Here is a 288,358-nt window from a genome sequence, read left to right as displayed (position 1 = left end):
GGAACCAAGAAGGGGGATTCAATACCTTCCTCTGGTAGAATTCGCCTACAATGCATCTTATCATCAGAGCATAGGAATGTCACCATTCAAAGCACTCTATGGGAAAGAATGCTTGTCTCCTCTAAATTTCTCTGATCCGAGCATAAGAGTTGAGGCATCCAGGAAAATGCTCGAAGAGATGGAAGAACAAACCAAGGCAATCCAAAAGGATATTAAAGCTGCCCAAGATCGACAAAAGCATTATGCTGACACCAAGAGGTCTGAAAGGATCTTCAAGGAGGGAGACAAAGTTCTTCTACGAGTGAGACCCAAACAAAGTTCTCTATCACTTGGAAAATATAAGACGCTCAGCCCTAGGTATTGTGGTCCCTATACAGTTATCAAGTGTCTAGGTAAAAGTGCCTATAAACTCTAACTCCCAGCCCATATCAAAGTCCACAATGTATTTCATGTAAGTTTGTTAAAACCTTATGTACCCAGTCTCAATCATATTCTTGATGATGAACAAGTTGTAATCCCTACTCAAGGAGTCCTTGAATTACAGCCCAGTAGCATCATAGATTCTAGGGAAAGGCAACTTCGAAATAGAACTCTTGTAGAACATCTAGTACAATGGAAAGATTACCCCTGAAGAGGATGCAACTTGGGAAGATGAAGCTATACTCTTAAAGGATTATCCCCAATTCATGACGAGATGAGGATATCTCGATTTCTTTAAGGGGGGAAGGATGTAGCATACCCATCTTCACTAATAAAGAAATGTAACATACCCATCTTCACTAATAAAGAAATGTCCATGTAATAGATAAATTTATGAGTTTTTATGGTATAAAAATCAATGATTTTATTAAATGAGTCATTTTTACTTAGAATCTTCAAATTCTGAGCCCAAATTTGGAATGCGCGCGAATTTACTCTAATATAGGATTTTACAGCATCCAAAACGGACACCGGATCAAGCTTAGACACAAATTTCAGTCATTTTTAGTTAAAAAGCGACGACCTTTAAACCTTAATAAATGCACGACCGAGCATCCGATTGACAAATGGTCTGAACCCCAACGACCAGGAGAACCTCGAATAATAAAAAAATTTACCCCCGGGGGGTCCGGCACGCAAATCGAGGCCGACGCTCCAAATTTGGGGACCCCATCCCAAAAATTTAGACCGTACACACTTACCAGGGTGCCCGTACAATGGTCGCACAAGAACCAAAGGACGATCGTCCACTGTGTGGTCCACACGTACCGCTACGTGGACACCCATGCTACCCCCAGACCAGATAAGGTACATGCATCTCCCAGACCAAATAAGGTACATGCGTACCACTCCTTTCCCTGTTAACCCGACACCGTACCTTTTTCACAGAGCCATATAGGCCACTGATCTACAGCCTTTGCTGGTACATCGTCCTTTCGTCCTTGCTTTGCGCAGCGCCCACCATACCCGCACCCCACAGTTATATAAACCCCCGGGGTGCTCCATGGGTAACAGGCATTTCTGCGTAGCCTATGCTCTACTGTGTCGCCGTCCGTCCCTGTGCAGTGTACCTGCTGTAGTACAGCCGCCCCTTGCAGAGCCACCCCTCTCACACCCCCTCATTTGCCACTTTTCAGATAAGCCAATTCTTCCTCCATCCCCCTCTTGCTAGGAGGCAATGTCCTTAACTCTTCTCCCTCCCTCCCCCCCCCATTGTGAAGAGACTTACAGTAGCCCTCAGCCCTTCTCCCCTTTTGCAAAACGTTTTTGTGTTAAGGACATCTCACAATCCCCCCCATTTGCGTGGACTTTAGTAAGAGGTTTTAGCCTTAAGAGAGGGTTCGTGCGCTGTGGTCTTCATACGGTGAGCAAACGATCTCAGAATTGAGATCCGACTGAAGCGTTTCGACCGCGAGTGACAGTGAGCCCTACAAGACGACATCCAAGATGGCCCCTTCTCGAAAACATCAGAATATTACCTCGAGAGGAGCGCGCAACAACGAGATTAGGGAAGATGCTCCCGATGTGGCTCCAACCCTCCCTTTACAAGCTCCTCAAGGAAATGGTGGCCAGGTTAGCTTGGTTATCTTTTAAAGAAGAGTTTTTAAAAAAAAAATTAGTGTTAGTAAATGTGTATCTTTTTCTTTTAAAATAATGACATAAAATTGTATGAAGTTACGAATTGTATGATGCTGTATTCAATAAATTGCATTGAAATTGTTATCTTTAAAGAGTGCAAGTTTTTCCTGGCTTCGACGCTAACTCCGTTCCGTGCTTGTGTAGCCGGGCGGCATCGTTAGCAAAGCCCGAGAGGAATGGCCCAAGGTATCCCTCATACCATTGGAAGAATAAGGTTTGCCGATTGAGGCGAGAGATTATGATGCTGCCTAGTTTTGAGGGCCCAGGCTAGTGCGGTGAATAAGCCCACCCTAGTGTGTAGACATCCCTCTGAGGGGCGGAAGGATCGAGCGATGGAGCCTGAGAGGGTGACAGGCCGGCTTGAGTCCTCGCCGTCAGCGGTCGACAATGAGGTATATGGTCCCGTGGGGTTTTGCCCTGCATGTAGAGGTTGGAAGGCCGAATTCTAGATCATCGACAGTATAAAGAATAAGAGAGCCAGTTTGGCTTGTATGAAATTGATTCATGTATAAACTTTTTTATAAATCTTGTCTTTGGCATTATTGTACTGTGGAAAAAGGTTGTTTTAACAAACCTTGTGAAAAGGGCCTTAATTAAGGAACATGTTTATTTATGTCAAACAGTGTGGTAGGATTAATTAGAAAACAAATTGACGCGTGAGTAGGGTGGAAAGTGGGAGGATGGAATACCCCGACGGCACCATCCTACGGATGGGTGGACCCGATTAGTCGGGTAGCTTTCCAACAGATTAAGTGAAAGCCCTACACTAGATAAACAGGTTCTTGGGCAACTCTATTCTAGAAGACTAGGCCAGCGGCTATGCCTTGCATGGATGAGGAAAAAAGCGTTGCCTCTAGAAATCAAGTCTAGTAGTTGCCCAATTTATGATCAATGACCCTATGGGTGATTTGATTTTTAGAAGATCACGCTCCCCCTGCGGGATAGGACTAGGTCTTACCTATGAATCGTATCCTTGAATCTCTACATGGTCAAGGTGTCAATAAATAGGAAATTTTCTCCAAGTTAAGACTTAGTGGACTATCTTAAGTGTTTCCCCTATTTTAGAAGGGGGGAACCTTACACTCCATGACATAGTGACTTAGGATTTATGAGGGGGCTTGTTGGCTCTTGGGTTTCATAAGTTAGAGTTTCCAGGATTTCTCCCTCATTCCCATCCTCAAAGAGTTCCGTCAGGGTTATTTGACAAACTAGTGCAACTTTGGGTAATGGGGGTTGAGGTGGAAGAGCTAGGGGTGGCAAGGGTATTTCTGATACCCTAAGGATTCCTCTTTGGGACACTTCTTGGCCAAGTTGAGGTGCGTTATGATGCACTAGAGCTAGCAAAGCCAATAGTTGCCTGGGGTTAGCAAGTAGTGCCTGGGGCAAAGCTCGAGCTAGAGCAGCCTTGTGATGATAACAGTTGGAGATGTCGTAATTGCCCCACTTTACACAATATGTATAATAAAGGCTTTGATGGAGTCTCAGATGAGGACACTCTGTGCCAATATGGTTTTCTCGACAGGTTGAGCACCATACGAGTTCCCTTCTAGGATAAAGATGTGGATGCCCCCCTCGATCCCGGCCTTGGTTGATCCTCCATTGCTAGGTCATCTGTTGCATTAGGGCAATGGCCAATTTCTCTACACTTTGTCCACACGTAGACTCTTTACCCTTTTCATTAGGCTTTGTGCTAGTAGTCTTGAAGGAGGCTTCTGATGCACCTTCATGGAGTTGTTGGGAACATGTTCCCTTGAGGTTGTCCTCAAACTTCAAAGCACTCCTATAGCATTATTCAAAGGAGGTATGGTCTAAGGCAAATAAGGAGTTATGCAGGGGAATATCGTCAAGTCCCTCTAGAATTCTCCCAATTAATCTCTCATCAAAGAACTTATCTCTGCTGGCACTACAAAATGTGAGTGTGGAGATATCTGACTCTATTAATGTAATCCCTGATGGTTTCACCCTCATTTTGTTTGACGTTATTTAGCTGTTCGACAAGGCTCCATTGGGTACCTTGACAAGAATACCCCACTTTGAAAGCTTCTTTTAAAGCTTCAAAGGAAGCTTTATCTTCCGTCTTCAAAGATCTAAACATTGGCTAGCTTTGTTATCCAAGGTAAGGCCAAAAGCACTTATCTTAGTCTGATTATCTATGTGGCCAAATGCTTTGCAAATCTGATTAAACATCTCCAGGTGAGTAATGGAGTCACCTGTACCATCAAACTTTGTGATCAACTTAGATATGTTCACTGGTTTGGTTCGTTCCTATCTGGGTTGAGCAGGTGCAAGGGGGAGTGATGCCCACGGCTACCCCCCCTATTTCCATTGCTAATCTGAACATTTCAAGTGTCAACCCTATCATGGCAGGAGCTGGTGGTGCTGTTTGGGGAATGGTTTGTGGAGGAGTGGGTTTGGGTGGATAATGGACTATCGGAGGCCTTTGCCCTCTGGGAGGACTCGGTTGTAGCCCACGTGGTTCTGTTTGGTATACTAGGTGCACCCCTTGAGGTGGATACAACTGATAGATAGGCGGGCCTAGTCGTTGTGATGGGCCTGGGTAGACCCACCCTCTTTGGTATAATGTCTCAGGTCTTTGGAAAGATGGACTTGGTTCTGGGTCTGGTAAGGTTTCTGGAGCCCTGAATGAATCAGCCACCCCTAAGATGGGTATGGCTCTCCAGACTCGTAACTAGGTTTGGGTCTGATGGCTCTCGCTCTGGCCGATTTTCGCTCTAGGATCTAAAGGCAGAACAGGCCCACTTTCTTGGGGTTGATCCATATCTCTCACCTTGGGTTGCGGATCTTTGGACTGTGTGTTTCCCAGGATAAAATTGCGAAGCCTCGATGCAAGGCTTGGCTGAGAATGTGTTGGAGAGATAGGAGCTGGTTCCTGGACAAATGGTCTATCCATACACTGTGGTCAAGCTCTCTTGCCTCGGGGTATGGGATCCCTCGTCCACTACTAGGGAGGTCTTCACTCTTACTGGTACTATCAAAGACAAGCACCATTTGACTCCACGCAGTATTTACCGATGGGTCCGATCTTACTTGCGAAGGGGCATCTAGAGAGCTTACTTCGTCGAAGACAGGGTTATTTCACACCAGCCTACCCGAGCGTAGGTGCACGGAAATATGGAAGTGTTGTGTAGAACCCTGTGAGAAAAATGATTTTTTTGGGAAATGGAAGAAGATATGCCTTTACCCCGTTTTTGGTTTGCCTCTCAGAGGTCCTTTTGTTAGAACACCTCATACCACTGAGATAGGCGCGGCAATAACCAACAGAATCATTCCCATAGATGAGTTACCTTATACGTGCGCAGCTTGTGAGTGCTGCTTTTGTGATCATATGATGGACGGGCTTATGGAAGTGTAAAGAGTTCTTCTATCTTTACTGTATATGTTCCAAGAATGAATAAAGTTTAAATCTTGTTCTTGTCTTGACCCTACTCTCTTTGAGATTTTTTTAATTGGTGATTAATCTTAATTAAAAAGATTTCTCTCAGTCTCATACTTGTGCATCTTACGAAATTACCCCCAGTTTGCGAGATGAGGGCATCTCGCGTTTTTCAAGTGGGAGAGAATGTAAGATTCCTCCCCAGCCTCTCAAAATGTCCAGCATCTTCCCCTGTAATCAATCCCTCTTCAGAAATATAAAAGACTTGTTTCTAACTGTTTTAACCTAGAGAGAGAAAATATTCTAGAGAGAGAATATTCAAATTTTTAATATTTTTGGATAGAAAATTATCTCATCTTATTAAAATAAGTTTCCTTGGAACAGAAATTCAAAAAGAACTTTCCAATGTGCAATTGGATTTAATTGGAAATGGGTATAAAGGACCTTAGCCTAAGGGTCTAGATTTTCAGAAATTTTTGGATTATGGTCCAATTAAGGTTCCTATGGGCCAATAGCATCAATCCATGTGTAGGGAGGAGATAAATCCAATTTGTAAAAGAAGATACCCAAAAATGAGTAAATGCTCACATAAGATGAAGAGTTGAAAATGTACAAGGTTTATTAGTAAAAAACTATGAGCAATATTAAAAATATGAGATATTTTGGGTATCCAAAAATGAGTAAATGCTCACATAAGATGAAGAGTTGAAAATGTACAAGGTTTATTAGTAAAAAACTATGAGCAATATTAAAATGATTCCATTATGACACATATGTAAGGAAGGGGAGTTCTTTAAAGGAGGTGCATATTTCACATAAGATGAAGAGTTGAAAATGTACAAGGTTTATTAGTTAAAAAAAACTATGAGCAATATTAAAATGATTCCATTATGACACATATGTAAGGAAGGGGAGTTATTTAAAGGAGGTGCATATTTCACATAAGATGAAGAGTTGAAAATGTACAAGGTTTATTAGTAAAAAAACTATGAGCAATATTAAAATGATTCCATTATGACACATATGTAAGGAAGGGGAGTTCTTTAAAGGAGGTGCATATTTCACATGCTTGAATGAGTTTTAAACTCATAAAAATTGAGATATTTCATCTCTCCTCTCTCCTAATTCAAGTCTAGTTCCAAAAAGTTAGCTTAACTGACCTAAAAATGGTCAAAAATTGACCAAACTGATTTGGAAAATTCTAGAATCAGTTTGTTTGGTTAGGAGCTCAATTTTTCCTATAAATAGAAGCCTCCCCCTTGTTGAAAAATATATAGTGTTTATGCATCGTTACTCTACTCCACCTAAGCCAAGAACTGTGAATTCATTTAATAATTCACTAGTTTTTGGAGCTTCCCTCTTTCTTCAATCCCAATTAGTGGCTCCATCAACATACTTAACCAATTGATTGGTTGGGGGCCTCTACCGTGAACAAAGAATCAAGTAATTTGTAAGGTAAATTGTGAATATTGATCTTTTCTATAATTTCTCAATGTTTCTCTCTTCTCAACCCCTCTCAAGCTTGAGAAGCTTAATTGGTATGGTTTTTTAAATGCTATTGAAGTTAATTGGTGAATAGTAGTGAAGAGTTACATAATTTAATAAATGCTATTGAAGTTAACTTTCATTTATGTTTAAATTCTAATGGTTTTTATGTAATTTCTCTCTCTCACTCAAGAAATGGTCATACTCATGACCCATTCTCAATCCAAATCAAGCTTTTCATAAAGCTTTTCCTTAACCCAAGATTAAGCTATGCTTGAGGCCAAATTAATGGCTTTTTTCTATGCTTTTAGTTTATGTATATTGATGATTCAATCCATTATGGATTAATGATCCAATTAGAGATCATTTTAATTATTTTCTTAATGATAAGCTTTATCCCTTAGAAAAATTGAGATTTATCAGTCATAGCAGCGGAGCTATGGCAAAATTTTTATAAAAATTATGCATAAAATAATTTGATTCAAAGCATAAAAAGAGGACTTCCTACCATATTCTAGGAATTATCATCCTAGATTAATTGAAAGATATTCATTGTAATCATAGAGAAATTGATTTTTATATTATGCATCATTGATTTTCATGCATAGAGGTATGCATAAAAGATTATTATTTTAACATAAAAGTGTTACTTTTATCAAATTTTAATTTTCATGCATAGAAGTATGCATAAAGGATAATTTTTATATCAAAAGTGTTACTTTTATCATTTTTAATTTTCATGCATAGAAGTATGCATAAAGGAAAATTTTTTATATCAAAAGTGTTACTTTTATCATTTTTAATTTTCATGCATAGAAGTATGCATAAAGGAAAATTTTTTTATATCAAAAGTGTTACTTTTATCATTTTTAATTTTCATGCATAGAAGTATGCATAAAGGAAAATTTTTTATATCAAAAGTGTTACTTTTATCATTTTTAATTTTCATGCATAGAAGTATGCATAAAGGAAAATTTTTTATATCAAAAGTGTTACTTTTATCATTTTTAATTTTCATGCATAGAAGTATGCATAAAGGAAAATTTTTTATATCAAAAGTGTTACTTTTATCATTTTTAATTTTCATGCATAGAAGTATGCATAAAGGAAAATTTTTTATATCAAAAGTGTTACTTTTATCATTTTTAATTTTCATGCATAGAAGTATGCATAAAGGAAAATTTTTTATATCAAAAGTGTTACTTTTATCATTTTTAATTTTCATGTATAGAAGTATGCATAAAAGAAAAAATTTTATATCAAAAGTGTTACTTTTATCATATTGGATTTCATGCATATAGGTATGCATAAAAGATATTCTTTTTATACTAAAAGTGTGATTTTCCTCATAAATGAATTTTATGCATAACTTAGATGCATAAGAGAAATTCTTTTATTCTAAAAGTGTAATTTCCTACCAAATTGAATTTATGCATAAGAAGATGCATAAAAGATTGATTTTAAATTCGAAAGTGTTAGTCTCCTTAAATGGAATTTATGTATAAATAAATGTGTAGAGAAATCTTATATCAAATATAAGAATTCTCTTTTTTTTTTTTAAAGATATGAAATGTGATAAGATGTGATACGAGGTGTATGAGATGTGATAAGAATTGATAAGATGCGTATGAAAAGTGATAGGATGTGATAAGAGGTGTATGAGATGTAAAAAGATGTGATAAGATGTGTATGAGATGTGATAAGATTTGATAAGATGCGTATGGAAAGTGATAGGATGTGATAAGAGGTGTATGAGATGTAAAAAAAGATGTGATAAGATATGTATGAGATGTGATAGAATGTGTTAAGATGAGTTAGGATGTGTTAAGATGTATATGGGATGTGTTAAGACGAGAATGGATGTAATATGGTTGTATGAATGTGATGTGGATGTATACATGTAGATGTATATGTATGAATGTGAATGTTGATGTGGATGTGGATGTATGGATGTAGATACGGATGTGTATGTATGTATGTGGATGTGTATGTATGAATGAGGATGTGAAAATGGATGTATGTATGTAGTTGTGGATGTATGGATGTATGTATGTAGATGTGGATGTATGTATGTAGATGTGGATGTATGGATATGAATGTGAATGAAGAGGTGGATGTGGATGTATGGATGTAGATACGGATGTGGATGTATGTATGTGAATGTGGATGTATGAATGAGGATGTGAAAATGGATGTATGCATGTGAATGTGGATGTATGAATATGAATGTGGATGTGTGGATGTGGAAATGGAGGTATGGATGTATGAATGTAGATGTGGATGTATGCATGTAGATGCGTATGTATGAATGTGAAATTGGATGTATGATGTGGACGTACGAACATGGATATGTATGTAGAATAATGAATATGAAGATGTATGTGAGATAATGTAGTCTATATGAGTGAATGGATGAGAACGAATGGAATGTGGAATAAGTAATGTGGTCCGAGAGTGGATAATATGGAAAGACAAGAGTTCATTATAGAAACTGTATTTTGTGACTGTTTATAAATGACTGTTTTATATCAAGAATGCTGGAGAAGCATTTTGACCGTCTTGAGGATTAAGGTCATGAAGACTGAACTGATAAAGTTGCAACTGCTGACGGAGAGTCAATGGAGAACGTCTCGCGTAGCAAGGTCGATCGAGGTCTTGACCAGCCTCGGTTCGATTTAAATGGTGAGCTTCCGGTACGGTGGATGAGGGACCAAGGAAGCGGCCTATGAGTGAAGCGCTAGGTCACCTGCGAAGGATCCTAGAGGGTGTTGACCATACGGTCCTCGGGCTCTGGGTCGCTGAAGATATCCACGCGTGCGTCGTGGAAGATATTGGAACAAAGAGTAAGAGTTGTTTTCTGAAACCGGGCATGGATCTGGTTGATTGACCTTGCTGGTCCTCAACAGATGAGTCCATGGCTCTTTTATATGGATCTGTGGGTTGATCTTGCTAATCTTCCACGCAGATTCCATTCTATTATATGAATATATTGCCGGTAACTATGAGCTAGGAACTATGGAAAAGGCCCCTGAGATAACAGGTGGTGAGCGTTCTGGTTGCCAATGATGCCATAAGTACACCGATGAAAGAATGACTGGAAATAAGGATTCAACCAGAGACTTTGAGGATTGTCATCAGTGACATAATGGTTTTATTAAAGGATTGTTTTAAAGCTAGTTGATGCTAAGAAAAAGGCAATTTCATATTGGGTGTGTAAGTGGTATGACTAGTTTTATGTTTGTATGAACTTCCGGCTAGGGGGCCTTGGAACTCTTTTCCTTGGTACCCGGGACAAAACCTAACCAAATTATTAATTGGATCCCATCACTACAGTGGTTGGGCGGTTGGCTAACCCATGGGACTGGATGGGGTTAGGCTGGACTGATGGATCCGTAAATCGAGATTTTAATTTCTATTATTACGATAGATGAAGTAAATCCCGGATAGAAATTGTTCTATGGATAGGAATCAACGGCTGTGCCTCTTGATGGGAAAAAAAGCGTTGATCCCAATGATCCAAGTGCAAGTTTCTTCCTTGAATTGACCAAGTACCGTTAAAGGTGCAGTCAGATCAGTTGATCCGTAATGATCTTGACTACGTTAGAGTAAAGAGTTATCCTGGTGGAATCGGGTGAGAAATCATCATGGATAAAACCAAATCTTGCTGCCAAGCCATAAAGGAGATTAAGAAAGAAAGGAGATCGATGTAAGTAAGATTACTGCGAGCGACAAGTAAGAGTTACGACTTATATAAAAGAAGAAACTAGCGTAACCTAGAAGTCGACGGTGTATCTTACCACTGAAGTTTTATCGTTTTTTTTCCATGATTTAGGCTTGGCACATAATTCTTTTAGAATGGCTTACATGAAATACATTATGAACTTTGAGATGAGGAGGTAGAAGAAGCTCGTAGGCTAAGTCACCTACTTTCTTTGAAATCAGATTTGACATGGCAGGAGTCGGGCAGTCTTTTAATTGATGACCAAAACCTTGGCATCCAAAACACCGGTACTTACTTCTGAACTCATCGTTCTGAATCCTTAAAACAGGTGGGCTCTTGAGAAGTATTCTGGGAAAAGGGTCTTCCTTTTTTTTAAACAGAATCTTTCTTTTATTTTAGAGAGGGAATAATTATAAGATCAGAAAGGGAGGTTCTTACTCCTGTATACCTCAAAGGCTGGGGGAGGAATCTTACATTCTACCCCACTTAAAAAAATGCGAGATGTCCTCATCTCGCAAAGTAGAGGACAACTCTTTTTTTTTTCTTAAGATCCGATTTATTCTGGGGTTCCTTATATTCTGGTCAACCCAACAGAATACTGGGATAAATATCCCCCCTTATATAGAACTCATCATTTAAAATAACAATTCATTCAGATCATATCATTCATATCTTTAACACGATAATGGTCCATTAGACCGAAAAATTTCTTTCCGACCAACCACGAGAATTTCAGTCAAGCAAGTTCTCAATTTGTCATCCCTTAACTTGATCTACCATGTCAATTGTTAACAGTAGCAATTTGACAGCACAATCCACTAATCTCATAGTGATTTGCTGAAATCATTATCATCATTCTAGTTATGAATATCATCACAGGGACTCGTCCCATTCATCCTCATTGTGGTTTCGCTCAGGTTATTACATTTCAACCAATTTTCAGGGATCATCATTTTTCAATTCAGAATCCAATTCAATTCATCAGTTCTCAAACAGAATTAAAAATCATATCAACCACATTCGAAATCATCATCTGGATAGCATTAATGCTTATAATTTCAAGTCTTAGATTTACTCGTATATACTGCCGGTAAAGAGCTGCAGTTATACCCTCGGTATATACAGGTAGTCATGATACTTGGAACTATAAGGTAAATACCATCATGTCTAGGCCTCAAGAAAGTCACGGTTCCATACAATTGCGGTACTTCCATTTGAAGACCCAATTACTAATTTACAAATTTTCAGTTTGAATATCAAATTGTATGAATTATATCACACAATTACAACCTTTTTGTGCTTCTTGATAAATTTTTGACCTATTTGGCTTCTCAGTTGATCTTTATCAGCCAATTTGCTCTGATACCAACTGTGAGATCCCTGTCCCCACCACGCAACAGATTCGGATGCTAGCAGCGGAAGTAGCACATCTTGCGCAGGCCAGGGTCCCACACTCGGGGCCTTGCCCACAGCGCCCACAGATATCCGGACAAGAGACTAATCCGTCGGTTTTTCCAAAACCGAACCCGAAAAAACTTCCCTTATCCGGAAAGCACGGGCGATTCCACCAGGATAACTTTTTACTCTAACGTAGTCAAGACCATTACTAATCAAGCTGATCCGACCGCACCTATAAAGATACTCGGCCAGATCAAGAAAGAAACTTGCACTTGGATCATTGGGATCAATGCTTTTTTCCCCATCAAGAGGCACAGCCGTTGATTCGTATCCATAGTGTTGAGATATTCAAGCTCGATGTCAGTGTGAGCCAGCTATGCTATGTGCTGGCAGATTAGGTAGGAACATGTGTGAGACATAAATGACCGCGTGTCCAGCTGGTCATAGTGTGTGGACATTAGCTAGGGTTAGTAGAGTGTGGACACAACTCATTGTGTGTTGTGTGTGTCTCCTCCTTGATATCCCAAGCTCATCTACATCTTCATCGGCAGTACATCATGAGCTTGAGAGGGGCTGTTGAGATATTCAAGCTCGATGTCAGTGTGAGCCAGCTATGCTATGTGCTGGCAGATTAGGTAGGAACATGTGTGAGACATAAATGACCGCGTGTCCAGCTGGTCATAGTGTGTGGACATTAGCTAGGGTTAGTAGAGTGTGGACACAACTCATTGTGTGTTGTGTGTGTCTCCTCCCCCTCTACCGTTCTTTCAACATGGTATCAGAGCCTTGTGCTGTTTATTAGGGTTTATGAGTGAGTGAGTGAAGAGGGAAGAAGAAGAAGCTGTGAAAAGAAGCTGTGAAGCTGCCATTGGAGCTGTGAAGCTTGGAGCACACCAAATACTATCAGATCTGAGAGCTTGGCCTACCGGGTAAGGTCCTCTAAACATCCTTGAGCGGATTGCAGGTGAAACAGGCAAAGGCAAAGCAAAATAGAGCAAATCAAAGCAAAGAAAAATTCTGGTTTTTGAAGCTTTCCATTAAAGCTTGGGAACATTGATGTATGGTGAAAATATGTGTGATTCTGGCAAAGCAAACATGTATCTGACAATGAGGGATGTATTGGCAACTCTTATGCAAGCCCTACTGTGATTTTGGAGCAATTTACATGCATTTAATTGAGAGAAATTACTGGTTTTTTGAGCTCTCACAAAACAGAGAGAAGACAGTCAAAAATTGATGCATTTGGAGCCTATTTTTGATGAAAATCAAAGCATTGGTGGGTTGCACACATACCCAAGTGTGTTGGGCACCTAAATACAACATCAATTGTCACTTCAATCACTCCCAAACACCCTGAATGCAGGCGGCGCAGCCAGACAGGGGAAAACAGAGCTGAAAACTGTCCGTTCTGACACGAGGAGATCGATTTCTCAGTGGTTGCTTGATATCTTCCACAAATTCCTTAGCAATTGGATGCTTTACACTTTGGAGAAGAGGGCTATGTGATTTGTTTGGTCAATGATGCTTAATTGAGCTGGGAATGAGCTGATTAAAACAGGCTGTCCACTGGTTGCAGAGAAACAGAGCATTTTAATCGAGCAATTAATCTTTGGTGTTTTACAATTGGACAAATTCCTCTTACATGGAGTTGGACACTATTGCTAAGCCAATGAATGCCTGGTTGCTCAATTTGGTGGAATATTGAAGAAATTAGAGCCAAATCTTTACTGGTTTTTCCTGGTTTTTTTGGTTTTTCCAAAAACAGAAAAAGGGGTTTTCAAAAATTGATAATTACACATGTCAGATGGAGTTGATACTCAACATTGAGGTTCATTAGGTGTCAATGCAAGTTGCCTATACTTGATTGCACCATTACATTGCGATTTGGAGCCTTGGAAGGCATGTCAATTCAGGGTATCCTGCACTGAGTGAGTCAGTTCATCTCGGATGATTACAGGTTGATTTTCTACATCAAAATTGGAGTTTGTTGGCTACCTTGGAGTATCTGGAACATTCATTGGAGTGTGGTTGAGCTAAGGAAGGCTCATTTACAGATTTGAAGTGTGCGGAAGGTGTACGCATTGAGCAACATGTCGGACAATCCAGTTCAGATTGTTGGTGAAAAGCTGGATAGGAAGAACTTCCAGGCATGGAAGTACAGGATAAAGAGTTTCTTGAAAGGAAAAGGATTTTGGAATCTCATTACAGGTGCTGAGCCAGAGCCTGAGCTACCTCAGCAACCTACACAGCAGCAGCTTATTGCTCATAAGCAATGGTCAGAGAGAGCATTCAAAGTGCTGCATTATTTGTCTATATGCATATCTGATGCTATGCTCATACACATTCAGGATGCTGAGAATCCCAAAGATGCATGGGATACTTTGGTCAAGATGTTTGATACAGATACGAGTGCTCGCAAATCTCAATTGCGACAGCAGATACACAATGTGAAAAGGAATAAAAGGAGCATATATGATTATGTGCAAGAAATCAAGAAGTTTGCAGATGCATTGGCCACAATAAATGCCCCCATGCCTGATGATGATTTGGTGGATATTACCTTGCGTGGTCTTGGCAAGGAATACAAATATTTTGATACATCTATCTCAGTGAGGAGTACAGGTTTACCCGACTTCGATGAGTTGGTTTCACTCTTATTGGTTGAGGAAATCAAGCTCAGTGATTCATTTCTGGATGCATCTACTAGCCATGATGATGGCAGAAATCAGGCATTTTACTCGCAGAGAGGCTTTAGAGGCAGGGGGAGATTTGCATCACGTGGACGTGGTGGTAATGGTCGTGGATGGCAGGATAGACCTCCACAACAGAATTTTCAGCCTTCTTATGGTGCTCGAGGTGGTCGTGGTTATGCACCTCAGCGAGGCAGAGGTACCCCCCGGCCGTGGTCGAGGACGTTGGCAAGGCCAACAAAATTCTATGCAAGATGTGGAATGCCATTATTGTGGCAAATATGGTCATATGGCGAGAGATTGCTTTCGCAAACAGAATGATTTGAGAGGGGGAAGAGCACAACGTGGTGGTCATTATGGTGGAAACTATGCACAACATGGTGGTAACTATGCATCAAGTAGCAATGATGGAACTGCAAATCATTTGTTTGCCATGAAGCATGTTGTGGGTTCTATGACAACAAATGCTGAGAATGATGATACATGGTATATGGACTCAGGAGCATCAAACCATATGACGTGTCATGGTGAATGGTTTGAGCACATGAAGCCAATGGATGTCAAAGGCTATGTGGAAACAGGTGATGATACCCAGCATGTCATTACACATGTTGGAAGTGTACCATTGGTCATGCATAATGGTCAGACAAAGTCTATGTCAGATGTGCTATATGTGCCTTCAATCACTAAAAGCTTGGCCTCAGTTGGTCAAATGGTGGAACAGGGATTACAGGTTAGATTCAACGAGCATGGATGCTTTGTTGAAGACTTCAAACATGGATGTAGAGTGATTGCTAAAGGCAAGAAAGAAGGAAGACTGTTTAAGCTGGATGCTGGAATTCCTGAGCTAAAATCAGCCATGTTCTCAAAGAGCAGGAATGTGGTACAGGATATTGATATGTGGCACAAGAGGATTGGCCATGTCAATATACAAAGATTAAAGAACATGCAAACAAGAGGCATAGTCAATGGATTGCCTAGGTTCAAATATGATGGACATATGCATGTTTGTGAAGCCTGTCAGTTTGGGAAGCAGGCAAGGTTGAGGTTCCCTAGAGAAGGAAATATGAGTAACAGGCCACTTGAGATCGTGCATAGTGATGTATGGGGTCCTGCACAAAACCCATCTATCAAAGGCAGTTTATACTATGTTACATTCATTGATGACTTTAGCAGGATGACATGGATATACTTTCTGAAAGAGAAGAGTGAAGTGTTGGAAAAATTCATGGATTTCAAAGCTTTTGTAGAAAAGCAGTATGGCTGTTGGATTAAATGTTTGAGGACAGATGGAGGTGGTGAATACACATCAAAAGCTTTTGAGCATTTCTTGAGGAAGCATGGAATAAGAAGACAGTTGACATGCAGGTATACACCTCAGCAGAATGGTGTGGCTGAGAGAAAGAATAGAGTTATATGTGAAGTGGCAAGGGCAATGCTTAATGAAAAGAGCATGCCAGATTACTATTGGGCAGAAGCATGTGCTACTGCAGTATACATATTGAACAAAACACCTACAGCAGCTATTCATGGAAGCACGCCAGAGATGCGGCTCACAGGTTACAGGCCAGACATTGGACATCTTAAAGTTTTTGGATACATAGCTTATGTACATGTGCCTGATGAAAGAAGAAGGAAGTTGGATCCTAAGGCAGAGAAATGTATATTTGTTGGATATGCACAGGATCGAAAGGCCTACAAGTGTTATAATCCACAAACTAGACAAGTGGTCATCTCACGTGATGTGGTGTTTGATGAGCTTGCTAGTTGGTATAAAGCAAAAGATGAGGGTGTTATTGAGTCACTTGAGGCTGATGTTCATGTGAACTTGCCACCACAAGCAAGTTCTAGTTCTACTACTATGTCTGGGCCAGCAGCAGAAGCTGAGAGTAGCAGTGTACGTCCATGGTCAGGACGTTTGAGGCATGAAAGTGTAAGCACTGGGAGTAGTGCTATGGATAAAGGCAAAAAGAAAGTCGAAGGAATTGGAATCACAGGATATGAGTCATCTAGTTCTGAGAGTTTGGATGAGGAGCTTGGCATACCTGTTTTACGCACACCTGGTGCTAGACAGGATAGATATGTGCCACCACATGCTAGAGTTACAGGTGTACAGAGTGACCTGCATGCATTGCGGAGATCCCAGAGAGTCAGATATCCTGTTGTGACAGATTGACATACAGAGATTTTGCTATGCACTATGCATATATGACATCTATGGTGAAGCATGTGGAACCTGCATGCTATACAGAGGCTATTGGAGAGCATGTATGGGAAAAAGCAATGGATGTTGAGATGGACGCATTGGTCCATAATGATACATGGGATTTGGTTGCACTACCAAAGGACAAGAATGTTATTGGATGTAAATGGGTTTACAAAGTGAAGTGCAAATCTGATGGTTCTATTGAAAGACATAAGGCAAGATTGGTAGCAAAGGGTTATGCACAGACCCAAGGATTGGATTATGATGAGACGTTTAGTCCAGTGGCTAAGATGGGCACAGTGAGAGCAGTCATTGCTATGGCTGCAGCTAATGGCTGGGAAATGCATCAGATGGATGTAAAGAATGCATTTCTGAATGGAGATCTACAAGAGGAAGTATACATGGCACAGCCACAAGGGTATGTACACCCTAGATATCCCACTCACGTATGCAGGTTGAAAAAGGCATTATATGGTCTGAAGCAAGCACCTCGTGCTTGGAGTGATAAGATGAGCAGATATCTTATCTCACTTGGTTTTCAGATTTCTACAGCAGATTCTTCACTCTATGTGAAGAAGACACAGCATGGGATTGTTTTACTAGTCATCTATGTGGATGACTTGATTATTACAGGTGATCATAGTGCAGATGTGATGCATGTCAAGAAAGCTTTGAGTGGGCAATTTGACATGAAAGATCTTGGTGAGTTGAGATATTTCCTTGGAATTGAAGTGGTGAAAGATCATGCAGGTACTTGGTTAGTACAGCGCCAATATGCATTGGATATGTTGGCAAAGTATGGCATGACAGGGTGTAAACCTATGAGTACACCATTGGAGCAAAATGTGAAGTTGCGAGCTGATTATGGCGAGGAATTGGATGATCCTTCTATGTACAGGAAGATGGTTGGTAGTCTCATATACATGACTATCACACGCCCAGATTTGAGTTATGCAGTGGGGCTAGTCAGCCAGTTTATGCAGAGCCCCAGGAAACCACATTTGGATGCAGTGAGACGCATCATGAGATATGTGAAAACCACAGCACATTATGGTTTATTTTATGAGAGTGGTAAAAGCTTGGACATACATGGCTACACAGATGCTGATTGGGCAGGTAGCGCATATGACAGGAGGTCTACTAGTGGATATGCTTTTACACTTGGAAGTGCCGTGGTGAGTTGGAGTAGCAAAAAGCAACCTACAGTTGCTTTATCCAGTACAGAGGCTGAGTACAGAGGTGCAGCCATTGCGACTTGTGAGGCTATATGGTTAAAGAGTCTCTTGGCAGATTTATGTGAGCCTCTTGATGGCAAAGTTGTCATACATTGTGACAACATGAGCAGTATACAGTTGGCAAAGAATCCAGTGTTTCATGCGAGGACCAAACACATAGAGGTCCATTATCACTTTGTCAGAGAGAAGGTGCTGGATGGTACAGTTGATCTTCACTATGTGAAGACTGATGAGCAGGTGGCTGATATCTTCACGAAGCCACTTAGCAGGGAGAAGTTCGAGTACTTCCGGACTATGTTGGGAGTACATGGGATGAGCTTGAGGGGGAGTGTTGAGAGTCTTGATATCCCAAGCTCATCTACATCTTCATCGGCAGTACATCATGAGCTTGAGAGGGGCTGTTGAGATATTCAAGCTCCATGTCAGTGTGAGCCAGCTATGCTATGTGCTGGCAGATTAGGTAGGAACATGTGTGAGACATAAATGACCGCGTGTCCAGCTGGTCATAGTGTGTGGACATTAGCTAGGGTTAGTAGAGTGTGGACACAACTCATTGTGTGTTGTGTGTGTCTCCTCCCCCTCTACCGTTCTTTCAACATGGTATCAGATTAGGTAGGAACATGTGTGAGACATAAATGACCGCGTGTCCAGCTGGTCATAGTGTGTGGACATTAGCTAGGGTTAGTAGAGTGTGGACACAACTCATTGTGTGTTGTGTGTGTCTCCTCCCCCTCTACCGTTCTTTCAACACATAGAACAATTACTATCCGGGATTTACTTTATCTATCGTAATAACAAAAATTGAGTCTCGATTTATGGATCCATCAGTCCAGCCTAACCCTATCCAATCCCATGGGTTAGCTAACCGCCCAACCACTGTAGTGATGGGATCCAATTAGGAATTTGGTTAGGTTTTGTCCCGGGTACCAGGGAAAAGAGTTCCCAGCTCCCCTAGCCGGAAGTTCATGCAAACATAAAACTAGTCACACCACTTACACACCCAATATGAAATTGCCTTTTTCTCAGCATCAACTAACTTTAAAACAATCTTTTAATGAAACCATTATGTCACTGATGACAATCCTCAAAATCTCTGGTTGAATCCATATTTCCAATCATTCATTCATCGGTGTACTTATGGCATCATTGGTAACCAGAACGCTCACCACCTGTTCACTCAGGGGCCTTTTCAATAGTTCCTAGCTCATAGTACCCGGTAATATTTTCACATATAAAAATCAAGATGGAATTCTCGTTGAAGATCAGCAAGATCAATCAACTAGATCCATGCTCGGTTTCAGAAAACAACTCTTACTCCTTGTTCCAATATCTTCCACGACGCACGTGTGGGTATCTTCGGCGACCCAGAGCCCGCCGAGCACCGTATGGTCAGTACCCTCTAGGATCCTTCGCAGGTGACCTAGCGCTTCACTCATAGGCCGCTTCCTTGGTCCCTCATCCACCATACCGGAAGCTCACCATTTAAATCGAACCGAGGCTGGTCAAGACCTCGGTCGACCTTGCTACGCGAGACGTCCTCCATTGACTCTCCGTCAGCAGTTGCAACTTTATCAATTAGGTCTCCATGACCTTAATCCACAAGACGGTCAAAATGCTTCCCCAGCATTCTTGACATAAAACAGTCATTTATAAACAGTTCACAAAATACAATTTCTATATCGAACTCTCGTCTTTCCACATTATCTCTCCTCGGTCCACATTACTTATTCCACATTCCATTCATATGTGTACTCATTCTCATCCATTCACTCATTCGACGACACATTATTTCACATACACATTCACATTCATTATTCTACATACACATCCATATCCACATCCATACATCCACATCCACATCCACATTCACATCCATACATCCACATCTACATGCATACATCCATTTTCACATCCTCATTCATACATCCACATCTACACACATACATCCACATCCGTATCTACATCCATACATCCACATCCACATCCACATTTACATCCATACATCCACATCTACATGCATACATCCATTTTCACATCCACATCCGTATCTACATCCATACATCCACATCCACATCCGTATCTACATCCATACATCCACATCCACATACATACATCCACATCCGTATCTACATCCATACATCCACATCCACATCCACATTTACATCCATACATCCACATCCGTATCTACATCCATACATCCACATCCACATTTACATCCATACATCCACATCTACATGCATACATCTATTTTCACATCCTCATTTCATACATCCACATCCACATTCACATTCATACATCCACATCCACATTCACATTCATACATCCATTTCCACATTCCCATTCATATAACCACATACGCCTTCACATCTATTCTTTTACATCACATCCATTCTCGCCCTATCACAACCCATATACATCTTATCCCATCACATACACTTCTTACCTCATCCCATACACATCTTATCACATCTTAACTCATCTTATCACATCCTAACTCATCTCATATGCATCTTATCACATCTTATCACATCTCATACACCTCTTATCACATCCTATCCCATCTCATACACATCTTATCACATCCTATCACATCTCATATGCATCTTACCACATCCTAACTCATCCCATATGCATCTTATCACATCCCAACTCATCTTATATGCATCTTATCACACCCTAATATCTATTTATAGAATACAAGAGAATTCTTATATTTGATATAAGATTTCTTTATGCATCTATTTATGCATAAATTTCATTTTAAGGAGAATAACACTTTAGAAATAAAAATCAATCTTTTATGTATCTTCCTATGCATATATTCATTTTAAATGAGAATGACACTTTTGAATTAAAAATCAATCTTTTTATGCATCTTCCTATGCATAAATTCATTTTAAATGAGAATGACACTTTTTGAATTAAAAATCAATCTTTTATGCATCTTCCTATGCATAAATTCATTTTAAACGAGAATGACACTTTTGAATTAAAAAATCAATCTTTTATGCATCTTCCTATGCATAAATTCATTTTAAACGAGAATGACACTTTTGAATTAAAAAATCAATCTTTTATGCATCTTCCTATGCATAAATTCATTTTAAATGAGAATGACACTTTTTGAATTAAAAATCAATCTTTTATGCATCTTCCTATGCATAAATTCATTTTAAATGAGAATGACACTTTTGGATTAAAATAAATTCTTTATGCATCTTTTCATGCATAAATCCAATTTAGTAGGAATTACACTTTTAGAATAAAAGAATTTCTCTTATGCATCTAATTTATGCATAAAATCCATTTATGATGAAAATCACACTTTTAGTATAAAAAATTATCTTTTATGCACCCATTTATGCATAAAAATCAAATATGGTAAAAGTAACACTTTTATATTAAAATAATAATCTTTTATGCATACCTCTATGCATGAAAATCAATTATGATAAAAGTAACACTTTTATATTAAAGTAATAATCTTTTATGCATACCTCTATGCATGAAAATCAATTATGATCAAAGTAACACTTTTACAATAAAATAATAATCTTTTATGCATACCTCTATGCATGAAAATTAATTATGATAAAAGTAACACTTTTATATTAAAATAATAATCTTTTATGCATACCTCTATGCATGAAAATCAATTATGCATAATATAAAAATCAATTTCTCTATGATTACAATGAAATTCCTTCAATTAATCTAGGATGATAATTCCTAGAATATGGTAGGAAGTCCTCTTTTCATGCTTTGAATGAAATTATTTTATGTGTAATTTTTTACAAAAATTTTACCATAGCTCCGCTGCTATGTGACTGATAAATCCCAATTATTTTAAAAGATAAAGCTTATATTTAAGGGAATGATTAGAATGATCCCTGATTGGATCATTAACCCATAATGGATTGAATCATCAATATTCATGAAATACATAAACTAAAAGCATAGAAAAAAGCCATTAAATTGGCCTCAAGTATAGATTAATCTTGGATTAAGAAAAAGCTTTATGAAAAGCTTCATTTGGATTGAGAATGGGCCAAGAGTATGACCATTTCTTGAGTGAGAGAGAGAAATTACATAAAAACCATTAGCATAAATGGAAATTTATGTAATTCTTTACTATCATTCATCAATTAACTTCAATAGCATTCATCAATTAACTTCAATAGCATTCATCAATTAACTTCAATAGCATTCATCAATTTATGTAATTCTTTACTACCATTCATCAATTAACTTCAATAGCATTCAAGAACCATTCCAATTAAGCTTCTCAAGCTTGAGAGGGGTTGAGAAGAGAGAAACATTGAGAAATTATAGAAAAGATCAAAATTCACCATTTACCTTACAAATTGCTTGATTCTTTGTTCACGGTAGAGGCCCCAAACCAATCAATTGGTTTAGTATGTTGATGGAGCCACCAATGGGGATTGAAGAAAGAGGGAAGCTCCAATTTCTCCAATTTGGAGAGAATTTTAGAGAATAGTAAAAATTAGCATTATTTCAGCATAATTCTAGTATAGTAAAATTCTCCTATTTTTTTTCAAAGGACTCATGTTCTATTTATAGGAGAGGGAGGCTCTAACCAAGGCTAACTGATTTCTAGAATTTTCCAGATTCAGTTTGGTTGAATTTGGACTAGATTTGGACCTAGTTTGGTTACTTTTTGATTCAGTTTGGTTCCATTTTGATTTGGTTTAGTTCGAGAGAGAGGAGAGATAAAAATATCACATTATTTTTTATTCAGTTTGGTTCCATTTTGATTTGGTTACTTTTTGATTCAGTTTGGTTCCATTTTGATTTGGTTTAGTTCAAGAGAGAGGAGAGATAAAAATATCACATTATTTTTTAGTTTAAAACTCATTCAAGCATGTGAAGTAGGTGCCTCATTGAAGGGACTCCCCTTCCTTACATATGTGTCAAAAATGAAATCATTATTTTTGATATTACTCATAGTTTCTTACTAATAAACCTTGTACATAGTCAATTCTTCATCTTATGTGTTTACTTCTAAATATCTTCCCTTTTTAACTATTAGCCTTGTCTTTAGTCAATTCTTCATCTTATGTGAGTATTTACTTCTAAATATCTCCCCTTTTTAACTATTAGCCTTGTTCTTAGTCAACTCTTCATCTTATGTGAGCATTTATTCATTTTTGGATAATTTCTTTTACAAATTGGATTTATCTCCTCCCCACACATGGATTGATTCTATTGGCCCACAGGAACCTTAATTGGACCATAATCTAAATTTTTTTGAAAATCTAGACCCTTAGGCTAAGGTCCTTTATACCCATTTCCAATTAATTCCAATTGCATATTGGAAAGTTCTTTTTGAATTTCTGTTTCAAGGGAATTCATTTTAATAAGATGAGATATTTTTCTATCCAAAAATATTAAAAATCTGAATATTCTCTCTCTAGAATATTTTCTCTCTCTAGGTTAAAACAGTTAGAAACAAGATCTTTTATATTTGTGAAGAGGGATTTAATTACACGGGAAGATGCTGGACATCTTGAGAGGCTGGGGAGGAATCTTACACTCAATCTCATTGGCATTAGTGTACCTCTCCATCATAATCGTCCTCTCACTCAATCTCATTGGCATTAGTGTACCTCTCAGAGCAATGTGTGCATGAATCTCTTCCTTTGATGAGTGCATACCCTTGTCCCTCTTGAATTTCTTTCCCACAAAGGGTATGAATTCGGCATTCTTTTCACACTTTTGCACACCCTGTTGCTCAAGAATGTAGACCACCTCACTTTTAACACTACCAACCTTGTGTCTCCTGAAATCTTTGCCAAAAGAAAGACAAATTTTGATCAAGTCAACCTTACTCACACAAGCTCGGTTACGGCTAAAGGCATGTCCATTTCTTCCCAAAAATAGCAATTACAATTGGCAGTCACTTGTAGCCCAAGTGCAAGATCGGATGCCCCACACTTTCCTTAGCAACACCACTTGATGAAGACAGACTATATGTAGGAAAAATCCCAAAAGAAGACAATTTCGATGTGGCAAACCCATTTGCACATGCATAATGCCACTCGAATTATTACATTGATTCTCGGCATCTTCAGTTGTTGCAAAAGACTCAAGTCTTTCCCTTGGTTCATCACATTTACATTGCCTTTCATCATAGGTGGTTCCTCCACCGGAGTTCTTTGCCTTTGAGTGGAACCCGCTTTGAAATTGCTTAGCAATGCTTCATGGCACCGATCCAACGTAGCTCTTGTTCATGTTCTCAATCATAATATCATATACATCAAGTTGTTGAGACAAAGAATTAGCTTGTTGAGCTTGATCATCTTGGATTGATTTAAGGACTTCCCACATTTATTGCATTTTGTTGCTTACCGGTACCACTTGCACACTTGTAGTAACATGCCCACTTGTATCCTTGTTAGTGTTAGTTACTGACACATTATCCACATTTGTAACCTCTTCTTCAAGTGTCAAATCGTTTGGCTTTTATGGTCTTCCCCTTGACGCCATAGCTAAAATTGGAAAAGAGGTCGTAACTTGCTCAAATCTTGTCGAAATTTAGGGATCTTGGGTTCTATGAATAGCCCTAAAGATAAGCTACCCAACTATGACAAAACAATAAAAATTCGATATGCCCGAGTATCCTCTGTTTTAGGGTTTCCATCGCACTACTAAAAATGGAAAAATGGCTCTAAAACCATAAAAACTAGTGAGATTTAGGTCAAATATAGCTTGTTGGTGGAAAGCCCTTGAATAGTACAAGCACTAGTCTGAACCCCGTTGCTTTAGTCAAAAGGCAAGTATTCTCTATTTTCACTTTGACCAAAAAAGTGAACTATGCTCGGATGACCTAGCAAATGTTATCCGAAATGAATGATCTTTGTATTGCTAGGAATCCCTTGACAAGTACAACACCCCCATATGATCACTTTGCCAAATTAAGGCATTGTTTTGGATTGGTCCACACTTTGACCTAATTCCAAGATCGTTCGGTTGGACAATCAAATGTTATCAAAATCAAGTGCTTGATAGCTTCAATTGTAACCCTAAGTGCCAGCTTTCAAGCTATGTATAACCCTTCAAATCAGCCACGCTGATTTTTGGAGTGAATTAGGGTTTCAGGTTGCAGCTATGCATGGATTTTGATAAAATTTTGGTAGCATCTTCTTTGTAATTTGTCCCAAATCTCAAATATCCAATGTAATACCAACCCAATGGTAATACAATGCCAACCACTTTGCAAATCAATTGATATAAGATTCCTCTCTCTAGCTTTGGAGATGTAAAGGTGTAAGAACCTCCCCTTCAGTTTCTGTAATCATCCCCTATTTTTGAATACAAGAAAATATTATTTTTCCTTGTTTTTGGCCTAGAGAGAGAAAATATTCTACAGAGAGATAATATGAAATTGAGATATTTTTGGATACAAAGTTTCTCCTAATATCTAAGATGAATTTTCCTAAATCAAAAGTTCAAAAAGAATTTTTCAATGTGCATTAGAAATTAATTAAATATGTGAATATAAGAGACCTTAGCCTAAGGGTCCACATTTTTAGAAATTTTTTGTTATTAAGGTCTAAATAAGGTTCCAAAGGGCCAATAGGATTAATCCAAGTGTTGGGATGACAAAAATACAAAGAATAAAAGAAAATCTCCCAAAAATGAGTAACTACTCACATAAGATGAAGAGTTGACCAAGTACTAGGTTTATTAGTTAAAAATTAAGGTTTATTAGTAAAAAAATCAAATTTTGACACCTCAGTAAGGAGGGAAAGGGCTCATGAAGGAGGCACCTTTTTTTCATCATTACCTTGCATTTTAATTCAAAAAAATAAGATATTTTTATCTCTCCTCTCTCCTCCTAGGAGCAAACTGGTCCAAATCTTGTCCAAACTGGATCAAACTGAAGCTAAAAACCTCTAAAGCCCAGTTGGGCTTGGTTAGTGGCCTCCCTCACCTATAAATAGACCCTCATTCCTTTGTATTTTCATCTTTGAGTAATTACATGCCAGTATTATCTTCATTTTAGTGTAATTCTATTATTCCTCTATTTTGCCTCTACTTTTGGAAGCTTTGGAGCTTCACAACTCTCCATCCTCTCTTGGAGATTACCCTCCCCAACTTGGTGGCCAAAGCTTGCTTTGTGGGCTTCACTTCTTTCTTTAAAGAATCAAGCCAAAATCAAAGGTAAGCCTTAATCCAATGGTTTTTCTATCTTTCTCAATGGTTATCTACTTCCCAACCCCTCTAATGCTTGGGAAGCTTTCAATTAAATGGTTTTTTTTTCTTGAAATCAAGCTTTCTAATGATTCATAATGTTTAAATGGTTTAATACTAATCTTTATGCTTAATTATAGTATTTTTATTATTAAATCTCTCTTTTTGGAAAGATTAATCATCTTTATGGTTAGATCCTTGTTAGAAGGATGGTTCTTAATGATAAACTCATTATCTTAAACAAAACTCTAGGCTTGACAAGCTAGAGAAAAAGATTAGGTATTTTTATGATTTTAATCTAGTTAAAAATGATGATTAATTTCTTTAAGCTTATTTATGATTAAGAAAAATCTATTTTAAGTTGAAAGAGGATTGTGCTAACATTTTTGAAAATGAGGAATGGATATTTAAGAATAATCAAGAGATTTAATCATAATTATGCTTATAATTATGTTATGTATGCATAAATAAATTTTAGTTTAAAAGAGGAGTTTTTATCATATTTCAATTATGAATATTCATTTAAAGTTAGAAAATTGAACATTCTCAGAAGTTGCAGTGAAGCTATGGTAAAAAAATTTAGAAAAAAGATAAATCTTATTTTTATGCATAAATTTAATAAAGCAAAAAGAGGAATTCCCATCATATTCTAGGCATAGATATTTTTATCCTAAAAGAATAATTTTTTTCATATTTATGAAAAATACTTTTATAGTATTTATGCATAATTGTTTAAATAGAGAAAAGAGAAATTTTTGTTTTTACATGCATAAAAATTTAGATGCAAAAAGAGGAATTTCCACAATATTCTAGGTACAAACGTTTCTAATATTAAAAGAGGAAATTTTGGCATATTTTAAAATATTGGTATTTTTATTTATTTAAAAGTGAAATTTTGAGTAAAATATAGGGAAGCTATGGAAAAATTTATATCATTAGAGAATGAATTTATGCATAATAAATTTTATGCTAAAAGTGAAGTTTTGAGCATTATTCAATTGTCAGAAAAATAAAGAAGGTTATGCACAAATTTTATATAATCATTAAATTTATGAGAATTATGAAAATAATTCATTTAGATAAATGGATTAGTATTTATACTAAAAGAGTAAATATGGATATAATTGATTTTATAAATCCCATGAATCTTTTACGCAAAAAGAAGAATATTGAACATATTTTATTTTGAGAAATTTGAGAATGAATGTGAATGGATGTAGGAATGATGTGAATGGATGCAGTGAATGGATGCAGGATGATGTGAATGGATGTGATATGATGTGAATAGATGTAGGAATGATGTGAATGGATGTAGGAATGATGTGAATGGATGTGGGATGATATGAATGGATGTGATATGATGTGAATGGATGTAGGAATGATGTGAATGGATGTGAATGGATGTAGGAATGATGTGAATGGATATGTTGAGTGGATGTAGGAATGATGTGAATCGATGAGAATGGATATAGGAATGATGTGAATGGATGTAGGACGATGTGAATGGATGTGATTGGATATGGAATGATGTGAATGGATATGAATGGATGTGGAATGATGCGATGTGAATTGATGTAGAAGAATGTGGAATAATCAGAAATGACGTGGAATAATGGGAGTTCGTTGGAAACTATATTTGTATATGAAATCTATTTTTAAAGATTGTTTTATGTCAAGAATGCTGGGGAAGCATTTTGACTATCTTGTCTAATAAGGTCGTGTGAGAACCTAAGTAAAAAGGTTGCAATAGCTGACGGAGAGTCAATGAAGGATGTCTCACGTGGTGGCAAGGTCGGTCGAGGTCTTGACCAGCCTCAGTTCGATTAAAATGGTGAGCTTCCGGTATGGTGGATGAGGGACCAAGGAAGCGGCCTATGAGTGAAGCGCTAGGTGACCTGCGAAAGAACCTAGAGGATGCTGACCATACGGTGCTCGGGCTCTGGGTCGCCTCCAGGATACCCATGCATGCGTCGGGGAAGAAAAATGAGTTGGAGTTTGTTTTCTGAATACGGGCATGGATCTGGTAAATTGGCCTTGCTGGTCTTACGGATGAGTTCATGGCTCTTTTACATGGATCTTGTTAGTTGATCTTGCTGATCTCCAACTGAGAGTCCATATGGTTTTTATGTGATTATCCTAGGTACTATGGGCTAGGAACTATGGAAAAGGTCCCTGAGTGAGCAGGTGGTGAGTGTTCTGGTTTCCAATGATGCCATAGGTACGCTGAGGAAGAAATGAATGGAATACTTGATTATATTCCTGGGTACTATGGGCTAGGAACTATTGAAAAGGCCCCTGAGTGAGCAGGTGGTGAGCGTTCTGGTTGCCAATGATGCCATAGGTACGCCGAGGAAAGAATGATTGGAATTGGACCCTGGAGATGGAATACTGATGAGGACTATGATGGAAACACTGTGGTTTTATTGTAATGTTGTTTTGGATATAGTTGAGTCTAAGAAAAGACAATTTCATATTGGGTGTGTAAGTGGTGTGTCTATTTAAGTTCTACATGAGAGCCGGCTAGGGGGCTTGGGAACTCTTTTCCGTGGTACCCGAGACAAAACATAACCAAATTTTTATAATGGATCCTATCAATACAGTGGTTGGGCGGTTGGCTAACCCATGGGATTGGATGGGGTTAGTAGACTGGACTGATGGATTCCTATAATAAAATTCAAATTCTATTCAAGTTACGATAGTTGAAGTAAATCACGGATAATCCTTGTTCTATGGAAAAGAATCAACGGTTGTGCCTCTTGATGGGGAAAAAAGCGTTAGTCTCTATGATCCAAGTGCAAAATCCTCCCTCGATCCGGCCATGTGACCCGCAAACTCGGTCGGAATGCAAAAGGGTAATTAAGGCGCTTGATTATGTTAGAATAAATTTTCCTGGAGGAATCGCCTATGACTTTTGGGCGAGGGAAGTTTTTCTAGGTTCGTTTTGGAAGAACCGAGGGATTAGTATCTTGTCCAGACATTTGTGGGCGAGGCCCCGAGTGGGAAGCTCTGCCCTGCACAAGAAGTTGCTACTTCCGTTGCTAGCACCCTAGAATTCGATGCGCAGAGGGGGCAGGGATTCCACAATTGACCACCAGGTCAATCCAAATCTCAACCAAAACAATGCATATTGCCCTTGCTAATTGCCTTGCCAAATTGCCACTTGCCAATTTCCACTTCTTTCACATGGAATTGCAATCCACCAATCGAGAATATGACAATGTCAATGAAGTGCGTTGAAGCTTACTAATCTCCTAGAGCCAAGCTCTTCCAACCATTGTACCCAAGCTTAAATTCTGGTGGCACAAGTTTGGGCGATATCTTCACTACCAAGATCTAATCCTCCTCCCTTACCACTTTTCCAAGGTAATCATGGTAAGGTGGATTCACGAAACTGCTCTCATTTGGACTTTTCTCCTAGTACCAAAGGTACCCTTTTTCCATGCTAGATACTAGGAACTTGAGAAGTGCCATTACAATTTGCATGCAAAAGGGTAAAATCACTTACAAAGGGCGTTTATAATTGCATTCCATATTCATTCAATACAAGGGTTTAATGTCATTGATGAGGCTATATGATAGTTCTTCGCTGTCTTCAAATCCTTCTTACTTGTCTTCAATGCCAAAGCTTCATGGAAATGATTCAATGCACAATGCATAAAGAAACCCTAGGTGAAGAGTAAGTTTGATCTTTATGAGTAAAGATTGGATGTATGCACTTCCCAAAGGTACAAACAATGCATGGCATGATCAAAGGAATCTAGGGAGATGTGTCTATGCATTTCAAATTAAGAAAAATGTGTCTATGCATTTCAAATTAAGAAAAATCCAAGTCAAACCCTAATTTTACAAAATTTACCCTAAAACCATGTTATCTTCAAGAAACCCTAATCTTCTTACCTTTTTTATGAAATGATTATTTAGATGGATATATGGAAGTCTATTGATCATGCTTATGGCCCTGGATCCCCAAAATGATTGAAGAAAACCCTAATTTCTCATGAAATCCCAAACCATATAATTCCAAAAATTCCCTTTGGAGTGATGATGTGAACATGTATAGGGTATGGCTGATCAATCTTGAAAAGGCAATAAGCCCAAAGCTTTACAAAAAGCTTCAAACTTTTCATGAGAGGAAGAGCCTTCGTGAATAAATCTGCCATGTTGTCATGTGTAGGCACATAGACCAAGCTGATCTCTGCTGCTGTAGAGAGTCTTTCCCTGACATAGTGGTAATGCATCTCAATGTGCTTAGTGCGAATGTGAAACACTGGGTTCCTCGCAACTTCTAATGCGCTCTGGCTGCTGTTAGTGAAAATTGTAGTGCTAGATGACTGTCCAACACCCAAATCAGCCATAAGACATCTGAGCCACACACACTCAACTGTAGTTGTAAAAGCTGTATTGTACTTAGCTTCACAGCTAAAAGTGGCCACTGTAGGTTGTTTCTTATTGCGCCATGTTATACATGAATCACCAAGGCAAAAGAAAAACCCACTAGTGTGTTGAGATATCGAGCTCAACTAGTGCTACGGTGGACATTGATGACCCGCCTGGGTGATAGCTTCCGCACCTAGACCACTGGCATGGTTGGTGAGATTACGAGTGATATGCGGCCAGTGGGATGATAGGCTGTGTGACAGCCATTTTGGATTACTAGAGACTGGCATAGTTATAGCGCCAGCTCATTTAGTTGTATTCACATTATGGACCGACCCTTATATATTGTAGTAGTTGACTACTAACCCATATAGTATGTACTCTTATCTTTATGTTATGTTGGTTGAGTAGAGAAGCAGAAGATAGAAGAAAATTTAGCCATCCATCTCTCTCTTGTGTCTTGCTCTCTCTTGTGTGTGTGTGTTTTCTTGCTAGGGTTTGAAGCTCTCCCTCTTCCCCACATTCTCTTTATGGTATCAGAGCCTGGTTTGTGTGAGAGCTAAGGAGGCAAGCAAGAGGTAAGAACAAGCAAGGAAGGAAGTGGTACTACACGGGTAAGAGCACCATCATCTCTTTCCCCTTCTTGGTTTAGATACAACACCCCCTCAGTAGCTCTGAAAGCTACACATCTCCGATTCAGGAGCTGTCTTCGCAAGAGCGGAGCTACAGGGTAGGTATATTATCTTATTAGACACAGTTTTTTGGGCGAGATTTTTGTTTCGAGCGCGTTACGGGCCCCGTTTTTCGTCACTGCAAGGTGTTTTCAGTAGTTTTCTAGAAGTTCTGGTAGAGAATTGTTTTAGCTCAAAATTTGGTTATTTCAATGCAACAGTGCATCTTGGAAGTGCCGGGACAGGGCTTGCACATGTATTGTTGATATTGGGTGTATGTACATGTACCCTGGTCACATTTGGTGATACGCAGGTTCTACTGAAGTACCGCTACTGTAGTGATTACAAGAGCTACTACTGTATTACAGGTTGCATACAGAAGCTGTCTGTTTGTAGGTTATTTGTTTGCTGCAAGAAAACATGTCTGATGGAATTAATCAGATTATTAGTAGTGAGAAGCTGGATAAGAATAACTTCCATGCTTGGAAGTTTAGAATGACCAATTTCCTAATGGGTAAAGGATTTTGGGATTATGTAGAAGGAGACAATGAGGAGCCTCCGGAGAATGCCACTCCTGCAGATATAAAGGCATTCATGCTTGGCACATATAAAACTTTAGAAAGAGTAAATGCACCCCCATTTGTAGTAGTTAGCACAACTCTACCAACTCCTTTGATAGGACTTGAGGAAGAGTAAATGCACCCCCATTTGTAGTAGTTAGCACAACTCTACCAACTCCTTTGATAGGACTTGAGGAAGAGTAAATGCACCCCCATTTGTAGTAGTTAGCACAACTCTACCAACTCCTTTGATAGGACTTTAGAAAGAGTAAATGCACCCCCATTTGTAGTAGTTAGCACAACTCTACCAACTCCTTTGATAGGACTTGAGGAACCATTTGCACATGTGACGGTTCCTTCACTTGTCGGGACAAATTCCAGAGATGAGAATAAATTTTTTTGTGAAGTAATGTGCTTACTAGCACCACTGTCAAAGTACCAAGCATCCGATTGTGCCATGTGAGGGAATTTAGATTTCCCTTCGAGTCTAAGGGTAGAGGCAAAGCTCTGATAAGAATCCGGCAATGCTTTGAGAACCGTGGGCACCAATGTACCATCAGGATATATCTCATCCACACTAGCAAGCTGCTCCTTAAAATCTTTGATCTTAATCAAGAAGCTATCCATTGAGTCTCCCTCATTCATGTGCTCAGACTCCAATTGTTTGCACAGATATGCAACATGTGCTTCATTATGCACCTGGTATAATGCAGCAAGTGCATCCCATGCTTGTTTTGAAGTCTTACATGACCGAATATGAGGAATAATGCTTCGCTTCACAGAAAGTGCAAGCAATGCATGTGCATGTGCATCTCTTCCATCCCATCTCGTTTGAGCAGCAGTGGGAGGTATTGGTGGTGCATGTGGAGGAGCCATATCTGTATCAGATTCTACTTCATATGTACCTACAGCACCTGGTTGCACTGGTAGTTGTGAAACAAGACGAGTTTCACTACCACTGACCACATTTGAAAGGCCTTTAGCAACCATTACATGCCTCATCATATAGGACCACAATGGGTAGTTAGTCCCATCAACTTTGTCCTCAACAGACAACATGTTGAATACATCACTACTACCAGCCATGACTTTCTATCAAATGCAAAATCTTTCAACACACTGCATGAAAGATCCCTGTCTCCTCCGCACAACGAATTCAGGGGTGCTAGCAGCAGAAGTAGCATTTCTTGCGTGGGGCGGAAGGGTCCCTCACTTGAGGCCTTACCCATGGATATTCGGACAAGAGACTAATCCCTCGGTTCTTCCACAACCGAACCCGAACAAACTTCCCTCGCCCAGAAAGCACGGGCGATTCCTCCAGGATAAATTTACTCTAACGTAGTCAAGAGCCTTAATTAACTGAATTGATCTGACCGAACTCGTAAGTCCCATAGTCAGATCAAGGAAAAGACTTGCACTTGGATCATAGAGACCAACGCTTTTTTCCTCATTGAGAGGCACAGCCGCCGTTGATTCTTTTCCATAGAACAATTTTTATCTGGGATTTACTTCATCTATCGTACCATGACAGAATTGAGTCTCATTTTAGGGATCCATCAGTCCAGCCTAACCCCATGCAGTCCCATGGGTTAGCCAACTGCCCAACCACTAGTGATGGGATCCATTTAAGAATTTGGTTAGGTTTTGTCCCGGGTACCAGGAAAAAGAGTTCCCAGGCCCCCTACCCGGATATTCATGCAAACTTAAAACTAGTCACACCACTTACACACCCAATATGAAATTGCTTTTTTCACAGATTCAACTGTGAAATTGCCTTTTTCACATATTCAGTTGTCTTTAAAACAATCTTTTAATGAAACTATAGTATCACTGATCATAATCCTCCAAAATTATCCGGTTGAATCCTAATTTCCACTCATTCCTTCATCGGTGTACCTATGGCATTATGAGCAACCAGAACGCTCACCACCTGTCCACTCAAGGGCCTTTTCGATACTTCCTAGCTCATAGTACCCGACAATATATTCACTTATAAAAATCAAAATGGAATCTCCGTTGAAGATCAGCAAGATCAACCAACAGATCCATATAAAGGAGCCATGCACTCATTCGTTGAAGACCACAACAAGGTCAATCAACCAGATCCATGCCCGAATTTAGAAAACAACTCTTACTCCTTGTTCCAATATCTTCCACGACGCACGTGTGGGTATCTTCGGTGACCCAGAGCCTGAGCATCGTATATCAGCACCCTCTAGGATCCTTCGCAGGTCACCTAGCGCTTCACTCATAGGCCGCTTCCTTGGTCCCTCATCCACTGTACCGAAAGCTCACCATTTAAATCGAATCGAGGCTAGTCAAGACCTTGGCCGACCTTGCTATATGTGAGACATCCTCTGTTGACTCTCCGTCAGCAGCTGTTGTAACTTTATCAGTTAGGTCTCCACGACCTCAGTCTCACAAGATGGTCAAAATGCTTCCCCAGCATTCTTGACATAAAACAGTCATTTAAAAACAGGTCATAAATATAGTTTCTATAACGAACTCTCATCTTTCCACATTGTTCCACATCAATCTACATTACTTAATCCACATCCAATTCATATATATTCCCATTCTCATCCAATCACATCATTTTTCAACTCATCACATCTTTCCTCATTTATCCTCATCACATCTCATCCACTCGCATCTACCTATATCCACATCACATCACATCACATACATTCACATCACATATCGTCCTTTCACATCTCTCCCAATTTACATCATATCACATACATTCATGTCCATCACATTCATTCATATCCATCACATTCATTCTCATCACCATCCTATCACATACATTCTATCCACATTACATCACATCCACATCATATCTCGTTCATACATATGTCATCTCATTCATCCACATCCATCCAATCATTCACATGTACGACTACCCACATCTATCCATACATTCACATTTATCACTTCACATCCACATATATTCATGTCACATCACATCTCTTTACATCACATCACATTCTTTCACATATACATCCACATCCATTCTTCACATACATATCCACATCCATTCTTTCACATACACATCCTCATCCATTCTTCACATACACATCCACATCCATTCTTCACATACACATTCACATCCATTCTTTCACATATATCCACATCCTTCTTCACATACACATTCACATCCATTCTTTCACATACATCCACATCCATTCTTCACATACACATTCACATCCATTTTCACATACACATCCATTTTCATCACATACACATCCACATCCATTTTCACATACACATTCACTTCCATTTTCACATACACATTCACTTCCATTCTTCACTTACACATCCATATCCATTCTTCACTTACACATTCACATCCATTTTCACATACACATTCACTTCCATTTTCTCATTTTTATCATTCTTTATTTAACTTAAATTAACCCAATTTAGATTTATAAAACTCTAATCTACACAATTTTCTAAATTCAAGAGAGTAAACAATAAGAAGAGTTTAATTAATCCCTTAGTTAATCTTTCTAGGATTGAGAAAGGTTGGAATGTAAAGAAGAGAACATTTTTATTAAAGGCATAGCATTTGAATTTAATTCAAATATCTACAAAACATAAAAATTAAAGACATAGCATTTGAATTTAATTCAAATGCTATGCCTTTAATAAAACATTTGAACCTTTTTATTAAAGACATAGCATTTGAATTTAATTCAAACATCTGCAAAACATAAAAATTAAGAAAACCATAGATTTTTCATTAAACAAAGTAAGAGAATTAGCTTACATGGAGCTTGTAAGCTTTCCTTTGGCTTGAGGGATTGAGGGTTCTACTCTTGTTTGAAGTAAGAGTGGCCACCAATTCACTTTGGAGAGGATTAGGCCAAAAACAATTGAATTATTAAAAAATTCAATGTAGATGGCTCAGGACAGGAGTAGAGTAACAGTGCATAAACACCATTAAACTTTTACAAAAGGGGAGACTTCTATTTATAGTAAAAAGTGAGCCTCTAACCAAGCAAACTGATTCTAGAATTTTCAAATCAATTTGGTCAATTTTTGACCATTTTTGGGTCAGTTCAACTTACTTTTTGGATCTAGTTTTGAAAAAGGAGAGAGGAGTGATGAAAATATCTCATTTTATTGATTGAAAATTAGGAGTAATGATAAGAAAAAGGTGCCTACTTCATGAGGGGAGATCCCCAGACTGAGGTGTCAAAATTCAAATTTTTAATTCTTTTCTTTGGTCCTTAGTCCACTCTTCATCTTATGTGAGCATTTACTCATTTTGGGGGGGGGTTTCTTTTATTCTTCAATTTATCTCCTCCCTACATTTGGATTAATCTTATTGGTCCATAGGAACCTTAATTGGACCATAATCCAAAAATTTCTGAAAATCTGGACCCTTAGGCTGCTAAGGTCCTTTATACCTATTTTCAATTAATTCCAATTGCACATTGGAAAGTTCTTTTTGAATTTCTGTTTGAGGGGAAACCATTTTAGACACTAGGAGGATTTTTATATCCAAAAATATCTCAATTTTGAATTACCTCCCTCTAGACATTTTCTCTCTCCAAGCCAAAACAAGGTAAAACAGGATCTTTGTTTTATTTCAGAGGGGAATAATTATAAAATCAGAAGGGGAGGTTCTTACACCTGCATACCTTAAAAGATGGAGGGAGGAATCTTACATCCTACCCCACTTAAAAAATGCAAGATATCCTCATCTCGCAAACTAGAGGACAACTCTTTCCCTTAAGATCCAACTGATTCTGGGGTTCCTTAATAGTCTGGTGAACCCAACAGAATCCTGGGATAAAGATCCCTTATATAGAACTCATCATCAGATAACAATTCTTTCAGATCATATCATTCATATCCTTAACACAATAATGGTCCATTAGACTGAAATTTCCATCTGAACATTCCTCCATGGGAATTTCAATTATACAGGTTTTTAATTTGTCATCCCTTAACTTGATCCACTCGGTCAAGTATTAACAGTAGCAATCTGTCAGTACAATCCACTAATCTCATAGTGATTTGCTGAAGTCATTATCGTCATTCCAATTAAGAATATTATCACAGGGACTCGTCCCATTCATCGTCATTGTGGCTTTGCTCAGCTTATCGCTTTTCAACCAAAATTCAAGAATCATCATTTTTCAATCAGAATCCAAATCAACTCATCAGTTCCCAACCAAAATTTTAAAATCATATCAACCACATTCGAATTCATCATCTGGATAGCATTTTTGCTTATAATTTCAAGGTCTTAGTTTTACTCGTATATACTACCAGTAAAGAGCTACAGTTATACCCTCGGTATATACGGGTAGTCACGGTCCTTGGAATTTTAAGGTAAATACCATCATGTCTAGGCCTCAAGCAAGTCAGGGATTCCATACAAATGCGGTACTTCCATTTGAAGACCCAAAATGAAATCTCCGTTGAAGATCAGCAAGATCAACCAAGAGATCCATATAAAGGAGCCATGCACTCAGACCACAGCAAGGTCAATCAACCAGATCCATGCCCGAATTTAGAAAACAACTCTTACTCCTTGTTCCAATATCTTCCACGATGCATGTGTGGGTATCTTCGGTGACCCAGAGCCCGAGCACCATATGGTCAGCACCCTCTAGGATCCTTCGCAGGTCACCTAGCGCTTCACTCATAGGCCGCTTCCTTGGTCCCTCATCCACCGTACCGAAAGCTCACTATTTAAATTGAACCGAGGCTAGTCAAGACCTCGGTCGACCTTGCTACGCGAGACATCCTCCGTTGACTCTCCGTCAGCTGCTGTAACTTTATCAGTTAGGTCTCCACGACTTCATTCACAAGACGGTCAAAATGCTTCCCCAGCATTCTTCACATAAAACAGTCATTTAAAAATAGGTCATAAATACAGTTTCTATAACGAACTCTCGTCTTTCCACATTGTTTCAAATCAATCCACATCCAATTCATATGTATTCCCATTCTCATCCAATCACATCATTTTCTAACTCATCACATCTTTTCTCATTTATCCTCATCACATCTCATCCACTTGCATCTACCCATATCCACATCACATCACATCTCATTCATCCACATTTATCTCGATTCTCATCACATCACATCACATACATTCACATCACATATCATCCTTTCACATCTCATCACATACATTCTATCCACATTACATCACATCCACATCATATCTCGTTCATACATATCTCATCTCATTCATCCACATCCATCCAATCATTCACATGTACGACTACCCGCATCTATCCATACATTCACATTAATCACTTCACATCCACATATATTCATGTCACATCACATCTCTTTACATTACATCACATTCTTTCAGGTATACATCTACATCCAATCTTCACATACACATCCACATCCATTCTTCACATACACATTCACATCCATTCTTTCACATACACATCCTCATCAATTCTTCACATACACATCCACATCCCTTCTTCACATACACATTCACATGCATCCACATCCATTCTTTCACATACACATTCACATCCATTTTCACATACACATTCACATTCATTCTTCATCACATACACATCCATTTTCATCACATCATACACATCCACATCCATTTTCACATACACATTCACTTTCATTTTCACATACACATTCACTTCCATTCATCACATACACATTCACTTCCATTCATCACATACACATTCATATCCATTCTTCACATTCACATTCACATCCATTTTCACATACACATTCACTTCCATTCATCACATACACATCCATATCCATTCTTCACATTCACATTCACATCCATTTTCACATACACATTCACTTCCATTTTCACATACACATTCACATCTATCTGATTCACATCAGACAGTCCTTTAAGAAAAACAGGGTTTCTATGCAAGTTTTCAGTTTGATTTTCTTTTGAATATAAGGAGTATTTCTTGAATCAGTATCCCCAAAACTTCTTGATCGGAATTCTGAATTTCATACCAGAATTCCTCGAATTCTATAACCTTGATCCACAAATCAATTCGAAGGGTCTCAAACTTAGTTTCAGATTTGACGGGAGTTTTGAGTTTATTTTTCTAAACTGGTCACACCTTCTTTCCTTGAAACTGACAAAAGACTTTGGTCTTGGTCATAGTCTGATTCAAGGTTCGAGTCGGATAAGATTTTTCCTAAACTATCTTTCTCAAAAAGGTTTGATAATTTAGTTACTATTTTACCTAATATTCTTTCTTTGAATATTCACTTAACTGATTTCTAAATTAGTTACGAATTCTAATAAGGAATAAATTAATCATTTATCTGAATATTTCGATCTTGATAGATTTCTTGAATTTTTCCTAATATTCTTTCTTTGAATATTCACTTAACTGATTTCTAAATTAGTTACGAATTCTAATAAGGAATAAATTAATCATTTATCTGAATATTTCGATCTTGATAGATTTTCTGAATTTTCTTTTTACAATCCGTTGTGTGAATATAAAACGATAGAAATTCCTCTCTTAGAGTATTTAATTATTCATTTATCAAATACTCATAGAATTTAAACATAGAATTTAAGAGAATTCTAATCTTAATATAAAAATTCTTTATGTATCAATTTATGCATAAAAATCAACTTCAATGGGAATAACACTTTTATTAAAAAAATCCTTTTATGCATCTATTTATGCATAAAATCAATTTTGATAGGAATAACACTTTTAAAATAAAAATAATTTCTTTATGCATCTTTTTATGCATAAAAATTATTTTTTATAAGAATAACTCTTTTACAATTAAAAAAAATTCTTTATGTATCTTTCTATGCAAAGAAATCAAATTTATTAAGAATAACACTTTTATAATTTAAAAAAAAAATCCTTTATGCATCTTTCTATGCATAGAAATCAATTTTAATAAGAATAACACTTTTGTAATAAAAATAATTCCTTTATGCATCTTTCTATGCATGGAAATCAATTTTAATAAGAATAACACTTTTGTAATAAAAATAATTCCTTTATGCATCTTTCTATGCATAGAAATCAATTTTAATAAGAATAACACTTTTGTAATAAAAATAATTCTTTTATGCATCTTTCTATGAATAGAAATCAATTTTAATAATAATAACACTTTTGTAATAAAAATAATTCCTTTATGCATCTTTCTATACAAAAAAATCAATTTTAATAAGAATAACACTTTTGTAATCAAAATAATTCTTTTATGCATCTTTCTATGCATAGAAATCAATTTTAATAAGAATAACACTTTTGTAATAAAAATAATTCCTTTATGTATCTTTTTATGCATAGAAATTAATTTTAATAAGAATAACACTTTTGTAATAAAAATAATTCCTTTATGCATCTTTCGTCTCTAACCAAGCAAACTGATTCTAGAATTTTCTAGATTAGTTTGGTCAATTTTTGACCATTTTTGGGTCAGTTCAGCTTACTTTTTGGATCTAGTTTTGAAAAAGGAGAGATGAAAATATCTCATTTTATTTATTAAAAATTGGGAGTAATGATGAGAAAAAGGCGCCTACTTCATGAGGGGAGATTCCCACACTGAGGTGTCAAAATTCAATTTTTTAATTCTTTTCTTTGGTCGTTAGTCCACTCTTCATCTTATGTGAGCATTTACTCTTTTTTTTGGGGGGGGGTTTCTTTTATTCTTCAATTTATCTCCTCCCTACATTTGGATTAATCTTATTGGTCCATAGGAACCGTAATTGACCATAATCCAAAAATTTTTGAAAATATGGACCCTTAGGCTAAGATCCTTTATACCTATTTTTAATTAATTCCAATTACACATTGGAAAGTTTTTTTTGAATTTCTGTTTGAGGGGAAACCATTTTAGACACTAGGAGGATTTTTATATCCAAAAATATCTCAATTTTGAATTACCTCCCTCTAGACATTTTCTCTGTCCAGGCCAAAATAGGATCTTTCTTTTATTTTAGAGAGGGGAATAATTATAAAATCAGAAGGGGAGGTTCTTACACCTGCACACCTCAAAAGCTGGAGGGAGGAATCTTACATCCTACCCCACTTAAAAAACGCAAGATGTCCTCATCTCACAAACTAGAGGATAACTCTTTCCCTTAAGATCCAACTGATTCTGGGGTTCCTATAGTCTGGTGGGTACGTCTTTTCTCTGAGCGTCTTGGTCTGAGCACATTTTTCTGAGCATGGCCTATATTGTGATTTCGTAGATAATTTTATCATAACATCACACACCATTTAGTCATAAAACTACCCCAAGAAGATACTATATACATTTCTACCCCACAAAGATGCCGCTAACATCACACACCCTTTAGTCATAAAACTACCCTACAAAGATGCTATATACATTTAATTACATTTCTTTCCAATAGTATTTAGGGCTTATAAGATCCCTTTATTCACAAAACTACTTTTCATGTCTACTTCATTTCAACACCCTCCACCTACATCATCCATCATTCATACTATCATGATAGATAGTGATGATGAAATGATTGCAAGTCACATGGTGAAGAATTTAGGGTGCAAATTTGCATGCATCTATGCCGAAACATTTATAAGTTGCAAGGAGATACTTCAAGATTCAATTCACCATGATGATCATTTGTACACAACTCATAGTTTTGACATGCAAACCTTAATTAAGATATGACATGATTATCACATCTCTAGCAAATAGAAAAAGTTTTATGAAACCAACATGCTCAAAATTGAATATGCGATATTGAGATTAATATTCATGGTGGGTACTCACATGATGTACTAATAGTTCTTCAATATGATTACTACATCTCTAGCAAATGAAATAGGTGCAAGACACCACAAAAGTTATGCATGTTCAATACTAGGGCATCACAAGCAAAATGAATTGCTTGAAGGGAAAAACTCATGTCAAATCACTAGACTCAATCTTCTTTACTAATGTCATCCACATAGATATTGCGACGATGATGCCTTCTCTCTTTGATGGGGGCATTGAATGCAATGTCATTACACATCATCTCAGCCATAGCACCTGCATAAGAAGGCAAAAAGCTAAAATAGATCAATCAATATCAATGCCTCATTGATAATAATATTCTCCAACAAATAGGTTTAAAAAGATAAAACACGAGAGTAACATACTTACTAGTCGTCTGGAAGATTAACAACCATTTCCACATCTTCGGAATCATTTAGAGTCCCATAGTTGCTTAACACATTTCCCTTTCCTTTCTGTCCATCCAAAAATGGTTGCAATATAGAATTGCAAATGTCAGGATCATTCTCAATAGATAAGCATGCTCTCCCAGAATGCACGCATGCTTTTTGCATAGAACTAGTCCCAGCACCTAAGTCCACCACATGTCCAGAAATTGGACACAAGAACTCCAAGAAGTACAACATCATGCATGGAGCCTTCTCCAATGCACCTCTCCATGGAATACTCTCTCCATGTTTTATAGTCTACTCACTTGTTGGTAAATAATGATGAAACAAACTACTTCCAAAAGCAATGCCCAATTTGGTACCAACCACCACGGAAGCATTTCCAGGATTACAAACACAAGACATACCAGCCCGATGAAGAAGGCATAAAACCACAACATCCACCTAAAGATAAGAAAAGAATTAAACATATACTTAGTACAGGCCATTTCATTATACGAGAGCATAAATTCTTTCAACAGGTCATTGTATGACAATTGTCTCACCTTATGATCAATACCACCAACTTTGATTGTGCAATATGCATCCAAGCATTGCATGTACATTCGACATGCAATGCATCCAAGCATTGCATGTACATTTGACATGCAAACTCCAATCTACTGATCCTATCGTAACGCTCAACCAAATGAAGAACATGAGGAGCACACATAACTAGGATCCAGCCAGAATCTGAAACAACTGTGGCCGCTACTAGCAAGGAGTAGCGTACATGGTCCTCTGTTAATAAATTCCAAGATGGAGATGTGGAATCCTCTACTCCAAGAGCTTATAGCTGTGTAGGCAGATCAATAATGACAAAATCTGCAGCCCAAGCAACACTCTTACCATTTCTTATTTTTCTTTCACCTCCAAGACCCACAAAGTATTCCTTCATGTCTATATAGGCTTGTGTGAAGTTTGAGACAGACAATTACTTCCCAAACTCGACATAATCATAGCACCAAACCTTGCAATGTGAAGCATCACATGTGCCACTCTGATTCAAAGTTAGAGAGGTCAATGGAATGTACAAAAAGCGGATAGAACTGTCTTTCCATTTACATCCTTTCAGAATGGGTGTAGACTGCAGTACCTGCACATCTGTACCCACACCACATATGTAAAGACACAAAGTGATAACAACATATGTTACACAAACAAATAACAGCTTGAAAAAAGATCAAGAGAACTTACCATTATTAGTACCAGGATTTTTTGGTGGCCTACCACCCTTCTTTAGTTCCATACTTGAATCTTTGTCCTTTTTAGTCATCTTCTCAAGTGTTTTTTGAACCTCAATGACTGCATCATTCTCATGGATTGAATTTGAGCTTGATGAACCCATCTCTCCCTTTTTATGCTGTGTGTACAACTCTACCTCCTCCTCGATGCAATTACACATCATGTTCATGACCCTGTGCAATAAAACCTTCAGGTTGTGCCACATAAACTTCCTCCTCTAAATCTCCATTCAAGAAGGCAGATTTAACATCCATTTGATATATAGGCCAGGCATAGTGTGCAGCAAGAGCAAAAACAACACGAATAGTAGAATATCTGGTAGTAGGAGCAAAAGTTTCATCAAAGTCTTCACCTTCTTTTTGAGCATAACCTTTAGCAACAAGTAGTGCCTTGTACTTATCAAGAGTACCATCAGAATGAAACTTGACTTTGAAAATCCACTTAACACCAATGACCTTTTTATGTGAAGGTCGTGGAACTAACTGCCATGTGTTATTAGATTCAATAGAAGAAATCTCTGCTTGCATTGCTTCACATTAATGTGGTAAGGAAAGAGCTTCAGGCTCAAACACATCACCAATATGAGACATCAAGGCAATATTTACTGAAGGGCGTGTACGTAAGACACGTGTAGTAGATTGTTGAGCATCTGAAAGTGATATACCTGAATCCTGAATTAGAGAGCGAACCCATTTTGGAGGACCATAAGTCCGTGTAGAATCCAATGAAGTAGTAGATGTCGCAATCGAAATGGATGGAGGGGATGAAGTAGGAACTGATGGTGTAGATGAGGATGAGACTGTAGGGAATGAGAGAGGCTCAAGCTCAAGAGATGGAAATGGATCTGAGAGAGATGTAGAAGGTGGTAACTCATCAAGACCAAAAACATGCTCATCAAAGATGGCATCACGTGAAAGAACAATATCCTCACGAGAAGGATCCCAAAAACGGAACCCTTTGGAGCGAGAAGCATATATTGTGAATATCATAGGTTTGGACTTAGCATCAAGAGTCCTCCTCTTAGAAGAAGGCACATGCACATGAGCAACACAACCAAAGACATGAAAATGAGAAATAGAAGGCTTGTGGCCTATGAAAGCCTCCTCTAGAGTCATGCCGTCCATTGCTTTCGTAAGAGAGCGATTGAGAAGATAAACTGAAGTAGCTATAGCCTCACCCCAAAAGGAGGAAGGTAGCTTTGCATGATGTAAGAGGAAGCGGGCCATTTCCTTCACCGTTCTATTCTTTCTTTCAACCACACCATTCTGCTGAGGAGTGTAGGGTATGGTGGTTTGTCATTGTATGCCTTTTGAAGCTAGAAAATCCTCAAATACTGTAAACTCACCTCCATTGTCAGTCCTGAGAAAAGATACCTTTTGACTTGCTTGATTCTCCATTTGGGCAAGCCAAACCTTGAAATGAGAAAGAGCATCAGACTTCTTAGGTAAGAAATAAACCCATGATTTGAGAGAGAAGTCATCCACAAGAAGCATATAATACTTGGATCCACCAAGCGATTGTACTTCCATAGGTTCTGCAAGATCAGCATGAATAAGCTCAAGTATGCGTGTGGCCCTATGAGTACCCTCCTCTGGAAAAGAAGCCCGATGTTGCTTTCCTTGAGCACAAGAAGAACAAATGTGATGGCGAGGTTTTTGAAGCTTTGGTAAACCTGTAACCATGTCATGTGAGACAAGATGTTGCAAAGTAGCAAGAGGAACATGGCCAAAGCGGAAATGCAGGAGATCACTATCTTCATTAGAAACAAGTGCTTTAGGAGAAGCAAATAATTGATGAAGATGAGACTCATGTGGTGGCAACTGTGCTGTAAAAGAGCTTATATGATAAAGCCCAGCATTTTGATAACCATGTGCCACACAAGAAAGTGACTGTCTATCAATGATTTCAATCACTTCATCATCAAAGTAAACCCCAAGACGTTTAGAAGTAGCCTTAGAGATAGAAAATAAGTTGGCAGACATCTTAGGCACATGCAAAACATCATGTAAGATAGCATCTCCAAAAGAAACATCACCAATACCAATCACAGGGAGAGACGAAGCATCACCAATGTGTACTGATGAAGAGATAGACTTATGGTTTTCCAATAAGGAAGAACTATTCGTCATGTGAGAGGTAGCACCACTGTCAGCAATCCACTCATCCGCAGTATGCATATCAAGATCTTTGATTACCACAAGTGATGTGTCACATGAAGAAGTAGAAGACATAGTAACATATGCAACCTTGGCGTTACCGTCTTCCTTCTTGTCTTTGTCTTTGTCGTGAGAAGATGATGTAGAAGAACCCTTAGATTTGGATTCAAGTTTAGCTTTTACCTTCTTGGATGCCACCTTCTTAGCAAAACAACGATCCTCCGTATGGCCACTACGACCACAGAAAGTGCACTCCTTTTGGAAGAATCCTTTGATTTATCCTTGTCGCCTTTGGTTGAAGAATCTTTAGCATGGGAATTAGAGCCTTTGCATTGATCATTCCCCTTGCCTTTGCCTTTGTCCTTGCCTTGGCTTACAAAAGCCGAGTCCTTTTTGTTTTGCTTGCGAGTAAGGCACTTATCATGAAGAAGACCCATAGTCTCTTCAAAGGAAGGGAAAGGAACTCGAAGAAAGATGTTATCTTTGAATGATTCAAAAGAAGAAGGCAATTTACCAAGTAGCTTGTGGACCGGATTGCTTACCAATGTACCAAACTCTTCAAGTTGCCGCTTGATTCGATTGAATTCTCCAAGCTTCTCCACTATGTTGTCGGATTCGGAGATAGAAAGCTTATCCAAATCTTCTTCCAACTTAGCCATCTTAACCGTCGTTGAAAGTCTTCCATATTGCATTTGTATAGCGTGCCATAATTGTTGAGCCGTACTCCTTGTAGAAAGAAATTGAGACACAACCGATGTAGACATGCCATGCACAAGTAAAGCTTTGGCCCGTGCATCCACATAGGTTTGATATTGAGAAGGCACCATATGAGGAGAAGTGATTATAGCGGCGCTTTCCAAAAGAAGTTGCATAAACAAGGACCAAGTGTGGCAGTTGTTTAGGGTAAGCTTTTGTGAATTGAAATGACTTGGAAGGCTCAAAGATTGAGTGAATGGGTTAAAGGACTGATATGATTGAGTGGGGAGAGGAGTAGTAGTGGAAGTAGTAGAAGGAGGAATCATAGTAGATGAAGTTGCCATAAAAGGCATAGATGATGTAGGGGGATATACAATGAAGTTTGCCTTTGTCTTTTGGAGTAGAGGACTTCCGAGATCCCATAGGGAGAGGAGGGTGGCACAAGGGAAGAAGTGTCGTACCTCCAAAAATGCAGCCAATAGATGGGCTGTCCACACCAAGGAAGTATCTCCAAAATATGCACAAAGATAGTGCGAAAACGCAGCCACAAAACGCAGCCGATATATGAACCTATAGACTCCGTAGAAACCACCAAAAGAGGGCTGAGAATGTAGCCTTAGGTAGAAGGAGTATGGAGGAGTTGATTGTCCACAAAAACGCAAACACAAAGTGTGTAGCAAAGTAAAATTTTCAGCTGGTAGAAAGATGTAGAAAAGAGGATGTATATGTACCTCAAAACACCATGAAGAGGGCTGAAGTTGATGATGAAAACGCAGCCAAGAAATGGCTACAAATCTCTCCACAAGAAGCCTCCAAAAAACGCTACCGCATGTAGGGAAAACTAGTTGGCAATGTTTTCACCGCAAGTAGTGTTGTAGGACTCGGATTGAAGTGCTTAAAAAACACACTTATAGAGGATGGTAAGGGGCTAGTTTGAAGCCTTTCTCATCATTAAATGAGTGCAAGGATGATGAGTAAGGGCTTCTGCAAAAAATGCAAGCAAAAATTCTGCATGCAGGTAGTCTGCGAAGAATAACTCAAAAACGGTGAGGAATTTGCGAAAACTTTCTTCTGCAAAGTTGTAGACCACGATGATTCCAGTAGGTCTAGCAAGCACAATCCTCAAAAACGCATTCGTTTAGCAGAAAATCAAAAAATGAAAAAATGCCATTGAAAGCGGGGTTGTTGAAGAGGACTAGAGGTAGAGAGGAAGAAGGATAAGGAGGCTCTATGTGCGCCACCACCTTGCTCTGATACCATGTGAGAAAGAAGAGATGAGAGAAGAGACAATGTACTCAAGAACTCATCAATGAACCACTAGCCAACTTGATTAGAAATGAACTACAATGCCTCATATATATAGGCACAAGATGAACGGATCTCTAGAAAAGTTCCTCCACCCAAAAATGTGTAAATAGGAAAAAATGGAAATGAATGCTATAAATCCCAAAAATTCCTAGAGGCTAAAGAGTGTGCCACTAGCGTGACACCATCTGGAGATGACACCTATCCAACAATCTTCAACGGAGATTCCATTTTGATTTTTATAAGTGAATATATTGCCGAGTACTATGAGCTAGGAACTATCAAAAAGGCCCCTGAGTGGACAGGTGGTGAGCGTTCTGGTTGCGAATGATGCCATAGGTACGTCGATGAAGGAATGAACGGAAATTAGGATTTAACTAGAAAATTTTGGAGGATTATGATCAGTGATACTATAGTTTCATTAAAAGATTGTTTTAAAGTCAGCTGAATTTGTGAAAAAAGGCAATTTCATATTGGGTGTGTGTAAGTGGTGTGACTAGTTTTAAGTTTGCATGAATATCCGGCTAGGGGGCCTGAGAACTCTTTTCCTTGGTACTCGTCGGGACAAAACCTAACCAAATTCTTAAATGGATCCCATCACTACAGTGGTTGGGCGGTTGGCTGGGCGGTTGGCTAACCCACGAAACTGGATGGGGTTAGGCTAGACTGATGGATCCCTAAAATGAGACTCAATTCTGTCATGGTACGATGGATGAAGTAAATCCCAGATAAAAATTGTTCTATGGAAAAGAATCAACGGCTATGCCTCTCAATGAGGAAAAAAGCGTTGGTCTCTATGATCCAAGTGCAAGTCTTTTCCTTGATATGACTATGGGACTTACGGGTTCGGTCAGATCAATTCAGTTAATTAAGGCTCTTGACTACGTTAGAGTAAATTTATCCTGGAGGAATCACCCGTGCTTTCCGGGCGAGGGAAGTTTTTTCGGGAAGAACCGAGGGATTAGTCTCTTGTCCGGATATCCGTGGTGGGCGAGGCCCCGAGTGAGGGACCCTGCCCCGCGCAAGAAGTGCTACTTCCGCTGCTGCTAGCACCCCTGAATTTGTTACGCGGAGGGGAGAGGGATCTTTCAGCTAGTATCAGAGCAATTCAGCTAAAGTGGGTCAACCGAGAAACCACAAATGTCAAAAATTTATGAAGTAGCAGTAAAAGTTTGTAATTGTGTGATGAGATTCATACAAATTGATATTCAAAATGAAGATTCATAAATAGGTAATTGGGTCTTCAAATGGAAGTACCGCAATTGTATGGAATCCCTGACTTGTTTGAGGCCATGATGGTATTTACCTTAAAATTCCAAGGACCGTGACTATCCATATATACCGAGGGTATATATGGGTATAATTTCAGCTCTTTATTGGCAGTATATACGAGTAAATCTAAGACCTTGAAATTATAAGCAAAAATGCTATCCAGATGATGTATTCAAATGTGGTTGATATGATTTTAAAATTTTGGTTGAGAACTGATGAGTTGATTTGGATTCTGATTGAAAAATGATGATTTGGATTTTGATTGAAAATTGATGATTCCTGAATTTTGGTTGAAAAGCGATAAGCTAAGCAAAACCACAATGACGATGAATGGGACGAGTCCCTGTGATGATATTCATAACTGGAATGACGATAATGACTTCAGCAAATCACTATGAGATTAGTGGATTGTGCTGACAGATTGCTACTGTTAACACTTGACCCAATGGATCAAGTTAAGGGATGACAAATTAAAAACCTATATAATTGAAATTCCCATGGAGGAATGTTCAGATGGAAATTTCGGTCTAATGGACCATTATTGTGTTAAGGATATGAATGATATGATCTGAAAGAATTGTTATCTGATGATGAGTTCTATATAAGGGATCTTTATCCTAGGATTCTGTTGGGGGTTCACCAGACTAAGGGATTTCTAATTTTTGAGCAAAACCATCTGAGCATTTGAGCAAATTGGATCAGAATGTAGTTTTTTTGTGTCAAAGTTTATGAAAACAATCCAAGTGTATGGACCCCTTTTGTGAATAAAGGGGTCATATTGCTTAAGAAAAGAAATGGATATCCTCATTTCTGACTAAACAAGTTTTCTAACTCTTGAAGTTCATGAAATGAGGCCATGATTATGAAACCGTTTTGTAAATGAAGGGTCCATATTGCTCAATAAAAGAAGTGGTTATCCTTGTAAACTAATAAACCGCAACAACCAGTTTTGTGATTGTAAAATCATCCTACAAGGCGTCCCATCATGAAGGTGTGCAATCTGCAAAAAGTATTATTATAATAGTCCTTTCAAATTTTGTTCAACATCATGAAGGTGTGCAATCTGCAAAAACCAGGCCTTGAGGCATGCAAGATAATGCTGTGAAGATCTCTTTTGTACTCAAGTTAGCTTGGTGACCAAAAATATTATCTTTTCTATCCATATAAGTTAATATGTAAATAATATAGCCCAATTTTAAGTCAAATACACTCACAATATTTTCTATTTTGCTATTTGTTGTATATTCCAATACATGCTCACATTATTTCAAATAAGTTTTCTACCTATGCAAATGAAAATGAAGACATGATTTATCACATAGAAGACATGTTCAAACTTTTGTGATGTAAAATCATCCTTCAAAATGTCCTACCACAATTATCAAATGGAGAATAATTAGCACACTATCCTTGTGGTTCAAATTACTCATGGAAAAAAGGATTTCTTATATCCAATCCAAGGTACAAAAGGAAATGTAACAAATATAGCCAAATTTTAAGTCAATATTTTACACTCATAGTTTGGTATTTTGCTACTACTAGATGTGTTGAGTTCATGTTATTTCAAATAAGTTTCCTACAAAGCGTCTTGCCACAATTATCAACAAGTAGAGAAACAAACCAAAAATTTACACAAGGAGAAATGCAAAAGGCCCCAAAAACATTGTTCTTGTGGTTCAAAATCTTCATGGAAAAAAGGATTATTATAGATATCTTTTCATTTTGTATTCAACATCATGAAGGTTCAGTCTTCAAAAAAATACCATTTTTGTGGTTCAAAATCCTTATGGAAAAAGGATTATTATAATAGCCCTTCCATTTTTTGTTGACCATCATGAAAGTACAGTCTCCAAAAACTAAACCTCAAGGCATGCGGGACAATGCCTGGAATATCTCTTTTTTACTCAAGGTGGCTTGGTGAACAAACATATTATTTCTGCTATCCAATCCAAGGTATGAAAGGAAGATGTAATAAATATGTTTGCATGGAATATAGGCATCCAATTTGCGGAATCGTCCAATGAAGTCTTCACAATTGCAAGAAGGAAATGGAGAAATGTCAATCTTGTATTCAATACCTTTTTGCATTGATCCTTCTGTAGAAACAATGAACTCAGCATGCTCCATGGCCTTCACGACTGTTGCGTCCTTAACAATGCATTTCATGACCAATGACCTCTGAATTCTATCTTCCATTTCTTTGGAGATTTTGTTTTGCCATCTGATTGCTTTGCCATCTCGACGCCGAGGTTGATCTTCATGCAATACTATTGTTTCATCATGGGCTTGAATTGGTGAAGCACAACTTGCACACCCACCATCGGAGTTGACACTCCTATGACAAACCCCGAGCTTGTCAACCTGGCAATCTCTGCACTTGTCAAGGATGTTCCTGATTGAACCTTCCACCTTCCTGGTGATGGTCCTGGAATACCTGTAATGCTAGTTGATGGCTTCCACGTGTGGGTTACATCATTTCCACAAAACCAAATCATTTGGGAGTGCACTCCAATTGGTGTTTGAATCCTCCCAAAGAATGATGGTGCAACAACTCCACGTCGATTTTCACGATCCTTTATATTGACAAGCTTGTTACATTTTCCTCCTTGTCCAAGCCAAGCCTGGCAACGGACTTGGCTTGTTATAGGAACTCTTCGTAATGCCCAATTTGCATCATGCACTTCATATTCTTGTACACTCTTGGAATCATCATCCTCAAAACTCTCTGTTGCAAATTTAGTACTAGATTTTGAAGACATGGAGTATCTTTTCTTATTTGCATAACTGTACTCAGGGCGGTGACTATCATCCTCACATATATTTGAAGGCATTGACTTTGGCCTTTTCCTTCGCACAGTCTTGTCATCTCCATCATTAAAACATACTTCAGATGCAACACCCATTTCCTTTGCAATATCACTTGTTAGATCAACAACTGTTTTGGCACTAATGTCAATCCGAGATTTTGAAGATCTTTTTTTTAAGGTCTCCAGACTCGGCCCACTTCCGATAAACTGGCCCTTCCAAAAAGATGTGTATCTAGCGCTTTGTAAAATTGCATTTGAGAGGTCACTAATAGAGGCATTGTAGAGACCAACATATTTGACATGGTTCAATCCAGCCCTCCAACTACCATGAATAGACTCTGCTAGATTTGTTCGAGGTATCAAGTACTTCTCGTTATCTAACATACTCTGCAGAGATATTGTAATGGCAAAATTACATTATTAACATGATAAAAAAAATTCAAGAGAAATACAAAACCAACCTCTATAATGTAGTGGCCCCAATGGGAAATCCTAGCATGCCACCATGCAAACCAAGTTTCAAGCCGTGGCAAGTCTGAATCACTTGCATGGCCTGCATTCCACCATGCCCTTAGGCTTCTCATTTCAACTTCTGCAGCTTGCTCTGTAGAGGCATCCTTCCAGTATCTACATCGGATTTTAAATTCCTCTTGGCTGCCAACTTTTATACATGCCTTTGCATGGGAATGAAGACTTTGCTCCCAATGGAAAAGGCAAGAACGCTCTTTCCCTTCCATTATATTGTCAGGGCCACCATTGAAAGTGGCACGTACAGCTCTCCAGTTGGCTTGGGCCTCATCTGCCATTCAGCATTGTCAAACCCTTCTTAAACCATTACTTTGTTGAGAGTATCCCAAAATAGAATTTGTGCGTCAGTATCTTCCACCTTGAAGTCACAAGTTGCAATTGTTTGCAACTCTTGGATAAAAGGATTATACACATGGCAAGCCATGGTATTCCAATCTTTCATTCGCTTCACAAAGTCAAACAACACCCAACAATGACCCAGTTCTCCTCCAGGTCTCATTTTATTTACCAAATCAACCCTTGAACCAGAACCTTGGGTAGACATTTTAAATACATGACACCTGCTGAATGAACTATGTTGCAATTGTCCAGGAAACACTACACTTTGGAAATAATTATATCTACAATGTCTTTTCAAGTATAAAATTCCATCTAGCCCATCTGACACAGGTCGAGAGTCACGTCGACCCTCCTCAATCCATCTTGATAATCTATACACAGACATAAAGTTGATCAATATTCATTGTGATAACATAATTTAATAAACTAATGCAATAACAAATGTTATGGTAATTACCTTCTTTTGTCGAGCAAAGGTTCACATTGTTTTAGCAAATCTTGTAGCTCAACATCCGACATCTTAATCCCATCTTGCATATTTTTAGACAATAAAGTTTCCAGAATAATGTCTTGGACAATTATATTTTGTATCCCTTTAGGGCATACAGCACTACTAGCCCTCACCATTTCAGAAACTTTGGTTTTAATGGCATCCTTTGTTCTTCTAGTCAAACCATCTCCAACGGGATGATTATGATGGCCATGATGTATGACTGCACGAGTAAGATTCACACCATCTCTACATTCTGGCATGCAGAGTAACATTTCACAGTAACATCTCTCCAAGCAAATTGGTGGACGACCACAATGTATACATGATAAGGAGCCATATGATTTAATTGACACATTTGCTGGGGCCACTCTAATCAATCTCCCATCCCATTGTGTCTCATTCTCTATCCCAATTCTTTTTTTATAACCACAAGTTGCATTTATACAACGGAGGTGACCTCCACATTCCTTTCTACGAACCACACCAGGAAATACTATATTTGTTGTAATAGGATCACTCCAAACATGACCATCAAATTTTGACTCCGTACCTTTTGTGCGATGTTTCTATAAAAATCCTCCTAGTGTCTAAAATGGTTTCCCCTAAAACAAAAATTCAAAAAGAACTTTCCAATGTGCATTTGGAATAAATTGAAAATAAGTATAAAGGACCTTAGCCTAGGGGTCCAGATTTTTAGAAATTTTTAGATTATGGTCCAATTAAGGTTCCTATTATGGACCAATAAGATTAATCCAAATGTAGGGAGGATATAAATTAAAGAATAAAAGAAAAACTCCCAAAAATGAGTAAATGCTCACATAAGATGAAGAGTTGACTAAGGACAAGGTTTATTAGTTAAAAACTATGAATATTACTCCAAAATAGGTACTCTATTTGTGGGGATAACGGAAACTGTCTTAGAATCTTATGAGGAATAATGGGAGTTATTGCAAGCCATTCTCGCTAGCAATGACATTTCATTATTGCTACATAAAGTTAATAGATAGATATAAATTATAATTGTGGCGAACAAGAAATGGTTGGTTAGCACATCTCTAACCTTTTGAATATAAATTATGATGTTAAAAATATGCCGAAAGATTGTTTCATCGATTAAAGGGGTCTATTGGACTCTATCTTTCATCAATTATTAATGAAAGGTAGAGGCCAATAGACACCTTTCGTCGACGAAAGGGGTCTATGGGCCTCTATCTTTCATGAACCATTAATTAAATATAGAGGTTAATAGACCCCTTTCGTTGACGAAAGGGGTCTATTGGCCTCTATATTTAATTATTCTCTCCAAAAGGGGTCTATTGGCCTCTATCATTAATTGAATATTAATCAAAAAGATATTTAATTGTATGTCGACCTCACACAGTAAAATTATCAACCTCACAATTATGAAAAATTATCAACCTCACACAGTAATGATGTTTAATTAAATGATCACTCATCATTGCTGCATTCTCATTAGCAATCGAATTCGTATGATAATCATTATAAGTCATGGTTCTTATTAACATCATAGTTTGGTAGCATTTCTATAGCCAGTATGTCGTCCCGTCATGGTGAATAAAATAAACGCATTGATTATAATGATTTAAAATAATAAAAACGACAACGAAAGGTGTCTAAAATTAAAGCCAATAGACCCCTTTCGTCGACGAAAGGGGTCTATTGGCCATTCATTTTCATGAGAGCCCTTGGATGAATTATGGATTGGATCGGCCATCGCCGCCTCTCGAGCTCTGCGGCACGCCGCCCTCGCCCTCGTGACTCGCGACCCACCCGCACGCCGCCCCCCTTTCCTGCGCCCTCGTGTCTCTCTCTACTCTAGGCTCTCATGAAAATAAATGGCCAATAGACCCCTTTCGTCGACGAAAGGGGTCTATTGGCCTTTAAATTTTCTTAAATACCCCTTTCGTCGGCCTTTCATTTTCATGAGGAAAAAGGGGCCTTCAAAATTTTCTTAAGAAAATGAAAGGCCAAAATACCCCTTTCGTCGACGAAAGGGGTATTTTGGCCTTTCATTTTCATGAGGAAGAAGGGGACCCCTTTCGTCGACGAAAGGGGTATTTTGGCCTTTCATTTTCTTAAGAAAATTTAAAGGCCCCTTCTTCCTCATGAAAATGAAAGGCCAAAATTTTCTTAAGAAAATGAAAGGCCAAAATACCCCTTTCGTCGACGAAAGGGGTATTTTGGCCTTTCGTTTTCAATCTTCAAATATTTTGGCCTTTCGTTTTCAATCATCAACGCTCTGCCTCCCTCGCCCTCGCTCTGCCTTTCTCCCTCCCTCCCTCCCGATCAGGCGTTCCCCTGGCCGTTCGGTGCATCATGAACTCCTCCCCATGTGCTTGGCGCGACGTCGAGAGGTGCTGATAGAAGGGGTCGTTGCATCTGTGGACGACCTCTCAACCTGAAACACGTAGCGCTTGGTGTCATGGCCACGCAAGTCTAAAGTCCGCACCACCACAAGCGGTGAAAGGTATGCACACGTCGGAACTTGGCTATTGAAGTCTTTTTGTTCGCAATTCCGCTCTCTGTGCCGCTGCTTCGTATCCCTATTGAGTTGGAGTTTTAGGGATATTGCTCTCCGCTTTCTTTTTGCCTTTGGGATCCGCTTCCTCTTCATCTGACTCAACATATTCAGAGGGTACTTCCTCTGATTCTTTCTTTAGATTGGTTATGGAAAAATTGAATGGATCAAGGCCCTTGCTCTTTTGGGTCAGTTTTTGGAGATTGCTCTTTTGGGTCAGGCCCTCTTGTAGATCTTTTTATAATTGGGGGTGGAGCAAGCCCTTTGACTGTTTTCACCTGATGATTTACCTGCTGAATGAGCTCCACTTGAGCAAGTGCCGGCGGAAGTTCATCTACCATCTCGAGGGCATGGTAGGCTATCCTTGTGAGCATGGGCCCCGCATTCATGTACTTTTTATTTTTGTCTGAGTTCTTCAGATTTCCTTCCACTAGCTTCTCATATATGTATTCAGGAAAATCACATCGGACCACTTTGTTCTCTGACATTCCCATTGCCATGACCACCGCCACATGTCTAATTGGCTACGTATATCAGGGTGTCATTAATTATGGATTCTTTCAATTTGTTTTGCATATCTTTATACGCGACCTCCAACAATGTGGTACACATGGCATAATAGGATGGAATTATAGAGTTTTCACCATGATTGCAAGGATCTATGCCATGAAGGATAATGAAGAATATTAAATGATAACCTAGAGCAGCATACTATGTTTGCAGCATCAACTTGGATATTTTGAAGTTCGATACCTCTCAAGGCTTCTATGATTGTTGGTTGCCTATTTTGAGTAGTAGAAGAGACTCAGTAGGAGTTTTATGATCAAGATTCTTTGTGCTTTCCCCCAATATCTCCCTTATGATATTAGGGAGGTATTATTGATGTTTAAAATGTAAAAAAACATGTCTTTTCTAGTCAGTCATTGCAAATTGGTTGACTAGATTATTATTGCACAGTGAACATATATACCAAGCTGTATAAACAAAATACACTGTGTGGTTTAAGGGCACGTCATGTTGTTTTCCTATACACCACATGATATTGACATATGTACGCATAGTACTTGGAGATTTTTCGCTTCCCTTTTAGACACATGCACTATTATGAAAATAAGGCAAGGAGGCGAGGAGGCCTTAGGAGACACAACACAGTATATTCGAGATATTGTATGCTTTTAAGGTTAATAACTTGTTCTTGTATGCTTAATAACTTTTTCTTGTATGCTTTTGTTGTCCAGCTAGTCTCCTCAAGCCCCATCATCTCGTCAAGTGCAACTTCAATTAGCAGCATCACGATCAAGCTTCAGGTATTTTCTATTTTGAAGCCTCTTGGGGTTTCTTTGTATGTAATGCTGGGACTTAATTGACCTTGTAAGTCTATTCTATGCCATGCGATGACTTCTTTTTTTAAGTGCATCTTTGTCACATTGGTAGGATGGTAAAATTAAGAACTTCTGGGAGGAGGGGGAGAGGTGGAAGAGGAGAACGAGGAGGCAAGAGAGGTGGAAGGACAAGTAGCAAGAGAAGTTTGCAAGTGGAATCTACACCAAATTTAGAGATTCAAAAAGAGGTTGAAATTGAAGTTGAAGAGGATAAGGAGATGGAAGACTTTGAAGACACTACTATAATTGTGGAGGAATCTTCTAAGAAGAGAAAGAAAGAGGATAAACAACTGGATGAGGAGTTTGAGCAAGAGTTTCCTGCTGCACTTGATATTGGCCAAGGGAAGGATGTTATTGAATCTCTTGCAATCAATCCTGGAAAGATTGCTCCCTTGATCCCATTATGTCGTTGTGTTGTAAACACAAGAGTGAGAGGCCTACGAACTGATATGGATAGCCTAAAGCAAACTCTAGAGGCAGAAAAATATATTCAACAGAAAGGAATGTTTATTTTATCTACAACACTTTCGGATGGTGTTTCACAAGAGGTGACAGATGAAATTGAACAATCATGGGATTCTTGTTGGAGGGATGTAAATGCAGAATTTGAGGCACAGATTGTTGATGATGTTGATTGGTCATTTTTGTCTCGAAAGATGTTTTTTGTGTGGGAGGGGAATCACCGTACTGTTGCATGGATGTCTCTAATTGAGGAGAAATTCAAGACATCAAAGGCATGGCATATTCGAGTTTTAGCAAGTTTTATTACTCCAGAGAAAGAAACAGAAATGAAGCTAATAGCTGCTCTTCAAAGGTTCAATCTGTAAGTGCGAGTTCTTGCTTATATGTGTTACCTTTTTTCGAGCTTTTAAGGGTTTTGTGAACAATTCTTAATATGTTTGAAGCTATGTATTTTTTATTTTTCAGCCTTAATGAAACAGCAATTATTAAAACAAATCTCAAGGATTATTTGTACAACACGAAGACAATGTGTTCATGTGATGAGAATGAGTACTTATCACTTTTTTCTGAGGAAGAAAAAAAGACACTTGAAAAGCATAGGGCAAATGAAAGCAGTAAAGGATCAAGTACTTGGTATCCTTTGACATCTCTGATGCTAGGGAGAATGGTATTTGCAGTAAGTTTCATACCATTTGTCATGGATGTCTTTTAAATTAGAACTAACTAATTCATTGTACTCATTCATCTCTTTGGAATATAGCCAAATTTGAGTGTTGCTGATATGGAGAAAGCACTTAAAAGTATTCGAAAGGATGTGAATCTCAAGTATGGTCGAAAAATGATCAAGGTATGGTTAATTTAATGATTCTTAACATAAAGTTGACTTTTTAAAGTGTTCAAGTGTTTTTTGAGATTGGTCATATGATCTTTGTTTACAAAATGATCAAGGTATGGGATATGCATGTATTGTATGATTAAAAAATACAGTTGAGTGTGACGATTGCATGTACTGTTTATATGTAGATTCTGTCTATTGTCAAACCAACAAATGGTGAAGATTGGTTTAATATCTTGTGGAGCCTCCCATTTGATGATAAATCATCCATTGTCACATTGGAAAAGTTGTATAACATCTCCATTGCAAAAGTCTCAAAGGAGACACAACTAGCAACCCTCAGAATCTTAGGGTCAGATTCAAATTTGAGAACAAGTTATGAGATGCCAAAAGCTGATAGAGAATTCATAAAGTGGATGGCGAAAGAGGCATGGATGGATCAGTTGCTTTGTGAATCTGAGAGGTTACTCTCTCAGGTCTTGGTTGCTAGTCAACAAGCTAGCTTTGTGCTTCCTCAAGATCCTACGTTGAGAGAGTATTTTGGGGAAATACAAGCAATGAACAGACTTGAACTTTATGAAGATTTAAAGGATTCAATGACTGTTGCTACAGCTGCAACAGGACAAATGGAGATGACGAGGGCATCTCGACGATTGGTATTTAGGTAAGCAATACATGTTTTTTCCTTTTCAATTAAAAATCCATCCTTAAGTATTTCGCTTTTGTACTAAGACTCTTATTGTATGCAGATTCTTGCAATCCTTAAAAGCTATTGGTAAGATTGAAAAATTGTTGCCCATATGTCGAGTATGGACAAAAATTCAGGACTTAAAATTCTGTATGTACTCTCCAAACATGATAGAAAAAGAAGGGAAGCAAGTGCTCTCTGAGTGGGAGAGAAAGAACTGCCCGTGTGGTGGCTCGATATGAAAAAAGGAGAAAGCTCTTTATGGTCTTAAGCAAGCTCCTCGAGCTTGGTATCAGAAGATTGACAGATTTCTCCTTTCTCTACATTTTGAGAGGACTCATGCAGATCCTAATCTTTATGTGCTTATTGTGGATGATGATATATGCATTCTTGTGCTTTATGTGGATGATTTGACACTCACTGGCTCTAATTTGGACCTACTCAAATGGGTTCAAACTCAACTCACAACATCATTTGCCATGACTGATCTTGGACTACTCCACTATTTTCTTGGTTTAGAAGTGTGGCAATTTGCTTCTGGCATCTTTCTTTGTCAAAAGAAGTATACTTTAAGGTTGCTTGAGAAATATGGCATGCATGATTGTGCATCACTCACTTGTCCCATGGATCCTAATTCAAAACCAAAGATGATGATTCCCCTGAGGTTGATTCTACAGAGTATCGCCAACTTATTGGTTCTCTACTTTATTTGGCAGATCTCTCCTATGCTATGAGTATTCTCAGCCAATTCTCTTCACAGCCTCGTCGATCTCATTGGCAGCAGGCAGCTTTGAGGGTTCTTCGATATCTTCATGGAACTCTTGAGTATAGCATTTCTTATGCAGATGGAGATACACTTATTGGTTACTCAGATTCTGATTGGGCAGGGTGTATTGATACTAGGCGTTCCATGTCAGGCTATTGTTTTATGCTTGATAAAGGACTTGTTTCTTGGAAATGTCAAAAGCAACGAATTACTTCTTCTTCATCGATAGAAGTAGAGTACAAGTCATATCTTGATGCCACTTCTGAAGCACTTTGGCTTTAGCAAATTCTGAATCACCTTGGATGTTCATCTACTCCGACACTCATCTACTCAGATTCACATAGTGCTATTGCTTTAGCCAAAAATCCAGTTATTCGAGGACGATCCAAACACATTAATGTTCATTTTCATTTTGTTCGTGATTGGATTTCTGAAGGTTGCATTCAGCTTGAGTATTGTCCTACCAAAGATAATGTTGCTGATTTGTTTACTAAGCCTCTTCCTCGACCAACCTTGGATTATCTTCTTTACCGCGTTGGCGTTGGTCCTCCCATCTGGACCTGAAGAGGAGGTGTTGGATAGGTGTCATCTTCCAGATGGTGTCACGCTAGTGGCACACTCTTTAGCATCTAGGCATTTTTGGGATTTATAGCATTCATTTCTATTTTTTCTTATTTACACATTTTTGGGTGGAGGAAAGGGCGGAGAAACTTTTCTAGAGATCCGTTCATCTTGTGCCTATATATATGAGGCATTGTAGTTCATTTCTAATCAAGTTGGCTAGTGGTTCATTGATGAGTTCTTGAGTACATTGTCTCTTCTCTCATCTCTTCTTTCTCACAAAGATCAGCAAGATCAACCAACAGATCCATATAAAAGAGCCATGGACTCATTCGTTGAGGACCAGTAAGGTCAATCAACCAGATCCATGCCCGAATTCAGAAAACAACTCTTACTCCTTGTTCCAATATCTTCCATGATGCACATGTGGGTATCTTCGGTGACCCAGAGCCCGAGCACCGCATGGTCAGCACCCTCTAGGAAGCACCCTCTAGGATCCTTCGCGCAGGTCACCTAGCGCTTCACTCATAGGCCGCTTCCTTGGTCCCTCATCCACCGTACCGGAAGCTCACCATTTAAATCGAACTGAGGCTAGTCAAGACCTCGGCCGCGACCTTGCTACGCGAGACATCCTCCGTTGATTCTCCGTCCTTGCAACTTTATCAGTTAGGTCTCCCCCACGACCTCATTCACAAGACGGTCAAAATGCTTTCCCAGCATTGTTGACATAAAACAGTCATTTAAAAAGAGGTCATAAATACAGTTTCTATAACGAACTCTCGTCTTTCCACATTGTTCCACATCAATCCACATTACTTAATCCACATCCAATTCATATGTATTCCCATTCTCATCCAATCACATCATTTTCCAACTCATCACATCTTTCCTCATTTATCCTCATCACATCTCATCCACTCGCATCTACTCATATCCACATCACATCACATCTCATTCATCAACATTTATCCCGATTCTCATCACATCGCATCACATACATTCACATCACATATCATCCTTTCACATCTCTCCCAATTTACATCACATCTCCTTACATCCATTTCACATCACATCTCATTCATTCTCATCTATCCGATTCACAACACATCACATCACATACATTCACGTCCATCACATTCATTCATATCCATCACATTCAATCTCATCACCATCCCATCACATACATTCTATCCACATTACATCACATACATTCTATCCACATTACATCACATCCACATCATATCTCGTTCATACATATCTCATCTCATTCATCCACATCTATCCAATCATTCACATGTACGACTACCCGCATCTATCCATACATTCACATTAATCACTTCACATCCACATATATTCATGTCACATCACATTCTTTCACATATACATCATCCACATCCATTCTTCACATACACATCCACATCCATTCTTCACATACACATTCACATCCATTCTTTCACATACATCCACATCCTTCTTCACATACACATTCACATCCATTCTTTCACATACATCCACATCCATTCTTTCATATACATCCACATCCAAATCCACATCCATTCTTCACATACACATTCACATCCATTCTTTCACATACATCCACATCCATTCTTTCATATACATCCACATCCAAATCCACATCCAAATCCACATCCATTCTTTCATATACGTCCACATTCATTTTCACATACACATTCACATTCATTCTTCACATACACATTCATTTTCATCACATACACATCCACATCCATTTTCACACACATTCACTTCCATTTTCACATATATATTCACTTCCATTCTTCACATGCACATCCATATCCATTCTTCACATACACATTCACATACACATTCACTTCCATTTTCACATACACATTCACATCTATCTGATTCACATCAAACAGTCTTTTAAGAAAAACAGTGTTTCTATGCAAGTTTTCAGTTTGATTTTCTTTTGAATACAAGGAGTATTTCTTGAATTAGTGACCCCAAAACTTCTTGATCGGAATTCTGAATTTCATACCAGAATTCCTCGAATTCTATAACCTTGATCCATAGATCAATTCGAAGGGTCTCAAACTTAGTTTCAGATTTAACGAGAGTTTTGAGTGTATTTTTCTAAACTGGTTACACCTTCTTTCCTCGAAACTGACGAAAGAGTTTGGTCTTGGTCATAGTCTGATTCAAGGTTTGAGTCGGATAAGATTTTTCCTAAACTATCTTTCTCGAAAAGGTTTGATAATTCAGTTACTATTTTATTGAATTTCTTTCTTTGAATATTCACTTAACTGATTTCTAAATTAGTTATGAATTCCAATGAGGAATAAATTAATCATTTATCTGAATATTTCGATCTTCATAGATTTCTTGAATTTTCTTTTCACAATCCGTGTGAATATAAAACGATAGAAATTCCTCTCTTAGAGTATTTAATTATTCATTTATCAAATACTCATAGAATTTAAACATAGAATTTAAGAGAATTCTAATCTTGATATAAAAATTCTTCTTTATGCATCTATTTATGCATAAAAATCAACTTCAATGGGAATAACACTTTTATAAAAAAAATCCTTTTATGCATCTATTTATGCATAAAATCAATTTTGATAGAAATAACACTTTTAAAATAAAAAAAATTCTTTATGCATCTATTTATGCATAAAAATCAATTTTTATAAGAATAACGCTTTTATAATTAAAAAAATTCCTTTATGCCTGTTTCTATGCATAGAAATCAAATTTAATAAGAATTACACTTTTGTGATAAAAAATAATTCATTTATGCATCTTTCTATGCATAGAAATCAATTTTAATAAGAATAACACTTTTGTAAAAAAAAAATTTCTTTATGCATCTTTCTATGCATAGAAATCAATTTTAATAAGAATAACACTTTTGTAATAAAAATAATTCCTTTATGCATCTTTCTATGCATAGAAATCTTAATAAGAATAACACTTTTGTACACTATACAAATAGTGAGGAAGCTAAGTATAGCATGGTACCATGTTCACACATTTCATACATCTAAAATTCTTGCCTCTAGCCTAAGAGAATTTCACCTTATGTATGGTTGTGGGCCTCAATGATGTAGTAAAAGCGAGCCATAAGTCTTATATATATTAGTAGAGATAGGAAATGGGCACCCAATTAAGTTGGGTGGTGACTGGGCAAAGCCCTTGTGTATAGATACTAATTTTGATAATGTGAATAAGGAGAATCAAGTGTAAAGATTTCTTCTTCTCTTGTGCTCTTACCTCTCACGTGCTTGTGGTATGCATGCTTGTATGATTTCTTGGAGTGTGAATGAGTGTGCATACTTGGTAGCTTGAGTGAGGGAGTGATTGAGCTAGAGTGGAGAGGAGAGTGGTTCAAGCTTTCTATCTTAACCTTGTCTTCTGGAAGGATTACCTTAGAGGATTGAGAATAGAGGAAGGGCTCAAACAAGAGGGATTCACACACCTCCCGGCCTCATTCACCTCTCCTATTGGAAATTTGACGATCCAAGGTAAGTGGTTTGGCTACTATCAAGGTTCCTTGCAGGAGGGCAAGTAGGTTCTCAACATGAATAAATAGCATCGTTGCCGGGATTAAACTAGCCTTAGATGAGGGAAGGAAGTGGAGCTATCATCTACTAAAAAAATAATCTATTTTTCTGACATTGTCTTGCCCTTGGATGTAAATCCTTGGTCTACCATTAGGAAAATGTGTTCTAGAGTAGGATATTGAGTTGACTTATGTGATTTGTGTGTTTGTGGCATATATTGATGTGATTAGAGTAGGTTTTCTTTCTTACCATAACCTTTTGTGTTTTTTTTTGTTGATAAATTTGATCTATTCTTCTTTGTACAAGAGTGATGGAACAAAGATAAATCTCTCTCGACTGTGGTTGAGATAGGTTATCTATCTACTTGGTTACTTTCATCACTCATTACCATGAAAATCAACCCTAGATTAATTAGAAAATTGGTATACATCAATATTTTTTTGGCCAAGATTTTCTCACTTTAGGCATTAATTTTAGAGGTTGTTGTTTTTGAAAAAATTGAGTGCAAAATCATGGCATTAGAGTGTTGTTAAGCATCACTATCATGTCAAAAATCCTAAAAACATCAAGAAAAACCCTTTAAAAATCCAAAATCAATTGTATTTTTGGCTCTCTGGAATTTTCAGATCGTCAACTAGGATCCAGATCATCGACTAGGATCCGAAATTTTCAAATCATCGACTAGGATCTAGATCGTGGGTCCAAAATCTAGATCGTTGGTGGATCAGGAGTTAAAAGTGGGTAATGAGGGACTGTTCATCAGTGGTAAATGATCTTCATTTCCATACACTTGAGCTGTAAAAAAAGGGGGGTTGTCAAGGTACCAATCAAATATTTTCTTGTTTGTAAGAGGGTATAAAGTTATGTAAAGAGCCCTATTGTATGTAGAAAATAGAAACTTTCGCCAACCCCATCACTTTTAATGCACTTTTGCTAGATTGCCGATCCCAAAATACACCATTCTGACACCGATTCTAGCTCACTGGTCCGGATTACCGATCTTGCTTTTGGATTGCTTCTCTTTTTATATAATCATCTTTTCGATTAGGTGATTTCAAATCCAAAATTATAGATTATTTTAATCATTGATTCTTAATTTTGATTGACTATGACCCAGACCACAGCTAATATTTAGATGGCTGCTCTAATTCTCGGATTGTCCACCAAACGTCGAATCACTCAGGATCCGGATCGTCCCACATTCCAAATCACCAACTTTTTCATATCATTTGATTTTCGAATTGCTGCTAGTTTAGGATCGTTCAATATTCAGATTGTCTATGATCTTGATCGTTAGTGTCCGAGATCTTGATCATTGACTCAAAAATCCCAGATTTGGATCATTAACTTGATTGGATTTTTAAAAAGCAAAAAAAAGGATAAAAATTTATGTGCATTGTTCATATGCATCTTGCATATTTTTATTCATTGGTTAGTTTAGGTTTCATTATAAAAAAACCTTTAAAATTATAAAAACCCATAAAAATTTTAAAATATCATAAAATACGCATAAAATAACCTCAACAAGAGCTTCTCACATTGGATTAAGTGCTTATGCATTTGCGGTTAGGCTGAATCATTTCTTAGTCTTATTCTAATCCAACCTTTCAATATGAGACTTCATCTCACGCTCGATAACTTTAGGGGGTGGTACACTATGCCATGTGTAGAGTTGACCTTCCTAATTGTGCTTGACACTAGTTTGCAAATCAACCAAGAGTACTTCACAGTAGACGAGACTAGAATAATAGTGTGGGGGGTATAAACCTTGTAGAGCTTCCACAAGTGAGAATGAAGCCTGTGAGCACCATGTATTCATAGGTGAATCATCAAGAAGGGCTGAAAAGGAGTGAAAGTGCAAGGGAACAAGCTCAAACTTGAACATTCAATGAAACCTACGTGCTATAGCGCTATGGTTATCGTGAGACTACAAACATTTTTATCTACATTGGCCATAATGGGGTGCTCATGGGAGCGATGGTCACTTCCGGACATGAGTTCTATATAGACCTAGAGGGAAATATGTGTATCCCTAGACAAACTCCTCTAGTATCAAATTGTTTGGTGGCAACGTGAAGCACACAGCCCACAAAATTTCAAGAGCTTGCATGAAGCCAGTCGAGATTCAACCTCCAAATGTAAATCAGATATTCTTTCAGAGGATAGTTTAAGCCAATTAAGGCAACACTGACCCCTATACTGAGACGACGATGCCCATGGCAACCCCTCTTTAGCATTACCACTATATAGAGGGAGGTGGATATAACCACAGCTTTCTAGACACACTTCTAGTTAGTAGGTGTTATCATCCAGCCAGTGATCAAATGACATACGTAGTTGAGAAAGGTAACACTTACATCCTAAGAATAGCATGACCAATGAAGTGACAAGTGTGTAAACGTCTCAGCAAGGGAGGTCTTTCCATGCAATATACAGACATAGAGCATAAAACTTTGAGGCCTAGTGAAGTAAGAACTTCTCCAAAGGAAATCACCTCAAGAAGCTCTGTGTGAGTGAGAGAGAATTCTCATTCTATTCCACAAGAGGGAAACAACCCGTAGACTCGAAGCCAAATTCAAGCTTCCCTCCACATTAGACTCTACACTGGAGGAGCATTTAGGTTCTATTTTGGTATGGGAACCATTAGGTGAGAGCCCTTAGAAAGAATCAAATTGGTAATCCCAACTGAGCCAGTAGTACCAATCCAATTAGGATGGGGATCCGCAAGAGTTAAAAGCAAGGAATATATAAATTAAGGTGTAGTAGCTCCAATGGCGCATTTGGGCTTTGTACACATTGAGTGACCAAGAGAAGCATCTTTTGGGGTACCAATCCATAGTTATGTGGGACCATTCTTGTACTCAGGTACCTCCAAGAGTTGAACCTAGGCACATGGCCGCAATGGCCCCCTCACTCAAGACAATAGCAGAACCAATTGAAATAGGACCTAAAATTCATATAGCCTAGAAGATAAGAAGAACTATAGATGTCATCCCTAGTCAAACCCACAATGGGACAAAGAGAGGAAGTGGAGTATGGCCATCACATGATTAGACCCTCTCTCATAACCAAGATAATTTCAAAGTTTGATGAAATGAGAGATCCCTACAACCATTTACAGTGGAGTTGTTGCTTAAGTACTTGTGGGGTTTGGTAAACAATTGTTGAGTGGCAACTTGTGAGTATCTAAGGGAATCTAGTGCTACGGATCTTTGTCAGAATTTTGAGTGGGAGTAGATGAGACTCATCCACTCACTAGCTAGGATCGGATAGGTTGACAGTTATCTGCTGCATCACAACCATTGAAAATGTTGTCACACTAGTTGGTGAGGAATTAATTATTAACCTCTTGCTAGATTCACCCACCCATTGTGCAAGGAGTTTTAATTGATTAGAGTGACATGTTAGCATATTATTGCTGCACATATGCATTAGTTTTTTGTGGTTGGCACTTTGTCTTATTGCAGTCAAGTGGAAAAATCTTATGTGGTACCATGTTTGTGCATTCAATGCTCATCTTGTTATCAAAGAGGAAATCTAAAAACTTTTGGATGTAGGGTTCATCTATGAGATTAAACACATGGAATGGGTGTCCTCGATTGTGTGGGTGACAAAGAAAAATGGCAACCTCTAGATTTGCATTAATCTTAAGAAAGTCAATGCTACCACAATAAAGGATAGCTTCCCACTTCCTTTCACAGAGCATGTCCTTGAGAGAGTAGCATGCAAAGAAGCTTATAGTTTTCTTGATAGATTTTCAGGATATAGTTAGCTCATGATTCATCCTAAGGACCAACATAAGACATCCTTTGCTACTCAGTGGGGCATTTTCGCTTACCAAGTCGTGTCTTTTGGTCTTACCAATGCTCCAACAACATTGAAAAGACTGATGAGTATAGCCTTCAAAGAACTTCTGAGAAAATGTTTAGAAGTGTTCATGGACAATTCCTCTTGGAAAGACTGTCTACAAAAAGTATTTGAGCTATGCAGGTTGTATCACATCTCTCTAAATGTCAGTTTATGGTATGCCATGGAGTAATTCTTGGACACATTATTTCCAAGAATGGTGTATCCATTGATGAGAGTAAAATCAAGGTTATCATAGATCTTTCACGACCCTTAACTTCAAGGGTGTCCAAAGTTTCATGGGACATTGTGTATATTACCAAAGATTTATTTTCATGTATGCAGACCTCGCTCGACCACTATATAGATTGCTCATTATATTTGAATAGATTGGAGAATGTGAAGAGGAATTTGAGAAGTTGAAGATGGCATTGTCTTCTGCTCTAATAATTTGACAGCCAAGATGGGGAGTGGTTTTTCATGTGTACATTGATGCGTCTGCTTTTCCATTGGCTATATCTTAGCCCACAACCAAGGAAAAATTGCATGGATTTTCATGTGTGGTGTTAGGTAAGCAGGCAACTCAATGACGTAAAGAAAAATTACATAGCCACCGAATGGGAAGTATTGGACATGGTATATGCAGTGAAGAAGTTTAGATATTACCTTTTAGCCAATACGTTTGTGTATTTTGTTGACCTTCAAGCACTTTTATATTTGGTTTAACAAGCTTGTGCTACTGAGCAAATCACTCGATGGTTGTTAATTCTTATTGAATTCAATTTTAGAGTGACTATTAAAAAAGTCTCCCAGCATGTTCTAGCTGATCATTTATCCAGAGTTCCAAATGGAGAACTTCCCACAGGAGTGGAGGATGCCTGGTGCATGCCTATTTCATGTAAGCATGATACTAGATTGGAGCCATGAAATAGCTCATTTCTAGTCCATTGGCTTACTAATAGATAAAGACATCACTCCTGATATCGAGGTTGTAAGTTGATTAAGGTAGCATCTCCATATACACTTATAGTAGCTGGCAATTTGAATCGACAAGGCAAAGATAACATCGTGAGGCTATGCATTCATGAGAGGACCGTTACATTGAAATTCTAGAAGAAGCCCACGTAGGTATGTGTGGAGGCCACTTTTCTACAAAAATCACCTCACGCAAAATTTTACAAGCCAGGATATGGCGGCCTACCCTTTTCAGTGATGCAGCTGAATTTGTCAAGAGATGTGATGTATGTCAAAGTTTTTTGGTGACTCAAAACAAAGATCACATGCCCTTAACTTTTATCATGTCCTTACAGTCATTTGCCAAGTGGGGCATTGATTTTGTAGCCTCCATAAGTCTAGCAGCTTTCTATATGCAAGCTCGCTATATCATTGTAGCCACTCGATATGCACCAAATGGGTAGAAGCTAGGGCTACTATGTGGGTCCATGCTAGGTCGACTGCGTGGGCCGATCGACTACCGAGTTTTTGTATGAAAAATGTTATCACACACTTTGGCTGTCCCCTAGAAATTGGAAGTGATAGAGGAACCCATTTCATAAATGAGGTAGTGATATTCTTGTTGGACGAGTTCATGGTGATCCATAGGAAATCATCACCTTATTATCCACAAACAAATGGGCAAGATGAAAGCACCAATAAGGTCCCTTGTTTGATCTTGACCAAGACTATAGAGGCTTCACGCTCAGACTAGGAACTTAAACTTCCTTCTACTCTTAGGGCTTATCAAAATGGCTTAAAAGATAACTACTAACACGACATCTTTTTGCTTAATATATGGTCTTGATGCTATAACTCCATCTTGCAACTCATGATCTTTTAGAACGATTGGTTGAATTGGAGAAGTTAGATAAAGCATGACTATATGTGGTGATTGGAATGTGGACATAGGAATGCATACAAAAAACGTTGGTTTGATGCTAATATTAAAAAATATAAGTTTGAGGTGGGTGAATTAGTGTTGCTGTATAACATCAAAAAGGGAAAGAAGAAACTTAAGCTTCGAGGCTTAGGACCTTACAAAATTCTAGAATTCTCCAAGAGTGGTGCGGTTTGATTGGAAACATTAGATGGAATTCCTATGGAGACCTTCATCAATGGCAGCAAACTCCATCAATATTTTAGACCATTAATGGAAGAACAACTGAAAAGCATACATGCCACCCAAGAACGGCTAAAACTAAAAAGAGAAATGCAAAAACAAGCTATCAAGGAAGCTAAAGAACATGAGGAAAAGTCAAACGCAGACGCCAAGCAAGTCAAGATGACATGAGTTGTGGGAATCGAAGATGAGGAAGAGTGGGAAGTAAAGCTTTCTTGGCTATGGTTAAACATGACCACAAGCCATACATCCCTCATAAAATTAGGATTACTAGGTTGTGGCACAAGTCATAATCTTAAGTCCTATCCCGCAACTGCTCAACTATATGTTGTGGGCAATCGCTTAGTAGTTTGTATTGGCACATGAAAAATAACATTTTCCATCGTTCGACATACCTATTAAAGGAAAATTATTTGTTACAAGTCCTTCAACACTATCCAAGGAAGTGTTGTTAGGGCGCAATTGGATGGGACATCACCGATGTACCATCGACTGGGATGCACGGGGACATAAACTTTGGAGATTTCTAATTAACAAATCCATTTTCTACTTGCAAAAGATGAAACAATCAACTTGCTTGATGGAAACTCTCTCCTTGCATTACCTTGTTCTACACCTCTTACAACCCATGATAAGTGGAAATAGCTCTTAACTGAGTCAACCCCTATACCTATTCCTCTTACCACACAGGTCAATTCCAATAAATGGGCCAACACTAAAAAACCCAATCCATAAAAATGGAGACAACCAATCAAACAACCACAAGCCCAAGCCTCTCGACGATGGCTACCCAAACAGCTTTCAAAAGCCCAAATATGTTCCCCACATGTAAACATATGGATACCTAAATCTACAACACATGGCCACCATTGTCCGCAACCTCAACAAACTCATGAAACCTCAACAAACTCATGGCCACCATTGTCCGCAACCTCAACAAACTCATAAAAAAAATACACTGAAAATAGACATACATTACCTGTACATACAATCCAAAAAGAGAAAATTGCGACAAATCTGGGTCCCAAAGAGCATCTTAAGAGCCCAAGGAACTACCAGGCCAATCACCGTGTCTAGATTCCACTGCCCTGTCCTCTGGTAACCAAATCCACATCACCACAACAACCCTGCACAAAGGTGTCCATGACCTTCATCTGCCTAGATTGACACAGTCAATCTATTGCTAAAATCGATAAGTGTCACCAAATCTAGACAAAGGTATCTCTACAACCTGCACCATCAAAGGACCCTTGTTGGTAAGATTTTCCTTACAATTTGTTGAACTTTTGCTCACATTGCAACATTCCTCAAACAAAAAGCATGTTTTTAGTTCAATTCAGCAAGTCACACAACATTAATTACTGAACTTTTGCATATGGCTACAAGTTCCATACTCCCGCCCCCCGCAACAAGGAAGGAATCCTCAAGGGGAATCTTCAAATCTTTATAAGAAGACCATCTTGGATTGACGAACTTGATGGTTGTTGGGTGGCTGCTCTCTAATAAAATAGTACAAGATCGAATTATGTATAATTTGGAATATGGCTCTCCAGAGTGCTACTTGGTGCTCAAAGAACCCTTTGTGCAAACCAAATTGAAGGAGCTAGGTCAATGGAGCATGGCACATATTTTGGGAAGAAATAACTTCCATGTGTCTCAAGCCACTGAGGTCTCGCATGGTTTAATAGCGGAATCACACTTACCACATCCCCCTCATTGTTTAAGGATGAGTTGTAATTCCATTTGTATTCCATTTATAGTATTTAGTCGAAGGGATTTTACTTCGGGTGCCATTTCAGATCCATCATTGTATTCCTATAAATTAATATTGAGGGATACGCAATATGAATGCTTAGCAATATGATGTTTTAGTCTTTATCTATGTTTTTCTCTTCTTACCTTTCGGACCGAAAAGTAATTTGATCCGTAGCCCAATTATGCTTGATTTTGCTTTGCCTTGCCTTGCCTTAGCCAAGGTCTGCCAAGTAGCTCGTGCTATTTCCTCCGTCTTGATAACCATCATGAACACTGTAGGAAACTGGCATCCCGTAAGCTCCACATTGATACCACGGACCAAACCTAAAGGTTTCACTTGTTGTTGGCTTGCCATTTTGACTGAGAACAGAGCTAGCTCCAATTTGGAAATCCCGGACTTCACACGCATATCATCGACAAGAATATTCACTCTAGATCCTCAGTCTAGCAATACTCCGAAAATCATTTGACCCGAATCGTTGTCTACTAAAGTGGTAGCATCGTCTTCCTCAATGGAATCTTTCAACAAATGACTCTACTACTTTTTCTTCTTGGTCTTTGTTTTAGCTTTCATCGACAATGTGTGTTCGGCTCGAACTGCTGCCATTATGAGATCATCAACGTGTTGGCCAAATCCACCAATGCCAAGGCCTATTGTAATTTCAATTGAAGGCCTTTCACACGAACCATTCCCGGTGACCTCTGCTGCTTGAAGATTAGCGGGTGTCACCCTACTGCGTAGTGTGTGGAAGCGGGCTGCATAATCCTCCACTGTATCCTTCTTTTTTCGAAGTGTCCAAAGGCCCACCAAAACCTCAGATGTGGTCTTAGTAGTGCGGTAGCATTGGAGAAAGGCATCACGGAGGGTCGCATATGTCAAAAAATGTGTCTCCACATATTGCACACACCAAGCGCTCGCCTTAGATTCCAACGTTGATGCAAACATATTACATTTATATTCATCTGGTTGATTTTGGTTGCCATTAGCGGCCATCGGCTCTCAAACGTACTGATATGAGTATCCGGATACTTAGACTTCTTCCCAATGGGGAGTACTTCATACGTTCGGCATGAGGAAGGGGTTGCACCATGCCGGCCAAAGGTGGCAATCTCCGTGGCCATTGTGAAGGGCGCGATGTAGAAAGTTGAGCTAATAAAACCCCAGTAGCCAAGAGGTTGGCCATGATAACCTGGGTATCTAGTTCACGGACCAGAAAAGTGTCATCCACCACCGCTTCCCGTCGGAAGTCATCATCGTCAGGGAAGTCCTTTTGAGTGTCATACTACTCATCTTCAAATGTCATACTTGGAGAATGGTCGCCACGTAAGTGGAGTATGGTAAACTCTGATCGCGCATCCTCCGATTCCACAATCTAAAAAAGAGCCGAAGCCTCTGAATCCTCCGTGGAAGAGAATCGCCATAGATTCGAAAGAGGAGGAGGCGCCGACGCGCTTCACCGAGCCACGCATTCCTTGTGTGCTGTGAGTGCAAGCGTATTACGCTGGGTCACTCCTTCTGGCCAAGATGTCTTGAATGCCAAGACACCGTATAGCTGAAAAACACCAGACCACCAAATGTGCCATAAACAATAGGATCGCTAAAAGTGTTGCTGGGTAACCAACACTTAATGTTTTTACTTTAACTACCGAAGATGACACCGTATAGCTGAAAAACACCAGACCACCAAATGTGCCATAAACAATAGGATCGCTAAAAGTGTTGCTGGGTAACCAACACTTAATGTTTTTACTTTAACTACCGAAGATGACATTACAAATTGAAAGAACTACAGAGCAAAACACAGATAAACACTGAAACATCATATTGCATTAAGATAATAACTGATAATACAATTGCTAAAGCGTTCATATTGTGTATCCCTCAGGATTAATTTATAGGAATACAATGATGGATCTGAAGTGGTACCCGCCGATTGAAGTAAAATCCCTTCGACTTAATACTATAAATGGAATACAAATGGAATTATAGCTCATCCTTAAACAGTGAGGCGGATCTGGCGTGATTTCAGCATTGAACCATGGAGACCCCAGTGACTTGAGACACATGATGAAGAAATTACACAATGAGCTTGCCATGGAAGTCATTTCTTCCCAAAATATGTGCCATGCTCCATAGACCTAGCTCCTTCAATTTGGTTTGCACAAAGGGTTCTTTGAGCACCAAGTAGCACTCGAGAGCCATATTCAAAATTATACATAATGCGATCTTGTACTATTTTGTTAGAGAGAGCACCCAACAACCATCAAGCTCGTCAATCCAAGATGGTCTTCTTATAAAGGTCTGAAGATTCCCCTTGAGGATTCCTTCCTTCTTGCAAGCGAGAGTGTGAAACTTGTAGCCATATGCAAAAGTTGAGTAATTAGTGTGTGACTAGTTAAATTAAACTGAAAACATGCTTTTTGTTTGAGGGATGTTGCAATGTGAGCATAAGTTTAACAAATTGTAATGAAAATCTTACCAACAATGGTCCTTTGATGTTTTGTGTAGGTGTAGGTTGTAGAGATACCTTTGTTTGGATTTGGCGACACTTATCGATTTTAGCGATATATTGAGTGTGTCAATCCAGGTAGACAAAGGTCATGGACACCTTTGTGCAGGGCTGCTATGGTGATGTGGATTTGGTTACCAAAGGCCGAGGCAGTGGAATCCAGACAACGGTGAATACCCTAGTAGTATCCTTGGGCTCTTAAGATGCTCTTTTTAGGACCTAGATTTGCCACAATTTTCTCTATTCTGGATTGTACGTACAGGTAATATATGTCTGTTTGCATTGTGTTTTTTCATTAGTTTGTTGAGGTTGGACAATGGTGGCCATGTGTTGTAGATTTAGGTATCCATTTGTTTACAAGTGGGGGATATTTTTGGGCTTCCAAAAGCCGTTTGGGTAGCCATCATTGAGAGGATTAGGCTTGTGGTTGTTTGATTGGTTGTCTCCATTTTTATGGATTGGGTTTTTGAATGTTGGGCCATTTATTGGAATTAACCTATGTGGTAAGAGGAATAAGTACAGGGGTTGACTCAATTAAGAACTGTTTCCCCTTATCGTGGGTTGTAAGAGGTATAGAACAAGGTAATGCAAGGAGAGAGTTTTCATCAGGCAAGTTGACTATTTCATATTTTGTAAGAAGAACATGGATTTGTTAATTAGAAATCTCCAAAGTTTATGTCCCCGTGCATCCCAGTCGGTCTCGCCGATGGTACATCGGTGATGTCCCATCCAATTTTTTAACAACACTTCCTTGGATAGTGTTGAAGGAGTCATAACAAAGAATTTTCCTTCAATAGGTATGTCGACCATTGAAAATGTTACTTTTCACGTGCCAACACAAACTACTAAGTGATTGCCCATAGCATGCACTTGAGAAGTCGTAGGAGTTACTTCGGGTTTACCCAGAGATGTCCACGATTCATAGGATTAAGATTGGGACTTGCACCACAATCTAGTAATCCTAATTTTATGAGGGATGTACGGCTTGTGGTCATGTTGAACCATAGCCTAGCAAGCTTTACTTTCCACTCTTCCTCATCTTCGATTCCCACAACTCATGCCATCTTGACTTGCAACACTTGGCATCTGCGTTTGACTTTTCTTCACGTTCTTTAGCTTCCTTGATAGCTTTTTTGCATTTCTCTTTTTAGTTTTAGCCGTTCTTGGGGCGGCATGTATGCTTTTCAGTTATTAATGTTCCAAATATTGATGGAGTTTGCTGCCATTGATCAAGGTCTCCATAGGAATTCTATCTAATGTTTCCAATCAAACCACACTACTCTTGGAGAATTCTAGAATTCTGTAAGGTCCTAAGCCTCCAAGCTTAAGTTTCTTTTTTCCTTTTTTGATGTTATACATCAACACTAAGTCACCCACCTCGAGCTTACATTAGGCCATTTGTAGCCCCAAGGGCCATCTCAGATCTAACATCACGAAAATTACAAAAACCTATGAGGCAATATGAGCATAAACTGGACTTTCTCGTTATAATGTTATTTGAATATTGTATTTCTACATGAGGTACTGTGAACATTCTAAACCTTATGCTCCCTTCCAACTATTGTGAACATTATGTCCCTACACTATATCTTGACACAAGTCAATGTGAGCACATGTTAGAGCCCTTGTATGTAATCTCATCCATCTATTGCCTCAAATGGCCATTGAGCTTCTTTGACTCACCTCATGTCTTTCATCATTACACCAAGTTGTCTTTTCATTTCTTAACATCTCAGATATAATCAATGGTCTCAATGGATATCAACAATAGAGTACATGCATGACCATAGTCTTGTCCCTACGCTAAGTTGAATTTACAGCAATGTGATGAGCTATGGTGGATCAAATGCAAGAATCAACATGATTAGCAAGTAATTAAAAAGTGATTAAGGTAATATTAGTGCACAATTAACCTAATAGTATAATGTAGGCATGGATACTCAAAAACCAGCAAATTCTCATTAGGTCAATGCCTCAATTTATAGCTTCTACATCCACAAGGTGCCAAGCACCCACTCCACTGATTTCTCCTTGATTTGTGCCACCTCCCCTACATCTAGGACACCTTTTCCTAGAATAGACTCCCTTTTACAGTCTCTAGCTCATGATGATGTGAAGGGTGTCTTACCTCTCGATCCAATTCAAGATTCAAGGGCAGCGTCTACCCTTTTTTACAACTCCAATTTGGTGTTTAATGATGATTACAACAAGTTTACGAGCATGAATACACCAAAACTTACATAAAGCCAAGAAAGTGTGAAGCATAATGAAGAAGGGTGAGCATTAATGCTAAAAAGATGAACTTTTGGAAATGATGCTAGCTCATGAGGTCTTAAAAAAGATCTCAGCATGTAAAACAAACCATAATTAGCCAAAAAAATGGATGGATTAGTAGTACACCACTCTTGTTTAAAAGACTTGGAGCTTTTGGCTTGAGAACCCTATCTGAGAAAAAAGATCACAGCAGACGATTAAAGCTCGGTTAAGGAAAATCCTCTAAGATTTCATTAAAAAATAGCACAACTGTTCGTACAGGTAATGCTACCGATTGATGGCGACACTTGCAGATATGACTATACCCTGGAAATAGCATGAATTGGGAGAAAGCTTCTTCCCGACGGGTTGTGAGCGTATTTTCACCTGAGGGATGCGGCATATGGTCACCTTGAGCTGAGTAAAATGCCCCTTAAAAATTTTGGGCAATGACTGAGTGGATAGGGAGCATTGACTGCTTCTTTTCAGAGGGGTGTACAGGTAGGGGGTGGTGAAATAAAGGGCAATAGTGATTAAATCACTAAATGATAAATTAACACATTAATGATAGGCTAAAGCAGGGATGGCATGGAGCTCTGATACCAAGTTGAATTTATAGCAATGTGATGAGCTATGGTGGATCAAATGCAAGAATCAACATGATTAGCAACAAGTAATTAGAAAGTGATTAAGGTAAGATTAGTGCACAATTAATCTAATAGTATAATGTAGGCATGGATACTCAAAACCAGCAAATTCTCATTAGGCCAATCCCTCAATTATAGCTTTTACATCCACAAGGTGCCAAGCACCCACTCCACTGATTTCTCCTTGATTTGTGCCACCTCCCCTACATCTGGGGACACCTTTTCCTAGAATCTTTCCACACCCCTATATTCACTCATGCTACCCTTGATTCTTTCATTCACTAGATTCTTCTCACCTTTTCACTGCTACCCACTCAATTACAGACTCCCTTTTACAGTCTCTAGCTAAGAGCTTGTTCTCGCACACACCCATTCACTTGCATATTTCAACACGCTATATCTTGACACAAGTCAATGTGAGCGCATGTTAAATCACTCTTACATAATCTCATCCATCTATTACCTTAAATGACCATTGAGCTTCTTTAACTCACCTCATGTCTTTCATCATTACACCAAGTTGTATTTTCATTTCTTAACATCTTGGACGTAATTAATGGTCTCAATGGATATTGACAATAGAGTACATGCATGACTATAGTCTTTAACTCACCTCATGTCTTTCATCATTACACCAAGTTGTATTTTCATTTCTTAACATCTTGGACGTAATTAATGGTCTCAATGGATATTGACAATAGAGTACATGCATGACTATAGTCTTTTGCACCTTTATCTAGATGCCATAAATATCATGCTACATTTCTACCAAGTTAGATGTTACATATGGTGGCATGAGCACATACTACAATGGCATGCCATACTCTCTTATGTTATCACCCCCCAAAAAATACTTACATGCAAAATATGCTTCTAATGAATCTATAGAATATTTGGTACATAAAATAGGTAATGTACAAGGCATGCATGATGGCAATCCTCAACAAAGACCAACAAATCTAGATGTATTTTTATATATGCTTTGATGTAGATATTTCTAGATCCTTAGGGCTTCAACCCCATCAAATGAGTACACTTTATTGTGAGAGTTTTTGGTGAATTTTTTCAACATTTAAGACAAACCATTTGTACAATTTTTATCTTTTCAAATTCTTGAATGTTTTTTATTTTATTTAAATTTTTATTTATATCCTCTTATACAATATGAAATGAATGCTAGGCAATGGGCATGTTCACACTTTCAATAATAGCACAATAATACATACATAAAAATATTTTATAATGTTATTAAAATATAATCAAAATTGATAAATAACTTTAAATCTTTACACATAATTCAAGATCTTGAATTTTACAAAAGTATAATTGAAATAAACATTTGAAAAAGTCTCTAGATATATTTAATTTAATTCCGACGACTATGTGACATCTCAATAAAATATCAACTTATGTACAACTCAATGTTCTTCCTCCTTGAAAGATGCCCTTTCCTTGTGACTTTGCATAAACAAATCCACAATATCGATGTATTTACAACTCAATGTTCTTTATCCTCGAAAGATGCTCTTTCCTTGTGAATTTGCATAAACAAAACCATAATATAAAGAAATTGGATTCTTTTTGTTCAAATCACAGATTTATTTAATGGCTACAAAAGTAACAAAATATTTCAATAACTATAAAATAAATAAATTTACTAAGTAAAATATATTAATTTCTTTTTCTCAAGGCAAAGTACTTGAGTTGTAATTAAATTAATTTATTGTTTCCAAGGCAAAAGCACTCAAGTTGGGACTCCTTTTTATTGTTTAAATTTCTCCAAAAAGCTAAAAGCCAATTTTTATTGAGTTATACAAGTTGTTCCAAATAGTTAAACTACGTCCTTTTTCCAAGGCAAAGGTGCTTGAGTTGGGGTTCCCAAGGCAAAGCTGAAAGGAAAAGGAGAAAAAAATGATGAAAATCATACATACATACATACATACATATATATATATATGTGTGTGTGTGTGTGTATATGTATATGTATATGTATATGTATATGTATATGTATATATATATATATATGTATATGTATATGTATATATATATATATATATATATACATACATACATACATACATATATATGTATATGTATATGTATGTGTGTGTGTGTGTGTGTGTGTGTGTGTGTGTGCATATACATATACATATATATGCACATACACACGCATATGCACTATCACGTCCTCATTCATACATCCACATCCACATACATACATACATCCACATCCACATTTCCATTCACATCTATACATCCACATCTATATCCACATACATACATCCACATCCACATCCACATTCCACATTCACATCTATACAGCCACATCTACATCCACATTCACATCTATACATCCACATCTACATCCACATCCACCTTCCCATTCACATCTATACATCCACATCTACATCCACATACATACATACATCCACATCCACATTCCACATTCACATCTATACAGCCACATCTACATCCACATTCACATCTATGCATATACATCTTCATGCATACATCCCTTTTCATATTCATACATCCACACTCCCATCTCCACATCCACACATCCACATACATACATCCATTTCCACATTCCCATTCATATAACCCCATATGCCTTCACATCTAATCTTTTACATCACATCCATTCTCGCCCTATCACAACCCATATACATCTTATCCTATATATGTTGATTTCATTTGATAATAGGGATGCACAAGCACCCTCACAATTGAAGTACAAGGGCGACCTCTAGAATTCTCAGATTTTTTTGAAGTGCGCATGTATTTGTTATAAAGGAATCAATTGAAAAAACAACTATCAATAAATGGGGTACACTAATTGTGTCCATAAACCTAAATAAACATGACTAGAAGTGTGAACTTGTATAAAAGGGGAAAAGAAATCCTAGTTCATCTGAGTCATGCAAAATAGTCTTTCAAATCGTGGATTAAGTACTCCTCAAGGTAGTAAGGATCTTTGTTCACAAATTTGATTTCTACAATTCTACTAGGAAACCCATTAAGAAACAATTGAAGAAAATGTCAATCAAGAAGTTATCCTTGATGGATATGAAGGTTTGCATACTTCATTAGCATGTTAACTAGTATAGGATCCATTGGTATGCTCAATCAAAAAGTTATCCTTGATCGATACAAAGGTTTGCATATTAAATTACCAAGTTGACTAATATAGGATCCATTAGTATGCTCAAACATAGGAACTCAAGTAGTGACTCATTTGAATATCAATAGGTTATTCAGCTTGGGTTGGATTTCAAGTGTCGCTTGATTGAATGTGTAACTTAATTTAATGTCATAGTGTTTTTTTTCCTTGGTATTTTAATTATATCTTAAGGAACACATGTAATTATCAGTAATGATAGAGATCCGATTATTCTTTCAACTTAAGAGTTAATCCCAAAGGGTGTTAATATGAATGAGTTGTAATAGAAGTTGAGGGATTAATATGTCTTTCTTGGTGATTATATGCAAGAGTTCTAGAGTTGAAATTGGGTAGCAAGGTGTTCAGTGACAATTGGTTTAAAATAAAGAAGGAACATATAGATCTTATGTAACCCATGCTGGACTCTCGTAATTGGTTTCTAATCCTTAAATGTTTCTTGTAATGGTAAGAAGATATCTATTTACATAGTTATTCTATAACGAGGTGGTTTATGGTAAGAAATTTCTTGAGGAACATAGACTCAATCAAGGGCGTGGGCAGTTGCTTGCAATGACAATTTGTAATAAAGTGCCAAAGCTAGAGCATTATCACTTGGCCAAAGGGGACCGTGGGAAAGATTGTGTAAAGGGGCCAAGGGCCAAAAGGGGACCATGGACATGGCCAAAAGGGGACCATGGACATGGCCAAAAGGGGACCATGGACATGGCCAAATGTGGAAGCCAAGGTGAGCATGGCCAAAAGTATGAAGACAACTATAAGGCCAAGTTGTAATAATCACTTTAACATATTTTAATTAATATCAATTCAAGCCTTGCTCATGCAAGCTTCCATGGTGACCTTCACCCATGTCCTTAGACTCCACGTAAACGATGTCTAATCTGTGTAGACTCCACATTAACAAGTCCCTCCTCCCTCCTTTCTTTCATTGGTATCATAACCCATGTCTTTGATCCATTTTCTTGAACCTACTTGAGTTTTCTTGATTTTCTTGATCAAGAAGATGATTATGGTGACCTTGAATGGTGAAAGTTCCTTTTCTTTGTTTAATTCCTAAGCTTTTAGGGCTACAGGTTTACTAGCGACCAAATTTTGGCGAACACACCAAATTTCAAAACCCCAGACCGAATTTGAGAGAAAATTTTACTAATCGTGATTGAGTAATCAAAACATTTTTTCTTTTTTCCTCTTCTTTTGTGCTTGATCTTGAGAGCTATGTAGCGTCCATCATGGGTTTTAAACCTGCAAAAGCCTAGGGTTATGAATGGGACAACTAAGGGCTTCTTCTCAAGCCTCTATGGTGGTGTTTTACTCACAAAATTTTGCCGTTAGGCTACGCTATTTTCACCCTCCTCTTGGTCTTTTGGAGCGTCAATAATCACACATTGGCCATTCTATACTTGCCATGGCTTGAGTGGTTGGTTAAGACATAGTATGAGATTTCTTTTGAGCTCTATTGGAAGCTATTACATGCACAATTTTGGTCGATGATGAGGACACTATAAAGCTGCGCGCATTTTTTCTTGATTTGGGAGATGAAGACTCACACAAATACAACAAAGATGCTTGGTAATTCCTATCAAATGTGTAAGCAACAATTTCCTCAATTGAATGCTTTAATTTCTTGCCTCTTTTAAAATTAGGGATCTCATGAAAAATTAGGGTTTCATGCATAGTTTAGCAAAAATTGCTTGCATCAAGACATTCCCTATGCTTTCCTCTATCTTTATAGATGATTTGTGCATGCAAAAGCCTTCAATGCATTGTCTTTGGACCTTTCCTTACATTTTGGGATTCCATGAGAAATCAGGGTTTTCTTTAATCATTTTGGGGATCCAAAGCCATAAGCATGATCAATAGACTTCCCTATATTCATCCAAATCATCATTTCATCAAAAAGGTGAAAATATTAGGGTTTCTTAAAGATAACATGGTTTTAGGGTAAATGCTCTAAAATCAGGGTTTGACATGGTTTTTTCTTCATTTCAAATCCATAGACACATGTCCCTAGACTCCTTTGATCATGCCATGCATTGTTTGTACCTTTCGAAAGTGCATACATCTAATCTTTACTTATAAATATCAAAATTTCTCTTCACCTAGAGGGTTTCTTTATGCATTGTGCATTGAATCATTTCCATGGAACTTTGGCATTGTATACAAGCAAGAAGGATTTGAATACAACAAAGAACTACCATATACCATTGGATGTATATGGAATGCAACTATAAGCGCCCTTTGTAAGTGATTTTACCCTTTTCCATGCAAATTGTAATGGCACTTCTCAAGTTCCTAGTATTTAGCATGAAAAGAAGATACCTTTGGTACTAGGAGAAAAGGCCAAATGAGAGCATTTTCGTGACCATGATTGCCTTGGAAAAGCGGTAAGGGAGGAGGATTAGTTTGGTGATGAAGATATGGCCCAAACTTGTGCCCTCAAAATTCAAACTTGGGTACAAGGTTTGGAAGAGCTTGGCTAGGAGATTAGCAAGCTTCGACGACGCGCTTCATTGACATTGCCACATTCTCCATTGGTGGATTGCAATTCCATGTGAAAGAAGTGGCAATTTGGCAAGGCAATTAGCAAGGGCAATATGCATTGTTTTGGTTGAGATTTGGATTGCCTTGGTGGTCAATTAATTTGCAGTGGTTGGCATGTATTACCATTGGGGTGCATTTGGTTGGTATTGCATTGGATATTTGAGATTTTGGCCAAATTACAAAGGAGATGCTACCAAAATTTTATCAAAAACTATGCGTAGCTGCAACCTGAAACCCTAATTCACTCCAAAAATCAACAGGACTAATTTGAAGGGTTATACATAGCTTGAAAGCTTGCACTTAGGGTTACAAGCTATCAGGAATGTGATTCTGATAACAATTGATTGTCCAACCGGACGATCTTAGAATAAGGTCAACACCCTAATTTGGAAAAGTGAGCAATACAAAGATCATTCATTTTGCTAAGTCATCCGAGCATAGTTGACTTTTTGATCAAAGTCAAAACAAAGAACACTTACCTTTTGACTGAAGCAATGGGGTTCGGACTAGTGCTTGTACTATTCAAGGGCTTTCCAACAAGCTATTGTCGACCAAAATCTCACTAGTTTTTAGGGTTTTAGAGCCATTTCTCCATTTTTAGCAGTGTGACAGAAACCCTAAAACAAAGGATACTCGAGCACATCAAATTTTTACTATTTTGTCATATTTGGGTAGCTTATCTTTAGGGCTATTTATAGAACCCAAGATCCCTAAATTCCAACAAGATTTGAGCAAGTTACAACCTCTTTTCCAATTTTAGCTATGGCATCAAGGGAAAGACCACAAAAGCCAAAGTATTTGGCACTTGAAGAAGAGGTTGCAAATGTGGATAATGTGTCAGTCACTAAACAAGGATACAAGGGGGCATGTTACTACAAGTGTGCAAGTGATACCGGTAAGCAACAAAATGCAATCAATGTGGGAACTCCTTAAATCAATCCAAGATGGTCATGCTCAACAAGCCATTGTTTTGTCTCAACAACTTAATGTATATGATATTATGATTGAGAACATGAACAAGAGCCACATTGCATCATTGATTGAAAGTATGGATCGGTGCCATGAAGCATTGCTAAGGAACTTCAAAGTGGGTTCCACTCAAAGGCAAAGAACTCCGGTGGAAGAACCACCTATGCAAGGCAATGTAAATGTGATGAACTGGGGGGGGGGGGAAAGAATTGAGTCTTTCGCATAGGTGGAAGAACCACCTATGCAAGGCAATGTAAATGTGATGAACTGGGGGAAAGACTTGAGTCTTTCGCAACAACAATTTGAAGACACCAAGAATCAATGCAAGAATTCGAGTGGCATTATGCATGCGCAAATGGGTTTGCCACACCAAAATTGTCTTCTTTTGGGAGTTTGCCTACACATAGTCTGTCTTCATCAAGTGGTGTTGCTAAAGGAAAGTGTGGGGCATCCAACCTTGCACTTTGGCCTACAAGTGACCGCCAATTGCAATTGCTATTTTTGGGGAGAAATGGATATGCCTTTAGCCGTAACCGAGCTTGTGTGAGTAAGGTTACCTTGATCAACATTCGTCTTTCCGAAAAAGATTTGAGGAGACACAATGTTGGTAGTGTTAAAAGTGAGGTGGTCTACGCCTTGCTCATGCAAGCTTCCATAGTGACCTTCACGCATGTCCTTAGTCTTCATGTGTCTAGACTCCACATTAACGAGTTTCTCCTCTCTCCTTTCTTTTACGATTGCTATTTATAGCATATTTCATGGAAAAAAAACTGGAATGTCATGAATTAGTAAAGTGATAAATCCCTTAATAAGAGTTAACAAAGGCTTGACTTATGCCCAAAAATTTCCATCAAGCTCTCGAGTGAAACATGCTATATCTTGTATGGATACAACTCAAAAAAATTATATTGATGTGACTTTTTTAAATCTCTTTATAAATTTATTCCATGACAAAATACTTTGGTAAAGCAATCATATATTATGGCTATGGGCATGCATACATGTATGTGTGGTGGGGGTGGTAAGGATCGAGATAATGGGGGGTGCTAGAAACGTAAAGAGCTTAAATTGTAAAGCCCTAAATAAACAAAACTCTTTAACTCCAATAATGTGGATCACATGACACTAGATCTTCAATAAAAGATAATCAATAAAAGGGACTAGATGGTTTCAAAGATCTTTATAAAGCCAGCTACATATATATATATACACACACACATATATATATATATACACACACACACACACACACACACACATATATATATATATATATATATATATATATATATATATATATACATCGAGGTAGTCCATCGTAGTCACCACATTTGGACTTCTGAGTTTTACGTGTTTTTAAGATATTCACGATTTTAAGATCTTTACAACTTATAGCAAAACCAATTTCCATCCAACTCCACCTCCTCGCCCCGCTTCTTCTTCTTCTTCTTCTTCTTCTCTCTCTCTCTCTCTCTCTCTCTCTCTCTCTCTCTCTCTCTCTATGTATGTATGTATGTGTGTATATATGTATATATATATATATGTATATATATATATATGTATATATATATATACAGACAGACAGACAGATATATATATATATATATATATATATATATATATATATATATATATATATATATATATAGAGAGAGAGAGAGAGAGAGAGAGAGACAAGAAGAAGAAGAAGCGAGGCAAGAGGTGGAGTTGGATGGAAATTGGTTTTGCTATAATTTGTAAAGATCTTAAAATCGCGAATATCTCCAAACACATAAAACTCTAAAGTCCAAATGTGGTGACTACGATGGACTACCACTTGAACAAAGGATAGAGTGGTGATTATGAGAGATTACCTCTTGAATAAAAGAATTAAAGATTTATCCTTGTACATTTCCTCTAGAAAATTATTGTTTTGAAGAGGATGACCTCCTCTTTATTGCATCCACACAATGAATCATATTTGAGGCTACGAGATTATGCGAAAACCTGAGATTTTGTTACCCTTTTAATGCAAACTGGAATTATGTTGCCAACTGCCATCCCCTTTTGATGCAGTTGATTTGATTAAAAACACCCTCCTTTGATGTATTGCAACTCCTCCAGATGATGTACAAACTACAAGTTGTGCTTCTTTGAAGAGAATGAACTAAAAAGCATTTGATTCTTGATAATTTGGAGCTTGGTCAAAGAGGGAAAATTTGCTCGAAACCTAATTAAGAAAACTAATCATTTTGCTAATCTAATCTATCCTATGGTGCATAGCTACTCAAGGGATGATGGATAGTTGTGATACCAACTTGAGATTTGCATCTAGAGTTGATTAGGGTGTGTCAAAATGAATTAAGCTCATCATCTTAGCATACTAGAAAGCAAGAAAGAGATTAACACTAATAACAATGCTAATGAACAACATGAAGCATGATGACAATGACGAGTTTTAGATCAAAAGCTCATATTTTCAATCTATTAGATAGAGTTCCTTTTTATATGCTTGAGTACATCTCCAATACCCATTAATCATAGCCCATAAGCTTGCTTAACATCCCAGAATCTCTTATGGATGTGAGCACCATCTCCCTTGAAGTGAACACCCACTTAGCATCCTTTCACACTTCTTCTAGACACCTACTTTTGGCCTCCACATGGGCTGGCCATTGCACAAATTCTTCATCTTTTGGGGTCAACGGGAGCCATAATCTACGACTTATGCACCACCTACAATGTTTGAGGGTCTCATACCACTCTCCCTTCCTCTAAACATTTACCCTACATCACTTGCTTTTTCAACATATAGACAACCCCCCCTCCCTCTTTATTGTCACAAGCCACAATGTCTTGACAAGTGCCTCTAGGAAATTTTGATATAGTCACACAGTAGTTATTGCATCATAAACCATCACCTCAATTTTGAAAGCATAACCTCTTCTAAATTCTACATGCTTGGTTGTTTCTTTGATACCTAAAGTTGATCTTGTTGATCCAAACACGTACTACAAACGGTGTTTGTCATGTTCCAAGGCTACATGAGTATTACGAACGATGGTTGTCATGTTCGAAGGTTACATCAGGACTCATAAGTCCTCGCCTTTTCCTTCTTGTGCTTCTCTCCAAAGGTATGCACTCCATCTCTAGTCAATGTATTCTTGCCTCTTGAAATGCAAACGGGCGCAAAGCCTATGAGTTTCTCTTTAATGATGTCATTACCTCTTGACAAAAAACTTTTCTTAAGTTTCTCTAAACTAGGACTAGAAACCAATTGTTTTCTAGTTAAATATACATAGTAATGTGCACTTGTAGCGTTGTCATTGCAAGATCAACTATACATGCATCGTACAATGGAATGTAAGTCCTAAAACCTAAAACCATGTAGTACATTGGTTAAAAATGGTCATTGCATCTATTCTCTTCAAAAGCTATCCCACCCAAGTGTACATCATGAAGCAAGGTATATCTTCTCAGATAGCATGCTTTTCATACCATCATGGTTTGAACTCCATTTGCAATTATCTAGACAACCTTTGAGGAAGAGTTTCTCCATTTCCAACACAATAATTTGTGCTCTTCTTGATTGAGGTTTAATACATTGCCTAGTGTGATTCACCATATTTTGCTCGCAATAAATTGCACATGATCTCTTTGCCTTCAAGAACGTTCCCTAAGTCGACCATTGTACATGCAAACAACTAGCCAATTAGCTAAGCCTCATCAACCATGAACCCTCCATGTGTTGCAATAGTCAAAAGATAATGAAGAAAAGGGATCATAAACATGTGGTGTCATGGTGTCATGGTCTTCCAACCTTTACTCAACAAGATCTCCACCAAGTCTCATCATATTCACCAAATCCACCCCACTTCAAGAACCAATGGCAAGTATCTTGAAAACATGTGGCTACTATGGACCACTGAGCAAATCAAGGAAAGAGTACCTTTAAAAAAGGATGACAAGTCAAGAGCATAACACTAAAATACTTCACAATTTAAGCTACAAACCACACAAACTTTCCTTGCCTTCTCTTGTCACACAATGGGGTTATATTTCCCAAAGACACTTCTGATGAGCGGCGAAAAACACGTTCTAATAAACAACAAAAACCTGCAACATGAACTCCACCCAAAAGAAAAGCAATGTCATTGTTATTCTGCATGTATGGCACCGGTATTCCTCCTCTACGACATCGTTATTCCACCAGTATGGCACCCTTATTCCAACTTCCACTTATGCAAATCATAATTACCTTTCACAGTTTATAAACAGCATCAAAGTCTTTTATAAATATTAACCACATAAATAATATTATTATTGTTAGAGGATATCTCGTATTAACTTCAATCATGAATATAACCCACACAACAAATATTGCCTAAAGAACGGACATATATCCTGATGAGGATTCACGTATAGGAATAACTTCTACCAAGAATATGAATATCACAAACAAGCAGGTGACCTGTGTGTTACTTCGGCCAGGCCATACAACAAAAAATACTTTTCCAAACGTGAGCCAAGCCTAAAAAATTATACCAAATTTCAAAAATCCAAAAATCCTCCTTTCACTGTGGCCCTTTTCTCCCTCTTGTTTTAGCCACAAGGGGAGGGAGTCATTGAGATGATTCTCGAGTAGGAGAGAGAGAAGCCAAACAGAAGGGAAAGGGCGCAAACACAAACAAGGGTCTTTATTCTTGAATACATGTCACATATGAGAGAGAGAGAGAGAGAGAGAGAGAGAGAGAAGCCAAACAGAAGGGAAAAGGGCGCAAGGACAAATAGAAGGGCTAGAGAGAGAGAGAGAGAGAGAGAGAGAGAGAGTAGAGCAACACAGAAGGGCAATGGAGCAACCCAAATGCCTGTTCCCAGGCTCTCTTTTTTTTTACTAAATTCCTACACAAGCTCTTAATTTCACTCTTCGAAGGCTGGTTCACAGATGCTTTCAGAGGAAGAAGACCATAATGGAATGCAGTCAATATATTCCCCCAAACCCAAAAAAAAAAAACCCCAAAAAAATCAAACAAAAAATGCACCGAGGGCAGGCTGCGTCAACGCTGCCTCCTGCGTCCTAGCAAAGAATATTTCATTTATAGCTGGATAAGCATTTGCAATTTACAGCATTATTTTCCATTGATCTTGCTTACATATCATGTACAAGTAGGGCAAATCAAGGTTTCACCTTCCTTACTTCACTGGCATTAGCTCTCCTCGTTTGCTTCAGACTTCAACCATCAGCAAAGACTACGATAATTTGTGAAACTACGCATTCGCTGAGGCCATTGTATACAGCTTCCGCCCACCAGAGGACTGTAGATACTCCACAACCTGACCTGCAATATTGTACCCTGATGCCAAGGCCTTTCCTACAGCCAATCCTCCCCTGTGGTTTCCTGCATGATTAAAAAAAGCATCAGATATATGCACACATGAAAGAGAGAGAAGCGGACCTCTACAAAAGAGATGATGGCATGAATAGGACATCAGGCAGGAGCATCCCCCCGCCTCCTGTGCACCTGCCCTTCATGCTGCCCCTGCCTTCCTCCTCCTGAGCGCCATTGCCCTCCCCCCCCCCCCCAAACACGCCACAGCACAGTCTGCCCGCCCTGCCTTCTGTGCGCCCCCGTCTTCAACCTTCCTGCCCGCCTCCCGTGCACCCCCATCTTCTGCCAGTTGCCCCTCTCTGTTGCCTGTCCGTCCTTGCCTCCATCTCGCCCCGCTGCCTCCTCCGCTTCCCTTCTGCCACCCTTCCTCTCCGCCCTCTCCCGCCTCCTTCCTTCCTCCTGTGAGCTCCCCCTTCGGCCTTCCTTTCTCCTCGCACCCCCGCTTTTCTGCCTCCACATTCATGTTTCTAGTCAGTAGGTTCTTACACTCAGGCTGTTTTGTTACGGCAGGTGTATCGGCTTCCTTTGGACTTCACCCCTTCAGGAGGACTTCATGGCAGCCGCTCCATCTACCCCAACTGAGGCCACTGCCCCTTGCCTTTTCTCTGAAGAGGACCTCCAGCTCCTAGCACCAACAGTAGCCTCCCTTGATGCCTCAACATTGGTTTGCAAGATTATGGGTATCCGCCCTGAGCGCAGCCAGCTTCGTGACTCGCTCCTAGCCAGCATCCTTGCCGAGCTGGGCAAGATCATAGATATCCGTACCCTCAGGCAAGGCTACTCCCAGGCAGACTTCGACACCCCAGCATCCTCAGAACACATGCTTCAGCTAAGCCCCACTGTGTTGCGCACGACCCACGCGTTTTTCACACATTGGCAGCACAGTTTTGATCCCACCTCCGACCATCTTGCTAGAGTATCCAGATTCCCAGTCACGGTCTGTTTTCCAGGTCTCAGGAAGGAGTACCTTCCACCAATAGGGCAAGTGTTGGAATCCCTGGCGACAGCCACCTCAATGATGGCGCATGTGGCTGGGATCCCTTCACTTCGCATCAGCATTTCCTTTTTGGATATAGTTCCATAAGTCATCTCTCTTCGATGCCTCCGGGGGGACCCATCCTTCAGCGGGTAGGGTACTCAGGCCTTCCTAGCCAGTGTTTCATTTGCCGGCAGATCCGTCACGTCACCAAAGCTTATCCTCGTCGCCAGTCTAGGCAAGCTCCGCAGGCCCGTCCAGCCCCTCCCCCCCCCCGCAAAGTGCAGAGTGTCGAGTCCCGACCGAGTGCCCCAACGCCCCACCTCCCCCCTCTGATGAGACAAAGCCCCAGCACCCTCCCCTTGAGGATGAGGAGGGGGGTAAGGCAAACGACCAAGCAGAGGCAACGCCAACGCCTAGCCAGAGCAACACGCCGCCATCAGGCTAGACAGCCCGACAGGACCAAGGCGAAAATGGTTGCGTCAGAGAACTGTTTCGAGCATTTATCTGAGGATCACCCATCGGGAGTGAGGGTCCCACCCTAAGATCCTCTCCCTTGCACACCCCCCGGCCCCCCGTGGGGCCTGTGGAGAGCACTCCTATGGACCACCAGTTGCCTGTAAACCTGGGAGGAGCCGCCACATGGGTTCCATCCGCAGACTAATCCATCAGTTCTCGCAGCCTGTAGCCATGATGGTTGCTGCTTCCAGTAAGAGCCCTGCGCCCTAAGTCTCCATGTGGTCCCCCCCCCCTCCCCCCCGAGTCATGATGGGACAGTCTGTGGATTACAGCTTCTTCAGATGCCTACCAAGGGATGTGGGTTCTTTCACAAATCCAAACTGGCCACTCTTGAGAATGGAGCAGTGATTTTCTCCTTCCCACTTAGTGTAGTGGTACAGTGAGAGTGGAATCCGGAGTTTGCCTGGAGAGAAGAGTGGAGTACAGATTCTGTGCCCACTCGTCTTTCTTGACTCGAGCAGCACAGGGGATTGGACGGAGCCTCACAACCAGAGGGATGGCTTAGAAGATTGGACGGCACCTTTGCTTCCAAACCAACCCAAGTTTGAGACATAGCCACTTGTTTCTTCAGTTCCCTCCTCACTGCAGAGCCTCACTCCTTCGCTGGTACAAGATGCGAGAAGGGGTCTGCTAGCACACGCACGAGGTGGTCCCACCGGCTCTCCGGAGTTTCTTGATGACACCCTTCTAGGGAGATTCCAAAGGCACTGCAGGCGCTCCCTAGAGGAAAGTGCTCTAGATTTCGAGAAAGCCTACGACAGGGTGGATTGGACTTTCTCGAGGGGACTATGTGCAGGATAGGCTTCCCCGCCACCTGGATCCAAGGTGTCTACGCCCTCTACTCGGCCTCTCACAGTCACATCCTTATCCAGGGCGCTCAAGGCAACAGGTTTCCACTTTCCACTTTCTCGTTCAATACACCAGGGATGTCTCCTTGTGCCCTTCCTCTTCCTCTTTGTGGCGGAGGCAATGAGCAGTTTTTTAGCTTCACAGACCAGACTACAAGGCCTCAGGCTTCCTATCCAATCTCAAGAGGAGCTCCTCAATTCAGAGTTTGCAGATGACATAGCAACCTACCTCTCTGGAGATGTGGAAAATCTCTAGAGGTTTGCGGATGGAGTTGAGATCTTTTGTTGGCCTCAGGCGCACAGATCAATTGGCTGAGCATTCAGAAGAAGCTTCTTTACTTAATCATGATCAAGCTCTCACTTGCTGGTCGTGTGGTGGTGGCAAACCAAGTCCTTACAATGTGGTACATCACTTCTTGCTAGGCCTTCTCTAGAACGTGTATTAGTCAGGTACAGCGGTTGATCCACAGCTTCCTTTGGGCTGGCAGAGATGGCAAGCTGGCACGGGCCAAGGTAGCATGGAGAGTTACCATTCAACCTCGCCACAAAGGCGGCTTCGGCATTGTTGATCCTTCTATGCGCAAAGGAGAGCCCTTCTGGGCAAGCGGAGCATCAGAGAACTCCTCCCAGGTGGTGAGCCATGGAAAGACTTTCTCATGGCCCGCACTCCAGTTCTTGGCGGTCCCTGGGCCCTGATCCCAAGATGGATCTTTACAAAAAGGAGGACCCATGGCCTTACCAAGCTTTGGAGGACCAATTCACGGCCAGCCTCAGACGCCTCAGACCATAGTCATTCTGCTCTCCACCAGTCTCCCCCAATCCTAGACGAGGTGAGACTTCGACAGCCACTGGTTTGAAACCCCTTGATTACCCTTCCTAGTGGTCACATGCTAGGCTTCCGTCCTCATGTCTCATGGGGTACATTGAGCGAGGGACTGACCCAGTTTCTTGGAGAGTGGCTCACCTTGAGGTGACTCCCGCCAGAGGCCCAAGAGATGAGCCTTACTGGGATCTGAGGCAGAGACAAGCTCGCCCTCGACATCACGACGACTCCATCCCTCCTGAGTGGGCTCGCATCAGTCTAGGACTTGCCTCCCCCTGAGTGGGTAGGGCTTTTTACCAAACATGATATCCCGATAGCAGTCCATGGTGCAAATGGAGGCACCCTCATGACTTTCTCTATTGGGCCACGGGGTAGATTTTTTACTAATCCTCCACCTCGACGGAAGACCTCGGGAGCTGCACTTTACAGAGGGTGATAGTGATTGGTTTTCCAACCACAGATGGAACGTCAACCCACCTCCGGCCAAAATGGCCCCACGGAGATTTTGGAGATTATGGTTATGGGAGGGTCAGCCACTGATGCGGCTGGGATCCTGGAGAGTGGCAATGGCACGATCCCTTCGTCCCCCAAGGATGCCGTTGACATCCCCTTCTTTAAGTACACAGTCTGTCTAGGCCGCAGGATCCACATGCCAGAGGTTGATAATACACCGGCGGTAGTAGAACACAGGCAGGGTAAAGGTTTCCTCCGTAATTTTTGGAAGCGGCTGTGGGACATCTTCTGGCCCTGGAAGATTACTCTTTTCCTCTGGCGGATAGCTCACAGGAGCTTGGCAGTGGGCACTTGGCTGGCAGTTGGAGGTCGGTCGGCTATATCTATTCTAGAAGTGGACACCCTCTGGAGTCACAACGGCAATCCCAGAGGCACATCAGCAGTATAGCAGCATGGCACATTTGACGTGATCGTTGCAGTGAGGCCATTTAGGGCACTACCACGCCACCAGCTGAGTCCATCAGGAGCATATGGACGGACATCATACCCACCCTATGTGGCCAGTGGGAGAAGCTCCGAGGCAGCTCTAAGCATATGCCAAAGTGCCAAGAGGGTTTTCTGCAGATTTGGAGCAGTGGCCCTTTCCAGCGGCCCTTTCCTCAGGGTCAAAGATAGAGGTTACTTGGCTTTATAGGCCACCTGTTTGATTGTTCCCCCCTCCCATTGTATGAGATACCCTTCCTCTGAGAGCCAGCGAGGAAGAGCCCCTCTCTGCCCCCGATTGTTTTTCTTGTCTCCAATAATTGAGTCTGGGTCTTGTACTTGGCTGTTTCACCTGTATTTTTTAAACTAATGGAAGGAACTTTTCTTGGGAAAAAAACAGCATTGCATGGAGAGAGAGAGATTGCCTCAGAAGTAAATACATTTACAGAAACTCAAAATGCAGAACATCGATGTTCTGAAACTGGAAACCTTTACCAGCATAGTAGAACCCCGGAAGGTCTCCCTCCAGTTTTTGCAGTGCATTGAGAACACTATGAAAACCTGGTCCATATTGAGGGAATGCCCTGCTCCAAAAAATGTGCCTGCAAATGATCCATAGAAATCACAGATCACTCCCAACTGCTTCTAAATCCAAGTAAAGTTCACACATATTTCCATACTCCGTGATTCTTTTAAATTACTATTTGATGTTCTCATATTTTGTTTTTGGTTTTCTTTTTTCTCCATCCTTAATTTTTCTCATTTTTGGATCCCATGCATGCGTGCGCTTGTGTGTTTTTGTGTGTGCATGCATGCATGCATGACTCAATAGGTGGTTTATCAAGAGGGTGACAAAGAAGGGCTTAGGGAATGTATTGGTACCCCAGAAGTCCTGGAAATTCACACACCAAGAGTATTTTCCCAGTTTCTCAACAAGGCAACAAATGAGGAACTTAGCGGTCAAGATGGTAGGGTTTCAAGAGCGCAAATGGCATACTGATCCATTGCAGACACTACACCTCCTGGACCCTTCCCCTTTGCCAGATCAGACCTCCAGTGAAATTTAAGTGGGACTACACTCTCACCAAGTTGCCTCACTGGATGGAGGTGCCTTTCTCCCCTGTAAGTTCACCCTTCTTCTATGGTTAACAGCTCGAAGCAGTGGGGTTGATGTGGTCTCCTAGCTGGCCACCACCATCGGTAAAGTGGTCACTTATCGACACAGTGGTGCATCATGGAAAATCACAACACTGCTACCTCTGGACCTGTCCAGCAACACAGCAAGTATGCTTGCAAGATTGCACGACTGTCTACTCAGGGCTGCCCTTGCAAGCCATTCTGGAAACTTGTGGACAATCTCCATGGACTTCACAAGGCACCTCAACTAGAAGTAGTGCACTAGGGCATTAAATGCCGGCAGTGTCACTTTAAATGGTGACTCCCTGTAGGTTACCTTTGATTAAGGGCACCCTTGGGCCTATAAGTAAAATCAGGAACATGCCTATAACTGTCTCGTATTATGGGACATAAGGGTTCATACCCGATTCATATCATGCAACCTTGTGAATGTTTCATATGTTATGTAGTTGAGAAACACAAACATTTTGGGACTCGTTTCTTACTTGAAAAATACGGGCTGACCCGATACACCCATTAGCTGATGTAGATCTTCCATTGCTGCTTCTTTCAAATCCATCCTAAAACATCAACAATGGCATCCCTTCTGTCTGAGGCTTAAATTATGGAGACAGTACCACCCAGAAACATGCAAAGTGGCACCACATAGAAATTAAATTTTAAGGTTAAGAGAAAACTGCTAGCTTGATCTTACGCTGATTTTGATGCAAGACTCCTGTTTCTGCTACCACCAATGAAAGAGGTGAAAAGCATGGTATCAGACGGTGCTCGATCCAGAAACATAGAGGATGAAAAGAGTGTGCCTAGAAACCCAGTTTAGATGTCACCATTACTCTTGCCTTGTATAACTCAAAAAAGTTTTCATAACACAACAAAAGAGAAGACTTGGGTATGAAATTTCACCTAAAGTCTGAAATCCATTAACCTGTTCTTTAGATGGTATCAGAACTCCGAACCCATCTAATGGATGTTTCACATCCTCCCTCTTAAAAGCCATCACAAGTACAGATAGGGGTTGATAGGTCACCTGAATTCAAAGTTGAATAATGAATGCCAACATACATAGCTTTACAGAAAGTCATTTTATTGTTTTTAAAGAAAAAAAGTAAACTTTACCTTGGGCATAAGCTCTAGAGAGTACGGTTTCCCATCTTTGCTGACCTGCATCTCTTGAAAGTCACTTAGAGGTGCCTGCAAGATTTAAGCCCCCCCATTCTTTCAAAGGTTCAAAGGCTTTATATACAAGACAGAGAAAGCTTGAGAAATCAATCGGAACTCACAGTCATGATAACAGCATCAAAATTCTGCTCAGCCTGCTTTCCACTGTCATGTGAGTCATCTGAGAACGAGACCTTCCAGCTATCACGGAGAGGGTTTCCTTGTTGATTGCATGCTAATGACAAGACTGTTGCATTATATCTCAAGCTGTCTTTTCCAATACATCCGGCTAGAGCATCTGTCAAGGTCTACATAGCTGAAATTATATCAGAATTAACTCAACGGCAAAAACAATCATAATTATACCTTCATGAAGGAGAGTTTTAATCATGAGAAGACTATTTTTTGGCATTCACATATATGCCTGCACAATTAAATGTCTGTCTCAGGATGGGCGGGCATCCTTGGGCTTGAATGGGCAATGTTCCCCATCCATCCGAAAGTTTTCATGCCCGTGCTTGTCATCTCTGTAAAAGCCCTATTGACTTGGATGTCTCTGCATCAACTTTGAAGAATGTGAGGAAAAAGCTCTGCTCTCCTCCTTGACACCTCATCATCCCATCACCTAACTCAACACTATCCCACCACTTCCAGGCATAGGCCTTACCTCTTTCCCACATCACATCTTTCTAGCCGCCTTTAGGGTGTGCCTGCTGCCCGCCGCACACTCTCTTTTCTGCCATACTACTTGCCACCCTCTTCTTTTGTCACCTTTTGGCTGCATTCTGCCACCTCTCCATGTGCTGCTGCCTTTGCCCATACCCCTAATCCTTCCTACTGATAATTCCTTATCCTCCTCCTCACCTCATCCAGATCGCATCGGCGTGTGCCCCACCACCAAGCCCAACCTTTCTTCCTTCCCCCTCCTCCCAGTGTTCTGAGGCATGACAACCTAAGGGCCTAAACAGGAGGAGTCACATTTCCCTTCCCAGGTCACATTGTTGTCTCTTGATTGCTTATGATGCTTTCACCGCTGTGTGCTAATGTTCAAGATTATTCTGAAGGTCAAATGACGAGATAGCATGGGTCCTACAACTGGGTTGCGAGACTTCACTCGATCTTTATAGCCAGATCCTCTCAAGGTTAAGCATAAGATTCATGCCGTGAAAAACCAGTCTGGTTTTCACGCAAGATGAAACCCTTCCAGATCACTACACATGCCTACAGATCACTTCAGGGAACATTAACAATTGCAGAGATGACTAACCAATCAATATTGCTGCAAAAAAAAACAGACAAGGAAAAAAGCCACGCTTCACTTATACACCCATATCACATTGAAGAGAATTTCATAAGTTGCATGGCTACAAAACCTAAACGCAAAAGCATATCTTATCATCAATAACCAATCACATCAATTGGTATACACATTGGCTTACCGTACTTCTTTCAATTGGCTAACTATTGTAGCCAAGTTGCTCATGAGTATAACATAATTACTCATGCATTGTGGAAAAAATGCAAGTTTGTATGCACCATAGCCTCGCTATTATCAACATCCTTCTAGTTACATCTCTGGATGGGGGGGCCATGGTGGGCGAAAGCCTAGTCAATGGTACGACCCATCACTTGGATTTCCCATTCACGGAGCTATTCACAAAGCATGTTTATAAATTTGGGGCTTAGAGGACCCTCGCACCTCCCATTTTTAGGGATTCACTAGTTCTCCACCTAAGTCCGAGTTTATTTAGCTTATTTCTTCCCAAAGCTCCTTGCTTGATGTAAAGAAAGGCTACCTTCTTATCACGGAAGCACTTTGTTGAGTGGTAATCGTTTGATGGGATTGAAGGCTAGGTGGTTTGATGCACTATAGTCAATCGGATTGTCGTTCCTATACCGAGTTCATAGCATCAAAGTTTATGTCTAGATTAGAAGTTCATGCAATTTGATAACTATGTTTTTGGGAAATAATGCTATTCAGTCACTAGGTTATTGGGAATTCTCTCAAGAAGGTGAAGAACTTTTCAACTAACCTCATTAATCAAAACAATTCTTTCATGCCTCTGGAGTCTACAATGATTTTGACTTCAACAACAGTTGCATCAAGAGTCTGTTTGACTCACTTTAATGTTTTCGAGAGGAAACAGGACTTTGGTATCGAGGAAATAGGCATATGGTTTAATGGATACAGGTCTTTGGTTTATCGGATTACAGGTCTTTGGTTTATCAGATTACAGGTCTTTGGTTTATCGGATTACAGGTCTTTGGTTTATCAGATTACACGTCTTTGGTTTCATGTGCAAAACATGTCTTTGGATTCGTGTGAACAGGTTGTAGTCTTCTCGAGGTTACATGCAAGCTCTGGCTATAGGGAAGGACATGTGGTACGATACAGCCCTACTGCCATATGGGAAAAGGTTTCAAGGATCCATAGTTGAGATGGAGAAGACTTTAGAAAGCAGGGAGGTGTTGTATAGGTGTGCCTTCTCTATGGTATACTATGCTGTAATAACGAGAGTTCTCTTTTGGAAGTCCTGGGTGAAACTATAAGGGATCCTATTGGTAGAGGATTCTACAAGTTGTACTTTGTACTCAAATTTGATCAAGTAAAGAAATACCGCAGGGGGGCGCCATTGCGATTTGAAGCCAATCGGTGTCCGTGTAATGTTTGTAGGAGCACTCTAGCTCTCCTTGTTTGTTTTCCTTTTCCAAGTCCTCAAAGGTGTTGAAGTGTTTTGTATGCGAGTGTTTGTTTCACCGCCCATCAAATTTTTGAAGGCCGGTTTCATGGTTCCATCGCCGGGATATCGTCTACTTTCTCAAGGAGGCGAGCCCACGGTTGTCACATCAAAAGTTTCAACATGTGGAAAGTGAAAAGGAAGTGCACGAGACAGTGCAGGATTGTGTCTTTGCCTATATGAGGTGAAGAGCAAAAGCTAAAGAACAAGCTCAGGAGAAAAGACACCAAGGACAGGAGGTAGTCAGCCAGGAACAAGAAAGCAGTTGAAGTGTTATGGTGCAAGAGATGGGTTGGAGGCTATGGCTTTTGACACTTTGTCACCGTTGGTATCTTCACGGAGGCTTCATGGGGTTCGGAAGGCAGCTTCTTCTATGTTTAGAAGTGGTGATCTACTATGCTTTATAAGGGACTTGTGCTTACCACTTGGGTGGAGTACAAGTGAGTTTTGGGTGCCTGTGGATATATCAGATGAGGCTCAGACGGAAGCGGAGGAACTTTATGAGGTTCTTATTCCCGAGCAGATACTAGCACATAAGGAAAGAAAGGTACAGGGTAAAGTTTCCCGTCACTATCCTGTGAAGTTCAAGAACTGTTCACCGATGGATGCGAAGTGTGAAACCGGCCTTCAGAAATCTGACGGGCGGTAAAACAAACACTCCCACACAAAACACTTCATCACCCATGGGGACCTCGAAAAGAAAACAAACACGGGGAGCTAGAGTGCTCCTGCAAATAGTACAAGGACACCGATTGGCCCCAAAACGCAGTGGTGCCCCTTGTGGTATTTCTTTACTCGATCAAAATTTGAGTACAAACTACAACTCGTAGAATCCTCTACCAATAGGATGATGGATCCCCGATTGGCCCCAAAACGCAGTGGCGCCCCTTGAAGTATTTCTTTACTCGATCAAAATTTGAGTACAAAGTACAACTCGTAGAATCCTCTACCAATAGGATCCCTCGAAGCTTTCACCCAGGACTTCCAAATAAGAACTCTCGCTATTACAGCAAAGCATTCCATAGAGAAGGCACACCTGTACGACACCTCCCTGCTTGAAAAGGTCTTCTCCATCTCTTCCATGGATCCCACAAACCCTTTCCCAAACAGTAGTAGGGCTGTACCAAACCACATGTCCTTCCTATAGTCACAGCTTGCATGTAACCTCGAGAAACCGTAGACCTGTATCCATACACCATAGGCCTGTTTCCTCGATACCAAAGTCTTGTTTCCTCTCAAAAGCCAATAACATGTTTTCATGACAGATATACCATCCAAGCATGGTTGCCAAAACCTAGAGAGAGAGATAGAGGACGTGTCAAGCAATCCCTGAATACACAAGTCCAAGACGAAGAGCAACAACACATCTCTTCCAAGAACATCATCCTGTGCATCTTAGCTTTTCCTGCAAACCCACCTACTTGCGAAGAGAGAGAGAGAGAGAGAGAGAGAAACCCCTTGGCTGTTAGCCCCTCGGTGCCTCCTTCAGCTCGCCTCCTTCCAAGAGAGAGAGAGTCGTGCTGTTCAGCCCTTGCGCCTCTGTGGTCGCCAACAGTCCTCCTGGCTGCCCGACTGGCTATAGAGAATCTCCCGCCTTGCGCCCGTTGTTGCTGGCTGAAGCCCATACGTGCCCATACGTGCAACCACCTGGCGTACAGAGCCTCCCACCTGACACCCCCTGGCTGCAACCTACCTGGCGCCTGTAGCTGACAGTAGCCCGCCTGGTTATAGCCCATGTGCGCAGCAGCACCCGGCTGTAGCCCATGCGCAACAGCGCCCACCTTAACCCATGCGCAGCAGCACCCGGCTGTAGCCCATGCGCAACAGCACCCGGGTCTTCCACATGTACACGCAGCAGCGCCGACTCCATACGGCGACCTGCCCAACGATGACCACCGCCCAGCACTCGCCCGCTGACCACACGGCGACCACCACCCGTCACATGGCCACCCTTCACCTTTTTATAAAGAGGCGATTCGCTTTCTCGAAAACGCCAAAAGCAATATAGCAAAAACGCATACAAATAAAAATAATAATATTTTTATCATCAAAGGTTATTAAACCTTGTAAACTTTAAACACACTTGGGCTGGCCACACACTTATGGGTTTTCCTTTTCATATCCAACTGATGCTTGTTCACATTTGTCCATCCCGTGCCCGTGCCCGTGCCCACCTGCTTGTTGTCCAGAGAAAAACACAGGGTCGTAACAAAGTGGATGGAGGAGGGTGACTTAGCAAATTCACCTCAGGTATTGCAGCTTTATCTTGAGGCCTTTGAGATGGAGCCAGCTCTTGCGACGGCTCATTCAGTTCAGCAGAGCATGGGTCTGGAGCATTGCCTGATGCTCAAGAGGGGGGTAGCACCTCCACTCCCTTGTTACAGACACGCTCAATTTTGATCTAGGAGTCGCTTGGTGACATCTTTGTATTCACCCGAGGTACTGGAGGCTGACAGTACATCTGCTTATGGGACTTCTATGATATTGTGTACTAGTCACATGAGATGGTAAAGTTGGGTATGGTTCACACTTGGCCGCACCATGAACTATAACTGCAACTATGGATAACTCTATCTACATCTATGGTTAACAGAGATGGTTTTTGCCTTTGGAACTAAAGTATGATTGAGGAAGATTGGGATGTTGATCTTTGTCATATGGTTCTGGCTGTTCTTGACCAAGGTGTTGGTCAATTGGATATTGAGATGGATGCTTTTTGTGGAGTTGGTCTCCTTTGGAATGGCATGGTTTGGTTGAGCTCAAAGTCTGCGGCAACCTGAGCTAACACTTCGAGACTCTATGGAAGACATAAGTCTTGCGAGCAGTCCTAGAGTTGGTTTGGTTCATGGATATATGGATCGAACTCTATTTGTGCATGTATGCATACACTTTTTGAGGTATTATTGTATTCTGGTGCCATTAGATCTTGGTACCATTGAGAATACTTTGGGTAATACTCTAGATTGTGTCATGTGATGCATGTATGTTGGTATGATACATCAAGTACTTTATTATGTTCATGGATGCACCACTGGGTGTGACTCCTGCGGGGTAGCCATGAGACATACGTGGAAAGTACTTCGTGGACGTATAGTTTAGATGCATTGAGTGCTTTCATATGCTCATGTCGTACCTTCAGTCGTGGATGTCCATGAGCATAAGGCTTGAGAGCAGCCTTGAGACTGTTATTTCGGAGTAGGTAGAGCAGCTTGAGGAGCATATTGTTTGCAAATGCATGTATGTGTCATGCATATGTTTGTCATATGTAGAATGATGCATGGTTTTGTTTTTTGGCTAACACAAGTTACATGTTTCCACTTGTTTTGACTTTTTCTGCAGGTTCTGAAGGAACAAGCAAGAGTTGTTTGTCACTTTGACGTGACGGTGTGACCTTTTTGTCCAGGATGATTGTTTCATCACCCAGATGCACTGGAGGGGCATTGCTTTTGTCACATGGGGAATCTTTGCTCATACGATGCCTTACTGTGTTATAGAGTGCAATCGAGGACGCTTGCTATTTTTCAAGAGGGGGGTATGTTACGACCCTGTGTTTTTCTCTGGGCACGGGCACGGGCACGGGCACGGGATGGACAGTGTGAACGGCATCAACTTGGAATCGAGAAAAGAAACCCATGTGTGTGGCTAGCCCAAGTGTGAAGGGGACAAAAGGATTTTAAGTTAGAATACACTTTGAAAAGCGTGCTCGTTGAAGCTCTCGCGCCCCCCTGCCCTGCTCAAGCCTGCTGCCCGCCTTCGCCCTCGCCTCCTTCGTCCCCGCCTGCTCCCCCCCCCCCTCCGCGTCCCGCCCTTGCCCGCCTGCCCCCCCCGTGTCACCAGCCTGGATATTTCCCAGTCTGAAAAGGGGTCTGGTGGACTCCAGGATGCTTAAATATTTGGAAAGTACAAGCTTTGGGAATGGGGGATTATCCTAGAATACAAAGGACCACACTCCTAAAATTTAGGAGAGTTGCTATTTTTGGCCCGACTCCGATGGGAATTCTGTTCGCGTCATTACATCTGGAATTAAGCAGATACCAAGAGTTGGCAAAGTGCCTATGACAGAATGTCTACCAGTTGGGATATTTTTAGAGGTAAAGATTATGGAAGGACCCATCTCTTAGATTGGGACATGTGGCAAGAAAGTGGACCAAAGTGAGACAAGTGGCCTGACACTTGTTAGAAAATGGATCAAAATGAGACAAGTGGCCTCACACTTGTCACTTCAGCTATTGTGTGGCTCTCCACTTGTCATTGTAGCCTTCTCTTGCCATTTTAGCTCATGGGAGGCCCAAATCTATAAATTGGAGAGCTCTCTCTTCATTAATGGAGGCTCTCTTGCTGCACACTAGCCTCTACCACCGTTGAAGGCTTCTCTAATGATGGCTACTCTCTTTCTCTCTCTCTTGAAGGCTGCCCATGAAGAATACCGGCTGTTGGTGACTGTTTTGGAGGCTTCCATCGCGAAGAAAGACTTAAGGCAAGGGTATTCAATCATTTATTATGATTTCTAGCCATTGTATGTGTTGTACCAGCATTTGTACTTGCTGTACCTGCTGTATCCGCCACCGTACCGGCTGTACCAGCCACTGTACTTGCTGTACCAGCCTCTGTACTTGCTGTACCTACTGTACCAGCCACCGTACCAGCTGTACCAGCCACTATACTTGCTGTACCAGCCACTGTACTTGCTGTACCAGCTTCTGTACTTGCTGTACCAGCTGTACCAGCCACCGTACCGGCTGTACCAGCCACCGTACATGCTGTACCAGCCATTGTACCTGCTGTACCGGCTGAATGGAGAGTTGTACTTGCTGTACTAGCTCTATTGCATGAAGACCCGTGGTTTTTGGGGAAGAATCAGTACCCACACGGAGGTATATGGATTATATTGTTGGCTCGGCATTTCTACAGCCTATGTTCCAGCTTGGTTGCCTTGTGTTGGGCTGTGTTATGGCATTTGTATATGGATAATCTGGCATCTCCCGTGGGGAGAGTAAGGCCCTCAAAGCTTGTACATGATATTATTCTCCTTGGGTAATAAAATACTCCAAGGGGGGGGGGGGTCGGCCCATTCCGGCCTCTATGCAGTGTCACTCGTGCAAGCTCCATTTGCAGCATTTGTGGATGTTTTGTCCAGCTTTATGTTTTATGCAAAGTGATGATGGATATGTGTTAAGGCTGTGGCCATGTTTAAATGTTTTTAATATGCATTGATGGTATCAACAAGTGTGTCAAAGGCCCTAGTCCCCCGGGCACCGCCGCTGCGAGTTACATTGGTATCAGAGCATAGGCTTTCTTGGAAGCGGAGGCTTCCTTCTATCAATAAGGAAGAGAAAAGATCTGGAGTGAGGACCACACTTACCATCATTGCTATTAAGCATGGCCAGCCACTTCAGAGCCTATGAAGCAAGAGCATGAACAATAGACAGCTTGATCTAAGGATTTATGAATTCACAAAATTTATCTTGGAAGTATGGAGTTGGCTTTATGTGCACACGTTTAGCACTCTTTCCATATGGATATTGTGGATTATATTATCAAGCTTACAGGCAAGCTATATGGAGATATATCTCAAGATATCTTAAGGATATGGTGACGAGATATTTCTGTTGGCTTCATGACCAACCTGGCAAAGAATAGCTAAGTATACTTTGAGTTTGCAAAGTTAGTGCTTTTGCTATGAAGTGTTTTTGATGTTCACTAACCCTTGTATAGCTATGCAAGGAGAAAGGTGTTGTTGTTTGCCTTGAGATGGTTTCAGGGAAACATTGTTTATGGCTCCCTTTAATGGGATGAATTCTTTTCATGGCTCCCTTTATTGGGATGGAATATATCCATGGAGATTTCTTTCTTGGAGGAGATTTATATACATATTGGGCTTCACAAGCAATTTCTATGGACGAATCTGTCCCAGTTTATAGAGAAGCAATCTTTGGATATCTCATGGATATGATGCTTTTATGGATAAAGTCCACCTCTACTCCAAGGTGTGTGGTTAGCACGGAGTATGTGGTAAGAGTTATGGTATACAAGGATTATGGTATACAGGTGTATGGATTCCTGGACTTCTTTTCTAGGAATTTGGATCCATCCTCAGGTTTATGGATTATGTTTATGGCTCCCTTTTACTGGGATGGATTATTCTTTTTGGCTCCCTTTATTTGGGATGCATTGGACTTATGGAACTCATGGTTCACTTACCCTGTGTAGTGTTCTCTTGTCCTACGTGCTCTCTTGAAGATTGTTTCTACCATGTGTGGGTGGAACAATAGAGAGCAGATGGAAGGGAACATGGGCACTTGAGAGGGTAGTGTGAGTTGGTGGCCGAAATGCCTATAAACTATGTGTAGCAGAAATGCGTATGGAACACCAGGTTATCTATGCCTGCGAGTGATTGTTTTCAGGACTCCTTGTTTAGCCGCGCTGTGTAGTATTTCTCTTGACCTAAGTGCTCTTCAAGATGTTGCTACCTTGCTTGGTAGAACATAGAGCCAATGGTAGAGAATATGGGCACTGAAGTCGGGCCGGGCGTCAAGGCAGCTCCTTGGTGATCTACATGGATTATGATATCTGGACTTATGGGACTGTTTTGTCTCGCCCATTTACTTGGGACATGGATTATGATATCTGGACTTATGGGACTGTTTTGTCTCACCCATTTACTTGGGACATGGATTATGATATCTAGATTTATGGGACTGATTTGTCTCGCCCATTTATCTTGGGACATGGATTATGATATCTGGACTTATGGGACTGTTTTTGTCTTGCCCATTTATCTTGGGACATGATTTTGATATTGGTATTATGGAGACTTATTTAGTCTCGCCCATTTCTTTGGGACATGGATTCTTCAGTTATATTGGATTTTTGAGACTGTCTCGTCTCGCCCAATCGATGGGACATGATTATATCTTGAATATATGGCTTGAAGCTTAAAGTTGCGGACAACTTTTAAGAAGTTGGGGAGGATGTCACCAGCCTGGATATTTCCCAGTCTGAAAAGGGGTCTGGTGGACTCCAGGATGCTTAAATATTTGGAAAGTACAAGCTTTGGGAATGGGGGATTATCCTAGAATACAAAGGACCACACTCCTAAAATTTAGGAGAGTTGCTATTTTTGGCCCGACTCCGATGGGAATTCTGTTCGCGTCATTACATCTGGAATTAAGCAGATACCAAGAGTTGGCAAAGTGCCTATGACAGAATGTCTACCAGTTGGGATATTTTTAGAGGTAAAGATTATGGAAGGACCCATCTCTTAGATTGGGACATGTGGCAAGAAAGTGGACCAAAGTGAGACAAGTGGCCTGACACTTGTTAGAAAATGGATCAAAATGAGACAAGTGGCCTCACACTTGTCACTTCAGCTATTGTGTGGCTCTCCACTTGTCATTGTAGCCTTCTCTTGCCATTTTAGCTCATGGGAGGCCCAAATCTATAAATTGGAGAGCTCTCTCTTCATTAATGGAGGCTCTCTTGCTGCACACTAGCCTCTACCACCGTTGAAGGCTTCTCTAATGATGGCTACTCTCTTTCTCTCTCTCTTGAAGGCTGCCCATGAAGAATACCGGCTGTTGGTGACTGTTTTGGAGGCTTCCATCGCGAAGAAAGACTTAAGGCAAGGGTATTCAATCATTTATTATGATTTCTAGCCATTGTATGTGTTGTACCAGCATTTGTACTTGCTGTACCTGCTGTATCCGCCACCGTACCGGCTGTACCAGCCACTGTACTTGCTGTACCAGCCTCTGTACTTGCTGTACCTGCTGTACCAGCCACCGTACCAGCTGTACCAGCCACTATACTTGCTGTACCAGCCACTGTACTTGCTGTACCAGCTTCTGTACTTGCCGTACCGGCTGTACCAGCCACCGTACCGGCTGTACCAGCCACCGTACCTGCTGTACCAGCCATTGTACCTGCTGTACCGGCTGAATGGAGAGTTGTACTTGCTGTACTAGCTCTATTGCATGAAGACCCGTGGTTTTTGGGGAAGAATCAGTACCCACACGGAGGTATATGGATTATATTGTTGGCTCGGCATTTGTACAGCCTATGTTCCAGCTTGGTTGCCTTGTGTTGGGCTGTGTTATGGCATTTGTATATGGATAATCTGGCATCTCCCGTGGGGAGAGTAAGGCCCTCAAAGCTTGTACATGATATTATTCTCCTTGGGTAATAAAATACTCCAAGGGGGGGGGGGGTCGGCCCATTCCGGCCTCTATGCAGTGTCACTCGTGCAAGCTCCATTTGCAGCATTTGTGGATGTTTTGTCCAGCTTTATGTTTTATGCAAAGTGATGATGGATATGTGTTAAGGCTGTGGCCATGTTTAAATGTTTTTAATATGCATTGATGGTATCAACAAGTGTGTCAAAGGCCCTAGTCCCCCGGGCACCGCCGCTGCGAGTTACATAAGTCCAATGCATCCCAAATAAAGGGAGCCAAAAAGAATAATCCATCCCAGTAAAAGGGAGCCATAAACATAATCCATAAACCTGAGGATCATAATCCATGTCCCAAGATAAATGGGCGAGACAAATCAGTCCCATAAATCTAGATATCATAATCCATGTCCCAAGTAAATGGGTGAGACAAAACAGTCCCATAAGTCCAGATATCATAATCCATGTCCCAAGTAAATGGGCGAGACAAAACAGTCCCATAAGTCCAGATATCATAATCCATGTAGATCACCAAGGAGCTGCCTTGACGCCCGGCCCGACTTCAGTGCCCATATTCTCTACCATTGGCTCTATGTTCTACCAAGCAAGGTAGCAACATCTTGAAGAGCACTTAGGTCAAGAGAAATACTACACAGGGCGGCTAAACAAGGAGTCCTGAAAACAATCACTCGCAGGCATAGATAACCTGGTGTTCCATACGCATTTCTGCTACACATAGTTTATAGGCATTTCGGCCACCAACTCACACTACCCTCTCAAGTGCCCATGTTCCCTTCCATCTGCTCTCTATTGTTCCACCCACACATGGTAGAAACAATCTTCAAGAGAGCACGTAGGACAAGAGAACACTACACAGGGTAAGTGAACCATGAGTTCCATAAGTCCAATGCATCCCAAATAAAGGGAGCCAAAAAGAATAATCCATCCCAGTAAAAGGGAGCCATAAACATAATCCATAAACCTGAGGATGGATCCAAATTCCTAGAAAAGAAGTCCAGGAATCCATACACCTGTATACCATAATCCTTGTATACCATAACTCTTACCACATACTCCGTGCTAACCACACACCTTGGAGTAGAGGTGGACTTTATCCATAAAAGCATCATATCCATGAGATATCCAAAGATTGCTTCTCTATAAACTGGGACAGATTCGTCCATAGAAATTGCTTGTGAAGCCCAATATGTATATAAATCTCCTCCAAGAAAGAAATCTCCATGGATATATTCCATCCCAATAAAGGGAGCCATGAAAAGAATTCATCCCATTAAAGGGAGCCATAAACAATGTTTCCCTGAAACCATCTCAAGGCAAACAACAACACCTTTCTCCTTGCATAGCTATACAAGGGTTAGTGAACATCAAAAACACTTCATAGCAAAAGCACTAACTTTGCAAACTCAAAGTATACTTAGCTATTCTTTGCCAGGTTGGTCATGAAGCCAACAGAAATATCTCGTCACCATATCCTTAAGATATCTTGAGATATATCTCCATATAGCTTGCCTGTAAGCTTGATAATATAATCCACAATATCCATATGGAAAGAGTGCTAAACGTGTGCACATAAAGCCAACTCCATACTTCCAAGATAAATTTTGTGAATTCATAAATCCTTAGATCAAGCTGTCTATTGTTCATGCTCTTGCTTCATAGGCTCTGATACCAATGTAACTCGCAGCGGCGGTGCCCGGGGGACTAGGGCCTTTGACACACTTGTTGATACCATCAATGCATATTAAAAACATTTAAACATGGCCACAGCCTTAACACATATCCATCATCACTTTGATGTCACCAGCCTGGATATTTCCCAGTCTGAAAAGGGGTCTGGTGGACTCCAGGATGCTTAAATATTTGGAAAGTACAAGCTTTGGGAATGGGGGATTATCCTAGAATACAAAGGACCACACTCCTAAAATTTAGGAGAGTTGCTATTTTTGGCCCGACTCCGATGGGAATTCTGTTCGCGTCATTACATCTGGAATTAAGCAGATACCAAGAGTTGGCAAAGTGCCTATGACAGAATGTCTACCAGTTGGGATATTTTTAGAGGTAAAGATTATGGAAGGACCCATCTCTTAGATTGGGACATGTGGCAAGAAAGTGGACCAAAGTGAGACAAGTGGCCTGACACTTGTTAGAAAATGGATCAAAATGAGACAAGTGGCCTCACACTTGTCACTTCAGCTATTGTGTGGCTCTCCACTTGTCATTGTAGCCTTCTCTTGCCATTTTAGCTCATGGGAGGCCCAAATCTATAAATTGGAGAGCTCTCTCTTCATTAATGGAGGCTCTCTTGCTGCACACTAGCCTCTACCACCGTTGAAGGCTTCTCTAATGATGGCTACTCTCTTTCTCTCTCTCTTGAAGGCTGCCCATGAAGAATACCGGCTGTTGGTGACTGTTTTGGAGGCTTCCATCGCGAAGAAAGACTTAAGGCAAGGGTATTCAATCATTTATTATGATTTCTAGCCATTGTATGTGTTGTACCAGCATTTGTACTTGCTGTACCTGCTGTATCCGCCACCGTACCGGCTGTACCAGCCACTGTACTTGCTGTACCTGCTGTACCAGCCACCGTACCAGCTGTACCAGCCACTATACTTGCTGTACCAGCCACTGTACTTGCTGTACCAGCTTCTGTACTTGCTGTACCAGCTGTACCAGCCACCGTACCGACTGTACCAGCCACCGTACCTGCTGTACCAGCCATTGTACCTGCTGTACCGGCTGAATGGAGAGTTGTACTTGCTGTACTAGCTCTATTGCATGAAGACCCGTGGTTTTTGGGGAAGAATCAGTACCCACACGGAGGTATATGGATTATATTGTTGGCTCGGCATTTCTACAGCCTATGTTCCAGCTTGGTTGCCTTGTGTTGGGCTGTGTTATGGCATTTGTATATGGATAATCTGGCATCTCCCGTGGGGAGAGTAAGGCCCTCAAAGCTTGTACATGATATTATTCTCCTTGGGTAATAAAATACTCCAAGGGGGGGGGGGGTCGGCCCATTCCGGCCTCTATGCAGTGTCACTCGTGCAAGCTCCATTTGCAGCATTTGTGGATGTTTTGTCCAGCTTTATGTTTTATGCAAAGTGATGATGGATATGTGTTAAGGCTGTGGCCATGTTTAAATGTTTTTAATATGCATTGATGGTATCAACAAGTGTGTCAAAGGCCCTAGTCCCCCGGGCACCGCCGCTGCGAGTTACATTGGTATCAGAGCATAGGCTTTCTTGGAAGCGGAGGCTTCCTTCTATCAATAAGGAAGAGAAAAGATCTGGAGTGAGGACCACACTTACCATCATTGCTATTAAGCATGGCCAGCCACTTCAGAGCCTATGAAGCAAGAGCATGAACAATAGACAGCTTGATCTAAGGATTTATGAATTCACAAAATTTATCTTGGAAGTATGGAGTTGGCTTTATGTGCACACGTTTAGCACTCTTTCCATATGGATATTGTGGATTATATTATCAAGCTTACAGGCAAGCTATATGGAGATATATCTCAAGATATCTTAAGGATATGGTGACGAGATATTTCTGTTGGCTTCATGACCAACCTGGCAAAGAATAGCTAAGTATACTTTGAGTTTGCAAAGTTAGTGCTTTTGCTATGAAGTGTTTTTGATGTTCACTAACCCTTGTATAGCTATGCAAGGAGAAAGGTGTTGTTGTTTGCCTTGAGATGGTTTCAGGGAAACATTGTTTATGGCTCCCTTTAATGGGATGAATTCTTTTCATGGCTCCCTTTATTGGGATGGAATATATCCATGGAGATTTCTTTCTTGGAGGAGATTTATATACATATTGGGCTTCACAAGCAATTTCTATGGACGAATCTGTCCCAGTTTATAGAGAAGCAATCTTTGGATATCTCATGGATATGATGCTTTTATGGATAAAGTCCACCTCTACTCCAAGGTGTGTGGTTAGCACGGAGTATGTGGTAAGAGTTATGGTATACAAGGATTATGGTATACAGGTGTATGGATTCCTGGACTTCTTTTCTAGGAATTTGGATCCATCCTCAGGTTTATGGATTATGTTTATGGCTCCCTTTTACTGGGATGGATTATTCTTTTTGGCTCCCTTTATTTGGGATGCATTGGACTTATGGAACTCATGGTTCACTTACCCTGTGTAGTGTTCTCTTGTCCTACGTGCTCTCTTGAAGATTGTTTCTACCATGTGTGGGTGGAACAATAGAGAGCAGATGGAAGGGAACATGGGCACTTGAGAGGGTAGTGTGAGTTGGTGGCCGAAATGCCTATAAACTATGTGTAGCAGAAATGCGTATGGAACACCAGGTTATCTATGCCTGCGAGTGATTGTTTTCAGGACTCCTTGTTTAGCCGCCCTGTGTAGTATTTCTCTTGACCTAAGTGCTCTTCAAGATGTTGCTACCTTGCTTGGTAGAACATAGAGCCAATGGTAGAGAATATGGGCACTGAAGTCGGGCCGGGCGTCAAGGCAGCTCCTTGGTGATCTACATGGATTATGATATCTGGACTTATGGGACTGTTTTGTCTCGCCCATTTACTTGAGACATGGATTATGATATCTGGACTTATGGGACTGTTTTGTCTCACCCATTTACTTGGGACATGGATTATGATATCTAGATTTATGGGACTGATTTGTCTCGCCCATTTATCTTGGGACATGGATTATGATATCTGGACTTATGGGACTGTTTTTGTCTTGCCCATTTATCTTTAGACATGATTTTGATATTGGTATTATGGAGACTTATTTAGTCTCGCCCATTTCTTTGGGACATGGATTCTTCAGTTATATTGGATTTTTGAGACTGTCTCGTCTCGCCCAATCGATGGGACATGATTATATCTTGAATATATGGCTTGAAGCTTAAAGTTGCGGACAACTTTTAAGAAGTTGGGGAGGATGTCACCAGCCTGGATATTTCCCAGTCTGAAAAGGGGTCTGGTGGACTCCAGGATGCTTAAATATTTGGAAAGTACAAGCTTTGGGAATGGGGGATTATCCTAGAATACAAAGGACCACACTCCTAAAATTTAGGAGAGTTGCTATTTTTGGCCCGACTCCGATGGGAATTCTGTTCGCGTCATTACATCTGGAATTAAGCAGATACCAAGAGTTGGCAAAGTGCCTATGACAGAATGTCTACCAGTTGGGATATTTTTAGAGGTAAAGATTATGGAAGGACCCATCTCTTAGATTGGGACATGTGGCAAGAAAGTGGACCAAAGTGAGACAAGTGGCCTGACACTTGTTAGAAAATGGATCAAAATGAGACAAGTAGCCTCACACTTGTCACTTCAGCTATTGTGTGGCTCTCCACTTGTCATTGTAGCCTTCTCTTGCCATTTTAGCTCATGGGAGGCCCAAATCTATAAATTGGAGAGCTCTCTCTTCATTAATGGAGGCTCTCTTGCTGCACACTAGCCTCTACCACCGTTGAAGGCTTCTCTAATGATGGCTACTCTCTTTCTCTCTCTCTTGAAGGCTGCCCATGAAGAATACCGGCTGTTGGTGACTGTTTTGGAGGCTTCCATCGCAAAGAAAGACTTAAGGCAAGGGTATTCAATCATTTATTATGATTTCTAGCCATTGTATGTGTTGTACCAGCATTTGTACTTGCTGTACCTGCTGTATCCGCCACCGTACCGGCTGTACCAGCCACTGTACTTGCTGTACCAGCCTCTGTACTTGCTGTACCTGCTGTACCAGCCACCGTACCAGCTGTACCAGCCACTATACTTGCTGTACCAGCTTCTGTACTTGCTGTACCAGCTGTACCAGCCACCGTACCGGCTGTACCAGCCACCGTACCTGCTGTACCAGCCATTGTACCTGCTGTACCGGCTGAATGGAGAGTTGTACTTGCTGTACTAGCTCTATTGCATGAAGACCCGTGGTTTTTGGGGAAGAATCAGTACCCACACGGAGGTATATGGATTATATTGTTGGCTCGGCATTTCTACAGCCTATGTTCCAGCTTGGTTGCCTTGTGTTGGGCTGTGTTATGGCATTTGTATATGGATAATCTGGCATCTCCCGTGGGGAGAGTAAGGCCCTCAAAGCTTGTACATGATATTATTCTCCTTGGGTAATAAAATACTCCAAGGGGGGGGGGGGGGGGGTCGGCCCATTCCGGCCTCTATGCAGTGTCACTCGTGCAAGCTCCATTTGCAGCATTTGTGGATGTTTTGTCCAGCTTTATGTTTTATGCAAAGTGATGATGGATATGTGTTAAGGCTGTGGCCATGTTTAAATGTTTTTAATATGCATTGATGGTATCAACAAGTGTGTCAAAGGCCCTAGTCCCCCGGGCACCGCCGCTGCGAGTTACACCCCGCCCCCCTTTCGCGCCCTTCTCCCCCCTTTTTGCCCCCCCCCCTCCCCTTTCGCGCCCTTCCCGCCCCCTATCACGCCCTTCCCGCTGCCCGTTCCCGCTCCCTCCCCACTTCCCCTCGCCTTCCCCCCCCCCTTTTTCTCTCCTCTGTCATCCGCCCCTCCCCCCCTCGCTTTCGGTCTTTCCCTCCCCGCTCCGCGCTTCCCCCCGTTTTCGTGCAGCTTGGTTCTTGCCGGACCCTCCGTCTCCGCTTCGCCCTCGACTCAGGGCCCCTCCCGCCTCACCTCAGAGGGACTCTTCCACAGCCCCCTCGCCCGCCCTTGAGGATACCCCCATCAGGATTTCTCTTTCGCCAGAAGAGGAAGCAAGCCTCGCCGCGCAGAGGTGGAACACCTCCAGGTACATTCCACCATCTGCCGTATAGTTGGCACCTGCCCCAGCAGAGGGGAGATCCGGGATCTTCTCCAGGCCCGCCTTCTTGCAGATGTGGGCAAGACCCTGGACGTTCAGTTATTGGGCCGCGGACACTACCAGATTGAGTTCGAGACAGCCCAGAGCGTGGCCCAGGTCCTAGCCATGAGTCCCCTTGACATCAGGGGCGCTCGGGCCTTCTTCATACATTGGCAGCATGGTTTCGACCGAGCAACGGCCGAGCAGGGAGAGCGCCTATTCCATGTCACAGTTTGCTTTCCTAGACTTCGCCGGCGAGTACCTTCTGCTCCTTTCCAGGATAGGATCATTGGTGGGCTCGGTGCTTGAGACTGGCCCCACAACAACTTCAGTGGTGGCTAGAGCAGCTGGCCTTCCTTCGGTCAGAGTTTTGGTTCCTGACATCTCCTCCCTTCCGAAGGTCATTCAGTTACCTAGGATAGGGGGGGATGGATCGATCAGAGAGTGGAGTTTTCGGAGCTCCCAAACCAGTGTTTTATATGCAGGCAGGTCGGCCACCTGGCCAAGGCCTGCCCTCGCAGGAGACACCGACCTTCACCGCAGCAGCAGACCTCCGATGGCCCGTCCACAGATGCGGCTTGGCAGGAAGCCTCCGGGACACCTACTCAGCCCACAAAGACCTCTGATTGGCAGCCTGGACAGGGGCGCCATAGAGGGAGACAGCCCCACAGCAGCATGCCCAGAGACCAACGCAGCAGCAGACACAGCCTCACCATCATTGGGTTCCAGTGAGGAACAGCTTTGCTCCCCTCCGGGAGGAGACCCCAGCGCAGACTAAGGATCAGGAGATGCCAGCGCCCCCCCCTTCACCTCCACCCCCCCCTCCCCCGTCCCCCCCTCCCGCCTCGCTTCCACCCTCGCCTCCTCCCGTTCCCGTTCCCGCTCCCGCATTTTCAGCGTCTCCTTTCCCACCCCCTTCTCCCCCCCTCCTCCCCCTCCGCTCGTCTCAGCTCCCCGGGAGGCATTGGCAGTGCCCTGGCGCTCACCTGCAGTCCGGCGGGCACTGAGCACCGACCTTGCTCGTGTACCGCAGAGGAGACCTACCATGCCGATTCGTGCTTACGGATATTCTCTATCCGCAGTCGGCTGAGTAGTCTCGACACTAGACAGCGCTCGGAGGCTTTCGACTACTCCTTTACACGCCTATTTGGAGCAGAGGGCCCCCATGAGCCAGCACCTATCAGAGTTCAAATGGTGATGCTTCCGGCCTGAGGGGAGGAGGCACTTGATTCAGCGGTGGCCTTCTCCTTCCCTCTTTGCGGCACTCGCGACCGGGAGTGGACTCTGGATCTTGCTCTTAGTATTTTGCAGACACAGGCACTTGATTCAGCGGGGTGGCCTTCTCCTTCCCTCTTTGCGGCACTCGCGACCGGGAGTGGACTCTGGATCTTGCTCTTAGTATTTTGCAGACACAGGCAGTTGAGTTTTCTCACCATGTGAGCAACTTGGAGATTACAAACATGGTAGGCCGACTCTGGGAGTTGGCACATTTCTTTGACACCGGGAGTGCGAATGCCTCCGGGAATCGTCACTTGGTGGTTCGCATAGTGGCAGACCTAGCGCGAGACCCTGGCTATGTATGCATACATGAGGATTCTTTCTCCAAGCGGGAGGCAGTCGCTATGGAACACAGCCACTGGCGCCAGGTCCGAGACTCTTGTAGCACACAGAGTGGGCAGCTTCGTAGTCGCTCGGATGGGGATTACTCTCCATCCAAGCCGCTTGCGAAGGCCCGCCGTATGGCTGAGACAGCCTCCACCTCAGCAGGTCATCCATGAGGATCATCTTATGGAATGTACAGGGCCTTGGCAGTGCACACTATGTACGTTATCGTGGTTGCTTGAGACAGGAGCTTCAAAGATGCCTGGTTGGGGGCAGTATTGATATCCTGATGATGCAAGAGCACCATTTGAGTGAGAGCAGGATTCGGAGATATGGTTCGGTGATGCCTGGTAGATGGGACACTTTTTGGTCTGCAGGTTTTGGCCCCTTGGGTGGGCAGGGAGGAGTATGTATGGTAATTGCGGATGCATGGAGGCAGGCCATTGTGGATCGCGGGGTCACTGTGCCTGGTAGAGCGCAGTGTGTTATTCTGAGGATGCACGATGAGCACATTGGTGTGCTCAATGTCTATGCGCCCAATCATGCTAGTGCCACATCAGAGTTTTGGACCCTTGTTACAGATGCATTGCCCGAGGCCGCACATTGGTGTGTTGGGGGAGACTTCAACATGCTTGAGGACCCGGCCGATAGGGTGGGAGGCAGTTGTGTTACAGTGCACGGCACGGAGCGTGCAGCTTGGGAGCGATTTTGTATGACACTACGGATCACTGATGCATGGCAGCATGAGGCTTTCTCCCGTTCTCAGGACAGTCTTAGTTTTTCTCGGTCGGATCGCCGGCAGGGAGGGACTAATCTATCACGGATTGATCGCTTCTATGTGGGCGACAGGTTCGGAGAGCGTGGTGGCTCCGTTGGCATTTTCGCTGGCACCTCTTTCTCAGACCATGCGCCAGTTATTTTGACTCTTGAGGAGAGGACACGGGAGACCAGCTTGCAGTTGAGGATCCCAGAGAGGATACTTACAGACCCGAGTCTTTTTGAGGACATTGAGAGGATATGGCAGGATAGCCAGAGCTCTGACCTGGATGCAGCAGGCCAGTGTGCCCAGGGGCTCATCGAGCTCAGCTCTTTTTTGCACGCTACAGCCTTGACACGGCTGGGAGAGACACGAGAGCGGGAGCGTCGCTTGTTGAGACGTAGCCTTGCTTCGCTCCAGCGCCTTCAGGAGCAGCAGCCTACATGTGAGTGGGTGGCGTCCCAGCTGAGCCAGGCACGCCAGGAGGTTAGAGAGGCAGAGGAGCAGAGACACGAGTTTTACTATCATCGCCAGGCCTCTCAGTGGACTCAGCTTGGTGATAGAGTGACTGGGGGGTTTTTTGAGATCACCGGACCCCGCCATGCTCGAGCAGGAGTACCCCAGCTCAGGAGGCAGGACGGATCGTTAGCCCCTGAGCCCGAGGAGATTAGAGCTATTGCCACTGAGTTCTACAGAGACCTGCTTTCAGCGGAGCCAGCCACGAAGGCATGTGATGCATGCAGACAGACTGTGGGGGCCCATGTGCAGAGGAGAGTCACAGATCGTATGCGCACAGCTTTGGGTGAGCCCCTTTCAGAGGATGAGCTTGGTGAGGCTTTGAGGACCCTCCCGCGTCATAGTTGCCCTGTCGAGGATTGATTGACGCCTGCCTTTTTTATGCGCTATTGGGACCTTTTGGGGCCAGGCCTCCGCAGGGATTTTCAGCATGTTTTGGACACTGGGGTGATGCCACAGAGTTTTTCAGAGGGCTTGATCTTTCTTATCCCCAAGGGGGAGGGAGTGTCAGATGATATTCGGCAGTGGAGGCCTATAACCATCCTCAATACTGTCTACAAGGTCCTAGCCAAGGCCTTAAGTTTGAGGATCCAGCCCTTCCTTGGGGATTTGATTCATGCTACCCAGACAGGATTTGTCAAGGAGCGCAGTATCCTTGACAACATTTTCACCTTCTGGGAGGCGACGGCCCGACTAGATTTCTCGCGAGTACTTGGTCGTTATGCTTCTCGATTTTGAGAAGGCATACGAAAGAGTCGACTGGGTTTTTCTGGAGGGCACTATGCTTCGCCTGGGTTTTGAGCCAGACTGGATTCGAGGGGTGACGACTCTATATTCCACAGCTCGTAGCCAGGTGTTGATGCAAGGAGGACCGGGGCCGAGTTTGGAGCTGACCAGATCAGTCCGTCAGGGATGCCCTCTCGCTCCGTTCCTTTTTCTTTTCTTTGCAGAGGCTATGAGCATGTATCTGACAGCAGAGGAGGTTGGTTTGAGAGGACTCCAGCTTCCAGTCCGGAGTGAGGACTTGCTTGATTCTGAGTTTGCTGATGACACAGGATTGTTTTTGCATGGCCAGGAGGCCAATCTACAGAGGGCAGAGCAATCTCTACAGGTTTTTGGTGTGGCTTCGGGAGCATTGATCAATTGGCGCAAGACACTGGCTTTTTGGATCAGTAGCGCCCCCGCTCCGGCATGGAGCCCAGACACGGGTTTTAGATGGATTCCTCCTGGCACAGCAGTGCGGTATCTCGGATGCCAGATTAGACTTGATTTGTCACCTGAGCAACAGATCGCCCCGCTTCTTCTGAGCATTCGGAAGAATCTTTTATATTGGAGTACAGCTCGGCTTTCCTTGGCGGTGACAAATCAGGTGCTTCTAGCGCCTATGTGGTATATCACGTCTTGTTGGATTTTCTCGAGCTCTTGCATCAGTGAAACCGGCGTCTGATGGAAAACCACAGTGCGGTAGACTAGCAGTCACCCGTCCACTTGTAGTCTGGATGATAAAACAAAGCAGATTGGAGCTAGAGTGCCCAAATCTGAAAACACAGCGACACCTGTTGGCCCCAAAGCTTGGCGCCCCTTGCGGTATTTCTTTATTCAATTATAATAATATGAATGGCTGAGTACAACACAAAGATCAGCCAAGAGTTTACACCTGTATATCCAATCTGACAGCCCACAAATCCTTCTCAGCACAGAGGATCTCTGCACACAGATCTGTGTCTCCAAATAACACATTGTGCCTCCCTCTGATCAGCCAAGATCACTAAGCAGGCCAGCCATGGGCATACATCTGGCATAACTCAAGTGCATGATACATCATCTCAGCTCAAACATACATGTGCTGTCCAAACTCTGTCTCAACCCTTGTCAATCTGCCATACCCCTCCTCTCACAAGGGGCCAGATAACTCATATCTGCAACAGACATCAAGCAGTAGAAAGAGAGATAGATGAACAGAAATGGAGCTTACCAAGTTCAGCTCGTGACACAGCACTGTAGGAAGCAACAGCACCAATCTGTACTTGCAGGCACTTGTATCCACAACCCTGCTTCACACATGTGCTTGTACTTGCCTGTACCCTCCTCCTGATGTTCACTCTTATGCTGTCCTTGAAAGTACAGATCTGAAAAACAGCACTGTACTTGCCTGTACTTGCCTGTACTTGCCTGTACTTGACGGTACGGTCTTTCTGCAGAGAATCAGAAGTAGCCGCCTGCTGGATTTGGCTACTGGTTGCCTGCGCCGTCTGCTACAGTACTGTCCAGCACCTGTACTTGCCCTAGAACGGGCCGTACAGTGTACCTGCAGAAAGTACAGAGCTATACTTGCAGTCGTACAGCACTGTACAGCCTGTATTCAGCAGTTGCAGGCGCCTGTATCAGTCCCACAGCCCTGCGCTTCTCTGTCCTCAGCAGCACCTGCAGTCATACAGGGTTGTACGGCTTTTGTACGGCCTGTTTCAGCTCACAGCTTGCAGAAAACAGCAGCTACAGCACAGATACAGCAGCCGCCTCAGTTTCCTTCTACTTTGCCACGCCAGAGTGTCCCTTTTGCTCCACGACTCCCAAAAGGGAAGAGAGAGAGAGAGAAGAGAGAGAAACACTCCAAAAGTGGCCCTCTTCCCCAAAATAATCCCTAGGGCCCCAAACTTTAATAAGTCCCTAGGGCCACTAAGGCCTAGGGGCAAACTTTAATAAACATTAAAGTTTAATGTTTCTAGTTCCCCCCTTCACACCTAGGGATGTCCACACATCTTAAACTCTGTCCGGGCACCCCCCATGTGAATCATAATATATTCTGACTCTGCAACGACCATGCCCACACTTGTACTGTTCCATTTTCACAGGGCCATGATATACCCCCCTCTTGAGAAATGGCAAGCGTCCTCGATTGCATTCTGGTGATGCGTCAAAATATCCAAAGTGAAATATACAATATGGCAAGATCAGCGTCCCAATCTCTCTAAGCCACATATATCATAGAAGTCCCATAAACAGATGTAGTGTCAGCCTCAGTACCTTCGGGTGAGATAAAAACTGCACCAAGCGACCTCTAGATGTCATCTGAGCCTGTCTGTATCAAGGGAGTGGAGGTGCTACCCCCCTCTTGAGCATCAGGTAATGCTCCAGACCCATGCTCTGCTGAACCTGAATGAGCCACAATAAGAGTCGGCTCTAACTCAAAGGCATCGAGATAAAGTTACAAAACCTGAGGTGAATCTGTTAAGTCACCTTCCTCCATCCACTTCGCATCCATCGATGAATAGTTCTTGAACTTCACAAGATAGCGACGGGAAACTTTACGTCGTACCTTCCTTTCTTTATGTGCCAGTATCTGCTCTGGAATCAGAACCTCATCAAGTTCCTCAACTTCCAGCTGAGCCTCATCTGATACATCCTCAGGCACATCCCCACGGAAAGGTCTAAGAAGACTCACGTGAAAAGCATTGTGAATCCTCCAGTGATCTGGTAACTTCAAACGATAGGTTACCTCACCAATCTTTTCCAAAACCTGAAAAGGCCCATAATATCGCATGCTCAACTTAGGGAATAAGCGCTCTTTACCCTTCATCTTCTTGAGTCTAGCCTTTTCAAAGCGCAAAAGAACCCAATCACCCAATGCAAACTGTAAGTCACGTTTGTGACGGTCTGCGGCTTTCTTTTGCTTCTGTTGAGTTTTCTGTAGGGCCAACTTAACTCTCCGATAAGCTTCATCCAAACTCTCCACATACTGATCAGCCTCAAAGATCTTATCCTTTGTATGCAAAATGGGTGGTACCTTCTTCCCTCCTACAATCTCAAAAGACGCCTTGCCTGTCGAGCTATGTACAGTGTTGTTATATGCAAACTCCACCAAAGGAAGATACTTTTCCCATTGTTGCTTGTGCTCTGACACATAACACTTGAGAAGATCCAACACTGTAGAGTTAGCCTCTTCTGACTGACCATCTGTCTGTGGATGAAAGGACGATGAAAACTTGAGAGTTGTACCCATGTTGTCAAACAACCCTCTCCAAAACAAACTCGTCATCCGTGGATCACGGTCACTAATGATAGACGTAGGCAAGCCATGATACTTGAAGATGTTCGCCATGAACAACTTCACCATATGATCCACTTTAATTGTCTTCCGCACGGGAATGAAATGAGTCTGCTTACTGAACCTGCATATGATAGTCCCATCATTTCCCGTTTGTGTCCGTGGAAGATCAAATACAAAATCCATGGCAATGCTCTCCCAAGGTCTATCCGGAATAGGTAAAGGCTGTAATAACCCTGGTGTCTTCTGACGGTCAAACTTTACCTTCTGACATACAATGCATTGCCTCACAAAGGCATCAACATCTCTTCTCAAGGTTGGCCAATAAAAGAAAGTCTCCACTGCTTTGCCCGTGGCGTCAATACCTCTATGACCTGCATACGGTGGAGCATGACTTTCAATCATAACCTTGAGTCGCAATGGCCTGGTAACACACAGTCTGCCATGCATCAATAAAAACCCATCTCTGAGAGTGTAATGCTCATGCCGCTGACCCTCAGACATCTGATCATACAACCTTTCAAAGTCCTCATCATGGGCATACTGCTCTTTCATTTCATCAAGCTCATGATGATAAGCAAGTGAAACTGCAGAGACCTGTGGCTTGCGTGACAAAGCATCTGCCACTACATTCTTTTTGCCTTCCACATGCACAATCTGGAAGTGAAACATTGACAAAAAGTTTGCCCAACGCATATGCTTCTCTGAAAGCTTAGTCTGCGTGAGGAAAAATCGCAAGGTCTGATGATCTGTCTGCACAGTGAAATCAGCCCCAAGCAAGTAGTGTTTCCAAGTAGAAAGAGCGTGAATTACAGCCAACATCTCTTTCTCATACACCTGCAAATGCTTCTCAGCATCTTGCAAAACTCTACTCTCATAGGCTATAACATGTCCCTCTTGCATGAGAACTGCACCAATGCTGCTTCCACATGCATCACACTGGACAACAAAAGCCTTTCGGAGGTCCGGTAACACCAATACTAGGTCCGAAGTAAGCTTTTCTTTGAGCTTTTTGAATGCTGTAATTTCCCGATCAGCCCATCTAAACGGAGTTGCTTTCTTCATCAAAGCATGAAGAGGCGAAGCAATTTCAGCAAAGTGCCGTATGTAACGCCTGTAATAGGAACACAATCCTAGAAAACTACGTACATCATGCACGGTCCTCAAAGCTGGCCAATTAAGTATTGCTTCCACCTTTGCTGGATCCATACGGACTCCATGACCAGACACAATATGTCCCAAGAAATGTATCTCTTGCAAAAAGAACTCTCTCTTCTTGCCATTAACAACCAACCTATGGTTTCTGAGTTCTGCAAACACAATGGCCAAATGCCTTCTATGCTCTTCCTCAGTTCGTGAATGCAAAATCATATCATCAAAGAATGTGCCCACAAACTCTCTATGAGGCCTGAAAATCCTCTCCATCATTCTGTTAAATGTGGCAGGCGCATTTGTCAAACCAAAGGGCATAACCAAGAACTCATAGAACCCAAACGTGGTTCGGAATGCTGTCTTATGCACATCCTCGGGTCTAATGCGTATCTGATGATACCCGCTTTTCAAGTCAATACGACTAAAAACTGTGGAGCCCTGTAAGCGGTCCAAGATGTCATCGATCCTCGGTATGGGGAATCGATTCTTGATGGTATTCTTATTCAGCGCCCTGTAATCTATACAGATGCGCCAAGAACCATCCTTCTTCTGCACTAAGAGCACAGGTGAGCAAAAGGGTGATGAGCTAGGCTGAATCAACCCCTTATTCAATAGCTCCTGCACCTGACTCATAATCTCTTCCTGTTGGGCTGCACTAACACGGTACGGCGGTCTATTCGGTGGAGTACTACCAGGAATCAGATCTATGGCATGATCTTCTGGCCTCTCATGAGGTAATTCTCCTGGCAATGACTCGGAAAAACAGTCTTGAAACCCACTTAAGAAATCAGCCCTGTCCTTATCTAACATTGACAAATTAGACTTAGACTCATCATCCTGTGCATCCTTTACATAAATCAAGTACGTGGAAAGATGCTTTTTCATTACTGATGAAATCGCCGAAGCCGATACAATAGGAACAGATTCCCCTTTGAGTTTTACATCCAATACATGCTCTTTCCCTCTATGAGTCAGAGTGATTTTCCTATTGTAAGTATCCACCACCGCATGTACCCTGTGGCACCATGGCATCCCCAACAAAACATCACAGCCATCCAAAGGCATGATGAAGAACTCTTCGCTGTCCACATAACCCTGCAAATGAAGCCGAAGCTTCCCAATAATAGGAGTAACGGGTTCTGCATACCCTGGACAAGCCATATTAGCCTCATGTAACGGCCCCATCTCCTCTGCGCGAATCCCCAATCGGCCAGCCAAATTTGGTGAAATGAAGTTGGCTCTAGCACCTGTGTCAAAGAAGATCAAAGCATTCTGATCTCTCAATTTGCCCCATGCCCTGCACAACTCTGTAGCTTCACCACCTAGCTGCTCCCCCACAAGATCAGGAACTAAGCCTGCAGAAGGCTTTGGTTTCTTTGGCTTGGGCTCTCCTTTGTTGTCAGAGTCCTTTTGGGACTTTCTTTTGGGACAATTGAATGACATATGCCCCTCTTCAGTACAGTAAAAACACTTTTGAGCATCTCTCAAAGCCTGTCTGTCCTCAGAAGTCCTCTTGGGCATTGGCAACTTCTTATACTTTGTCTCTGAAGACCCTTTAGCATCACGAGAAGCATGCCCAAATTTTTCAGCTTTCTTGCTCAATTTCTTACTGCCTTTAAATCCAGATGAACCACCTGTGAGTAACGCATTAGCTGTCATAGCATTTTCAATCATCTGTGACATGTTCGTTACTCTTGTCTTTATACAATAATCTCGTACCTCCTTGGGCAGCCCACAACAATACTTCTCTACCTGCTCAGATAATGGCACGGCACGATAAGAAGTCACTGGGAGTAGAGCTTCCCAAAACTTCTTGTTATAATCCTCCAAACTATCACACTTTGAAGCATCCAGCTTGTGCCATGCGGTCATAACATCCACCTCAAATGTAGATGTGAGCCATACGGAAGAGAAAACCTGTTTGAACTGGACCCATGTGTTGGGTGCTATGCCCTGCAAAAGAAGAGTAGACCACCACTGCAAAGCATTGCCCTTGAGAAAAGTGGCAGCTTTCCTCACCTTAGAGGACTCTGTGTAATTCCCACCAGAAAAAGCAGCATCAAACTGCTGTAAAAAGGTAAGTGCTTTAAGTTTATCCTTGGCCCCACTGAAAGTGTCAAACTTCACTGCAGCTCCCCCTTCCTTGTAATCCTTCGCCTTTCCCATAGGCGTTAGATTATCATATGGAAGTGGTTTCGTAAGATTGCTGCCCCCAACATTCATACCCATCATTGGGTCAACATTTCCCATTCCCACACCACGCATACCATACATCCCAACCATGTTTCCATACATTCCATTATGCATACCTGGCTGCATACCACCAAACATATTGCCTTGCATCCCAGGTTGCATGCTTCCAAACATATTTCCAACCATACCGGACTGCATACCACCATACATATTCCCTTGCATGCCAGGCTGAAAATTGGCTCCAAAAGGCCCATACATACCCATGCCTCCCTGAGGATAGCCCCCAGTCATGGATTGGAACACCAAGCCACCACCAAAATAACCTGGATGCATGTTCTGCTGAGGAATAGGTGGCTGTCCATAGAGGGAACTCTGAGAGTTTGCTCCATAAGCATGCTGCATATTCAGAAACTGGCCAAAAGATGGTTCCTGTGGGATGGCACCACTATGACCCTGCGGAAGATTCTTCGAACGAACCTTCTTCTTCTTTTTCTGGGGCTCTGTGCGGGGCTCTGTGCGAGATCTCATAAATTCAGCAAATCTCTCACTCTGTGTGAGCTGCATAAAAGTATCCATAACACTAGCCAAGCGATCTTTGAACCGAGCATCATCATCCTCTTTACCATGCACATCTTCTGGCTGTGTTACATCCTCATAAGGCTCAACATCTGCAGCCTGTTCTCCTGCAAAAATATCCTCAGATACATCTCTTTCAGGAGAAGTCTCTTGCTCTTCTTCTTCATGATAGAAGTACTCTTCCTCTGTATCAGACATGTTTGCTGAATTTTCAGCGATGGCTTTCTTCAAAGCAACCACGAGCTCACCCCCTTCAGAAAGTTGATGATTGGTCCCGGCAACGGAACCTTGAAACCGGCCTCTGATGGAAAACCAGAGTGCGGTAGACTAGCAGTCACCCGTCCACTTGTAGTCTGGATGATAAAACAAAGCAGATTGGAGCTAGAGTGCCCAAATCTGAAAACACAGCGACACCTGTTGGCCCCAAAGCTTGGCGCCCCTTGCGGTATTTCTTTATTCAATTATAATAATATGAATGGCTGAGTACAACACAAAGATCAGCCAAGAGTTTACACCTGTATATCCAATCTGACAGCCCACAAATCCTTCTCAGCACAGAGGATCTCTGCACACAGATCTGTGTCTCCAAATAACACATTGTGCCTCCCTCTGATCAGCCAAGATCACTAAGCAGGCCAGCCATGGGCATACATCTGGCATAACTCAAGTGCATGATACATCATCTCAGCTCAAACATACATGTGCTGTCCAAACTCTGTCTCAACCCTTGTCAATCTGCCATACCCCTCCTCTCACAAGGGGCCAGATAACTCATATCTGCAAAATAGACATCAAGCAGTAGAAAGAGAGATAGATGAACAGAAACGGAGCTTACCAAGTTCAGCTCGTGACACAGCACTGTAGGAAGCAACAGCACCAATCTGTACTTGCAGGCACTTGTATCCACAACCCTGCTTCACACATGTGCTTGTACTTGCCTGTACCCTCCTCCTGATGTTCACTCTTATGCTGTCCTTGAAAGTACAGATCTGAAAAACAGCACTGTACTTGATTGTACTTGCCTGTACTTGATTGTACTTGCCTGTACTTGACGGTACGGTCTTTCTGCAGAGAATCAGAAGTAGCCGCCTGCTGGATTTTGCTACTGGTTGCCTGCGCCGTCTGCTACAGTACTGTCCAGCACCTGTACTTGCCCTAGAACTGGCCGTACAGTGTACCTGCAGAAAGTACAGAGCTGTACTTGCAGTCGTACAGCACTGTACAGCCTGTATTCAGCAGTTGCAGGCGCCTGTATCAGTCCCACAGCCCTGCGCTTCTCTATCCTCAGCAGCACCTGCAGTCGTACAGGGTTGTACGGCTTCTGTACGGCCTGTTTCAGCTCACAGCTTGCAGAAAACAGCAGCTACAGCACAGATACAGCAGCCGCCTCAGTTTCCTTCTGCTTTTCCACGCTAGAGTGTCCCTTTTGCTCCACGACTCCCAAAAGGGAAGAGATAGAGAGAGAAGAGAGAGAAACACTCCAAAAGTGGCCCTCTTCCCCAAAATAATCCCTAGGGCCCCAAACTTTAATAAGTCCCTAGGGCAACTAAGGCCTAGGGGCAAACTTTAATAAACATTAAAGTTTAATGTTTCTAGTTCCCCCCTTCACACCTAGGGATGTCCACACATCTTAAACTCTGTCCGGGCACCCCCCATGTGAATCATAATATATTCTGACTCTGCAACCACCATGCCCACACTTGTACTGTTCCATTTTCACAGGGCCATGACAATCAGCCAGGTACAGAGGCTGATCAGTAACTTTCTTTGGTCTGAGCGGGATGGTCAGCCGGCCCAGGCTAAGGTTGCTTGGGCAGTTATTACTCTTCTGCTGGCCCAGGGGGGCTTGGGCATTATAGATCTAGCGGATCAAAGTAGAGCCTTGTTGGGGAAGCTTATTGTTCGGGGGCTGCTTCCAAGCGCTGAGCCTTGGAAGGAGCTTCTTTTTCAGCGGCTGCAGGCTAGAGCTCCCCCAGCAAGGGGCACTTGGGCACCAGAGATACGGTGGATCTTCACAGAGATGAGGAGGACAGGCCTCAGTAGAGGATGGGAGGATAGATTTGCCTTGAGTATCCTGCGAGCTTGGGAGTTGCTGAGACCGGGGCTTTCTCAGAGACCTCCCACTTGTGAGGAGGAGCGGGCCAGACAGCCGCTCATCTGAAGCCCCGCGGTACGCACAGAGCAGGGTCATATGCTGGGTTCTCAGCCTCGTCTAGCCTGGGGACCATTGGCGGCCGGCAGGCCCAGCACGCAGTTTTGGAGATTGGTAGGCGTTTTGCAGTCTCCCGCAGAAGATCCAGGCGGAGAGGCTGAGTCACTTCAGAGGGGGGCTGATTATGAGGGATGACATTCAGGAGGCTCTCACTGAGGAGTGGTTCACGCCTTTTGAGCCAGCGCCCCACGGTGGATGGGATAATTTACACAGTTGGAGATCCTGATTGCTGTCAGAGCTTGCACTGAGGATGGTAGATGCCTCTACTATGAGATACAGGATGAGGGCAGACTTCAGAGAGTGGAGGCGGAGTCGCCTTTGGTTGCAGAGTGCATCTTTCAGAGGATACGGGTAGTGGCCACCGCTTCTCGAGCCCCTATCTCCTCTGGATCCACCGGGTGGAGGATCTCCATGTCATCATAGTCATACACCTCCCACTGTTTGCTCTGTGTGTGGGCATTGAAGTCACCCGTAAGAAATACTTCCCCTAGTGTAGAATAATGCATAATCTCCTCTGAAACAGACAAGTGTATGGCGAGGCTCCTATCTCCTCCTCTTGTGGCATGTCCTCTGTAATGATGGAGGAAAGTAACATAGGGCTATGTATATAACCCTGTCCTATGAGAGCTGTAAGCTGATCCACATGTATATGGCCTCTGGATCTTGTGCTACCACTCTTAGTCTCCCATGTAGCTTTTTGGCCCCCCTCTCTCCAGAGGGAATGTATACGTGGGGAGCCGCTGCTTGGTCGACTTCGTTAGGGCTAGCTCTGGGATACGAGACGGAGCAGGCCAGCAAGGCCATCAGATTCATTGGGGGCCAGCCTCGCCTTGTTCCTTCACCGGATTTCTCGACAGCCGGCTGGACACAGGAGAGGGATTTACGATGGGAGCTCCTCAGCAGCCTCACCATATGGTTCACCTGGAGAGCCCGTTGTTTCAGGGCCTTTGAAGGGAGACTGGAGCCACCAGCAGAGACTGTTCGGGCTATCTGGCAGGAGTTGATTCACACCCTGCAAGGCCAGTATGACCGCATCCGGGGCGACTCGGATCGAGCGATCTTGCGACGCGAGGCCTTCCACACCACTTGGCGCAACGGCCCTTTCTATACTCTACACACGGGTACCCCCCGCTAGCACTACAGGCCACCTGTTTGGATTTTCCCCCCTCCTATTGTATGATATAGCCTCTCAGTTATTTGTACTTCTCTGCACCTAGGGAGAGTCTCCCTAGCTGCCTTGATTGGATCTCTGCTCTGCCTTCTTATGAGCAGAAGAGGGTTTGTAGCCCATTGGGCTTTTTCTTCTCTTGCCATTTTAGCTCATGGGAGGTCCAAATCTATGAATTGGAGCCATCTCTCTTCATTAGGAGGAGGCTCTACTGCTGCAAACTAGCCTCTACCATGTTGGCAACTCCTCTCTACCTTGGTGGTTCTCTACTCCAAGGTTATGGCTCTCTACCACCGTTACAAGCTGCCCTAACGATGACTACTCTCTTTCTCTTTCTCTTGAGGCTGCCCATGAAGTATACCAGCTATTGGTGACTGTTTTGAAGGCTTCCATCGCGAAGAAATAGTGAAGGCAAGGGTATTTAATCATTTTATTATGATTACTTACCACTGTATTGGTTGTACCAATCCTTGTACAAGCTTTACCGGCCACTGTACCTGTTGTACCAGCCATTGTACTTGCTATACCAGCCACTATACATACTGTACCAGATCATGTCCTTGTACCAGCTGAATGAAGAACTGTACCAGCTGAATGGAGGGATATACCTGCTGTACCAGTTCTATTGCATGAAGACCCGTGGTTTTTGGGGGAGAATCAATAGTTATATGGATTATATTGTTGGCTTGGCATTCTATAGTATGTGTACCAGCTGAATTTTATGGTTGCCTTGTGTTGGGTTGTGTTATGGCATTTGTATATGGATAATCCGGCATCTCCCGAGTGGAGAGTAAGGTCCTCAAAGCTTGTACATGATATTTTCTCCTTGGGTAATAATATACTCCAGGGGGGGGGGTCGGCCCATTCCGGCCTCTATGCCGTGTTAAAGCTGTGCACATCTCTTTTTTTCATTTTTGTGGATTAAGTGGCATATGTTTTAAGGCTGTGTCCAATTTCAATGTTTAATTGCATTAATGGTCAAGTGTTTTGCAAAACCCCCGGCGCCCCAAAAGTTACATTGGTGTCATAACATTGGCTCTTTCACACTCTTGTGTGAAGACGATCCTGTTGGGGTATAAACACTGACTATTAGTGTAGTTAAATATAGTCAGCCTATCCACTTATGGGAGCAATCATGTATCAAGAGCATGAGCATAAGTCAACATTCTCTATGGATTCATGGATTCGTGGAATCTATCTTGGAAGCATTGACTTGGCTTTATTATGCTTGCTGGGTATTCTCTTCTATATTTATACCATGGATCATTTCATCAAGCTCAAGACAACCTGTATGGAGATACATCTATTAGGCTTTATGACGAACTAGCCAAGAAAAGCTAAGTATTGCTTTCTTTTTCTGGCAAGATTGTTACATGGGACTTTTGAATGTCTTACTCTTGTACCTTTGTGAGGAGAAAATGGTATGTTTTCTTGAGTATATTTCAGGAAAGCATTGATAAGCTTGGTCTATATGGCTACTATATGGTTTCTTATAACCTTTGCATTACTCTATGGAAGCGATTGTTATTTGAACTATGGACCACGTTCATCGATTATTTGGATGTATCTATGGAGATTTCTGTGAGATCCCTGTTCCCACCGAGCAATAGTTTCAGGGTGCTAGCAGCGGAAGTAGCACTTCTCGCGCGGGACAGGGGTCCCACATTCGGGGCCTCACCCACGGATATCCGGACAAGAGACTAATCCGTCGGTTTGTCCAAAACCGAAACCGGAAAAACTTCCTTTACCCAGAAAGCACGGGCGATTCCACCAGGATAACTCTTTACTCTAACGTAGTCAAGATCATTACTGATCACGCTGATCCAACTGCACCTATAAAGATACTCGGTCGGATCAAGGAAGAAACTTGCACTTGGATCATTGGGATCAACGCTTTTTTCCTCATTCAAGAGGCACAGCCGTTGATTCCTATCCATAGAACAATTACTGTCCGGGATTTACTTTATCTATCGTATTAACAAAAGTTGAGTCTCGATTTACGGATCCATCAGTCCAGCCTAACCCCATCCGATCCCATGGGTTAGCCAACCGCCCAACCACTGTAGTGATGGGATCCAATTTGGAATTTGGTTAGGTTTTGTCCCGGGTACCAAGGAAAAGAGTTCCAAGGCCCCCTAGCCGGAAGTTCATGCAAACATAAAATTAGGCACACCACTTACACACCCAATATGAAATTGCCTTTTTCTTAGCATCAGCTAACTTTAAAACAATCCTTTAATGAAACCATAGTACCACTGATCACAGTCTTCCAAATTATCCGGTTGATTCTCAAATTTCCCATCATTCCTTCATCAGAGTATCTATGGCATCATTGGCAACTAGAACGCTCACCACCTGTCCACTCAGAGGCCGTTTCCATAGTTCCTAGCCCATAATACTCGGCAATATAATCACTTATCAAGATGGACTCTCGTTGAAGATCAGCAAGATCAACCAACAGATCCATATAAAAGAGCCATGGACTCATCCGTTGAGGACCAGCAAGGTCAGTCAACCAGATCCATGCCCGATTTCACAAAACAACTCTTACTCCTTGTTCCAATATCTTCCTCGACGCACGCGTGGGTATCCTAGGCAACCCAGAGCCCGAGCACCGTATGGTCAGCACCCTCTAGGATCCTTCGCAGGTGACCTAGCGCTTCACTCATAGGCCGCTTCCTTGGTCCCTCATCCACCGTACCGGAAGCTCACCATTTTAATCGAACCGAGGCTGGTCAAGACCTCGGTCGACCTTGCTACGCGAGACGTCCTCCATTGACTCTCCGTCAGCAGTTGCAACTTTATCAGTTAGGTCTCCACGACCTTAATCACAAGACGGTCAAAATGCTTCCCCAGCATTCTTGACATAAAACAGCCATTTGCAAACAGCATTTACAAACAGTTTACAAATACAGTTTCTATATTAACTCTCATTTTTCCACATTATCCCTCATTAATCCACATTACTTATTCCACATTCCATTTATATGAGTACTCATCCAATCACCTCATTTTCCATCTCTTCACTTCAGATTCCTTCACATCACATATCATATATTCACATCCATATCCACATCCATACATCCACATCCACATCCACATCCACATTCACATCCATACATCCACATCTACATGCTTATCTCCATTTTCACATCTTCATTTATACATCCACATCCCATATCCACATTCATACATACACGTCCATATCCACATCCATACATCCACATCCACATCCACATTCACATCCATACATCCACATCTACATGCTTACCTCCATTTTCACATCCTCATTTATTCATCCACATCCCATATCCACATTCATACATACACATCCATACATCCACATCTACATCCACATACATACATACATCCACATCCACATTCCACATTCACATCTATACATCCACATCTACATTCACATTCACATACATCCACATCCACATTCCCATACATCCACATCTATACATCCACATTCCACATTCACATCTATACATCCACATCTACATTCACATTCACATACTTCCACATCTACATTCACATTCACATACATGCACATTCCCATTCCCATTCACATCTATACATCCACATCTACATCCACATACATACATACATCCACATCCACATTCCACATTCACATCTATACATCCACATCTACATCCACATTCACATACATCCACATCCACATTCCCATTCACATCTATACATCCACATTCCACATTCACATCTATACATCCACATTCCACATTCACATCTATACATCCACATCTACATTCACATTCACATACTTCCACATCTACATTCACATTCACATACATGCACATTCCCATTCCCATTCACATCTATACATCCACATCTACATCCACATACATACATACATCCACATCCACATTCCACATTCACATCTATACATCCACATCTACATCCACATTCACATACATCCACATCCACATTCCCATTCACATCTATACATCCACATCCATTCACATCTATACATCTACATCTACATTCACATACATCCACATCCACATTCCCATTCACATCTATACATCCACATCCATTCACATCTATACATCCACATTCACATCTATGCATATACATCTTCATGTATATATCCATTTTCACGTTCATACATCCACACTCCCATCTCCACATCCACACATCCACATACATACATCCATTTTCACATTCCCATTTATATAACCCCATATACCTTCACATCTAATCTTTTACATCACATCCATTCTCGCCCTATCACAACCCATATACATCTTATCCTATCACATACACTTCTTACCTCATCCCCCCATACACATCTTAATTCATCTTATCACATCCTAACTTATTTCATAAGCATCTTATCATCTCTTATCACACCTCTTATCACATCCTATCACTTTCCATATGCATCTTATCAATTCTTATCACATCTCATACACCTCTTATCACATCTTATCACATCTCATACACCTCTTATCACATCTTATCACATTTCATATCTTTTTTTAAAAAAAAAGAGAATTCTTTTATTTGATATAAGATTTCTCTACACATTTATTTATACATAAATTCCATTTAAGGAGACTAACACTTTCGAAATTAAAATCAATCTTTTATGCATCTTCTTATGCCTAAATTCAATTTGGTAGGAATTACACTTTTAGAATAAAAGAATTTCTCTTATGCATCTAAGTTATGCATAAAATTCATTTATAATGAAAATCACACTTTTAGTATAAAAATAATATATTTTATGCATACTTCTATGCATGAAATTCAACTATGCTAAAAGTAACACTTTTATAATAAAATATTCATCTCTTATACATACCTCTATGCATGAAATTCAATTATGCTAAAAGTAACACTTTTGATATAAAAATTTTCCTTTATGCATACTTCTATGCATGAAATAAAAATGGTAAAAATAACACTTTTGATATAAAAATTTATCCATTATGCATACTTCTATGCATGAAATAAAAATGGTAAAAATAACACTTTTGATATAAAAAAAATTTATCCATTATGCATACTTCTATGCATGAAATAAAAATGGTAAAAATAACACTTTTGATATAAAACTTATCCTTTATGCATGATATTAAAATTCAATTTCTCCATGATTGTAATGAAATTCTTTCAATTAATCTAGGATGATAATTCCTAGAATATGGTAGGAAGTCCTCTTTTTATGCTTTGAATGAGATTATTTTATGCATAATTTTTATAAAAATTTTGCCATAGCTCCGCTGCTATGACTGATAAATCTCAATTTTTCTAAGGGATAATGTTTATCATTAAGAAAATAATTAAAATGATTTCTAATTGGATTATTAATCCATAATTAATTGAATCATCAATATACCTAAATTAAAAGCATAGAAAAAAGCCATTAATTTGACCTCAAGCATAGCTTAATCTTGGGTTAAGGAAAAGCTTTATGAAAAGCTTGATTTGGATTGGAACGGGTCATGAGTATGACCATTTCTTGAGTGAGAGAGAGAATTTACATAAAAATCATTAGAATTTAAACATAAATGAAAATTAACTTCAATAGCATTATGTAACTCTTCACTACTATTCAAACTTCAATAGCATTTAAAAAAAACCATACCAATTAAACTTCTCAAGCTTGAGAGGGGTTGAGAAGAGAGAGACATTGAGAAATTATAGAAAAGAGCAATATTCACTAATTACCTTACAAATTGCTTGATTCTTTGTTCACGGTAGAGGCCCCCAACCAATCAATTGGTTAAGTATGTTGATGGAGCCACTAATGGGGATTGAAGAAAGAAGGAAGCTCCAAAAACTAGTGAATTATTAAATGAATTCACAGTTCTTGGCTTAGGTAGAGTAGAGTAACGATGCATAAACACTATATATTTTTCAACAAGGGGGAGGCTTCTATTTATAGGAAAAATTGAGCTCCTAACCAAACAAACTGATTCTAGAATTTTCTAAATCAGTTTGGTCAATATTTGACCATTTTTAGGTCAGTTAAGCTAACTTTTTGGAACTAGACTTAAATGAGGAGAGAGGAGAGATGAAATATCTCAATTTTTATGAGTTTAAAACTCATTCAAGCATGTGAAATATGCACCTCCTTTAAAGAACTCCCCTTCCTTACATATGTCATATTTTTAATATTGCTCATAGTTTTTTTACTAATAAACCTTGTACATTTTCAACTCTTCATCTTATGTGAAATATGCACCTCCTTTAAAGAACTCCCCTTCCTTACATATGTCATACTTTTAATATTGCTCATAATTTTTTACTAATAAACCTTGTACATTTTCAACTCTTCATCTTATGTGAAATATGCACCTCCTTTAAAGAACTCCTCTTCCTTACATATGTCATACTTTTAATATTGCTCATAATTTTTTACTAATAAACCTTGTACATTTTCAACTCTTCATCTTATGTGAGCATTTACTCATTTTTGGGTATCTTCTTTTTCAAATTGGATTTATCTCCTCCCTACACATGGATTGATGCTATTGGCCCATAGGAACCTTAATTGGACCATAATCCAAAAACTTCTGAAAATCTAGACCCTTAGACTAAGGTCCTTTATACACATTTCCAATTAATTCCAATTGCACATTGGAAAGTTCTTTTTGAATTTCTGTTTCAGGGGAACTTATTTTAATAAGATGAGATAATTTTCTATCCAAAAATATTAAAAATCTGAATATTCTCTCTCTAGAATATTTTTTCTCTCTAGGTTAAAACAGTTAGAAACAAGTCTTTTATATTTCTGAAGAGGGATTGATTATAGAAGAAGATACTAGACATCAAAAAGGGGTTTGGGGGAGGAATCTTACATTCTACCCCACTTAAAAAACGCGAGATGTCCTCATCTCGCAACTTGTGATAATTTCGCAAGATTCACGAATATGAGACTTAGAGAAAAATTTTAATCAAGATTAACCACCAAGATAAGTCTTAAAGAGAGCAAGATTCAAAATACGAACAAGTTTTTAAACTTTATTCATTCTCGGAACTTATACAGTAAAGATAGAGGAACTCTTTACACTTCCATAAGCCCGTCCATCATATGGTCACAAAAGCAGTCCTCACAAGCTGCACAAGTATAAGGTAACTCATCTATGGGAATGATTCTGTGGGTTATTGCTGCGCCTATCTCAGTGGTATGAGATGTTCTAACAAAAGGACCTCTGAGAGGCAAGCCAAAAACGGGGTAAAGGCATATCTTCTCATGAGGAAGAAAACACGCCAATAAGAAGACCCGCTCAGAAAACCCACGATGCCTTGATCTCATGACGCAGTAGTATCGGGGACCCAAACCCAAGGCTTCAATAACCATGGCCAAGCGGACATTGTTGCGAAAGTGCTGTTGACCCCAGGGTGTTACCCTAGTTATGTCTTGATAGGTCCGCCATTTGGTCTGCGCTACAGAAGTTCCCAAGTGAGGGAAAAGTGAGCGCTCATACTGTTCTATAAAATCCTTCTTCACAGACTCACTTGCGTCTTGAAGGTGAGGAATCATTATGGATAAAACTAATTCTTGTTGCCAAGCCATGAAGGAGATTAGGAAGAAAGGAGATCGATGGGAGTAAGATTACTGTGAGCGACAAGTAAAAGTTACGACTTATATAAAGGAAGGAGCTAGCGTAACTTAGAAGCCAACGGTAGCTTGCCACTGAAGTTTTACCGTCTTTACATGATTTGGGTTTGGCACATTTTTCTATAGAAGGCATTCAGAACTTTGAGATGAGGAGATAAAAGAAGTTCGTAAGCTAAATCACCTACTTTCTTTGGTCCACAATATCTGGGAGATAACTTCTTATACTTCCCAAGAGATAAAGAACTTCTTTTGTGCCGTACTCGAATGAAGACCAAAACCTTGGTATCCAAAACACCGATTTTCACTTCTGAACTCATTGTTCTGAATCCTTAAAACAGCGTGACTCCTGAGAAGTATTCTAGGGAAAGGGTCTTCCTTTTTTTTAAACAGAATCTTTCTTTTATTTTTGAGAGGGAATAATTTTAAGATCAAAAAGGGAGATTCTTACTCCTGTATGCCTCGAAGGCTGGGGAGGAATCTTACATTCTACCCCACTTAAAAAAGTGCGAGATGTCCTCATCTCGCCAAGTAGAGGACAACTCTTTTTCTTAAGATCCAATTTATTCTAGGGTTCCTTATATTCTGGTCAACCCAACAGAATACGGGGATAAATATCCCTTATATAGAACTCATCATTAAATAAATTCATTTCAGATCATATAATTCATATCTTTAACACGATAATGGTCCATCAGATCGAAATTTTTTCTTTCTGAACATTCCTCCACGGGAATTTCAGTCAAGCAAGTTTTCAATTTGTCATCCCTTAACTTGATATACCGAGTCAAGTGTTAATAGTAGTACTTTGACAGCACAATCCACTAATCTCATAGTGATTTGTTGAAATCATTATCATCATTTATCATTACAGGGACTCGTCCCATTCATCCTCATTGCGGTTTTGCTCAAGTTATTATATTTCAACTAAATTTCAAAAATCATCATTTTTCAATCAGAATCCCAATCAATTCATCAGTTCCCAAACAGAATTAAAAATCATATCAACCACATTCAAATTCATCATCTGGATAGCATTAACGCTTATAATTTCAAGTCTTAGATTTACTCGTATATACTGTCAGTAAAGAGCTGCAGTTATACTCTCGGTATATACGGATAGTCACGGCCCTTGGAATTATAAGGTAATTACCATCATGTCTAGGCCTCAAGCAAGTCAGGGATTCTATATAATTGCGGTACTTCCATCTGAAGACCCAATTACCAAATTACGAATTTCAATTTGAATATCAAATTGTATGAATTATATCACACAATTACAACCTTTTTGTGTTTCTTGATAAATTTCTGACCTATTTGTCTTCTCAATTGATCTTTATTAACCAAATGCTCTGATACCAACTGTGAGATCCCTGTTCCCACCGAGCAATAGTTTCAGGGTGCTAGCAGCGGAAGTAGCACTTCTCGCGCGGGACAGGGGTCCCACATTCGGGGCCTCACCCACGGATATCCGGACAAGAGACTAATCCGTCGGTTTGTCCAAAACCGAAACCGGAAAAACTTCCTTTACCCAGAAAGCACGGGCGATTCCACCAGGATAACTCTTTACTCTAACGTAGTCAAGATCATTACTGATCACGCTGATCCAACTGCACCTATAAAGATACTCGGTCGGATCAAGGAAGAAACTTGCACTTGGATCATTGGGATCAACGCTTTTTTCCTCATTCAAGAGGCACAGCCGTTGATTCCTATCCATAGAACAATTACTGTCCGGGATTTACTTTATCTATCGTATTAACAAAAGTTGAGTCTCGATTTACGGATCCATCAGTCCAGCCTAACCCCATCCGATCCCATGGGTTAGCCAACCGCCCAACCACTGTAGTGATGGGATCCAATTTGGAATTTGGTTAGGTTTTGTCCCGGGTACCAAGGAAAAGAGTTCCAAGGCCCCCTAGCCGGAAGTTCATGCAAACATAAAATTAGGCACACCACTTACACACCCAATATGAAATTGCCTTTTTCTTAGCATCAGCTAACTTTAAAACAATCCTTTAATGAAACCATAGTACCACTGATCACAGTCTTCCAAATTATCCGGTTGATTCTCAAATTTCCCATCATTCCTTCATCAGAGTATCTATGGCATCATTGGCAACTAGAACGCTCACCACCTGTCCACTCAGAGGCCGTTTCCATAGTTCCTAGCCCATAATACTCGGCAATATAATCACTTATCAAGATGGACTCTCGTTGAAGATCAGCAAGATCAACCAACAGATCCATATAAAAGAGCCATGGACTCATCCGTTGAGGACCAGCAAGGTCAGTCAACCAGATCCATGCCCGGTTTCACAAAACAACTCTTACTCCTTGTTCCAATATCTTCCTCGACGCACGCGTGGGTATCCTAGGCAACCCAGAGCCCGAGCACCGTATGGTCAGCACCCTCTAGGATCCTTCGCAGGTGACCTAGCGCTTCACTCATAGGCCGCTTCCTTGGTCCCTCATCCACCGTACCGGAAGCTCACCATTTTAATCGAACCGAGGCTGGTCAAGACCTCGGTCGACCTTGCTACGCGAGACGTCCTCCATTGACTCTCCGTCAGCAGTTGCAACTTTATCAGTTAGGTCTCCACGACCTTAATCACAAGACGGTCAAAATGCTTCCCCAGCATTCTTGACATAAAACAGCCATTTGCAAACAGCATTTACAAACAGTTTACAAATACAGTTTCTATATTAACTCTCATTTTTCCACATTATCTCTCATTAATCCACATTACTTATTCCACATTCCATTTATATGAGTACTCATCCAATCACCTCATTTTCCATCTCTTCACTTCAGATTCCTTCACATCACATATCATATATTCACATCCATATCCACATCCATACATCCACATCCACATCCACATCCACATTCACATCCATACATCCACATCTACATGCTTATCTCCATTTTCACATCTTCATTTATACATCCACATCCCATATCCACATTCATACATACACGTCCATATCCACATCCATACATCCACATCCACATCCACATTCACATCCATACATCCACATCTACATGCTTACCTCTATTTTCACATCCTCATTTATTCATCCACATCCCATATCCACATTCATACATACACATCCATACATCCACATCTACATCCACATACATACATACATCCACATCCACATTCCACATTCACATCTATACATCCACATCTACATTCACATTCACATACATCCACATCCACATTCCCATACATCCACATCTATACATCCACATTCCACATTCACATCTATACATCCACATCTACATTCACATTCACATACTTCCACATCTACATTCACATTCACATACATGCACATTCCCATTCCCATTCACATCTATACATCCACATCTACATCCACATACATACATACATCCACATCCACATTCCACATTCACATCTATACATCCACATTCACATACATCCACATCCACATTCCCATTCACATCTATACATCCACATTCCACATTCACATCTATACATCCACATCTACATTCACATTCACATACTTCCACATCTACATTCACATTCACATACATGCACATTCCCATTCCCATTCACATCTATACATCCACATCTACATCCACATACATACATACATCCACATCCACATTCCACATTCACATCTATACATCCACATCTACATCCACATTCACATACATCCACATCCACATTCCCATTCACATCTATACATCCACATCCATTCACATCTATACATCTACATCTACATTCACATACATCCACATCCACATTCCCATTCACATCTATACATCCACATCCATTCACATCTATACATCCACATTCACATCTATGCATATACATCTTCATGTATATATCCATTTTCACGTTCATACATCTACACTCCCATCTCCACATCCACACATCCACATACATACATCCATTTTCACATTCCCATTTATATAACCCCATATACCTTCACATCTAATCTTTTACATCACATCCATTCTCGCCCTATCACAACCCATATACATCTTATCCTATCACATACACTTCTTACCTCATCCCCCCATACACATCTTAATTTATCTTATCACATCCTAACTTATTTCATAAGCATCTTATCACCTCTTATCACACCTCTTATCACATCCTATCACTTTCCATATGCATCTTATCAATTCTTATCACATCTCATACACCTCTTATCACATCTCATACACCTCTTATCACATCTTATCACATTTCATATCTTTTTTTTAAAAAAAAGAGAATTCTTTTATTTGATATAAGATTTCTCTACACATTTATTTATACATAAATTCCATTTAAGGAGACTAACACTTTCGAAATTAAAATCAATCTTTTATGCATCTTCTTATGCCTAAATTCAATTTGGTAGGAATTACACTTTTAGAATAAAAGAATTTCTCTTATGCATCTAAGTTATGCATAAAATTCATTTATAATGAAAATCACACTTTTAGTATAAAAATAATATATTTTATGCATACTTCTATGCATGAAATTCAACTATGCTAAAAGTAACACTTTCATAATAAAATATTCATCTCTTATACATACCTCTATGCATGAAATTCAATTATGCTAAAAGTAACACTTTTGATATAAAAATTTTCCTTTATGCATACTTCTATGCATGAAATAAAAATGGTAAAAATAACACTTTTGATATAAAAATTTATCCATTATGCATACTTCTATGCATGAAATAAAAATGGTAAAAATAACACTTTTGATATAAAAAAAATTTATCCATTATGCATACTTCTATGCATGAAATAAAAATGGTAAAAATAACACTTTTGATATAAAACTTATCCTTTATGCATGATATTAAAATTCAATTTCTCCATGATTGTAATGAAATTCTTTCAATTAATCTAGGATGATAATTCCTAGAATATGGTAGGAAGTCCTCTTTTTATGCTTTGAATGAGATTATTTTATGCATAATTTTTATAAAAATTTTGCCATAGCTCCGCTGCTATGACTGATAAATCTCAATTTTTCTAAGGGATAATGTTTATCATTAAGAAAATAATTAAAATGATTTCTAATTGGATTATTAATCCATAATTAATTGAATCATCAATATACCTAAATTAAAAGCATAGAAAAAAGCCATTAATTTGACCTCAAGCATAGCTTAATCTTGGGTTAAGGAAAAGCTTTATGAAAAGCTTGATTTGGATTGGAACGGGTCATGAGTATGACCATTTCTTGAGTGAGAGAGAGAATTTACATAAAAATCATTAGAATTTAAACATAAATGAAAATTAACTTCAATAGCATTATGTAACTCTTCACTACTATTCAAACTTCAATAGCATTTAAAAAAAACCATACCAATTAAACTTCTCAAGCTTGAGAGGGGTTGAGAAGAGAGAGACATTGAGAAATTATAAAAAAGAGCAATATTCACTAATTACCTTACAAATTGCTTGATTCTTTGTTCACGGTAGAGGCCCCCAACCAATCAATTGGTTAAGTATGTTGATGGAGCCACTAATGGGGATTGAAGAAAGAAGGAAGCTCCAAAAACTAGTGAATTATTAAATGAATTCACAGTTCTTGGCTTAGGTAGAGTAGAGTAACGATGCATAAACACTATATATTTTTCAACAAGGGGGAGGCTTCTATTTATAGGAAAAATTGAGCTCCTAACCAAACAAACTGATTCTAGAATTTTCTAAATCAGTTTGGTCAATATTTGACCATTTTTAGGTCAGTTAAGCTAACTTTTTGGAACTAGACTTAAATGAGGAGAGAGGAGAGATGAAATATCTCAATTTTTATGAGTTTAAAACTCATTCAAGCATGTGAAATATGCACCTCCTTTAAAGAACTCCCCTTCCTTACATATGTCATATTTTTAATATTGCTCATAGTTTTTTTACTAATAAACCTTGTACATTTTCAACTCTTCATCTTATGTGAAATATGCACCTCCTTTAAAGAACTCCCCTTCCTTACATATGTCATACTTTTAATATTGCTCATAATTTTTTACTAATAAACCTTGTACATTTTCAACTCTTCATCTTATGTGAAATATGCACCTCCTTTAAAGAACTCCTCTTCCTTACATATGTCATACTTTTAATAATGCTCATAATTTTTTACTAATAAACCTTGTACATTTTCAACTCTTCATCTTATGTGAGCATTTACTCATTTTTGGGTATCTTCTTTTTCAAATTGGATTTATCTCCTCCCTACACATGGATTGATGCTATTGGCCCATAGGAACCTTAATTGGACCATAATCCAAAAACTTCTGAAAATCTAGACCCTTAGACTAAGGTCCTTTATACACATTTCCAATTAATTCCAATTGCACATTGGAAAGTTCTTTTTGAATTTCTGTTTCAGGGGAACTTATTTTAATAAGATGAGATAATTTTCTATCCAAAAATATTAAAAATCTGAATATTCTCTCTCTAGAATATTTTTTCTCTCTAGGTTAAAACAGTTAGAAACAAGTCTTTTATATTTCTGAAGAGGGATTGATTATAGAAGAAGATACTAGACATCAAAAAGGGGTTTGGGGGAGGAATCTTACAATTTCTTTCTTGGACAAGATTTATATAGATATTGGGCTTCGCAAGCAATTTCTACGAACGAAATCTGTCCAAGTTTATAGAGAATAAATATTTGGATATCTCAAGGATTTGATGCTTTTCTAGATAAAGTCCACCTCTACTCCAAGGTGTGTGTCTAGCATGGAGCATGTGGTAGAGTTATGGTAATGGTTTGGTTTGACAACTCATTTCCATTAACCATGCCAGTATGGGTCTACGGATTGCCACCTTTACAAACTAGTATTTTGTGTGGTATGGGACACGCACAATAGTGATCTTACTGCATGCTAGTACTGTGATCGAAAGACTTCATAATTTGGTGAGTTCAATGGAACTGTGTGTGGTATGGGACACGCACAGTAGTGATCTTACTGCATGGTAGTACTATGATCGAAAGACTTCATACTTTGGTGAGTTCCTTTGAACTGTGTTGTTGTACATGATTTTCTCACTATGTGTATGTATTGGATTGGCGTCCATGGCTATTGGTTAATGCTTTATGCATGGGATTGACGCAAGTCATGTAATACTATGGACATGATCTTCCATTGGGACTTGATGTGTTCATGCTCGGAATATCTGGTGGACTTGGCTTTCCACTAGGACTTGTGCATGTGTACATGCCCGGAAACGCTTGGCGGATTGGCTTTCCATTGGGTCCGGTACCTCGTGTACTTGCCTGGAAACGTCAACACTCGGAGGATTGGCTTTCCACTGGGTCTAGTACTTCGTGTACTGGCCTAAACATGTCTTTTGGTATAGCTTCATGAATGGAGACTTGGTTGGTTAAGTACATGCGTGTATTCTTGTAAGGCCAATTGGCAAGGAATACCATGTCACCTAGTCCATGATATGTGATGGAGGAAGAGTACTCTGGGGACTTATACCTGAGCACTCTGTCTATACACTCTTTGGTATGCCGTTCTCATATAGTGGTTTTACGGTGCATACTTGACTTTGGATATGGAGTTTCTTTGTGGACATCGTTTGGTTATGGACATCCATTGATTATGCACCTTCTTTATGGACAGATGGACTTTCTTTGGATTAAGGATATTCTCCATGCATTGTTCAACTTCCTTATGGAAGTATGGAATACAGGTTTATGGTATACATGTCTATGGATTCCTCGACTTCTTTTCTAGGGACTTGGATCCATCCTCAGGTTTATAGATTACCTTTTAATGGGATGGGTTATTCTTTTTGGCTCCCTTTACTTGGAATGCATTGGGTTTGTGGAACTCATGCTTATCTCATGGATTGAGGATTTCTCTCTGGATTTCTACTACTGACTGAAATGCCTATAAACTATGTGTAGCAGGAATGCTTATGAAACACCAAGCTATCTATCCTAGCAAGTGATTGTTTTATCTTATTACTTGATCCCACCTCTCATCCAAGGTGTGTGGTTAGAATACCAACACGGAGTGCAAGTGGTAGAGTGGACATAATGCCTCATTGGCAGAGGACTTACGTCTATGCCAAGGGTCATGTGGACTGACACCTTGTTAGCAAGGGGACTTATGTCTACGCCAAGGGTCAGTAGACTGGAATCTGGTATTATGGAGACTTATTTTGTCTCACCCATTTATTTTGGGACATGGTTATGATATTTGGACTTATGGGACTGTTTTGTCTCGCCCATTTATTTGGGACATGGATTATTGAATTTTTGCGACCGTCTCGTCTCGTCCACTTAATGGGACATGATTATATCTTGGATATATGGCTTGAAGCTTAATGTTGCAGATAACTTTTAAGAAGCTGGAAAGGATGTCACCAGCCTCGACATTTTCCAATATGAAAGGGGTCTAGTGGACTCCAAAACGTCTAAATATTTGAAAAGTACAAGCTTTGGGAATGGGGGGTACAAAGGATCACACTCCTAAAATTTAGGAGAGTTGCTATTTTTGGCCCAACTCAAATGAAAATTTTGTTCGCGTTATTATGTCTAGAATTGAGCATATACCAAGAGTTGCCAAAGTACCTATGACAAATGGGCTACCAATTGGGATATTTTTAGAGATAAAGTTTATGGAAGGACCCATCTCTTAGTCTGGGACATGTGGCAAGAAAGTGGATCAAAGTGAGACAAGTGGCCTCACACTTGTCACTTCAGCTATGGTGTGGCTCTCCACTTGTCATTATATCCTTCTCTTGCCATTTTAGCTCATGGGAGGTCCAAATCTATAAATTGGAGCCCTCTCTCTTCATTAGGAGGAGGCTCTACTGCTGCAAACTAGCCTCTTACCATGTTGGCAACTCCTCTCTATTCTTGGTGGTTCTCTACTCCAAGGTTAATGGCTCTCTACCACCGTTACAGGATGCCCTAATGCTAGCTGATCTCTTTCTCTTTCTCTTGAAGGCTGCCCATGAAGTATCCCAGCTATTGGCAACTATTTTGAAGGCTTCCAAAACTAAACGCAAGGATATTTAATCGTTTTATTATGATTAACAGCCATTGTATCAGTTGTACCAGACCTTGTACTTGTTGTACCAGACCTTGTACTTGTACCAACCATTGTACCTACTGTGTCAACCCATTCGGGCCTCTATGCAGTGTCAGTTGTGCACATCTCTCTTTTACAGTTATGTGGATTAAATGGCACATGTTTAAGGTTGTGGCCAATTTCAATGTTTAATCGCATTAATGGTCAAGTGTTTTGCGAAAGCCCCCGGCGCCCCGAAAGTTACATCCGCCACCCTCTTTACCATATATAATGTAGCTAAAGCCATACATAAACTGCAGCATTATCATTCAAGCTTGTGACACTATGGTCCCCTTCCTAGCAACACTATTGGGCCAATCCAAGAGGTCAAGGGCCCATCAGATCCAAATAACTACCACACCATCATGATTGGCCACACATTGGCCAAACTTTACGGGCCAATGCTGAAGTCCAAGGTCAACGCCTTTGCAGAGGGACATACGTACAGACTTAGGGGACAAGCATGTCTCCAAAGGACCTATTCCACCAAGGATGATATGTTTACATTGAAAGCCATCATTTAGTAGGCTCAGTCAAAGGTATGCTGAAGTCCAAGGTCAACGCCTTTGCAGAGGGACATAGGTACACTTACCGGACAAGCATGTCTCCAAAGGACCTATTCCACCCAGGATAATATATTTACATTGACACCTATCATTAATGAGGCCCAGTCAAAGGTATGGAAGGTCTATTGCTGTTTTATGGACTCTATGTCGACTTCTGCAAGGGCCTTTGATATTGTATCCTGATCTCATCTACTTAGACGCCCTCAGAGTTGGCCATTCGAGTGAAAATGATATGGGGAGTCATGGCACTGTATGAGTCAGTGTGCGAGCACCAAGAGGCATGTCAGATGTGATCACTAGCAACATAGGGGTGAAAGAAGAATGCCCTCTCTCTCTCTGAGACTCTTTGGCCTTTAAATGATGAGATCTATGACTTCATTGACAGATTTTGGTAGGCTGGGCTCCACTATGTAACATGTTGGTAACCATTTTGCTTTATGTAGACAACATAGTACTGATTTCAAACTCAATGGGGATACAGAGACACTTGATGGCATTGCAAACATTTTGTGAGGAGCACGACCTCATAGTTTATCTTGGCAAGACCAACGTTATGACCTTCAACACCTCATGCCCCGTGGCTTCCATACTGAGCTTCACGTATGCAGGGAATCACGTAGACATTATCTCATCTTATGTATACTTGGGAGTCACCTTTTCTTGACCTTTATGTATACTTGGGAATCATCTTATGTGTGCTTGGGAATCAAGTAGACATTGTCTCATCTTATGTATACTTGGGAATCACCTTTTCTCAACCCTACTTCACTATGCCCAACCAGCGGCCCAAGCTCAGCTCACGAGAGGGTATGCAGTTGTGCTTCTAGAATCAATTTCAGGAGCCTAGAACGAAGGGGTGGCTTTTTGACACACCTGTGACACCTACTATGATGTATGGGACCTCCTTTTGGGAACCACACCGCAGGGAGGATGATGGGAAGATGATTGAGAGATTGCACCTCATGACGTTTTCACGGATGATTCAAAGTAAGCCCTCAATGCCCCACTCCATTATTCTTGCAAAGTTTGGAGCACCCCACTTGGAAGTCGATGCCCTCTTCCAAACAGTGACGTTTATATACCACATCTACACCTTGGACAAAACTAGGCTTCCTCCGCCGCTAGCACTCAAATAGTTAGGCAACTAGCCGAGACAAGGTACGTTAGGGTTTAATATGCCTAGGTTACAGAGTGGTTCCTCTCACATGGGTTTCATAAGGATCACAATTGGGACCTGTTTCTCTGGTGTAAGGGCTGGCCAAGTGTCACCATTTGGCCACCCAATTCGTCCACCCGTGCTTTCTTATCATGTATGTACATTGCACTCGTGTCCATGGCAATTGTTTATGCCAAGGATTGATGCCACTCATGTGATACTGTAGACTTGGCTTTCCGTTGGGACTTGTGCCTCCGTGTACATGCCCGGAAATGCTTGGTGGATTGGTGTTCCATTGGGTCTGGTACCTCGTGTACTTGCCTGGAGCATGTCTATTTTGGTATAGTCTCATGAACGGGGATTGTCCATACCAATGCTACATTGCATAGCATCTTTATGTGATTGCTTGCAATTGAAATTGCATGCTGTTTTCATGCCTGCATGACCTATGTGTAGTTCCGGGCTAGAAGACGCCCGCCCGTGAACCGTGCGTGTGAAACTGTCTGCTGACATGGTTGTGTGGCATGTAAATAGGTGGTAAGTATTACCCAATCTAGGCTCAAATAGCCCTTAGGACTTAGCCAATATTTATAAGTGAGTGCGTTCCCACTTCATTAAAGTTTGGGTGCCCAAAAGTCACTTATAAATTATGACCGCTTCCAAGTTCACACTCACTGAAGTCCCGAGCTGGACAAGACTCAATGTCCAGGACCTGATCCTCCCCTTTTACTTATAAATGGGCATCTCCCCATGTCCCTTCACCTGATTGGACCCCAATTCACTTACTTATTAAGAGAAAATTCGTGTTTTCTCTTCATGAAGATTTTTGGAGGCTGAAAACTCTGTTTTTCCACCATTTCTTTCCATTTCCAAGCTCTCCATAGCCATACTGAAACTCGCGGCGGTGGTGCCCGGGGGACTAGGGCCTTTGACACACTTGTTGATACCATCAATGCATATTAAAACATTTAAACATGGCCACAGCCTTCACACATATCCATCATCACTTTGCATAAAACATAAAGCTGGACAAAACATCCACAAATGCTGAAAATGGAGCTTGCACGTGTGACACCACATAGAGGCCGGAATGGGCCGACCCCCCCCTTGGAGTATTTTATTACCCAAGGAGAATAATATCATGTACAAGCTTTGAGGGCCTTACTCTCCCCACGGGAGATGCCGGATTATCCATATACAAATGCCATAACACAGCCCAACACGAGGCAACCAAGCCGGAACATAGGCTGTAGAAATGCTGAGCCAACAATATAATCCATATACCTCCGTGTGGGTACTGATTCTTCCCCAAAAACCACGGGTCTTCATGCAATAGAGAGGGTACAGCAAGTACAACTCTCCATTCAGCCGGTACAGCAGGTACAATGGCTGGTACAACAAGTACAATGGCTGGTACAGCAGGTACAGTGGCTGGTACAACCGGTACGGTGGCTGGTACAGCAGGTATAGCAAGTACAGAAGCTGGTGCAGCAAGTACAGTGGCTGGTACAGCAAGTACAATGGCTGGTACAGCCGGTATGGTGGCTGGTACAGCAGGTACAGCAAGTACAAATGCTGGTACAACACATACAATGGCTAGAAATCATAATAAATGATTGAATACCCTTGCCTTCAGTATTTCTTCGCGATGGAAGCCTCCAAAACAGTCCCATACAGCCGGTATTCTTCATGGGCAGCCTTCAAGTGAGAGAGAAAGAGAGTAGCCATCATTAGAGAAACCTTCAACGGTGGTAGAGGCTAGTGTGCAGCAAGAGAGCCTCCATTAATGAAGAGAGGGGGCTCCAACTTATAGATTTGGGCCTCCCCTGAGCTAAAATGGCAAGAGAAGGCTACAATGACAAGTGGAGAGGCACACAATAGCTGAAGTGACAAGTGTGAGGCCACTTGTCTCACTTTGATCCTTTTTCTAACAAGTGTCAGGCCACTTGTCTCACTTTGGTCCACTATCTTGCCACATGTCCCAATCTAAGAGATGGGTCCTTCCATAATCTTTACCTCTAAAAATATCCCAACTGGTAGACATTCTGTCGTAGGCACTTTGCCAACTCTTGGTATCTGCTTAATTCCAGATGTAATGACGCGAACAGAATTCCCATCAGAGTCGGGCCAAAAATAGCAACTCTCCTAAATTTTAGGAGTGTGGTCCTTTGTATTCTAGGATAATCCCCCATTCCCAAAGCTTGTACTTTCCAAATATTTAAGCATCCTAGAGTCCACCAGATCCCTTTTCAGACTGGGAAATGTCCAGGCTGGTGACATCCTCCCCAACTTCTTAAAAGTTGTCCGCAACTTTAAGCTTCAAGCCATATATTCAAGATATAATCATGTCCCATCGATTGGGCGAGACGAGACAGTCTCAAAAAAAAATCCAATATAACTGAAGAATCCATGTCCCAAAGAAATGGGCGAGACTAAATAAGTCTCCATAATACCAATATATCAAAATCATGTCCCAAGATAAATGGGCAAGACAAAAACAGTCCCATAAGTCCAGATATCATAATCCATGTCCCAAGATAAATGGGCGAGACAAATCAGTCCCATAAATCTAGATATCATAATCCATGTCCCAAGTAAATGGGTGAGACAAAACAGTCCCATAAGTCCAGATATCATAATCCATGTCCCAAGTAAATGGGCGAGACAAAACAGTCCCATAAGTCCAGATATCATAATCCATGTAGATCACCAAGGAGCTGCCTTGACGCCCGGCCCGACTTCAGTGCCCATATTCTCTACCATTGGCTCTATGTTCTACCAAGCAAGGTAGCAACATCTTGAAGAGCACTTAGGTCAAGAGAAATACTACACAGGGCGGCTAAACAAGGAGTCCTGAAAACAATCACTCGCAGGCATAGATAACCTGGTGTTCCATACGCATTTCTGCTACACATAGTTTATAGGCATTTCGGCCACCAACTCACACTACCCTCTCAAGTGCCCATGTTCCCTTCCATCTGCTCTCTATTGTTCCACCCACACATGGTAGAAACAATCTTCAAGAGAGCACGTAGGACAAGAGAACACTACACAAGGTATGTTGTGCTTGTCACTACCCTTTGAAGTGCCCATGGTTCCCTTCCATCTGCTCTCTATTGTTCCACCCTCACATGGTAGAAACAATCTTCAAGAGAGCACGTAGGACAAGAGAACACTACACAAGGTAAGTGAACCATGAGTTCCATAAGTCCAATGCATCCCAAATAAAGGGAGCCAAAAAGAATAATCCATCCCAGTAAAAGGGAGCCATAAACATAATCCATCCCAGTAAAAGGGAGCCATAAACATAATCCATAAACCTGAGGATGGATCCAAATTCCTAGAAAAGAAGTCCAGGAATCCATACACCTGTATACCATAATCCTTGTATACCATAACTCTTACCACATACTCCGTGCTAACCACACACCTTGGAGTAGAGGTGAACTTAATCCATAAAAGCATCATATCCATGAGATAACCAAAGATTTCTTCTCTATAAACTCGAACAGATTCGTCCATAGAAATTGCCTGTTAAGCCCAATATCTATATAAATCTCGTCCAAGAAAGAAATCGCCATAGATATAATCCATCCCAATAAAAGGAGCCATGAAAAGAATTCATCCCATTAAAGGGAGCCATAAACAATGTTTCCCTGAAACCATCTCAAGGCAAACAACAACACCTTTCTCCTTGCATAGCTATACAAGGGTTAGTGAACATCAAAAACACTTCATAGCAAAAGCACTAACTTTGCAAACTCAAAGTATACTTGGCTTTTCTTTTCCAGGTTGGTCATGAAGCCAAAAGAAATATCTCGTCACCATATCCTTAAGATATCTTGAGATATATCTCCATATAGCTTGCCTGTAAGCTTGATAATATAATCCACAATATCCATATGGAAAGAGTGCTAAACGTGTGCACATAAAGCCAACTTCACACTTCCACGATAAAATTCTGTGAATTCATAAACCCTTAGATCAACAAGCTGTCTATTGCTCATGCTCTTGCTTCATAAGCTATGAAGCGGCTGGCCATGCTTAACAGCAATGATGGTAAGTGTGGTCCCCACTTGAGATCTTTTCTCTTCCTTATTGATAGAAGGAAGCCTCCGCTTCCAAGAAAGCCTATGCTCTGATACCAATGAAACTCGCGGCGGTGGTGCCCGGGGGACTAGGGCCTTTGACACACTTGTTGATACCATCAATGCATATTAAAACATTTAAACATGGCCACAGCCTTCACACATATCCATCATCACTTTGCATAAAACATAAAGCTGGACAAAACATCCACAAATGCTGAAAATGGAGCTTGCACGTGTGACACCACATAGAGGCCGGAATGGGCCGACCCCCCCCTTGGAGTATTTTATTACCCAAGGAGAATAATATCATGTACAAGCTTTGAGGGCCTTACTCTCCCCACGGGAGATGCCAGATTATCCATATACAAATGCCATAACACAGCCCAACACGAGGCAACCAAGCCGGAACATAGGCTGTAGAAATGCTGAGCCAACAATATAATCCATATACCTCCGTGTGGGTACTGATTCTTCCCCAAAAACCACGGGTCTTCATGCAATAGAGAGGGTACAGCAAGTACAACTCTCCATTCAGCCGGTACAGCAGGTACAATGGCTGGTACAACAAGTACAATGGCTGGTACAGCAGGTACAGTGGCTGGTACAGCCGGTACGGTGGCTGGTACAGCAGGTACAGCAAGTACAAAAGCTGGTGCAGCAAGTACAGTGGCTGGTACAGCAAGTACAATGGCTGGTACAGTCGGTATGGTGGCTGGTACAGCAAGTACAAATGCTGGTACAACACATACAATGGCTAGAAATCATAATAAATGATTGAATACCCTTGCCTTCAGTATTTCTTCGCGATGGAAGCCTCCAAAACAGTCCCATACAGCCGGTATTCTTCATGGGCAGCCTTCAAGTGAGAGAGAAAGAGAGTAGCCATCATTAGAGAAACCTTCAACGGTGGTAGAGGCTAGTGTGCAGCAAGAGAGCCTCCATTAATGAAGAGAGGGGGCTCCAATTTATAGATTTGGGCCTCCCCTGAGCTAAAATGGCAAGAGAAGGCTACAATGACAAGTGGAGAGGCACACAATAGCTGAAGTGACAAGTGTGAGGCCACTTGTCTCACTTTGATCCTTTTTCTAACAAGTGTCAGGCCACTTGTCTCACTTTGGTCCACTATCTTGCCACATGTCCCAATCTAAGAGATGGGTCCTTCCATAATCTTTACCTCTAAAAATATCCCAACTGGTAGACATTCTGTCGTAGGCACTTTGCCAACTCTTGGTATCTGCTTAATTCCAGATGTAATGACGCGAACAGAATTCCCATCAGAGTCGGGCCAAAAATAGCAACTCTCCTAAATTTTAGGAGTGTGGTCCTTTGTATTCTAGGATAATCCCCCATTCCCAAAGCTTGTACTTTCCAAATATTTAAGCATCCTGGAGTCCACCAGACCCCTTTTCAGACTGGGAAATGTCCAGGCTGGTGACACATACCCAACTTGCTAGGGTGTTTTTCAAGCTTCCAAGAGTGTTTCCAAGTGCTTATCACTCTCCTACTCACTCCCAATGACTGAAATTCAGCAAAACAACTCTCATTTTTGCTGTAATTTCTGGTCTTTTTGTTGCTGAAAACCCTAATTTCAGCTCTCCTCTCTCAAGTTGAACCATAGGGGAAGCTTTCCCAAGGTTCCCTTCATCCTCTTGAAGACTTTTGTCACGAAGAAAGGCGACAAATCAAAGATCTCAACACTCCAAGGACTTCCATCGCAAAGACTTCCGCTGTCATCGACTCTACTTGCTATTGGTAAGCTTTCATGCTTAAATATGGGAGCAAGTAGCAGGAGGGAGGAACCGGATTACAAGATCACATACCCTGTGTAGTGTTCTCTTGTCCTACGTGCTCTCTTGCAGATTGTTGCTACCATGTGTTGGTGGAACAGTAGAGAGCAGATGGTACGGAACATGGGCATTTGAGAGGGTAGTGTGGGTTTCAAGTCTACATTGACAACCACTTGTTTGCAATACTGTATTCATATGCATTGGTATGGAAATCTGGTCAAAAATGCCCATGACACTATGTACTTGATTCTCCCAAGATCAATATACTTTATTTGAGGTAGGAGTCGGCCGTTCCGGCTCATTGTGTGTCTCTTGTCAATTCAGCAATTTACTTCTTGTATTTTAGGCAAGTGTCCATCAAATCTTAGTGTATTTAAGTGTATTGATTAGCATTGTGTTCAACCAAGTTACATTGGTATCAGAGCATACGGTTCTCTTTCACTTCTATCGTGAGAGACGATCACCGTGAACACTAGCTATCTCTACACTTAGAACATTATGGACAGCCGTACAATGAATGTTGGAGATGCTAACACAAGAGGCAGGGACAATGAAATGCATGCTTCCAATGCTTTACAAGATGAGCAAACTCATGTAGTGCACAATAGGGAACATGAATATGTGGAACAGCCGTCCCGTGGCAAAGAGAAGATGCAGGAAGAAGAGTTCATAGTCTTGAGGGCTGAACTTACTCGTATGCAGGCTCTTCTCCATGGACAATGTTGGTGGATGACAAGGGACTTATTCCCCCGGAAGGACTGATGAGGATAGAAGGTTAATGGCAAAGCAATGCTATGGGAGAGGAACAATCAGTGACTTCATGCCATGCAGGAATACCTTATGTAGCCCGTGAATGATACAATGTTTATGGCAGTCGTCAAAATGTATGTCAAATGCCATTGCCGGCTGAAAATGTGCATGCACAACACATGCAACATGGGCAGCAATTTTCTGTTGGTGCAGGTATTCCGCGTATCTCTCATGCCACTCATGCCTTCGAGTGTGCTCCTGAGGGAGAAGTTATGGCTGAAAATGTATCAATGCATGTTGAGGGGCCAGCTATGCCTCATGCTTACAGGGCACATGTATCTATGCCTTATGCATCACCTTTTGGTCCTAAAATGATGCCAGTCACAGAGGCTGTCCCAATGGACAAACATGGGGGAAAACATGTTGAAATGAACACACATGCATTAAAGTCTCGTGACTTCAAAGCCGGAGACAAATCTCTGAAGTTTGACACATATCATGGGAAATATGATGCATCAAAGACACTTGCTTTTATTGCCAGATAACAATGAAGTGGGATTGGGTAAAGCAAAATGAGGAGGAATCGGTAAATACATATGTACAAAAGTTTTGGAAAGTGCTTTTGGAGGTATCTCCATTTATGCATGTCACCGAGGCGGAAAGGAAGAGAAGGTTTCAATCGGGATTGCAACCCGTGTACAAAGCGGGACTACAAATGTATCCTGGTCATACCTTACACCAATTAATCGCAGCCGCCACCGCCACCGAGCAATTGGAACTCAAATTGAGTCGATTCAATAAGGCTAAACCCTCATTTCAAGGCAAAGAGAGGGCTGTCCAAAACCTGCAAAATGATGGGCAGCCACCTAAAAAGAACCAAAACCAAGATAAAAATGGTCCAAAGGCTCAAAATAACACTACCAAGAAGCGTCCCTTCAAACAGAGAGACTATGGTCTCACTCCGAAACAGAAAAAGCAATATATGAGTGAGAGGAAATGCTTTACTTGTGGTAGCACCGAGCATATTGCAAAGGCATGCCCAAACAAGAAGAAGCGTGATAATGCAAATGCATCAAAGCCTAATGTGCATATGGTTCCGGATGTGCAGGGCAACACTTCACATGATAGCAAAGATAGCGTTGTATGTAAAGCTTGGGGACAGCTCAAAGATCAGCCCGCTTTGTTCATGTTTGATGATTGTGCATCTGAAAATTTCATATCCACTCAGATGGTAGCTGCTTTGGGTATTGAAATGGAGGACATGGGTCCTCAATTTGAAGCAGGGGCTGCCTTTGTTGGTAGAGAAGTGCAGGTCATGCCTATTTTTGGCAAGTTGCGCATACACATTCAAGGCTATGTGGATCATAGGATTTTCTTGGGCGCCTTTGAATGGTTGTGATGTATTGCTTGGAAAGCCTTGGCATACACGTATTGATCCGTGCAAGACTAACAAGACCAACAGGATCACCTTCATGCATAAAGGCTAACAAGACCAACAGGATCACCTTCATGCATAAAGGCCGAGAGCATGTAATTGATGCTGGTGAAGAGGGTGATACCATTCCCCTTGTATCTCATGTACAAATTAAGAAAGTAATGAAAAAGAGTGTTTTTGCGTACTTGATTTTTGTACGAGATCATGTTGAGGAAAATAATGTACATGTAAACACTCTTAGTAATGATAAACTGAAATTTTTGCAAGAGCACAATGATTGTTTTGCTGATAAGTTACCAAATGAGTTACCACCTCTACGACCGGAAGATCATCGCATTGATCTTGTGCCGGGTAGCTCACCACCTAATAGGCCAGCCTATCGTGTAAGTGCATCCCAAAAAGAGGAGATCATGAAGCAAGTGAATGAGCTTCTTGAGAAGGGTTTGGTTCAGCCAAGCTCTTCCCCATATTGTTCATCCGTCCTCTTGGTTCAAACGAAGGATGGATCCTTTCGTATGTGTGTGGATTATAGAGCTTTAAATAAGCTTACCATCAAGAATCGGTTTCCGATTCCACGCATAGACGACATCCTTAACAAGTTGGATGGATCGGCATGCTTTAGCTGAATTGATCTCAAGAGTGGATATCATCAAGTGCGTGTAGTGCCTGAGGATGTACATAGAACTGCTTTCAGGACAGCATTTGGGCTTTATGAGTATCTTGTTATGCCTTTTGGTCTTACAAATGCCCCGGCCACATTCAATAGAATGATGGATCGCATATTCCGTGGGTACAGGAAATTTACAGGTGTCTTCTTTGATGACATCCTAGTCTTCTCGAAGATCGAAGAAGAGCATAAAGCTCATTTGGCTATTATTTTTTAAGAGCTCCATAAGCATAAACTCTTCATAAATGCAAAGAAGAGTGAGTTCTTCTTTTCAGAGATACATTATCTTGGACATATTGTGTCCAAAGATGGAGTACGCATGGATCCTGCAAAGATTGATGCAATTCGAAATTGGCCCGAATTGAGTTCGGTGCATGAGATCCGTAGTTTTCTTGGATTATGCTCTTACTACCGCAGGTTCATTCGGCACTTTGCATGGATTGCTTCTCCTTTACATGATTTGACAATGAAGAAGGTCGTGTTCAAATGGACTAATGTAGAGAGAGATGCATTCCTCAAATTGAAAGATGCAAATACTCATGGTCCAGTGTTGATCATTCCAGATTTGCAAAAGCCTTTTTGTGTGGAATGTGATGCATCTGGAAATTGCATAGGAACTATCCTTAATCAAGAGACACTTGCCGTGGCTTATGAGAGTCGTAGATTGCATGATGCAGAGCTATCTCTTGGCATTTATGAGAAAGAGCTCTTGGTTGTAATTCATTCACTTGAAGCATCGCCAATGGACACCTTCGAAGAGCTAGGCCAAATATCATGCAAAAAGGACCTATCATGAGTCATGTCCGTAGTGCGCACCCACTATCAACCACCCAATTCGTAAGACATGAGGTGGCAAGAACAAGCGAGTCCACGGGAAGCTGAAGCTCGTCAATGCCGATGAAGAGAGTCTCCTTGGTGGAAGAAGAATTCTGGGATTGGTTGGTAGACGGAGAGGTTTGATTGGTGGTTCTTTGCAAAACAACCTCTCTTCTTCTTCTTGCGAGAGTCAGCCTGAATGTGAGCTTTGTGACCACAATAATGGCAAGTAAGATCCTTATGCGTAAGATTATTAGTAGGTTTAGAGTCAACTTTGTTGCTGATGGAACCCTTAGATTGCCATCTTCCTTTTCCCTTGAATTGAAAAAGGGTCTCGGAGGCACATAGCTCTATCCTCAAGCATGCCAACAACAGTATGCAAATCGGGAATAGAGAGAAGAAGTGAAATAGTATATCACAGAAAGATGAGAAAGTTTACGACAATTCGATGAGGAGCCAATGAACAAAGTCTTCATCAGTAGCCTTGCTCCCCATCTGCTTCTGGATGGTAGTAAACTCCGTGATGGAATCCATGATGTTGGCAGTATCAAAGATCTTCAGGTTGGCAAGCTGATTCTCCACGGCAATCTTCTGAGTAGAGCTCTCTATGATACCTCCTTTGAATGGCATCCCACAATTCTTATGCCATCTCATCATCATTGTCATCAAATTGACAAGCAGTAGATGGTTTAATGTTGAAGATGATGAACGCATGTGCCCGAGCATCCTTATCAAGCCAGGCATCAATCTCAGCCGCCCGAGGAGAAGTTGCAGTTGGCTGGGCGTCAACCCCGGTAACAATACCCCATAGTCGATGATACCGAAGTAAAGTCTTCAGCTGCAAAGACCAATCAAGGGAGCTGGTCCCATCTAGGATGAATTCCTTGGGAAATTGGGGAATAGATGAAGAGATGACAATTGGTGTAAAAGCCATGGAATCCTCCTCTTGAATTTACAATGGAAAGCTTGCAAGTAGGTACCCGGGGGCTGCCCACTCCTCCCTAGACGCTAGGTGAGGTGAAAGATGTAGAACAATACTCCTTCTGGAGATCAAGGCACACGGGTGAAGACAGGAGCCAACCCGATGCACGATGAAGTAAGGGAGGGAGAGGCTGATGGAGCAAGTGGGATGCTGCAAAAAGAAATACGTTAAACTGTAGGGAGGGAAGGAAGGCTAACAAAAAAAAGAAAACTGCTGGCTGATAGTCTTCTTGTAGAGTGTAAAAGCAAGAGCCTGAGAACCTCAGCGCTCTGATACCATGAGAGAATAGTTGAAGGCACCAAGCGGAAGCAGAGGAGAGACTTGGAGAAGCCAGCAATGATCCAACAATTGAGCAAAATGATGAATGAATTAAATGGCAAAAAGCCTGTTCTTATATACATCATGAAGGGGCTGGTTTGCAAGCATAAAAATACATGACTAAGCACAAAGTCCACGGCTAAGGAAAAACGCCTAATAAAAGGTGGAAAAAATACCCAAAAATATCAAACAAATAAGCTCAATAAAAGGGGACATAAAGGGATCAAACGGTGCTGGAGATGATCATTCCAACACAACATTGAGCAGAAAGATAATGAGTCTGTGCTGACATATGTGAACAAATTTTAGATGATCTATGTGGAGGTCTCCCCATTTTGTTCGTGGGAGAACCTGAGAAGAAGAGGAAGTTTAAGTCTAGACTTCAATCGGTTTCCAAATCCGGTCTTGATACGCATTATAATGCTACTTTACATGACTACATAGCAGTTGCTCTTGCCACTGACAATTGGAGCATAAACTGCAACGTCATGGCAAGGAGACCATGCTTTCGAGGGCAAAGAGAGGGCTGGTCATAGCATGCAAAAGGGTGGACAACATTCTAAACCCTTTGTGAAAGATGTAACGAGTGGAGGGGAGGCTTCAAATATATAGCTCAGGGATGCCTCTCAGAAAAAGTACAAATTTAGCCTAACAACGGGAGCAACATCTAAAGAGGGGAAATGCTTCTCATGTGGCAGCCAAGAGCATATGTTTCATGAATGTTCTTAACGCAAGAATAAGGACAATGAGAAGCACAGAAAGGAAAATGTGCATGCCATTCTTGATGTGCAAGGAAATACGGGAAATAATGACAAAACAGGAGATAGTTTGCAAAGCTTGGGGACAGCTCAAGGATCGACGTGCGCTCTTCATGTTTGATAATTGTGCAACAAATTATTGGCATATATGATATGAGTAGTGCCACATGTGAACATGGGCTAACCAAGGGCACTTTTTCCCTTTGGGTTTTTCCCCTTGAGATCTGGTGGAAAGGACACCTTCTATTTTAGCTGTATTATGATATTATGGAGTTGACCTTCTAACTCCATGCATTCCAATGCAATCTATTCTTTGCACCTCTCATCATCTTGTGTGTACCTGCTTCACTCTTTGTGTGTGCTGCTGTGCCAAACCCTACTTCGACTACAATGGTATCAGAGCTTGCCGCCTTCCACTCACGCAGGCGACACCTTCGTCCATTCGCGCACGAGCTGACTGCAGCTTCCGTCCGTCGCGACTACCTTCCGTCCACTCTATCCCGGCGCTCCGTCTGTTTCACCTTTCCGGGAGGCCCTGTTACACAGCCGCCCCCTGGAATCCCTTCCACTCGTGCCACCCTCCACCTCTGCCCAACCCGCAGACGGCACTCACACCACAATGGGCGGCCCTCCGCCCACTTTGTAGCTTATGTGGCAACTAACAGCAGTTTTGACGTCTGTCACACTCCCACTAAGACTCCACCGGGTCATCGTTTCATCGTCGCTGTCCATCGGTTTTCATCGTCGCGTCCCTGGTGACGCATGCGGTCACAGCCTTGCATTCTCCGTCCAGCTCGCCAGTGCCGTCCCTATTCACCGCACGCAGTCATAGCCGTGTGTCTCCTTCGCCACCTGCCTACTCATCGTCGCCTCTCCTAGCTGCCGGTTCACCATTGCCTCAGTTGCCTCCAGTCCGCTGTCCATTTGTGCGTGTGCGCACCAGCGCTTCAGTGTGTTTCACCACCTACGTTTACCAGTGAGGCGGCCACCCTAGGACCAGGAGACCTTCTTAGCTTTGGCAGCCTGCCTCACATCCCTCTCAACACCTCTGCAGACACAGATCTGCTGTAGGTACTTGATTTTGGGTTCTATTCATGGGGCTTTTGTGAATTGCATGCTTCATTGCAGAATTCTAGGTGCAAGCAGTAGTACAGAGCAATATTTGGTGCAGGGTTCAGTGTAAATTAGGGATTTTTTGAAATTCATGCTTAATTGCATAATTCACTTCTCCTACCACATGAGCAGAGACTTCTAGAAACGTGCCACGTAGTCCGTTACTTGCTCACCCTGTTTCTTGGCAAAGCCCTACCATTGCTGCTTTAGCTCATGGTAATAGTACACAACAAACTATTTCAAGACCACCTTGTCCCAATCATCCCAACAAGAAACAGAGGCCAAGCTTGATTGAGTCTAATGCTTCCAATTTTAGTCAAATGGTGCAGTAGTGAGATGTGGTGCGTTACAGGCTTCTACCCACCAATACCCATGAACTCGGACAGGGTTTTGATGAAAAATCCCAACAAGAAATAGAGTGGTGCCTAAGGTGGTCTTCTCCCTACAAAGGAGAAAAAACATCAGAACCACCTATTGCAGCCAACATGGCAATCATCTTGCAAGTCCAATTGGTAACAACTTCTCTTTCCATTTTTCTCATTGAACGTGGGAGGAGCTAGAAACTTCAATAATTGAGTTCGTTCCTCACGAGACATGGAGGAAGAACTCAGCAAACTGGTAGTATCCTAACGCCGAGCAAGTAAAGGTGACGGGAACTATCCTCAAAATGGAAAGGGACTCCGCGAAAGAGATCCTCGGTGATGCATCTCTTCCACCGACTAGTAGAAGGCGCAAAATGATGACTGTCAGACCAGAAGCGATGCCGCTCGTCCAGTACATGCTCTCGTCTCCAAAGGAGTTAAAAACCTGCCTCTCCAAGGAGGCATTCCACCTTGTCTTCAAAATCGCCCAGCCCTTCTTCAAATTGGAATACTAGGGACTCAAGGGTTACAGTTCACCCTATCCAGACAAGAGAACATGTCTGCCAAAAGAGCCGCCTGTTCTGCCATGCTTGCGTTCATTCGCTCCTCCATACGAGCAAGCACTTCCATAAGTGTTGTTGAATCCATGATGAAGAGCAGTGACAAAAAAGAGAGATGGTGAGGGCTGCAGCCCTTCACAATGAGGGGTAGGTGGGACAAGGAGGTAGCAATACATTATACCAGTAAAACAACCCATGTAGTGACTTTTCCCAACCCCGACTTGTGCACTCATGGAGACTAGGGCTCTACCCTAACCATGCAGAATTTGGCGATTCCTAGGCTTTGATACCAACTGTAGAACACTTGTGCCTATGTCCTAGAGTTTGAGAGTAGAGTGCAATGGAATCAAACACACACAGCACACACACGTGTCCGAAACTGTTGATGTGTATTACGTACAAGAATGAAGTGGTACAATCGTACTTCAAGCACAAATGACGACTGTGAATGAAGATGCCAGTACATAGTCACGCACTATTGTAGAACCTCTTTGGCCAGCCTTTACACCAAAGAAATGCTCTATAGGCCTCAATCGTAGGAGAGATGCAAATGATGCTGACAATTTCCATTATGCGTATATATATGCACACCATGTGCTGGTCAGCCTATTCCACCTCATGTCTGCCTGCTGAGAGAACTACCTGGTCGATTGTTGTCCAAAGGCTGACTGCCACGTGGCACATGACCCTGCCAGAAGCCTGCACGACAGCAGCACATGCATCTGACGACTCCTTTACTAACTGCACACACTGCCTGCGTATCATAGGTGATGTGTGTCACAACAGTAGATGTGTCCCCAATAGTCTCACTGATAGTGCCTTTGGGAATACCCAAAGGGTCCCCCAAGAGCTCGCCATCCCCTGCTTGGATCTCTCCTCTCAGCATGTGGAGTACTAATGGCCTTCCCAGTTAGTACTTCATATGCTGACAAATGGGCCATCCCCCTCCCCAACAAGCACCTACTACAATCCCAGACGCAGGAGCCCTGCCTGATCCTTCCTCACCAGCGACAGCTGCACCGTCATCGTGGAGCTCCCCCAGCTGACCATGTCCATCAGCAGGACTCCACTGAGCGGCCAGGAGACGACCCCCCCCCCCAACCAAGCCAATGGAGGAGACACCCCCTCACAGCCAACCGACACCAGCCGCCAGGTGATAGAGACAACGGCATCGTGAGCACCAACACCAGCGGCGGCGGCGCCACCACCAGCGAAGCCCACGGATCTGCTGACCCCACTAAGGAGGGACCCGCAGCCCAAGGAAATGGTTCCGACTGAAAACCATCATGCACCCACTGTTCCAAGAGGATTCTCCCAGCGGGCAGGAGTCATACTTATTGGTCCCCAGCTTTTGGCCCAATCAGAAACGGAGTTTGCATTTCGGTGGGCCAAGTGGTAGCCTCCAAGATCACAGATTCCGGCACAATCATAGCTGGCCACACTCAGTGGGCGATTCTTCACATTGGGAAGACCCACCTCGGCTCCTCAATATCTATGCCCCCAATGGGGCTTCAGAGTCATCCTAGCTTCAAATGCATCAGAGGTCTCCCCATGGCAGATGCTTGCTGCATGGGAGGAGACTTTAACATTCTTGAGGACCTGGAGAATATATCTCTTTGTGGCACCCGTGGGGGACCTTGATGCCTAGCATCCGATGGATCTTCTCCAAAGCTCCTCTCCGCAACTTATGACCTTGTTTTGAGGATAGTGTGCCACTCATGGTTTTTGGTTTCTCCCATAGCACCATCATTGCATCTTCGATGTTGGCTCCGGACTGTGGCACCCCCGATGAGAGCCTGTGGTACCGCCTTTGGGATTGCCCCAAGGCCTAGCAGGTATGGCGCATCCTCCGACCCTTCACATCTGATCCGAGCACCGCTCTCACAGTCACATGAGGTGCAATCATCTAGATAAGCAGAGACAGGTCAGGCCCTATTTTATGAGGGAGACGGGAGAAGCTTAGCACTGGTTCTCACCCATCTCCACATCTCTGTGGTTATAGTGGCCGCTGCCATGGTTCGAACATGGGAGCCCCACAACGGCCACCAACCAGCAATGGGAGCTCATCAACAGCTTAGCACCTTGGCACATCTAGCGTGCTCACTACAAAGAGACCATTGATGGAGTGACTCCCCCACCCGTGGAGACCATCCAAGCCATATGGGTGAATCTCATTCACACTCGGAGGCGCTTGGAGTGTGACAGAGGCGAGTGAGCGCACATGCAGCAGAGGCGAGTCGAAGCACATGCAGCAGAGGCGAGAGGATTGGCAAGACAGAACCCCCCCTCCCCACCCAACAAAAAAAAAACATCTTAGTGTCTCTGTTGGCAATCACAGGTTTAACTATGGAGATATGGAGAATGAAATCTCTCCATGGTTGAGGAAGAAGAAGAGAGAGCAAGAGAGAGCAAGAGAGAGCAAGTTGGGCACAACACAAAGTGATTGTATTAAAAATGACATGAGAGATGAATGAAGCACCAAGTATAATACCCTTTTATAGGCATTAAACCCTATCTTTTAACTCTAACTAAGAGATTGTTCACACCTAGAGTGTTCACACTAAGTTGGCTATAAACCTAATGACCAGAGGATGCCCATATCCCAATGTCACATGGTATTTTGGTATATTTCTAACACCCTCCCTCAACAAAATATCCATGGCTATGATGATGTAAACGCTACCTCTAGTTACTGCTTACAAATCTATTTATGATGACCATCCAAGTGCCCATAGGTCTTACTCATGGTGGTTTACAATGCCATTCAATGATGACAAATGCTAGACATCTAGTTACGATTGCAATTCACTTAGAATAGAGGGGTGACCATAGGTGGACTGGTCTTGGCTGGTTTAGGAAGCCACCTATGCCTTTTGTAACATCTGTTGAGAATAGGTTGATCTACATCCTTTACTTAGTGTGTATCCATGGGTTAGATACATTTATGCTTAGAGTATGGGCTAAGGTGTAAACCATGGATTAGTTTGTAACCCATGGTCATTGACCAGCATTCAAGGCACCTCCTCTAGGTGGCATGGTCATTGACCAACATTCAAGGCATCTCCTCTAGGTGGCATGAGAGGGGTAAGTCGGCAAGTGGGTGTGATCTAGGCGCCTTCCTTCACAGGACCTATAAAAGCATGGTCTCTACACCTTCTCTAGTGTGTGAGAGCTCTAGCATTCTTGTATGCACTTTGTGTCTAATCCAATCTTAGTGGTACTTTGTGAACTTTGGCTCTTGTCACCATTTTGGCTTCCTATTGAGTACTCTTTCATTTCCATGTGTTAAGTAGCTACATGACATGTGTTAAGTCTCTTTGCTACTTATTGAGTGTTCTCTAACTAAATCATGTGTTGATGTATAACTTAGTGTTGTCACAAGCTATCACTACATCTATTGGTGATTAGCTTGCTAACTAAGTGACTACAACAACATTAAGGCCATATAACAAACCCAAAAGTCTAAAAGATTCAAATTTTGGGAGACGACCCGGGCAGAGAACCCATGACTCAACATAAAATAGGAATTTAGAAATAAAGAGAGAGCCCCCCTTTTTGATGACCAATATGTTGATGAAGATCTTCTTGATGTAGCTTATATTGTCAACGTAGCTCTTGATCTTCTTTATATCGATGTAGATCTTGATGTTGATGTAGCCCTTGGTCTTCTTCATCCTTGATTTCATTGTGTAATGAAATCCATGTAGGCAAAGATGGATCTTATTCTCAATATGTTCATGAAGCCTGACTTGATGATAATGCATTGAATCTGCTTAAGGAGGTCCTAGCCTTATCAATGGCCAGTGTCTTGCCCTTGTACAACTGATTTATGACCATGATAGATGAGGTACATGAAGCATATAAGCTCAAAAATCCCATTGTCCCAAACAATGCCTGATTTGGAGAGCACCATCGGAGGGGAAAATCAAGGGGCTTGTTGGCGTGTGCGCCTAAGAGCTAAGGACAGGCCTGAAGTTCAAGTTTGATCAATGGTTGAGTATGTAAGGAGCATTCATGGCTACAATGGCAAGGGGTAGAAGAGGGAGATGACCAAACATGAGAAAATGCTGAAAAATGATAAAATAGATAATTACTCACTAATCATGATTAGGGTTTGATGATGAGCAGAGATTAAGCACTGAGAATCATTGAAAAGCATGGCTCTAATACCATGTTGGCAATTACAGGTTCAACCACGGAACTATGGAGGCTGAAATCTCTCCATGGTTGAGGAGGAAGAAGAAGAGAGAAACGAGAGAGCAAGAGAGAGCAAGTTGGGCACAACACAAAGTGATTGTATTATGAATGATATGAGAGATGAATGAGCCACCAAGTACAATACCCTTTTATAGGCATTAAACCCTATCTTTTGACTCTAACTAAGAGGTTATTCACACCTAGAGTGTTCACACCAAGTTGGCTATAAACCTAATGACCGGATGCCCATATCCCCAATGTCTAATGGTATTTTGGTGTATTTCTAACAGTCTCTACAACTTTGGAGGATTGGAGCCTGAGTCTCTTTCACTAACAGTGGGTAAGTTCTTGCATTACAAGCCCCTAGTGTGGCTCTTTCTCCCCCTCCCGCACGGATGTAGTGTACCTCCAAGAGACACACCCCTTTTCTTTTTTTTTACATCTTAGTGTCTCTACCTCTTTGGAGGATTGAAATCTGCTCCCGGGCAGATAATCTCATTTTCTACCACTAAGAGGATCTATCTTTGGCAAAAATAAATAAAAACCCACCACCATATCAGCACTTAAACATTATTCATAACATCAACTCTTGAAAAACTCAAGGACCAAGTCTCCAAGCTTACTTGCATTCCTCCAACAAAAGAAAATGAACCATGCGAACGCTTTTTCAGCTTTGTGGGAACATTGCTGCTATTCTCTGACTGTTGTACGGCCCTTTGCTTAGCTTTCTTCCTGGCTAGAGCTGATTTAATTGCTCCAACAATCAAAGAACCATACCTTGCATGGCAGAAAGTAAGAAGATCCAATCATGCTTCTAGGACACCAATCCTTTAAAATAACTATACAACAAAGAAAAAAACATGCAATTTGTTGTGCCAGAAGAATGCCTTTAAAAACCCTTCCAATTGTCATCAGCTATAATGATTATTGGATTTTTTATAAAGTTGCACTGAAACTATACAGTAGACTATTTTGCACATTAAATCAGATGAAAAAGAAATTGGAAGACACAATCTTAGAAGTTGGAAACAAGCCATTGATTGGCAAGCTTACAGAATTGTTGGAGGGGCACATTCTTCACATGTATATGTGGGCAGGACCCATAAAAAGCAGGCCAGCAATATGATTCTGTTCACTCCTCCAAGATGAACCTTTTGAAGGGATTGTGACGGTGACAGCCGAGGGGAGTGGGGCCCCACATGCTGTGGCTGTAGCATGCAAGGTCCTCACATGCTACAGCCACTCCTCCCCTTCTCCCATACCCGCAGCTCCTGGGTGGCTGATTGTCCCGCAATGGGGATGCTTCAGCTCGAGTTTTTTCCACCCAACAATGGTATAACGTATTAGAGAGAGAGAGAGAGAGAGAGTTATACTAAATCGTCTACAAAAAACCCGAAGGCCCTATGAGACCATGAATAGCACAACGATACCATGGGTATATAGTGCCATGGAAAACTACATGAAAACGTTCTATAAGCCTCCTGCTGGCAGGTATGGCTATGGTGAGAGCATGTCATGTCGTTGAAGAATCTCATGGATCTATCTATGTGGTGGAGATACTTGGTGCTCTATGGCAGTGGCGCCTAGCACGTAGGATGGAATAGGCCTGCCAGCTTAGGACTCCTCTAGGATGCAAATATGGCCCCTGTGTATGGTTGATATGAGATGATGTCAATGCAACGGTGTCGGCATGGGTTGCTGGTGTGGATGCGCATGCCGTGAAGAAATCAGTGATGAATCTTTGGGCAACATCTTGTATGGGCTGGCCTTGTTTCTCAGCATGTCCTCTCAATACTCCGTCCCTATGTCGTATGAGCTCTATCAGGTAGATCCACACACCTCGAATTGCATCACCCATGCAATTTGAGGTCCGAAAGAGAGTGAAATCTCCCCCGTATCTCATATACATTGGGCATGTCAACATATAGTGGGCCTTGTCCTTTACCTCCCTATGGTGCATACTCTGCATATCCGCTCCTCTCGTGGGATGTTCTCTGTTGGAAATATTGTTCATCCCCAATATTTCCATCCCCAGATGGACTCCCTGCATGCTTGTATCTGGCCCATTTATGAGGCCCTTGTCCTTTACCTCCCCTATGGTGCATACTCTACATATCCGCTCCTCTCGTGGGATGTTCTCTGTTGGAAATATTGTTCATCCCCAATATTTCCATCCCCAGATGGACTCCCTGCATGCTTGTATCTGGCCCATTTATGAGGCCCTGCATTACAAATTTTATGTAACTTGGTTGAACACAATGCTAATCAATACACTTAAATACACTAAGATTTGAAGGACACTTGCTCAAATACAAGAAGTAAAATTGCTGAATTTGACAAGAGACACACAATGAGCCGGAACGGCCGACCCCTCCCTTGAGTAAATTGTATTACTATTGGAGAAATTCAATACATAGCTTCACGGGCATCCATTGCCAAATCCTCCATGCCAATGCATATGAAATTCAGCATTTAGAAAACAATGGTATGTTGATGTAGATCACCAAGGAGCTGCCTTGATGCCCGGCCCGACTTCAGTGCCCATATTCTCTACCATTGGCTCTATGTTCTACCAAGCAAGGTAGCAACATCTTCAAGAGCACATAGGACAAGAGAAATACTACACAGGGCGGCTAAACAAGGAGTCCTGCCCTTCTACTGAGTAAGTAATGACAACACATTGTCCAATTAGCTTACCAGTCTTCATAGAAGTTGTTGCAAGCGGAAGCCTTCGCGTTGGAAGCTTTAGAAGTGTTGATATCTTCGATTTGCCGCAATCCTTCGCGACAAAAGTCTTCAAGAGGATGAAGGGAACCTTGGGAAAGCTTCCCCTATGGTTCAACTTGAGAAAGGAAGGCTGAAATTAGGGTTTTCAGCAAAAAGACCAGAAATTACAGCAAAAATGAGAGCTGTTTTGCTGAATTTCAGTCATTGGGAGTGAGTAGGAGAGTGATTAGCACTTGGAAACACTCTTGGAGGCTTGGAAAACACCCTAGCAAGTTGGGTATGGCTATGGAGAGCTTGGAAATGGAGAGAAATGGTGAAAAAACAGAGTTTTCAGCCTCCAAAAATCCTCATGAAGAGAAAACACGAATTTCTCTTAATAAGTAAGTGAATTGGGGTCCAATCAGGTGAAGGGACATGGGGAGATGCCCATTTATGAGTAAAAGGGGAGGATCGGGTCCTGGACATTGAGTCTTGTCCGCCTCGGGACTTCAGTGAGTGTGAACTTGGAAGAGGTCATAATTTATAAGTGACTTTTGGGCGCCCAAACTTTAATGAAATGGGAACGCACTCACTTATAAATATTGGCTAAGTCCTAAGGGCTATTTGAGCCTAGATCGGGAAATACTTACCACCTGTTCACATGCCACACAACCATGTCAGCAGACAGTTTCACGTGCACGGTTCACGGGCGGGCGTCCCCTTACCCGGAACTACACATAGGTCATGCAGGCATGAAAACAGCATGCAATTTCATTTGCAGGCAAGCACATAAAGATGCTATGCAATGCAGCATTGGCATGAGCAATTTCCGTTCATGAAACCATATAAGACCAGGCGTTTCCAGGCAAGTATATGCAATACCAGACCCAGTGGAAAGCCAATCCTCCAGGCGTTTCCGGGCATGTACACAAAGGCACAAGTCCCAGCGGAAAGCCAAGTCCTCCAGGCGTTTCCGGACATGATAACATCAAGTCCCAGCGGAATATCATATCCAACTATACAGCATGACACGTGTCAATCACCTGCATAGGCATATTCCATAAGCCATGGACACCAATCCAATATGTACATAGTGTGAAAGCAAGAGTGAACCATTTGGGTGGCCAAATCCAATATGTACATAGTGTGAAAGCAAGAGTGAACCATTTGGGTGGCCAAATGGTGAATTTGGGTGGCCAAATGGTGACATTCCCCCCCGCTTCTAAACAATTGTCCGCAACTGAAATGCATCCAAATATGTCTGAAGCACATGCGGGCAATCTTTGAAGAACTCTTCATCTACCCATTTAGCATCAATGGGAAGATAGTTCTTAAACTTCACAAGGTAACGCCTCACAACTTTGCCTGCAGCAAGCTTGCGTTCCTCGTGATACACAATCTGCTCTGGCTGCAAGATCTCCTCAAGCTCATCCACTTCTGGTGGATATTCAATGACCATTTCACTGGGCTCCGGCCCTACATACTTGCGAAGGAGACTCACATGAAAAGCATTGTGTATGTGCCAATGACTAGGTAATGCCAATCTGAAAGCCACTTCATTGATCTTCTCGATCACTCGAAAAGGTCCATAGTACCTGGTTGCAAGCTTAGGATATGCACCCTCTTTGCCAGGCCTCTTTGCAAGTCTTGCTTTCTCAAATTTCAGCAATACCCAATCATTCTCTTTAACATCCAATTGCCTTCTATGCTTGTCGGCAGCCTTTTTATGCTTGTCTTGTGACCTTGCAATGGCTGTCCGCACCTGAGCAAAAGCAGTATCCAAGTCTCTTACATACTCATCAGCTGCAAATATCTCATCCTTTGTGCGAAGGATGGGTGGCAAAACCACCTTACCATAAACAATCTCAAACGGGGCCTTTCCCGTAGATGCATGCACCGTGTTGTTGTATGCAAATTCCACAAGCGGTAAGTACTTCTCCCAAGAAGACTTCTGATCCGCCACATAACATTTCAAGAGATCCAACACGGCTGAATTTGCAGCCTCACTTTGTCCATCCGTTTGAGGGTGATAAGCTGATGAGAAGTCCAATTTGGTGCCCATATTATCAAATAAGGCCCGCCAAAAGAGACTTGTAGTCCTGGGATCTCTATCCCCCACAATGAACTTCGGCATTCCATGATGTTTGAACACTTGTGCAAGATATATTTTAACCATATGCTCAGCTTTGATGGTCTTTTTGACCGGCAAGAAATGAGCTTGCTTGCTAAACCTGTCCACAATTGTCCAAATTGCATCATTACCCTGTTGGGTACGTGGCAAGTCCATAATGAAATCCATTGTAATACTTTCCCATGGCTGCGTGGGAATAGGCAATGGCTGAAGCAAACCTGGTGCCTTTTGCCTATCAAATTTGACCTTTTGACAGGTGATACATGCACGTACATGTGCCTCTATGTCCTTCCGCATACCTGGCCAAAAGAAATACCGCTCAATCATGTGCGTAGTAGGCATTATGCCTCTATGACCAGCATATGGAGGAGCATGGCACTCATCCAAAACCTTTTGCCTCATGTCAGACACCACACATAGGCAATTATCTTTCATGAGATAACCCTCTTTGATCACATATGAGGCATGTGCATGACCAGCCATCAAATCAGCCCAAATAGTGGCAAAATCAGCATCCGTATGATACAAATCACGCATGGTAGACAAGTCCCCATGAGAGGCAACCGAGATAGCTGCTACATACGGCTTTCGTGACAATGCATCGGCCACTACATTCTTCTTTCCCGGGGTGTGCAATATCTGAAAATGAAACATAGAGAGGAAATTGGCCATCCTCATATGCTTCTCTGACAATTTAGTTTGAGTAAGAAAATATCTCAAACTCTGGTGATCTGTCTTCACAGTGAAGTCAGCCCCAAGAAGGTAATGTTTCCATATAGTATAAGTGCATGAATTACAGCCAAGAGCTCTTTCTCATAAATGCCAAGAGATAGCTCTGCATCATGCAATCTACGACTCTCATAAGCCACGGCATGTCCCTCTTGATTAAGGACAGCCCCTATGCAATTTCCAGATGCATCACATTCCACACAAAAAGGCTTTTGCAAATCTGGAACGATCAACACTCGACCATGAGTAGTTGCATCTTTCAATTTGAGGAATGCATCTCTCTCTACATTAGTCCATTTGAACACGGCCTTCTTCTTTGTCAAATCATGTAAAGGAGAAGCAATCCATGCAAAGTGCCGAATGAACCTGCGGTAGTAAGAGCATAATCCAAGAAAACTGCGGATCTCATGCACCGAACTCAATTCGGACCAATTCCGAATTGCATCAATCTTTGCAGGATCCATCCGCACTCCATCTTTGGACACAATATGCTCAAGATAATGTATCTCTCACAAGAAGAACTCACTCTTCTTTGCATTTATGAAGAGTTTATGCTTATGGAGCTCTTCAAAAACAATAGCCAAATGAGCTTTATGCTCTTCTTCGGTCTTCGAGAAGACTAGTATGTCATCAAAGAAGACACCTGTAAATTTCCTGTACCCACGGAATATGCGATCCATCATTCTATTGAATGTAGCCGGGGCATTTGTAAGACCAAAAGGCATAACAAGATACTCATAAAGCCCAAATGCTGTCCTGAAAGCAGTTTTGTGTACATCCCCAGGCACTACACGCACTTGATGATATCCACTCTTGAGATCAATTCAGCTAAAGCATGCCGATCCATCCAACTTGTCAAGGATGTCGTCTATGCGTGGAATCGAAAACCTATTCTTGATGGTAAGCTTATTCAAAGCTCTATAATCCACACACATACGAAAGGATCCATCCTTCTTTTGAACCAAGAGGACGGGTGAACAGTATGGGGAAGAGCTTGGCTGAACCAAACCCTTCTCTAGAAGCTCATTCACTTGCTTCATGATCTCCTCTTTTTGGGATGCACTTACACGATAGGCTGGCCTATTAGGTGGTGAGCTACCCGGCACAAGATCAATGCGATGATCTTCCGGTCGTACAGATGGTAACTCATCAGCAAAACAATCATTGTGCTCTTGCAAAAATTTCAGCCTATTATTACTAAGAGTATTTACATGTACATTATTTTTCTCAACATGATCTCGTACAAAAATCAAGTACGCAAAAACACTCTTTTTTATTACTTTCTTAATTTGTACATAAGATACAAGGGGAATGGTATCACCCTCTTCACCAGCATCAATTACATGTTCTCGGCCTTTATGCATGAAGGTGATCCTGTTAGTCTTGTAAGCCTTGCACGGATCAATACGTGTATGCCAAGGCTTTCCAAGCAATACATCACAGCCATTCAAAGGCGCCACAAGAAAATCCTCATGATCCACATAGCCTTGAATGTGTGCGCAACTTGCCAAAAATAGGCATGACCTGCACTTCTCTACCAACAAAGGCAGCCCCTGCTTCAATTTGAGGACCCATGTCCTCCACTTCAATACCCAAAGCAGCTGCCATCTGAGTGGATATGAAATTCTCCGATACACAATCATCAAACATGAACAAAGCGGGTTGATCTTTGAGCTGTCCCCAAGCTTTACATACAACCCTATCTTTGCTATCATGTGAAGTGTTGCCTTGCACATCCAGAACCATATGCACATTAGGCTTCGGTACATTAGCATTTTCAGCTTTGTTCTTCTTATTTGGGCATGCTCTTGCCATGTGCTCAGTGCTGCCACAAGTAAAGCATTTGCCTTCACGCATATATTGCTCCTTCTTCTCAGCACTAAGACCAAAGTTTGCCGGCTTATAAGGGCGCTTGTTAGCAAACTTATTTTCAGCTTTTGGACCTAATTTGGCTTGGTTTTGGTCCCTTTTAGGTGGCTGTCCATCATTTTGCAGGTTTTGGACAGCCCTCTCTTTGCCTTGAAATGAGGGTTTAGCCTTATTGGATCGACTCAATTTGAGTTCCAATTGCTCGGTGGCGGTGGCGGCTGCGATTAATTGGTGTAAGGTATGACCAGGATACATTTGTAATCCCGCTTTGTACACGGGTTGCAATCCCGATTGAAACCTTCTCTTCCTTTCCGCCTCGGTGACATGCATAAATGGAGACACCTCCAAAAGCACTTTCCAAAACTTTTGTACATATGCATTTACCGATTCCCCTCATTTTGCTTTACCCAATCCCACTTCATTATCTCATTCAATGCATTGGGAGGCAAGAATTGAGCATAAAACCTCTCCTTGAACTCTTCCCATGATCTAACGGGATTCGGTGAGAGCTTCTCCGTGAGCCACCAATGGGCAGCAGTGCCTTTCATGAACATGCTTACATGCCGGATCATGGATTTCTGAGTGAAATCCTCATCACTGAAAGCAATATCACACTGGGCAATAAAAGCAAGTGCCTTTGATGCATCGTATTCCCCATGATATGTGTCAAACTTTACAGATTTGTCTCCGGCTTTGAAGTCACGAGACTTTGATGCATGTGTGTGCATCTCAACATGTTTTCCCCCATGTTTGTCCATTGGGACAGCTCCTGTGAGGACTGGCATCATTTTTGGACCAAAAGGTGATGCATAAGGCATAGATACATGTGCCCTGTAAGCATGAGGAATGGCTGGCCCCTCAACATGCATTGATACATTTTCAGCCATAACTTCTCCCTCACGAGCACACTCGAAGGCATGAGTGGCATGAGAGATACGCGGAATACCTGCACCAACAGAAAATTGCAGCCCATGTTGCATGTGTTGTGCATGTACATTTTCAGCCGGCAATGGCATTTGACATACATTTTGACCACTGCCATAAACATTGTATCCTTCACGGGCTACATGAGGTATTCCTGCATGGCGTGAAGTCACTGATTGTTCCTCTCCCATCGCATGGAGGTTCATCCTCTTAGACATAAGTTCTTGTTCGGGCACCAGTGGGGATTCCAAGACATGTGGGATGGTTGCCTTTTCTGCATAGGCATCCTCGGTACGAGCCAAGTATGCACGTGCTGCATCCCTCGGTTGCATGTGCAACTCTTGAGCAATCATTGCCATTGCATGATCCATATAAGATTCAGCTTTCTTGGCCTTCAAACGATCATGTACCAATGGATCCTCGCGGCGATAGAGATTCAATTCTTCTTGTTGTGCAAGGTTGATGTGTACGTACTGTACGTTGTGTATATGTACGTACTGTACGGTGTTCCGTACAGTAAAATTTTTTATGTACGTAAAAATACGTACCATTGGCAAACAATAGGACATTCAACACCTTTCTACATTTAAGGTACATAAAAGTTTGAAACATTCAAGAATCAAAATAAACCAATTTGCATGTAGTATGTACTAATTTCAAAACACACATCATATACTTGACACAATGGCTGTCAAGACAAAATAGACGTAGAAAGGCTCATACTAGAGCATACAAATAACAAATGTCTGATGTCAACCTAAAAGGCTCATACTAGAGCATACAAATAACAAATCATAAATGTCTGATGTCAAGAGTCAAGACTCAAAAGTAAAAAACACTAAGCAATAACAAAGAGTCTCGACTCGACTCTCGAGACTCTACTCTCTGAATCTCAAAACTCCTCATCGGATGAGGATGATGACACTCCTGAAGAGAGCAAGTCCCCATCTGTCAGGACGTTGCCCTCTTCATCATACTCTGGCTCTGCCATCATACTCTGCTGTCCTGGATCATCATCCTCCGTAGGCTGAATGAGAGGAACAGCCTCATTTGCCCGTCTCCGAGGAGTACGGACAGGAAGCTTTCCTCGCCGAATGGTCTCTCGTCGTGAAACTTCTGGACCTGCATCTCGCCCGACTAACGGGAGACTGAGAACTCGCGCACGTGACCTCGTCACACGTCGATCCACACTCTCCAGCTCTCTGTGCAGCATGCGAATAATCTCCTCCTGATCGTTTCTCACAAGCTGCTGCTGCTGCTGCTCAGTCTCCTCTGCACTCCCCTCCGAGACCAACTTCAATTTTGATGGATCTGTCTGTTAAAAAACAAAATGCAATTCAGTGTTCACATTATTAACAGCGTAGAAAGTAGTAATTAGTAATTACAAATATTCGCTTGTAATATGTATAAACGCTAGCCCAAAGTTTCAACTTTCTAACCTGCTTGGGTGTCCCCAAAGCGTGGTAATCTCGCACAAGCTTCATATTTGCTCGGCAGTAGACCAATCTCTCTAGCTGTGCAGTGCTGAGTCGATTACGGATCTTGGTGTGAATTAGCGAATAAGCGCTCCAATTGCGCTCGCATCCACCAGCAGAGCAATCCTACATGTCACATGTGCATTGTGACGTGTCAATGGTGACAAATTACAATGGACATTGGACATGGTCATAGACAATAGACATTGATGATAGACTTTACCTGTGAGAGGACACGTAAAGCGATACGAGTGAGCTTTGGAAGACCTTGTCTTCCATAACTCTGCCACCATGTAAGAGAGAACTTCGTTGCCTCCGGCCTCAACGCCACAGCTCTAGTAAAGGATGACCCTAAATTATTCTCATAGCTTGCGAGCTCTGCATCAATGTCCAACTGCTCATCCTCCTCGCAAATCAAGCCAATGTACGCATCCTTGCCCTGTAGTAGACTCCTGTCATTAAAAAGAGTTGGCTTCTTGTAGAAAGGATGAAGCAATGCAGCCATCGCATGAATGGGCCGACTCATAAATGTCCATCTCTTGTCTACAATAGCCAAGATCTCTTCCCGACTGTAAAAGCATTGACGCAACATTAGTTAACAGGCTGAATTTTGATTATAGTATTTACTATTATACATTATAGTATTATACTAAATATTTAATAGACTCTAGAGTAATCATTGCAGAAGCAAGTACATACCGATCAAGCGTCAGTGATCTGCAGCCTCTGATGTGTGTCTTCATCTCTGAGAAGAAATGATAGACTAGGCCCATGGTGGAGCCCTCCATGTCTGTGACACGCAGCAACACATAAATTGGCTGCAACGCTACTATCATAGCCTGCACCTCCGACCAAAAGGACTCATCAAGCACCCGCCGCTGTATGTATCTAGTGGACTCCTCCTGTGCGTGATGCATCTCTCTCCACTTCGGGTCCACTACTGTCTGTAGAAGTGGATCCCTCACTGCATAGAGTCGCTGCAACACAAGATACATATATGCAAATCTGGTCTTCAAGGGCCGCACCATGTCAAGTGTACTGTGACTCCTAAAGGTAGCCAATGCCTTGTGCTTTTTGCGGAAAAAGTAGTCATTTTTGTGGCATCGGAAACAATAGGCAACACCCATGTTAACTTCCCAATGTCCTCCATCAACAAGTCAAGACAGTGAGCTGCACATGGAGTCCAGACAATGTTCTTAAACTCTGCCTCAATCATCTCACCCATAGCCTTGCAATTGGAGGCGTTGTCAGTAATAACCTGCACCACATTCTCTGGGCCAACCTCAAGTATAGCTTGCCGGATGTGCTCATAGATAAACTCACCTGTAATCCGCTCTCCAGCCTTTCCTGCATCAACAGCACGCAAGAAGTACGTGCCAAGGCAAGACGACACAAGAATATTAATGATGTGTCGCCTACGAATGTCACTCCAGCCATCTGAAATGATGGTGCACCCAAACTGCCCCCAACCTGCCTTCACTGGTACCAATGCCTTATCTATCAATGCTTTCTGCTCCTCAAGCGTAGTGGTCCGCATCTTATTGTATTCCAACCCCGACCAATCCTCTGTGTGTCCAACCTGGGCTATGGCTCTGACCATCCTCTGCCACTGCTCAGTCCTCAAGACATGAAAGGAGATGTTGCACTCAATGAGAGTGCGAGCAATCTCCATCTCAGCCACTTTCTGGTGCTCCTTCACCCAAGAAAGAGAGGCAACTCGAGAAGGCAAGGTAGTCTGCCTTGGTGCATGCATCTCTCCATCATCCTCCACATAGTCCTGCTGCTCATGCATGGTACGAGCCCTCTTCCTACTGCCAGTGGGCTGCTCCTCCTGAACCTGTGAAGAACCACCCAAGTCTCCCAAGAGTGCATCATGGAGAGCATCCTGTGTCTGTTGACTACCTTTCACCTTTTTCCCTGCACCCATTGCTGGAAAATTCTCAGCAATCAACTTATCCCTAATGTCCTTTGGTACTGCCTTGCACCCTGCACAGTTATTGGTTGTGCCAATGCCTGTCAAGTGCATAACGACGCGAGAAATGGTACTGGTGAGCTGAAAGTTGCAATACTTGCATTGCCATCGTCGCGTGCCAGATCCAGCTTGCCCTGGCGTGTTGACAATGCGGATCACATTGGTGTGCTCTTGCCAATACGGGTTAGTTGGCTTAGGCATGATGGCTCTTGAGACTTTTGTCTGCACCTGCCAAGTGCGCAGCACATATGCAAGAGAAAGAGATAAGACTCAAGACTCAAGAGGGAGAGAAAGAGAGAGAGAGGAAGATGCTCAGTTTACCTACACGCACGCCTGGCGGCAAATTGCCAACGCTGTGGTCGCCTGGTCTTTTTCGAAATCTTTCTGCTCTCGCCTCTCTGTAACGCACGCTCTCTGGAGTCCAATAATTAAAGTTGATAGGCCTAGTATGTACCCAAAGGCCAGTCGCCAGGCGGGCGCCCATTCATACACGCTCGGCGATTTTCAGCCTAAAAAAACCCACACGTACGGATCGATCCGTACGTGTACGGATCCGTACAGTACGGCCGTACGGTACGGATCAGATCCGTACGTACGTATATATCAACCATGTTGTTGTGCATGGAGAAGAGCCTGCATACGAGTAAGTTCAGCCCTCAAAACTATGGACTCTTCTTCTTGCATCTTCTCTTTGCCACACGGGACGGCTGTCCCTATTGTGCACCACATGAGTTTGCTCATCCTGTAAAGCATTGGAGGCATGCATTTCATTGTCCCTGCCTCTTGTATTAGCATCTCCAACATTCATTGTATGGCTGTCCATAATGTTCTAAGTGTAGAGATAGCTAGTGTTCACGGTGATCGTCTCTCACGATAGAAGTGAAAGAGAACCGTATGCTCTGATACCAATGTAACTTGGTTGAACACAATGCTAATCAATACACTTAAATACACTAAGATTTGAAGGACACTTGCTCAAATACAAGAAGTAAAATTGCTGAATTTGACAAGAGACACACAATGAGCCGGAACGGCCGACCCCTCCCTTGAGTAAATTGTATTACTATTGGAGAAATTCAATACATAGCTTCACGGGCATCCATTGCAAAATCCTCCATGCCAATGCATATGAAATTCAGCATTTAGAAAACAATGGTATATCGATGTAGATCACCAAGGAGCTGCCTTGATGCCCGGCCCGACTTCAGTGCCCATATTCTCTACCATTGGCTCTATGTTCTACCAAGCAAGGTAGCAACATCTTCAAGAGCACATAGGACAAGAGAAATACTACACAGGGCGGCTAAACAAGGAGTCCTGCCCTTCTACTGAGTAAGTAATGACAACACATTGTCCAATTAGCTTACCAGTCTTCATAGAAGTTGTTGCAAGCGGAAGCCTTCGCGTTGGAAGCTTTAGAAGTGTTGATATCTTCGATTTGCCGCAATCCTTCGCGACAAAAGTCTTCAAGAGGATGAAGGGAACCTTGGGAAAGCTTCCCCTATGGTTCAACTTGAGAAAGGAAGGCTGAAATTAGGGTTTTCAACAAAAAGACCAGAAATTACAGCAAAAATGAGAGCTGTTTTGCTGAATTTCAGTCATTGGGAGTGAGTAGGAGAGTGATTAGCACTTGGAAACACTCTTGGAGGCTTGGAAAGCACCCTAGCAAGTTGGGTATGGCTATGGAGAGCTTGGAAATGGAGAGAAATGGTGAAAAAACAGAGTTTTCAGCCTCCAAAAATCCTCATGAAGAGAAAACACGAATTTCTCTTAATAAGTAAGTGAATTGGGGTCCAATCAGGTGAAGGGACATGGGGAGATGCCCATTTATGAGTAAAAGGGGAGGATCGGGTCCTGGACATTGAGTCTTGTCCGCCTCGGGACTTCAGTGAGTGTGAACTTGGAAGAGGTCATAATTTATAAGTGACTTTTGGGCGCCCAAACTTTAATGAAATGGGAACGCACTCACTTATAAATATTGGCCAAGTCCTAAGGGCTATTTGAGCCTAGATCGGGAAATACTTACCACCTGTTCACATGCCACACAACCATGTCAGCAGACAGTTTCACGCGCACGGTTCACGGGCGGGCGTCCCCTTACCCGGAACTACACATAGGTCATGCAGGCATGAAAACAGCATGCAATTTCATTTGCAGGCAAGCACATAAAGATGCTATGCAATGCAGCATTGGCATGAGCAATTTCCGTTCATGAAACCATATAAGACCAGGCGTTTCCAGGCAAGTATATGCAATACCAGACCCAGTGGAAAGCCAATCCTCCAGGCGTTTCCGGGCATGTACACAAAGGCACAAGTCCCAGGGGAAAGCCAAGTCCTCCAGGCGTTTCCGGGCATGATAACATCAAGTCCCAGCGGAATATCATATCCAACTATACAGCATGACACGTGTCAATCACCTACATAGGCATATTCCATAAGCCATGGACACCAATCCAATATGTACATAGTGTGAAAGCAAGAGTGAACCATTTGGGTGGCCAAATGGTGACATTTTATCTGCTATCTTTGCACCATTTTTAGGTGCCCTTTTTAAGCATGTTTCAGCATTTTATGGATTTTTGTCTAGGTCAGCCTGTAGGACCTGGCCGACCAGCTCATGAGGACCTATATAAATAGGTGCCTCATTCCCACATCATTTCATCTCTGATTTCAGCCCTGACTTGTACATACCAGCACTCACGGGCCTCCCTCGTGCTGTACCTTCATTCATATTCAGGTTCTTGATCATCTGCAATCTACTGTCTACACATATGCTGTTTTATTCTCTATTTTCAGATTTACAGCTGTAGCACATATTTCTCACATGGTTATCAGAGCCTATAACTACTCTAGGACCTACGCTTTCCTTCATGAACCTGTTGTTTACAGATTTCAGAACATAGAGACCTGCATTTTCAGATCTGGGAGCTGCGTTTTCTCAGTGGTGCTGCATTTTCTTCAATCAGGCTGTGTTTTTCTTCACAAAGCTATGTTTTCAGCATCTGTCATGCCATTAAACCTTAGAAACATTTTCTTTTCTCCCCTTCTGGTTTTTTCCCACCCTCCCACCCTACATTCCTTCTTCTTCATCCTCATACTAACTGTGCTCAGTTGTAGAGGAGGTCTAGCTGCTTCTAGCCCTATTTGAAGAGGAGGATATGGCTTTTGGAGATCAATATTCTAACTTCTTTGGACTTCTTTTCCTTATCCCCTACTTCTCAGGCTACCACTTCATCGGTAACCTCTCCCTTCACCGCTTTGGTGGTCCCCCCATCCTTTCCTGCAACCACTTCTTCTCTTGTTTCTCCCCTCCAACTGAACCTCTCCCCTTCTTTCTCTCATGTTCCATCCTACACTCCTCTCCAAATCAGTGATTCACACACAGAGAATCAGTAGCACTAAATGGTGATTGATGCTCACACAAAAAGGATTACTTAGAATGTGTGGAGCTAGGGAGTTGACTCCATAATATCAAAATACAATAATAATGATGGTGTCCTTTCACACCAGATATCCAAGAGGAAAACCCAAAGGGAGAAAAGTGCCCTTGGTTACCCCATGTTCACATGTGGCACTACTCATAGCATATATGCCAATATGCAAGACCGGACGACATCAAAGTTCTGGTTAGTTTTAAATCATCTGCCATAGTTGCCATGAGACCATGGCACTATTGAGCCGTTTTTGGGGACCTTCCTGTGGTTTTTTTCCATTGTTGTGTTGAAAATCGATGCTGCACCCTTGTCATTGTCACTGTTGGTGATGGGTTGCTCTATTTGTAAGGCCCCTTGTATGAGGAGTAGCAATTGTGTTGAGCACTCGGATGCCTGCTAGTCCCAATTTAGACACTGGACGTTGGCCATGTGTGGCCATATGGTTGCAAGACATCTTATGTAGACTTGGCACCATGCCAAGTAGGATGCATGTTAGTGCGGGCCGATTTGCCACACTATTGGGTAGAAGGAGATCTTCTTGGACCATTTTTTGCTTGGGTTGCAGGGCCCGTTTGGGCACCTAGATGGCCTCCATGGGTTTGGAAGTTGCACAGATGAAGGTCTCAGTTGTAGTCTAATATGGTTTCTAGTCGAGTGATGTGTTCCATTTGGTCCATTTGGACCAGTTGTATGGTGGTTAGCATTGGCCGACCTACAATATGACTAATCACGATACTATATATAGACTAGTTCCGTAGTCCTCATTTCATATAGAGATCATTCAATTTAGATCCATCTTCAGTGCAATAGTGCATCCTTATATGTGCATGACATACTTCGTTGAGATCTACATAGATTGCCTTCAAAGCTCCTTGCTGGAGCATACGGGTGGACAGATGCCATCAAGTTTGTAACTTTGGTTTGCAACAGTAATTCAGCATTATTCTCCATATCTCTTGCTTCAAGTTCTCTGTCTTGTGATCAAGTTCCACTTAGTGTAATTTCTTACATTGTATCAACGCTCAAGTTCTAGATAGGCTTGGGGCCAAGTGGTTCTCTGGGAGAAGATTTGAAGAAATGTTACAACTTGCGGCCGCAAGGGCATGACCACCCCTGTTTGACGATGGGAAGTTGGATGGAACCAACTATACACTCTGGAAGTCCAAGATAAGGTCCATTTTGGATTCTTATGAGCTGTGGGAGGTAGCTACTTGGGGATCAATCAATACTATCAGATCCTACTCTTGCCTTGGTGTGGAGGAGAGCATATACTCGTGTGCCATTGTCACCAGCGTCTTTGATTCTGTGATGACTCTGATTTAGCACACGACTACTGTGGCAGAGGCTTGGGTGGTTCTACATAACTAGTATGAAATGACTAATTAGACACGATGCAAAACCTTGAGAATCAACTAGCATCAGAGAAGCTTTGTGATGGAGAAATAGCTTAATAGCTCATTACGCGGATCAAGAATGCGTACTTTGTGTACTCGTATGCGTACAGTACCGTGGTGTACTGCACTATACCTAAAATACGCAACCACTATGTCTTGAGGTACATGCAGATCCACATGTCACACGCTATGCACATTGCGATTAGTCAGCTTGGAGTATCCTCCCACCGCATATGAATAGAAACTAGGAGAGCCAAGAACATCTCACTGCGAGTAGAGACTAGGAGAGCAAAGAACATCCCACGAGAGGAGCGGATAAGCAGTGTATGCACAATAGGGGTGGTAGAGGGTGAAGCCCACTATATATGTTGATATGCCGAGTGTATATGAGATACGGGGGAGATTTTACTGCCTCTTCCGGGAGGGGTTGAGGCCATTGGGATAGGTGATGTAGAATGAGGGCCAAAGATGCATCGGGATGTTCCTGATAGATCTTACATGACATAGGGACGGAGTATTGAGAAGACGTGTTGAGAGACAAGGCCAGCCCATACAAGACATTGCCCAGCGATCCATCACTGATTTCTTTGATTGCTTATATGCAAGGGGAAGACAAGATGGCCACTGTCAGACAATCTTACAGTTGGCTCCCAACCCCATAATGGGTGGTATGATGAGTGCGGGACCAAATTACGCCGTACGTGAAACAGAGCTCGGATGGATCACAATACTTGAGATGCAGCCTAGCTTTCACCGACTCATCTGGTGTTGAAGAGGGCTTTCCTTACCAAATGAGAATATGAATTTTATCAGCTCTTCTTGAATGAAAACAATTTGGAGGCTTGCCACATTTTGGATGAGAGGAAAACCCCCACCCCCATTAGAGACCCTGTCATATGGAAGGCATATGGAAGGCAACTTTATGATGTGCCAGATCAGCCTATACCACAGATGGCACACATCCCAAGGCCCACATTATCCTATCTTTTCAACATTACGAATATCACGAACGCCCTAAAGAAGCTGCATAATGGGAGGGCAAGAGATCATGAGGATTTACGAGCGGAGCACTTTGCACATGGACACCATGTTTTAGCCCCAATTCTTGTGAGCTCGTTTAACAGAGCAATATGTGAAGGCTTCCCCCCTTCCTAGATCACCAACCCCTTCATTCCCATTAATAAAGCGGGGGACCCCATGAATCCCAATAACTACAGGACTATTATGATTGGGCGTAGTATGGCCAAGATCTGTGAGGTGATGACGGCATAATCGGCTCTATGGCAAAGTACTGGTGGGTCACAAGGCAGTTGGTCAGGCAGGTTTCAAGAGAAATTTCTCCACATTGGACCATATATTCACTGTACAGGCTCCCATAAGAGGAAGCATCATCATGATTGAAGCATGTGTATTGTTGCATTGTGGATTTCCGCAAAGCGGTCCCTCGATCCTGCCTCAATGGACACTTGTAGGAGCTCCAATTACCACATGATGCGATTTGGGGTGTGATGTCACTATATGAGGTAGTAACCAGCTGAGTGCACGCACCTAGCGGTCTCTCGGGAGAGATATGTAGCACTGTTGGGGTTGAGCAGGGCTGTCCGCTCTCACGTACACTATTTGGGCTATATATTGATGAGGTTGCATCCTTTGTGGACAGCTTTGGAGGTAGAGGATCACCTTTGGCCTGAACAGTGGTGTCTGTATTGCTATACGCAGACGGCATTGTCCTCATCTCAGATTTAGAGGAGGGACCGCAAAAACACCTAGATGCTCTAGACAAATTCTGCAGGGGAGAGAGACTTGTATGGTCAATTTGGGCAAAACAAAAGTGATGGTATTCAACACCAACCGCTTGACCACCTCACGACTATCCTTCCCATTCAGAGGGGCACGAGTGGGGATTGTGCCAAGATATGTATACCTTGGAGTCACATTTAAAGGCCCTGTGTTCAGAGTATGACAACTGCTGCCACTGACAGATTAGCACGAGGGCATGCCTCCCTGGCCCATTTGTAGAGAGAGTGTTTCCACGCACATTTTTAGGAACCCCGCACTAGTGTTGGCTCTTTGACACCTTCGTGCACCCAACAGCTATGCACATTGCATGGAGCAGTCGTTTGAACTTTGGGGACGAGAATTGGGGGAGAATGTGTGGAGTAATGAGAGGCTTTAGATGGTGATGCTATCACGTCGTTTCCCCATGACATAATACATGCGGAGTTTGGTGCAGCCCCAATGGTCATAGATGCTCTCTTCCAGACCATTACTTACATTCAGCATGTATACTCCCTGGAGAGAGACGGTCTCCCTCGGCTAGCACTAGTCTTCTATGCAGCTCTATCATGAGAGGGAGAGGAAGCACGTAGAGGCAGCTGAGACTGCCCTCCATCTCGTGGCGGCGAAGACAATTCCCACTTACCAAAGCAGGTATGGTACTCAGATGTAGTTGAATGGTTTCATGAACATGGATTGCAGATGGATTAGCTCCCCCCATTTCAGTACAATATTGACTCCCCACACCTCGACCTCTCATGATAGGAGATCAACCGGGTCATCCAGTTGGATCTACTCGGCTTACACATACGCCGGAAGAGGGTGTCCTCATCAGAGATAAGGACGAAATGTGAGTTCTAAAGAGATCATTTTCTGAGATGGATTCTAATATACCCCGAGATACATGCAGATCCACATGTCACATGCTATGCGCATTGCAATTGGTCAAGCTTGGAGTATCCTCCCATTGCATTTGAGTAGAGATTGGGAGAGCCGAGAATGTGAGAAATATGTGCTACTGCTGTCTATCTGAAAACAGAGAATAAAACAGCATATATGTGTAGACAGTAGTCTGCAGATGATCAAGAACGTGGATATGAATGAAGGTTCAGCATGAGGGAGGCCCGGGAGTGCTGGTAGGTACGAGTGCTGGTATGTACAAGTCAGGGATGAAATCAGAGATGAAATGATGTGGGAATGAGGCACCTATTTATATAGGTCCTCATGAGCTGGTCGGCCAGGTCCTACAGATTGCCCTGGACAAAAATCCATAAAATGCTGAAAAATGCTAAAAAGGGGTACCTAAAAAAAGTGTAAAAATAGGAAATAAAACATGTAGTGCAGGGCCTCATAAATGGGCCCGATACAAGCATGCGGGGAGTCCATTTGGGGATGAGAAATATTTCCAACACCTCTTTAGCGCAAGATGGGCGGACCAATGCCGACACGCTGCAGTAAGACCTCCAAAGAAGCAAGAGGGAGTGGATTGGTGAAGAGGTCTACAAGGTTGTCCTTGGTAGAACAATACACCAAGCGAAGAAGACCAAGTTCGATCCAACCTTGAACAAAATCATAATGCACTTTGATATGTTTGGATCGACCACGAATCACCAGGTTTTGTGCCAAAGCAATAGCACTCTGGGAGTGTGAGAAAATTGTGATAGGAGAATCTTGTGCACAGCATAAATGTTACAGAATCTTATGAATCCACAAAGCTTCAGTCGTGGAGAGAAGGTAGGATTTATACTCAGCCTCAGTAGATGAAGTCGCAACAGTCCTCTGTTCCTGAGACTTCCAAGAAACCATTCCAAATCCAAGTAGAAAACAATATCCAGAAGTAGATCGCCGAGAATCAACACAACCAGCCCAATCAGCATATGTGAATCCCACCAAATCAACTTGATGTGCCACGAAGATACCGAAGAACCCACAAATCAGCCTGCTAGTGAGATTGTCAAGCCGCAGAGGAGAATTGATTGAGAATACTCAATGCATAAGAGATATCCGGACAAGTGTTGTTGAAACTCGCGGTGGCGGTGCCCGGGGGACTAGGGCCTTTGACACACTTGTTGATACCATCAATGCATATTAAAACATTTAAACATGGCCACAGCCTTAACACATATCCATCATCACTTTGCATAAAACATAAAGCTGGACAAAACATCCACAAATGCTGAAAATGGAGCTTGCACGTGTGACACCGCACAGAGGCCGGAATGGGCCGACCCCCCCTTGGAGTATTTTATTACCCAAGGAGAATAATATCATGTACAAGCTTTGAGGGCCTTACTCTCCCCATGGGAGATGCCGGATTATCCATATACAAATGCCATAACACAGCCCAACACGAGGCTACCAAGCCGGAACATAGGCTGTAGAAATGCCGACCCAACAGCATAATCCGTATACCTCCGTGTGGGTACTGATTCTTTCCCAAAAACCACGGGTCTTCATACAATAGAGTTGGTACAGCAAGTACCACTCTCCATTCAGCCGGTACAGTAGGTACGGTGGCTAGTACACCGGTACGGTGGCTGTACAGCAAGTACGGTGGTTGGTATAGCAAGTATAGCAAGTACAAATGTTGGTACAACAAGTACAATGGCTAGAGCCTAGAAATCATAATAAATGATTGAATACCCTTGCCTTCAGTATTTCTTCCTGATGGAAGCCTCCAAAACAGTCCCCAACAGCCGGTATTTTTCATGGGCAGCCTTCAAGTGAGAGAGAAAGAGAGTAGCCATCATTAGGGCAGCCTGTAACGGTGGTAGAGGCTAGTGTGCAGCAAGAGAGCCTCTATTAATGAAGAGAGAGAGCTCCAATTTATAGATTTGGACCTCCCATGAGCTAAAATGGCAAGAGAAGGCTACAATGACAAGTGGAGAGCCACACAATAGCTGAAGTGACAAGTGTGAGGCCAGTCTCACTTTGATCCTTTTTCTAACAAGTGTCAGGCCACTTGTCTCACTTTGGTCCACTTTCTTGCCACATGTCCCAATCTAAGAGATGAGTCCTTCCATAATCTTTACCTCTAAAAATATCCCAACTGGTAGACATTCTGTCATAGGCACTTTGCCAACTCTTGGTATCTGCTCAATTCCAGATGTAATGACACGAACAAAATTTCCATCGGAGTCGGGCCAAAAATAGCAACTCTCCTAAATTTTAGGAGTGTGGTCCTTTGTATTCTAGGATAATCGCCCATTCCCAAAGCTTGTACTTTCCAAATATTTAGACATCCTGGAGTCCACCACACCCTTTTCATACTGGGAAATGTCCAGGCTGGTGACATCCTCCCCAGCTTCTTAAAAGTTGTCCGCAACTTTAAGCTTCAAGCCATATGTTCAATATATATTCATGTCCCATCGATTAGAGTCTCAAAAATCCAATATAACTGAAGAATCCATGTCCCAAAGAAATGGGCGAGACTAAATAAGTCTCCATAATACCAATATCAAAATCATGTCCCAAGATAAATGGGCGAGACAAAAACAGTCCCATAAGTCCAAATATCATAATCATGTCCCAAGATAAATGGCGAGACAAATCAGTCCCATAAGTCCACATTTCATAATCCATGTCCCAAGTAAATGGGCGAGACAAAATAAGTCTCCTATCAACAAGACATCGGTCCACATGACCCTTGGCATAGACATAAGTCCCGTCATGTCCACTTTACCACTTGCACTCCGTGTTGGTACTCTAACTACACACCTTGGATGAGAGGTGGGCTCAAGTAACAAGATAAAACAATCACTCGTCGCAGGCATAGATAACCTGGTGTTCCATAAGCATTTCTGCTACACTTAGTTTTTAGGCATTTCGGCCACCAATAGTTTGTAGGCATTTCGGCCACCAACTCACACTACCCGCTCAAGTGCCCATGTTCCCTTCCATCTGCTCTCTATTGTTCCACCCACACATGGTAAAAACAATCTTCAAGAGAGCACGTAGGACAAGAGAACACTACACAGGGTATGTTGCGCTTGTCACTACCCTTTGAAGTGCCCATGTTCCCTTCCATCTACTCTCTATTGTTCCACCCTCACAAGGTAGAAACAAGCTTCAAGAGAGCACGTAGGACAAGAGAACACTACACAGGGTATGTGAATCATGAGTTTCATAAGTCCAATGCATCCCAAATAAAGGGAGCCAAAAGGAATAATCCATCCCAGTAAAAGGGAGTCATAAACATAATCCATAAACTTGAGGATGGATCCAAATCCCTAGAAAAGAAGTCCAAGAATCCATAGACCTGTATACCATAACTCTTACCACATACTGTGTGCTAACCACACACCTTGGAGTAGAGGTGGACTTTATCCATAAAAGCATTATATCCATGAGATATCCAAAGATTTCTTCTCTATAAACTCGGACAGATTCGTCCATAGAAATTGCTTGTGAAGCCCAATATCTATATAAATCTCCTCCAAGAAAGAAATCTCCATGGATATAATCCATCCCAATAAAGGGAGCCATGAAAAGAATTCATAAATCCTTAGATCAACAAGCTGTCTACTGCTCATGCTCTTGCTCCATAAGCTATGAAGCGGCTGGCCATGCTTAACAGCAATGATGGTAAGTGTGGTCCGCACTCGAGATCTTTTCTCTTCCTTATTGATAGAAGGAAGCCTCCGCTTCCAAGAAAGCCTATGCTCTGATACCAATGTAACTCGCGGCAGCAGTGCCCGGGGGACTAGGGCCTTTGACACACTTGTTGATACCATCAATGCATATTAAAACATTTAAACATGGCCACAGCCTTAACACATATCCATCATCACTTTGCATAAAACATAAAGCTAGACAAAACATCCACAAATGCTGAAAATGGAGCTTGCACGTGTGACACCGCACAAAGGCCGGAATGGGCCAACCCCCCCCTTGGAGTATTTTATTACCCAAGGAGAATAATATCATGTACAAGCTTTGAGGGCCTTACTCTCCCCATGGAAGATGCCGGATTATCCATATACAAATGCCATAACACAGCCCAACACGAGGCTACCAAGCCGGAACATAGGATGTAGAAATGCCGAGCCAACAACGTAATCCGTATACCTCCGTGCGGGCGGATATTGATTCTTCCCCAAAAACCACGGGTCTTCATGCAATAGAGTTGGTACAGCAAGTACCACTCTCCATTCAGCCGGTACAGCAGGTACACTGGCTGGTACAGCAGGTACACCGGCTGGTACAGCCGGTGCGGTGGCTGGTACAGTAGGTACGGTGGCTGGTACAATAGGTACAGTAAGTACAAATGCTGGTACAACAAGTACAATGGCTAGAAATCATAATAAATGATTGAATACCCTTGCCTTCAGTATTTCTTCCTGATGGAAGCCTCCAATACAGTCCCCAACAACCGGTATTCTTCATGGGCAACCTTCAAGTGAGAGAGAAAGAGAGTAGCCATCATTAGGGCAGCCTGTAACGGTGGTAGAGGCTAGTGTGCAGCAAGAGAGCAACCTTCAAGTGAGAGAGAAAGAGAGTAGCCATCATTAGGGTAGCCTGTAACGGTGGTAGAGGCTAGTGTGCAGCAAGAGAGCCTCTATTAATGAAGAGAGAGGGCTCCAATTTATAGATTTGGGCCTCCCATGAGCTAAAATGGCAAGAGAAGGCTACAATGACAAGTGGAGAGCCACACAATAGCTGAATTGACAAGTGTGAGGCCACTTGTCTCACTTTGATCCTTTTTCTAACAAGTGTCAGGCCACTTGTCTCACTTTGGTCCACTTTCTTGCCACATGTCCCAATCTAAGAGATGGGTCCTTCCATAATCTTTACCTCTAAAAATATCCCAACTGGTAGACATTCTGTCATAGGCACTTTGCCAACTCTTGGTATCTGCTCAATTCCAGATGTAATGACGCGAACAGAATTTCCATCGAAGTCGGGCCAAAAATAGCAACTCTCCTAAATTTTAGGAGTGTGGTCCTTTGTATTCTAGGATAATCTCCCATTCCCAAAGCTTGTACTTTCCAAATATTTAGACATCCTGGAGTCCACCAGACCCTTTTCATACTAGGAAATGTCCAGGCTGGTGACAGTTGTTGAGGTAGAACAATGAACCAACTAACTGCCGGTACTCAGTAGAATCAACCAAAGGAGAATCATCTTCCTTTGAAAGCTTGGAACTAGGATCCATGGGACAAGAGAGGGGAGTACAATCTGTCAAACCATAAAGAGAATGCAATTTGCACACATACTTCTCCTGAGAAATAAAAATGCAATCATCGCGCTGCCATACTTCAAGACCAAGAAAGTAATGAATTAATCCAAGATCAGTCATCTCAAACTACTGTGAAAGCTCAAACTGAACATGAGTGACCAACTGAGAAGCAGATCTTGTAAGGATGAGATCATCCACATATAGCACAATGATACAAATATCACCATCATAGAGAAAGACATAAAGGTTTGAATTTAGATAAGCCCTCTCAAAGCCAAGAGAAATCAAAAAGGCATCAATCTTCTGATACCATACCAAGCACGGGGTGCCTGTTTGAGACCATATAGAGTCTTCCACAATAAATAAACATGATCTGTGTGTCCTTGAATCTCACATCCTGGAGGTTTCTCAACATATACCTCCTCCTCTAAATCTCGGTTCAGAAAGGCAGATTTAACATTCATCTGAAAGACATGCCATCCAAAATGAGCAACCAAGGCTAAAACAATCCGAATGGTGGTATACCTGACTGTAGGTGCAAACGTCTCATCAAAGTCCTCACCAGCTTTCTGAGCATAACCACGAGCAACAAGACGAGCTTTGTACTTATCCAAAGTACCATCTGAATGAAACTTGACTTTGAAAATCCATTTGACACTAATGACCTTCCGATGTAATGGGTGTGGAACTAACTCTCAAGTTTTGTTCGGCTCGATATAAGACATCTTAGCTTCCATAACCTATTCACCATTGCGGCAAAGCAAGGGCCTCCTCAAGAGTCTCCGGCGCATCAATATCGTGTAGGTTACCCATAAGAGCATAATTCACAGTATGACTGAAAGAAGCAAGCTAAGAAGATCTCCAAGGTACGAAAGACGAAGTAGATGCTTGAGAATGCAACTGGCTATTAGAAAGGCCAGAGTCCTGTAGTAATTTCTGGACCCATTGGGGTGGACCAGACCTCCATTGGGGTGGACCACACCTCCTCTCAAATCTGAAAGAAGAGAAAGGTACTGCTGCAGAAATGGATGCATCCAGGACAACAGTGGATGAAGAGGAAGCAACCAAATGTGCAAAAGATAATGGAGAGGTTGCAGACACTGATGGAGAAGTTGCAGGAGGCAATCCAGCTCTATGTAAGGGACTGGACACAGTAGCTGCAAGGGCTGAAACAAAGGGTACAATGGGCTGAATTGGTGCTAAAAACACCGGAGTCAATGTGGGTGTAGAAGCTCGGTGTGGTAGTTGAGAAAACTCTTCAATATTGGCTGGGAATGGGTCCAAAATCTGCTCAAAAGAGGTAGGGAAGAAGAATCAAGTCCAAATAATGTCTCATCAAACTGAGCATCTCGAGATATGATAATATCCTCCATATCCGGATCCCAAAACCGGTATCCTTTGGATCTCGAGCTATAACCTATGAAAATTATCCTCTTGGACTTAGGAGTAAATGTAGTCTGCTTCTTATCGGGGACATGAACAAAAGCAACACAACCAAACACACGAAGATGTGATACCAAAAAATGCCTCCTCCAGTGTCAACCCGTCAACCACCTCCTTCACAGTCCGATTTTTCCTCTCAAATACATTTTGCTGAGGAGTATAAGGAGCCGTTGTTTGCCATTGAATACCTTTCGATGCAAGAAACTCATCAACGGGTACAAACTCACCACCATTGTCAGTCCACAAAAATGATACTGTAGAGTGAGATTGATTCTCAACCATGGCTATCCAAGTCCTAAAACTAGCAAAAGCATTAGACTTCCGAGCTAAAAAACATACCCACACTTTCCGAGTAAAATCATCCACCAAAAGCATGAAGCACTTAGCCCCTCCAAGGGACTCAACCTCCATAGGTCCAACCAAGTCCGCATGTATAAGCTCGAGGTGTCGTGTAGCCCGATGTGTAGCCTCCTATGGAAAAGCATCTCTGTGATATTTACCCATCATGCAAGACGAGCATATATGTGGTAGTTGTTGGAGCTTAGGTAAACCAAGAACCAACTGCTCGGAAGGAATTTTCTGCAAAGCAGAAATAGGTACATGACCAAAGCGTGAATGCCACAAAGAGGTTTCATCAACAGAGACTAAGGCATGACAAGGAGAGAATAATTGATGGATATGAGAGTCGGATGAGGGAATCTGTGAGGAGAAAGTGGTGATTTTGTTAGAGGCCTCCATCATAAACTCCATTGGCCACAACCGAGAGTGTTTTTCTAGCAATGACCTCAACCACCTCATTATCAAAGTGAACTGAAAACAAGTTCTTTGAAAGCCGAGGCACATGTTTAGTTCTTTGAAAGCCGAGGCACATGCTTAGTTCCGTACGTCGTACCGATCAGGCCGTACGTACGATTCATACCGTACGTATCCGTAGGATCAGGTACGAGTTTTCCCTGTTTCTGCCCGTTGGAAGTAGCCGTTTTCTGCCCGTTTTCTCGCCGTTTTTTCTGCCCGTTTTTTTGGCTGTTGTCCTTTCATCTCTCCTGAGTCCTTCTATAAAAGCCTCAAGGACCAAGCCTCCATCTACTCCAAGCCTCTCCTCCACCACCCTCCATCTACTCCAAGCCTCAAGGACCAAGCCTCTACTCCAAGCCTCTCCTCCACCCTCCTCCAAGCTCCTTCCATCCCACTTGAGCCTCTACTCCAAGTTCTCTTCCTCCAAGCTCTTCCCATACTTCATCTTCTCTACGCTCTCTCCTCTACTCCACGCTTTAGCCCTTCTCTTATCCATCATGCCTCGGGAGAAGCATGAGGCTTTTGATTTGCATTGCCTCAATGTGGAGAAGGACACCAAGAAGTCCAACTCCCATCATTGGACATGCCGATATTGCAGCAAGCCATACACCAGTGGTGCAACAAGGCTTCTCCAGCACCTTTCAAAGATTGGGGGACAAGTTGCCCCATGCAAGGAGATTCCGCAAAGCATTGCCGATGACATTTCGTGGAAGATGAGCAGTGGCTCAAATTTAAGTAGAGGAGCATCATCAACACACACACCGGCACCACCACCAGCACCACCATCGGCACATGATGAAGCGGCCACCGGCTCTTTCATTGGTGTATCCTCCACTGCCACTTCCACAGATGCACGGTCCGCCTCCGCACCGGGCAAAAGGCAAAGGGTGGTGGAGCGTGAAGGGGTGCAACCCTCTCTCCACCAAGTCACGGTGTGGGTAGTGTGAGAGGTTCGGTTGCATTCCTTAAGGAGCGGCAACGCCTTGCGGAGATAGAGATTGCTCGCACCATTATTGAATGCAATCTTGCCTTCAATGTACTCCAAAAGGAGCAATGGAAGAAGATGGTGACGGCGATTGCGAATGTGGGCCCATGTGAGGGGTGGACGGGGGTCTCTTACACGGCTATGCGCACGAGGAAGATTGATGAAGAGAAGGAGAGAATTGATCGAGCCCTTGACCCGATTCGAGCCGCATGGACGAAGTATGGATGTTCTATTCTCACAGATGGATGGAGTGATCAAAGGAAGTGTGGCATTATCAACATCCTTGTGTCTTGCCCGCTTGGCACATACTTCTTGCGTGCGGTTGACACCGGGAGAAGGGGGAGAAAGACTACCGGGAGTTTCATCTACCGCCATATTAGGCAAGCGATCATAGAGGTAAGCATTATTTTACTTAAGTGTGGCTGATTTTGTCATTTGTGCAAAGCCCTCAACTCATATGATTTATCTACCATGTATGTTGGGGCTCAAAACGTGGTGCAAGTCATCACCGACAATGCATCAAATTGTCGACGCATGGGCCGCTTGCTTGAGGCAGAATTCCCCACCATTGTGTGGACTCCATGTGCGAGTCATTGCATTGACTTACTCATGGAGGATGTGGCGAAGCTCGGGTGGGTGAAGAGGGTTGTGCAACAAGCTACATTTATTGTCAACTTCGTCATGCTAAAGGTAAAGGTGCTTGCTATGTTTCGTGAGCATAGCAGGCTTGACTTGAAGAAGCCATCGGCCACCCGCTTTGCCTACATGTGGCTGGTTTTGGAGCATCTATACGATGTGAGGCCCGCCCTTCGCCAGGCTCTTGTGAATTGCTTGCTTCATTGCAAAAATCAAGTGCAGGCAGCAGTGCAGGGCAACATTTTGGTGCAAGGTTTAAAGAAAAATTGGGGATTTCTAAGAAATTTGTGCTTAATTGCATAATTGCAGTTATATGATACAGAGAAATTTGGGGCTTTCCTAAAATCAGTGCTTAATCCAACAATTAAAGCTCATCAGTACACAGATTTTTTGGGGCTTTTGTGAAATATGTGCAATTCACACATAAAACACCCAATTGGGGCTCAAAAATTTGGGGTTTTTCAACATTGCAATTATCTACAGCCTTGTACTTGGGGCAAAACATTTGCACAGGATGGTTGCCTCCCATTGCACTCTAGTGCGTTGGAAGTTTGCCTGCAGGTGCATTTTACAGCATATTTGGTTGCACGTGTTTGCATATCTCTTGGTAAAGAGATTTCAGCAAATGGCTGGGAATACAACCAATATATTCGGGCTTTTGTCCCAAGAGGACAAATTGGATGGCAGTAATTACTCCCTCTAGAGTTTCGTGGTCCGAAACATTCTTGCGACCAAAGGATTATGGGGTTATGTGTCAGGTGAAGATGTACGCCCTATAGACATAGCACCTAGCACGCCTGGCCATGGTGCTCAACAAGCTGCAATACCTACTCCTCCCTCACAGGAGCAAAAGAGATGGGATACTCGTGATGCCCAAGCGATCGCTTTGATTGCTTTGTCAGTAAAGCGATCAATCATACTGCATATCCGGTCTTGCAAGACCTTACGGCGGCGAGCTTGGGATGTACTTGAAACCATGTATCAGGAAAGAATGAGGCCAGGGTTGAATATCTCAAGAAGGAACTTGAGAACTTGGACATGAATGATAGTGATAGTATGGTTGATCATCTTACGAAGATCCAGGATCTTCACGAGGAGTTGCTCAATATTGATGAGGTCATTTCTGAAAAGGAGGTGGTTTCCAAGAGACTATCATCTCTCCCAGAAACTTACTTGAACTTCCACACATCGCTCACTCTATCTATGTGGGGGAACCTGCAACCAATCTTGTTTGAAAAGTTGGTTGGCTTGTTACCACAGGAGGAGCAGAATCGAAAGAACAAATCTTCGGTCATGTGTAGCAGTGATGGGACTATTGTTGTCCAAGACAAGGGCAAGAGAAAAGCCAAAAGTAGTTTTCAGCCAAAGGCTGATTCGGGACAGCCTTCACAAAAGGCTAAAAATGATGCAGACAAGCCTAAGAAAAGGGAAAAATGTCACTACTACAAAAAGCCAGGTCACTACTTGAATGAGTGTTAGAAAAAGGCTTGCAAAGGAGAAGAAAAAGGAAAGCGGCATGGCTGTAGCTTCTTCTTCATCACCTACAGGGAAAGATGATGCATCACTAAATCTTGTACAGGATGAGTGGACTTTCCTTACTTGCAGCTATGATGCATCATTAGAGCATATGTCTCAGTGTCAATGAAAGACATGGCACATAGTACTTTGACAGTGGTACTTCTAAACATATTACCTCAAAGAGAAATTTGTCTAAGAAGCTTATAGTTGCCCCTGAAGGCAAGCGGGTAACATGTGCAAAAAATTCTTCTTATCTGGTTCAGGGTGTTGGGGAGGTGATCAGCAGGTGGTGCAGACTCATGTCTTCCAGATGTATTGTATTTGCCAGGGATTAAGAAGAACTTGTTCTCTGTATCCTCTTTTGCTAAAAGAGGATATGCTTTTGACTTTTAGAAGACCACGCTCCCCCTGCGGGATAGAACTAGGTCGTACCTACAAATCATATCCTTGAATCTTTACATGGTCAAGGTGTCAGACGAGTAGGAAATTTTCTTCAAGAGCTAAGACTTAGTAGACTATTTTAAGTGTTTGCCCTATTTTGGAAGAGAGGAACCTTACAATTAGTATAAGAGAAAATGCTAACTATCAAGGGATTAAAACAAGTGATTGTTTGTCATATGAGGATGAATCAATCATCTCTACTAGCCATAAAATGGTTTGAATATCCTTACATGTTGTCGTCTAAAAATCATAAGAAATTGGATATATAGCTTATGTACATGTACCTCAGCAATTGCGAGGTAAACTTGATGACAAAGCCACTAAGTGCATATTTGTGGATTACAGCAAAGGCAGTAAAGGCTACCACCTTTTTAATCCTTCCACACAAAGGATTTTGGACAGCAGAGATGTTGTGTTTGCTGAAAATTCAGACCAGCCATTGGCTGAATTTTTTGGACAGCCACCTTCAAGCCCACTTAACATGTTTGAAGGACTGCTCCCGTTCGGAATTGATCGCTCAACAGATCAACCATCAACTTTGCCTAATCGACAGCATTTGGGTTCTGAAATCAGCCCATGAATGAGCTCATTACACCTCAAAATGTAGAGGAAGCAATGGAGCAAGAGTGGACAGCAATGGAAGAGGCTAGAATTGTGCCTCATTGGCTGCTCCGTACTTTACAGGAGAGCAAACTTTCAACTCCACTTGGTAGCAGGACACGCGCTGGTTCACGTAATGCAAGAGAACAGGCAGATGTTGCTTGCATGAGTACACTTTGTGATGCAGATGAGCCAAATTCATTTGAAGAGGCTCATGAGGATGAGCATTATGTAAAAGCCATGCCAAATGAGATGGATTCTATCCATAAAAACGGCACATGGAATGTGGTAGACTTGCCTGCTGCGGCAAGAAGCCCATTGGCACAAAGTGGGTATACAAGTTGGAAAGAAAGTCTGATATTGGCATATATGCTATGAGTAGTGCCACATGTGAACATGGACTAACCAAGGGCACTTTTCTCCCTTTGGGTTTTTCCCCTTGGATATCTGGTGTGAAAGGACACCATTATTATTATTGTATTTTGATATTATGGAGTCAACTCCCTAGCTCCACACATTCTAAGCAATCCTTTCACATTTGAACATGTGAAAGGATAGTGCCACATGTGAACATGGGCTAACCAAGGGCACTTTTCTCCCTTTGGGTTTTTCCCCTTGGATATTTGGTATGAAAGGACACCATCATTATTATTGTATTTTAATATTATGGAGTCAACTCCCTAGCTCCACACATTCTAAGCAATCCTTATTGTGGGAGCATCAATCACCATCTCAAGTGTTCTTGTTGCTGCTGATTCTCTATGTGTGTCTCTGTCTGTGTGGAACCCTAACCCTAACATTACATGGATGAAATGAGTGATCGAATCACAACGGAAATAGATGCTGATTGGACAGTGACTCCTCAATGGACCAGAGCCCAACTATTTTCTCTTGGAGCTCAGCTCTTAGCACATAATGAAGCATAGACAAATAAATTGATGGGAACTGAAATAATTTCTAAAAATATATACTCTAATAGTATCGATGTTTCTAGGTTTGCACTAGAGGGCATTAGAAGACTGGCAAGGTTAATAATATGTATAGATATTCTCAAAAAAAAAACTAGGGTACAAGAGCCAGTTCTGACCCACACTCTCATGCTCACAAAGATTGGGCAAGTTGGAGCCATTTGGTTGGGGCAAACTCTGGCTGGCATTTATCACACATGCATGGAAGAGGTATGTGGACAGGACCTATGAAAGGCTAGTAGGGTGGCAGCATGTTTGTTGTCACTCCCCCCAGCCCCACCTTTTGGTGGGATTGTGAGGAAGATGACCGTGGAAGTGGGAGGCCACACGTGGCGGCCACTCTCCCAGTCCTCACATGTCCTGAGTGGCTTGATCATTTGGTTATGGGACCCTTTGGTTGGTGTTAATCTCTAACATTTGGAAATCAAACAACACCATTGCCAGCCACAAGAGTAAAATATCTCATGGGAGACATGACAGACCAACAAATGCTATAATTTACTATTAAGGTGTGCTGGTGATACACACTGTTTATTGGGCAAAGAAGTACAAGATGACCACAAAGAAAGGGCATTGATAGGATGGTCTCACAAGCATTATAGGCCTTTAGGCTACAGTCCCGCTTTAACTCCATGTCAATGATTCGGCTCTTTCTTGTAGACCCTTATAATTCCACAACAAATGCACCTCATGAACAATGACATTTAAGAATTACAAACAGATTGCAAAGGTATCGCAGAGAAAAAAATCCATACATGGCAGAATAACAAAATACGAGTAGATACGGAATTAACAAAATAGCACAATAAAAAATGGGGTTCTCAAGAAAAATTTATTACCGCTCTTCAAGATTCCAAACATCAGGAAAAGCATGCCGCATCTGTTGAAAACCTCAAATTCAGAAGAGAAAGACAAAGAATCATATACAGAGCAAAGGCCATGACACTTACTGAATGTAGAACAGTATGCCTTAAAGCAGTTAAGTGATAGAGCTATTTGAGTATCTTCTCTGCTGATTAACATAATAAAAAGCAACTTACTGACAAAGAATCCGGATCTGAGCCAGAGGTCCCGGCAACAAATGGGTCAACAATATAGTCAACAACCTGCATGGAGTTGCCATGTGACCAAATGTTAGCAGGAACACCTCAAAAATAGCAAAAGAAGAATACATCGGCACAAAGCCAAGAACTAACTGCTGTACAACTGGTCCTGAAACAGTTAAATCCAATGATTTTTGCATTTTAGAATATTATTCCCAACGTTTTCCATGGTTGGGTGAAGCATTCAAATGTTTAATAAATGGATGTTGACAATAACCTCACGACCCACATGCCTCTCCAAGAAATCGCCAACACTGCATCGAAAATGATCCAGCATAAATCATCATCTCCTAAAGAAGACATTTGTTTGACTTTGTGAAAAAATCTCAAACATGACTACAGGTAGGAGAGCTCAGAATTTGAGGGGGTATTTCCTACACCATGTAGAGACTGTAAACTTAGAACATTTGGCCAAAATGCACCTCAAACCTTTCATCTTTTGCTAATGACGATGGCTTGTCACTTTGCTTACGCGTCCAAAGGAAAGGTTCAAAAACAATGTGAAACTGCACAGCAGGCAACACAATCCAATCTAAAAATACAATATATTGTCTAGTAAGCATGCTCTCAAAAGTTGCCATAAAAGCATCTCCCCCCCGCCAACACACACATGCACACACACGAGGAAAAAAATATATGAATGCCAAAATGGCCTATGAGACCCAAAAATTAAACAATGTACAATTTGTATGTGCTTAGAGCATTTCCTATACTATTGCAACAAAAAACTGAAATTTGAAATACCTCTAAACTATCAAATTCTAGAAATGAGGCATAAGCTCCTCTGCCACCCCAAAACAGACAGTGACTCTGTGGCACAGTCTGCAATCTCTTTCCCTGGCCAAGCACATAGTCACGTTGGAATGTGCGGGAACCTCTTTCTTACAGGATGGCGATAACCAAAGTGATTTCCTCAACCTCTACCTCAGCAGAAAAAGGACCTTCTTGTGCATGCATGTGACTTCAACATGATTGAGCCACTGCTAGACAAACAGAGTGGTGGCATTCCAACCCTTCTGTCAGGGGGGTGAAAATTGACTTTAAAAAAGGTGTGGAAGTCAAAGTTGCCACTTAAGCAGCAGGTCTTTTTTTGGCAATGCATTACAGGCGTGCTACCAGTTGGTACTCTACTGGCTCAAAGGCGTATTGCTCGAGCTTTATGTCTGTGTTGCCGCCTTATGCCCGAGACCGTACCTCACTTATTGTGGAGTTGCTTGCATTCTCGCGATCTTCTTCATCACTTGACAGCAATGCTGCAGTATAGATTCCCTCAGCAGCGATTTGGGCAACTTTTTTGGATTTTTGGCAGATTATCCCCCAGCCTTACCGGGGTATGATGATTTCTTCGCATGGGTGGGCTCTTTGGACCATCTATTCCACCAAAAATCATCTGCACTTTTCTGGTGATGTTGTTCATCCCTTCCCCTATTTTCGTGCTGCTCTACTCTGGTCTCTTCGAGATTGCTATGATCTTGGCGAGCTTTCTCTCCAGCAGTTTGAAGAACTTTCCCAGTTTTTTTAGTTCGTTCTCATAGCTCCAACCGCTTCGGGTGACTATGACTGTACAGTTCACTATTTAATATAAATAGTGTTTTCACCACACAAAAAAAAAAAGAGAGTGTGTGCGCGTGCGTGCGTGCGTGCGCGTGTGTGTGTAGCAAGTCCAATCATTTGACAGCTCTCCTTCATGCTCAATTCCGTGGTGCTTCATTTGGCAGGCTTTTTTGGCTCTTTGGCAGATCTACTTCACATCCTAATTATGCTTAGTTCTTCTCTTGTTGTCGCTATTGGGCCTTATGGACCTTATATCATGCACGGAACACTTAGCTCTTTGTGCATACTTCGGTTGATGCTTACTCCTTTTTCTATTATTCACTGCACCAATCTCTCCAAGATGCGTATTTTCTTGGAGACCTTTCTTTCAGCTGGAAGTGTTTCATCACTGTTTCTAATTTCTTTTTTTTAGTAGTAGCTGCTCCTTTCTGGAGCAATTATGAATGTACAGTACCTTTATAATGAAGCAGTGGTTTTCACCAAAAAAAAGTATGTATTGGTGTATATATGGGGGGGGGGTGCACATGTGAGCATGTGTGTGTGTGCGCGCACACATAAGAGATAATTGCTTGTGGAATATGCATTACTTGTACAGACTACATGATGCCGTTATTTGATCTCATTAGCACTATGTCGATAGACTTCTCTATGCAAATTTTGGCTTCAAAAACCCAAGGGGCGTTGACAAATGCATGGCAGCTACAAGCCTGAAAGGATGCAAATAAGGGTGTGCGCAGGTTCTTTTATGCAGAGACATTCCTCATTGGAAAATCAAGAGTCCCTACTTTTCAGAAATGATAAGGGCAATTGGGCAAATGGGTGCTAGCTACAAGCCCCCTTCTTATTATCACTTGCGTACAAGGGAATTGACTGATGAGGTCAAGTGCATTGAAAATAATTTATTAGCAGTTTGAGAGAAATGGAAAAAGTATGCATGTACTATTGTATGTGATGGCTGGTCAAATAATAGAAGAAGACCCATCATCAACATTATGGTCTCTAGTGGCCAATATAAGTCAGGGGAGTATAATTTTGAGGTCTTGAAAGAGGCCATCTTGGATGTAGGGCCATCAAATGTCATCCAAGTGCATTGAAAATAATTTATTAGTAGTTTGAGAGAAATGCAAAAAGTATGCATGTACTATTGTATGTGATGGCTGGTCAGATAATAGAAGAAGACCCATCATCAACATTACGGTCTCTAGTGGCCAATATAAGTCAGGGGAGTATAATTTTGAGGTCTTGAAAGAGGCCATCTTGGATGTAGGGCCATCAAATGTCATCCAAGCTTGCGTGGACAGTGTGGCAAATTGTGTGCATGAAGGTCAATTGATAGAGCAAGAATGGCCTTCCATCTCTTACACTAGATGCACATGCCATTGCTTGGATCTACTTTTTGAAGACATTGCATAGTTGGACTGGGTTGCCCATGTCTTGGACCAAGGACTGAAATTTTGTTGCTTTATCACAAGCAACGTTGCTGCCGTACGTACGTACGGATCCGTACAATATGGTACAGCCGTACGGTATCGTACATGATGTACCTTTGCCTCACAAGACCTGCTTATAGTTAACAATAGTTACCTGACACATCAACAATTCAAAGTTTTGGTGGAAGCTGAAATTCAACCTATAAAGCTTCACATGCACATAGATGTAGATGTGGCGAGGTACAGATTTGCAATCAAACTTCAGGATGTCATTCGAAAATATGGGAAATGTTGTATGGGCATGGAAAGGCAAAATGTATTGATTGTAAAATCTAAAATACAATTATTGACAGAATATAGTCAATATAGAACACTGGATGCTCAAGAGCAGGATGATCTTCTACAAGCTCAAAATTGCTTGAACCGCAATGATACTAGGAAGCTTCAAAAATGGCAAATTAGGGCACAACAAAAATCTCTCAAGATTAAAGGTTGCTCTTCAAAGGCCATCTTTAAATATCTGCATGCTTCCACGCAGAGTTAGTCCACTGACATTCATAAACTCAAAAAGGATGATGGCCAGTGGACTCAAAATATAAGCTAGAGGCAGAAGTATAGAAGTATTGAGCCATTTTACTGTCCTTTTTGCTGCCCCTACACAGCCATCGCAAAAAATCCAACATGCCCATCATGGTTTTTTGCAGCAAGTTAACAAGATTGGTACACCTCAAAAAGCATTGGAAATGGAAGTGTCCTTTACAGAGGAAGAATTGCATGATGTCTTACGTGGTTTAGGGAAATGGAAATCTCATGGCTAGGATGGCTTGACAACTGAGTTCTTTCTTGAATATTGGGATTCAATTAAAAAGGAAGTGCTTTACATGATTAATATTTGTTGGCACTTTGGTGTCCTGCTAGCTTCTTGGAAGCAAGGGCTAGTGTGTTTGCTCCCTAAAAAACAACTATGTGATAAATTGACAGATTGGAGACCTATCACTCTTATGCCTATTATTTACAAGCTAGTTGCTAAAATGCTAGTCAACACATTGAAAGATGTCCTTCATGATGGGTTGCATCTTGCTCAATATGGTTTTGTGCCTAGGTGACAAACCATGGACAATATTGCGAATGCCTATATAGGCATTGAATATGCTAAATATATGAATCAAGATGTACTCATCATGCAAATAGATATTGAAAAGGCTTCTGAAAGTATTCAATGGCAATTCATAGCTCAAGTGATGACAAAATGGGTTTTGGTCCAAAAATGAGAAATATCATATCCTGGCTGTATGAGGAAGACACAGCCCAATGTAGTATTGAAAATGAACTCTCTACTCCGTGGAAACTTGGATGATCTGTGAGATCGGGATGTCCATTGAGTGCCTTGCTTTATGCGATAGCCACTCATCCATTGCTCTTGTATATGGATAATTTGATTGTAGAAGGGAAGCTACATAGTATTGGCATTACAGGAGCTAGCGTATTGTCCAATCCATCATCATGGCTTATGTTCAGTTCCACTTGCCTCTTATGCCTTGGGTCAAATAAGGATATTGACAGTTTCATGTCCAAAGCTTTAGAATGTTTACGTACGGACAAAAATAGATAGAAAGGCTGTCAGATTGCTCAAAAAAGAACTTGTATGCACTCCCAAAATGCACAAAGGCTTGAATATACTCAATATTCGCTACCATGCCATTGGAAGAAAGGTAAATTTACTTCTTGAATTCCTTCACCAAAAGCAACCTTGGACTTTAATGCTGGCACATTTGATTGCAACTATGAAAACAAAAGCTTTTGGGGATTGTATAGTTTCTCACCAAGATGTCATATTTGGAAAATTTGAAGATCGGATTGTGAGTTGCCCTTATTCCACTAAGCTTATACATGACTAGCAAATGCTTCTTTGTCATCTTTCTTGGTCAGGCAGACCTCTAGATAGAGGCAATTCCTTGCGAAAAGAAAGTATTCATTGGAGTAGGACTTTTTAGCATTGGCTGCATTACAACCCAAAAAAGCATACTTCCTCTCCAACTTTGGTGTACGCTTAGTTGATGATGTTGTTGATGATCAAGGCAATGTATTCTCCTTTCCACACGCTGTCAGAAGATATAATCTAGGTATGCATCACAGGCATGTATGGAATGAAATAAGCTCTATATTGCAAGATTTTCAGCCAGTGCCTCCACTTGAGGATGAGGAAAGATTAAGAGACTAGAAATTTGACAAACAACTTCCAGGTTACTCTCCTTTTTCTATCCATCACGTCACAGCAGCTAGAGGCTGTAAAATTTTGCTTCCTCTACCTTGGATACAATCACATGCAAATCAATTGTGGCATGTAAACAAACCTCTTTGATGGTGGAAGGCTTCTCTAACTGCAATTTGGAAAAGCAAATTGCCTCTAACACATAGAGTTTTCTTGTGAAGACGCATTGTGGGTGCATTCCCGGTTGGCACCTTCGTAGCCAAGAGAAACATTGCACCTACCTCTTGTAAGAGGTGTTCTCATCACCAAGAGAGAGTTATTCATTTGTTATGGGGATGCCCCTCTTCTCGTGCGACGGACTATCAAGGCACTTGAGATTGCGGTTTCCAAACAACTTTGGAAAATTCTTCTGTATGTTTGGCCGCCTTTCTTCACCTTTTCCAGATTACACTCTTTTCCTTTCTTGGACCAGATACTGAGCTTTGTGGACGATCTACCATCCACAAAATCAACTCATTTTCAATCATGCGGAGATTATATGCTTTCCTTTTTTTAGGAGGTATCTTTACCTTTCACTCCGAGATTCTTTTGATCTCAGAGATCTTTCCTCTCAACAGCTAGAAGTGTTTTTCCACTGTTTTTGATATAGGAGTAGTAGTTGTCCCAACTTGGGATAGCTATGAATGTACCATACAATCCTTAATGGAGCAATGGTTTCACAAAAAAAAAAAGCGTACATGTGAGCGTGTGTGTGTGTGTGTGTGTGTGTGTGTGTGCGCGCGCGCGCCCGCAAGATAGCTGCTGGCATGCTCTGGTCTCATGTTATGAAAGGTGGCATTCGGGCTTTACACGGTGATATATACATGATGGTTACTTAACTTTCTACTTCCTCCTGTTGATGATGATGAATGCACCCATAAAATGTGTATCATACAATGTACAAGGTTTGTGTTCCTTTGATAAATAGAGATTTGTTTGGGAATATGTACATAAGATGCATCCTGACATCATGTTTTTTCAAAAGCATAACTAGCATGAATTTGCTGGCAAGATAGGTTTCTTTGATGATTACTGTATATACTACACTAGCTTGAGTTCTTTTTCTGGTGTTTGTGTGCTGATCAAGCAAATTTTACAACCAACAGTGGTTTATAATGATCTAGACAACAGACTGATTATTTTGCACTGCAAGCTCAATGGGGAACTCTATGAGTTTGGCTCTGTATATGTGTCTATGGTTTCAGCTCGCGGAACTCTTTTGTGGCATTTTATGGTTCAGTATCCTTGGTTGTTGAATGCTCTTATTTTTGGGGATTTTAATAACTCCCCTTCTGCTCAAGACAATACTCGGGGTCTCACATATGCTTGCTTCTGAGAAAGTGGCCTAGAGAAATGTCATGGTTGATCTTGGATTGAGAGATTTATGGACAGCCACTTCTCTTGATAAGAGAGCTTTTACTTTTCACCATAATATGCATTTGGATTATCGTGCAAGATTGGATTGTTGGTACCTCTTGTATACAGATCATGTTGACACTTTTCCATGTCGTATTACTCTTTGAACCTTTCTGATCATGCACCGGTTTGGTTGGGTTTGTACTTTGATATGCCTCTTGATGAGGCTTCCTTACCCACTAAACGGCTTCTCTACTGAACAAATCCTATCTCTCGCATGTATTGTTTCAGGATATGATTATTAATGTCACTGACACGTTACAGGCTGAAATGTATGAGAACATAGACATTGCATGGTACCATTTTGCTGCCCATATGTAAACGGTTATCATTGAATATGGCTAATGGTATTTGGGGGAAGAAACACAATACATTAATCAGTTGAAGAATATGCTGCAGTTTTTGGAGGAGACCAATCATACTCGCATGCTATCCCAACAAGAGGAGGATCATATTGTCTATGCAAAGCATGCATTGCCCCTCAATGACCATCGAAAATTGCAAAAAAACATTGTAGATATGGATGAAGCGGTTGATTTGAAGTCCATGTTTTTAGCTATGGAACTAAACACGGCACTAAAGGCGCTTGGTAACTGGAAGACTTCAGAATGGGATGGATTGAGTATGGAGTTCTTTTTGCAGTTTTGGCCTATGATTGAAGAGTCACTTTTGCTTATGATCAATGAGGCTTGGCAGGAGGGATTGATAAGACTCGTGCCAATAAAGGATTTTTGTCAAAAACTTTTTGATTGGCACCCTATTACCTTGATGCCAGTGATTTATAAATTGATCACTAGATAATCACTAATCGCCTCAAAAAGATCTTCAATAGGGGTCAACATCAAGCACAATATCATTTTGTTCTTCGTAGATAAATAACAAATAATATCTATGTTGGCATAGAGTATGCATATTATACCAAGCAGGATGTGATCTTATTGCAGGTTAATATTGCTAAGGCTTTTGATACAGTCCAATGGGATCCAATGGAATTACATTGCAAAAGTCAGAGCGAAGTTGGGCTTCAGTCCAAAAATGCAGAACAAAATTTATTCGCTGTATCGAGATAGCACTGCTACATGCATTTTGGGAAAAGGCTTATCCTCTCAATGGGTTTTGGGTAGATCTGTGCGACAAGGCTACCCTCTCAGTGCCTTGCTCTATCTAATGCTACTCATCCCTTCTTGATATATATGGATAAGTTCACTAAGGCTGGCAAATTACATGGGCTTCGTCTCCATTATGGTCGGCATTTGGTTGCTCAGGTATGCTGATGACTCTTTCTTCTTTCCTCATAATATGCAATCAGATCTCCGATGTCTCATGAACGCCTTGCATATGTTTGGAATGGCAACAAGTCTTTCTATCAATTTTTAAAAATCAAAAGAAGCTCACTAGCACAGGATTCTATGGCCTGGGCAAATCATATTGCCTACACAACATGTCAGACATTTGGAATATCTTGGGGGATGGAATCGTTCACTTCGTGGTGCTAGTTCAAGCGATTTTGATGGCTTACATTCAGTTTTTCTCCCTCTTTTGACATGGTCTAAAAACCAAATCTCTTGTTTTATGACAAAAAGCATTGAGATCTTTTGGCAATACTTTCAGACAAGAAAGTGTCTTTTGGAGCTGTGCATTACCTGCTCCTTTGGCTCTCCATTCCCCACGACAAACTTTCTTTCTACAAAAGGCATTTGGGTTTGCCAAGATGTTGATGCTCAAGGAAATGTTATGTCCTTTCCTCGAGCTCAAAGCCGTTGGCAGTAGGGTATGCACTACAAACCTTTATGGCGCATGTTAAGAGGATCAATTGCAGCCTTTTACTCCTCGTATGATTGTTCCGGTTGGTGAAAAGACAGAGGATTGGATTTTCCATAGGGCAGATCTTGGACCTTATCCTAGTTTCTCTCTCTCTCTCTCTCTCAGACATTGTATCAGATGTCACATGGTTGTAACTTTGGTCTCATAGGTCACTTTGGCCTTTTGAAGACATTAATATAAAATTTCATTTCATTTCTCTCTCTCTCTCTCTCTCTCTCTCTCTCTCTCTCTCTCTCTCTCTCTCATTTCATTTCTCTCATTGTAATTTAAACTCTTAAGAGTCTTAAGAGTTCATTTTGAGTTATTTTTTTTCAGTTTTATGCCTCTTTGGCATCGATACCCAGAGTGGAATGTAAATGGATGTACCTGATCTGTCCCATAGGTCGGATTCGGCCTCCCGTGGACGTTAATATAACTCTCTCTCTCTCTCTCTCTCTCTATTTGGGTTATACATTGATGAGGTGGCTGACTTCATTTCATTTCATCTCTCTCTCTCTCTCTCTCTCTCTCTCTCTCTCTCTCTCTCTCTCTCTCTCTCTCTCTCTATTTGGGTTATACATTGATGAGGTGGCTGACTTCATTACACGGGGAGGCAGAGATGGAGTTGATCTAGCAGGTACCTCAGTACATATTATGCTTTATGCTGATGATATTGTATTAGTGTCTGAGTCTCCAAGAGGTCTACAGCAGCATCTACATGCACTCGATGATTTCTGCACACAGAGGGGTCTTACTATGAACCTTGGGAAAACCAAGGTTATGGTCTTTCATACATCGAGACAGGGCAGGAGTCAGCTGACAATCACTCTCGCAGGACACCAGGTGGAGGTGATGACATCATACGTGTACCTAGGGGTTACCTTCTCTGCAGCAGCCACGCGCTTCACCATGGGTTCAGCAGCCAGAGCTAGATTGACACGGGGATATGCAGCATTGGCTATGCTAGAGAGACGGTGCCACTAGGCGCATTTTCAGGAGCCCCGGACAAAGGGGTGGCTATTTGACACATTAGTCACACCGGCACTGATGTATGGAGCAGCGGTATGGGTGCCAGGCCTTGCTACCCATTGGTGGACACAGATAGAGAGACCACAGGCCCTCATGATGGCACGCATGATACGCAGCAAACCGTCAGTACCTCATGACATTATCCGAGCAGAGTTTGTTGCGCCTCCTATGATGGTACAAGCCATATTCCATGTTTGCCTGCTAGACAGATTCAGAGAGATGCCACAGGACAGATTGTCATACAGAGCTTTTGAGACATCTAGACAGTTGGCTGAGGCAGGAGACAAAGGATCATGGTATGCACAGGTCACACATTGGTTCTCACAGCATGGCCTAGACATGGATCATCTACCACCATTCCAGTATGACAGGGATGCACCACATATCCGTCTCTCTCATAGTGAGAGGAACAGAGTATTGAGACAGGACCTATGGTAGCTCTATACACGAGAGACATGGATATCGCCTACACAGCCTCTTCCACCAAAGACGCTACACTACAGAGATCACTTCATGAGTATCACTGATGATGGACTTATAGAGAGGCCTAGATACATGGAGGGCTCTTTACCACACGGCTCCGGAGTGGCTATTGGTCAGCTTAGAGTTTCATCACATCGATTGGAGATCGAGACTGGCACAGCAGCACAGATCCCCCGAGAGGAGAGGTATGCAAATTGTGCAGAGAGGAGGTGGAGAGTGAGGAGCATTATGTATGCAGATGCAAAGCATATACAGCCATCAGAGAGAGATATCCCATTTTATTCAGAGAGCCACATTCCCTACGCCAGATCTTTGAGGCAGCATACCAACGCATACTGGGGAGATTCATTCTAGACATACAGCGTCACAGAGAGACATCATTACAGGCTCAGACAGCTCCAGAGGGGGGACGACAGACACAGATTACTACATTTTTTTCAGAGATCCATCGCACTCCCAGCCCCTACACAGTAGGGAATTACTCTCCAAAGAGCAGAGACACTCAGAGCCCACAGGAGACAGAGGACACCTGGCTTTCGGACACCACGCCTATACCAGAGAGAGATGACAGAGATCAGAGCTCAATTTCACAGAGAGGGTGCGGAGCCACTGGCTCGCTTCAGAGCAGACCCAGGCATGTTCTTCAGGGAGCTGTGGACACCCCCTTCATTGATGTATACCATTTTATACCCCCAGTATGGTACAGGATGGAGCTAGCTAGGTTGCATATCATGATTGTATACTCCATGCATATAGCTTTTGCATTCTCCTAGTAGTAGAGCTCCATCCCCTCCCCCCCCCACTCATTGTACTTATTGCACACCCAAATTCAGCTTTTTTTTAGTTCAGTACTTTTTCATTTTGTTGGGATGACAGAGGATACCCCACACAGGTACACTGATTTGTCTCATAGGCCGAGTTCGATCTTTTGGAAGACGTTAATAAATCTTTCTTTCTTTCTCTCGATGTCAGAGGACAGTGGGCCAGACAGTACAAGTTATGGGCAACACCTTCTGGACCTGGGAGCTAGACACCATCTCGTTATTTATAACGGGATGTCACAATGGCCAGAATCGGGAAGACTCACATGTTTCCCATCATCAGGAGGCAGCAGCACTGTGGACTACATATTGGGCTCGCGGGAGAGCACAGACCTGATAGACTCTTTCACTATCCGTACATGCCCCATTGGTGTGGACCATACTTATTTGGCTTTTTCTCTTAGGAGCTCTCTTGATCTGCCACCCCCGACCACTCAGGCATCTTGTACCATCTTCCACTTTACCCGGGAGCTTGTAGACGTTTATGATTCAAAAGTACATGATGGCCTCTTTGGTATGGACCCTACAGCACCCATCGATGTACTGACGGCCCAGCTTTCACACATACTGCACACAGCAGCTAGCCACAGCTTTCCACACCATCTCCAGACAGGGAAGCCACCTAGATCCGGGGACATGCCCCAGAATAGATGGTATGATAATGAGTGCAGAGAGCTTCATCGACATCTCCGAGCCCAGATAGTGAAAGGGGAAATAACACAGTAGCAGGCCAGTAGACAGATGTGGTCTCTTACACGCCGTAAGCGACGCACATATGAGGAGGCTCAATACTGGGACATCTACCACATGCTCATGAGCAAAGATGCAGCCACTGCTTGGCGACGACTCAGAGAGCCACGCCCCCCCACCCCGATTACTGATCCTCAATGCTGGCAGAGTTATGCAGAAGGGCTTTATGATGTTCTGTACCAGCCACTCATCCCTCGCCCCACCGAGACTCCACCGACCTCATCGGTTTTCTTTACTACCGATATGGTATCTCGAGCTATACATAGATTCCAACATGGGAGAGCTGCGGATCACACCGGCTTACAGGGTGAGCATTTCATTTATGCAGCTTACACACTCTCTCCTTTTATTGCTTACCTCTTAACAGGGCTCTAGTAGAAGGTTTCCCAGCTGAGTGGACGATACCGATCCACAAAGCTGGGGACATGTTGGACCCCGGTAATTACAGAACTATCATGATTGGTCATACCTTGGCCAAACTCTATGGGGCTATCCTGGAGGCAGAATTGAGCATACACGCTGAGAGGGAGGGGCTTCGTGCCCCTGGTCAGGCAGGTTTTCGGCGAGCCTTCTCTACTATTGATCACATTTTCACCCTGAGATGCCTGATTGACCAAACTCGGGCACGGAGACAGAGACTCTATTGCTGTTTTGTGGACTTCCGCAAAGCCTTCGACACAGTCCCGAGAGAGTGCCTCTTCCACCGCTTACAGACACTGGGCATACCCCCCGACATGATGTGGGGGATTTACAGATTATATGAGCAAGTGTTTGGACGAGTTAGATGCCCAGGGGGACTATCAGATATGATTGCCAGCACCATTGGTGTGAAGCAGGGCTGCCCTCTCTCCCCGACACTCTTTGGCTTATACATCGATGAGGTAGCAGACTACATCATACACGGAGGAGGCTCTGGGATTGACATCAGGTACGACTGTACACGTTCTATTATATGCTGATGATATCATTCTTGTGTCGGATACTCGGACAGGGCTACAAAGGCATCTACAGGCCCTGGATATTTTCTCTGCAGAGCGAGGACTCATAGTGAACCTTGGGAAAACCAAGGTTATGGTCTTTCATACATCAACAGCAGTCAGATGCCAGACTATCCTTACACTAGCCCGGGGACAGGTAGAGGTGGTGGGCTCATATGTATACCTTGGGGTCACATTTACCAGCTCATCAAGGAGATTCTCTATGGCACAGGCAGCCAGAGACAGAGTGACACGAGGGTACGCAGCACTAGCAATTTTGGAACGCTAGTGTCACCATGCACACTTCAAGGAGCCCCGTACTAAGGGGTGGCTATTTGATACACTAGTTACTCCACCATTGATGTATGCAGCCGCAGTATGGGCACCAGGTTTGGCTACATCCTCATGGACACAGATAGAGCGTCCTCAAATTTTGATGCTCTCACGGATGATCCGCAGCAAACCTTCCGTACCACATGATATCCTTCGAGCGGAGTTTGTTGTACCACCTATGTTAGTAGAGGCCATGTTCCAGACTATATCTTTTATACACAGGATGCGGGAGCTCCCACTAAATCGGGTATCTCGGGCTGCTTTTGAGGCATCCAGACAGCTTGCTAAGGAGGGACATACCTGGTCATGGTACTCCCAGGTGGTACAGTGGATATCATCACAGGATTGATATTGACAGATTACCACCCTTACAGTATGACCTAGCTGCACCACACAGACGCCTCTCTCAGATAGAGAGGAACAGAGTAATGAGACATGACATTTGGCAGGGCCACATACAGGAGACTTGGCTATCTCCCAGTCAGCCACTCCCGACGAAGATGCTCCACTACAGAGACCACTTCTTGAGCACCTCCACAGACGGCTTCATCCAGCGACCACGATACTTGGAGGTCCACTTATATCACATGGAGCCAGAGTAGCCATTGGGCGACTAAGGGTCTCATCACACCAACTAGAGATCGAGACTGGGAGAGCAGCATGCATCCCTCGAGCAGAGCGCATTTGCAGATTATGCCAGACGGGGGTAAAGACAGAGGAGCATTTTGTTTGCCAGTGTGGTGCTTTGCAGGAGATCAGGGCATGCTATCCTGAGGTTTTTAGAGGGACCACATCACTTAGACAGATCTGGGAGAGATCGGACCAGAGACAGCTAGGCAGACTACTACTAGCACTACAGAGACACAGGGAGATCTTACTTCAGACACCCGCACATCATAGCGGAGGAAGACAGTCCCAGTTGACTGACTTCTTCCAGAGATTGGCACCAGTAGCCCAGCCCCACACATTGGGAGTGACATCTCAGCGAGCGGAGGAGATTCGAGCCAGGCGACGACCCAAACTAGCCGGCTACCAGACACCACGGCTACACCTGTAACGGGAGGCGGACGCGTGTATTGGAATCGTATAAATGTGAACAAGATTCTGAGCACTTAACAATTGAGCATTACAACCACAAAGCTGAAAATGACAGTGCACCACATAAAGGGGCCGATGATAGGCTGACCCCCCCCCTTTAGGTTATATTACCAAAAGAGTCTGCAAAGTACAAGTTTACGGGTGCCTGGGGATTCACCACCAGCCTGCACCTGATTCTTCCAAATACATCATGAATGAATACATCTCAAACAAGAGAATCTGTAGGTACATCCGCCCTACACACAGGTACATCCGCCCTGCACAAGCCTCTTCACAGGTACATCCGCCCTGCACAAGAGTATCACAATCCTCACAGGTACTCCGCCCTGCACAGGATGTAAATGGATCTTTAGGTCCTGTTTCCACGCGAGAAACTGATCCAGAAACCTGTGTTCTCCGCGAGCAAGTGTTCCCAATGCTTGCCCTAAACACCTGTTACACCAGGAACCCTTGAGACACATCCATGCTCACATATTCCATTGCTGTCCGGCCTGTTTTATGCAATAACCAGTCCAAAACAGCAGCTTTCCATCGCGAGAAATCCACCTGTAAAGGGTCCTACAGCCCTGTGGAGGTCCCTAGAGCTGTCCTGTACTGTCCAAGTTGACTTTGGACACCTGTAACCAGCCCAAAACTCGCAATAACCAGAAAATACAGGTCTGAAATTTACCAACCAGCCCTTTAGAAGAGTGTGGGGATCGATATCCAAGCTTGTGTGAGTCCGGGAAGCAAGCAACCAGCCCTGTAGCAACTCCCAAAGCTTCAACCAGCTCTCCAATGTGTTGAATCCTGAATAAAACAGCCCAAATGGTCTCTTGAAGGAGGCGCCTTTCTCCAGTGCCACCTATGGTGCTTGGTGGGTACACATACAGGCTGACAAGTGTCCCCATAAGGTGTCCAGGTAGGTGTCCAGCCCATAGTGCTCCATTTGTCCTGTTTGAATAAGTTTAGGTCCAACCAAATGGGAAATGGCCATAAGCTGTCCGGACTTCATTAATTTTGGTCCAACCAAATGCGAACGCATTATAAGTTGTCCGGCCACTTATTAATGAGTGTGGACCTGCAAACCAATAAACTTTAGTAGTAAATGAAATAAGCTGTAAATTGAGTGTGGACGCACTTACCACCTGCAAAACCCATAAGCCCACAGTTTTAGGCCCAAACAGGTGTGCACACACGCGTCCACAAGGTGCCCGGGCGTCCCCGGTCCCTCGGACTTCACAAGCCAAAATAACAAGCATTGTCCAGGCAGCAAGACAATGTCACACAAAGTAAAATAAAGTTATGACATGCATCATTTATGCATTGTGCACATGTAAACTTGGAGAACCACCTATCATCATTCTTGTACTTGAAAATATTCCGCCTGCCATCATAACACACCATGTGTGCATGGCCGGAATCCACACGGGCACCGCCCGAAAGTCCACAAATGTCCTGCCATGTCCTTGGACTCATATGCATCCACTCATATGATCCATACACATGCCCAGGTATAATACATACATGCATCCGCATGTTTCTAGGCCTGACACGCATCCGCATGTCCCTAGAATATAGGGATTTGTGACATCCCCCCGGCTTCTAATCAGTTGACCGCAACTGAAAAGCCTCCAGATAGGCCTTCAAAAGATCTGGGTAATCCTCGAAGTAGGCCTCATCCATCCATTTCGCATCCAAAGCTGAATAATTCTTGAACTTCACAAGGTACCTACGAACAAGTTTGCCTCCCGCAAGCTTTCGTTCCTTGTGAAAAACAATCTGTTCAGGTTGAAGAATCTCTTCCAGCTCATCCACCTCGGGTGGGTCTTCCAAAACCGGCTCAAACGGTGTCGGTCCCACATAAGGCCTCAATAGGCTCACATGAAAAGCATTATGCATATTCCAATGATCTGGGAGTACAAGCCGAAATGCAACATCATTGATCTTCTCCAAGATCTGAAAAGGTCCATAGTACCTGTTGGAAAGTTTAGGGTACTTTCCCTCTTTCCCTGGCCTCTTCCGAAGGCGTGCCTTTTCAAATTTCAGCAAGACCCAATCACCTTGTTTGAATTGTACATCCCTTCTATGCTTATCAGCTGCCTTTTTATTCTTGGTTTGAGACCTCTCTATGGCTGTCCGTACCTGTGCAAATGCAGTATCCAAGTCTCTGACATACTCATCTGCTGCAAAAATCTCATCCTTTGTACGAAGGATGGGTGGTAGTACCACCTTGCCATAGATAATCTCAAAGGGCGCCTTGCCCGTAGAAGTATGTACCGTATTGTTGTAGGCAAACTCCACAAGTGGTAAATACTTCTCCCAATCCGATTTGCGGTCAGATACATAAGATTTCAGCAAGTCGAGGACGGCTGAATTTGCTATTTCACTTTGCCCATCTGTCTGTGGATGGTAAGCTGATGAGAAGTTCAGCTTTGTACCCATATTGTCAAACAATGCGCGCCAAAATAAGCTTGTGGTTCTAGGATCTCTATCCCCCACAATAGATTTAGGCATGCCATGGTGTTTGAATATCTGTGCCAAAAACATCCTAGCCATATGATCTGGCTTTATTGTCTTGCGCACGGGAATGAAATGTGCCTGCTTGCTAAACCTGTCAATAATGGTCCAAATAGCATCATTTCCCTGTGGCGTCCTTGGCAAATCCATAATAAAATCCATAGCAATGCTTTCCCATGGTTCATTTGGTATAGGCAAAGGTTGAAGCAATCCAGGTGCTTTATGTCTGTCAAATTTGACCTTTTGACATACCATACATTCACGTACATATGCTTCAATATCCTTGCGAATATGTGGCCAAAAGAAATACCTCTCCAAAGCTTGTGCTGTGGCCAAAATGCCTCTATGACCTGCATATGGAGGAGCATGACATTCATCCATAACCTTATGGCGAAGGTTCTTTACCACACACATACGATTTTGCATCATGAGATATCCATCTCTTATGACATAAGATGGGACAGCAATACCCTGTTGCAAATCAGCCCATACATGTGCAAAATCCTCATCCAGATGATAAGTATTACGCATATCCGATAAGTCCTCATGGTATGCAACTGTAATAGCATGAACCTGTGGTCGTCTAGATAAGGCATCCGCCACCACATTCTTTTTCCCTGGAGTGTGTAAAATCTGAAAATGAAACATTGAGAGGAAATTTGCCCATCTCATATGCTTCTCTGAGAGCTTACTTTGAGTCAAAAAGTATCTCAAACTTTGATGATCAGTTTTGACCATAAAATCAGCCCCTAAAAGATAGTGTTTCCAAATAGTAAGGGCATGAATTACAGCCAACAACTCCTTCTCATAAACCTGTAAGTGAAGCTCTGCATGTTGCAAGCGTCTGCTCTCATAGGCAATGGCATGTCCTTCTTGGTTCAAAACAGCCCCTATGCAGTCCCCACTTGCATCACATTCCACGACAAAAGGTTTGTGCAAATCCGGAATAATGAGTACCGGTCCCGAGATGATTGCACTCTTCAACTTTTGAAAGGCATCTCTCTCTTCTTGTGTCCATTTAAAGATTGCTTTCTTCTTCGTTAAATCATGTAACGGAGCGGCAATGAAAGCAAAATGCTTGACGAACCTCCTGTAGTAAGCACATAAACCAAGGAAGCTCCTCACTTCATGGACTGATTTCAGCTCTGGCCATTCTTGCATGGCTTGTATCTTTGCGGGATCCATGCGCACACCATCCTTTGATACAATGTGACCAAGATAGTGAATCTCTGGGAGGAAGAATTCACTCTTTTTTGCATTTATGTAGAGCTGATTTTCCTTAAGCTCTTTAAACACAATAGCCAGGTACTCACGATGTTGGGCTTCATTCTTTGAGAATACAATAATATCGTCAAAGAATATACCTGTGAACTTTCTATGCTTTCTGAACACCCTGTCCATCATCCTGTTGAAGGTAGCGGGTGCATTTGTAAGGCCAAAAGGCACCACCAAAAACTCATAAAGACCAAAGGCTGTCCTGAATGCAGTCTTGTGTACATCTTGAGGTGCCACTCTCACTTGATGATACCCACTCTTCAGGTCTATTCGGCTAAAACATGCCGAACCTTCAAGCTTGTCCAAGATGTCATCAATACGCGGAATGGGAAACCGATTCTTGATGGTTATCTTATTGAGGGCACGGTAATCAACACACATCCTGTAAGTACCATCCTTCTTTTGAACAAGAAGTACCGGCGAGCAATATGGCGAGGAACTAGGCCGAATTAAACCCTTTTCCAAAAGTTCATTCACCTGTGCCATAATCTCTTCTTGTTGACTAGCACTCACCCTGTATGGTGGCCTATTAGGTGGAGAGCTACCGGGAATTAGATCTATGCAATGATCTTCCGGCCTCTCTGGTGGCAACCTTGCTGGCAAAGCATTTGCAAAACAATCTTTGAATTCATTCAAAAAGTTAAGCTTGTCTTGATCTAATGTACTAACATCAACACTAGAATGTTCAATGGTATCACGTACAAAAACCAAGTAAGAACAAGCTGATTTCTTTATTGCCTTATTAATTTGTACATGGCTTACAAGAGGTATGGTACTTCCAGTAGTACCAGCATCTATAGAGTGCTCACGGCCTCTATGTACAAAGCTGATTTTCTTCTCTTTGTAAGCCTTAACAGGCTCTAAACGGTGATGCCAGGGCATCCCCAACAAAACATCACAACCTGTAAGAGGAGCCACTAAAAAGCTCTCATAGTCGAGGTAGTCCTGTATATGTACACGGAGCTTACCAATGACCGGAGTTACATCAACCTGTTTGCCCTCAAAGGCGGCATCTGCATTCATTTGCATTCCCATGTCTTCCACATTGAGACCTATGGCGGCAGCCATCTGTACGGATATAAAGTTATCTGTGGAAGCATCATCAAAAAGAAACAAAGCGGGCTGATCCTTCAATTTGCCCCAAGCCTTGCATATGACTCTACTCTTGGGCTCATGCCCTGTATTACCCTGCACATCGGGTACAACATTCACAAGAGGCTTTTGTACATTAGGCTCAGTATTCTTAGGATTCTGTGGGCATTTAGGATATATATGATCTTTACTGCCACACTTAAAGCATTTTCCAGCCTTCCTGTACTCTTCCAATTGCTGTTTTGAGAGCCCAAAATTGTGGCGTTTACCCCCCGGCTTCTTTTCGGAGTCATCCTTTGCATCTCGGCCATCTTTGGGAGCATTCTTAGGTGGCTGTCCACCCTTTTTCTGGTCATAACCAGCCCTGAATTTGCTCTTGTTTTGACCTGCAAATGGCTTATTTGTGGGTGCTTTTATGTGCAAGTTCTCCGCAATCATGGCTGAGTGTATAAGCTCTTGTATGGTCTTATTTGGGTACACTCCCAAGCTTTGTTGGATGATGTGATGGAGCCCCGATTCAAACTTTCTCTTCTTCTCGTCCTCTCCAATCTTCATGAAGGGAGTAACCTTGAGGAGGACTTTCCAAAACTTTGCTATGTATGAAGCAACGGACTCTCCCTCATCTTGGGACAGCCAATCCCACTCCTTGCGTACATCCTTTGCAAAGTTTGGTGGTAAGAATTGATCATAAAACTGAATTTTGAAAGAAGACCAAGTTGGGGCAGCACTTCCATCAAGTATTTTTGCAAGCCACCAATCACTTGCCGTATCCTTGAGATGCATTCCCACATGCCTGAGCATAGACTTTTCCGAAAAGTCTTCATTGCAAAAAGCTATCTCAAACTGTCTAATGAAAGCAAGAGCTTTGGTAGAGTCCATCCGTCCCTGAAAGTTTTCAAACTTTACATCCTTGTCTCCGGACTTGAACTCTCGAGGCTTCTTCCTTCTATATACATCCCTATGTACATCCTGTTCATCTGCATGATGATGATGCCGCGATGAAGATTCACGATCCCTCTTCGTTCTCTCTTGAGTCACACTCTCCAAATGAGTGGAAAGCTCAACACGAGAACGGACATGTCTTCTTGGAGCAAAGCGGGAATGAGTAGAGGATCCCTCATCCTTACTCTTCTCTTGACCTGCATCAAGCCTAGCACCAGGGGCTCTTGTCCTTTCAGCATTTGGCACTTGCTGTGCTCTTTCTGCTTGTTGTGCATCATGTGCATCACCATGGGCAGCCATGAGGGGTGGCTTCTTGAAAGCCAAACTACCATCTGCTTCAGTGAATACATCACCCTTAACCATTAGGTATGCAAGTGCAAGCTCTCGGGGTTTCTCAACATCCATTTCCTTTGCAATTGCTTCAAAAGTGACTTCATGGACCGAAGCCTTTGCCTTCGCAGCCAACACCCTTTGTACATCCGGGTCATTTTTCAATGACCTAAGCTCTTCGGTTTCAGCCCTATAGCGTCGCACTTGACGCCTCAAAGATTCCAAATCAGAATGCATAGTGTCATGAGTACCTGCATCTCCATAGACTTCATTGCCTGCAGCATCTCTTGCATCCTTTGTACCATGAAATTCACGGTCCTGTGTGTTCTCCACACTGTCAGAAATGTGGCTGTCCATGACACTCAAATCAGGTCACCACTTATGATTCCAAGCCTCAGACCGTTTTCCAATGAGGGGAAAAAAACTGAGCTCTGATACCAATGTAACGGGAGGCGGACGCGTGTATTGGAATCGTATAAATGTGAACAAGATTCTGAGCACTTAACAATTGAGCATTACAACCACAAAGCTGAAAATGACAGTGCACCACATAAAGGGGCCGATGATAGGCTGACCCCCCCCCTTTAGGTTATATTACCAAAAGAGTCTGCAAAGTACAAGTTTACGGGTGCCTGGGGATTCACCACCAGCCTGCACCTGATTCTTCCAAATACATCATGAATGAATACATCTCAAACAAGAGAATCTGTAGGTACATCCGCCCTACACACAGGTACATCCGCCCTGCACAAGCCTCTTCACAGGTACATCCGCCCTGCACAAGAGTATCACAATCCTCACAGGTACTCCGCCCTGCACAGGATGTAAATGGATCTTTAGGTCCTGTTTCCACGCGAGAAACTGATCCAGAAACCTGTGTTCTCCGCGAGCAAGTGTTCCCAATGCTTGCCCTAAACACCTGTTACACCAGGAACCCTTGAGACACATCCATGCTCACATATTCCATTGCTGTCCGGCCTGTTTTATGCAATAACCAGTCCAAAACAGCAGCTTTCCATCGCGAGAAATCCACCTGTAAAGGGTCCTACAGCCCTGTGGAGGTCCCTAGAGCTGTCCTGTACTGTCCAAGTTGACTTTGGACACCTGTAACCAGCCCAAAACTCGCAATAACCAGAAAATACAGGTCTGAAATTTACCAACCAGCCCTTTAGAAGAGTGTGGGGATCGATATCCAAGCTTGTGTGAGTCCGGGAAGCAAGCAACCAGCCCTGTAGCAACTCCCAAAGCTTCAACCAGCTCTCCAATGTGTTGAATCCTGAATAAAACAGCCCAAATGGTCTCTTGAAGGAGGCGCCTTTCTCCAGTGCCACCTATGGTGCTTGGTGGGTACACATACAGGCTGACAAGTGTCCCCATAAGGTGTCCAGGTAGGTGTCCAGCCCATAGTGCTCCATTTGTCCTGTTTGAATAAGTTTAGGTCCAACCAAATGGGAAATGGCCATAAGCTGTCCGGACTTCATTAATTTTGGTCCAACCAAATGCGAACGCATTATAAGTTGTCCGGCCACTTATTAATGAGTGTGGACCTGCAAACCAATAAACTTTAGTAGTAAATGAAATAAGCTGTAAATTGAGTGTGGACGCACTTACCACCTGCAAAACCCATAAGCCCACAGTTTTAGGCCCAAACAGGTGTGCACACACGCGTCCACAAGGTGCCCGGGCGTCCCCGGTCCCTCGGACTTCACAAGCCAAAATAACAAGCATTGTCCAGGCAGCAAGACAATGTCACACAAAGTAAAATAAAGTTATGACATGCATCATTTATGCATTGTGCACATGTAAACTTGGAGAACCACCTATCATCATTCTTGTACTTGAAAATATTCCGCCTGCCATCATAACACACCATGTGTGCATGGCCGGAATCCACACGGGCACCGCCCGAAAGTCCACAAATGTCCTGCCATGTCCTTGGACTCATATGCATCCACTCATATGATCCATACACATGCCCAGGTATAATACATACATGCATCCGCATGTTTCTAGGCCTGACACGCATCCGCATGTCCCTAGAATATAGGGATTTGTGACAACACCACAGAGAGATCGCGGCCATCTGGTCTCAACACCAGCAGGAGGTCCAGGAGCAGCTGGCACATTTTCGTAACTCAGATTCCCAGGGTACTCCTCTAGATTTTTTTGGTTGTTTGGCAAGTGCCCTTCTAGATTGGATCATGCACAGCCCTTTCTAATCTGGACAAGATATTGGGCTTTGTAGACAATATGGCTTGCAAGAAATCAGTTGGTTTTTCATTCCGTAAAGATTGCATGCTATCACTACTTTCGTCAATCCTTGCGCCAATCTTTGTTTGACAATATCCATCTGGATCATATTGATGATGGCCAGTTGGCTTTGCTTTTCCAGTGTTTTTAACTTGTGAGATTGTTCTTCAAGAAGTTTGCCTCACTTTTGAGGACCTCTTTCTTTGTACATTGAAGCAATAGAACATAGGTTTTTACAAAAAAAAGTGTGAGCGTGTATGTACATGTGTGTATGTATGTATGTGCTTGTGTGTGTGTACAAGGGTTTGAACTCATACCCCCGGCTGGGCAGCATGGTACAATGGCAAGGGACCACCAACATATTCAAAAAGGCTTCAAAAAGACTGAAGTGTGAAACTACCTTGGCTTGAGCTGAGAGGATTTTGCTTCCAAAAAATGCCAGGGGATTTGATGGAAGCTGAAGGGACCCAAAAAAGGAAAACATGTCACATTAACTGCAGCATTTATTTTCCATGCCATCACAGACAGAAAATAAGCATAATGCCACAAAAATAACTTCAAATCAATCAAAAATAAGCACACCAACAGAGGACAAACATCAAAAACCTACCAACTCAGGCTTGCTGTTCCTGACAATATATCTCTTGCTTTGCATCACAGGCTGCATATAAGAGCAATGAATGATGCTTATCAGAATCCTGTAGTTAAGAATCTTGAAACTAAGCAGTCATTAAGAAAACTCATTTGTTCAGGCTTTCTGCAGCAGTTGAGCATGTTCAGGCCTCTACAAACCTTAAGAAGGGCAACTAGAAGCCTTTAAAAAATCAACAATTATTGGATATTATAGCTATGGACATCTAATGGATATACGGGCATACCCCAGCACTAAAAAGGGTGACTTGGATATCCATGTCCTAAAATGATTGGTCAACCTATAATCAGCATCTATGCCAGTCAAGGTAGCAGACATGCCCACAAGTAAACTGTTCAGACGGTTGGAGTGAACACCCTGCACAATTGTTGGGAGAACCATATATTCGAGCAGAGTCTTCGAGGTGCATTGGTCCTACTCGTTTCAGACTCATACAGAGCCATCACAACCCATCTTATCTATCCTAAGAAACTTAGGTTGTGGATTTGGCTCTAGAGTTTACTGAATAGGCTAGCTAGATGTCAAGGTTCAAACTCACGCACCCCCTTGGACAGCACCACTCAAGCACGAGCCCACTGCCAAACAAAAAGAAAAAACCTTCATGAAAACATAATAAGGAATGCAATCAGAAGCAGAAAGTTACATATTGTTGCTTCTCTCGGAGCTGCAGCCCATCAATCACCTTGCTGACTTCTGAACCACTCTCTGTCTGGAATACAACACAGAGGAACACTGTTAAGGCTATCAGCATACTCTTCTCTTTTTCCGGGTTATCTTGTAATCGAGTTGCCTTACCATTGTGTTTGGCCCCTTTTCCCATGTGAAGCCATCCTCCGAAAAGCTCTTGATTTTTCCTCCACAAGTACTCTCTGCCTCAAATAACGTCACTGCTACTCCTTCCGCCTTCAAACGATAAGCTGCAGCAAGCCCACTATATTGTGGACAGCCAAAGATCAAATTATCAATCCTATAATGCAAATGACAAACAAGTTACGGCCACAAATTGGAAAGCATACCTGATACCTGCACCAACCACAGCTACAGATCCAAGTGCCGATTCTGCAATACAGGCTTCCTATAAGTGCTGATTACCAAGAATACTTTTAGATGACATGAGCTGGACTTCATGTGACCTCCAGCCTATCCTTTCGATGAGGAAACATGTTTTTGGGTTTCTCCAGGAGATAGGTCACATGCAGGCAGAAGGTACAGGAGTGGCAATCCATTTATCCCCCTTCCTTGCCCCCTTCAATCTGATCTATCCAACTTCAACATAATCTTAATTAACATCATGCAGCTGATACAGTTGATCCGCCTTTGTCACCCGCCTTCTGCAGAAAATTTAGCTAGCATTTGGGGGAAACACCTACGTTTCACCAACCTGGGCGTCTTTCTGCAATTGGTCACATTTTCTCAGGTTTACACTCTATTAAGTGAATAGTCTTTTGTATTTTGAAGTATTTGGTGTAAATATAAGTCATAGGCTACTCAAAAATTAGAATTTTCAAGTGTTTTCAGGCCTCCACTGCTGTTTTCCCTCTGTTATATGCTTGCATTCAGCCAGTAGTCTTACATTCGGTATCAAAGCCTAGAACCAAAAAGAAATTCCAGCATTTTGTTTGTGTTGGTTGCTTCATTAGGGTTCAGCCAGTAGAGGCAAGGGAGCACAATCGGATGTAGGGAAAGTTCTCTTTGGGTACCCTTTGCTTCTTTCCAATTTTAAGCTCTCTTTTTTTTCCTTCGTGTGGCCACAGACGATAATCGTATAAAACTCTAACCATAGTCCCTAAGTCACATCTTTTCCAAACTTATTACCTATGACCTAATACACATTCCCTGTAACACATTTATCACAATCCCCCCTGTAATAAAAAAGTGGATAGACAAAAGTAACATCGAGTCACAAACTATATCAAGCTTAAGCTTTTCGGAAAGCTTCAAACTTGTCTCTTAGAAGGCCTTTGTGAAGATGTCTGTCATGTTGTCCCGAGTCGGACAATAGATGAGGTTGATGTCGCCTCCATGAAGTCTCTCTCACATCGTAATAATGAACCTCTATGTGTCACATGCACCCATGCACTGAGGTGCCATGTGACACACTAGCAAGCTCATCATCACTGCTATACTTGTATAGATTTAGTACCTTTTGGGATTATTTGTCGCATGCCGTGACCCCATTGTGAACCCTAGTCTAGGGACATGTCACACACGAGCTACATAGGTCTTACCAAGCCTTCGGTGTCAAAGTCTCTCACTTAAACCATTTGGTCCATGCAGGTCATCCTAGCATAGATAGCAAGCACGTAGAAGCATTGGTTAGCAAGGGTATTCAAGGCTTTTGCCCACCCATGGAAGCCTAGCATATGGGCAGCCCATGGGCCACAAAAGGGGGCAACAATGGCCTTTACCCCAGTCGGCCAGCTCTATAACAGCTTGACCAGCAGTCAGCCAGCCCATTTAGGCCTGTCGACCAGACCAAACCCACCGCCCATACATGGAAAAAGCATAGCATTTAATGCTATAATCCAGCAGTCATGAGCATATTAATCAAACTGACAGCAGTTCTAGAAACCGACCAGCATCCAGATGCTCATATGTAAGCACCCTTCAGTCCCTTGCCTAAAATCATCTCATTCTCATTCAATTCTGCAGTAAAATCAGAGCAGACGTGTGCGCTTGAGTCTTTGACTTGTGCATACATATCTGCAGCCAAGCACTTCATTGTGCTTCAGTCCAAGGAATCCTGAAGTCTTCTTCAGCATTCAGCCTTTGGTCTTGCATCTCCCTCAGCATATCTGAGTGTGCCCAAAGTAACTTCACAGTTGTCTTTAGTCCGCTTGATGGTTCAGCTGTCTTTTGACCTACATCATCCTTGCGTTTGGCAATCCTTAGTCAACCATCATCAATAAGTTTTTATGCATTGTAAAGAAGTTCTCCAAAGCAATAAAGTAAATACTCCTACTCTTAAGTGAGTAGATTGGACCCAATCTGGTGTCGACTCTACATATTCTCTCTACAGCTCTATCTCCTATGAATACAGAATAAAGTGGATTGCTTCATGCTCACACATAAAGGTACAAACAAGGCCTTGCTCTGCATTACACGGTCATACTGGTTGCATGCTACATCCGTATCAGAGCTTCTGATTGTGACCCAACTTGGCTACCTCCAGTGAGAGCATTCCATGAATGGTAAAATTGAGGTAAGGAAAAACTACCCAACCTGTAACTCACCCGAGAAGCGCGGGACTAGGTGTGCATCGCTTGACCATGAGAACAATTAAAGATTTCAGCATTTAATCACAGCCATTAAGCAATCCACAAAGCTGAAAATAAAGATTGCACATATAACACCACATAAAGGCCGGAATGGGCCTCCCCCACACCCCTTGGAGTATTTTATTATCCAAGGAGAAATATAACATGTACAAGCTTTGAGGACCTTACTCTCCCCAGGAGAGATGCCGGATTATCCATATACAACCATAAACTATCCTTCATCCAATATGGCTATCCAACATGTCCTTCCATAGGCACACAAACATGTATAATAATCCATGTAACATGCGGAAGCTTCGTGGAAGAATCGGTAGCTTCAATGCTCAGAATTCAGCAATCATTCACGACGAATATAACGCAAAATACTAAAGAAGATGTGCAGAAAATAGAGAGAGAGAGAGAGAGAGAGAGGGAGGGAGAAGAGGACACAGTATTGGGTCCCAAATACCCTCTGTAGGGCCCCCACCACGAATGGTGTATTTGCTTTATTAGAATGATGTAAATCTGAAAATAAAGACTGAATCTTGACCTGCACTTTTCACCTTGGCTGGAGCACTTCCCCTTGGTTGTCCTGGCCCTTGGACGCACCACCGATTGTGAAGTATGAGATGTTTCTACTGATTTCATACCTGGGTATTTATACCCCTTCCGACTGCTGGTCGGCTGCCCCAAACAGGGTTGGCCTGTTGAATATCCCCACGACCTGGAAAAATAACATTAAATGCCTTTTTAATGTGGTCGTTTCACACTGGACAAGTGATATCTAGCACGCATATGCTGGCTGCAATCCACGCTGCTGTCCCAGCCTGCAAATGGCTGTGGGATAGTCTCTATGGCTAGGGCCCACGGGTCTGTCGGCTGCCTGGCCAGGCCCCCTAGGGCTGGCCGACAGCCTTCCCAGCCCACTCTAGGGCTGGTGGGCAAGGCCTGGGGCCCTCCTGGCCCCTTGAGGTGGCTTTTAGCCTACCCCATGCCCATGCAAGAGCCTTAGGCTCTCTTCTAGGGTAGCCCTATGGGCTGGACCCCTTTCTACATGTAAATCCTACATGCTTTTACAGATGTCCAGCATCCGGTTGCACACCAAATACACAGATCATCTGACATCATTCCGGAGGGAGACTCACAGTACGAACTGGCACTACTTCATGTGCAGGACAATGCCCACCTGACCTCGGACGCATAGAATGGAACCCTAGCTGACTCGTCTCGGATTGCGCTGACATGGGACCAGTTTCTACTCTAGGTCCTACACCTTCTTGTTCAGATATGTCTACGTGGCATCCAAGTGCAAGATACATGTGACATCCCCTTCTACTTAACTTGACAAAAGCTACATATCCTCCAAATAGTCCATCAATAAAGCCGGATAGTCGTCAAAGAATTCGTTGTCAAGCATACTGCTTCGTGAGTTCCTCGGTCTTGAAGAAACTATCTTTGTCTTCGGCTAGAGCCATGCTTGAAGCGGTGCAAAAGGATCTCTTCTAGAACCATCACTTCAACTTCATCCACTATATTTGGTTCCACTTCATCTTTCACTTCTGAAGGAATTGGACCTACATATGGTTTTAGCAAACTGACATGGAACACATCGTGCATAGTTCAACTCGGAGGTAGCTTCAACTTCATTTACACCTCGTTGATCAACTCAGGGGAGTCGACATATTGGTCTTTCATACTATCTAAGTCCTTCCCCATGATTTCGAGAATGGTAGATTCGTGGATTGCCTGGATGCTGGACTTTCGACTAAGAGCATCTGCTACTGGGTTATGCTTACGAGGGATGTATTCAATCATACCTCCAAACTGTTGGAAGATTTGACTCCACCTAGCCTGTCGATCACTCCACTGGGCACTTGGCATAGTCTGAAGCCACTTAAGTGCTTGGTGGTCTGTTTTCACTGTGAAAGCCTGTCCATAAAGAAAAGGCTTCCAATGTTTGAGTGCTGTGATCGCACCCAAAGCTCTTTGTCATATACCGAATAATTCTTTTCGGCGACATCCAACTTTCTACTGTGATATGCCACGGGTCTATTGTCCCACTGGAGGACTGCACCTATGGCTACATTGCTGGCATCGGTGATGACCTCGAAAGGTTCGTCCCATGATGCTAACTTTAATACAGGTGCTTCTGAGGCAGCTTTCTGGAGTGCACGGAATGCATCAAGCGCCTTGCCTGTAAACTGAGACTTTCTGCTTGCGAGTCTTCACCCCCTTGAGCAAGTCGGTAAGAGGTGCTGCAAGGTTGGAAAACTGATGGACATGGGTACTATAGGCCTGACAAAGACCTACGAATGAGCGGATTTCTTGGGCGGTCTTAGGAATGTCCCAATCTAAGATCTCCTGAACCTTTGATGGATCCACTCTAATCCCATCGGAACCGATGATGTAGCCCAAATACTGAACTTCTTTAACACCAAAGACAGACTTTTTGGCGTTTATGTAGAGCTGATCATCTCGCAAAAGTTGCAAGACTTTCTCCACATCTTTCTCATGCTGCTCCGCAGTGGCTGAGAAGACTAGTATGTCATCAAGGAATATGAAAACACACTTCCCAATGTGGACTGCGAAAATCCTAGACATCATCTTACTGAAGGTTGCGGGTGCATTTGTAAGCCCAAAAGGCATGACTACGAACTTGTAGTGACCACGCTCTGTCCAAAAAGCTGTTTTTGGAATGTCAGCTTCAAAAATGCGGACCTGATGGTGATGGTAACCACTCTTGAGGTCGATCTTAGTGAAAAACTTAGCACCGTCTAAACGCTCCAAAATGTACTCTATCCTTGGCATAGGAAACTTATTCTTGATAGTGAGTTTGTTTAATGCCCTGTAGTCGACACAAAGGTGTGCAGACTTGTCCTTCTTTTGGACAAATAGGATAGGTGCAACAAATGGGGAGGAAGAAGGCCGAATGAATCCGGCTCGGAGAAGCTCAGATAACTGCTTTTCTAACTCGCCCTCTAAAGTCTTGGAAAGACGATAGGGAAACCTGCTAGGAGGATCACATCCAGGGACCAAATCAATGTGATGGTCCTCAGGGCGAGAGGGTGGGAGACTGGGTGGGAGATCATCCCTAAGCATAATGTCCTGGTGTCTGGATAAGAGGTCTGCTAACTGAGGGACTGAAGATGTAACGGATGCTACTACTGAGGGAGAGGCTGTTTGAGCACGAACATAAAGGAGTGCTCCTTCTGCTCCCTTGCGGATAGCTCGTCTGGCTTGGAGATGCGAAATCAATGGGATGCCAAGAATGCTTCTATCCCCACGAATCATGATAGGCTCAGGAAAACCTTTACAAATAGTAAAAGTGTCCTGTCCCCAAACGCGAATAGGCTCATACTGACGGAACCACTGAATTCCTAAGATCATGTCACACCCTAACAGAGGTGAGACGATGAAATCTTGTTGAAATGAGGCCTTCTAAACGTCAAAGGCAAATTGTTGTGCCTTCTAGGAAATGTGGGTGCGAAGACCAGGTGTAAACCCGTCCACATCCAGATGATATGGGACTAATGTGCAATTCAATTTATTAGCCAACTGGGGAGAGATGGCGTCTTCAGAACTACCCATATCGAAAAGGACTACAAACTGTCGGCCCTGGGCAGAGCCATAAGCTCGAATGAGGCTCTTCTGAGCAACATCACTCTCACCCTCCTGCTTAGCATCAAATACAACGGATGGCATAGGATGCATAGAAGGTAAAAGTTGAACTGCATTTGAGGTAGTAGGCGGGGCTGGAGGAGCTGGGGAGACTGTGGCAACTATGGCAGAAGGAGCTTTGGCGGCTTGTGCCGCTTGCCATTTGTGGCAATCCTTCTTACCATGCCCTATAATATGACAGAAAAAACATCTATTTTCTGACTGGTACTTCCTTTGTTCCTCTGGAGGAAGATAACCTCCAGTGATGCCTGCTTTAGCCTTTTCATCAGGGGTTTTCTTAGGTTCTTTATCTTTCTTACCCCTGAACTGGAGCTCTGCTAGCTGGTGACACTTATGACTGGGGAGACTAAGGAGAGCTACTGATACCTCAAGTGTATGGCCTCCTTTTCTCGTTGATGCTCGAGTAACATACGTTCTTGATCAAGCTCACGTTGGTGTTCCCGAGCGGCGAGTTCAGCCTGACGCCGGTCTTCGTCGATCCTGCGTTGGGCTTCCTCATAGTCTCGTCTTTCTGCTTTTTCTTCTTTCCTTCGGGCCTCATCCTCTCTCCTTTGTTGTTCCAAGAGGGAGATGTAGTCGGGTGCTGTTGGAGATGGAGAAGGACGTGCTGCTACTGCCTCCAAGAGTTGGAGACGCTCCATGAGCAGTTGGTTCTGAGCTCTAAGAAGAGCTATGGTGTCTGCTGTGTAAGCGGAAGAACATGGTCTCCTTCGGGGGAGACGTCTTCCAACTGATGAGTACTCTCTTCTGTAGACATGATGCTGAAGTCGGTGGTCGTGCCGGAACGCAATCTAACCATCCAAGGCAATCCACTTTAATACTTCAAACTTTAAAGAGATGAGAGAGAGATATATGAGAACTGTTCAGCAGATTGGGTCCAAAATTACCCACTGAAGGGCCCCCTATCCCGATAACGAGATAGTATTTGCTTTATTACTTTAAAAAGAATGATTGTGGACTGTAGATAAGCCAAACGCAAGATCTCGGAGGATCAGAAGCCTGGCTGAACTGTACACGGCTGTAGAAACACCTCGATGAACTAATCTCGAGCCTATGCACTCTTCCCAAGGGCATGAGGAAGGGCTGCACACCTGAGGCTGAGAAAAGAAGGCGGTGGACTGTTCTAAGCTATGTTAGAATGCTATAAATGCTTATGAATGCTATGTTACCTTCACCAGATGGCTGGGGCAGATGTGGATGATGATTAGAAGGCTGAGAACTGTTGTAGACTGAAACGCAGGCTGTATGGATGAGGCTGGACTGAAACGCAAGCTGCAGGCTGATGCTGGACAGAAACGCAGGGCTGTAGGCTGTTGCTGGACAGAAAACGCAGGACTGTTTGCTGTTTTGGGGACTGAGGAGGACTGTACGGCTGCGCCTGTATGTTGTCCTACTGAATTGCTGAGTTATGACTGCTGAATGGCTGCGTTAGTACTGCTGAATTGCTGTGCTTATGGCTGTAGGGACTGCTGAACTGCATGCGTTGGAGAACCAGGGCTGGCTGAAGCAAACTCAAGCACTCCAAGGGCTGGATGAGACTAGTCTAGTGCTGAAGACAAGGGAACTCCTAGGGCTGAGGAGGAAAGTTCTTAGCACACTGAAGACTGAATGGGAAACTAAGCCCTATGCAAGCCTATTTATACTAACTAGAGGCTGGTCAAGTTGGCTGGTCATAATTTAATAAACTTTATGTTTATAAATGACAATAAATGCCAAATAAATACCATAAAATATGGAAAAAATACCAGATAAATCCTAGTAAATTCCCTAAGGCTTCTGGGATGTTCTAAATGATGCACCGGCATATGAATGCATATTATGCAGGATGCAGAGTGCTTTCTGATGCAAACCCTAAGGCTTCTACTGACTCTACATGCATGAATGATTCTCTCCAAGTGGGTTAAGGGACTTAACTGACTAACTGACCCGCTAAGGCTGAGGAATGCCTGACTTATCCTGGACTGAGGATGTACAATGGGGTCACGGCATATGACAAATATCATCCTGCTGGGTTCTAATACTATACAAATGTTGCACTGCTGATGATGAGCCAGTTTGTCACCATGCACTGAGTGCAGATGCATGTGACCGTCTGAGTCATAAGAAAGCACACTAATTAATACTAGTTCCCTGGTAAGGGGGATCACTCGACACCAGATTAAAAATTGGATAAGTTTAATTGAATGATTTCTAAGAAGAACTTGAAATGATTCCAAATTTCTCATAAGATAGGATTCCTTGAAGAGAAAGTTGTGCTGTGATGCGAGTTCTCTTTTGTGAGACAGTTTGGGAGTCTTTGTTGTGATGCAGAAGCACTGGATGTGTCAGGGTGTGATGTTGTCCATGGGGTGAGAGACTATGGATGGTTGTGGCAACCTTGACCGAGGGAAAAAGCTTCTCTATGCAAGAGAAAGAGTCTTTTGATGTGAACAATTTGCTGGACTTGTTTGTGGATGCCAAGTGGACAAGAAGCCATGATTGTCAAATCCCCAAAGAATCTCCTCGTGGAACGCTCCTAGTACAAGATGGAACGCTCCTAGTACAAGACTCGAAACCTGCAAACAAACCAAACAAACGTGAAGGGGGTGCAGGCCTGACTCACCTCCCAACCTTGACAGCCATGGGCAAGCCTACAAGACTTGGTTGTCCCCACCGAGCCACGAGCTCACCTAACTAGATGGACGTACCGACCAATCTCTACTTCGTGAGACGACCCATACCGCCACAAAGCTAGACTCGCGGGCCTCGAGACTGCTGCCGGCCTCGGCTGCATGAAGCAAGTGCACGTCTGCACTAGATCCAGGCTCCAGACCATAGAGCTCTCACAAAGACACGCGAGACTCTATGAACTATTGACTAACCTTGGCCACCCTTTTATAGGCTCTTGGCCGATCACCAGGCGTCCACACTTGGGCGCCCGCCCGTCCATACTTGGGTGCCCGTCCATTACTCTATCCCTAGCCCAGCTCGCCAATCAGCCTGCCTAGCTCCAAGCTTCCCCAAACCTCGAAGCTAGTCTTGTGTGCATGTAGCACACGGTAGATACACACTGTGCACATGACAATGATGCAGGGTCTTTGCAGGCTTCGGGGATCTACAGTGACGGCTGAGTTTCCAGCCTTATTGTAATCAAAGCTCTCTTATAATCAATTAAAGAAATACCACAAGGGGCGCCACTGCGTTTTGGGGCCAATCGGTGTTCGTGTACTTTATGCAGGATCACTCTAGCTCCCCCTGTTTTGTTTTTCTTTTCTTGGTCCTCAAAGGTGTTGAAGTGTTTTGTGTGCAAGTTTGTTTTTGCACCGCCCTTTGGTTTTGTCTAAAGACTGAGGCCGGTATACATTATCGCTCCAACGGATGAGTGGGGGATCTAGTTTAGAGAAGGGAGTATGTTATGCGCCCGATTGGCGGTACCAGTTGGCATGAATTTGGAAGCTAGGCTTACGCCTAGGGCAGCCCAAGAAGGGACACACAAGGAATAAGTGACCTATGGATGCTTATTGACATGGGTTAATATGAAAACTATATTTAGCTATATTTATTAGTAGGTATGCTTTCCTCCCTCTTTTTTCAACTTGCCTTAGGCCCAAGATCCTCTCATCATTTTCACCACCTGTAGGCGAACACCCATATGCCCTTTTTTATTCGGTGGGCTACGGTGGAATAGGACGTTGTGGCTAGCAAGGTCATGGTGTTGGTCTAGTCTCATAACTCGGGGATGCTCCACGAGAGCCCCCGACACCAGCTTCTATGTGTTTGTTCTAGAGTGTTTGTGCGTGCGTGCGCGCAAGAGACCCTTTGTTCTAGAGTGTGTGTTTGTGTGTGTGTGTGTGTGTGTGTGTGCACGCGTGTGCGCGCGCGTGCGCGTACGCGTACGCGCAAGAGACCCTTTTCCAATCCCTCCGAGATTCTCATGAAATCAAGAGCCTTTCCCTCCAACAATTAGAAGTGTTTTCCCACTGTTTCTGAACTGAGTAGTAGCTGCCCCGATTTGGGATAGCTATGAATGTATATTTCATTCTTTCTTAATGAGACAATGGTTTCACCAAAAAAAACGGTGTGTGCAAGAGACCCTCAAAAGATCCAAGGGACAATTTCACTGTCCCTCTAGTAAACCCTTGCATCTAGCCATCAGCCTCACATCAACGTATCAAATATTCTCATGGGGTACTGCTTTATTATAATATTTAATTGTCCCTCTAATAAACCCTGTAAACCCTTGCATCTAGATTCTAGCCATCAGCCTCACATCCACTTATCAAATACTTTATGGGGTACTGCTTTATTATAATATTTAATTGCACCTCTAACCTTGTAAGCCCTCTGTATAAGCAAAAGCCAGATTCGTTGGCCTGGAACACAGATTGAAGAAGAGCACAAAACTAAATGGAAATCTAAACATGTCCCCGGGAGCGGATGGCAGCTTCAGATGACCTCACATGTGACTGGCCTGGTGGAATAGCTGCATGGACATACAGCAATGCAAACACATGAAGCACAGACAGCAAGAAAAGACCAAGCATCAGCAGGTAAATGCCCCCAGTTCAACAACAGACTGGATCAGACCAGGCAGCATATGGCTTCCTACTGACTTTGATACTTAAGCCTGCTCTTTCACAGCCTCCTCCATGAATATCATAATGAATCAAGAAAAAACCTTCACTCAAACATAACACTTGTATGGCAACTCCAAATGCAAAGAAACAGGACCACAAACTCCCTAATGTAGGCTGCCCACCTGCTGTACATGACCACAAGACCACTCTCTTTAGGCTGTTGAATCTACTTAAGGAGGCCAAACAAGATCAGCTGTTTCTCTTCTAGGGTGCCAAGACCCACATTTGACACTTGAAGTGACCCAAGGAAGAGGCACCCATGGAGGAGCAAGCAGTCCTATTGAAAATCTCTAGCATGCTGGCCACCTCTTTTATTTCACCGACATGTTCTGCAGTGAAAACATACCTCATCATCTCATGATCTATTATCAGTGTTCACCTAGGATGTACTACCAAATAGATGAGTGCCATATGAAGTATTGACAATCATAAACCTTTGTTGTCAACTTTCTTGCTCTGATGTTCCCATGCAAAACAGCTCTTGAAGCATTGAACGGAATCTACTGAGACTAGACGGCTCTTACAGCTCTGCATAAACATTGTACTAACACCAAAGCATGATCTTGACCCGAAGAGTGCTTTGTGGGAAGGGGCACAGAAGCAATCACACCGACTGATGATGTCAAAAGAGTCCACGAGGGGTAGAAGAGATGTATGGGCTGCTGCCTTTCATGAAAGCTTCCCTTCAAAAGGTATATGAGAAATGCAATCACTAATGTTGGAACCAATCAAGTGCCCAATCACATGGCTGATCATAGAAGAAGAATGGGAAAAGGGTAGAAGAGAAGAACATGCTACTGCCTTTCATAAAACCTTTCTTGCTGAGCTTTGCTGTCCTGGAACTACCTTGGTTCCTGTTCTGGGTAGAAGACAAGGTGCGTGTAACATCAGTCCAGATGATAGATGATGACTGCACATGAAAGGTCTGTATACCCTGAAGTCATCCGGCTATCCAAACCTACCATGTTGTCATGCAAGCCATGATCATCCAATCTGAGTTGATATTGTGGAACACGAGGAGAGTCAGAAACCTCGTCTGGGGGTGTCATGTACACCATACCAGGGAAAATGTGCAAAAAGCATGCTCTCATACAGAACAGCCAAGGTCATGTCTCCAACAATCACACAAGTGAACCCTATATAGTAAATTATGGCTTCATTCACTGAGTGAACAATTTTCAATCATATCTTTGAGCCTCCCTGCGATACTGAATAGTCTCTCTGGGAGTATCAAATGGATTATCACATGTGTGGACTAAGAGTTCATGTGTGGGGATAAAGCAAGTCATGTGACCCGCCCAGAGACACATTGCAGGCATGGAGTGAAGGGCTCATGCTTAAGCTAGGATGCAAAAGACAGTCTGGTGAAACACAGCACGCAGGCATGGTGTAACTGGCTTCGCCCTGAGCATGATGGGCTCCTCTAGGGACTTCAAAGTCTTATGAAACCCCTGGACATGGCTCTTCACAAAGCAAAAACAACTTTGGGCAACCACACTTTAATATGTTGTGACCAGTAAAACCTCGATGTACAGAATCGCATAAACCAACCCTAGAACACTGACAGTGAAAAGCGCTAAGGACTTACTGGCAGGGGTACTAGAAAGGTGATCAGGCTCACGCTGGAGCGTCGCCATGCTTCTCCTCACAAACCTTATTAGATAGAAATAGATAGAAAATATACATTTCATATGATGATTAAATAGAATAGATAGAGCCCAGCCCCGAGAAGCGAGGTTGGGTTCTATTTGCGAGGACTCGGGTGTGTGTTGTGACCCGATGGATAATCCACTTTCCCACTAACAAAGAGAATAGATAGAGCCCCCACATATTTAATTTACGACTGGCATGAATTAATTTGTATAGAATATTCATCCTTTTTATGTGAAAGTGGGAACTCAAATCAAACCTAAGTCCTCACTTTGGGGGACCTAAGTGCTACCGCCCAAGCTAGAGCTAGTTAGCAAGAATATTCCTTCATTGAAAATGACTTTTGTATGTTTTTTGCCTTGTTTTTTTTAATACACATCCATACACCATCTCCTAGCATAGAGGGTTTTCTTTCTCTCTATCTCTCTCCATGAATTTCTTTCCGTGGTGGTGCACAAGGATCAAGGCTCACATATGATTACATGATTTCTCTCTCTCTCTCTCTCTCTCTCTCTCTTGTAGGTTGCTTTTTACTGCTCCAACTCACAGCTCCACTACCAAGGCTGAAAACATAGCCACTGGTAGATCTCCTGTCATATGCACTACCGGCCCAATCTGCATCTGTATATCCATAGACATGCATGTCTTTTCCTGCCTCATAGAAAAGACCATAATGCACGGTAGTTTTGACGTATCTCAGAATCCGTCTCACAGCATCCAAGTGAGGTTTACGAGGACTATGCATAAACTGACTCACCAAACCAACTGCATAACTGAGATCTGGCCTCGTAATGGTCATGTAGATAAGGCTACCAACCATTTTCCTGTACATGGTGATATCATCAAGCTCATCACCCAAATCAGCCCTAAGCTTCATGTTTTGCTCTAATGGTGTCAACATTGGTTTGCATGCTGTCATACCATACTTTGCCAGCATGTCAAGTGCATATTGCCTTTGCACCAACCATATACCCTTGCTTGTTCTAATCACCTCAATGCCAAGAAAGAACCTCAAATCACCAAGGTCTTTCATATCAAACTCTTTGCATAAAGAGGCCTTAACCTCATCAATGCCTTTCCCACAATCACCTGTGATAATCAGATCATCAACATAAATAACTATCATCACGATACCATCATGTGTCTTCTTCACATAAAGTGAAGAGTCTGCATTTCCAACCACAAATCCAATACTGACAAGATATCTGCTGATCTTGTCACTCCAAGCACGAGCTTGCTTCAAACCACAGAGTGCTTTCTTTAACCTGCAAACAAAAGTGGGATATTTTGGATGTACATATCCTTTTGGCTGTTCCATGTACACCTCTTCTTGTAGTTCACCATTCAAGAAAGCATTTTTTACATCCATTTGATGTAAAGCCCAACCTTTTTGTGCTGCTAGTGCAATGATAGACCTCACTGTAGCCATCTTAGCCACTGGGCTGAAAGTTTCATCATAATCAAGACCATAAGTTTGTGCATATCCTTTAGCGACCAGCCTTGCCTTATGTCTCTCTAGACTGCCATCTGACTTGCACTTTACCTTATACACCCATTTGCATCCAATTGCATTCTTTCCTTTAGGTAACTCAGCCAATTCCCATGTATCATTTTTGTCCAAAGCATCCATCTCTTCATCCATGGCTTTCTCCCATACATGCTCTCCAATAGCCTCTGTATAGCATGTAGGTTCCACATGCTTTACCATAGATGTCATGTATGCATAATGCATAGCAAAATCCCTATATGTCAATCTTTCAACTGGATATCTGACTCTCTGGGATCTCCGCAATGCATGCGGGTCACTCTGTACACCTGTAACTCTGGCATGTGGTGGCACATATCTGTCCTGCCTAGCACCAGGTGTGCGTAAAACAGGTATCCCGAGCTCCTCATCCAAACTCTCTGAGCTAGAGGACTCATAGCCTGTGATTCCAATTCCTTCGACTTTCTTCTTGCCTTTATCCATAGCACTACTCCCACCAGTGCTCACACTCTCATGCCTCAACCGTCCTGACCATGGACGTACACTGCTACTACTCTCAGCTTCTGCTGCTGGCCCAGACATAGTAGTAGAACTAGAACTTGCTTGTGATGGCAAGTTCACAGGCACATTAGCCTCAAGTGTGTCAATGACTCCCTCATCTCTTACTTTGTACCAACTAGCAAGCTCATCAAACACCACATCACGTGAGATGACTACTTGTCTAGTTTGAGGGTTATAACATTTGTAAGCCTTTCGATCCTGTGCATATCAACAAATACACATTTCTCTGCCTTAGGATCCAACTTCCGTCTTCTTTCATCAGGCACATGGACATAAGCTACGCATCCAAAGACTTTGAGATGTCCAATGTCTGGCCTGTAACCTGTAAGCCGCATCTCTGGCGTGCTTCCATGAATGGCTGCTGTAGGTGTTTTGTTCAGGATATACACTGCAGTAGCACATGCTTCTGCCCAATAGTAATATGGCATGCTCTTTTCATTGAGCATTGCCCTTGCCACTTCACATATGACTCGATTCTTTCTCTCAGCCACACCATTCTGCTGAGGTGTATACCTGCATGTCAACTGTCTCCTTATCCCATGCTTCCGCAAGAAATGCTCAAAAGCTTTTGAGGTGTATTCACCACCTCCATCTGTTCTCAGACACTTAATCCAACAGCCATATTGTTTTTCTACAAGAGCTTTGAAATCCATGAATTTTTCCAGCACTTCACTCTTCTCTCTCAAAAATATATCCATGTCATCCTGCTGAAGTCATCTATAAATGTCACATAGTATAGACTTCCTTTGATAGATGGGTTTTGTGCTGGGCCCCATACATCACTGTGCACTATCTTAAGTGGTCTATTACTCATGTTTCCTTCTCTAGGAAACCTCAACCTTGCCTGCTTTCCAAACTGACAGGCTTCACAAACATGCATATGTCCATCATATTTAAATCGAGGCAATCCACTGACAATGCCTCTTGTTTGCATGTTCTTTAATCTCTGTATATTGACATGTCCAATCCTCTTGTGCCACATGTCAATGTCTTGCACAATCCCATTGCTCTTTGAAAACATGGCTGAGCTCAATTCTGGTATGCCTGCATCTAATTTGAACAACCTTCCTTCCTTCTTGCCCTTGGCAATCAATCTACAGCCATGCTTAAAATCTTCCACAAAACAGCCTTTCTCATTGAATCTGACTTGTAGTCCCTGCTCAACCATTTGTCCTACTGATGCCAAACTCTTTGTGATGGATGGTACATATAACACTTCTGACATATTCTTTACATTTCCATCATGCATCCTCAAAGGCACACTGCCAACATGTGTTATAAGATGCTGAGTATCATCTCCTGTGACCACATAACCATTTGTATCCAATGGTTGCATCTTCTCAAACCACTCACCATGACATGTCATGTGGTTTGAGGCACCTGAATCCATATACCATGACTCATCTCCAGCATTCTGAGAATCCATTGTCCCCATAACATGCTTCATTGCAAAAAGATGATTCGAACTCCCATCATTGTTACTGGTAGATGCATAATTTCCATGTTGTGGTCTTCCATTCCTCATATCATTCTGCTTTTTGTAACAATCCTTTGCCATATGTCCAAGTTTGCCACAATAGTGACATTCAATCCCATTCAAATTTTGTTGAGGACCTTGCCATCGTCCCCTACCACGAGCACCTATTCCAAATCTCCCCCTATGGGATTGAAATCCACGACCTCCACGTGATCCAAATGATGACTGAGAATTCTGAAAATTCTGATTTGATTGTGGTTGAGTAGACCTGTCATTCCAACCACGTCCTCCACGGCCTCGAGGGGTAAATCTCCCCCTACCTCGAAAGCCTCTAGATGAGTAAAAAGCCTGATTCCTTGCATGCTCATCATTGCTTGACGAGGATGCACCACCTGTAACACTCATACCACCAAGGCCAAGCTTCAATTCTTCCACAATGAGCAATGACACAAGCTCATTAAAGTCTGGCATTCCTCCCAACCTTACGGAGATGGAAGTGTCAAAAGATTTGTATTCTTTGCCTAAACCACGCAATGTGAGAGCAACCAAATCATCATCATCCATTGGGGCATGGATTGATGACAAGGAATCTGCATAACCCTTGATTTCCTGAACATACTCATGTATACTCCGATTCCTTCGTGTTACACTGTGAATCTGTTGCTTTAGTTGTATCTTCCTTGCACCAGTGTCTGTCTCATACATTCGGCACAATATACCCCATGCTTCTTTCGGTGTATCTGCATCTTGGATGTGAATAAGCAAGGCATCTGTTACACATATGGAAAAATAATGCAACACTTTCGAAGACCGCTCTACCCATTGCTTGTGAGCCAGTAACTGAGCATTATTTGGTTGAGGAGGTAGGTATGGCTCCGGGTCTTCTTCCGAGACGAGACTCCATAAACCTTTGCCTTTCAAAAAACTCTTCATTCGAAACTTCCACACTTGAAAGTTAGTGCGGTCAAGCTTCTCTCCAACAATCTGTATCGGACCATCTCCCATTGTTGCAAAAAATGTAGTAGATGTATCCCGTCGAACACAATGTATGAAGTACCTGTAATGCTCCAAATCTCTCCAAATCACATCAAATGCTTGCAAATTGTGTGCATTTACATCCCACAATGATTCATCAACAATGTACACTCGATCAAAGTTGAAAACAAATGAAACTCCTTCACAAAAAATTTTCTGGTTTTTTTCTCGCCAGAGAACCAGTCAAAGATCTTGCTCTAAATCCTTTAAATCTTGTCCAAATGCAATGATTCAACTTGCATTAGCTTCCCAACACATTGCTCCAACATATCCTAGAAGGGTTTGATCAAATTCTTCAAGGTGAATGAGAACCACCAATTTTTGTAACCTCTGGTTTGAATTTTTCTGCATCTGTCAGGTACCACCTCTCACTAAAATTGCTCTATCTCCTTCAAATCTTCTCCAAATCCAAAACTTTTTGATTCAAAAGTTCAGCAACTCATAGGACTCTACTTGTACCAGAGGAATTAGACCAATTTGATATAGACAAGGATTAATGCTTTGATTAAAACTGCTCTGTTTCTGGACAGACTTTCTGCAAACCTGCACACCTCTGATAAATCACTTCAATGAGCTCCAAATACATGAAATGAGCTGCAACCAAGCATCACAAGACCTTAGAAATGTCTTTGCTAAACTCCCCAAGCTTTAAAGCATTCACTTTGGTGACCAAATGAGGAAATTAGATCAAAATCTTTGCAAAATGTCCAAGTATCTGCATCAGCATGCGCCGCCTGCTCCAGGAGCTCTAGGAGAGAGGGGAAATCACAATTGACTTGATAGGTCTCTTAGCAATGACCTAATCTACCTTGGGTATGAAGGGTTTAGCTCAATTTTCTCTCTAGCTCCTGCAATTGATCCTCCACGGGGGGTATGTCCACTGTTTTTGTGAAAAACCAGAAACTTTTACATAAATCCACTTTCACTTGATTTTGCTCAAATCTGTATGCATCAATCTGCTTCAAGATTCTGTATGTTGCTTGTGCCCACTTTGTTAATACATTTGCAAGCCCAAATACATGTGCCTTTGTGTGTACATTTGCCAGGAGTACATTCACTTCAAGCTTTCCATGAAAGCTTTAGAGAAAAAACCAGAATTTTGCACTTGCTTTATGCACTTCAATCTTCACTGAACTTGCTCTTTGGCACCTGCAATCCACAGAGGGGGTCTTGCTACACTTACCAATGGTCCTTAGCTCTCAGATCTGATGCCGGTGTGTGCTCCACAGCTTCTCCTTTGCTCCAAGGTCCAATGGCTTCCTTCACAGCTTTTCCTTCTTCTTCCCTCTTCTCTCACTCACTCTCACAACACAGCTAATGAGCTCTTGGCTCTGATACCATGATAAAAAACAGAAGCAGGAGACAGCACACACAAGGGAAGCAAACCCTAATCCATATCCATCAACCATAAAGAAGGAGAGAAGTCATACTCACCATCTCTCTCACACACACAAAGGAGAACACAACATAGTGTTATGTCCACACTACAAAGTAAACCTAATGTAATGTCCACACCACACATGACCAGTTGGACGCGGTCATAAACACACCACACGATATCTATCTACCATACTGTCACTCTGTCAGCACCCATGTGCTATCCTCCAGCTGTATACGAGCTGGAGGATATCTATCTACCATACTGTCACTCTGTCAGCACCCATGTGCTATCTCCAGCTGTATACGAGCTTGACATTTCAACAATTCTATCGCGATGGCCGTGTCATCATCGATGGCAAGGCCATCGATTAGCGCCAGGCGGCGCCAGGCGGCCTATGGGCCATCGATTAGCGCCAAGCGGCCTATGGGACATCGGCTATGGAGGATCAGATTCACAGATACACATAGCAATTTGGAAGTGCAATGGAGCACTTTGGACACATCCTGGGAGGATGGAGGAGGTCATGGAGGGACGGGACATCATACTACTTGTAGAGACGCACCAGAGCCCAGAGAGGGGGCTACTTAAAGTAGAGGGCTATCAGTGGGAGTTTACATACAGGGGGACCACACAGCAGAGTACATCGAGCGGATTTGGAGGTATAGCGGTACTCTTCAAGCGAGAGCTACAAGAGCGCCACGTGGTAGCACATGACCAGGAGGCTAGATACATGTGGATTAGACTGCAGCTCTCCGCAGACATGGTGTTATACATTGCTCTATGCTACTTCTCTCCTAGAGGATCGAGATATGCCATGACAGTAGAGGATGAGAGTAGAGGCGAGAAGAGGACACAGGGCCATTGGGAGAGTCACCATACGCAGCCCTTTCAGATGAGATCATACACTACTTCAACCTGGGGGAAGTCCTCCTTATGGGGGACTTAAATGCACGGACACAGAGCCGACAGTGCGACATTTATGATTTCGAGCACCCCGAGGTGATGCACACACTAGAGGTGGAGGACACGGGAGCTTGCAGGGTGTCAGAGGACATGGGGCCAAATAACACCATATATGGTCATCACTTACTTGAGCTGGGAGCGCGACACCATCTCGTTATTATTAACGGGATGAGACTGTGTGGCAGGATTCAGGAGCACTGACATGCTTTCCACCATCAGGGGGGTAGCATAGTGGACTACATCATGGGGTCCATGGAGACCACACAGGCAGTGACATCTTTCACCATCCCCCCATGTCCTATTGGTGCGGATCACACGTACCTCTTATTGTCACTGGCGAGCTCCACACCAGCACCCACACAGGCATCGCATACAACTTTCTACTTCACCCATGACTTGGCAGACATATATGAGCATCATGTATATGACGAGCTCCACACAACCCACACAGGCATCGCATACAACTTTCTACTTCACCCATGACTTGGCAGACATATATGAGCATCATGTATATGACGAGCTATTCCAGATGGATCCCCTGTCACCTCTAGACACACTCACCACCCAGCTATCATCTCTACTACATACGGCCGCCACCCGTAGCTTCCCCCATCATATACACACTGTACACACAGATAGATCTGGGAGCATGCCCCAGAATCGGTGGTATGAGTGCAGAGAGCTATATAGAGAGCACTGGGGACCATTACACAGAGACAGGCGAGCCGACAGATGAGGATCCTCACACGCCGTAAGAGACGTGCATATGAGGAGACATGGTACTGGGATATATACCATGAGCAGAGATGCAGCCACTGCATGGTGCAGGATGAGAGAGCCTCGCCCTCGTACCCCGATTAAGGATCCACACACATGGCACACATATGCAAAGAGCCTCTACCATATTCCTCAGTAGCCACCCATACCACAGCCACGGGAATCCCGCCCTGCCGCCTCTACTTTCTTTACCGCCTCGATAGTAGAGAGAGCTATCCGCCGCCGGTTACACACCTTTTTTCAAACCCATTCCACACGTGTAATACAACACTCACAATGTTCATTGAATGTAACTTGCACTTTTGAAGGTTAATGTGATGGCACCCTAGGTGTAAGTATAGCATAGGAGTTGCTAGATTGCACATGAGGGAGGTGGGAGGTAGAGGAATGAATTGCCATACCTCTCTCTCTCTCTCTCTCTCTCTCTCTCTCTCTCTCTCTCTCTCTCTCTCTCTCTCTCTGCCAACAACGAGGCCAAGGAGGTTGAGAAAGTTGGCCTCCTCCTCTCTCTAAAGGTTGTTAAAAGAGGGAGGGATGCAACTAAGGGGGAGGGGCAACATTTTATAATCCTTAGAAGTTTCTATTTATAAAATCTCCTATGATTGTGAGGGCTTTAACTAATAGTACAACATGACAATTTTTTCCAGATAGGCATACAAACACAATACTTTTTGTGAATAGGCATACAACATAATATTTTTTTATTTATATGGTCGTTGGTTGAACTTTTTAGTGAGGACCATATTATAATTAATGCTAATTTGCCTAAGGTTGTACTTTATATGGTCCTTGGTTGTACTTTTTAGAGAGGACCATATTTAATTAATGCTAATTTGCCTGAGGTTATAAAGGTACTTGACCACCTTTAATTGCTAGGTTGTATTTATTCGAATTTGCAATTAATGCTAATTTGCCTAAGGTTGCAAAGGTACTCAACCTTCAATTTGCTAGGTTGCATTTATTCAAATTTGCAATTAATGCTAATTTGCCTAAGGTTTTAAAGGTGCCCGACATATTAATTGCTAGGTTGGTGGACCATATTAATTAATGCTAATTTACACGACCTTAATTGCTAGGTTGCATTTATTCAAATTCGTAATTTGAATTAATCACAAAACTTTCACGAAACATATTCATTCATATGTATAAATCGGCTTAACATCATAAAATTGGTACAATTCATTTTTTGCCTGAAATATTGTACGATAGATTCTATCGTACGATAGAAGTATATTCGTGAGATAAAATCTATATCGTACGACGATACATTCTATCATACAATAGAAGTATATTCGTGAGATAAAATCTATATCGTACGATAAATTTTCAGGATAGCCATTTAAACAATTGGTTTTCTAGTGTGGCCGTGTATTCTTTCCCTACATTGAAAAGAGAAGTAAACCTTGAGGAATTAAAAATTTGCTAATATGTGTTAAAGAAATTTTGCCTTTATAAGTAATTTTGTGTTAACTTTGTTGTTCACGATGAAGTAATTTTTCATAAGCAACATAAATGAACTGCTACACAATTTACATCCCCTTTCATACTTTTAAAAAAATGCTTGAGGATTATCTCTTATTTATGTTATATCTTATTAAATTTATATATACTTTTTAAATGATTACTTCGATACTTAATTGATTTTTTTGCATTGTACGAATAAGAGAAAAATATATTATAATATTTAATAAAGTAACCAGCTTTTTATTGTAGAGAGAAAATTAGATTATATATCAGAAAAAGATAAAAAATGAAGACGATAATGTATAATTTTGTCAAAATTATTATCATGCTATTGTTTATTTTTTCATTCATAAAATATATATTTTATGAAAGAAATTGAAAAGTGACATAAAATTTTAAAATAATAACTATTAAAGAATATCTTTTTTTATCTAATATAATTTTTAAATTTATTATGACCATTTATAATGTTTTTGTTATGATTTAAGAAACAATGATAACAATAATTTCTTAATATTAGTTTTAATCTTTATAATATTGTGATGACTTACACAAGTATGAATTAAAATATAATTTTAGATTTTTGGAGTAATTTATATTTTATGTTGTAAATAATAGATGTGTTTTCCATGCAATAACCATGCGTCGAGAAGTGGAGTGGAATTACATTATCAAATTACAGAAAAATACTACAACTTCTAAGTTATACTGTAAATCTTCTAATCACGAGTTTCTTGGTGGTGCAACTCATATTAGATAACATTTTTGTGGCATTGTTGTAGATGTGGATAAATGTCCAAAGCCACCATATAATTTTGAAACAATATTTTTTTTAGTTCATTAAGGAGCATGAAGGTTGACCCTTTTTTTTATAAAAAAAGTTGTGTTTCGGTGTATAATGTGTGAAGTTTTCACACCATGAGAGAATGTTCAGTGATCCATGGCATCTTAACGCTACAGATAAGATGTGTGTCCCCATGTGGTGTAAAAAGTTTGGAAGTGAAGTCATCGACTTCAACATGTTGTAACACGTGTGTTGGCAACATGGTTGCGTCTTTTGAGCACATCATGGCAAAACACATGTTGGACCAAATACATCGGAAGTTGCTCGTTATTTGGCATTGACTTCTCCACTTTGATAAAAGTGTTGACATGATCCATCCCACTTAAGCCAAAGTATGTCGGTGCTCTACATTAGAGCCATTCCAATCTTGAAAAATGATCATTAGCACACGACAACAACACCTGGGTGACACCAACAACAACATCTGGGTGACAAAAATTGAGGCATGTGACCTCAAGAGCCACAACAACATCCATCGTTTCTGCATTGTTTCTTCTCTTAAATATCTTGGCAGCATAAAAGTCATCTTTGAATGAGTCCTCAAAAACTTTAACTTTTAACACAATGCCATAATTTCCTTGGCCCAAGCATGTCTTAAGTAACCAGCACATCTCTCTTGCATAACATCGTCAAGGGAGCTAAATTTTTAGCTCGTATAAAGAATGGTCCTTGAGGCATGTCACTTTATTGTATATGCCTAAAGGATATAGGCTCAACAAAATGCTCACTTTGATGACTCTTTGCTTATTGAGGAGGGAAAAAATGGAGGAGGGAGGTTCTCCCATTACGGCTTGGGATTTGAAGATTTGAAACATTTGTTGTGCTTCCCAAAGCTACACCTTAGCTCGCAAGATATGAATGATTGTGTCTGGCTACTTTATTGAATCTAGTTATTCCAAGACCCTTTGACACTCCCCCTTCAAATGCGATTCTACTAACCCATGCTTTTGGATACTTGGATGTCATGAATGTAAAGCCCTCGTTTGCTTAAATCAAGTAAGAGTGTTGAAATTGTTGGCGCTTTTGAAAGCTTCTGCCAGTCGAGTATCCTCCATCTTCAAAATAAGAGTCTACAATATTGTTGGTGAAACATCTAAGCTCGGGCTTAGATAGCTATCGCTCTTTTCTCTTCTCTCTAGTGCACCATGATCTATAATAAATACGTAAGATAATTTAGAAATTCTCTCCACTGTGCAACATGATCACTAAAAATGTTTAAAAGTTTGATAAATTTGATGCGAATAAGTCAATTTGAGAAGTGAATATCTAGTAGGATGTGTAAAAATAAGTCAAAGTGGAAAATTTTGAACTTGATAAATTGCATTACGCAACACATATAAACATATAATGGAATTCCAAAGAATAACATTGTAATTTATAAAATCCAGGCTGAAAGTGTAACCACATATAAACATACGTGTATGTCTTTAAAATATTTTTTATGTTAAGAAAATTATTAAAAATATTTTAAAGATAATACACAAATTTTAAAATGTTTTTTTTAGCAATCATGGATAAGGTTAGTGCACAATGATTCCATGATTCCATGGAATCATTGTGTATGTGCAAAATCATTCCATGGAATCATAATGCACATACACAATGATACACAAGAGATCAAAATGTAGAGGATAAAAGAATTCATATTTATTCTAAGCAGATTAGCTCACACGAGCCTAGAATGCAAAAGCACACTAGGTTACATGAAGCTAAAATGCATCACCACACAATGATCCACCCAAGGAATCAAAATGTGATTTAATATCATATTATTTATATTTGGTTAATGAGTTCGTTTACACATTAGCTCACAACAACCTAGAGTGTAGAAGCACACCAAATCACATGAAGCTAAAATGCATCACACATTGATCTATAAGAGATCAAAATGTGATATTTTTGTTTTTTATCAAAAATGATAAATAATTAAAATTTATTAAATTAAATTAATAAATGATAAAATATTAAACTAAATTTTTTTATTTATGTCAAAATTAAAAATCTTAAAAAACGTCTAAATTAATCTTTAAAAAATATAACATTAAAAATATTAAGTTTAATTTAACATAAAGTAAAAAATAATAAAGTTAAAATTACTAGCTTAATCTTAAAAAAATATTAAAATCTTTTAATTACCTAAAGAAAATCCAAAAAGAAAAACAAGAGAATTTCAATTATCGTACGATAGAATTAAAGGAGGGGGCCACCTTTATATAAGCAGAGAAGCTTTATCATATGATACATTTTATCATACAGTAAAACCTATTGTACGATATAATGTATCATTCGATATAATCTATAATACGATAAATTTTATCATACGATAAATTGTTTCGTATGATAGAATTTGGGCAAAATTCCTATACAAGGAATAATTCCATAAAACGTCAATTTTTAACCTTGAATTCATTTTTTTGTAAAATACGCTCGAATTAAAGGAATCTAGCTTAATTATGAACCTTGGTTTTTGAAAAGATGATCTCCTAAGGTTATAGCAAGAAATTATCAAATAATATTATAGAATTGTGTGGTGTACTCTTGGTTCTAAACTAACACGTAACAATGAATGCTTCCATGTAGCAACACAAGTTTCTTTCTCTCATGAGTTGGCAATGATCTCCTCCTTTCTGATGCTTCATATCAGCCTTTGTGCTATGTAGGGGGTATCTCTTTTGCTCTCACTCTCCTTCTCTCACTCTATGGGGCAAGCAAACATGCAAATAGAGTTGGGCAAAATTGTTGATGGGGGTACCATTTGGAGGCTACATAGATGCAAATAGAGTTGGGAAAATTTGCTATAGAGAGTGCATGGGTCACTACAGATGGGGGTACCATTTGGAGGTTGCATAGATGCCTCTCTCTCTCTCTCTCTCTCTCTCTCTCTCTCTCTCTCTCTCTCTCTCTCTCTCTCTCTCCATGTGTCAAACGATCTCCTCCTTCGAATGCTTCCTGATGGCCTTATGTTGTGTAGAGGGTATCTCTCTTGCTCTCTCACTCTATGGGGTGGGGAAACATGCAAATAGCGTTGGGTAAAATTGCTATAGATAGTGTAAGGGGACTATAGTTGATGGGGGGTACCATTTGGAGGTTTTATTAGATGCACGTCTCTCTCTCTCTCTCTCTCTCTCTCTCTAACATCCTCTATTCTAGCCTCACACTTATGCCCTCTCTTAGCATTCCCTATTCCTTCCCCTCCCCCATGGGAATTGCCCTAATGTAATTGGGGGGCTAGTGACCAATCTTAGGGAAACATATAGATTGCCATGTCAAGCCTAAGGTCCACATTCACAGCCATAATCCTCACAATTCTAGCTCAATCGCAATCTTCTTAGCTCTCGACCATAGCCTAACAACTTAGTCCTCATAGACCCCACGCTGACCCCATAAGTGCGTGGCCCAACTCCACCACAAAACGCCACATATTCACGATAGCCTGGCTGACCGCTTATGAGATTGGTCACCATTAGTAGCAACGTAGATGAAGCAACTTGAGAGATTGGCCATCGATAGCACCAATCTAGCTCGAAGTGGTTGTCACACCAATAGAGATAATGAAGCAATCATTTGCAAATAAGAGCAAAAAACGTAGTAAACCTTACCTTTATTTTTTTTCTCTTTTTAAATCCAAAAGCCTGTTTCATATGGGAAATTAACGAATATGCCTCCTACAACTTGTTCGAATATGAAGTCACTATGTATTTGCTAGAGCAAATAACATGGTTGAAAGGGCATGTTTATAAACTTGAAGATCAAGTTGCAACCTTGTAGAATAAACCAAACACCTGCCAGCAAAGACCCCATACAAAGAGGACATTGTTTTGCACGTGAGCAAGACTTGCACGAGACTGTTAGCAGCATCAAGATGATAGTCCAAGAAGACTTGAGAGGACACATAGAAGTCACAACTGAAGTTGTGGGGCTGAAGTTGAAGAAGTCACAGCTAAAGTTGAAGAAAAAGAACTAAGGTAATTGAAGGCCCTTCAAATTTGTGTGGGCAATTTACTTGATGCATGGTACAAGGATGGAGATGAGAAGGGGCACTTAGGTGAGCAAATACATGCAAATGTGCCAATGATTGATGTGGGGCTAATATTTGCCTTAGTTTTAAGAGAGAGGGTAATCATGCAATAATCACTTAACATTTACAATAATCATTTTAACATTTATAGAAATGACAAGATTAGGTTCCTATACAATCAAACAAATTTAAGGGTACAAAAGTATGGATTGTTGAGGAACTCACCCCAATGCAACTCAAGCAAAAGAATATAGAGGTAGCCAAGGTTAAACACCTATGAAAGAAGGCAAGTGAGCGATCTTGTTGTGAAGGTAAGGTAATCATTTACTTCTTCTAAAAACCCAAAGAGAACTCCAAGCCAAAACTTAAAAAAAAAAATTGGTTGTTGAAATTGATACTGCTTAAAATTGCATATTTATTAGTACATTAGTAGAATGTTTTTCCTGTATGTTTTTCTTTTTTGGACTAGGTTTAGCTCAAGATCCACATGGTCTTTTAATTATCTCATAGGTCAATTTGGCCTTCTCTAGATGTCAATACTCTCTCTCTCTCTCTCTCTCTCTCACACACACACACACACACACACACATGTCCAAAACCACGTAGGTTCACATCTCACAAGAGAGGTGGATCTCTCTGCATGAGATGCAAAGATCCTTTGCCATCGAACTCAAAGGAAAACCATGCACTCTTGCTAAGTGCAAGGACAAATTTCACGACTTCTTTTTAGCATAGATACCTCTAATGCTTAGCATGTCATTGATGAAAAGAAGCCACTTACAGCCCATCACTGACTCCATTAGGTGGCACCACCCACAAACTATATAACATTTCACATCGACCCCCACTCAACATTTGCACACCCCATGCCCTTCAACTATCACCTTTTTCACCACCGATATTGTCATAAATGCCCTATTCAAGCTACATAATGGTAGAGTTAAGGATCAACACATCTAGCACATAGTTGGAAAACCTTGGCTAATAGGTCTCTTTGTTGGTGGTGCTTTCCCCCATCCTTAACTACCCATACCATCATCCACATCCATAAATCAAGAAACCCCTTGGATCTAAATGACTTATGCCACTACACATGTTACCCAAGGTTTTTTTAATCGGGAAAAAGATCCTTCAATTAGTTAAAAAAGCAAGCACAAAGGGCTAGATACAACCTCGAAGGGCTGCATACAAACTTGCCCCAATTAAGGGTGGGAATCAAATGATCATAAGGGGAGAGACACTTCTCCTCCGGCTGGCCGCTCTATGAGGAGAAGGCTATCTCATAGAGGGGGGGGAAACCTCATAGGTGGTCTATAACGCTGGTCTGTAATGTCAAATGGGGTCACCACCTCCAAAGACTGAGTCTTTGGGCAATCCCAAAGGTAGTGTTGCTGTGACTCCTGAGGGTGGCCGCACTGCGGGCAAGTTGCTGACCAACCTCCAACTGTGCTAGCCAAGTACCGACCACCAAACTCCTATGTGCCATCAACCAAAGAAAGAGAGTGATCTTCCTAGACCAAAAGCTCTCCCAAAGCCTCTTCCAGAAATTTGAAAGGAAGCGTTGTGATAGGCCCTGAGACAACTAGTGTGCTGCTACTACCGGTGTGCCATCTATCTCAGGCATCTGCATCTTGTGGCCTAGCTGTGCTGTATGTGCAAAGAAGGGGGCATCCATAGTCTCCTCCCGATTTACGGGATCATGCCAAGTCCACTCCCTTGGGTCCCGTGCAGCCGCGCGAGAGGTCGGCACTCCCAAATCCATAACCACCAAAGTCTCTCCCTGGGCACCTTGGTCGGTGCTGGATCTATGTGCCATGCCCATGCTTGAAAACCAATCACCCTCACCCTTTGCAAGGTACAGCCCCTTAAATCCTCTGAGGGGAACTCAGATCTCTCGAATCTACCTTGGGATCCAAAAGAGAAAGTGAGCAAACCACTATCCTCATATGCTCCGTGGACCACCACACCAGGATATCATGTTTGATAAACACTCCTAGCCACACTGGGGTGGGTCAGATCTGGAATGGACATCAGCCACTCTTAAGGGATAGTTGAGTCATTGTCGATGTTGAGCCTATCTTCACCCCAGATCCCTATCAAACCTCTCTCCTACTCCTCCGGGGGTAACTGTTAATGGTTCAACATGCTACCTCACAAACACAAGAAAGAAGAAGAAGAGAGTGCTTGCAAGGGTCAAATCTAATGATTTGCACTTGGCCAACCCTGATGATTTGCACTTGGCCAACCCTATGAGGGTTAACTCCCCGATGTGAGGCCATTAGGGGCTCACTCTACACTCTCTTTGTGTCACCCAAAGGGAGATCCAAGTAAGCTAGGTAGGAGCAAGAGGGAAAGAACTATGGAGAGCTCCACCTCTACCTCATGCCAATCGTATGCAAACAAGACAAGGTAGAGAGAAATGAGAAGGGAAAGAAGGAGAGAAGGGAGAGAAACACCATTTCTATTCACATACACCAAGCATCACAAGCAAGCAAACTACCATAAGCTCAAGAGAGAGTGAGAGGGAGAGAAGGCAAGACTCAAATGAGACAAATGGGATTGTCCCTTTTCATATTCCATAAAATGTCTTATATACATGAGCTCACTTTTTACAATGGTTGGCTGCCCAATTACAAATGGGGGCCCAAAACTAGTCTTCCTAGATTAACTAGCTCTTTGTATATCAATTCCTTATGAGACTGGCATTACAAAGGTCGTAAGCTCGGTCATCCCTTGTCTCATTTACAATTAGCACATAGCACGGTTATAGAAAAAGATAGATTACAAAGGTAATGTGGGTAGCTGCGCGAAAGGTCATGTTAACCAGAGTGGTTAACATACCCCCCTCCCGATTGCAAGTCCATCCCCTCAAAACTAGTCGAAAAAAGCTATCCGTAGTAGATAGACTACGTGCAGACAAAGTCCCATCACGAGGTAGGAGCGGGAGGGGCACAATGGAAGACGCGGTAGCTCGTCTAGAATGTTATCTTCATCATGTCTTTGAAGGTCTGGAGCCACCAAGTAGGCATCCACATGATTCGTTTGTAGCCAAACAGCTGCTTGAGTGTTGGCCCTTTGTTGATGTCAAAGGCAAGGCTTTGGGCTCCCTCAAAGTAGTGGTCCCATGTCGAGAAGGACTCCAACAAACAGCTGCTTGAGTGTTGGCCCTTTGTTGATGTCAAAGGCGAGGCTCTGGGCTCCCTCAAAGTAGTGGTCTCATGTCGAGAAGAACTCCAACAAAGTGATGATAAGGTTGAAGAAACGGATGGTGGCAATCACTGCTGAACTGAGACTTGGTTGGTAACGGTGGTGGATGAAATCGTTCAAGTGCCTAACCATGGTTTCCTCTATATAGGGGCTCTGTGGTCACGGGGGCACAAACCAAGGGAAGTTGAATTGTAACTTCGGGTTCTTTTGCTGTTTGTCATGGAAATTTTTCCAGGCCCACCATCGCGGATGGGGAGGTAGTCCGGGCTGATCCTCAATGCATGGGGCGCGTTATAATAAACCTCCCAAATAAAGGGCCTGCTGAGGAAGGGTCGTCGCTACGCCGGTTGCTCGCCCATGAGATCGAAGGTGATGCAACAAGCAGTGGCGGGCGGGTGGCCGGAGGTAGCCGTCTCACGGGTTCGGGGTGGGTGATCTTGCCTCCATGTCGTGTGCTTAGCATCAAGGTACGGGTGGAGGACATGGAGGTTGAGGCGGTCGGTGATGTGGGTGATGGGGGTGATGTTGGAGTTGTCAACCGAGTAGGATGGTGATGGCCTGCTTGAACTCCATGATCCATGGGATTGCACCAAAATTTAAGGGGTTTGGCGGAGGGTCGACTTCCTCGCGCCGCTCAGATGGTGGTGGTGCGGGATGTCCCCTTCTTCGAGTGGTGGATTGGTGGGTGGCGGAGCCGGCAACGAGGGTGGAGGGGGTGTCGATGACGAAGGTCGGGTGGTGAGGCTTGCGTCGAGGAAAGGTGGGGGTCTAGCAGAGGTGGAGGGGATATCCGTGAATGCTGTGTGCATTCCTAAGTTAAGGGATAGTGAAGATGGCGAGGGGCATGTGGGTGATGGGGGTGGAGTGGGAAAGTGAAGGGGGGGAGAAGAAGTTGGGGCACCAAAAAGTGGAACTGTAGAGGTACTTGAGGGTGGTGGTGGGGGTGGAGGTTGTGTGTGAGGAGATGCAGATGAGGGTTATACCGTGGAGGAGGGGGTGGTAGTGAAGACGCTTGTGGGTTCAGAGGTGGCAAGCTATCCTGCCCATCTGTGCCATCATCGTGGTCGTCGGGGGTAGGGCCAGCTATTACAGCGGCATCTTGAGGACCATGGGCGTAGAAGAAAGTAACAGCAAGGGCAGCCTTGGCTTCATTGAAATCCCATGGAAAAGCGATGTGTGTGTCATTGAACTGGCATATGCAAGTGGCCTCCATGACCTCGATTTGGGTGAAGTAATGGTGGTAGAGAATGAGGAGGCCGGGTGCTGAGTCGGGTGGTAGAGGATTGTTGAGGAGGGAGATGTAGGAGTCATGGACGAGATGTCAGCCACCAACGGTATGGAGGTACTGTAGTGCCTAGCTCGAGAGGAGGGGGAGATAAGGGTAGGGGCAGACACCCTCTGGTAAGGGTAACTCAATAAGGTCAGATGGGGCTGAGGCAGTGTTATGGGCTACCACACCTCCAAGAGGGAACTAAATGCATTCACCTTTGGGAAGAGCAATAGAACACAACTGTGGTAGGGCACTTATCAATGCTTCAAACTTGTGTCCCTTGAGGTCTCCAAGCTCACTTGAGAAGCTCCAATCCTCCAAGCTTCACCTCCATGCTATTACCATAGAGTCGCTCACACCACCACACAAGGCAATCCTCCAAGCTTCACCTCCATGCTATCACCGTAGAGTCGCTCACACCACCACACAAGGCAATCACTCTCTCTCACTCCTCAATACAAGCATGCAACATACAAGTATAGAGAAGGCACAAGTGCTAGAATGCTCTCTCTCAAGACAAAAGCAAGAGCTCTCATAGCACAAAGGGGGATTGTGTCCATTCATTATGAGAACATGCCTTATATACAATTGGCCCTTATTCACACTTGGGCGCCCAAAACTTACTTAACTAGGGCCTTGGGTGGCCAATATCTCATAATGTACAACTTTTATAGTGCCTTTGCATGACACTTATTAATGTCCTCAAATGGAGGAGCATATTTGTTAATCCAAAATGGGATTAATATCCCCCTTACCTGATGTAAGTTCTATCGTCAGAACTTGTTATCGAGGTCGAAAGACCTGGTCGCCAAACTCGTGAAATGATAGAAGTTTCGACGCGATTGAAGCTTTTTCAGGGTTCTTTTTTGAATGCAGCGCGTGTGATCTCCAAAACCTGGTGTTGACCATGTCCTCGAATAATGTGACATGCATATATGATGGTAGACACCTTAGGCATGATAATGTGACATGCATATATGATGGTAGACACCTTAGGCATGATAATATAGCATCATATCTTTGTCACTTTGTCCTTGATTCATGTCATCAGCACCATATCCATCATATCTTTACTTGGATTGATCTATCAGGACCACAAGTAGTTTTAGGAATCGAACACTGGTTATTGCCGGGTCCGAGATACGGCGCCATACATGTATCCAATTCAGCACTTGTTTTCTTTGCTCTCCTATATCTGTAAATGTTGCTGGCATGAATATGGGGAAGTTGTAGGCAGACATGTGAATCCCTTTGCTTTGCCTCTTGAAACTCCAATGGTCTCCACCTTCTCTTTCGTGGCATGTACAAGGGATCTACTCTTTGTGTTGGTGGTGCACACATATATTGATGGCTATACTCTGGGATTGTAAGGTACTATTTTCTCCAATCCGGCTGTATTATGAAATCCTCCAGCTTGGGGTTGGCACCATATGTGATAATCGTTGCATAACCCCCTCTTTTGTGGATGAGCCTTCCTCCACCTGCGGAACCAGTATAACTGATCATAAATGTAACAATCTTTATTTCTAGCAGATCTGCTAAATGTGGGTTTGCCATCTCTATGTGCGTGCCACGTTGACATGCCCTCTCCAGCCAAAGGTAGTAGCTCTTCTAATTCTAGTCTTGGTGCTCGAAGAGGATACAGTACATAAGGCTGCTTTGTTGGTGTGACATCTAAGTAAGCTTTGGGTAGAATCCTCCGAGTAGGTTCAAAGGGTGTTATTTACATTAACACCTTACACATGAGCTTTGCTTTGAGTAAAGGATTTTCGGCTCCTATGAAACCTTCGTACTTTGTAGCAGAAAAGGACTCAAGAATAGAATCATGAGTAAATGGTTCAATTGTATCTTGTGGCGGATTGTGACTTACCTCTTGAGTTGGCTGTGGTGGAGACGAGTCAGGTGCTAGAAACTCCTCGGGGGCGAGAGTGTTAGTGGGAAATTCTAAGCGTTGAGAAGGAAGAGTAGAAAATATACAGTCTGCTTGATATTTGTGATGAGTAGGTGGAGCACTTGGATATGGATTACGTAATTTGCTGGTGACATTAGAATACACGGGGTAAGTAGAATTAAGTGATAAACTTGGTGTTTCTTCTTGACCATGTCCTGAACTTGGGGGTGGGTGCCTTGGTTTGTGGAGCTTCATAAAGTCTTGTAGCTCAGTGGAGTTATGTTAGGATACTCAATATGTGTTTTATCAAAAGTATACAGGACGGTGGTTAACATGGCTTCTAGATGTTTATGGATATTATGATATAGTTTGAGAATACAAAAAGGATGATATAATGAGGACTCACATAGATTTAAATGCTGGTGAGTATATATACCTCTAGCCACCCATGGCTTATGATCCATTGATAACTTTAGGCTACAACCTCGTAGTTGGCCGGTGTGTTAAGAATATCATCTGGAACAAACAGGTCTAATTTATTGACGCTGTTGTCTAGGATTTTGGAGTTTTGTAGCAGACAGTCAACACCAACTACGAAGGTTGAGCACAATGGGGTGCAAGGGATAAAAGTAAATATCTTTAGGATCAGTTAGTACTAAGTCCCCCCCAAAAATTTCCCATGATGGTAGGATCAACATCACGTTCTATGTTTTGTTTAATAAGTGTTAGTTCTCCTAGGCTTAGGTCATCAGACAGGTTTACATCATATTAAAGTAAAGAGAGGGTTGGTGTAGAGAGTCAGAGTTTGAGGAGGGGCCTGAGGAGTTACTTGCAAACAACTGACCTATCTCCGAGGCTTGCTCAAGGAGTAGTCGCATCTCGTTTGTGGGTCACTTGTCGTTGGCTGCATTCTTGGATGGCCAGCTAGAATTCCAACTCTTGGATGAGCGAGTCCTTGGTGAGAAGGTTTGAAATAGCTATTTCTCTTACCATCCTGGTGGTAGCATCTAGCTCTTTGAAATGCCTTGTTGCTTCTTCTTGTGCTCGTCTGGCGGTAGCCTCACTTCCCTGAGTCTTTGTAATCCTTTAAAGTCTTTGTGCAGCCAAATTTTGACTTTCTTGGAGCTGCTGTGTAACTTGCACCATAGCATCTTGGTGTGTAGCCATCATTATCTGCATTTCGAACTTATTGGTGTTGATGGTCTCGTTGAGTGCTCTAATCTTCTCGGCATTTGCTTTGTTATTCTGTTCTCTTTCTTGTTGTAGTTGGAGCACTCTTTGTTCTACTTCCTTCAGAATTAAGGATAGTGTATGGAGTTGTCCTTGTAGCTCTTCTTCCTTGGCTAGGGAGGTGTGCTTTAGCTCCTGTGTTGTTGAGCATGGATAGCCACTTGCTCCTGGTTATGTGCGACTTTCTTTTGAAGTTGCTCTTTAGCTTGCTTTAGCTGCGCTTTCAAATCTGTATTCTCTTTGATCTTTTGCACAAAGGTTTGGCTCAGAACCAGATTTTTGTTTTCTAGTGCTTGGTATTTGGCTTCGTGCTCCTCGGCCACCTTTAAGCTCTTTAGGATAACATCCTTATGGATTACTTCTACTGCTGTGAGGTGCTCTTGCAATGTATGTACTTGGTTGGTAGACTCTTGAACCTTCTTCCATAATGTTGCATTGCGGTCATGAAGCATGTGGGTTGTGAGGAGATGGCACCACCATACACATTGCTCTTGCTCCTAAAGGGAAGCACTTGTTGCTGGTGACCGCTTCCAGTCTAACGTGTGGCAAGTTCAAGAGTTCGTCTAGTCCCTCCATAGTCTCTTGAAAGAATATTTCATAATTCAAATTATGGAGGAAGATGTTTCTAGTATCACCTCCTCATCCGCCAGACATTGCCTTTTACTGGGACTTGGTTTATCTTTAGCCCATGGTCATTTTCGTGTATCTAGTGGCTCTTCTGTGAGTTGTACTGGGAGCAATGTAGCTTCTTCGGGTCCTTGGGGCTCTGCTGCTCTACTGGCAATGCTTTTGGTTCAGACTCTTTCTCTGCGACCTAACAGGTGTGTCTAACATTGTGGAATTCTTGAGGGGAGAAAGATTCTTGAATATTAATTGTGCTGGACTTTGAGGAGGAGTTAGATGATGTACTTTCGTCCTCTCTTGAGGTGTTGTTAAGTTGATACTCGCTTACTACTGCCCTAGTACTTCTTGGTATGACTTTATTTCTTGAGCTAGCTCGACCTCGATCCTCTGTGTTTCTTCAGTGACATCCAGTATAATGCCCCTCATCTTTTTCTCAGTCTTCTTTTTCTCCCTCTCTTGATCTCCTTCATGATCTCTTTAGTCTCCATCAGTATGCCCTATCCTTCCTGCATTTCTTTAGCAGTCAGTGTTAGTTGTTTTGTCAGGAGTACCAGTTGCATTCTTTTGTCTGGTTCTGGATCTGAAAGAGGCATATGAGCCACATGATTTAGCACCTGTATCATTAGGTATGAGTTGCAGATCTTCAATTGATGGGCCTTTATATAATTTTCCATCTCCCTATGGGATGTAATAGGCCTAGTCATCCTCCTTTTCCTCATGTACCTCGACAATCCTATTTAGTCGCACCCTGTTGTACTTGTCTACTGGCTTCACTTATAGTGACATTGCCCTGCATGTCTTTTCTGTTACTTCATCCCTGATATTGTCATATTATACTCCATTAGAGTTGTATGAACTCTTCTTCAGCATTGCATCTAGGGGCATCTTTTCATAATTATGTGTGTGTATTTTGACTCTGGTGGTGGTAGCTGTAGAGCCTCACGTATCAAGTCCTCTGTGATCAAAACTTTCTTTGTGGTGCCATCCGCTTTAGTTAGTGTCCCCCTCTTGGTGGCTTTGTCATATGTCTTGATGTACTCTGCACATAGCTATGTATCAATGTTTCGAGGGAGACTCTGTGCCATCCACCCTAAGCCCACCTTCTCTAGCTTCTCTTTGACTTTTGCATCTTTCAAAATTTACAGGCACTCAGGACTATGGTACTATAAGGCTACCTTTCCATGCGCAGTGTGGAGTTCTCTATTGCTAATCGCGCCATGGAATGCCTGGGCATACTGACCCAGGTAGCTCAGCTTTCAGGCCCCATGTGGGTCTTCTCTTTCTGCTCACTAGGGATCCCATTGCACTAGCTTGTGTCACCGTCGGGGTCTTTACAGCTTCTAGGTCAGATGTTGCTGAGGTCCACATCTGTACAGTGAGAAGAAAAAGGTCAGTCCATAGACTGGTGAGGGCATGTGCCACACCTTGTTGTTTTCTTTTATTTCTTAAAAAAAAAGAGGTGTGGTTAATTTGATGGGAAGTGTGTTAGTGGTGTGAGAGCAATTGAGGGGGTACAACTGCTGTGACATGACGGGTTTCAAAACTTGAGTTGGAGAAACACTGTGAAAGTGCAGGTGTGTAGGCCATGAAAGGGTTTAAACCCGTGAAGGTTAATTCCGTGAAATGGGGTAAACCTGTGAAAGTCAGTTCTGTGAAAGTTAGTTCCATGAAAGTCAGTTCCGTGAAGGTCAGTTCCGTGAAAGTCAGTTCCGTGAAAGTCAGTTCCGTGAAAGTCAGTTCCGTGAAAGTCAGTTTCGTGAAAGTCAGTTCCGTGAAATGGGGTAAACCCGTGAAAGTTAGTTCCATGAAATGGTTTAAGGCCGTGAAAGGGAATTCTATGAAATGAGGTACTTTTGTGAAATGGGTAAACCCAAACCCATGAAAGTCAGTTCCGTGAAATGGTCTAAGGCTGTGAAAGTGCAGGCCGTGAAGGGGAATTCGGTGAAATGGTCTAACGCCATGAAAGTGCAGGCCGTGAAGGGGAATTTCGTGAAATGGTCTAAGGTTGTGAAAGTGCAGGCCGTGAAAGGGAATTTCGTGAAATGGTCTAAGGTCGTGAAAGTGTAGGCCCATGAAGGGGAATTCCGTGAAATGGTCTAAGGCCGTGAAAGTGCAGGCAGTGAAAGGGACTTTCGTGAAATGGGGTAAACTCGTGAAATGGAGTAAACCCGTGAAATTGCAAGTTTTGGCTTTGAGTCGTGAACTTGCAGGTTTTTAACCTTGTTTTTGAATAGTGAAATTTGATTGTGTTAAAGCAACTTGTTTTCAAGAATGCATGATGTGATTAAGATTGATAACGAATGAGATTGAAATTTGATGATAAAGAATGAGATTGAAGACAAGGGGGCAATCAATGATTTCTAATCATGCGATTTATGCTCATGAAGAAAAGATTTGAAAACACGAAAAGAAAGAAAATGCAAAAGCAAGGCACAAGCTCCCACCTCAAACCCGTACATGTCAATTTTGCACACGATGAAGGAAGGAGAAATTTGAAGAGAGCCCTCAATGGTTGCATTGCGCACACGATGAACGATGAATGCAAAATGACGAAAAAGGAAGGAAATTTCATTTTATGGCACAGCCGTCAGACTCGGTGGCTACCTTAATAAAAAATGCCATGTGTCTTCCTATGGATTGGTCAAGAAAATGTAACCGTTTCATGGCATGAACCTTTTAGGATTAGTTCACGGCGTGAACTGCTTAGAATGTTTCACGTCGTGAACCTTTTTGTATCAGTTCTCACGATGTGAACTGTTTTATACCAGTTCACGGCGTGAAGTGTTTTGTACCAAGTGTGTGCAAGATTGATACCTTATATTTCTCTTCATGATGCTGAGACACTCAACCATGCATTCAAAGATTGGATGAAGTGAAGTGTTTTGTACCAACAAGTGTGTGCAAGATTGATACCTTATATTTCTCTTCATGATGCTGAGACACTCAACCATGCATTCAAAGATTGGATGAAGTGAATGATACCCATTTTTACCTTGTATCCATTTTTGAGTAATGGATACCTTCATCTTTTTATTGCCATGGAAACCAAGGTGGTATTTTGGCACTTATGGGCAGGTGTTGTTGCAGGCATTTTAACTCCATGTGAGAGTGCTTGATTCTTCCCTCCACCTAACTAAAGAGTGTTTCTACTGAGTCTTGTGGATTGGGGTTTGTATCGGTGTCTACTTGTTGCACCTTCTTTTCCTTCTTTTTAATGACCTTGTCTAGCTCCTTGATCGTGGTGGTGACAAGTATTGGTTTTGTTATGTTTAGCCCCTCCTATTGGATTGGCTTATTCCTCCACACCAGTGTTTGTGCACTCCTAGCATTTGTTTTAGTTGGGAGTTGGTTGTGAATGCCTTTACTACCCTTTTCTTTGTATTTGGAGGTATTTGCAACAATGGCCATTGGTTGGAGTTTGGGCATCCATAGTGTTGTATTGCCCTAGTAATACCCTTGTGCCGTTAGCAAGTTCTTTCGAACCTATTGCTTACCAGGGCTTTGTGGAATGCTATTTTATTTGGAATACCGCCAGCTTACATGTGAATACCATTTCTGTTCCTTGTCTACTTTTTGAACCTTTTTCCTTGACTCCTTATTAACGCCCTTCTCATCTTTGTATAGCTGGATTCCAAGTTGACCCTTAGGCACCCACTGCTGAGTACCTTGTGACTTGGGCTGCTTTTTGCGTAGGGATTGCGAAATTGATGCCTTTTCTATTGCATGAGCTGATGTCACCATGTTTGGTGTTTCTACATCCTCAATCATGGCTTGCTTCCTTGTGTTTATCGGGCTCCATATAAGGGTATGGAAATGTCATTGTTGGCCTCGTTCAGGAGTACTGTTCTCTTCTCTCGTTGGATATTACAGTTACTGGCGCAAATCCAAGATCGTCCCAGGATCATTTCCTCCTCCATCGAACCTGCAGGCATGACAAACACCTTTCCAACCAAGTAATTATTTCTGATGGAAACATTAACACTTAGAAATCCCTCAACTTTCGTAGTTGTCAAGTGCACACTGTGTGTACTTGTGCATTGGTGGTTTCAAGGTGCGATTTATCTAAAGCTACCCATGTCTCATATGAGATCAGGTTATGACTTGATCCCATATCTATCAATGCAATGCTCATTGCATGACATTTAGCCGTAGAGATTCCCACCTTGAGTCATGCTAGCTCAATGTTTAGTTCATCTTTGTCAAGGAGAGTTAGTGAAGCCATGTTCACATGCAACATTCTCTTCTGGAGTATCTGTTTGGCCTTGGGCCTCCCTTGCCTTAGCCTCTTCTTGAGCTTGCTGGATTTTTTCTTTTGCGAGCTCCTTTCGTTGTTTTAAAAGATGTTCTTGCAAGAGCATCTCTTGGGTCAGTGGTCTAAAATATTTTTTTAAGTTTGCTTTCATTGACGTAACCCTCCATTTGTATGTCCTCAATTGTCTGAATTCTAACTGACCACCCCGAGGTATGATCTCGGACACTCAGAAAGGTCGTAGACCTCTGTACTTGAGTTTCTTTTTTCTGGTGCTCCCTACACCATACATGAGGACAATGTCCCCCGTTTCTAGTTCTTTTTGTTTTAAATTATTGTCAAACTAATGTTTTCTTTGTAGTTTTTCAACCATAAGTCCATGCGATGCAATTAGTTTGGTTTCATCAAGATTTTATAAATCGATTAGCCTTTCAGCTAATGCATTCTCCATTAAAGATATTGGCCACCCAAGGCCTTAGTTAAGTAAGTTTTGGACGCCCAAGTGTGAATAAGGGCCAATTGTATATAAGGCATTTTCTCATATGAAAAGACACAATCCCCCTTTGTGCTATTAAGAGCTCTTCTTTGTGTCTTGAGAGAGATTGAGAGAGAGCATTCTAGCATTTGTGCCTCTTCTATGCTTGTATGATTCATGCTTGTGTGGGAGAGTGAGAGAGAGTGATTACCTTATGCGAGCGACTCTATGGTGATAGCGTGTGGAGGTGGAGCTTGGAGGTTTGAAGCTAAACAAGTGAGCTTAGAGGTCTCAAGGGACTCAATTTCAAAACATTGGTAAGTGCCCTACGATAGTTGTGTTCTATTGCTTTTCCTTTAGGTGAATGCATTGAGTTACCTCTTGGAGGTGCGGTAGCCCATAATATTTTTGGCGCCGTTGCTGAGGAAACACCTTTGTTTCTTCCTTCCTCTTGGAGTTTCAGCTCCCATTGCATAAGATTCATGATTGCCTTTGCATTCTGGTAGTGCATTGTGTAGGAAATGAATGGATAAGATTTGTGTGGAAGTAAAAAATCATGAGAAATTGGTTGTGTTTGTTGTGTATATGTGTGGCGGAGTAGTCTTAGAATAGAGCTTCACTATTTTTTCTAGTTAATTTTGATATTTGCATCACTAGAATCATCAACGTGAATGAGCAAGTTGGGTGTTCTGTTTTTTCTTCTTTTAAAAAATTCACAAAAATCAAAAAAACAAGGAGCCATTGACTGTGCCTTGAACTTGTATTCCACTCCTTAGATGTGGCACAATCATTTTGGGAACTGTTGGATAAGTATTTGCACCCAAAATTACAGTAGTTGACGTGAGAAGTTTCCACGTGAAACTGTAAGAAAATGTTCACGTCGTGAACCGTTTTTTGCAATTTCACGCTGTGAACCGCTCCCCACATTAGTGCCGATCAACGCCATAATTCACGGGATTACCTTTCCAAAAATAGGTAGCCTTATCCTGACACCTTTGACGCCACGAGTTCTGACAAAATTAAGAATCGTGAAAGTACAGAAAATTGTTCATGATGATGTGAACTATTTTAGAACTCTTCACAGCGTGAACCAATTCGCTCATGACGTGAACCATTTTAGAAACTTTCAAGGCGTGAACCATTTTTTGTTCATGACGTGAACCCATTATTTTTCACGATGTGAAACCTTATCTCTTCACGGGGCGTAAACGTTTTCTTGCAATCTCACGCCTTAATCAAAATCCAACTCATGAGCTTAGTATAGTCAGGTTAAGGCTACGAAGGTCTTGAAAAGATTGACACCCATAACAAGGTAACGTGGAATTCTGATCCCAAGAGCCAACATTTTTAAATACATGAAAGTGCAAAAAATCGTTCACGCCATAAACTATTTCTGACACTTCACTCCAAGAATTGTTCTCTGCAATCTCACGGCCTTAGAAGCAGGTCTACAGAATCTAATCAAAACTTAATTGGGACATCAAAGTAGCTTATTAAATCATACATACATGCACTTACGATCTGGAAAGCTCATCAGAGATGATCTTACACCTGACGATAGTGCATCAAATCACCCAGGATCTTCCTATTAAAAAAGTGTGGGTTCAAGCCACTCAATAAGCACTCACTTGAGTGTCTTAAGAAATCTTACCACCGTTGAAACTAGTAGTGAAGAGTCCATGGAAGAAGGGCTGAGGTACTCTGGGTTTGGGGGAGAGGAGAAACCACCCTCCCCAACCAGATCCAGGGGTATCATTGATATCACCTGGGGATTTTTTGGTCTCCAAACCAATCATGATGGACGAAGAAGCATAATTTGTGGGCATGGGTCCATTAACCAGCGCTGGACTTGGTCCAAGGTAAGAAGTGCCCATCCAAACGTCAAATTCAAGGTTGTCGAACACCGGCACCCCCCGAATGAGATGGGACATGGAAAGTGCGGCTAGGACGGGTCAAGTATTCTTCCCCACCTCAGAGGAAGTAGAGTTGGATCTAAAAATGATCGAGGTGGAATGACAACTACAAGAGTTGAGCTTAAGGAAACAAAAGCTCGATACCCGAAGAGCGAGAGCTGAAAAAAAGGAGATGGGAGGTTTACACCTACTCCAATCATAGGGTAAGGAGCCGCAGTTAATCATGGGAAGAAGTGAGGGAGAAATTCCAACCTTAGAACCCATAAATGAAGAGCCCGGAGCTGAGGAAGGGTTTTTTTAAGCCTAGAAGAAGAGGATAATCTAGCAAGAGTGGCGAGTGAAGTGGAGGACTGTTTGTACACCAAAAAAGACATTGAGCAGATGATCAATCATCCTACGTTCCTATAGGACATGGAACTTTTAATTTTGCAAAGGCGTATAGAGGAAACTAATGATGAGCCACTCCAAGGTGTAGTGGGCAGGACCATCCTATGGATCGGAGATACCTAGAAGAGCCAACACAGGAAGAGGACAAGGTCTAGGTCGGGGGGGAGGAATTCCTCAAAGACCAAGGGTGGATCCAACCATTGATCTTAATGCAGCCACACAGACGGATCTGTTGAATATGGAGCAAGATTTGTATATGATCCGTAACGAGCGATGCCAAAACAAGATTTGTATATGGGAGGCAACGATGCCAGATGACCCATTGCAGAAACGGGCCGAGGAATGGTTAGGGAACTAGGCACTGCTCTAGAATCCCGACCCTCCCAGATGAAGCCACACATCATTTCCAAACTCGTCCAAAAATTCTCTGGGGACGGAGGTCCTATATCCAGCATGTAGAGATTTTTGAATCCACATGCAAAACCTGCGGGCCTGTTAGTGATGTGACAATGATTCATGCTTTCTCACTGACCCTAGAAGGGAAAGGGTATCAGTGGTTCTGAACCCTCAAACCTGATGATCAGGTTAACTTCACACGACTCAAGAATGTGTTTATGCCCAGCTTTGCTAGAAGTGGTGATAGATGGAGCCTTGTGGTGCACAGATGCACAATATCAAATAAAAGGAAATGGAGTCGATGAGAGACTGTGTGTCTCGACTTAAGCACTTAAATTCAAGGTACAAACTACAAGAGAGTTAATTGACGATCAATTATTGCCTTGCTTCTTCTAGAGAGGAGTTAGAGACCACAAGATGCATGATTATCTGGTACTAGCCTGACCAGCCACTCTAGATGCATGTTGCAAACTAGAAATTGAATATGAAGATAATATGTTGGAATTACCGCAACCGGAAGATGTCAGAATATCTTCGGCAACAACGACTTCTCGGTATCTCGAGTCACCACCCCAAGAGATTGGAACTCGGAGCAAGCAAGTTGGAAACATGACTGTGGACGAGCTCAATAATGTAATACTAGAGAAATTGAAGGTAAAGGAGGGAAGAGAAACATCTGGGCATGGGCATAACCATCTTTACCCCCGTAGGGAATTGTTGTGGTGCTCTATGTGCAGATTGAATCACACTACCACTAAATGTCCACAATTCAAGGCCATTACTCTATTGTGCACACTGTGTAAAATTAGGGAATCATGACACTTCAATGTGCAGATATCCAAGGTTCCAAATAGTTACACAACTACTGGCACCTAGAGCTCCATTGGCTTTACCAACACCACCTAGACAAATCACTGTAGCTGTAGGACAACCTAACTCCTCCTATTTGCCTATGGGAATGTTCTGAGTACAGGACACTTCACCTCTACCACCACAACCACCATATGCTAAAATCAACCAAGTATTGATTGAAGAGCCATCAAAAGATATTGATATGGTACGTGAAGTAGAACTTAGCGGAGAGTATTATGAAGAAGCTGCGGAGGTCACACCTAAATTCTATGTCCTATAGAATAACATGCCAGTACCTGTGTTTCAAACCACGATACAGTGGAAGGGTAAGGACATGAACTCGAACATGAGGAGGGGATAGCTACAATGTTTTGGCTATGGAGGGCTACACCGAATCGCTATGAGTGCCCAAACAAGAATGTGGATCATACGCACCAACCCCAACAATTGACTGCTTCGCCGAATGACATGCAAGTACTCACTTGTACTAAATGTGGTATTGATCATTTGATCAAGGATTGTCCATACCGTGCAAGTGGTTTGACTTCCACTTCTAATCAGGCCACTATCCAAACCATTAGTGTGCAGCCTGGAAATATCACACCACTTCTAATAAGGCAACTATCCAAACCATTAGTGTGCAGCCTGGAAATATCACACCACTCAATGTCCTGACATGAGCCCAAGCCCAATTGGAAGAAAAGGGGAAGAACCGAGCAGATGCGACCATTTCCAGAATTGGCCGTAGGAGAAGAGTGAAAAAAGTGGGTAAGGGTGACACCAGGGTCATAGAATATGAGACACACACCTGGGGAGAACCCTCAATCTCCAAAGAACCTAGATACATAGGAAGTCTCGCGGCTGTACTATCCACGCCTGTGTAAATGCCATTGGGGCAAGTGTTACGTAGTTCACCAACCCTATGGACATACATAACAGAATGGGTAGAAGGCTAAGGCCAGCCGATACTATAGAGGAGGTTCTGCCACCTCTAGCAAAGACCCCTAAAACACATAAGGGAAGCCTGAGTCGTCAAGATACCAAATAATCAATTGGGACGTTATTACAAAAGTAACAACACAAATGCTACAATCTCGATTCATCATGACAGGTACTAGGCATTGGCCATTCTGGATGGTGGGGTAGGGGTTAGAATCATCATCACGAAATGCTGCTGGGAAAACTCGGGAAAACTCGATCTAATAAGAGCAGATCTAATCGTTAAAATGGCAGACGGTACATCTTCAAGATCCATTGGGGACTTTTGGAGAACGTGAAACTCAAACTCTTTAGGTTTTGCTACCATTTGTGGTAATGGGCTTCCTGCGCCAACGCGACTCATATGACATAATATTGGGGAGACCTTTCATGAGGGAATCCAAATTGGTGTATGATTGGGCACTAGATCACGTGTATGTGTGTAGGGATTCACAAATTTTAAAGATTGATCTAAGAACATGGAGAGCACACCCCATGGAAGGGAAAATATTCGGTAATGATTCGATCACAATGGAGTGAACCATATCCGTACAAATATGCTAGCCCATAATGGAAAATTCTAAGGAAAAAGAGGAAACGAAAATGTATGCATCACTTCCTCCTCCGGACTTTAGTGAAAATTGGATGCATGTGCTAGCTACCATAGATGTGATGCAACCCAGGGGGACTAATATGTGGAATCTGGAACTGTCCCTACTATGACCTCTGTCTATATGGTTAATTGGCAAACCGTTGATGAAGAATTAGAAGAGGAGACCTCTAGCATAGAAGGTACCGTAACACAAGGCCGTACCAATGCTCAACGCCTCAGAAGATGGTGAAAACAGAAATAATATATTGCCCGACGAAATGCCCTATTATGAAGAAAACCCACGGATGCCCAATGGTTGAGATACCTTGAGGGCACTAAGGTACACAATGAGTTTTCCAAGGATTAGGGTGAGGAATTAATAAAGATATCACTGGAGGGAAAACACAAGGAGAAAGTCACCCTTTAAGAGCCAGAAACACCTAAGCTTACGAAAGCTGGGCATCAAAAACGAAATAAAGCTTTGGCAAAAACCGAACATGAGGCTAGAAAAGTCATGGCTAAAACAAAAAGTGAAAAGGAGGATAAACTAGATTTGCTCTCAGTGTACCAGACCACTCCAAAACCTACACTATTGATGAATAGAAAGTGGTCCGACTGACGGCAACAGGGGTTAAGGAGGATGGGATGTCCACATCATACGATGGCCCGACAGAAGTCAAGGAAGTTGATATTGCAGAGAGGACCAGGGCCAGACCCGTATATATTGCTAAGGACTTGACTTTAGCTGAAGAAGATGAGCTCGTTGCCCTCGTTAAGGAATTTAAGGACTGTTTCCCTTGGAATTACAAGGAGATGAAGGGTGTACCACCTGAGGTAGTGCAGCATACGATTCCAATCATGAAAGGATCAAGACCAACGAGGCAGAAACCATACACTAAGTATGCGAAAATTGTAAAGGAGGAAATATATAAACTCATTGTTGTTGTGGATTTCATCTATGAGATAGAACACACGGATTGGTTATCACCAATCATAACAGTTCTAAAAAAGAATGAATAACTCACGGTATGTGTCGATCTTAAAAAGGTCAATGCAGCTACTAGGAAAGAACATTATCCATTACCCTATATGGAACATGTTTTGGAGAGAGTGGTTGGTGAAGAAGCTTACAACTTCTTGGATGGATTTTTAGGCTACAATCAGGTGTCAATAGCACCAGAAGACCAGTATAAGACAACTTTCAATACAATGTGGGAGACATTTCCATACAAAGTCATGCCCTTCGGTCTCACCAACGCCCCAGCAACATTCCAATGATTGATGTGCACAGCCTTCAAAGACTACTTGCAAAAGTGGTTGGAGGTATTCATTGATGATCTATGTGCACACTCTCGATGGGCGGACCATCTGGCTTGCTTAAAGAAGGTGTTTGAGCGATGTCGATTATATTGTATATCCCTAAACCCTTTAAAGTGCCAATTTTGGGTCAAACATGGTGTGATTTTGGGACACATCATCTCAAGGAATGGTATATCCACGGATGATAGCAAGGTCAAGTTGATATTGGAGCTACCACCACCCACTAATTACAAAGGTGTGCAAAGATTTATGGGCCACGTTGGGTATTATCACCGCTTTATAATTTTCTATGCTGAAATCACCAGGCCATTGTAAAAGCTACTCATTGTCTTTGAATGGACTGAGGAATGCCAGAAAGCATATGATCAATTAAAGCAGGCATTGGCTAGCGCGCCAATTCTACGACCCCCAAATCGGGACCTCATATTTCATGTGCATATTGATGCATCAAACTTTGCTATGGGATGCGTACTAGCCCAGCCCGGTGAGTTCAAATTGGACTATCCAGTCTGCTTCTTCGCTAGTCGTCAATTAAATGATACAGAGGTGAATTACACCACCACAAAAAGAGAAGGATTGGCCATGGTTTACGCTGTCAAGAAATATTGACATTACCTATTGGCTGATAAATTTGTATTCTTCGTGGACCATCAAGCCTTATTATACTTAGTGAATAAGCCTTGCACCATGGGAAGAATCACACACTGGTTGCTATTACTATTGGAATTTGACTTTATAGTTTTACGGTCAGAAAAGGGACACAACATGTGTTAGCCGATCATATGTCAAGAATTCCAAATGGGGAACCAACAATTGGTTTTGAAGATGACCTCCTTGATGCTTATTTGTTCAAATTGGACATGGTACTCGAATGGAGCGAGGAGATATCTGATTATCTAGCTCATGGTTTTTCGCAAGGAAACACCCTTGAACAAAGATAAAATGCGGCGGCTTATCAAGCTTGCTGTACCTTATCAATTAATTATGAGAGAACTATATAAGTTAGGTAAAGACAATGTCCTAAGAAGATGTGTGAGAGAAGATGAGTTCATCAACGATATTGGATGAAGCTCATTCAGGGATAGTAGGAGGGCATTTTGTTGGAGAGATCATGGCTCGCAAGGTACTTCAAGCAAGGTTACGGTGGCCTACATTGTTCAGGGACGCCATAGAGTTTGTCAGAAGGTGCAAAGAATGTTAACGATTTGCTATCCCACAACAAAGGGACAAGATGCCGCTCACCCCTATTATTGTAAGACAACCCTTCGAAAAATAAGGAGTAGATTTTATTGGACCTATTAGTCGAGTGACACATCCATCTCACAAACCCGATATGTGATCATGACCACGGACTATTTCACCAAATGGGTAGAAGCCAGAGCCTCGAAGCAAGCTGATGCACGAACAATAACAAAATTCTTATATGAGCAAATTATCTTGAGATTCGGCCGCCCATTAGAACTAGTTAGTGATCGCGGCTCACATTTTATTAATGAGGTAATTGATCATTTACTTGCTGGATTCTTAGTAGTCCATCGAAAATCATCACCTTATTATCCATAGGCTAATGGTCAAGCAGAGAGCACAAACAAAATTTTATGTACTATCTTGACGAAAACCTTGGAAGCAAGTCGAACGGACTGGGAACATAAGCTGATTATAGCGGCCCTATGGGTATACCGAACATCATATAAGGTAGCGACGGGATACACTCCCTTCCGTCTAGCTTATGGTGTTGAGGCAGTAACGCCTATGGAATACATAGTTCCAAGCTTAAGGATTGCAGTGCAAGAACATCTGACGGAAAATGCATTAGCTAAAAGGCTAATCTATTTAGAGAAGCTTGATGAGATCAAGATAATTGCATTGCATGGACTCATGGTCGAGAAACTACACAGAAAGTATTGGTTTGACAGAAATTTGAAACAAAAAGAACTAGAAACAGGGGACCTTGTCCTCATGTATGGTGTAGGAAGCACCAGGAAAAAGAAACTCAAATATAGAGGCCTAAGACCCTTCCGAGTGTCTGAGATCACACCTTAGGGGGTGGATTAGAATTGAGACAATTGATAGTGTATAGATGGAGGGCTACGTCAATGGAAGCAAACTTAAAAAATATTTTGGACCACTGATCCAAGAGATTCTCTTGCAACAAGAACATCTCTTAAGACAACAAAAACAGCTCGCAAGGGAAAAAATCAAGCAAGCTCAAGAAGATGCTAAGGCAAGGGAGGCCAAAGCTAAACAATTACTCCAGAAGAGAATGTTACATGTGAACATGGGTTCCTTGACTCTCTTGGATGAAGAGGAACTGAACATTGAGCCAGCACGACTCAGGGTGGAACTCTCTACGGCTAAATGCCATGCAACAAGCATTGCACTAATAGATACGGGATCAAGTCATAACTTGATCTCATACAAGACATGGGTAGCCTTAGATAGAGTGCACCTTGAACCCACCAATGCACAAGTACGCAGTGTGCACTTAATAACTACAAAAGCTGAGGGATTTTTAAGTGTTAACATTTCCATCAGAAATAATTCCTTGGCTGGAAAGGTGTTCATGCCTACAGGTTCCATGGAAGAGAAAATGATCCTAGGATGATCCTGGATTTGCACTAGCAAATGTAATATCCAATGGGAGAAGATGATAGCCTATCAAACAATAGTGACAATGTCATGTTTGTACCCTTATGGAGCTTGACAAACATAGAAAAACACGCCAGGAAAACAGGCCATGATAGCAACATCGAGGATGGTGACATCAACTCATAAAACAAAAAAAGCATCAGTTCCACAAACCCTACACAAACAATATCTAAAGTCACAGGGTACACAAAAATGGGTGCCCAAGGTTCAACTCAAAAACCAGCCCCACAAGGAGGAGAAGAAGGATAATACAGAGACAATAAGAAAGGTTCAAAAAGGGGCCAAAAAATCAGAATTGCCCTTTACAAGCAAGTTGGCAGTACTCCAGACATATCAACACCCCACAAGGCATTCATAAGCAATGGGTCTGAAAGGATTTATTACAGGCAGAAGGATACTACCAAGGCAATATGGCAGTGTGGGTGCCCAAACCCCGCTTAGTGGCCACCATCACAAACTATCCTGATAACAAAGGAAAGGGTAGTAAAAGCATGCAGCACCAACTCCCAACTAAAACCAATGCTCAAACTGCACAAACATTGGTATAGAGGAAGAAGACATCTCAACAAGATTGGTTGAGGGTTGCCAAAGCAATGTCAGTAACCACTTCGATCAAGGAGCTGGACAAGGACCCTAAAGGCAGAAACAAAGAAATTCAACAAAGGGACATGGATAAAAGACCCCAACCACAAGACCCAGTAATAACATTGTTTAGTTGGGTGGAAGGAAGAATCAAAAACTCCCACACGGAGCTAAAATGTCTGTAGCAACACCTACCCAGAAGTGCCAAGGTGTCACCTTGGTTTTCATGGCAATAAAAGATGAAGGTATCCATTTGTTGCCCAATGGATACAAGGTAAATTGGGTATTGCATGTTTGAATGATTGAGCATGAACAAAAAATAGAAGGTATCAATCTTGCACACTCAATCCTAAAAAGCTCAAACCGTGAGCCATTCTCAAGGGTTCACGCCATGAACCAATCCCAAAAGGTTCACGCTGCCTGTGAACTGGTTCAAAACAGTTCACGCCGTGAATTGGTCCAAAATGTTTCACGTGTGAAACAATTACTTCTCACTCATAGACCAATCGTAAGATGCCACGTGGCATTCTTCATTAAGGTAGCGGCCTAGCCTGACGGCTGTGCTATAAATTCAAAAATCTTTCCTTTTCGTCATTTTGCATCGTATGCTCCAATGCAATTCGCTCTCCATCTCGATCATGCATCACATTCCCCATTTCCTCCAACTCGAATCGACATTCGCAAATTAAGGTGGGAGCTTGGTCCCTTCTTTGTTTTCTTTTCTTATCCTTTTTTCTTTTATCTTTCTTTTACCTTTTATCCTTGATTATAATTGTTCAAATTGTGCACTCTAAAAAGCATCGGCCGTATCATTACATGATTTTCGTGTTGTTCTAAAAAACTCCGTTTGTGGTATCATCACTTTGGATAAAAATAAAAACATAAAAAAGTAAACATCATAAAAACTTGCAGTTTCATGGAACTGCCACGAAACTGTAGTTTCACGGAACAATAAAAACCTGCAACTTCACGCTTCCAAAAATCTCATGTTACAACATCTCACGGGATTCCGTCTCACGAAACTCTCACGTGACAAACTCTCACGAGATTCCATCTCACGGAAATCCCTTTCACGTCTTTAACTTTCACGTGACAAACTCTCACGAGATTCTGTCTCACGGAAATCCCTTTCACGTCTTTAACTTTCACGTAACAAACTCTCATGGGATTTCATCTCATGGAAATCCCTTTCACGTGACTAACTCTCATGGGATTCCGTCTCACGAAACTCCCTTTCACGTGACAAACTCTCATGGGATTCAGTCTCACGGAAATCCTTTTCATGTCTTTAACTTTCACGTAACAAACTCTCATGGGATTCCGTCTCACGGAAATCCCTTTCACTAACTCTCACGGGATCCCATCTCATGGAAATCCCTTTCCTGTGACAAACTCTCACGGGATTCTGTCTCACGAAAATCCCTTTCACGTCTTTAACTTTCATGCAACAAACTCTCACGGGATTCCATCTCACGGAAATCCCTTTCATGTTACTAACTCTCACGGGATTCCGTCTCACGGAAATCCCCTTCAAGTTACAAACTCTCACAGGAATCCCTCCTCACTCACGACCTACAGGTCATGGGACTACCAAAATCCTACACCTTCACATTACAACATTCACCTGTTCAATTAACACGCCTTGTTTATTGCTCTTACACTAACACACTTCTCATCTCAACTAACCATTTTACCATAACACAAAAAAGAAGAAGAAGAAGAAGAAGAAGAAGAAGAAGAAGAAGAAGAAAAGAAAAGAAAAGGAGTGGTACCTACCCCACCAGTCTGGGGAGACTAATTTTCTTTTCATATACAGATGTCGACCTCATACACCAAAGCCATAGAGACCCCCGCAGTCACCTAGGCCAGCGCTACAGGCTCTCCGGTGAGTCAGAAGAAGAAATCAAACGCGAGGACCAAAGATGCACTACTTGGGCCCATATGCCCAAGTCTTCCATGGGGCCATCATCAGCAAGGAGAACCATACAGCCCATGGAAAGGTAGCACTACAATATCACAGCCCCGGAGTGCCTCCAAATCTTGGAAGAGGCAGAGGTAAAAGAAACGCTAGAGAAAGTGGGCCTAGAAAGAATGGCACAGATTCTTCCAAAGAACATCGACATGGAGCTCTGGGAGGAGTACATAAAGACTTATGACAAAGCCACCAAGCGGGGCATAGACATGAAGGCCAATGGCACAACAGAACAAGTCTTAATCATAGAAGAACTCATTTGTGAAGCTCTGTAGCTCCCACCAGCACAGTCAAGGTACACGCCCATGCCTTTGACAAAATGTCTTTGGATGCTATGCTGAAGAAGAGTTCGTTAACTCCAATGGGGCAGAGTATAAATATCTGGGATGAGGTCACGAAGAAAGCATGTAGAGGTATGTCGCTGATCATGTAGGTGAAGCTAGTGGACCACTACAACATGGTCCCACCTGAACATGATTGCTAAAGTGCATGAAGAGAAGGAAGAGGACTAGGCGTATTACATACATAGGGAAATGGAAAACTATCTCAAGGCCCATCAGTCCAGGATAGGCAACCCTTACCTGATGTGCTGCTGACCCAAGTCCTCAACCATGTGCTAAAAACAGAACCCAAACTAGCAAAGTAGATGCAGTTAGCATTACTGCTAGAGCAACCAACACTGATAGCTGAAGAGATGTAGGAGGGCCAAGCTGTCCTAGTAGAAACACAAGCCATAAGGAAGGAGATAAAGAAAGGGAGGAAGAAGAAGACAGAAAGGAAGACGAGGGGCATCATCCCAGATGTGCTGTAGAATCACAAAGAATAGAGGCTGAGCTGGCATAGGAAATAAGATCATACCAGGAAGTACTCACACTGCAAGAAGCCACTGTCAATCAAGCCACTCAAGAGAAAACGTAGTAGATTACTCCTCCTTCGAGCCCAGCACAGCTTATCTTCACAAACTTGTCCCCACTCAAGGATTCAACCTTGGCATACACACCTGCAAAGATAGAACCAGAACCAACATCATTAATTCTAGGGCCCCAGTTGAGGAATCACAAGAAATTGAGACAACAACGGCCCTAGTGCAAGATCCACCAGTGAACCAAATGGATACAGGTAAAATACAAAGGAGTGAAGAGCCATCAAGCCTTGAGCAAAAGAAGGCGTCTGGAGGATGAAGAAAGACTACCCCAGTTGTCCTTCCTACAAAATGTCGATTATGCATAGTTCATGCAGGAAACTATGGAAGGTTTGGATGAACTATTAAACCTACCACATGCTGGACTAGAAGAGGCCGCAAGCACAAATGCACCACTATGGGAGAAGGAGCAAAGAGTATGGTGTTTCCACCTCCTCAAAACACACATGTTGCATGATCATAACGCTGCACTTTAGAAGCAGGTTAACGAGTCAAACACACAAGTACAGACTTTAAAGGAACACTTGGCAGCAAATAGAGACCACGTATCTGGAGGTCATCTCATGAAGAGTTTGAAGGCCACTGAGGAGAAAGAGACCAGATACAAGGCACTGGAAAGCAATTATTTGGTTATAAGAAAACTATTATTCAGAGAATGAAAGAGAATACAGACCTTAAGGCAAAGTTGGAAGAACAGGCTAAGGAGCAACTCCAAAAGGAGGTTACCCACAACCACGAGCTCACAACCCTTCATGCTCAGCAAGTACAGGAACTCCAACACAAATCCATGGCCAAAGAAGAGGAGCTGCAAAGTTAGATCCAGCAGTTATCCTCAAGTCTGAAAGAAGCAAAAGGTAGGTCCACTCACTTACAACAAGAAAGAGAACAAGCAAACAAGGCACATGCAGAGAAAGTGAGAGCACTTAATAATGCCATAAGTGCCAGTCAAGTCAAGATGCAAAGGATGGTGTTAGCACACCAAGAGGCAATGGCACAAGTCACCCAGCAGTTACATGACCGTCAGAGGATGGCTGCAGAAAGACTTCAGAGAATCACAGAAGCTCAAGAAAGAGAGGCTACAGCCAGACGTGCCCAAGAGGAAGCAACCTGGTGATTCGAGGACTTGGATGCTGCAAGGATGGTCCGTGAAACCACAATATCCAACCTCCTCATCACCAGTGACTCCCGTCTGTAAGAGTTGGAACGCGAATTGGCAATATAGGACCAAAGTCAACGACAAGAGCCTACGGATGATATGCGCCTACTTCTTGAGCAAGCCTCGGAGATAGGTCAGTTGTTGCCAGTAACCCCTCGGGCCCCTTCTCAAACTCTTACTCTATTTTTGTCTACACTAACCCTCTCCTTACTTCAATACAATATAAATCTGTTTGAGGACCTAGGCCTAGGTGAACTAACCCTCATTAAAGCAGAATATTGAACGCGATGCCGACCCCACTATTATAATGGGAATTTTGTGGGGAGATAGAGTATTAACTAATCCACAAGATATCTACTTTTATCCACAAGATATCTACTAATCCACAAGATATCTACTTTTATCCATTACATCCTATTGTGTTAAACCTTCATCGTTGGTGTCGGGTACTACAAAACTTTGAAATTTTGGACATTACTGTCGAAAAATTAGACTTGTTTGTTCCAGATGACATTCTCGAGACACTGGCCAACTACGAGGTGGTAGCACAAAGCTATCAATGGATTATAAGCCATGGGTGGATTGAAGTCTACAATACTCACCAGCATTTAAACTTATGTGAGTCTACCTTATATCACCCTTTTGGAATTCTAAAACTATACTCTAATATCTACAAACACTTAGAATCCATGTTAACCAATGTACTCTACACTTTTGTTGCCACCCATATTGAATATCCTACCATAAATCCTAAGGATATCCCTGACCTTCAAGAGTTTATGAAATCTCACAGACCTAGCCACCCACCCACCCCCCCGCACAGGTCATGGTGGTCAGGATGAGGCATCATCTTCATCTTCCATCTCCACTTACCCCGTATATTCTAATGTCGCTAGTAAACTACTTAATCCCTATCCTAATGCCCCACCTACTAACAAATCTTAAGCCGACTGCATATTCTCTACTTTCACTCCTCAGCAGATAGATTTTCCCACTAACCCTCTCGCCCCCGAGGAGATATTGGCACCTCACCTGTCTCCCCTAACGGCAACCTCGGGAGGTACGCTATACTGTTCCCCAAGATCATATTGAAGCTTTACTGATGATATAGTTTTGGAGTCCATCTTCTCTGTGATGATAATGGCATAGCCGCCTCATGTGTGTACTGGGTTAGCTTTTCTCTATATGTGCGCGCCACCAACTCAGCGAGTTGACCCATTATACATGCCAATTAAGAGAAGATGGACTCCACTGGGAGATTCAAGAGGCCAAGTAGCGTGACTCCCATGTTTGTTACAAATTCCTAGTCTTCATGCCAGCAACCTTTATAGACATACGGGAGCAAAGAAAACAAATGCTCACTTGGATACAGGCATGGCGCTGTATCCCAGACTCAGCAACAATCGTGGCCCCAGTGTTCAAATTTTGAAATTGCTCGTGGTCCTGATTGATCAACCCAAAGAGCCCTATGATGGATATGAAGCTGAACAACTCTAATTCGACATGATAGGGGTATGATGCTGTATTACCAATCATCTACAGTGCCTTCTGACATACATGCTGTCATGTTCGAAGACATGGTGGACACAGGGTTCTGACGTTCACACTTAGCATTTAGAAGAACCCTCAAAAAGCTTCAGTCACGCCAAAACTTCTACCATTATGAGTTCGGTGACCAGGTCTTTAGACCTCGATAAACAGGTTCTGAGGGGATAGAACCTACTACAGCAGGTAGGGGGGGACAGAACCTACTACAGCAGGTAGGGGGGGATGTTAATCCCATTTTGGATTAACAAGTATGCTCCTCCAATTGAGAAAATTAATAAGTGTCATGAAAAGGCACTATAAAAGTTGTACATGATGAGATATTGACCACCCAAGGCCTTAGTTAAGTTTTGGGTGCCCAAGTGTGAATAAGGGCCAATTGTATATAAGACATTTTCTCAAATGAAAAGACACAATCCCCCTTTGTGCTATTGAGAGCTCTTCTTTGTGTCTTGAGAGAGATTGAGAGAGATTGAGAGAGATTGAGAGAGAGCATTCTAGCATTTGTGCCTCTTCTATGCTTGTATGATTCATGCTTGTGTGGGAGAGTGAGAGAGAGTGATTGCCTTATGCGACGGTGTGAGCAACTCTATGGTGACAGCGTGGAGGTGGAGCTTGGAGGTTTGGAGATTAACAAGTGAGCTTGGAGGCCTCAAGGGACTCAAGTTCGAAGCATTGGTAAGTGCCCTATGACAGTTGTGTTCTATTTCTCTTCCTTTAGGTGAATGCATTGAGTTCCCTCTTGGAGGTGTGGTATCCCATAACATGAACTTGAGTCCCTTGATGCCTCCAAGCTCACTTGTTAAGCTCCAAACTTCCAAGCTCCACCTCCACGCTGTCACCGTAGAGTCGCTCACACCGTCGCACAAGGCAATCACTCTCTCTCACTCTTCCACACAAGCAGGAATCATATAAGCATAAAAGAGGCACAAATTCTAGAATGCTCTCTTAAGACACAAAGAAGAGCTCTCAATAGTACAAAGAGGGATTGTGTCTTTTCATTATGAGAAAATGCCTTATATACAATTGGCCCTTATTCACACTTGGGTGCCCAAAACTCACTTGGGTGCCCAAAACTCACTTAACTAAGGCCTTGGGTGGCCAATATCTCATAATGTACAACTTTTATAGTACCTTTTCTCATGAGACTTATTAATATCCTCAATTGGAGGAGCATACTTGTTAATCCAAAATGGGATTAACAATGATCCTTGTCATTGGGACATATGTGTCCTTGCATTCATCTACAGCTTGTGCTCCTTGTGATGGTGTTGTTTGTGCTTGTTTTGGTGGAGTTTATGGCTTTGCACTTGTTGAGTTAGCAGATTCCTTTTCCTTTGGGCTTGTCTTCACAATTGGCAATTGTTGTGCATGTTCATGTTGGATTAGAGATCTTTTTGCACCTAATGGGGCAACCTTATTTTTTGCACTTTTAGTCATACCTGTTTCATTCATCACACAAGATTCTACATTACTTTTGATAGACAAGCACTCAGAGGCTGACTGCTCACTAGGGTTCTCTCACAAGGCATGGCTAGAGTTCATTTCTATTTCTATCACTTGAGCTATTTGTTGATTGGATTTTTTTGGCACAATCCTTGTTTATATTATTGTCTTGAGACTCAATGGCTTTGGACCTAATGAGATTTGTGGTGGTCGGGTGTAAGATCTTGATAAGATTTTCCTTTTAGGCGGTGTTCTAGGTGGTGACTTTGCCTTAGGCAACAATTTTGAAATATGGTCTTCACACACAATAGCCTCTTGTGCATTTTTAGCTTTTACTGGATAATCTTTATGCAAATGGGTGACTCCTCAACCTGCACATGACCTATGCTTCTCAAACTCTTGAGAATCAAGACAATTATATGGCACTGTGTATGGGCGGTACTCGTTGTCCTCTTTATCTCTAAATGGGTATGTGAGATGGCACACATGAAGATACTTGTACACCATAGGATACTTGGGAATCTCACTTTGGCATACTACTTTGCCACTTCTCAACAAGGAGAGTAGTTGGAACAGAGTTCCTTTCCCATTTTCATACAAACATAAATTCTTATTAGTAGAAGATTTGGGAACCAATTGTTATTTGTCCACTATCATGTGTTGTTGTGACTGTGGCTCTTCATAGACCATAGTCTTGGGTTTGGTAGTGAGCATCAAAGACTCTTTTGTAGCAGTTAGAGGTTGTTTCTTAGCTTGAGGAATAATGTTTGAAGCTGGTACTCCCTTAGGATCAAGTCCACGTGGTATCTTTGATTTAGGGATACTACTAGAAACATGTAGCCTTTTGGAATCAAACCCTAGTGATATTTTATTTAGGAACAAATCCTAGTGGGATTCCCCCCTTCCTACGGTTTTCTATAACTTGAGAAGGCGGTGGTGGTGCCATTTTGTAGACATTACCTAACTCATCGAGGTAAGTTTCAAGCTTGGCTGTAGGGTCATTTTGACATTCAACAGTAGGTTCACTTGGGGGATCCAAGTTTTTGTCAACCTTCTTTATGACAGTAAAAATTTGATCATGCACATTCTCATACTTGTAGTAGCTTGGCAGACAACTAAAGATAAGCTTTAAAGCTCATTGGGTACTGCTGGTAATGATGAGTTGACTTTTGCTTTCTTTGAGGCTCACTTTGCTTTATAGGCGAGGAGCTCTGTGGGAAGATCCTTTGAACTCATCTCTTCTGGTAATATCCTTGTGATGCTAGCACCTATGGGCTATTGATTGCTAGCAATCAAACTAGAGCTTGAAAAATTGCAAGTGCTTGTTGGTTCACTCTCTTGGCTTGAGTTGCCCACTTTCCTTGGGGCTAGTGTTGCCTCTTGTGCACTTAGCTTAGGATTTCTAAGAATGACAAAGCTTGATCGTTCCTAGGGTTTGTGCAGTGTAAGCAAGGAAACCAATCTTTGGCTTCTGATTTTGGTATGGCTTTTGGTCCTCTTTTGGTCTCATATTGGGAAGCTAATATGCCCCAAGCATCCCATGCCTTAGTTGTGTGTTGAACTAACTTAAGGATAGAAGTAGTTACATTGGTGACAATGGTGTAAAGTGAATCAGCATTGCATCGCTTCCATGATCAAAGAAGAATAGCATCAAGTTGGATGGACACATTTGGGTTCAACGGGTCAATAGTCGACATAGGCTTTGGATCAGCTCCAAGCGGCCCCATGACAGTCTCCAACAACTCATAGGAATCCAAAATTGCACTGATTTTGAATTTCCACAAGGTGTAGTCGCTTCTGGGAGATGCAGGACTTGGTGTAGGGGAAGCTCATAGGCTATGTACTTGAAGGTTCTGGACGGAGTTTATTGTTGATTCATTGCTTCTTGCAGTGTTTCTACCGCCCATCGATTAGATTGGATTGAAGCCCGGTGTCACGTGCACCACCTCTCTCGATGCATCGTGACATGTTGGAACAAGTGCAAAATAGGTGCACACATGTGGGTATTTTTAGCATGTTTACACCACTCCGGGAGTCTCCAAGGGAGCTACGTAGCATGTGCATTTAGCAACAAGTTTTGAAACTCAATTCTGAGTCTGGACAAGCAAATTAGAGCATTTTCAGAACTCATTATTTAAAAAAAAGTGTAAAACCCATTTGATTTAACCTTAGGCTAAACACATTTAAATCAATTTGCCAAATCTTGGAGGACAAACATTATGAGTTAGGCAAATCAATCAAGAGCATATAAAAAGGGACCTTAGCCTATGCATCTTCTCATGATTCATCAAGTAGAAGTGTATTTTCTCTCTACACAAAGAAGAAGTACCATGTGAAGAGGTAACTGAAGTGATGGCTATCACAAGATCCAAAAAATCAAAGAAACAAAAGTAAGAGGAAGAAGCAGCTGACCCAATCCAATGGAAGGTAGAGAATGAAATCAGAACATGAGTCCTTAAGGAGATAAACAAACTACAAAGAACTCAGACTTGACACTTTTTTGCCTTTTTGCACTCAAAGCTCAATTTGACATATCCAATGGGTCCAAATGGAACATGACTACAAAGTTTCGTATAGTTCGGATGGGATTTGGGTCACCAACAAATCAATCTATGATTTCAACGTATTTTCAGAGCCATTTTTAGAGTTTTCTTAATCTTGACCAATTTTAAGCATGATAGGGAGGACTACATTGAGTGGATCATCACAAGATCCGTTAGCCTCAATCTAAAACTCATTTTGGCCTAATTTTTGAAGAGAAGAAGATGCCCAATTATGTAATTCAGAGAAAAATGCTCATGAGTTTACAAACTAACAGTTAGCCTTTTTGGAGAATAGCCACTAATCAACATCTAGCATCCTTTTGTACCAAGAGATCAATCTCTTCAATTTTCCAATCCCCTCCCCATAACTTCCCACACTTTGCTTACCATAGATTCAAAAGAGATCTTTTAAGTTAGATTTCAACATATCTTTCTCGTAAATTTCTTCCTTAGATCTCAAAGATTCCAAATGTAGATTGCCCCCATAGGCTTTGCGGACATAGATTACCAATCTTTCAATCATAAGTTTCTATGAGATCTCAACAAGCTTTTCCCATAGTTATCAACTTAGATTTTCCTTAAGTTAAAGCATAGAATTCCATAAATTCCCAAAGTTGAGTTTGCTAAATAACCATATCCTTTATAATCTTGATAGGTCTTGGGGAAGACAAGTTAATCCAACCAGTGTGAGCCTTCCCATTTGCATCCTAGCACTTTAGCATCAGCAATTTTGACTCTGGCTATGCAAGCCCAAGGTTGGTTTGCCTCCACCCAGGGACCCAATCCATTTGGCAAGAAATTGTTGAGCTTTCACCCCCACATCCAAGATACCCTAGCCTTCATCTTCCCTTCTTTAGCATACCTGATCCAAGATATGAAGCTCCAGGTTTTGCTATCAAAAAATGTCCAAACAAAATTTTTGGAATTTCTACTAAGCCTATTACCCCACATACTTGGAAAAATTGATCAGTGTGGTTACATAGACTAGAAGAGCTAGTAGAATGTGTCTCAAAGCAACCAATTTTCTAGCCAAACTCAGCCTTAGATGAGCCCTAGCCCTTATCTTCTGATCCATTCTCACTTGAAGCCAATCAAAGCATTGATGTGCAGACAACCCCAAGCCAACTGGACAACCAAGGTATCTTATAGCCTTTCTAGTGCTTATATCTTTTAAGCCATATTCTTCCGTGATCCTACTTTTTACTTTGACTACTGACCTTGTCTTGAGAAATGTTGACTTGCTAGTCCAAAGGGGAACATTAAAGCCCTTGCCAATCCCCAGGGACAATCCTTTGCATGCATGTGAAAAACTCACACAATGTTTAGAGTTGCATGATATTAGATGCAAAACCAATTTATAAGAAAACGGTGTGGAAGGGAGTGTTTAATACTTGCACCCTTTCTCTTTGCATTTGGTGCCACAATACTCTTGCATTAATTACTGTTGTCATCTAAAATAAAAAGGCCTTGCGAGAACTATGGCAAAAATTTCTCAATGACCTCCTCCATAGATAATTCCTACTTTGGGTATGTGTAAAGTGTGTTAAGAGCTTATTTACTTCAACAAATAGCTAATGACAAATATTGTGGGAAAGTGGCATTGAGTGCTTGGTTTTCTTCATAAACTTTTTTCCCTACTTTGGGTAAGTGTAGTTACCTTAGCTAATAGTTAATTACAAATGGCATGGAAAGTGGCATTGTTGTGTTTTAACACAACAAGTGGATGTGTTTATGTTGATTGTCGGGTTCACTCCCTAGCTTGATTTTGAGATTGGGATACATAACATACAGTTTTTTTCTCTTTTCTTGTTTCCTTTTTTCTTCCTTTTCTCTATTTTTCCCTTTTGGCTTATGAAAAATCTACATCTTCCACTCAAAACTTACCTCAGTAACTTATCCTCTTGGAAAAGAAGTTAGAGAACATGAACCACATAAAGTTAGTAGAGCAATTGGCATACTATCTAGGCATATATTCAAAATTTATCTCATGATAGCTATGATTATATAGATTTAAAATGTAGAATTTGCTTTGATGTTCAACTAGCTAACAACTACAAGAAATTTGGGCCAACTGTATATTGGTATAGGTAAAGTATTTGGTATAGTCCCTCTACATAGATGCTAGCTATCGCCAAAGGCCTATGCCTCTATTGTGTCGATTTTGGCCCCATTTCATTTTTAGCTTCTTTGGGCCATAAGAACGTAAATTATCAGAATTCATTACCACTATAATTTGTATGTCTGATCACTGCTCATCATAAAAAGTGCAGTATGGGAAGAATTCACACTTGCTCTTTTTACCATAGAGCAAGTGGCTCCTTACTAGCTGCCTAAGGTGTTGGAGATTTTTTTAGACTTGTCCACCTAGAGTGTGGATGTAATAGGTCAAAATGCCAAAATGTAACCCTAGACATGTTATGATCTTATATGCAACCTAAGAGGTGCTCTCTAATCCTCAACTCTCTTGCTCTTGCTTTCTTGTGATTAAACTCATATTTTCTCCTTGTTAGTACTTGTGGTGAGTAGGATTGAGTGAAAGAGAGAGAGGTAGCCAAATTAGAGTAGCAAGACCAAAAAACTAAGCTCATGCGTGCTTTTTTCACATGCTTTCAATGGGATTTCACAAGTGCATACATCCAAAGGTGGGTAAGGCATTTTCCTAGCACTATCAAGGTTGTCATGATTGTCACTAATCTTGATTTGCAACAACGGATCAAGGTTGTCAAGGTTGTCATGGTTATCACTATCAAGGTTGTCATGGTTGTCACTAATCTTGATTTTCAACAACTGATCCTAACATAAATTTCTCAAGATGACATTAAATCCAACAAGTTTGCAAGACGCGTCTCTTCATCACAATTGCTTCGTGGACTTTTGATGGCCACCTTCGTGGATGGCTATTAAATCTCTATATTATTTTACCATAGGCACTTAACCCCCACCTTAGGTGGCAACTCAAGCTACTACCTTTGATAGTTACTATTGTATAGATTGTGAATGAGCACAATCTTAAGATTCATGAATCTCTCTCTCTCTCTCTCTCTCTCTCTCTCTCTCTACATGTCTATATCTCTATAAGGCCCCTATCATGCATGGGACCCTAAGCAACCTATAAATTGGGCTATCTAACGCCCTTGGTGCACATGTAAGGCACCAAATATATTATAGATTTTCAAATTGGAGTGTATTTAAAATAATGAATCGGATGATATCTGCTCATCTTGTCACCTCCAATGGCTAGCTTCCGCTCAAATAGTTCAAATAATACACTCTTTCTTTCTATGCTCTCTCTCTCTCTCTCTCTCTCTCTCTCTCTCTCTCTAATCAGCTTGACCTTGAGAGGTGTAAACTTGCAAAAAATTCAATGGAGAAATGTGTACTGGTGTGTGTGTGTGTGTGTGTGTGTGTATGTACATATATTCTATATGTCCATATAATATTTTTTGACTCTAAATATCTAGAAACCCCTATATATATATATATTATTGATTTTGTACTAAGCTAACAAGCTTCACATACATTCTGCATTCCATCAACTCTGAACTTTGACAGACCTACAACAATCTTATGATTCTGCATCAATTTCAGCCTCTGCACATTTACATGACCAACATGTTTGTGATAGATTTTAATATCTGCAATAATTCTTGCACCTTATGCAAACATGACAGCACCCTTTCTCTTAGGAATATTTACATCCAAAGTAAACATCCTGCCAACTTTCTTACCCTACACAACAAGATGGCCATTCTTCTTGTGCTCTTCCACATAAAGACCAGTAGGGGTAAATTTAACCTTAACCCTGCTCAACCATTTGCCCAATAGATACCAAATTCTTCATGATGTTGGGCACATGAAGTACATTAGCCAAGTGCTTCACTTTGCCATCTTGCATAGAGAGAGGCACATTATCTGTATGTGCAATGGGGTGCGTCGTATCATCTCTAGTCTCAACATAACTTGGATTTTCCAAAGATTGCCTATCTTTAAATCACTCACCATGATAGGTCATATGGTTAGATGCACCTAAATCCACATACCATACATTATCACCATAAGTGGATACATCTGCACACACACAGTTCATCATGTGCTACATACCAAATAGCCTCTCTGAATCTTCTACATTCTTACTTGAAGATGCATAATTATTTTGCTACCTTTTTCCTATATAGTCATTCTTCTTCTTAGGACAGTCATAAGAGATGTGCCCTTTCTGTCCACAGTTATAGCAATCTCTATTATCATATCTGGGCTCCTATTTTGGAGCCTCTGCCACGTCCCCTTTGGCTCCCCCTACCTCGATACTGGCCTCTTGCACCTAACTATCTCTACTGCTGTTGTGAATAATAAGGTTGATTGTGATTTCCACCTCGGCCACTACCTTGGCCAAAGCCTCGACCTCGGTATCTACCTTAGGACAGTCATAAGAGATGTGCCCTTTTTGTCCATAATTATAGCAATCTCTATTATCATATCCGGGCTCCTATTTTGGAGCCTCTGCCACGTCCCCTTTGGCTCCCCCTACCTCGATACTGGCCTCTTGCACCTAACTGTCTCTACTGCTGTTGTGAATAATAAGGTTGATTGTGATTTCCACCTCGGCCACTACCTTGGCCGCCAGCCTCGACCTCGGTATCTACCTCTGCTAGAGTAGAAAGCCTGTTCAGAATTGTTTTTACTTTGTAAAGAGGGTTCTTCCCCAAGTTCTTTTCCTCAATTATCAACATGGAAATAAGGTCAGCAAAGTTGGGAATATTTTCCTGAGTTTGTATAGACATCTTGAACTACTTATAGGATAGCCCTAAGCCACACAGACATACCTCCACGTTATCATCATTCTCAACAATGATACCTATAGATGCAAGGGACTTCACAATGCCCTTGATCTCAATGCATATGAAGCTCCTGCTTTAGCTCCAAATTCTTGGCTTTGGTGTTTGTTTCATACAAACTCTTCAAGCTATCCCAAGCTTCATTGGGTGTCTGCATCATGTATATGACCCATCATGGTGTCTTGTATGCTGATAGAAAGCCAATAGAAGACTTTACTTGCTCCTTGGTTGTAGTCTTTGAATGCCTTTTGTTCTTTTACAGTCGGGTTTTGCAAGCACCTATGAAGCCTTCTCATGTTCTCCTTCAATGTACTCCCAATATCCTTTTCCCATAAGGAAGTTTGTTAATCTAAAGCTCTAAGCATGGTAGTTATGCTTGTCAAGCTTCTCATTGATAATCTGGTTGATTCTGTCAACTCGACATCTTGTCTTCAACACAAAAGTGACACAGACACAGTTTTTGATATCACTATAGTGGTACCTCTGCTAAGCCAAGCTGTCACAGCTTATAAATAGAATATGTATACATACACCCAATAACACCTTTAGCTCTTTTGTGCAGCACACACAAGGTCTGCACAACCAAATATAGTGTCTGCAATCCCAAAAATGCAGATCTGTAGAAAACTTACCCGAAAAGCATGTGAACACCTGCTAACTAAAAAACGGAGGCCAAGATGACCCTGAAACACAGTCTTGGCTACACCGGCTCAGCACAGAGTACTCAGTATGAAGTAGTACTACACTCTATCCCAAGCCGCACGTGCTCGTGAAAGAAGCTCCTCAATCTAAGCTTCTTGCCGGTGCCTCCCAAAGAGCTCCCAAAAGGGTGTAGTAGTCAACAAAGGGCGAAGAGATGGTGAAGCTCTTGCCCTCGTACCGCTTCCAATGGCATCATAGCTTGCCGTCTAGCCTCTTTGCCTGCACCAAGCTCTGATACCATGAAAAGAAAGAGGGTAGAAGAGAGCTAGAGCTCTTGCTAAGTACACACACAAAACCCTAGAGAAGAGCCTGAAATCTTCTTCTTCTTCTTCTTCTCTACTAACAAGATAAGAAAGTTCTACAAAACAAGAAGAGAAATACAACATAAGTATGTACAACGGTCATAGTGTGAAATTGCTATGTGAGTGAGCTAGCAAGATAAGTGTGCCATCACTCTCGGTAGGTAGACTAGTTGGTGTAGTCCAGCTGTCATCCCTGTAGTAGTAGCTACCGCATGTTGGTGATGTAAATGCGGTGCAACGGTCATGCAGGTGTATAGTGAGTGCCAGCTCATGTTGAGCTTAACATCTCAACATTAATATCCCTTGCCCTAGTTTTTTGGCCCAAAAACTAACCTAAAGTGCATGTGTGATGTCATAGCATAGCTCTTATAGTTGCTACAAGTGGAATGGAACATGTACCATTGCAATTTGTATATTTCCAAATATAGGCTTCATCATATAATTTTCTATGGAAGGGAGACCTCTCTTACAAGCTATTACACAAGTACTCTTACACTTTGGATTCCAAATCTTACATGCTAACATTTTTTTCATAATGAATGGCCTCTCTCACACAAAGCCCTCTTAAGCAAAATACAAGCTTGTAATTAGGTTTAGCTCTTAATTAATTTTTTTTCTTCTTTTAATTACATTTTAAAATCAAGTGCTATGTAAGATAGGTTAATTTACTTCTCCTCTCTTCACACTCTCCTTAAGCTCTACATTGCCTCTTCAAGCTCACTCAAGCTCACTCCCTTTCTTTCTCATATTTCTAAAGTTATCTCACCTTGCCATGGCCTTTAAGAATGGTTCTCTTTCCCTTACCCTCACCTTCGTTGGGTAAAAGTACCCTTATCTCTTCTCACTTGTCTCATTCGTTATTTATGTGTCAAGTGGAAGGGGTCAAATTCCAAGACACTGAGATGGCGCCTATGACCCCTTGTGGCAAAGGGTGTTCTTAAAGCCCCACACTAGGTCTATGCAAGCTTGGTGTAGCTCTCTTTGTTTATCTACATATGCGGCTTTATTCTTTCCCACTTTTTTGCCACCATCTTCCTTTTAATTTAAGCCTCTCATGCATATAGCTCTCTTGTGGGCCCTTGTTTGTAACATCAAGCTTGCAATATGCATAAAATTTAATGAAATTTCCATTTTGAATATTCTCTTGCAACATATGGTGTTAATTTTTGTTCTAATTCTAGCTTAAAGTGTCTCTCTTTTAAGTTTTAAACATTGGTCTCCCTTTTATGTTAATGCTAAAGATGTTGTTTTGAAATATTGGTCTCCTCTTTAAGAAGTTAATGTTAAAACACGCACTCAAATGTTTATGTTCTTCTTTTTAAAGTTTAATTGTAATCAATGAATGTAAACTTTTGGTTATCCATAAGCATAAGCAGTTGGGTAGAATCATAAGAATTTGGCATAAGCGTAGAAAGAGAAGAATTTGGCATAAGCATAAGCATTTGGCATAAGTGTAGAATTTGGAATAAGCAGGCATTTGGCATAAGCGTATAAGCAATAAGTATTTGGCATAAGCATAAGATAAGCATAAGCATTCGGCATAAGTGTAGAAGTATAAGAATTTGGCATAAAGCATAAGCATTTGGCATCAACACTTGGCATGAGTGTAGAAACATAAGCATAAGCATAAGCATAAGCATAGGCATAAGCATAAGCATTTGGCATAAGCATAGAAGCATAAGCATTTGGCATAAGCATAAGCATAAGTGCAAGCTTGACCAAATGCATTTATAACCATAAGCACCAGCATTTGGCATGCATTTACCATAAGCATAAGCATTAACATAAGCATATGACATGCATGTACCATAAGCATAAGGGTTTGGCATAAGCCTAGAGTCATAAGCATAAGGGTTTGGCATAAGCCTAGAGTCATAAGCATAAGCATGCATAGTTTAGAAGCATGCATGCCAAGTATAAACATAAGCATTTACATACATGCATAAGAGCTTAACCACATACATTTACCATAAGCCTAGAAACATATATAATTAAGGCATGCATTTACCATAAGTATAAGCATTTGGCATAAGCATAATTAGCTTGACCATGTGCATAGACCGTAAGCATAAGACCATTTATGCTTGCATAGGAGCTAAACCATAAGCTTTTAGCATAAGCATACATGCATACATGCTTACACATAGTCAAGCTTGCATATGGTTTAAGTTTTGGATATAATTTATGTTAAGCCAATTATGTTGTGAAGACCATAGACCATAAGACCTCTATATAAAGCAAGTGGCAAGCACACATAAGCAAGCTGTCTCTGTTTATGGAGATGTGGCATAATGCTAGGAGACAATATAGACATAAGACACATAGTCAAGCATATACACACATAGTCAAGCTTGCATATTCAAAAACAAAATGACAAAGTTAAGAGATGTAGACACCAAGATATGACATTAAAAAAGCATTCAATAGATGGAGTAGCACAGGCATACAAATACAAATTAAATTTGTGAATCTTTGAGTAGATCCCTACATGCTAGTTGATCCACCTCAACACCTAAGCAACCAAGATCGATAGATAAGTTTATGCCACTTCTTAGGGAATAATTATCACCATGAGTGCCCTCCCCGTCAGTAGTGAGCAAGGCATGGTCCAATGTAGCATCCACTCCTTGTAGTTCATCATCAACCCCTATCTCTCCATCCGCTTGCACTCCCACCTCTTCCATGGTCTCCACAAGATTGTCATCAAAGACAAACACCACGAGGGGTGACTTCTACCACATACCAATACTTGTTGTTTTGTTAATATCTGGATGAAAAATAACCTACAAAAAATGGAGTGTCACTACAAGAAAATCATATTATATATTCATAGCTTTAAATACATAGAATTGGATGTACTTAGAGGCTCAAGATAAAGAAAAAGTGTCATAGATGGTGGGAGGAATACCTGCTCACACACCTGCTCACACAATGCTCATGGAGTACATATGTGTCCTTCTTCCCTTTCCAAATATTTATGTGATCAACGACATAGATTCCACTCCCACGCCCCTTTACTATGCTTTCAAACCACTTCACATTAAATATATACTTTTGAAAGGTTCGAAAGTCTATCTTTCAAATATTCTCAATCACACCACAATAACATGTCTCATCCATGTCATTGTTTTGCTCAAATTTACCCATGATGCCGCTATCTTGAGTGGTTCTCCTCTTGTCTATTGTATGCATTCTAAAGTGCCTACCCTTGGACCATATTGCATTATATGAGGAGCACTACAATGACAAGATAGCCTAGATGAAAACAACATTCATCCCATGTACTAGATACAAAAGTATAAGAGTACTCTTACCTTAGGTAGACATCCTCTTGCATATTCCCACTCCTCAAGGGTAATGGAATTTGCATCATGTCCTTCGTGCTTGTACATCTCGCCCCATAAAGCCACTTAACATCAATGA

At 42.1% G+C, this 288,358-nt stretch overlaps 3 protein-coding genes across 3 annotated transcripts; all 3 read right to left on the bottom strand.

Annotated features, from left to right (window-relative positions):
• Positions 1-88,750: 88,750 nt before the first annotated feature.
• HEMG2 (Flavin containing amine oxidoreductase family) lies at positions 88,751-233,018 on the bottom strand. The gene is made up of 18 exons (XM_086820262.1): positions 232,830-233,018; positions 220,707-220,749; positions 220,486-220,621; positions 220,334-220,399; positions 219,649-219,699; positions 219,439-219,495; positions 197,135-197,211; positions 196,923-196,959; positions 196,643-196,708; positions 196,442-196,482; positions 164,250-164,403; positions 95,582-95,767; positions 95,418-95,492; positions 95,205-95,328; positions 94,996-95,104; positions 94,787-94,861; positions 93,660-93,766; positions 88,751-89,071 (listed from the first exon to the last, which is right to left on the bottom strand). Exons 1-18 carry the CDS (start codon positions 232,930-232,932, stop codon positions 88,941-88,943), a joined length of 1,638 nt encoding a protein of 545 aa, XP_086676388.1. The 5' UTR covers positions 232,933-233,018; the 3' UTR covers positions 88,751-88,940.
• On the bottom strand, positions 172,694-174,145 carry LOC147623676 (uncharacterized). The gene is made up of 3 exons (XM_086820261.1): positions 173,684-174,145; positions 173,425-173,586; positions 172,694-173,300 (listed from the first exon to the last, which is right to left on the bottom strand). Exons 1-3 carry the CDS (start codon positions 174,050-174,052, stop codon positions 172,878-172,880), a joined length of 954 nt encoding a protein of 317 aa, XP_086676387.1. The 5' UTR covers positions 174,053-174,145; the 3' UTR covers positions 172,694-172,877.
• LOC147623675 (uncharacterized) lies at positions 174,293-176,038 on the bottom strand. Its single transcript, XM_086820876.1, has one exon. It carries the CDS (start codon positions 175,631-175,633, stop codon positions 174,473-174,475), a length of 1,161 nt encoding a protein of 386 aa, XP_086677002.1. The 5' UTR covers positions 175,634-176,038; the 3' UTR covers positions 174,293-174,472.
• Positions 233,019-288,358: the final 55,340 nt, after the last annotated feature.

Source organism: Cibotium barometz, chromosome 26 (genome assembly GCF_041138505.1).
Source record: "Cibotium barometz isolate CiBa-2024 chromosome 26, ASM4113850v1, whole genome shotgun sequence".
NCBI classification, from domain to species: Eukaryota; Viridiplantae; Streptophyta; class Polypodiopsida; order Cyatheales; family Cibotiaceae; genus Cibotium; species Cibotium barometz.
The sequence above is the reverse complement of the archived record's forward strand: the minus strand, read 5'-3'. Positions and strand labels throughout refer to the sequence as shown.

Bases quoted from the DNA above. Each gene is read 5' to 3' on its own strand.
- LOC147623676 (XM_086820261.1), bottom strand. From the start codon at position 174,052: ATGTTGCGTCAATGCTTTTACAGTCGGGAAGAGATCTTGGCTATTGTA. The intron at 173,587-173,683 runs GTAAAGTCTATC...TGTGACATGTAG, and splicing joins CTTTACGTGTCCTCTCACAG to GATTGCTCTGCTGGTGGATG. The intron at 173,301-173,424 runs GTTAGAAAGTTG...GTTTTTTAACAG, and splicing joins CTTTGGGGACACCCAAGCAG to ACAGATCCATCAAAATTGAA.
- HEMG2 (XM_086820262.1), bottom strand. From the start codon at position 232,932: ATGAAATGTATATTTTCTATCTATTTCTATCTAATAAGGTTTGTGAGG. The intron at 164,404-196,441 runs GTAATAAATTTT...CTGCCATGCAAG, and splicing joins GTTTGGAATCTTGAAGAGCG to GTATGGTTCTTTGATTGTTG. The intron at 93,767-94,786 runs GTAAGAAACGAG...GATCATTTGCAG, and splicing joins GGTCAGCCCGTATTTTTCAA to GCACATTTTTTGGAGCAGGG.
- LOC147623675 (XM_086820876.1), bottom strand. From the start codon at position 175,633: ATGCCTAAGCCAACTAACCCGTATTGGCAAGAGCACACCAATGTGATC.